Raw genomic sequence first — 243793 nt, 5'->3', positions numbered from 1 at the left:
GCCGATTGTATTCCTGGCTGATTTATCCAGGATTTCTCCACTTCACCTCTGTCTGGGCTATTATTTTGTTTTCCTTCCTGACCTTCCACACTACTGAACTCTAAATGTTTTTAATCTCTGGTGTGTAGAAAGCCAGTGAGGTGATGATAAAATCTCCACCCAGACCTTTCATTTTTTTCCTTTCTAAACAAAGCACACAGGCATAATGTAAATTCCCAAAGTGACAGATTTACACTGCTTATACAATCTATGGCGTTCCTTTGGGTAACAGCAGGAAAGCATAAGAATCAACAATACTGGGAGGTTATCACAATAAACATAGTATAGCTAAATAATTAGCACATAAAATGTCCAGCCCAAACTTCCTGGATTCCAGCCAGCCCCCCCAAACAATACACGAAGCACATGCATTTAATAGTCTAGTGCTTCAAAAGGCACTACTACCCAGGTTTAAAATGATGGGACAAATTTCTGCTCTTTCAAAATTCAGATGTATGATTGGGCAAAATCTGAACTAAATTTACAGCAAATTCAATTTACAATGTTTCCTTTTCAAATACACCTCTACCTGAATATAATGCAACCCGATATAACACGAATTCAGATATAATGCAGTAAAGCAGCGCTCCAGGGGGGCGGGGCGGCGCACTCCAGTGGACCAAAGCAAGTTCAATATAACGTGATTTCACCTATAACGCGGTAAAAAATTTTTGGCTCCCGAGGACAGCGCTATATCGAGGTAGAGGTGTAGTTACAAAAATAAGTGATTTGTTTCCCCCCACAACAGACATACACATTCTCTTTTGTACCAATGGCAGCATATAATTTTAAAATTCACTAACTCATGGTCACCAGGATCAGCTGCTGTAAAGACTCCTCATGAGTCTCTGCAGCAGTTATACAAAGTCCCCCCCCGCCTCACACTATGGGGAACCTTAGTTAAGAATTTCCTGTTTCTTATTCTACATAATTAAATGAACCCTGGACACAAACTGAACTTGCTGAGTGGTGTCAATGATGTCATAGCCATGTCAATTATACCTAGTAATTGCTCAGATATGACCTTTTCCCCTTATTTTAAGAAAATATTTTCCAAAATAATAATAGAACATGAGAGACAATACATTTACAAAGGATTAGTGCGCTTCTGGAGTCTTGTATATCTCGCAATTCATCCAAGATATGCACTAATCCCTGCGTAACAAACTATTTCTTAGGTATCCTGACTATCTGACAGGTCTGTTTCTCCTCTCCCACACATCAGCTTTACACCAGAGTATCATCATTGATTTCAGTGAAGTCACTCCTCATTTATACCAGGGAAGTGAGAGGAGAATCAGGCCCACCGTCTGTTAGGCACAGACCCATGTTGTAGAGTTCAAGACCCACTCATGGTAGCGTTCAATGACGTGCACTACATTGCTACCCCTTCAAGGGGTCAGCATGAGCTCTTTTGCCTGGTCAGTCAGCTGTGGTGGCCTATGCCACATGTGCACTAACTGCTCCCTGTGAATGCCCACTGGAACATCTGACTTGTTCCACACCCTGCTTCCCAACCCCTTTGGGAGTGGCACGTGTTCCAGTGGGCTTTAGCAGGGAGTAATCTCTCTGATAAAGAAGGGCAACAGTGGGACTGCAACTGGGGCTGGCCCCCAGTGTGAGGGGCTATGGAAGGACTCTTCTTCTACCCTTACCTCGGTACTCACACAGGGCCATTCACAATACAGACCAGATGAGAGTGGTCCGCAAGGTCACATTAAATTAGTATGACCTTGTGGACCACTTCCACAAATCTAAAATCTCTCTCAGCTTTTCTTTATTCAGACATAGATCCCATTTTTGCAGTTTACTTCTGTACCAGGGCACTACTGTTAGCCCACTTTTTACTGATACACTTTATTGGATTCAGAAATGGCAAATCAGGAAAACATGGCCAAGGAATGAGCTCCTCGTTGTTTCCTGAAGGTTATTTATGAGTGTTGATGAGTCCCTCATCTGGGGTCCTGGGCTTCTTTTCAAGGCCCATTTGCTACCTCTGGACTCAAGCAGGTTGAGGAGTATGCACTGAAAAGGCTGAATTTTCAGTGTTATGCACACTACGGCTCCACTTCTACAAAAAATGTATGCCTATATGCACATGAACCATCCTGTCGACTTCAGTGGGACTACTCACATGTGTAAGGTTAAACACATGCATAAACCTTTGCAGGATTGTGACCTATAATGCCATTGGCTTCAGTGGAAGTCATGTCTCTATAAAGCTGCAGGGTCAGGCCCTGTATGAAACATTGCTGACTGAGCTGAAGTGGTCCATATACTGAAAATGGAACAAATTCTACACTTAAGGGCCCAATCCTGTTCTTGTTGAATCAGTGGGAGTGTTGTCGTTGACTTCAGTTGTGTTTGGGCCCCATAACAAGAAATCCCTTCTCCTGGGCCTCTTTGACCTATAGAACCCTTGTCTACATGGAACGAAATCCTGCTTGCCGTACTGACACAAAGTTGCCCTTGAGTTCAACAGAGTCTTGCATGAGTAGAGCAAACAATTTAGCCCATAGATTGTGGCTGTGGGATTAACTTGATTTCTCACGAACACTGAATAATCCCTCTGTATTTCACTCGTCAGTCACATAATATCACTACCATGTTCATATACATAAGGCTGCATTCACTCACACATACACAGTGATCTCAGTAAAATTCCCTGATCAGTACTAAGGTAATGTAAAACAAGTGTTCATTTGGCTTATGTGATACAATCTACAGTGATTTAAAATACAGATAAGCCTTTTATCCTTCTCTTAAACATTAGAAAGACATTTAATGCATAACATTTTAATTTACAGATATTTCATTGTGTTTAAAATCAACAGTTCTCTCACTGTGGGATTTCCACATTACTACACAGTTTTTTATACTCCATAAGCCAAATCTTGCTCCTAATAATCACTTGAGCAGTCCCATGCTAAGTACATAAAACTGCTCCTGTGGGTAAGGCAAGCAGGGTTAAACCTAACATAAGCCTCAGCTAGGTATTATACTGAACTTTGTTTCTCATGACAATGGCTACCAGCAACAATTCCTGCTAAACTGGTACTGAAATGGTTTATTACTAGTGGAGATGGGACAAAATCATTTTCAGAGCCATTACAGAAAAAAAAAAATCTTGAGACTTAAAAACCAAGTGGCATTGTGACTTGGCATATGGGGTTGCAGCACCACTCAGGTTTGGCCTCGTGGCCCATCCATCAGGACAGTTTAACTGTCAGATCCAAAATTTAGATTCTAAAAATCCACAGTCATTTGCCATCTAGCCCTGTAGGCACCTAAATTCTCTAGGAGCCTAAATTTCTGCCAATATAGTCCCTGGATGCCTAAAAATCTGTCAGTGGGAATGTGCACAACTACCTAAGCCCTGATGGTTGGTGCCGAATTAACACCTAAGCCCCAGCAGCATCCTCAAACAAGGCATTCTCTCTCCTATCTCACCTGATCTAGTAGGTGTGCATAAAGGCTTCCTTAGAACATGCCTACTGGAGGAGAGCTTGCATCAAACGGCTGGAGGAGATGGTGTCTCCTTTTATCCTGTAATTCCAGCATTCACTCAGGATGTGGGCAACTCTGCCTGAGAGGAACAAGGACTTGGACTTGGGTCTCCTCACCCCCAAGGTGAGTCTCCTAGTCACTGGCCTATGAAATATTCTGGGTCATTTGACACATCTACAGACTCGCTGCTATCGTTGTTTTCTCTCCACACCCCAGTGTAGACATACACTAAGTCCTCTTTGTAGATCTAGCCCTTAGGTGCCTAACTCCTGTTGGCTTTCAGTGGGAGCTGGATACCTAAGTGCCATTTGTGCCTTTAAAAACATCTATCTACCCCCTTAAAAGAGCCATTCAAGTGTTTTAACATTGGTTCCTAGGGACTCTCTACTGACAGCCTTTGCCAGTTTTCTTGTGTAGAGAGAGCCAAACTAGCTGTGCACATCCACCATACCAAATCTACTTAACCAACTCAGTGTTGGATGACGACGACAACATAACAGAGGAAAAGCAAAAAAAGAAAACAAACAAACAAACAAAAAAACCCACCCAAGTGAGAATAAAAAGGACAATTTTTAAAACTTAGAGTAATTTTTACTAAGATTCTCTAGGATTCAATGTTCTTATGATAGTTTACCATTGTTACTTTTTTCTTAAAAGTTGGTTGTTTTAAGATGCTGTTAAGACAGATGGGTGAAGTTCTCATGTCTGTTAGAATATCATACGATTGCTTCAGTCTGTCTAATTTCAGCATAGACAAAAGTGTGTGGATTTACCATAGGAAGGTGATTTCCACAGCCTGACAGGCCCAGAAACTCAGGCTCAATGGGTTATGCTGCATAGTGCTGGGAAAGGCAGCGAGTTTGCACTTGCTTAGTTTCATCCTCTCTCACTCCCAATAGAAATGACAGAGACATTAAGGGCCAAAAGCAAGGGCCGTTCAGGGAAGGTATTGCAAGCCATTACTCAGGTTCACCCAGCTCTGTGGCATGGTAGAATGGCTTTGACTGAGCCATGCTTTTCTCTTCCTGACCTTCCTCTTCCACTTCTCTGGAGCCCATATAGTCCATGGAAATGCTTCATTGGGAATGGGGGCTGGGGGAAGGGGAAATGAAATCATGTGGAGCCAGAATTCTCCCTTTCCTTGCTTCTCTGGTCCAGGCTGCAGATGTCCCTTCCACATTCACAAGAGAAAGAGGAGCATTTAGGACTTATTTTTTAAAATGAAATCCTTGATCCTGAAGAATGCTGCAAGTTCAGTGTGAAGAACATAACACCAAACATTCAACATATAAAGCCCCACATTTGAGATCATATTTCCCCATCAGGTTTTTTAAACATTGATTCCTATGCTGTCTGCCTATACAACAGGGATTGCCATTTCCAGCAGCTTTATGAATTAATGTAATAAGAGACCCCTATGTAGTTTTGACAGAGAATTTTTACAAGTATAAATTCCTGGCTTTTGTCATGATTCTTTGGTTTCAGCTCCCCTTGCCAAAAAGCTGTGGACTATTTTACTATTTCTTTACATACTGAAATGTAGGTCTTTTGCTCCTTGACTACATACATCTGTAACAAGAAAATTCAAGTACTGTTGATCCTCTTTATATGAGATTTTCCATGTTTGTCTAATAAAATAGAATCTCTGTCATAGCTGTCTTCTTTCTGACAGAAAAAGATGACTTTAAAGCCCATGCAATGAAACTATACCTTTTAAAAATGAAAGGGTACAAAATGTATACCTTTACTAGGTTACATTAATGTGTTAAATGGTTACTGATTGCCTTGTAATCCCACCCTTTGGAGCTTTAAACTTTAACAGCTTAATTCCTTTTGATGTTTTTAAATAAAATGGCTAGCACAGCATATGGAAGAAAGGTGAAATTTATCTGGCCCCACCAGGAAGCTGGATTTTGTACCAGGGACTAGGCAGGAATGAAAGTAACTTAAAGGACTTACTGGTACACAGGGTGGCCGGGGTCCTGGGCAAGGTGAGGGGCAGCTCTGGGGGCCCAGAAGGGGTGGGGCCTTGGGCAGAAGGAGCGGGGCTCGGGCCAGACTCTCCCAGACAGCCAGGGCCGGCTCCAGGCACCAGCCAACCAAGCATGTGCTTGGGGTGGCACCTTGGGGTGGGGCGGCGCTCGTTTATTTTTTTTGGTTTTTTTTTGGTTCGGCTGGGCAGCGCTGGAGGGTTTTTTTGTTTTTTTGTTTGTGTTTCGGCCGGGTGGCGCTCGGGTGGGGGGGACTTCAGCAGTGTGGTGCTCGGGGCAGGGGCTTGGGTGGCGCGGTGCTCGGGGGGGTGGGTGACACGGGGGGCTTTGGCGGCGTGGTGCTCGAGGGGGGCGGGGAGTTGGGTGGCGGGGGGCACGCGGGGCTTCGGCGGTGCGGCGCTCAGGGGGAGGCGGTGCGGGGGGCTTCGGCGGCGAGGCGCTCTGGGGGTGGGGGACTTGGGTGGCGCAGTGCTCAGGGGGGCTGGAAACTTGGGCGACATGGTGCGGTGCTCGGGGGGAGCAGGGACTTGGGCGGTACGGCGCAGCGCTTGGGAGGGGCAGGGGGCTTTGGCGGCACGGCGCGGCACTCGGGAGGGTGGGGTCTTGGGTGGTGCAGCGCTTGGGGGGGCGGCGCTCTTTTTTTTGCTTGGGGCGGCAAAAAAGTTAGAGCCGGCCCTGCAGACAGCCCTTCAGCGCTGAGAAATCCAGATTTTGGGATGCTAAGTTATGGTTCTGAAAAAAGATTATGTCTTGCTTTTCAGCTGAGCTTTGTGAACCCTCTCAGTCTCCGTTCAGTATCGTGTAAACCGCTTTTCTTGTAACTTTTATTGCATTTCCCTTCTCTCAGATAAATCTTGGTAGAATCAGGAGTTTATCCAAGAAAAATACAAATTCAAAAATTCTCATTCAAATGAACAAATGTATGATTAGACACTTACGGAAATTCTTATGTAACTTGAATTCTTTTAGTAAAGACAATTCACATGAACAATCTATTTATGCAATCTCTCTCTCTCGCTCTGTTCTGTATTCAGTCAGTGTCTCTGAAACTATTGTTGGCCCCAATCCTGTGCTGAGCATCATGAAAGTGACCCCCGGTGCAGCGTTCAGTGCAGGATCAGGGCTAGATCTCAAATTTGCTCTCAAAGCTAGAAATCTCAGCAGTATCTTTTGAGTTCAAAAAATTACTTTTCTTCCCACATTTCCTTTTATCAGTATAAGTGCTTATCATCTCCAGATTCCCTGTTGGGACCTGTTCTTAAATTGATTCTGTCCTCTGCTAGAAGCATCCTTTAATATAAGAACTAATACATTGTAATAAATCTGTGTGCAATGTCCTAGGGCCTCTGAGATCTTAACCAAATTAACAATGAATCAATCATACAGTCAATGCAAGTTAATACATCTGGGAACCAAGAATGTAAGTTATTCCTTTAGGGTGGGAGACTCTGTGTTGGAGAGAGCAGTGACTCAGAGAATGACTTTGGGGTCATTGCAGAGAATTGCCTCATTGTGAGCTCTCAGTGCAGACATTTTCGTTTGTATGGCATTTTGAAAAACAATAGGTTGGGACTGTAATTAATTTTTGAGATTTGAAAGCTGTTCTAATGCTTCTTGGATAGCTAGATGGATTCCCACTTGTGCTATCACTGTAAGAAGGAATGGGGCAGTTGTCCAGGATGTGTCGCATGGCTTGTTCTTCACCAGAGTCACAATTTGGTGATTCCTTGATTTTCTTTTCCCATTTGTGGCGGCGATATCCACATCTTCCATTAGTTTGTCCGAAAGTGGTTAAATGACATTCACCACGTACAGGGAAGACAGAATCCTGGGAATTCTTTTGTCAGTTCTTCAGGTCTTTGTTTGGGACATCACATTCAAGCCAGCGAGTGATGGTGTCCTTTCCATTGGCCAATAGCATTGATGCATGTATCCAGAAAATCTTCCTGGATTTGATTCGGGGGAGTGGCAGTGAATTGAGGTCTTGGCGTATTGGCAGGTCAGGAGGAACCAGGATTTTGTTGTACTCCTGGACCACAGTAGTGTCTCACCTGATGTTGTCTGGAATGATGCCCACCAAAACTGGAAGTCGCAGTATTAGTGTTGATTTGAGAGAGCCGCTAACAATCCTGAGCACGGCATTAATTTGAGTGGAAATGAGATGGTGTGGGAGCTGTTGCACCGAACTGGTGCACAATACTCAGCTGATAGCATGACCGGGTCTTGTACTGACATTCGAAGCATGTGTGCATCACATCCCCAGGTGTGCCAGTTTCCTGCTGGATGATGTTAGCCCTTGTCCTTATCTGCTTTCTGGTGTTGTCAAAGCATTGGTGATAGCTCAGCATCCGATGGAAGGTAACTCTGGATTGTGGTCATGTGAAAAAGGCAGATCACAAAAGTCTACTTTCAATGGCACTTTGACCTCATGATTTTTCAAGTGAAAGGCAGAGATGAATATTTTTGAAGTGTTGGATTTCAGTCGTCAAGCTTTGAAATACGTGTCTGGAGGTCATTGTTCATGACATTTTCTGTGGTCTTCAGACAGGATGCTTGTGCTGCTAGCGCTGTGTCATCTACATAGATGAATTTACAGGATGATGTGACCGGAATGTCACTGGCTCAGAGATGGAACAAGGCAGGTGCTAAAATGGATCCCTATGGGGGCTGTTGTTCAATCTCTGTGATTTACTGGCAGACTCACCAAGGTGTACAGTTAATTGTCTATTACTCAGCATCTATTTGGTTGGCATGGGAAAGCTAATGATAAGTTTAGCAGGAGACCTTTGCACCATACAATATGATATGCAGAAGAAAGACCAGTGAATGCTACTGCTGTTTTTAATTTTCTCTGGTAGCCAGATTCTGTGTAGTTGGTTAAGGCAACCACCTGGTCACAGCAATTGTGACCAGTTCTAAATCCAGCCTGCTCACCGGGGACTCATTGCTCAAGTATGGGCTGTAAGCTTTCAAGTAGGTGCCAGGGGCGGCTCTAGGCACCAGCAAAGCAAGCAGGTGCTTGGGGCAGCCCATTTGCAGGGTCAGCAGCCGGCAGGGATCCAGCCTGGGAGCTGAGAACCAAAGGGAGCCCTGGGAGCTGTAGTTCTTTGGTTAGCTCCTGGCCTATAGAGCCAACCCTGAAGCAGAGAAAAAAACTACATTCCCAGCATTCCCTTGGCCGCTATCAAGAGGAAAGGGAGGGGGAGGGATTACGGTAGCTGAAACCTCATGCTGCAGCTTGCTGTGAATGGAGAGATCACTGCTAGAGCAGGGTGGCACTGTGAATGGGGAACAAGTGTGCCCAAGGAGTAAAAGGCTTTGGCCCAGATGTCCCCTTCAGAAGACATCCCCAGACTGGATTAGGGACTGGTGTGACCTCACCTTGCAGCCCCCAAAGACGGAATTGGGTGGACTAAATGGACAGTGCCCCTCTCTATCTGAAGCTTAGCAAGGAAGGTATGTGGATCCCACTAGAATTTAAAATGACAGGTAAGGGAGGGGAGGCTCTGCTAGGAGACTTCGGCAGCTTTAGATACAGTACCAGGCATGTAGGAGGATTTCCACTTCTGAGCCATGGAATCAGAAATTGACTTTTCCTTTCCAGATTTAGCTAATGTTCAGAAAGGGAATCTAGCACCTGCCTTCCAGATTTGAACATCTCAAAATTCAGGAGTGCTCAAGCTCAGTTTGGGCAGCTGTTACTTCATTTCTCCCAAATCAAATATACTGATCCACTGTAATTTGCTCTAGAAAAAGTAGGATAAAATTGAGCAAGAAATGCTTCCCAGTGGTTTTTAGGACTGGAATTGCTATTTTCAACAGCCATTGCCTTTTTATTTGTTTAAAAGGAAGACAGTGATATTACATTGGCAAATTCCCCATAGAAACAAAGAGTAGAAGAAAAGAATAATAAAGGCACCTCAACTTTTCCTTATTTATGGAGGACAGTCTTATAATATGCATCCAGGTATCCTCCACTCACACAAGCTGAAAATTGTTCCACTTTACTGCAGTTCTTTAACCATATGGGAACCAATCCTGACTGTGTTCTGTGCACATCCAAAATTCCTGCTGAATGACTCATCCTGGGAGCAAGTTACCAGTGACCCAGGGCTGGGGCAGAAAGAGGGTGCAGGTGGGGGAGGGAGAGCCCAGGGCTGGGGTGGCAAGGGATGCAGGTGGAGAGGGCAGAGCCCAGGGCTGGGGGTGCCGGTGGAGAGGGCAGAGCCCAGGGCTGCGGGTGCTGGTGGAGGGGGCAGAGCCCAGGGCTGGGGTAGCAGGGTATGTGTGGGTGGGGGCACTGGTGGGGTGGAAGGGGGGAGCCCAGTGCTGGGGCAGCATGGAGGGGGGAGAGCCCAGGGCTGGAGTGGAGGGTGTGTGTGGGGGGGGAGAGCCCAGAGCTGGGATGGCAGGGGGGTGTGAGTCGGGGGAGGAGAGCCCAGGGCTGGGACGGCAGGGGGGTGTGGGTCGGGGGGGGAGAGCCCAGGGCTGGGGTGGCAGGGGGGTGCGGGGAGACCCCAGGGCTGGGGTGGGGGCACCCAAATTTTTTTTTTGTTTGGGGCGGCAAAAAACCTAGAGCCGGCCCTGGTAGGTACCGTGCCAACAGTTTTTAGCAACAGCTCAGGAGGGAGATGGCCCAGTAGCATTTTGGGTTAGTGGCTTCTTTTCTGGGCTTCAAAATGTCTATAATCTTGACTACCTTCCACTCTTTGGGTATTCCGCCAGAAGAGTGGATGTTGCTGAAGATTTCTGCCAGTCACCCTCTTGTCTTTGGATCAAGATTCTTTGGGAATTCTGGGTATAGCCCATCCATTCCTGCCACTTTCCCAGACTTAGTTTTGGAGAAACCTGTGTCCACTTCATCAGTGCAGTAGTGCAGCAAAAAGGGCCAATTCAATCCCTGGATGTATAAATAGAGGGATATCAAGCAGAAGTACAGAGGCAAGATCACTTCCCTACACAGCACTGGTAAGACCACTACTAGACTACTCTGTCCAGTTCTGGTGTCCACACTTAGGGAAGAATGTGGAAATACTGGAGAGAGTAGGGAGGGCCCCCCAAATGACCCAGGGACTGGAAAACAAGCCGTATGATGTGAGGCTTAAACTGAATAGGTTGAGCTCCTTATCTAAGAGAGGGTTGGGAGGTGATCTGATCACTGCATATTGTTACTTACACATGGAAAATATCTGATGGAGGGGCTTTTCAACCTTGCTGGCAAAGGCATAACAAGATACACAAATTCAACCTTTAAATAAGAGGCAATTTCTTGGCTGTGAAGGCAATTAAACATTGGAACAGCTTAGCAGGGGAGGTGATGGATGAGCCATCAGCTGGTGTTAAGATATGCCTTGTCTTAAAAGGTATGCTTTACTCTAGCTTCTCAGAGAAATCCAATGACCTTTTTGCGTGCTGGGGATCAGGCTGGAGGATCAGCATGGTCCCTTGTGGCCTTGAAAGGTAGGAATCTCTCTGTTCATCTCCTTTCTTCATGGGCCATAGGAGACAGGATTGTCTACATTGTTCTCAGCATTCTCCTAACACATGCAGTGCTGCATTAAGACCATGTCTATAAAAATTCTTATGCTTCAGCACTTCAGACAGTTACCTACAGGGGTCAGGAAGGAATTTTCCCCCCTGATGCAACAGTTGGCCAGATGTATTCTTGTTTTTAACCCCACTTTCCTTTGAAGCATCAGAGATTGGCCACAGTTGCAGACAGAACACCAGATGGCATGTACCAATGTGCTGAGGTTCTTAGATGCCTGATTGTTGCGTCTTGCTCACATGCTGAGGGTCAAACTGATCATAGAGTTGGGTTCTAGAAGGAATTTTCCCCAGATCAAATTGGCAGGGACACAGGGTTTTTTGTCTTCCTCTGCAGCATGGGGCATGGATCACCTGTTAGGATCATCTATGCAAGTCTCGTCTAATTAATTCCCTGCCATTGCAGGGGCTTTGGGCACCTTGGTCTCCCCTGTTCTCTATCTGTGGCACCTAACAGTATAATCTCTTGAGGACTGAAATGCATTAGTTTAAAGTCATTGGGCTCATCACAGGGGTAACTGCATGAAATTTAATGGACTATGATATACATAAGGTCAGACTTCTGGCCTTAAACTCTGTGAAATAATTTTCCATCTTGACTATCACAATTTCCTCTTTTACGGACTTTCTAAATACCCATTCTCTTCTTGGCACATAACCTAGCTGCAGCATTGTGAATTAATTTTTCCCAGTAAAATGAGATCACTTCCATCATCCAACACTTTCGATTGTCATTCCATTTTTACCTCTTCAACCACATAGCCACCTACTTACCCTGCTCCTTCAGTCTTGGCATTCTCTCGTAGCTCCCTTTGATGCTCCATTGTTGAAAGCCACTTGACCAATCTATCTTGGAACTGTTTCCACCAAACCCATCAGTCTTTTCCTCACTTTAAATCTTGCATGTTAGACATTTATTTCTCATTAGCATATATTTGAGTGTCTATGATTACGTATTAAGGATATTTTCTCTCACATGCATCTGTTTAAAATCTATCTGTTGCTAATATCCAGAGTGTAAAACTAGACCTAATGGCAGCAGTATTTATTAGATCCCTGCTGCAAAAAATGTCTTTAAATATGAGATTACCCCACTTTTTTTGTCTCTTCAGCAGTGTATAGACTGTAAATAAAGTAGCACTTCCAAACCTACTGCATCCTACTGCTTCTCCCATCCCCAATCCAAGGCAGCTGCTCTGAGACATCTGCTTTTTATTACTCTCTGTGTCAAACAGAAAACAATTACAGCTCTCATTAAGGAGTTTCAATGCTTAACCTCTGCACAGCACCCTTCACAGAAGGAAGACCTCCCTGCTCTTTCTCTGAAGAGCTTTGTTATTTTCTCACCATAAACTCTATAAGGCTTTAAGCAACTCTTCTGTGGCACTTGGTAGTTTACCCACAAATCCAGCAAATTATAATCTCTTATTCATAAGTACTACAGCCTTAAAGTTATGATATGTGGTGTATTTGACACAGTAAATGGCAAACAGCTCTTATGAAAGTAAATGTTACCCAGGCTTATTATGTGTTTCAGAATCTCCTTGTCCACCTCCCCAAAATGCTATTCCAAGGAGTCCATAGCATTGCTCTGAATGAACACAACCATTGTACCTTCTAAAAGAAGATGCTTTCAAGGCACTCCTTCTGCTCATATGTAACTTCTTGTGAGTATAACTGGAGAACCTGTGCTTCCCTCCCCCACCCCCCATAGTCAAGAAACCGTTGAGAACTTTAGGTTGAGAACTTAGTGGGAAAGTGAAGTTGGCAAAATTAACTGGTGACTGTTATATCCTCACAGCTTTTATTATTTGTCACAAAGTTTTTTAAACTCTGTAACTCTTCCAAGGGCTTGTCACCTTTGAGGACCTTGGTACACAATCTCCGTGTGGTGGAAATTCTTACAGGTAACCTTTTTCGTTTGCAGGAAGAATGGAATTAGAACAGTACAGGACTTGAGGGAGGGGGAGTCTCAAAAGTAGGAGTTTTGAATCACTCACATGCTAAAAACACATTATAGATACTTTTTGACTCTCACTTTTAGAGAAGTAACCAGCTCTAGAACTCTTGAGGAGCCAGAATTTAACTAATTAGAGCACCAGCTCCTAATCATGATCTAAAAAATAATCTGTACCAAATGTAAGGAGCTACAGCTGAAAGCAGTATTGGGCAGGGGAAGGCCATCTCTGGCAGGCCTTACCCAATCAGCCTGAAGAGCTGTTTCTCCTTCCACTGCTATAGTGGCATGGCAGGTGGTGCTGAGAGTGGGTAACCATGTGAAGCAGAGAGAAGAGATTTCCATCAAGTCCCTGCCCTCACAGCCTCAGGACTACCTTTTCTTCAAGGAACACAAACTATTCCCTTACCTACCATGAATATGTGATCATGAAGATTCTCAGCAGCCTTTACAGCTCTTCAAGTTCTTACCTTTTGTATTTCAGACTTCTGTAGCCAGCCAGGACCAGGGCCGGCTCTAGGTTTTTTGCCGCCCCAAGCAAAAAAAATTTTGGCTGCCCCCACCCCAGCCCTGGGCTCCCCCCACCACACACCCCTGCTGCCCCAGCCCTAGGCTCTCCCCCCCCACCTGCACCCCCTGCCACCCCAACTCTGGGCTCTCCCGCACCTGCACCCCCCTGCCGCCCCAGCTCTGGGCCTCCCCCCACGCGCATCCCCCTGCCGTCCCAGCCCTGGGCTCTCCCCCCTGACCCACACCCCCCTGCTGTCCCAAGTCTGGGCTCTCCCCCCACACACCCCCCCTCCACTCCAGCCCTGGGCTCTCCCCCCACCATGCTGCCCCAGCTCTGGGGTCCCCCCCACACATACCCTGCTGCCCTAGCCCTGGGCTCTGCCTTCTCCACCTGCACCCCCTGCCACCCCAGCCTTGGGCTCTCCCCACCCCTGCACCCTCTTTCCGCCCCAGTCCTGGGTCACTGGTAACTTGCTCCCAGGGTGGGTCATTCAGCAGGGGTGGTGACTGGTGGAGTGGCAGAACCTAGACTTGGGTAGCTGGCATTTCTATTTGTAATGAAGAACCCCGCTTGTATGTATTATGTTTAAAAATATATCTGAGCTTCTCAGTTTTTATTTGCTTACAGCAGGCCAGAGCCTCAGCTGATGTAAATGGGAGCAGCTCCATTGTAATCTGAGGATCTGTCCCAATATGTGGATTAGAATGTTGTAATCATCCATCCCTCAGTGGTGGATGGCTTTTCGTGTTTATGTCTGGTATTTTATTTCATGGCTGTTCTGTCTGAATGAGTAAGCTAGGAGTGGAAGGTATAGACACTGAACGGGTGCCTTTGTAATGCCAGAAGTGGGAACAATGCCTACATCAGTTCCTAAATGCTCATATGGCAGACCTGAAGCAAGCAGCAGGCCTCAACAGTATTAGTAACACAAATATATTCAAATCCCTCACCTCAACACCAAAGTTGGAACAAATGCGCTAGTATGATGTTAACGGGCATCATGTGGCTGGAGCTGCCAGCTTTAGTTGCTTGTAAAACTTGGGTCTTCACCATGGGTAGTAACTAGACATGTCTTCTCATGAGAGGGAGTGATGGTTAATCTTGACTGCTTGATCAAATCTCAGTTTAGGTTGGCTGGAGGTAACAACCTCTCTACTTTCATTTGTAACTTCAGTTGGATGGGTCCTAAACTGTAGCATTGTTCTTTGCTGTTGAATAGCTGCCATGTTCTTCCCAGTAATGGCTGTACTGCAGCAATAGGCACAGAGATTTCCTGTTTGCAAATTTTGCCCCTACCTGTACAGATAAATCAAAGTTCCCTTGCTCCATCTGGGTGAAAGGTGTAATGCAAACAAAGATCATTCACACCATAACAAATATTTTCTAATGTTTCTAACATGTAATCCAGAGTCTTAAAACAAATAAGGTGCACAGATTTGATGAGAATCTTTAAAAACATAACTGAATATTAAAATATTTAGGCACATTAGCTTTTATTATTATTCTTTCTAGGATTTGCATTCACTGTTGTTCTTAAGTGTCTCTAAGTAACTCAAAGGACTATCTTGTCTAAATTGTGTCATTTTCCTCACTTCAGGACCTTTAATATGATATATCAGTGCCTTTCTAATGTTCAGTTTTCTACATGAAGAAATATACTAAGTATTGATCCATACATAACTCAGCATAACTGAGTGCTATCCTGTTACAAGATACTGGCTTTTCCCATGACCAGCACACTCTCTCTCTCTCTCTTTTAACCACTATAATATAATCTCCATTTCCTGCATTTGTTCTGGGAAATTCCACTTGTGGAAGACAATTCTTCATCCTCTGATCATTATCTTGACTGTAAGTGCTTTAATAAATAACGATGGATGAGAATTGCTAGCCTCAAATTAGTCGTTTCAATCCTTTAACTTGCTCAATAATTTGGAATTGAATTTCTGTAATTTAAGATTCAATCAGCACATCCAAAAATTGACAGCCATGTTGCAAAAGGCAATAGAAAATGTAATAACATTATTATGAGTTAGCTGATAAAATTCTACTAGGTCTGTTTTTAATTCCCATGCCACACTATAAAGAGCCCATTTGCATTATATATCCAAACAATCTCCTGCAGTCCTCCTTTAGCAATACAGTTATCAGTTGAATGGATATGCTTAATAAATTTAAAGATAAGAAATTCAATACCCTATTATTTAGGAAGCTAATAGATGAAAATAATGGACTGATGCTAGCAGTTTTCATCCTGCTATATATTTGCGTGTGTGTATGTTACATGTGTATGTGCACACAATGGAATCTGATGAGGGTGAACTTGGATAGAGTGAAGTTTTGTTCATGGTGAAACACAATGAGAGACATGAATAGTATCAATATTTTGTAAAGTGCAAATTTTGAATTCAACCAGTGCCATGTTGCTGCTACTGCTGTTTTTTGAGTGGATACTTCACTGTAGGAAATGCCGCTTTTATATGCACATGTGGCCAGACTTTCAAAAGGGGTCAGCATCCTCAAGCTCCACTTACTGGCCATTTATTTTGTCACCTAAATGGCAGCTGACCTCTTTGATAATCTGGTCCATGTTGGGAAAGAGGTAAAGCCTAGGTCACGATTAGTCAATAGAGATCCTCTCCTCCTCCCTCCCTCCCTCAGCATTCATGAAGGTTCAGAATCTATGATACGTAATGTAATAGGGAGCCTTGAACGGAAGTGCTTCAGGCGAAGGTCAATAAATATATGAAATAAGTTACCAAGGAAGACAGAGGAATCAAAGAATAAATTCAAGAGACGCTAGATTTGTTTTTGGAAGACAGCCCTGCCCTTTTCTCTGTGATGGTGGAAGCCATGCCCAGCCTAGTTACTGTGTGGAGATACATTAAACTTCCACTGTTGGATCATTTATCAGGAGTGCTCTGGCCCACTGGAGGAAGGGGAAGGAGCAATTGCCTCTCTTGAAGAGGGATGTCTGGCCTAGCATTAAGGAAATGAGGAAATGAGGCTTGAATCAAATCAGCAGTCTGAGAGTTTGTTGGACAGAATGTCTGACTCTCAGGGATTGTACATTCGTATTGCTTGGATGACTGCGTCATTGAGTGACAATGATGTTTCACCTAGAAGAATCAACTGAGGGATATGATGGAAAAAGGAGTGGGATTAAGGTAAACCAAAAAAGGAAAGCATATTCAACCAGACATGTCAGAATAGGTATATTGTTTGTTTAAATCTGAAAAAAGTCTGGATGGGAGATGGGGGAAAGTTCTAAGTAGAAGCTATGCAGTGAAGCAAGAAACACAGGTATAGCACTGTTCAGGGGTGCAGGAACAATTTTTATAGAGGCGATGCTGAGAGCCATTGACACAAATTGTAAACTCCATATATAATGGAAACCACTTCAAGCCGGGGGTGCAGCAGCACCCCTCGTTAAGCACCTATGGTAGTGTTAGTGAGCAAACTGTTTTGGGGGATGTTTTAGTGTTAGAAGGTAGTGACCATCTGTGATTCTTATCATTGGCAGATTTTTTTTCTGTTTATAAAATTGATGACCCTGTCAGTCTGAATCTCAGCAGTATGTAATGTAGAGCGAGGCAGCAGCATATTTGCTTCTCTTGGAAATGAATCCCAATCTACAATGCCCTGTTCCTCTCTTGCAGACTGTGTAAACAGAGCTACAGTGTCTTAGACGGCTGCTGTCATGTGGAGCAAATCTCTTCTCCAGGTGCAGTTCCCTTTAGTTTTAAATCATGGGTTTTTTTTTAATCAGGCTCCATGAATGGCATTTTCTTCTTCTTCTTCTTTTTTTTTTTTGATGAACAAATACCAATACCAGTTCGAACTGATGTTGTTGTTGTGGTTTTTTTTTTACTACACTTTATTTGCCAGGTGTGCTTGTAATTGATAAAACAGCATTGTATGAAGAATTACAGGAAATTGGGAAATGTAAAGTGAATAAATCCAGGTCAGATTCTACCTAAGCTTTCTCCCTTTTGTTCCCTGTACAATAGGCTGAATTCTCTTTTCCCTTCAGGAATGCTTACATTTTGTTTGCCTGGGATGGGGAGCACCTTTTGGAGTTTGGCAGGTTGAATCCCTTCAATCCTGGGAGGGCTGTTCCAGAGAAACTCAAATAGGTGGCAAGTGGTCCTTAATTTGTAATGATAGAGGTGCCAGGCTCAAGCAATTTTTTCACATCCATGTCTGAGACACCAAGCCCAGAGGTGCCGGGGCTATGAACTGCCAAACCTAGAGGTGTCGGGGCACATGTGGTCCTTTACACAATGATCCAGAGCTTTTTTCATCTTAGGAACCGATTTCTTAATATACTCTAAAAGAAACACAGGCCATGCCATAAGAACATTTGGAAATGTCAGTTGGTGCAGAATGTGGTGCTTTTCCCAGGGAGTACATCACACCTGCTCTTTGTGCTCGTGCTATGGTGCTGGACAGCAGTATAAAACCCCTAAGAGAGTCTGCATTAGCTTCCATTTTGTTTCTTGGAGAAGTTGGTATTTCTGCAAGGTGCTGGTTTTGATTGATAGGATTAAAATCAATGAGTTTCTTGCTGTTCCCTGTCTCCCCATCGCTGTTCTGACAAAGCCTGAATCTGTTGACTTTCAGGACATTCTGCGGGGACTACTTATTCTCTCAGGCTTTCCTTTTGTGAGTGGACTGAATATGGTATGAATGAGTGGAGAAAGGAGACCTTCATTGGTGATGTGTGGGGAAACTCCCTTTCTGTATTCCAATCCATTTGATTTAATTTTAGTATTTATTTCTCTGAAAGAATGTATGGCACTTCAAATACTAGATAAGTTCCTGTAGTAAATCTGATATAAAAGTTACATGTAAATAAAGAAATCACACATCTTCTATTTAGCATTCCTTGGCTAATAAGGGGAACAGCTCATACACCCTGGCATGCTAGAACCAACATGTGGAGTTACATTAGTGACTGGTGAGCCGGGTGATGCAGAACAGATACCACTGAAACGTAGTCAAAATGCTCTGCTGTCAAAAATATCATCCAGACCAGTATGGAGCTCTGACTCTTCCTTTGCAGTGTCTTCAAAACCACTCAATATATCACCAGAAAAACTGTCTCGCTTTCCAGTGCCAGGAAAGCCCTGAGTTATTACTTCCCCCTCCCCATTCCTTAATAACAGTCATGGCAACAAAGAGGAGTAAAAATAAAATAGAACCCACAGGTGTGCCAGCCATAAGTATGAGGCATAAATCACTTCTCTCAATTACAGTAGCCTTTTTTGGGGGTGGGGAGAGAGGCAAAGATAAATTAAAATGGGAACCTAGGGAGCAATTAAATATCACTCCCTTGTGCCTTTCAGGAGAATTTTTTTTATTGCAAGTACCCATAGTAATTCCCAGCTTGCATTCATTCTGATTTGAAACCTAGCTCTTCTTGACCCCAAGTACAGTAGAACCTCAGTTATGAACACCTCAGGGATGAAAGTTGTTCATAACTCTGAAATGTTTGTAACTCTGAACAAAATGTTATGATTGTTCTTTCAAAAATTTACAACTGAACATTGACTTAATACATCTTTGAAACGTTACAGAAAAAAATTATGCTTTCCCTTTATTTTGTTAATAGTTTATGTTTAACACAGTACTGTACTGTAATTGCTTTTATTTCATTTTTCTGCAGCTGCCTGATTGTGTATTTCTGGTTCCAAATGAAGTGTGTGATCGATTGGTCAATTCGTAACTCTGAGGTTCTACTGTGCCCATGCTCAGAGTTTGTTCCTAAACTATGTAGAAACATAGAATAACCCAAACTAGGGGAAAACTTCTTCTAGATAAATCAGTCATGGCCAGGAAATAACAGTAATTTGCACCTGATTGTTACTTATCATTGTGTCAAAGTGGAATCAACGGACTAAAATTCTTCAATTCCAACGTGAAAAAATGATACATTTTAAGAGGTTAAAGCCAGAATGTCCGTGTCTAAACACTCTGACCAACTTTTAATCTCTTACCTATAGAGCCAAGCTTCAGATCAATGTCATTACAGTGTGCGCGTGTGTATGTGTACATAGTAAATGAACTTTTTGGCCTTGGTTGACTTCCTGAAGAGGTTTTTCTTTCTTTCTCCCCAAATCAAAACCTTCACATCCTGAAATCATGTTCTTTCTTTCTGAGTTTTGGCCAGTGGAGTTTGCAGCACTATTCTTAGCTTTTCAGCAGGAGACTCTACAAGGTGGTGAATTCCCTATAGCAATTTGCCTTCTCCGCTATAGAAAGGCTACATTGCAAGTGAAAGTATGACCCTTGCACAGGTTAGCATACTTTTGCTTGCTTTTATCCAGCTAGCATGGGTAACAATAGCAGCTGCAGCCCAGGCTTCAGCTCCAGCCTGAACCCAAACATCTGCACAGAGATTTTTATCCCTTCAGCCCAAGCCCTCGAGTTCACCTAGCTGACCTGGACCAGCCGCAAACGTGCCGTGGTCTTTTATTCATGTGCAGATGTATCCCCAGAGTACAAACCTGCCACAAAGCCTGGGTATGTACTTTGGTTGCTATCCCATATTGCCACATCTACACTGCTGTTGTTAGCCCTGAAAGCTAGATTAAAGCAAGCATGGCTATGCCAACCTGTGGTAAGTGTGAGCTTCACTTGCAGTGTAGGCTTAGACTCTTCTGTTAGGACTCCTATTCTGTTCCTTGGGAATGATTTGAACATTCCAGATTTGGATGTTAACTCTGCTGTTGAGTGCTTTTCTAATTCCCCACTAAACACCTTCATTTTCCACCCACCCTCAATTAAAACCATCTCAGTGATAACTCCCAGTGGTGTCTCAGTTTTTCACTTTGAAAAGCTAGTCAACCTGTGGGGTGAGGTATAAGAGGTGTGTGTGTGTGTGTGTGTGTGTGTGTGTGGAGGCGGGGGGACGACGACTCTGTTACAAGCAGCCCTGCACTTAGGTCAGTTATAGTTGACTGACAGAATCCACAAGCTTTTAAGTAACAGAAGGTGCTTTGGAAGTGTTACGGATCATACTTTCTGACACTACCTACACTTGAAATTTGAGAGACCCTAAGACTAAATAAATTTTCACTGTTTTTTTTTCTTTATCCTCTGCTGAAGTTAACAGTAAAAGGAACGAACCATGCATGTTCCCTCAGCTTTGAAAATTATAAAGAAAATTCTTAAAAGGATCTACCCTGCAGGGATACCCTGTAGCTATTGGCACAATGAGGCTGCATGGTGGCTGTTGTGAAGTGGAGGTACTTTATAACATCATGGATTTGTTTGAAATGTAAACTTGAGATCATCTTTCTACTAAATCACACCTCTAAATCTTCATTCAGTCTGCCACATTTTGGCAAGCTGATAGTTAAAATACTCTCCTGATCAATTGCTTGTCTATGCGTGGATTGTTTCTGAAAACAATCCTGGGTGCAGACTGTTGAACTTTCTAACTCAATAGGCAAGTTCACAACTTTGTTGGGAGCCTTGAACAGAATCTCGTCAATATCTAATTCTTTGAACAAGAGGTTCAGTTCATGGAGGATAGGTCCATCAATGGCTATTTAGCCAAGAGGATCAGGGATGTGACTCCATGCTCTGGGTGTCCGTAAACCTCTGACTGCCAGATGCTGGGACTGGATGACAGGGGATGGATCACTCAAAAGTTGCCCTGTTCTGAAGTATCTGGCACTGGCTACTGTCAGAAGACAGGATTCTTGGCTAGATGGACCATTGGTCTGACCCAGTATGGTCTTTCTTATGTTCTTACGTCAATCTCCCTCCTCCCCCCCACCCCAATTGCTTTCAGTGTTGAGTTGGGACTGGGCTGCCAAGTTCTGATCAGGAGTCAAAGTCTGAGGGGTTCAGAACTGGGATATTGATTAGGCCTGTTACTGAGATGGGAGAAAACTGTGAAGTTTATCTTCAGATCTGAAATACAGGATGACCGACCCATTTCTATATTAGGGCAGGAAGGACGGTCTTGTGATGAAGATGCTACACTGAGACATAGGAGATCTCTGTTCAGTTTCTGGTTCTGCCATACTCTTCTTGTGTGATGCTGGGCAAATCGTATAACTTCTTTGTGTCACCTTTCCCTATTTCATGGGGGATATTGTGAAGATAAATTCAGTAATTCTTTAAAGTGCTCACATTCTATGATAGGGGTCATATAAGTACCTCAGTGATTGTAAAAAGTGTTAGGGTGAAAGTGTGGAATACAAAAAGTACATTCTCCAGCCACAGAATGGATAAGGAAATAGACAGCGCGAGTGCACATTTCTCCACATTGCTAGCTCAATATGCCTCAGCTCTATTTATATGAACTGGCATTTAATCCCACTGGGATTGCTAAAGTGGTAGCAGCTGGGGAATTGTCTTTTGTCACATGGAAAACAACTGAATTGTGAGCAGCGACTCAATGGCCTTCAAATGGAGTCCATATATCACTACCAAATCCCTTCTCATTCTTATTAACAAAAACATGCTACAACAAAAATGTGTCAGAAAGATACTAAGTTGTGGATAATTTCTAGAAAGATAGAAAATGAGGGGTTCAGTAAGACTGTATAGAGATAACTCTACATTATATACCACAGTCTGTAAGACCTTTCAAAAAATGGTACAGTAATCAAATGACACACTGGCATGCACACTTGTTCAAATCAAATCAGTGGCTTTGCATGCGAAAAGTTTGTACTGAGTGAAGGACAATAAGGATTCTCCCCTGGCTAAAGACTGATCATATGTCTCTACAGTAGCAGAACTTCTCCTGCAGCTCATGGGCTGTAGTAGTCTCTGTACCCTGAATCTCCCTACTTGGTTAGAGTGGGGATAACTGGCCAAAAGATCTGTGTAGTTATAGATTCATTGGCCACATCTACTCCACTCTGAATCTGATCCAACTCTGCCTGGAGTTTTTCCATTTACTGTAAAGACTTGGATGAAGCAGGCTCTGAACTTGCTGAGAAAGCTGCCATGAAACGCTGGAAATGAATGTGTGACCACTCTCTCTGCCTTGTCTCTCCCTGCTCATTCTTGTAAGTGAGGCAAAGAGTGTATTGAAATTTACCCTATTGTAATGTGTTCATTTTGCACTGCAATTCTACCAATTAGCAAAGCTTCCCATTCAGCGGCTAAGGTCCATTCCAATTTTAGCCCATCAGTTAAAAGCTATCAAGAGGGTTTGAGAACATAAAGGTCCAAATTCTGTTATTGGATGTAGGCATGTGATTTGCCAGTGAAGTCAATGGGAATTTACCATGTGCACCTTGAAGGCCAAATTTGACCTCATAGCAAGATTTTTCAGGCCTAATACTTTATGAATAGCCCTCAGAGAATGACGGCATAAACCCTGCTGTCTGTTATGAAACCATATTTCTTGAAGAAGCTACTCCTCTCACTCCACTTCTCATTTGTGTGGTTATTGTTCTCTGCCCTTAAGAAAGGAAGGGGGGAGGGGGGAGTGTAGGGCAGGGCCGGCTCCAGGGTTTTTGCTGCCCCAACCAGCAAAAAGGGAAAGAAGAAGAAGAAGAAGAAGAAGAAAAGCCGTGATCGCGATCTGCGGGAGCTCTACTGCCGCCGCTTCAGTCTTCGGCAGCAATCTGGCAGCTAGTCCTTTGCTCCGAGAGGGAATGAGGGACTCACCACCGAATTGCTGCTAAAGACGCGGATGTGCCGCCTAGGGTGACCAGATGTCCCGATTTTATAGGGACAGTCCCGATATTTGGGGCTTTTTCTTACATAGGCTCCTATTACCCCCCACCCCCGTCCCGGTTTTTCACACTTGCTATCTGGTCATCCTAGTGCCGCCCCTCACCATTGGCCGCCCCAAGCAGCTGTTTGCTGGGCTGGTGCCCTGGAGCCGGCCCTGTGTAGGGGAAGAAAACTGTGTGAATACTTATCTTTTTTGTCTCAGATGCTTTTCCTCCTCCACACTGGATATGTTATACTGAAAAAATTAAAACCGTATTTCATTTAGCTCTTGAAATACCCTGGGTTATTTCAAATTACCCTCCATATTCTACTAGTCTTGATAGAGGAACAGGATTCACATATGGAGAAACTATTAAAAGGAACTGAAGGGAGGCGGGACAGCTCTGTCTCCTGTGAGTTTCACTTTCATCTGCATGGGGCACAGCAAATATCCTGATTGAAAGAGCATGCTAAGAGACTTTCCCTAGTGCAGTAAGACCCATTGTGCAGGGAGACCAATGGATTTCCTGTTATGTTTCTATCTTTGTTGAGAGGGTTGACTGAAAGCAACTTATATCAGGCTTTATTTTTGAGATGGCTATACATGCCACCGCGTGCACGCTGGAGTTGGTTTTGTGTTTGTGTTAGCAGTTACTGCATCTGGCTTTTGTACAATGCATATGGGAAAATGTGTCTCTCTGGTTCTCAGGCAAAGTCAGCATGATTGCTACTGGGCATGCTCTGCGTAAAAACCACAACTCTGAACTCTTTAAGTAGTTTCCAGAAGGTAATTAGATGTGAACTGTTTGCAGCATTCCAAGTAGTGTGTCTGCTTCAATTTGTGTAATGGTTTATCAGATTCTGTCAGACTTGTAGTCTTGTAGCCTGATACTTCAGACAAAGGACCAAGGTAATGTATAAATGTGTGTGATGGTATGCAGTCAACAGACTTGAACATGAGTTGGAGCTTATAATTCACTGTCATTTCATTGAGTTTAGTCACTCTAACTCCAGGATCTTACTCTAAAAAGATGCCCATCTTCATTAATATCTCAGCAACTTTGACATAACCCCTTTGTGGCAGACTCAGATAACCAGGCCTTCACCTCCTGCACATTATTAAGCTAACTAGACGATTTCATCTACCCATCTGCAAAGACAGGTCTACACTGCTGCCATGTAGGCTTGCTTAACTCGCAAGCACTTTTCAGAAATACCATCTCTGATATAAAACCCAGTTAACTTAAATTGATGAACTACCTTTGTACCACAGAGGGGCAATGTGTCAAATGCCTCAGATCTTCACCTAATTTGAAATTCTAAGTAATTTTATATGCAATTAGCCATAAATACACTGTTTCTTTTTTCTCTTTCTTTTAATAGCATGTTGTAAGTGAACATGGTTATTACATAACACCTAGAGAGACAAAGTATCCTGCTGAGAGATACTGGTGACTGCTTGGATCACACACCTCTTTGAGATTGGGTCTGAACGCACCCTGCAATTAACTTAACTGTCAAGATGAGTTAATCTGAAGCCCCCTACCTAGGACATGTCTACACTGGCAGAGCTACTAGTGCTGGGAGTTACAGTGCTGCTCAGAGAGCACTGAAGGGAAACCGCTGTTGTGTGTTCACACTGTCAGCTGCCTGTACAACAGTATGTTCACACTTGCAGCAGTATTCAGAGTGGTGCACTCTGGGGAGCTATCCCACAAAGCATCTCTTCCTCTTCTGCCGCTAAGAGTTGTGGGAAGGCGGAGGGGGTCGTGGGGCATCCTGGGTCCTGTCCCAATGCCCCATGATGCATTGCTTTGCATCCCAGCAATCCCTGTGCTTCCATCTGCATTTGGCTCCATCTTTTAATGGTTTGTGGATTGCGCACCCTGCCTCTTCAGGCTGCAGGAAAGGATCCCGCACTGTTGACCAGTATGCTGCTCGCTCTGATCAATACTTCACGAGTGGCAATGGAGTTATTCCTTAAACTACAAAGGCAAAAGGAGTGTGACATTGATCTTGCCACGTGTAGTAGCTATGACACGAGATTGCTTGTGGCATTCACGGAGAGCCTGACCCAGTGAAATGCTGCTTTTGGTCTCTGGAAACAAGCACTGAGTGGTGGGATCACATCGTGATGCACATCTGAGATGATGAGCAGAACTTTCGGACGAAGAAAGCCACATTCATGGGACTGTGTGATGAGCTCACCTCAGCCCCTGCGGCGCAAGGACATGAGAATGAGAGCTGCCCTGTCACTGGAGAAGCGTGTGACGATTGCACTGTGGAAGCTGGTTACTCCAGACTGCTACCGATTGGTCGCTAACCAGTTCGGAGTGGGAAAGTCGACGGTTGGACTCATGTTGATGGAAGTGTGCAGGGCCATTAATCACATCCTGCTCCAAAAGACCATGACTCTGGGCAACATGCATGATGTTGTGGATGGCTTTGCACAAATGGGCTCCCCTAACTGCAGAGGGGCGATAGATGGCACACACATTCCAATTCTGGCACCAGACCACCTAGCCACCGAGTACATTAATCACAAGGGGTATTTCTCAATGGTTCTCCAGGTGCTTGTGGATCACTGTGGGTGTTTCACAGACATTAACGCAGGCTGGTCCGGAAAGGTGCATGATGCATGCATCTTTCGGAACATGGGCCTGTTCAGGAAGCTGCAAGCTTCAAAATCTTCCCGGACCAGAAGATCACCGTAGGGGAAGTCAAAATGCCCATTATGATCCTGGGAGACCCTGCCTACCCCTTAATGCCGTGGCTCATGAAGCCATACACGAGGCAACTTGACAGCAGCAAGGAGAGGTTCAACAACAGGCTGAGCAAGTGCAGAATGAGTGTTGAGTGTGCTTTTGGCCATTTAAAGACCTGCTGGAGCTGCCTCTATGGGAAGCTGGACCTGGCCAATGACAATATTCTTATGCTGATAGCTGCGTGCTGTATGCTCCATAATATTTGTGAAGGGAAGAGTGAAAGCTTCATTCAGGGATGGACCTCAGAGGCTCAGCGCCTAGAGGCTGAGTTTGAACAGCCAGAGACCAGGGCTATTAGAGGGGCGCAGCATGGGGCCATAAGGATCAGGGATGCCTTGAGGCAGCAATTTGAAGCTGAAAGCCACTAATATTTGTTGCTATGCTTGGGAGTGCAGTGCTTGTAATGCTAGAAGGTGATTGGGATTGATGCAGACGATGCACCATGAAGGTTTAACATAATTGTCTGTTGCTTTGCAGGGCTCTGTTTGATTTCAATTAATAGACTAAAGATTGCTTTTAAACCAACACAATTCTTTTATTTAAAAAAAACAATTGGAGAAGAGAGTCAAACAAACAAACAAAACCTCAGCAGTAAGAGGGATGAGGGAAGGGAAGGTCCCAGGAGGAAGTGGGGTCTTGGGATGGCTAAAGATTTGTGTATGTCCAGGGATCATACCCAACCTTCTCCTTTGGAGTACACTACAGCGAATACTGTACGTCAGCAGGGCTAAACCGCAGAGGGATGGGTGTTGAGTGCAGTGGGTACTGGGAGTCTGCAAGGCTGGACTGCGAGGAGGAGGAGTGGAATGCCACGAATATAGACTGGAGCCAGGAGGTTGATAAGAGTGTTGGTGGTGTCTTGGGGGAGCATGGACACAAATGTGTTTAAATGGACACAAATCAGATATTAGGAATGGCAATATACAAAAACCTGTAGGAGAACACTTCAATCTCCTTGGACACACAATGGCAGATTTAAAAGTAGCCATCCTGCAGCAAAAAAACTTCAGGACCAGACACCAAAGAGAAACTGCTGAGCTTCAGTTCATCTGCAAATTTGACACCATCAGCTCAAGATTAAATAAAGACTGTGAATGGCTAGCTAGCTACAAAAGCAGTTTCTCCTCCCTTGGTGTTCACACCTCAACTGCTAGAAGAGTGCCTCATCCTCCCTGATTGAACTAACCTCGCTATCTCTAGTCTGATTCTTGCTTGCATATTTATACCTGCCTCTGGAAATTTCCACTACATGCATCCGACGAAAGCTCATGCTCCAATACGTCTGTTAGTCTATAAGGTGCCACAGGACTCTTTGCTGCTTTTACAGATCCAGACTAGCATGGCTACCCCTCTGATACTTAACCCCTTTATGCATTGCAGCACACAAGATATAGCCCACCCAGAATTGGGTGAGAAAAGACATTTCTGTCAGACAGTGCAGTTTTTGTGGCTTTGGTAGAGGCATGAAGGTCTCACTTCACTTTCGCTAAAAAGCACTTTTAAAAAAAGTTCTTGTTATTGTATCACACCACAATAAAAATGTAATTATTTTTACATTAAAGGGTTGTGAAAAGTACATAGGCTTTCTGGAAACAACGGAAGTAATAACACCAAAGGGACAGATTCAATATGCTTACTCACTACACAAGGAGTACTATTAAATGTATCTGTGACGTTGCACTCTATATAATTTTATGAAAATGTACTAATGAGTGTGAATATAATGTAACTGTAATATGCTTCATGGAAAAGGTCTCTTGAAAGGTATCATTACAAAGCTTATAATCTACTGAATGTGGTCATCCTATTTGTATAAATGTATCACTCTTGCATCTGAAACTAGAAATATGAAATATAACTCTGAGGTCCAATTGTAATTATGCAAGGTGTGGGCCATTAATGGTGATTTGGAATCTTGACGGCTCCCATCAACTAGGACAATTGACTGTATATGGCTGTGTTTACTTGTAAGTCTTCCTGTATAGGTGTGTCCTGGCATGTGGGTAATAAAGTCTTACAGTGACATGTGATCATGACACCTGAACGGGAATCCATCTTTAACCTGGTGCTTTTCCATTTAGAAGGAGAAGTGGGAACCCAGAGAGGGACAAAGGATTCCCGCCTTGTGCAAAAGATATATAAGAGGGTGGAACAGAACAAAGGGGGCTGCAGTCATGAGAAATCCCCTAACTACACCTGAACTGGAACAAGGACTGTACCAGGGAAAGGACTGTGCCCAGACTAGGAAGGCATCCAGTCTGTGAAAGAAGCTTATTGAAATATCTCTGATGGTGAGATTTTATCTGTATTCAGTTTTCTTACTGTATTAGGGTTAGACTTGCATGTTTTATTTTATATTGCTTGGTAATTCACTTTGTTCTGTCTGTTATTACTTGGAACCACTTAAATCCTACCTTTTGTATTTAATAAAATCACTTTTTACTTATTAATTAACCCAGAGTATGTATTAATACCTGGGGGGACAAACAGCTGTGCACATCACTCTATCGGTGTTATAGAGGGCAAACAATTTATGAGTTTACCCAGTATAAGCTTTATACAGGGTAAAACAGATTTATTTGGGGTTTGGACCTCTTTGGGAGTTGGGTATCTGAGTGCTGGAGACAGGAGCACTTCTCAAGCTGTTTTCAGTTAAGCCTGCAGCTTGTGGGCGACGTGGTTCAAACTTGGATCTGTGTTTGTAGCAGGCAAGCATGTCTGGCTCAAACCAGGCAAGGGACTGAAGTCCCAAGCTGGCAGGGAAAACAGGCTCAGAGGTAGTCTAAGCACTTCAATGGCAGTCCCAAAGGGGTTTCTGTGATCAACCCATCGCAGTATCTTACCCGTTGCTCCTTGAAAGCAACAAGTAGGATACTACTCAACATGAGCACAGATGGCAAAATTGGATCCAGAGTTTCCATTTTTCATTAACTTTTAAAAAACATTAACAGTTCCTTGTGTTAATATCCTAAATGACTCCATAATCTTTGCCATTGTGCTACTTTGGGGGAGATTCATTCAAATACTTCTGTGTACAGATACAAATGATACTTTGTGATGCTAATGGCACACATGTGCTTGTGTCTAGCTAACAATATATGGTTATATCTAAAAATAGACTGGGAAATTCTTCATATTAATGGAAATGATAGTTAAACTGGAAAAATCTCATGCAACTTACTTTTTTCATAACACCTCATGAATGCCTTCTTGAGTGTTCCTTTTGCATGATTGCCTAGCCACAAGCTTGTTTCCTGAGAGGATTGAGAATATGCCGATTAAAAATTTCACACATGAAAATCTTCAGCATATATTTCAACTGAAAAGAAAAAAAGCTTGCAGGCATACAGTAATAGCTGTCAGTTGCTTATGGACATTTTCATACCTTTTATCATTATCCAGATCTTCATGAAATTTAAAGCCTGGGGAAAATGTCACTTGCAGCTGCAAACATCCCTGCAGCTCCAGGTGCACAGTTGTTGTGTCTGAGAATATATAAGATGGGTGTCTTTGATATGGCAGTTCTGTTGCCTTACAGAGGACAGATGGTCCAGTGGCTAGGGTGCTAGCTTGGCCTGTGGGAGACCCAGGTTAAATTCCTGCTGTGCTACAAACCTCAGTGTGACCCTGGGAAAGTCACGGAGGCCTGGTCTTAGGCTGACCAGACAGCAAGTGTGAAAAATTGGGACAGGCAGTGGCAGGTAATAAGAGCCCATATAAGAAAAAGACCCAAAAATCAGGACTGTCCCTATAAAATCGGGACATCTGGTCACCCTACCTGGTCTGCACTACAGGGTTAGGTCGAGTTAAGCTGCCTTGCATCAACCTAGCTGCAGAAGTGTCTTCACTTATATTTGGCTCCTGCCAACGTAAGTACCTCTCTATGTTGATTTAGAAACACTACCTCCCTAAGCAGCATAGAGACACAGTTGATGTAATTAGGTCAACGCAGTGTCAGCGTAGACTCTGTGTTGCTTACATCAGCTGTTACTGGCTTTCAGGACCCATCCCACAATGCCCCACTCTAACAATACAATTGACACATGCGCTCCTGGTGAGGATGCTCATTGCCGACACAAAGAGTCAAGTGTGCACCCACCCACCCACATAAACGGTTTAATAACTCTGGTGGTTGTATGCTGACATAAGTTAGGTTGACATAATTTTGTAGCGTAGCCATGGCCTTAGTTCCTTTGTGACTTCTCCATACGTAAAATGGGGATAATAGTACTTCTTAGGGGTATTCTAAGAATAAATAAGAAAGACGAGTGATCCTGATTCGATCGTGACTTATGGTCTCTGACAAATTCCCTGAGCCTGGCTAAAGGACCGCAGCACTCCACCCACAGGATGAGAAGCCAAGGCCCTGGTGAATCATTACTGTTATGCACTGGCCTTGACTATTGGCATGCTGACTCCCGAAGAGCCCCTCCACTCACACAGATCTCCTTGGTTTTCTGACACCTTTCAACAGATGAAAAGAGAGGGGCTGAAACTCGAATGCTGCTGGCGGGAAAAACAAAGGCTAATTCAGACAGTATGAAACACAATGAATTCCTCAAAGGCTATGCTGAGGCTGTACTACAGAGCAAGAAAACCTTTTGTCAACATCCACTGAAACTGCCAAATCCCTCCCCGATGAGTTCTCCAGGGTGGTGAACTGCTTCATTAGTCCTGAGTGTCTTGAACCTGCATCAGAGCTGAGCACCAAGTGCTGTGAAGAATGATCATCCTACTCAGCTGAAAAGATCACACGTTTGGGAAGGCTTCTCAACCGGGCTGGCTTTAGGCCGATTCCCCTGATTCCCCAAAATCGGGCCCCGTGCCTAAGAGGGCCCTGCACCTTAGGCGCCTGTTTAATTTTTTATTTTTTTTAACATACCTGGCAGCGGTCCGGGTCTTCGGAGGCACTCCGGTGGCGGGGGGGTCCTTCACTCGCTCCGGGTCTTGAGTGGCATTTTGGCAGCAGGGGGTCTGGAGCGAGTGAAGGACCCCTCACCGCTGAAGTGCCACCGAAGACCCAGACTGCCTCCGGGTATTCGAATTGAGCCCCTCAGTTCCTAAAGCCGGCCCTGCTTCTCAAAGAGCATGAATCCACTCTTTCTATAGTCACCAACCAACAGCTCACCTGAACTCTCAAAGTTCAGTTTTCTCTCATTAAGAAGTTCTGGACAGCCTAAAGGAGTGTCAACCCAAGCTTGCTGAATCTGAACCATGCCCTTCCTGGCTTGTGAAGAAGAGTGATGAACAACAGGTGCCCACTTGTGACTGAAATAGCCAATATCTCATTCAGAGACGAAACTTTCTCTTTCACATTCAACCATGCCATAGTCCGATGAACACTGAAGAAAGCCACCCTGGATCCTTCAGCCCTAGCCAACTACCACCCACTCTTAAACCTCCCATTCCTGGGCAAGTTCATAGAGAAGCAAGCTAAAGGCCAACTACCAGCTCATCGAATGGAAGCTGATATTCTACATCTGGCACGGTCTGGATTCAGACCAGGACACGGAACTGAAATGGCTTTGGTGCCAGTGATGGATGATCTCTTCCTGTCAGTGGATAAAGGACAGACATCCATTCTCATCCTGCTGGACCTCTCTATAGCACTCAATACTGCTGATTATGAGATTCTGCTGTTTCGCCTGCTGTGGCAGGGTTCACAATAATCCACTAAAATGGTTCAAGTCCTTCCTGGAGGGATGCAGCCAGTGAATAGTGAGGGGAAACTGCACCTCTTCTGCTAGATCCCTCACTTGCAGAGTTCCACAAGGATCAGTTCTCTCTCCAGCCCTTTCCAATATCTAAATGCAACCAATTGGTGAACTGGTCAGATGATATAGACTCAGGTGCCAGCAATATGCAGATGATACACAGCTCGACCTGTCCTCCACTATGTATGTCTACAGCACTACCACTGAGGTGGCCCAGTGCTTGGATGAGATCAGCTCTTGGATAAAGAATAACTGGCAGCAGCTGAACCAGACCAAGACAGAAGTGATGCTGGTGGGCAGAGGAAAGTATTTTGAAGAACTTGAGGCCATGGTGCAGTCTCCGTTGGTTGAAGATAACACCCACCATTGGTTGGTCAGTCTGTGGTCTAGGAGTACTCTTGGATGTCTTGCTGACACTGAACTCTCACATAACCGCATCCATGTGTGATATTTCTACCATTTCCGTTTGCTAAGGAAAATCTGATCCATCCTGGTGGATGATGATGTAGCCTCAGTTATTTATGCTGTCTTCACCTCTCTGCTAGATTACAGCAATGCAATATACTTGGGCATGCAGCCTTCAGCACTTAGGAAATGCCAACTAGTATAGAACACTGCAGACATATCTCCTCAGCAACATAGGTTACTGTGAACACATCAGAACCATCCTCCTCTCTCTATACTGGCTTCCCATAGAATTTTGAAAGAAGTTCAAATCTCACTCATGAATCTCAGTCCTTACCTTCAAAGCACTTCATGGGCTGGGCTCAGGATACCTAAAAGATAATCTAAAGCTCCAGGACGAAGACACTTCTCTAGCAAAATGGAACTCTCTCAAATCAGCATAGAGCTAGTCTGTGCAGGAGACAAGATCTTCCCCAGCGGCAAGTTCGAGACTGTGGAACGAACTCCGCCAGGGGCTAAGGATGATCAAAACCTCACCATCTTCTGCTCCAAGCGAAAGGTGTATTTCTTTTGACCTTGTCTTCTCTAACATAAACATATAGCAACTGCTGTATATATACATAACTCACCCCCCACCCTTCCCAAACCTAGACACTCCACTGCACATGCTTCTTCCTCTAAGGACTGGCGGAAACAACAAACACGTGACCAGTGTGTAGCCATGTGCCTTAATGTGCTACTGGAAGGCTCTAAAATACTACAGTGATGAGGATGGTGTTCTATGCAGAACAAAATGGATAAATTCATTGACTATTGTGATGTGCTCAGAGACTACATTGAAGGGGACCATATAAGCACCTAAAATAGATTATCCACTGTTCATGCTGAATAATGCTGTGTATAAGCTTAGACTGAACTAGATGGAATATCATACAAAGTTTTGTACAACTTCACTCAATATTAGAACTGGCCGAACTTTTGAAATCTTGTTATTCATTTTTTTTAATCAGCTCTATTCATTAGGCTTCAGATTCTCAGCTCATATATATATTAGTAGAGTTGATCAAAATATGGGATGAGAATGTTTCAACCTTTCAGCTAGCTCTAATATGGAGAAAAGTTGCATGTCATGACATCTCTGTCGATGCCAGCAGAGCTGTGTTGAGTTACACTGGCTGAGGATCTGGTCCATAGCTCCGAATATGATTTATATACCATCACATATCAAAAGGACACTTTTTTGTAATACTAATGCCCAAATGTGGTGCAAGTCAAGAATGCTTTTTAAGATTAATTAGCACTGAATTTTCATACTTCTCTTGGTTTTTCTACCTTTAAAAAAGCCAGTAATAATAACACTTAATGATTGTTTTAAATTCATAGATCTTTTTAAGTCTAAAGACAGATTCAGTTTTATAATGATCTTATCTGAAAGATTTTATTTTCCATCTCTTATTCTTTCAAAGTGAAACTTAGGGCTTGAGTACACTTGAAATGCTGCAGCTATAGCGCTTCTTTGTAGACACTATGCCTAGGGTTGCCAACCCTCCAGGATTGTCCTAAAGTCTCCAGGAACTAAAGACTAATGTTTATTTAAAGATTATGTCTTGTGATGAAACCTCCAGGAATATGTCCAACCAAAAACTGGCAACCCTACTATGTTGGTGGGAGGGATTCTCCCACTGGTGTAGATAATCCACCTCCCCAAGTGGGGGTAGCTAGATTGATGGAAGGATTCTTCTGTCGAACTTGCGCTGTCTCTGCAGGGGGTTAGGTTGGCTTAACTATGTCACCCAGGAGTGTGGATTTTTCATGTAGTTGGAGCGACATAACTTTTTAGTGTAGACGTATGTGGAGTGAATCTGTGAGACTCAAAGGATCTTCTTGTCCCATGAGAGTACTGATGTCTTTCTTACACTGCTCTAAGGTCTAAATATTTGAAACAATACAAGACTAATTGTCAGAGTGAAAAAGAGATAGCTGGAGTCATAGTGACTGTGATATACATTACGGAAGTATTACAACTGGTTTAAAATTGTCCCTCCAAAACTGTTTTTGACAGAAAATTGAGTTTGCAGCAAAAGCAAAATTTTTCACAGAAAGTGCCTGTCTGCTTTCCTTGGAAAACTTTTGTGTTTAACTCCTTTAACTAAAAGGAGATTTGTGTTGTTGAAAACTGAAATATTTCTGTCAAAACTGAATATTTTTGGTATTTGAATTTTGGCAGAAAAACTGAAATTTTCTATGAAATACCTATTTTAAAATTGTGTGCGTGTGTGGAGGAGAGAAGAGGAATCTTGTTGTTGTTTTTTTTCCCCAACCAGCTCTAAGTAGTATGGTGCTGTAGTTTCTATGTGTTAACATCACTCTCTGGAATAGTTATAATCTCAGTGGAAATGCACAATAAAATGTCATTGACAACCTTCTCCTTCCCCTAAAAGCCCTGCATATAGTTTACAAAGAGAGCCCTGGTTGTTCAGTGGAGGTTTAATTCACTTACATTTCCAGGTCAAAGCTGGCATAGCTCTTATTGCAACTGACTTTCAAATCTTCAGGAGCTGGCAGTGACAGTACTATTATAAAGAATAGAAAAACAATGAAAGATGATAGTGGGCTAAATTCAGCTCTGAAATAATGTTTTTCTGAATAATAAGAAGGAAATCAAAGGCGTTACATCAGTTATAATTACATATGGAATATCCTTACTTCATCAAAAATTAGCTCACCTGCCCAAGGACAAGAAAGGTGCTATTTAGAATTGACTAGAAAAAGTTACAGATACTGATATAGTTTTGTGTAAGTGGATTCCAAAGTTGCCAATACAGAACATAGTAACCTGAATAACTAGTTTTTCTGAGGTTTATTGCTCATTACTCTGATTACTAGTATTATTTACTGCATGAAGAGGATATTGCCGTGATACAGTTATGCTGATAATATATTTTAGGATGGTTTATCTGTATATACATTGCTATTTGTATCCTGTTTGGGGGTTCATCATTTGTATGCTCATAATACTTCCTTGGGAATTCTTAAATTAAAGATTTCATAGCTTATATCAGCCTGTCTGCTTCATCATCAGACATTACATTTTTTCCCTATTAATGTCTTTTAAAGCACTTGATTTTCAGCCAAGTATCTGTCAGTGAAATCAGTGTGAGGCATTATTGCCATTTCTAGAAATTGGTTAATTAGACTCCCTCAGGGCCCCAAGTGAAAAGCATCTTATCTTTAATCAGTTTAATTTCTGCTGTATCCATTTGTGTTAGTGCATTGTGAAAGAATATTTCTCTTCTGTTCCTTTTTATTGTTCAGTTTGATTTTTTTCTTCAGTTCTGTTTGTTCTTCAGTGTCAGAAAGGATTTCAAAGTTCTATTCACCCTAGGAAGTTGAATGCAGTTTTAAAATCTTGTCTCTCTTTAGTTTTTCTTCCTTCACAAACTTCTTCTCGTGGCCCTGCCATTTATGCATATTTGAAGCGAGGTTGGGGCTATTACTTTAGCCCTGGGAATTACTAAGAATGTGTGGATGCAGCACAAAGTCCTCCCATTCTTTCAGTCTACTCTAGCCACAGAGTAACTCAGTAGGAAACTCTGAAGTAGCATGAAATATGAAAAGACCTGGTTGTCAGGAAGGGGAAGAGCTAGAGGGGTGCATAGGATAAGTAAATGATAAATTGAGCAGCACCCACTGCAATGGTATTGGTTATAACCATTTACTGTATAGTCTCTTCCTGTGTATGTCGCACTAATCGTAATTATATCCAGGTGGTAAGTTAGTAAGGTATTTTTGTGCTGTTGGGAATTTACTCCTGTGCATGGAAAATTAGAGGTTCAGCCCTGTTAGGGTGACCAGATGTCCCGTTTTTAAAGGGACAGTCCTGTTTTTGGGACCTTTTCTTATATAAGCACCTATTACCTCCCACCCCCTGTCCCGTTTTTTCACAGTTGCTATCTGGTCACCCTAAGCCCTGTTACCATAAACTGGAAGTTCAGTGGCAAATGCTGGGTCTGATCCCGTTGAAGTCGACGATAGCTTTGCTATTGACTTTGAAGGATGCTTGAATGGGCTGTGTGCAATACAGTGCAATACAGTAACTGTTGCATAATGTTCTCTGGAGTCTTGCTACTGGCGTGTTCTAGTCTCATTCTTGTCATTAATATAAATCTCTGAAACAACGGTTTTCAAATTTGTTGAACTGAGCCCCCCTTTTGAGTAATTTTTGGTTGCGTGCCTCTCTCCCTCAACTCTGACAGGCTGGGTGGCTTGTTGAGATGAGTCGGGGGTGGCAGTTGTGCTCCCTCTGTGAGCCCGTTCTGTGGGGCTGGCGTGAACCACTTGCTCCCTCGAAATTTTCCTCTGCACCCTTCTAGGGGGCACAACCCACAGTTTGACAGGGCCGCCCGGGGTGGGGGAGGGAGCAAGTGGGGCAATTTGCCCCAGGCCCCGGGCCCCACAGGTGCCCCCACGAGAATATAGTATTCTATAGTATTGCAACTTCTTTTTAATGGAAGGAGCCCCTGAAATTGCCCCAGGCCCCCTGAATCCTCTGGGTGGCCCTGCAGTTTGAAAACCTCTGATTCTGGGTCACACAGTAGAAAGGAAACATACACCAATGCAACTGCAGTTTTAACTAAAAGGAGATTAAACGTTGATTAGATTGCCAAGTCTTACTAAATGAAATGTGTTGCCCACCATTATGGACTTTTTCTTGCGTACCCCTAGAGTGTGCGTACCCCAGTGTAAATACCACTGTGAGTCTAAAACAGGGGTTGGCAACCCTGGCATGCGGCTCGCCAGGGTAAGCACCCTGGCAGGCCAGGCCAGTTTGTTTACCTGCCGCATCGGCAGGTTCGGCCGCTTGTGGCTCCCGCTGGCTGCGGTTCACTGTCCCAGGCCAATGGGGGTGGCGGGAAGTGCTGGTCTAAAACATTTTAGAGCGCACACTGTGAATGAGGGGCTAATGCACTGAATGTCTTATCTTTTGTGTGAGGAGAATCACAAATCAAGAATGGCATGGAGGAGTTGTTGATGATGACTTCAATCACCCCAGCTTCAGGGGCTTGGTCGTCTGTCTCTTACTGTAGCTTATACAGAGTCCATAGGTCCAGAGAACACCATAGTGATCTGTAACTGTGTGTGATTCCATCACAGCATAAAATAGCTTCTTCGTTGTAAGAGATTGAGTAGCACTGTAATACGGTGACTTTGGGGTCAATTCTGAGAGGAAAATTCTGCAGGAACATAAAAGAATGGGAAGCAGAAGAGAAGGAAGTACATGCATGTTGGCCACTCATGTAATCCACTGTCATTTGTTCAGCGGTTTCTGGTTTAGATGCAGTGGTCATTTTGCCTAAAGCAAATATAGACAAATTGGGTGTAATAATTAAGACATATATATTTAAAAAAAGAGAAGAGTTCAACTTCAGTGACTTTCATCATCTTATTCCCAGGCATGCAATATTTAACAAATGAATGCACAGCTGTACTTGTAGTTTCCCCTGATTTAGGGAATACATTATTGCACTGAAAGGTTTCGCTTATATTTATATGTGAAAATATACTGTAAAGAAATGGGACAACTGAGAAAACTGTTTAGGAAAGAGAAACAAACATCAGCTTATTTTCCAACCCATAAATGTATGTAAGTACAATAGTATAAAGGCCAATAAACATTTTTAAAGTAATGTAGGAAAATGGCTGCATAGCTAACAGCCCTAGGGAAGAACAGGCCTGTAAGAGAATAATGAGAACAATAATCTAAGAGGAGAACAGAACAATAGCCATAGAGAAGAACTCTCTCCTCAATCCTCGCAAACTGCATTGGCTATACAAGAAAACACAGTGAGCAATCCACAACTACCACTCACCTCCCTATCCCCAAAATACAACACCAACACACTATATGAAATTTCACTCTAACAAGAACTACAGTCTTCACACTGCAATGCACTGAGCTTTCATTCTACTGTATTATACACAAAATTTCATCATATCTCAAGTCACTAGGTCCCTTTGTTTCTAATGGAACAAGGCCATTAACTCTTTCAGTTCCCTGTGGGCACATGATGTTCATCCAGTGAAGTGCTGTCTCTATGGCCCTTCAAAAGTCTCAGGAGTTTTTGTATTCCATTCAACTCACTGGTATATAGTAGCCTTGAATGGACACAATAAGTGATTCATTAAATCCCCAGATGCTGGTTAAAGGGATCAGAAAGCAAAATGTTTCCATCAAAATATTTCCAAAGTATAAAGATAACAGCTGCACCATTTTCCTCCCACTACATTTAGCAAAATCATATTTTGTTGACCAACACTTTAAAATGAAGAATAGCTAACATCAGAGCTGATTGGTCAAAACTTTTTGCACATAACATTGTCTGTTATGCTTCCATTGCAATATAGCATAGAGCATATATCGGTTATCAGGCAAACAATAATATTATCTAATTGAATTGGATGAATATGCAAAAGTGTTCCTCAGAACCCTCCTAATATTGTAAAACCGTGTCTTTGACTGATGGGGTTCTGATATTTGCTGAGCTATTCATGCTTCTTGTGTACCTTTTTTAAAAGAATTTGAATTCCACTCAGATTTGAAAACCTTAAAAAGTAGGAAAATGGGGAGAAACTGCTTTATACGGACAAGGCATCTGCCAGTCTTTGTCTTTATGAGGAAAAAGTTGGATGAATACGTTTAAAGCAGCCACCAGGGAACTTTAACTTGCCTGTCACTTACACAATGCCCATATTTTTTAATGTGGCCATATCATGCCCTGTGACATATGAAGTAGCTTTTTTGGCCTTCCCAGAAAAGAGCTATAGGGAAAAAGTCACATGCATCACTAAAAGTTGGACAAAAACTTTGAAGAATCCAACATGGCAAATATGAAAGACAATATATATTTAGAATGATCAGAAATCATTTTTTTTTCATTTTTTCCCCTTGTATCCAGCGGTAAAATGTTTTAGACACATTGTGGCACTGTTTCTGAAAAAGAGGTAATTATAACTGTCAGATCTGATCAGACTTGACTTATGGCATCCAAAAGACACTAATCATAAATTAATGAAATTCAAAGTCAAGTTTACGATAATGTAAAACTTGAAGCAATGAACTCAGCATTCTCCAGTTTCTTATATTGTAACTTCTGTCTGTAATATGAAAATGACATTCAGAGTAGTTGGAATGCCTCTTAATTGGATGGGATTGAGTTCTTGGGAAAAGGAGGTTTTCGGCGTTTTTTTAAATTTTTTTTACATTTCTTATGTTCCAGTATTGCTTAGGCAAATTTAGCTTTCCCACATGGACATAACATAAGTTCATTTTGATATGGAACCCATAGTGAGCGCTTTTTGTTAAGAATTATAAGGTAATGTTTATATTTTCATTGGTGGTTGGTTAATTTTATAGGGCATATCAGTGTGGTAGGCACTTCATAGAGAACTAAGATGTCATTCCTGCTTCAAAGAGCTTACAATTTAAGGGTTTGTGTAAACACAGAAGTTGCACTGGTTTAATTTAAATTGGCTGCGTTAAAATGTACAGGTGCAAGCTAATCAGATATAAACCTGGTTTAAAGTTGAAAAATTAGGCTAGACAAATTCAGACTAGAAATAAAGCAGACATTTTTGACAGTGAAAGTAATTAGCCATTAGAACAACTTACCAAGGGTCATGGTGGATACTAAATCACTGACAAATTTTAAATCAAGATTGGATGTTTTTCTAAAGATATGTCCTAGGAATTATTTTGGAGAAGTTACATGGTCTGTGTTTATACAGGCAGTCAGACTAGATAAAGTCACACCTTTTTATTTATATTGGTACAACTTTCAGTATAGGCCAGGCTTTAGATCTTGATTCTACATAAAGTCAATGGGGCTCATCACCACAGCACAGACCTCTACCACTTAAGATAGAACATCTTTACTGGTAGCAGTAGTAGGCTGTTATCCTCTGTGGATCAGCCACTGAGGGGGAGAGTGCATAATACACTTTACAGACACTCCCCCTTTATGGGCTTCTCATACTTTGTTTAGCCAGCAGAAGGGGCAGTGTGTGGATTAGTGCCTCTTCCTGTTTGATCCTGCATTGAAGTCATGATGCTGAGTTTGTAATATTTTTTTCATAGCATTAGACTGTGTGATGGCATAAACATGGAGTTCTAATCTCACTGCAGTCTAGCTCAGTGGTTTGAGCATTTGTTTGCTAAATGGAGGGTTGTGAGTTCAATCCTTAAGAGGGCCATTTAGGGATCTGAGACCAAAACTCTGTCTGGGGATTGGTCCTGCTTTGAGCAGCAGGTTGGACTAGATGACCTCCTGAGGTCCCTTCTATGATTTAGGAGTCTATTGGGAAGAACAGTCTTATTCAGATACAGACATTTTCTACCATATCTGTGGAGAAATAAAGAAACATTGCTATTAGAGAGAGAAAATAACATAGAGAGGCAGCATGGCCGAGAAGAATTAACATGACATAGATTTTGTTTCTGGTCTCAAATTTTCTAGGTGACCATGTGCACTTAATCTCTCTGTGACAATTTCCACTTCCATAAAATGAGGATAATAAGGTTTAATTCACTAAAGTTTACATAGTGATTTAAGATCTTCAAATGTAAGGAACTATAGAACTGTAAATGTTGTTACATAATTAGCCATTAGAACTATCCTGCTTGTATGAATACTCCCTTTGTAAAGATTTTAACATAGAGAAATGTTTAAATAATAAAAAATCCGATAAGAACCCAGTCTAAACTAGTGACCTAGAGGTGTAATGTATCACAAGTTTTGCATATTTGCATGACTAACATCACTGTTGCCCAGTCCTGAATTACAAGACAACTTTCTTCATGCCATCAACATAGTAGAATGTCAGCTGTGACCTTTCCTCTGCCCCTTTATTTTCTCTTCTGCTTCCTTCACCTTTGAATTTGTCTCCCTTTGGTGGTCACATGTGTTATGGAAACTCCCATGGTGGGAGAAATCCAGAGAATCAGATTAGGGAATTCTGTGGTACCCATATATGACTGTGGACTCTGAAAGGCTTGGTAGCAGCCAGCCAGTTGTCACAGTTGCCTTTAACGTTGAGACACCTGGTGGCATAGTAGTAGTCCTGTGCAACGTCATATGAAAGAATAACAGTGACAGTTTTGGGTTCCTTGCATTAGCAGGTTCTGGGGAGGTTAATGCATTCAGCCTTGAGGAGAACTTCAGAATGCTCAACAAGCTGCTTGATTAGGATTGTTGACAACCTCCAAAGGAAATCTATATCTCTTGTCTAGGCTAGAAGAATGATGATCTGTGACTGCAATCTTAGTCCTCCTTGTTAAAGATGAAAGTTTAAAACAGGGGTGGGGGAAAATTCTTAAGGTTCCAACATCTCTCAGTCTATTTGTTTCCAAAGAAGACTTCTTCCTGATACTTAACCATTAACTGTAGGATCCAAAAAGCTTAGGTAGTGACTTTTGTGCTTTTTAGTAACATTCTTGTAATTGTTGGGTAGAGGGGAACCTGCACAGTAATAACTGTCTGATCTATCTCAGTCAGGTTTAGGATAGAGAGAGAAGGTGTTTTAGCGTCAACAAACATCTAATAAATGTGTGTCAAATCTAATACCTCCTCTCTCCCACCATCACTACCACTGAAAGGAGCAGGGAAGTGCCAATGATTAAATTGGAGGACAATCAGGAAAAATGTAGGTGGAATAGCAGTAATAACATCTTATCTCAAATTCCTTTGGTTTTTAACTTCTAAAATCCACATTTTTCTGGTTTACAATAATAATGCCTAAGCTACTGAAGAATGTCATCGTGTTCTGACTGACCACCTTACATGGCAAAGATGATTTCCTGAAGATGACCATTTGCTCTGGTAGACTGTCCCTAGATGTACAATATAGTAGTTGGACACATGTCCATAAATTGCAGAAACCATTTCTTCCAGGAAAAAGAGATTTTTCGAGTTTCTACTGGATGAGTCTGATATGTTGAAGCACTTCACCTGCAATGACTGAACAGGGTGGGCAAGGCAACAGATAGTCTTCCATGTGTTCCTGTTTGGTTGGGTAGACCTCTACAGCCACAGTAGCTTAAAACTTCTTGCCATAAATTAAGAAAACACTAATAGGTTTTACAGGTTAACAGGAAGGATGTACACACTCTAAAAACAAAAACAATTCTCTGGATAGAAGGGAAGAAAGGAGACCTATTAAATATGCAGCCTAGCAACCTAAAAAACACTCTAAAATATTCATAGTCTACTGTTCCGAATCCCAAATCTTGTAATCAAGAGTATGGAATGTAAATTGTATATTCTGTTCCTATTGTTGTCATGTGATAGGCATAAAAATGGCATGACCTTTGATCACTGGTGTGGCTAGCAGGACATGTACGTTCTTCTTAATGGGTTTACCATATGATTGTCTGGAGAACTGTTCAAGGTTAAATACTACATATGATCCACTGAAAAGTGTGTGGTTAGTTACAGGAAATGTCTAGCCATAAAATACAGCAGACACTGAGACTCCATTGGTACAAGTTTTCTTCGGGTTTGGCTTTTCATAAACACTTATATTGGATTTTGATACTGTAGTACAAATGCTTTTCTAAAGTCTGGGGGAAAAAATGCTGCCAAGTTTCTCTTGGAAACATTTTATTATATATATTGCTGCAGCACCTACAGTGGGCTGGTTCCAAACATGTATGAATTCTCTTGACCTGCACAGAAGAGCTCACAGAGTGAAATGTAACAATTTGCTATGAGATACACTATGCATCTTTAGCAAAAGAGGCACATAGTTGAAAAAAACATGTAAGTTTGCAGGCAAACAAATACAGGTTGAAACATTTCAAAGATGCTACAGCAATATACTACTAAGCTGTCTGCCTTAATGAAGAAAAAACATTACCCTATTGATTCTTTTAAAAATAAAAACAGGTGTCCCATTACTATATAAGGGTGAAAGAGAGGACAACAGAAGTGCTTGTGGTACATTAAACTACATTTATTTGAGGCTTATTGGTTTTTATTCCTTTTGAATGTACCTAGTATTATGAGGCCTGATCCAATGGAAATATTCTCGTTGACTTTAATGGGCTTTGGCTCAGATCCTTAGTTATTATTGTAATACATAGTTTTGGAAATGTACATAGAACATGTGAAGAATGAGGTCTTAGCCCTCAGCAGCGGAGCTTGGAGAGAAGGAAGGGCATTGAATTCTATTGTTCAGTTAATGGAGTCAGCTGACCCTGATACACAAAACATCACTGAAAATGAGTTCTATAAAGCTTGTCTACTCTCTGGAAGGGGATGGACTTATCTGGAGAGACCTTTGGAGTAAGGAAGCCTGCAGAGGAAGCTTCTTTACTATCTCGAGCAGTTTAAAAGAAACTAGTTCATATCTTTATTTACATTAGTCATTTGTTTGTGCACCAACTGAAGAAAAAATAGGAGTACTTGTGGCACCTTAGAGACTAACAAATTTATTTCAGCATAAGCTTTCGTGGGCTACAGCTCACTTCTTTGGATGCATAGAATGGAACACACAGAAAGAAGATATGTATACATACAGAGAACATGAAAAGGTGGAAGTGTAGCCATATCAACTGCAAGAGGCCAATCAATTGAGATGAGCTATCGTCAGCAGGAGAAAAAAAACCTTTGAAGTGATAATTGAGATGACCCATAGAAGGTGTGAGGCGAACTTAACATGGGGAAATAGATTCAATTAGTGTAATGACCCAACCATTCCCAGTCTCTGTTTAAACTTAAGTTAATTGAATCTAATTTGCATATTAATTCAAGTTCAGCAGTCTCTCTTTGGAGTCTGTTTTTGAAGTTTTTTTGTTGCAAAATTGCCACCTTCAAGTCTGTCACTGAGTGGTTAGAGAGGTTGAAGTGTTCTCCCACTGGTTTTTGAATATTATGATTCCTGATGTCAGATTTGTGTCCATTTATTCTTTTGCATAGATACTGTTCAGAAAGGTCTGGTATGATCGACATGCCAAGGAGCGGTCCTTCAAGGTAGGAGACCAGGTCATGGTCTTGAAGGCGCAACAGGCCCATAAGATGGAAGCGTCCTGGGAAGGACCATACGTGGTCCAGGAGCGCCTGGGAGCTGTTAACTACCTCATAACATTCCCTGATTCCTCTTTAAAGCCTAAAGTGTTTCATGTTAACTCTCTAAAGCCCTTTTATCCCAGAGAATTACAGGTCTGTCACTTTACAGTTCAGGAAGGACATGACACCGAGTGGCCTGAAGGTGTCTACTACGAAGGTAAAAGAAATGGTGGTGTGGAAGAGGTGACCCTCTCCACAACCCTGCAACGTCTGCAGCGGCAACAGATCAAGGAGCTGTGCACTCACTTCGCGCCCTTGTTCTCAGCCAACCCAGGACGGACTGAGCAAACCTGCCACTCCATTGACACAGGTAATGCTCACCCGATTAGGACCCCACCCTACAGGGTGTCACCTCATGCTAAAGTTGCTATTAAACAGGAGATTGACAACATGTTGGAGATGGGTATCATCCGCCCTTCTACCAGTGCATGGGCATCTCCAGTGGTTCTGGTTCCCAAACCAGATGGGGAAATACGCTTTTGTGTGGACTACCGTAAGCTCAATGCTGTAACTCGTCCAGACAACTATCCAATGCCACGCACTGATGAGCTATTGGAAAAGTTGGGACGTGCCCAGTTCATCTCTACCATTGATTTAACCAAGGGATACTGGCAGGTACCACTAGATGAACCCGCCAGGAAAAATCTGCCTTCATCACCCATGCAGGGGTGTATGAGTTTACTGTGCTTCCATTCGGACTGCGGAATGCACCTGCCACCTTCCAAAGGCTGGTGGATGGTCTACTAGCAGGATTGGAAGACTGTGCAGTTGCATACCTCGATGATGTGGCCATTTTCTCTGATTCATGGCCTGAACACCTAGAACAGTTGAAAATGGTTTTTGAGCGCATCAGGCAGGCAGGACTAACTGTTAAGGCCAAAAAGTGTCAAATAGGCCAAAACAGAGTGACTTACCTAGGACACCAGGTGGGTCAAGGAACCATCAACCCCCTACAGGCCAAGGTGGAGGCTATCCAACAGTGGCCTGTCCCAAGGTCAAAGAAACAGGTCCAATCCTTCTTAGGTTTGGCCGGATATTACAGGCGATTTGTACCACACTACAGCCAAATCGCTGCTCCACTAACTGATCTGACCAGGAAAACCCAGCCAAATGCAGTTAAGTGGACTGATGAGTGTCAGGAAGCCTTTATCCAGCTTAAGGCGATGCTCATGTCTGACCCTGTATTAAGGGCCCCGGACTTTGACAAACCCTTCCTAGTTACCACTGATGCATCTGAACGTGGGGTAGGAGCGGTACTAATGCAGGAAGCACCGGATCACAACTTCCATCCTGTCGTGTTTCTCAGCAAGAAGCTGTCTGAGAGGGAAAGCCACTGGTCCGTCAGTGAAAAGAGTGTTACGCCATTGTGTATGCCTTGGAAAAGCTACGCCCATACCTTTGGGGACGGCAGTTCCAGCTACAAACCGATCATGCTGCACTAAAGTGGCTTCATACTAACAAGGGAAACAACAAAAACTTATCAGATGGAGTTTAGCTCTCCAAGACTTTGATTTTGAAATTCAACACATTTCAGGAGCTTCCAACAAAGTTGCTGATGCACTCTCTCGTGACAGTTTCCCAGAATCTAGTGGCTAAAAAGTGTTCTTTACATGTTATATGCTTAGTAGTATATGTAATAGTGCATGTGTTTATTACTCTGTTGGTTTTGCAGTTTAGGAGGAAATCACCGCCAGTGCTCCCACTGTTGGTGATTTGGGGGGCGTGTCATAAGTAGTTAGTTAAGGGTTAAGGTCTACCTGTAAAGGGTTAACACAGACCTGGTGAAACACCTGACCAAAGGACCAATCAGGAAGAGAATTTGAAAATCCCAGAGAGCGGGAACTTGGGTCTCTGTGTTCTTTGTTCTGAGTTCTTAGCCGTCTGGACCTACACCAGACCAGACGCTTAACCAAGTCTGCTCATCTTTCTGAACTAATTTCTCCTATTCAAGCTAGTGAGTATTAGAAGAACTAGGTAATTGCATATAAGAATCCTGTGTCTGCAATTCTGTGTGTTTGCATTGATTATTCGTAATTTTGCCTGTATTGTTTGTACTGAGGAAAAGGGAGAAATTTCTCCAGGGATTAATAAGATTAGACCCTATGAAAGTCTATCTTGGATTCATAGAGATTGTGTATTTTTTCTCTTCTTTCTTTTATTCTTTTAATAAACTCTTTTAAGTTCAGGACTTGGTTAAGTTCCTTACCTGTGGATTCAGGGGAAGGAAGCTAGGCGCCACTCTGTGGAGACAAGAGTTGTCTCCAAGCAGAGAGAGAGCAGGAGAGGGAGGGGGGAAGTGGGCTGCTTCCCTGTGTGTAGAGATTCAAGGGATTTGAATCTGGGTTCCCCAGGGGAAGCTTGGGGGACAGGCCGTGCGTCAGACACGTTAACCTGACTGGTGGCAGCGAGAAGGAATCCTACCCTAAGGGTTAGGGTGGGGGGAGAATACCTGCGGGTCCCCATCTTTGAACCCACAAGCTCAAAGTGGGGGTGAGATCCCATGACATGTGTCCATTTATTCTTTTGCATAGATACTGTTCAGTTTGGCCAATGTACATGGCAGAGGGGCATTGCTCGTTCACCTGCACATCTACCAACGTGATATATGCCATCATGTGCCAGCACTGCCAGTCTGTTAGTCTCTAAGGTGCCACAAGTACTCCTGTTCTTTTTGCGGATACAGACTAACACGGCTGCTACTCTGAAACCTGAAGAAAAAATGCCGCCTGTGAATTGAAACCATAAATTCTATTTGAGCCCGGGGAGGAAAAAAAAGCAGAGTATAGACCTCAGGAAGGCGGTCTATTGTTCTTTAACCCAAACACTGTGACATATGTCTATGTAATAAAGGCCTTACAAAATAAAGATAAATCCTTAGAGAATAAGACTGAGAATATATTATTGCCCTTATATAAATCCATGGTACGCCCACATCTCGAATACTGTGTACAGATGTGGTCTCCTCACCTCAAAAAAGATATTCTAGCACTAGAAAAGGTTCAGAAAAGAGCAACTAAAATGATTAGGGGTTTAGAGAGGGTCCCATATGAGGAAAGATTAAAGAGGCTAGGACTCTTCAGTTTGGAAAAGAGAAGACTAAGGGGGGACATGATAGAGGTATATAAAATCATGAGTGATGTTGAGAAAGTGGATAAGGAAAAGTTATTTACTTATTCCCATAATACAAGAACTAGGGGTCACCAAATGAAATTAATAGGCAGCAGGTTTAAAACAAATAAAAGGAAGTTCTTCTTCACGCAGCGCACAGTCAACTTGTGGAACTCCTTACCTGAGGAGGTTGTGAAGGCTAGGACTATAACAATGTTTAAAAGGGGACTGGATAAATTCATGGTGGCTAAGTCCATAAATGGCTATTAGCCAGGATGGGTAAGAATGGTGTCCCTAGCCTCTGTTCGTCAGAGGATGGAGATGGATGGCAGGAGAGAGATCACTTGATCATTACCTGTTAGGTTCACTCCCTCTGGGGCACCTGGCATTGGCCACTGTCGGTAGACAGATACTGGGCTAGATGGACCTTTGGTCTGACCCGGTACGGCCTTTCTTATGTTCTTATGTTCTGAGTGGATGGCATTCTTCTGAGATTTGTCATGTGACAACTTGCCTATGCTAGAAATATTCTCCTGTTTTTATATGGCTAAGTATCCATGGAGTGTAGGTGAAGAATATAAATCCACACTGTGTAAAGGTCAAGCATAGGAGTTTATTACACACAGCGCTGGCGGAGTGTCACCTTGCTTATTAGGCTCAGAGACACTGCCAATCAATTGATTACAATGGAATATATGGATTTTCTATGTGCAGGGGGAAAGTGACGGGGTAGGCAGTTCCACACCCTGGGATAGGTTTTGCAGCAAGACAAGATAGCACAGTAGGCAATGGTTAACAGATTACATAATGTCTCCACCCTTGGTCTGAAGTTAGCAAGTTAACATTTAATTAATACTTTGATAAAATGTTATTAGTATAAAATATATATGTTGAATTCTGATTTGGGGTCCATAGGAATGGGTAGCTCCTCTGATTGTTCAGCAGATACATTCCTAGGGGTTAAAACACAGAAACAGTGAAAGTATATGGCAATAAAGATTGTCTTCTTTGTGTCTTAAGGCAGGCATTGATCCCTTGGAAGGGGAGGTGGGAGGATGTCATATCTTATACTGACGTGCCAACTTTTCATAAGCTCAAGGTTGGATCTGTGGGAAGAACGTCTTCCCACACAAGAAACTAACACAATAGGAACAGGGATCCTTTGTTCAATCTGCAACTCTGAATAAAACACAATTATTTAGTTCTTAGCACCAACACCTGGCAATTTGCTCACTAATCTTATTTTAGCAAAACAAGATTATCTGTTTACCCCAGCTTTCTCTTAGCTGATCACTGTTTGCTAGCCTCTGGTCTCTTGACCATACTCTGGAGTTTGAGTCTGGAAAAGACCTAGCACAATCCATAGACGAGGTTGTTATATAAAATGCACATGGATTTTAACCCTTCAGTAGCTGTGCATAAACTTGATTTAGATTTGTTCTTTAGGGTAGGGTCTATGCTAATGTTTGTACAGTTCCCAGCACAATGTGGCCTTGATACTGATCAGGGCCTCTTGGCACTGCTATAATATAAATAAATAGGAAAAATATACTGTCATTCCATTGGTTATGCCCTTTTTTTTTCTTTGTACAATGCAGCCAATTGAATGTGTTTTTCAATAGCACCCAGGCCATCACTCACCCATTTAACCTTACCTCCTGCAACATGTATTTGATTGCATTATTAATTTTAGATTCCAGGAGTAACCTGAAGCTTGTTAGGGACTTTGATGCTACTGTCACTTTAAACAGTATCTTCACGCTATTTGTTGCTGTTTTGAAGTTTCCTTAGTTTAGGGATCAATTGGCCTTTACATAAGAGCCAGCTTTTCAGTTCGTCAGACTCCTTTGCTGATCTCACTCAAGCTTTAGTGTTTTCAAAAGTCAGCACCAATTAGAAAAAAGATGAGTTTTAGAAAAATTCAGCTTCTCTCAAATGACCAGTCTCTCTTCAAGCTTCAGAAGCTTCAAAACTGCCTGGGGATGGCATGTCTACAGAGTTTAAATTGGTGCTTTCAGTTGCAATGGTGCCAACTCTCATGATCCTGCCATGAGTCTCATGATATTTAGTGTGTTTTCTTAAAAGACCCAGCTCCAGGAGTCATGTGGTAACATGAGAATCTTAGTGGATGCTCTCTCTCTCCTTTTAAGGAAGTTTCTAAACTTTGTGGTTACAGGGGGAAGCTAGAAAATGTGAACCATAAAGACACCAACATTAAAAGGCATATCATAAGAACCCAAAATGTATTTTTAAAAATCTCATTTTTAAGCCAGTCTCGTTTTTGGAGGGCCTTACTCATGATTTTAGAACATTCGGTGAAGCTGCAAGAGCAAGACGGACAAATATATAGAGGCCAAATCCTGTGGCCCTTATTTGGGCAAAACTCATATCGAGATCAAGGATCTTGAGGAAGGAACAGGGCTTGGCCCAGTACTAAGAATGAATAGACTAAAATAGGGGGGGGAAAAGATTATTTTTCCTTGGATTTGCTGGTAGGGCAGAGAGTGATGTGACAAGATCCAGCCCTTATTGTTATATTCCAAATAGCACAAGCATTATACAATCGGCAGTTCTTGTGTCTTGTCATCTGAGGAGTTCAGATTATACTCCTGGGGGAATTTTGTGCCAAAACATTACAAATTATGTGCACAATATTTTAAAATTATGCAAAATTCTACATATTTCATTTGTCAAAATAACACAATATAATCACACCATTTTCAATTCATCCAGGCATACCTGACCCCATCCCCATTTGTTCCTGCACCTCCTGACCGCCCCCTGTCCCCATGTGGCCCTGCGGCACCCCTCCCATGCAGCCTCTGGTTTAGTGTTGTCACCACACTAGCTCCTGAGCCCATGCCCCAGTCTGTCCCCTCCACTAACCCTTCTGAATTCCAGTCTTTGATCCTCCAGCAGCCCTGTGTGGCCCGCTCTGTCCATCTGTGCTCCTTACCTGACCCTACTATGAGGAATGCAGCCTCTCCCCCTCCCTCTCTGCCAGCTGGCTGCCCTCTCTTCTGGCACCACAGCAGTCCATAGTGGGAGGAAGGTGTAACTGCAGCACCTTTCCTGCAGAATCTATATTCCATGGAGGAAAAAATCTGTGAGGGACATGAATTCTGTGCATGCGCAGTGGCACAGAATTCCATCAGGAGTAAGATTAGTATGCAGTGATGGGTGAATTCATTGAGGTAACAAAGAAATGACAAAAACTTTCTATCTGAAATTTTAACCCAACCTCAAACCTTTGTGGTTTGCAAACTTAACTTTTGTAAAATTTCACATGCCTGCAGACTTCCTGTTTTTTTGTTGGCAGGTACTCCTAGGTACTAATATGAAGTATGAGAGGGAATTCTGATTGCATATTCCAACCTGGTCAAAGTCAGGAAGTACTGGAAATGGCATGAGAAAAGCTGATCTTGTGATAATACATAATTCCAAACTACTTAGTAGTATTTTCCAATTTATCCAAATGCCTCAGATTTGGATAAATTGGAAAATATTACTAAGTAGTTTGGAATCATGAAGTTGTTGTCCCCTAACAACGCAGATTGCAGTTTTTAGGTCTATTCCAGCAAACTCATTGTATTAGAATCTCCATGAGAGTTCTGCACATGAAGGATGAACCAACGTTTTCACAAAAATGAAATGAATGCATAAACTGTGCAATTACATATATTAAGATGCAGGCACTTTGAGTTCATGCCTATTTTGATTGTTTTCTAATATATATATAATAACTAGTGTTGGAAGCACATCTCATCTAATGCTCTGTCTCCATTTTTGCAGTCCAAACAAATTTAGTTCTAAAGTTTCAGCTGTGGCAAAACTTTTCCAATGTTTAGGAAATCTATCATTTCATTTGAGCAACGGGAATTGTCTGAGTAAAGCTTAGCAATTTTGCTTTGAACACTAAACAACACTATCTGTTGAAATCCAAATGTTTTCCCCATGTGCTGAACTTAATTTTACCATCCACTGATATTTCTGAAAAGGCTATTTGCTCCTTCGTCTGTGCAGCACATTGCACCAATTTGCTGCTGCATACTGCTGTCTGAAACTTCAACTATGAACAATCTTTTTGGATGTTTTTTCAAGTCCTACATCTGGGTATATTTTACAATATCAAAATCCACCAGATAAAGAGACATATAATATTAATCACAGACATGACTTGCTGTTTGCATTCTGTATGTAATATCATTAAGCTGTCCTTGGATAGGAACCCATAGAAACAAATAATCCTGCAAAATCTAATGAGTGTTCCACACAGACTAAGCCTCAAATATCAAGCTCAATATTGCCAACCCCAAGCACTTATTTAAAAATAAAATAAAAGAAAATGAAAAAGGAAAACTGAGAATCTTGCATAATCTCATGACTCCAGGAACTGCTGCTGAGAGAAACATAGGAAATAGTTTGAAACTCAGGATTAAAATGGCAAGAGTTGATAACATGGCATGCTTAAATGGGAGATTCTCTAAATATACTATATTTTAAATTACAGCTGTCAATCACAGTTAGCTCACGTGATTAACAAAAAAATTAACGGTGATTAAAAAAGTAATTGCGATTAATTGCAGTTTTAATTGTACTGTTAAACAATAGAATGCCAATTGAAATTTAGTAAATATTTTTGGAGGTTTTTCTACATTTTCAAATATATTGATTTCAATTACAATGCAGAATATAAAATATACAGTGCTAACTTTATATTATTATTTTTGTTTACAAATGTTTGCACTATAAAAATGTTAAATAAAAGAAATTGTACTTTTCAATTCACCTTATACCAGTACTGTAGTGCAATCTCTTTATCGTGAAAGTGCAATTTAAAAATATACTTTTTTTTTTAACTTTGTTACATAACAAACGGTGGTTAAAGCATGAAGGGACATGTGAATCTTTAGCGTATCTGGCACGTAAATATCTTGTGATGCTGGCTACAACAGTGCCACGTGAATGTATGTTCTCACTTTCAGGTCACATTGTAAACAAATAGCAGGCAGCATTATCTCCTGCAAATGTGAACAAACTTGTTTCTCTTAGCAATTGGCTGAACAAGAAGTAGGACTGAATGGACTTGTCGGCTCTAAAGTTTTACGTTGTTTTGTTTTTGAGTGCAGTTTTTTGTACATACTTATTCATTTGTAAGTTCAACTTTCATGATAAAGAGATTGCCCTATAGTACTCATATTAGGTGAATTAAAAATAGTATTTCTTTTGTTTCTTTTTTACAATGCAAATATTTGTAATAAAAAATAAATATAAAGTGAGCACTGTATACTTTGTAATCTGAGTTGTAATTGAAATCAATATATTTGAAAACATCCAAAATATTTAAATAAATGGTATTCTATTATTGCTTAACAGCGTGATTAATCATGATTAATTTTTTTAATCACTTGACAGCTCTATTTTAAATATGTTATTGAGAGTATTTTAAATACATATCTGCTTTTAGAAACAAAAGCCCTCTAACTTACATTTCGAAGCATCTTATTTTAAAACTCTCCTCAAAACTCACCTGTCTCCATACACATGCAACACAGACAGGGGGAGTGGGAGGGCAGTGTGCTGAATGTACATACGTATTTATAAGTAGTCTTGGCAGATTAAATTTTTTTAAAAATAATTTTGATAGATAATATCAATGTTTGTTTTTAAACTTCTTATTTTTTTTATCAATTTACATTTTCACAGTTGTGGGAAATTATGAGGGGGGGTGAAAGACACTAATTACAATTTAATGATTGTAGATATTGAGATTAAAAAAGTTAAAGCTTTATAACACAAATTGTCAACATCATATGTCAACATATACAAAGTAAATAGCCTTAAATCAAACTCCTAAAAAGTGCTAAAGCAACATTTTTCTTGCTTTGCCTATCTGTAAATTTTGATTATTATGGATGGAAATATTTTTTTCATTTGTGTGTGTGTGTAAATCAACCTTTACTGGCATTCACTGATAAAAATTGAATGCTTCCAAGCCTGTATGTAACATAGCTGGTAGATTTATTAGCATTGTTCTGATCAGGATAGTGGCGTGTTAGACAAACATAAAAGAAGACTAATTCCTACTCTGAGGAGCCTATTAGGTTTCCCAGCCTTGCTATATCTGTTTGGTTGATATGCTTATTTGATGAAATTTTAAAGTTTGTATCAAAGGGAATGTTCTTTGTTTTAATCATGGAGTTTTTTAGCTAGCCAACGCCCATTAATGGATTAACCAGGCAATACAGCCCTTGTGCAGCTTTCAACATGGCATCTGGATGTCAAACTCCAAAATAGAAAGCAGTTCTCCCATAAGGTTAACTAAATCCTCAGTCTTGGAGGGTGGTTATTTGCTTAAAGATAGCTCTGAATTCAGATTTTCAGAATAACTATCTGCTTATAGCTCCCTCCTGCACTCAGAGAACCATTCTCCATTTTTATCAAAATTTTCAGACTGATCCATCACTTGAAAGATCCCTCTGAGGTGTTTTTACTGCTGAATTTAACAAAAGCAGTTGTGTGTTTAAAGTTGCCTTAAATTTCACTGAGGTTGGTGGAAATTGAGTGACTGAAACTTACACAAACTTAGCACGCCAGCTAATTTGCATGTGTGTGTGTGTGTATGTAGTACGTACACACAGAATAAATGACAGTGTGGTGAGATATAGAGGTTAACTGCTTGGGTATGATTCATAAATATGCAGAAAGAACAGGAGTACTTGCGGCACCTTAGAGACTAACAAATTTATTTGAGCATAAGCTTTCGTGGGCTAAAACCCACTTCATCAGATGCATGCAGTGGAAAATACATTAGGAAGATATATATATACACAGAGAATATGAAACAATGGGCATTGCCAAACACACTGTAATGAGAGTAATCAGTTAAGGTGAGCCAGGGGTCCCCAACCTTTTCGTCTGGTGGGCGCCAGACGAAGGACCGTGGCGGCGGTGGAGCATCCGACGAAATGCCGCTGATTTTCTGCGGCATTTCGGCGGCAATGCCTCTCAATTTCGTCGCTTGTCGGTGGCAAGCGGCATCATCGAGAGGCGTCGCCGCCGAAATGCCGCTGAAATTCGGCAGCATTTTGGCAGATGCTCCACCGTTGGCCAGGACGTGGCGCCTGCAGGCACCATGTTGGGGAACCCTGAGGTGAGCTATTACCAGAAGGAGAAAAAAAAAACTTTTTGTAGTGGTGTCCACTGAATCTGTTCACATATCTATTCAGGGGACACCACCATAGGACCTAATCACATCAGCCACACTATCAGAGGCTCGTTCAGCTGCACATCTACCAATGTGATATATGCCATCATGTGCCAGCAATGCCTCTCTGCCATGTACATTGGCCAAACCAGACAGTCTCTACGTAAAAGAATAAATGGACACAAATCAGACGTCAAGAATTATAACATTCAGAAACCAGTCAGAGAACACTTCAATCTCCCTGGTCACTCGATTACAGACCTAAAAATCTCAATATTAGACAAACAAAACTTCAAAAACAGACTCCAACGAGAGAGACATGAATTGGAATTAATTTGCAAAATGGACACCATTAAATTAGGCTTGAATAAGACTGGGAATGGATGGGTCATTACACAAAGTAAAGCTATTTCCCCATATTTATTTCCCCCCCCCACACACAATTCCTCACACCTTCTTGTCAACTGCTGGAAATGGGCCATTTTGATTACCACTACAAAAAGTTTTTTTTTCTCTCCTGTTGGTAATAGCTCACCTTAACTGATCACGCTCGTTGCAGCATGTATGGTAAAGCCCATTGTTTCATGTTCTCGGTGTACATATATATCTTCCTACTGTATTTTCCACTGCATGCATCCGATAAAGTGGGTTTTAGCCCTCAAAAGCTTATACCCAAATAAATTTGTTAGTCTCTAAGGTGCCACAACTACTCCTGTCCTTTTTGCGGATACAGACTAACACGGCTGCTACTCTGAAACCTGTCATAAATAGTTATGTCATCCCAAACAAGTGTAAATAAAATTTCTATGTAATTTATTACATTACAGAGCCATTCATGTGAGTTATAAAATAGATGTGTATTACAGGAGAGATTTTGTGAAGTATTTTGGAAAGGAAGGGGTGCTATGCAAGTGTAGCATATGCACAGCATAATTTAATGCAATAAAATTGGAAATAAAACTCCTATCCCAACTTTGATCTCAGACTTTTCTAAGGTGATGTAATGGAGCATTGACAGCTCTTCATTAGCTCACTTTTTATGAACTCTTCAAAGGAAAAGCACATTATAAGAGCTAAACATTTATTATTAGCTCACTTAGTAGAGAGAACTGATGAATGCTCACCTAGGGGTGTATATCCTCCATCAGGTCAGTCAGTCAGAAGGATGAAAGTCATGAGTATTCATCCTAGTATGGGAAATCCACTATAATTTATAATCTGTTCACACACAATTGCTTTAGTTTTAAGTCTGTTTCTGTTCCATTGCCTTTTATTCATTCACAAAGTATATTTCTGATTCTGGTGTATTATGTTTGAATGAGGGAAACCACTTGGGAAATTCAATATGAATTGCAGATTTCAGAGAACAAGCTGCATGAAACATTTTTAAGGTGATTCAGTAGAAGCAGAGTTGCTAACTTGCTGGTTTGTTAACTGATACATTTGATTCATATATAGCTATCCTCCTCATTTGGGTAAATGACCAGGCATTTTCCTTGGTAAAGTCAACACCCACATCTTCACTCTCTAGAATCTCCATATTTGGGAATCTGGCCTGTAACTACATGGCAATTGTTGTGGTTAGGGAGCAAGAGTTTAAGTAAAAACCAGGGATCTAGTCCTGTCTCTGATATTATGCCATAGTTCCCCCATCTGATAACCTTATCATACCTACTTCACAGTAATATCCTGAAGCTTAATCAGCGATGCCTGGGAAACACTTTAAGAATATAAGGTACGGCATAGAAATAAATATGCAGGTCTGAACATAAAGATTTTAACTGCTGCATACAAAAATGACTTGTTTGCATTAGAGTGCCAATAGATGGAACCTAAACAATTTCACTGGGGGAAAATCTCCTTGAATGCTCATGTGTAGAATAAGTGTTTTCTTTGTAATCCTTAATAGGATTTCCTGTAGCAGGTCTTGCCAACTCTTGGTGGATCAAAACAAAATTTCCTCTTCCTAGCTGGCAAAATTTTTGTAGCTCTGCTGACCACATGTGCAATCGGGAGAGGAGAAAGTGGAAGTTTGTTTGAATTTTAATGAGAAACAACTGATCTGAAATGCTGGTAATGTGGCTGATGGACTGTAGTACCTGGTACATGGTTTTTAAGCTGCACTTGTGTGAAGCAAGGGTGACATCCAATGGCTGGTCACAGATTTGTTTTTATAGCCACTATAAGACAAAGTGTGTTCCCTTTACCATTTCTCATTGCAAAGTGGTGACACGAATATGTTGCATTACCTGCTAAATCTGTAATAAGGCTGTGAGTGGAAGTGTTAATAAATTTTTATTTGATGGTCTGGAATTGGTCTCCCTACCAAACCCCCTCAAAGGTTTCAACCATATCTACTTGTGTCTTATAGCCTTCATAACTAAGGGACTGAGCACACAGATGGGTTTAAAATGAAGCTACAATATTCTGGACTCTCTAATGCATAGTGTTATATTTCCTCACTTGTGATAATTATTGGAAAATGTTTTGATAGCAGTTTGGCATAATACATTAACTTCTAAATGTTATACCTGAGCTAAGGCCAAATTCATTCCTGACCAGAACAGGGCTCAGTGTAGGGAGTAAGGGGTGGGGGCCCAGGTGACTTTACCTTACCATTATGTCTCCCCTATGCTGGGGCTATTATCAGGGGATAGTTGAATGCATAACACAGGTTGGAGCAGCCACAGGAGCTCCCTAACTGGCACCCGGCTGCCTTTAGGAAGGCTTTACAGCCACTTTCCCCTGGCAGAGCCATCATAAATTGACCATATGTCAGTGGTATAGTGGGCTCCAATAGTTCAGTATTCTTTGTAGAATAGCATTTTAATGCACCTTGATATAAAAGACAAAACAGTTATTTTTGAAATAAATCCTCAAAACCCATCTGTAGCAGGGAGGGTTCTGCTCCTTCCTTTTCACACCACAGAAAATGTCTCGGACTCTACTGGCAGCATATCCACCATGCCACATCTTTGCGTTCCCTAACCAACACCTTTGCAATCCCATGCAACAGCACTATTTATAGTATCCTCTGTGCTTTCAGCTCTCTCCTCAGGACCTGATTGGAGCAGAGGTCTCCCTTCCCTGAGGCCTCTGGGAGGCTGGGCTCAGCTAGCCCTCTTCCTCTGTCTCCTTGATGCTTCCTTCCTGTTCCTCTTTATCAAGTGGCTGGGCTAATTGGCTCATTAGCTCACCCAGCTTTCTCCAGGGGAACTAATTGGTGCATAGTACTGTGTATGGGCCCCTTCTCCTTGGGGTGAATTCCCTGTGCAATGTTAATTACTTCTGCCATTTTAACGGACAGTTTTTGTAACAATCTAGCATGGGTCTGTGTGGCATAGAAATGTATAATTTCTCTTCACTGCATTGCACTTGGCATGGACATAATGTGATCCTCTTAAAAAGGGACTAAAGTAGTTGTTGTGTGAGCCCTGTGAATTTCCCTCGCAGTGAGTACTCTGTGGAGTTTTTATTTTGTACAGGCCATCTGGAAACTCAGGGTACGTTTACACTGCAAAGAAAGACCAGCGGCAGCGATTCTCACAGCCTGGGTCAACTGACAGGGTAGTTGTATGGGGCTAAAAATAGCAGTGTAGATGTTCAGGCTGGGCCTAGAGCCTGGGCAATGAAACCTAGTGAGCAGGAAGCTTTTGCAATTGGGATCAACTAGTTACCTTTTGCTTCAATTAGTTTAAAACAAACAGCCCCAGCCAGCATTCCAAATTCCCCCAACCCCAAAATATTCTAACAAAATAAAGTTAAATCGGAGAAAAAATAGCTTGAAATCGCTGGCACTGTGGAGGTTAATGTCAGAACATCACCACTAGATGGAAGCAAAGAGCATTAATTATTGACTTGATAATAAACTAAATAAAGTGTCTGTCTGACTTCCACAGTTCTTGTTCACTTTGCCTCCAGGGATTCTTCTAAAAGCACATATGGGTGGAGAGTCTATCTGGCATTGAGAATATTCTCAACCCCATAAAGTATTTTTATAGGTTGCAGAAACCTGATATGCAGATGAGTAAAGTGACTTATCTGAGTAGTGAAAGAGCTGGGACTAAACTCAAGTTCCAGACGCCTCGTCCTGAGCACCTTTCTCCAGACCGTATTGTCACATCAAGAATTTATGAATGTTTCGTACTTTACCTTATATTCCATTCTGATGGCTTATTTTAAAACATCTAGCACAAATGCTTAATTTCTTTGTTCCCCTCTCTCTCTCTCTCTCTTACATTTGTGTGTTTATACAGAAGAGAAACAACCCAAATTTTATAAATACACATGAGCACACAAACACATGTGCGTGTGGATATATGTTAAAAATTAGTCTGTCTTTTTTCTTACTTACCCATGCATGCACATACACATATATATTTAATAATTGTGGGTGCGATAGAGAAGCAGAAAGAAGCGAAGAGATTGTATGTCAATATGAAGTATGTCTGAAAAATTCAGAAATTCACTCTGGGTAAAATTATGAGCCCTTACTTTAATGAGCAGTTACTCACATGAGTAGTTCCACTGAAGTCATTGGGACTGCTTATATGAGTAACTGCTCACTAATGCATGTAAAGATCTCATCAGCTGTCTGTTTTTGCTGTTTGGTCCAGAGGTGCAGCTGTATCTATCACCAGTGAAAAATTTAAGCGGAGGTGAAAATGATGGAGAGTGCCCAGGAGGATGGCTCAGCAACAATAGACAGATGTTCCATTTGTGAGAGTCCCAGTGCTCACGGGTGGATTAAGACTTCCACCTGAGCTGTTATTTGATTACCCCAAAACAAGAAAAAAAAGGTATGTTTTTGCTGGCTTTCTTAGAGCAGGAAAATCTGTTCTAGTCATCATCATAAACATATTATTTATTTGCTAAGTTTGGTTTAGCTGCTGCATGCTTAAAATCTGACCTGTACTGGTGACTTATTGCAGTACGTTACCTTTGGTGAAGTAAGTAGAGGGGAGAAACAAGTGGGGGGCATTTCTTTGCATGTTTCTTTCAAACAAACTGTCAGACTGATTTGAGCTTAGGTCAGAGCCAGAGAGATCAGTAAACTTCTTTTGAAAACCCAAGTATCTTAGTCTGATATTTCTCAGGCCTGGTAACCTGTTGGTTGGTGGTCATAACTTGTTAGCGCTCCTCTTAGTAATAGCTGATGTACAACAGTCCTCAGAATTGTTCCTGATCTAGTGGGTAAATTTTACATAGCATGGATGAAATTTAAAAAACACATAATTCCTAGGAGTTGGGAGAAAGCCTGGGTTTCATAGAGACTATGGAGAGTGTCAGGTGCTAGGGGTACCTATTCAGAGATTTTGCCAGGGTTAATGACATCGGTCTGTGCAATGAAATCTGGGAGTTCCTGCAGGGCACAACATTTCAGCTTTCAAATGTCTCCTCTGTTGTCCTTTTAAAGGCACAGGAAGCTTAGACTCATAGACCTTAAGGTCAGAAGGGACCATTATGATCATCTAGTCTGATCTCCTGCACAATGCAGGCCACAGAATCTCACCCACCCACTCCTGTAACAAACCCCTGACCTATGTCTGAATTATTGAAGTCCTCAAATTGTGGTTTGAAGACCTCAAGCTGCAGAGAATCCTCCAGCAAGTGACCCATGCCCCATGCTGCAGAGGAAGGCGAAAAACCTCCAGGGCCTCTGCCAATCTGCCCTGGAGGAAAATTCCTTCCTGACCCCAAATATGGCGATCAGCTAAACCCTGAGCATGTGGGCAAGACTCACCAGCCAGCACCCAGGAAAGAATTCTCTGTAGTAACTCAGATCCCATCCCATCACAGACCACTGGGTATACTTACCTGCTGATAATCACAGATCAATTGCTAAATGAATTGCCAAAATTAGGCTATCCCATCATACCATCCCCTCCATAAACTTATCAAGCTTAGTCTTAAAGCCAGATGTGTCTTTTGCCCCCACTACTCCCCTTGGAAGACTGTTCCAGAACTTTACTCCTCTAATGGTTAGAAACCTTCGTCTTGCATATAACAGCTAAATTATTTTTATTTAACATTACATCAAACAACAATGAGAACGTGCTGCGGCCAGCCACAGTCTATTTTGGACTCTCAGCGGTCCAAAACCCAGCCTGCTGGGAATGGAGGATGACCTTTGATCCCTACAGCCGCATCATTAGGTAACAGTGGAGCATTGTTACCAGGTAATGGGTAACCAGGATCAAGTAGTGGAGGATTCTGGGCACCACAGAGAGTGGGTTTCTGTATGCAGAGCAGCAGGTGACAGTGTAACACACAGTTCATTGCTGCTGCTGCCCATATGCCCCCTGGCTAAGAAGGGCTGCCTTAATGGAAGAATATCAATGACTCAAGAGAGAAGCCCATTCTGTGGCAGCTGGGAGAATGAATGAGAGGTTGTATTGGCCTCGGAAGGGGGGAGAAGCCTGCAAAGGAGGAGAAAAAATTTAGAGGGGGAAGGTCTGAAACTTTGGTGGCTGCAGGCCCCACTTAGCCTGGATACTCTTGATGCTCTGTGTTGTACAGTTACTGGGGCAGTAAGTGTGAGTGTGTGAAAAGAGATGTATGGGGATTTGCAGTAAAGATGAACTCATTTGCTGAGCCAGGCTTCCAGTAAGCTTTCCTTTTTTGGAGGGGAGCCTTTGCTGATTCCTGTGACAGTGCTCCCTTCGGATTCTCCTTCCATCTAGCTACCGCCGCTTTGGGGAGGCGGATTACCCCTTCTGTCCATATAGGAAGTATCTAAACTACATGCTACAGTGGCATAGTTGCAGCTGTGCTGCTGTGACCCCCGTAGTGTAGACATGCCCTCAGAGAGCACACCACCTAGACAGCTCTTCTGAGCACAAAATGGCAGCTCCTCTGAACAGATCTCTCTCTACTGAAAGGTGCAGTACAGAGCTTGTAATACAAGCTCCCTAATGCAACAACGAACCAACAAATTTTGGGTGGTTTTAATAACTGATGGCTAGAGACAAGGTGATGGGTGCTTTTTAAAAAAAATCAAAAAATTAATTATCTCTTGTCTTAAACTAGAGTGTCACCCACTTTGCAACTTCTGCAAGCCAAGTTCATTGCACACACCTGGGCATCAATCCCCCCGCCCCCAACCTTCCTGTTTGCCACTCTCCCATTGCCTTCTATTCCAGGGATTCCCTGCGACCCTCCAACTCTCCTATCTCATCCAGGGTCTCTGTGTGCTCCCTATTCTCCACTTCCCTCCATCCCAGGGTTCCCCATTCTCCCATCCATGTGCTAATCCCCATTTCCCTCGCTCTCCCCCTTGCCAGGGTCTCTGTGTGCACATCTGTTCTGCCTTCCCCCCACACCAGTGTCTCCCAGTTTCACCCTGTGAGGGGTTCTCTGCACTCAACATTTCTCCTCCCTTCACACCAGGGTCCCCTATTTCCCCCATGCCAGGGATTCTGTGTATACCCCTTTCCATCCTATACCAGGGTTCCCCATTCTCCACCCCCGTCAGAGATCTGTATGCCTCCACTTCCCCTCCATTATTATTTCTCTTCTTTATGTCTGGGAGAAAAGTAATTCACTGGGTCAAAATGTTAAATTGTATTGGGTGGCTGAGCAGAGTTGAGATGTGGTAGTGTTATGCTGGAAAGTGTTAGCAGTTAACCAGTTCTTTGATTTATAAGAAAATTGCAGAGGTTCCTGAAGCTGTGGCTCTGCTAAACAGATGGCAGAGGCTGTGTGTGTCTCCCATTGTACCCCTTCCAGTTTTCTGATTCCCCCCCCTGCCCCCAAATCAGTAGGGTTCTGCCCATTAATGCCTAGAACATTCCCTGAAATCAACTTGATGCAGTGTTCAAAATTTAATAGGTTACATCCAAACAGACAGAAAAATGTCATCAAGACAAGTGTTCAGCCTCATAAGCTCTGCCAATGAGACTGCTAGCTTATGAGAGCAAAAGAATACAATGTGTGTACAGTGTCTAGTGCTGCCAGCCCTGCTTCTAAACAGAGTGTCTGGACACTGCAGTAATACAGTGAGTAAATACTGCAAGTGTTTCCCTCCCAGTGAGTGAAATGTGGCCTATTTCCCTGGTGGTGACCAGCATGTAGCACTTGTAGCTCAAAACCAAGTGTCCGTCCATGAGATGTCCATGGGAAAGCAATGGGGTTCTGTTCACTGCTCTAATGATGGCGATAACATCTTATTCCACAAGTTATCTAACTGCACCAGTTCCAGTATTCAGGGCTTAACAAAGGACATTATTAGTATTGCTACAAAAGACAGTATATCAGCAGTGCAGTGCAATTCATCCTGTTATCCTGGTGAATGGATGGAAAGTCAGATTGCAATAGTAAATTCCAAATCAAGGAATCCATATCTGTTAAATTAAGCTAATTAACACTTGAGTATAATCCGTCAGCATGTGAAATCCTTTGATCTGTGAATAAAGTTGTTTTTAAATCAAGCAGCTAGCAGTGAAGAAACTGGTGTATGTTTGTACATGTGGGAGAACTATTATATTGAGGTAAAGGTGACTTGCACTTTCCCAACGGGGGGCATGGGGAAGAAACCATATACTTGTTTTTACTTCTAAGGATCAGATTGTGTTTGTATTTCTTTAACAAATCTCATTTTCTTTTCTTAAAAGGTAGGAGGCAAATTTGTCCCTAGAGTTACCTTAGTGAAAATACACAAGGGATGATGACTTTGGCTGAAAGACACTAACCTCTAATTGATTCTTCTCCCATGGGGATTTTAGCTATTACTGTTTTGCTGGGACAGTAGTCGAGCTGGAAAAGCATATACAGTGCGTTCAGCCTGTAGTGGTCTCTAGGCAGAGATCCCAGACAACAGCCATCCTGGGCCTTTGCTTGGACTAGCTTCTCTTCTGTTACTTTTTCTGCACGTAGTTCCATTGGCTGGGCAGTGCTCATCTGTCCTCTCTTGTCAGACCTGCCATGTTTCTGCACAGGGATTTCAGTGCTCTCAAGGAGGCACTTCTTATTGGTTTTTTTTTTTTCTTTCCTGTGGAATTTTTTTCTTAGCTATTTATATAAGATATTTATTTGGTCCTGTGAGATAGGAAAGGATTGTCTCCATTTTTTTTATAGATGGGGAACTGAGACAGAGAGACTCAGGGAGTGTCTACATGACAGGCTAGAGTGTGACTCTACAGCACATTAGCTTGCTGAGCAGTAACTTGCCGTGTGAAGCCTGCTGTTGTACACTAAAAGTTCTGTCGTGTGCTTCAATGTGCTCCCATTTTAAAAAAAAATGAGGTTGCAGAATAATTATACAAAAGACTTTTTAAAGAGTGCATGCTGTTGTCATTACTGCCAGCTTCTGACTCAACAGCAGCATGTGCACATTTCTCGGCATAGAGGATTTTTTTCAGTCCTTCGTATTCTGAATGAGTTGTCATGAAATGATGAACGAGTATCACTGGTGTTCACTCTGTGCAGAAGAACAGCCTTGTTACTGTCTCCACTCCTCTGACTCTTCTTTTCTCTCCACACACTGTTCATCATACTAACTACTCCTTCTGCTGGCCTGGTTGCCCTGGTAAACACAGAACAAGTTCTCCTTGGAGTAACGTAACAGTATGATTCAACAAACATTTTTGTAATTATTATCTGCTCTATCTATAATGATTTAAATTAAAAAATTGAAACATAGCAAAATTCCTAAAAGAAGTTCCTGCATACTGGAACATACACGAAAAACTGGGATTATCCCAGTTTTACTGGGACAAAAGGTCCCTTTTACTTAACATGATTCTTTTGGCCTAGAAAATATTAATGGGGATAGAGATTCAGAGGAGCCATTTAGTCTGAATAGATATCCATACTTTTAAAAAGATGATCTATTGTTACTGGAGAGAGAAACGCTCAGGGTATATAACTTTCAAGTTTTATAGACCATTGTTAGGTAGGCCTAATCCCAACTAAACTGATGCTTCATTAAATAAGACTGTCTGGCTCATAGTAGATTAATAATTATTTCTACATCTGAGTCAGAAAAAATTAGTCCCGCTAGTGAAAATGTTTTGAGTTGCATAGCCTTTTTAGCTCATGAAGATCCAGTTGTCTTACCTTCTGCTTTATGTAATTTTACCACTGAGAGAGTGGTCGGTGAAAACCAAGCTCCAGTTTTCAAAGGCCCGATGGCTAGTGGTAACTTGTATTGTGAAACGGGCAAAAAAAGCAGCTGAATATTTAGTTGCTTAATTTCCAGATTCCCAGTGACATTATAAAGACACACATTTAGGTTTTAATTACTGGCTTAGTACTATCAGCACAATCTAATGGAGCTGACTCTGTTGATATTTGCTTTGATTTGTAAGTCTTCAAAATATAGGGAACCGCAAGGATAAATATCATAGTGATTTACTGTTTCTTTTTAATCACAAAGAACTTCAGTTAACTGCCTTATAGATTACACTATGACCAACTGTATGTGATTATTTTGTAATTACTGTATATGGCGCTTTGGATAATACTGTAATGAGCACCTAACGTATATATTAGATTACATGTTGATATAATATTTAATTAATTTTATATAAAAAACAGCTCCACTCCAAAAGTGCCCTTGGGCTTAAGGTGCCCTTGACATACATTTAAAAACCAACACTAGATCTTAAAGCACTTTTAAAAAAATGGGTAAGCATATTATCCCCATTCTACAGATGGGGAAACTGAGGCACAGAGTGGTGGCATGCTCAAGGTAACAAAGCAAGTCCGTGTCAGAGCTGGAATAGACCGCAAATATCTTGACTTCTAATCCAGTTCCTAATTTATTTATGTGCAGTTTCTTCTATAATGTCTCTGATTGTACCCCAATCTTTGTTTATCAAAGAAAGTAATACATTCGGGATGCTTAATCTAGTGGCAAAAAGAACATAAGGTGAAGGTTGGCTCCAAGCACCTGTTAAAATTCCCCAAAGTTAACAGCAGTCCTATAACAACAATAGCTTTTGCCTGTGTTGTTTTGCATTCTATTAATGTGACTTCTGAAGTTTATTGTACCACAATGAGATTACTTAGCTGTCAGAGAAAGCACACTATTTCCCATATAGTAAATGACTGGTCAGTATATGAATCTCTGTGTTGTTTTGAGCATGTGGGGAATTGCTTGGAACTTCATGTAAAGTGACTAAAATTAACACAGATAATGGTACAGTGAAGTTATATATTGATCACCTGTAAATAAGCATATTTATTTTCTCTTACAAATAGAATAATAGAATCATAGAATAATACTGTAATGAGCACCTAACATATATATTAGATCACATGTTAATATAATATTTAATTAATTTTATATAAAAAACAGCTCCACTCCAAAAGTGCCCGTGGGCTTAGGGATGACCTCAGGAGGTCATCTAGTCCAATTCCCTGCTCAAAGCAGGACCTAATCCCCAACTAAATCATCCCAGCCAGGGCTTTGTCAAGTCGGGCCTTAAAAACCTCTAAGGACGGAGATTCCACCACCACCCTAGGTAACCCATTCCAGTGCCAAGTATCAGAGGGGTAGCCGTGTTAGTCTGGATCTGTAAAAGCAACAAAGAATCCTGTGGCACCTTATAGACTAAGAATACCCACTTCTTCAGATGCAAGTCATTCCAGTGCTTCACCACCCTCTGAGTGAAATAGTGTTTCCTAATATCCAACCTAGACCTCCTCCACTGCAACTTGAGACCATTGCTGCTTGTTCTGTCATCTGCCACCACTGAGAACTGCCTAGATCCATCGTCTTTGGAACTCCCCTTCAGGTAGTTGACGGCTGCTATCAAATCCCCCCTCACTCTTCTCTTCTCCAGACTAAATAACCCCAGTTTCCTCAGCCTCTCCTCATAAGTAATGTACCCAAGCCCCCTAATCATTTTCATTGCCCTCCGCTGGACTCTCTCCAATTTGTCCACATCTCTTCTGTAGTGGGGGGACCAAAACTGAGCGCAATACTCCAGGTGTGACCTCACCAGTGTCAAATAGAGGGGAATAATCACTTCCCTTGATCTCCTGGCAATGCTCCTATTAATACAGCCCAATATGCCGTTAGCCTTCTTGGCAACAAGGGCACACTGCTGACTCATATCCAGCTTCTCGTCCACTGTAATCCCCAGGTCCTTTTCTGCAGAACTGCTGCTTAGTAGTCCGTCCCCAGCCTCAAGATGACAAAGGATATTCTGGTCCAAAAAAAAATTCAAAAAGATTATTTTAAGATTGTTAGCTTCTTCTTTCTTGCCATGATTAAAAGAGGAAGAGCTGAACTACTCTATCAGAAGATTTTCACATGGTATCTCCAGCATGACCATAACAAGTTGTGGAAATAATATCATGAGAGTTCCAACTTCGGGTAACCCTCCATTGCCTACACTGCACTCATGCTACCATCTTTCATGCCCCTTTTGTATCCTTATCTCTGCTCATATTTCCATTCTTCCTTTTACACATTATGCTTGGAAATTCCTCTCTTCTGTGCCAAATGACCATCTTCTCTCTGTAGTTAAATTGCAGCTTAACGCAATTCTTCCACAAGGGCTATCAGCATTAATGCACTAAAGGGGGTGGGGGGAGAGAGTTTGAGTATGTGAATGACTGCATGCCTGATAGCTTTTCCTGCTTCATTCAAGCCAGAGGGCAAGGGCGAGGTGGGAAGAGGGTGGAGTAATGATTCTGCCCATCCTACACACTGACTAGGCATGAACGGGAAATAATTTGCATCCAAAGCTGTAAGAGAGGCTCCTTCTAGGGTGATGCACCTGCCCCTATGGCTCAATCTAGCCCTTAGACTGTAAGCGTCTTGGGACAGAGACTCCATCTGCCTCTGTTTTATATGGAGCTAAATCCTAGAAGCTCCCTGAACCAAACTTCTGAGAGTGATTTTTTATGGTGACTTACATTTATTTTATACAGTACTGTGTCCCAGAAATGACTGTTTATGGCCTCCTGGGGCTTCGTGTTTAGTGTCTGTCTCACTCCAGATCAAATGTAGAGTAAAAAGATGTTTTGCTACCTGACATTCCTGCAAACTCAGCCTAGGATTGGAGTGTTGTTTCATCATCATCATTTTGTGAGACACATCCTGCTTTCATTTATACACGTGCAAAGCAGAGTAATCACTGGGCTTTATACAACAGTGATCAGCTTGGCTGATTATCTTTAAATTATGCTCTTGGTCACACCTGTGTAACCCCAGCAAGGGCAGTGAGATATGGAGACAATTGATCTGTTTTGCAAAAATAAACAATTCTGCCTTTTTTTAAATGATTTTTTTTAAATTCCTATTTGATTCAAACCTTTCCTCTCCTTCAGAACTAAGAGGACAGAAGCTCAGGCTCATTTCAATTTAAAATATAAGCCAGCATTTAGGAGATTCTTATAATACCTTAGGGTGGTGCTATATTAGCTCCTTCTGCCTGACAGGGCTGTCCTACAGCTGTATCTGTATACTGAGCAGAGAAGTGCTACTTCTTATTCTGCTTCTGCTGGATGGATATGGATGCCTGGGACAGTTCAGAGAGCACCATTTGCTGACCAGGAAGTGCAAGCAGGCCAGAGAGCAGATGATACACAAGGTGCTGCCAAGCCCTACTGAAGTAATTAGGGAGGAAGGTTGGTGCACATATGTTAGAACAGGCCTGAGCTTAAAGAAAAGAGCTGCATTAACTGGCAAAAATGACTTCTGAAATTGTTTTGAGGCACAATTCAAATAAAAAACGCACATGATTTACACTGACTTTTAAATCACCCAACTTTTCTTAGCTAAATGTGAGTGCTTATATTTTTGTGTCTGTACTTAGATACTGTGATTTCAAATATATATATATTATTTTTCTAGTGATGTGCTGTGCAAGCTATAATTTGAGGCAGAAGAGGGCGCCTTGTGCTCTTATTTGAGGCTAACCGCAGCTTTGGCTCACAAAAGCCGGAAGAGGTTTTTGTTTCTTTGTTTCCTTAGTGTGACAGCGCAACATTCCTGTCTGAGATGTACTGCCACTGGATGTTCTGCTCTGCCTCTTCTGAGAGGTTTATGTCCCTTTTTACCATAAACTAACTAACAGAATGAGGGGATACCTTGCTCTGAAACTTGCTAAATGATTCTCCTGCCTGCTAGAGAATGACAATGGGGTTTAAGATCTGTATAACAGAAATGCATATTTAGGAGCCCTCAGTCAGGCCTGATTGTGGAACTCAAGAGAAAAATGTCTGAACTATGATGAAAAATAAATACAGGGAGCTTTAAATAACATGGGATCTATTTTTGCAGCATCGGTAATATTGTCTATTACCATAGCATTGTAATTCAACGTTTCTAATGCTAGGGATTTCTTTGTGATGAAAATGAGATGATCTAAGTGGAATGCAGCCATATGTAAATTGAAACTGAAGGAGACACATCCTGATAAGGGATGTGTCTAGTAACAATGGGCATGTTGGGAGGAATGCTAACAACTGCGAATCAATGCACACAAAAACTCTGGAGGGAAGTGTGTGTGCGCATGCGTAGTCACATGCAGAGCAGCAGAACTACATATTCAAACAGGGTGTTAAGCATAGCTAGCTAAGGAGGAGAAAAATGAAAGAAATCCATAGAACGAAAGGGAATGATTTAAGATATTTTCTAGGAAAGCATGGTTTACTTTTTTGTTGTTAATATGTAAGAGAGATGCCCAGGAAAGCACCAGATATTGCAAATATACTATATTTATTCCAAAGGAAGTGCACACCCACTGTGAATTCCCAGCTGACGTTGCTATTCAGTTTTGCAGGTGATAGTGTCATATATGGGTGCTTCAGTCTGTTCTAGAATCAGTAGTCAGCCAGCTATCACAAGGCGTGCTATGTGGCCAAATAAGGTAGCAAGTTCCTGCCTGTTGTCGTAAGCAGTCATGGCTGGGTTATGTGTCAGTGAGCCAGAGAACAGAAAACCACAAACTTCTTGCAAGCACTCTTACTTTTGCCTGTAGAAGAATGAGGATTTCACTGTGACTTGGTAATAAGCAAGCCAAAAAAAAAAAGACATTTTACACTTGAATTCCTTTGGACTTTTAGGGTCTTTGGCCAAGCTAAAAATAAAGCAAATACTTACTGTTGCGTAGGAGAAACAAATTTGAAACTGTAATGTACATCTAGGACCCCTAAAATAACATTTGTAAAAGCAACAGTAATTGACTAAAAAGTTTAACAAGCACACTACAGTACATCTTTTCCCACCCCTGAAGCGATTACATGTCAACAACTTCATTTAGAGATAGGCTCAACAAAAAAAACCTCTATCTGATTACTCAAAATTTGGAGAAATTTTAGAACTAGAACTAAACTGCAGCTGGGATCTGTTTCCAGTCTCATTACTCTCCCTTAGCATTATGGACCCATGTAAAGCGAGTATGGCACTTGTTGGCACCTGTAGAGCAAGACACATTTCTAAACAGAGGACCTCTTGCATAAAACTTACATTTCCAGTGTTGTATAGAATCAGAAAGCTGCCAGGTACTGAAGAGGCCTATAACTGTCACAAAGCCCAGGAAGTGTATAAGGATGTGGCTGCATATAAATTAAAATTTAAATAAACTTTTCAACTTTTCTGTATGCTAAGATTTCTATTCTAGTTGACTTTCATAAACTGGCTCCAGAGTTTCCTCTCTAGTATCACAAAATGGTACATTCTGGAGTATACTAGCTGAGCAGAGCTGGCCAGTAAAATTCATGAGACCTAAAAATAAACTATTGAACGTTTTTCTTGTATAGTCTGAATGCATATACATTCATGGATTTTGTCTCCCTCCCTCCCACCTAAGTATTTACATAGCTCCCATCATCATAGTATTGGAGTGTCTAATAATACCCTCTTGAGGTAGGTTGTGTTTTCCCCATTTCACTGCTAAGGAGTGGAGACACAGAGAGACTAAATACACAATAATTGGGTAGCAAAACAGGAACGGACTCCTGAGTCCAAGGACCAGTGTGTATGCCACACAACCATCCTGCTACTCTCTCATTTTGTCTAGCCCCCTTTTTCTTTTCTTTGTCCCTTCACATGATCTCGCCAGTATTGGTGTGAGAGCCTTCTCTTCTGCAGCATCTGCCATTTCCAACAGACTTCCAGTATCTATCTCCTTTCCAATCGCAGCTTGAAAACGTGTTATTTTCCTTGCTTATACAACTAAATGTTTGTCTCCCTATTCTATTATGTATGTCCTAACATGGCAATTATTGTAAGTTTTTTGGGATATAGTCAGTATGAAAGATAGGGTATGTCCACACTACCCGCCGGATTGGCGGGTAGCGATCGATCTACCGGGGATCGATTTATCGCGTCTTGTCTAGAAGGGATAAATCAATCCCCACCACGCTCCCCGTCGACTCCGGAACTCCACTAGGGCGAGAGGCGGAAGCGGAGTTGACAGGGGAGCCGTGGCTGTCAATCCCCGCACCGTGAGGACGGGAGGTAAGTCGAAATAAGATACGTCGACTTCAGCTACGCTATTTCTGTAGCTGAAGTTGCATATCTTACATCGACCCCCTCAGTGTAGACCAGCCATAGAATGCAAAATGAGGTCTCGATCCTGCAGACCCTGACTTATGCAAGCTGCAGTTCCCCTGGTTTCACTAGAACTGCGCATGTGAGAGGCTGGGCCCTAAACACCCATTGTATTGATTTGTGGGGTGTTCAGCTCAAGAAAATAGCACTTTAAAGGCAAACGAGTGCAGACACCAGAGCAGACAATAATGATGAAAAATGGAGACCTTTCAACAGTATAATTTGGGCGTCACTTCTGAAGCATCTGTTTGTTTTAACCTTGGTTGTTGGAGAAGCCAAAGCAAATGGCTTAAAGTTGATGTACCACAGTGAAAAATAACTGATCGATACAGCTGCTAGTTGAGGGGAAACCTTTTTTCCCCCCCTTGTTTTCCAGCCACAACGTGCTCCATCATTGTCAGCATCTCCTGTGCATAACTGATGAATCTCCATTCTAGGCAGGCAGTTTATAGCTCATAAATACTTGGGTGTGTCAGACAGTAATAGATCCCTTAGGAATGGCTGTAGTGTCTGGATGGTGGCTGAATAGATCCCTCTTAAGATCCTATCTCTTCAGCATAGAAAATGGATTTTAATGGTCACAAACAGATGGTGTTCATGAAAGGTGGAAATACAGATGATTATAGCTCATGTCACACAGGGCAGAGAAAATAATCTGCTATATTTAAAGCTTTTTTTCTATTAAAAACAGAAATATAGCCTCAAACAGTTCTTGTACAATGCGATAATGTAGCAGTTATAATGAGCTACTAAAGATTTAGTGGTTCCGTTCAGCCTGGGTAAGAACCCAAAAGTTCAGATGCTTATCTGAACTATCCAAACCTCCAGAGTTTATGCAGTCACACATTAATATAAGCTTTCTTATGTGTGGCATGGGATTTTACTGTAAGACTAGAAATAACATGAGACCAGCCTCAGTTGTGGCATTTTGTCCCTTCCAACAGGCACGCTAAAATGAGGAAGGCCCAATATATAATTACATATTTTAAAAATTCACCAATCTTTTTCCACACCCTCAAAGATTTCTTTGAGAGTGTTGCTTGAGTCTAGGGTGAAAGTTTAGGGTTGTTCTTTTATCCCAATCATTTTGCCTGGCCCTAATTATAAACTTCTGCTCTAAAAAATAATAAGCCAGTTTCTCTAATGCGATTCAAAACATGCACAGGGGGCAGGAATTTCTGTAAGTTACAGCTTGTGGCGTTCCTTCCTTACTGATTCATCGGGGGTGAGGAGTGCCCACCCTCTGTGGAAAGGGCAGGAGGTTTTGTCCTTAAACTATCAGCTGATGGAGAAACCTCACAAGGTTTAGTGGGCATTTTGCCATGGAAAGCAGCTCTATCTTCAGCCATGTGTTCTCTTGGCTTACTTTCCCCTGACTTGTCGAGCCCAAGCTTGTTGTATCCCCATAGAAGGGTTTCGACTGGACTGTCCGGTGGGGGAGGAGAAGTTCCACCAAGCCAGTGCTTCTTTCCTTCGGAACCTCCCCTTCTCCCTAACGAGATTTGCTGGTGTTTGGTGCGCCTCCATAGAGGAGAAGCAGAACCTGTGGGTCTATCGAATAGCCTGTGGGCACAAACCCACATAAAACCAATGCCTTCATTTATTGGCTGTGTTGACAAGGGGAATGACAGAGATTTTATACTGTGGGGAGCTGTTTTGAGTCCCTTGATGGGCACTGCAGAGTGCTGCTGAGTTAGTATGTTAACGGGGCTTGTTTGTGTGTGACCCCTTGAACGTATAACCCCTTTTCCTCTCTATGGAGAGTTATGGGTGTAATTCTACAGCTCAGCACAATGAGAAAATACCCTTAAAATGTCATCATTTGGGAGTTTAATTCTTAAAAAGCTTTTTTTTTTTTAAAGGGGCTTTCTTGAGTGAACATACATGTTGGGCAGCATCTACTCTGAAGGCCTAGAACTAGGGCCTGATCACTGTGAGGCCTGAGGGCCCTCAGCTCCCACTGAAGTCAATGGGAGTGGATAGCTCTTTGCACATCAGAGTTGCTTCATAACGCTCTTGGCCAGACCCTTTCAGCCAGGCAGAATTCCCAGTGAATGACTTGGGATCCCTGAAATCAAATGGGAGTTTTGCCTCAACAAGAACTATGGGATTAGGCCCGGGATCTGTAATTTATGGGAAACAGGCTTCTGCTTCAGTGCATTGCTGCAGTGTGCTGTGTGATCCTTGGTTGTTCAGGCGGTTTTGTAGTGTTGCAGTTGTGTTGGGTGGCATTTTAGTGTGTGTCACCTGCAGGAATTGCAAGCTGTTTCCTTCATGGGAGGGGAAAGTGAGAGGAAGAGTGAATTAAGCTGCTGAAATGATTGATTCAGCTAATGCATGATGGCCCTGGCTAGCGGTCAGCAGGGCACGGACGCTGAAATGTCTGTTTTGGTTACTGGGTTGAAGTGGAGGAAGTACGAGGTTGTGGAGGAAACTGATAATGGGAAGACCAATTGAATGGACTGTGTGAATGTAAGTGAAGAAAATCATGTCAAGCCCATCCTACATCACTTCTGAGAGAGACAGAGTTCTCTCAGACAGTGTTTGCTACATCAATGCTATCCAAGAAGCAGATAGGAAAATGAATTTTGAGACTGCAGCCTACAACAGTGAGTCAAAATCCCTTTACTGATATCCCTCTGGGACTTGGAAAAGCCCATTGTGAATGATTCCCATTGACTTCAGCAGGCTTTGGGTCCGATCCCTCGGTGTCTAGGCATGGCATCCTCTAAGCACCAGTAGAAATTCTGGTGCTTGTACTCCATGTATGCAAACTTGATATATTTTAAACAAACCTATTAAGATGCAGTGTTGTTAACTCTTGATTTTTATCGAGAGTCTCGTGATATTTGATGTTTTTTTTAAAGCCCCAGATCTTGGAGTCATGTGAATACATAAAACTCTGTTTTCATTTTTAAAAGTAAGTTTCTAACCTTCATGGTTGCAGAGAAAAACTTCAGAGGGGTAGCCGTGTTAGTCTGTATCCACAAAAACAACGAGGAGTCTGTTGGCACCTTAAAGACTAACAGATTTATTTTTTCATGGGTAAAAAACCCACTTCTTCAGATGCATGGATGAAAGCTTATGCCCAAATAAATCTGTTAGTCTTTAAAGTGTCACTGGCCTCTTCGCTGTTTTTTTTAGAGAAAAGCTTGAAACTGTGTACCATAAAGTCAGAAAGCACATTTGGAGATGGTGGGAAGCCCAAATTTAATATATATATTTTTAAAAGGTCATGATTTTAAAGCTAATCTATTGATTATTTTGGGGGAGGGGAGCTGACTCATGCTTTTTGAATGCTTGGGGTTGGCAGTACTGTGATAATTATAGAGGAATGCAGACAACCTTTCTCTCAGTCCTGCAGAGAAGAGGGGAGGGCGAATATCAGGACTGAAGAACAAAGGGGACATGAGGATTTCTCTTAGTCTCTTTCAGGCTGGGCAAGTACGCCCGCCAGCTCTTGAAACAGAAGGTGCAGTGTAACCTGGGTGTCCCTTTGAGCTTCAAGCCATGTGGGCAATTAGTGAATGGATGTGGCATCTGGGAGAACAGTATGTGTTGGGTAACCATTGTGACGATGGCTTGTGTGATCTGGACAGCTGTCCCCTACAGACAGGGCTGAGACAACCAACAAATTTCACATAGGTCACCGAATGCCCATCAGATAGTAACAACTTCTAGTCTCAGCCAATTGAAAATGGATTCAAACCCGTGCCCTAGAGGTGAAAGGGGCCATATTCCATTCCAGCCTCCTGAGTCATCCAATCTCCTATTACAACGATGTTTCTGTGTTGCTTTGGGAAGACTTTTGTCTTCTAGTTTTCTGGCACTGCTGAGATACTGTAGTTTTAATTTTTTTTAAGTGTTTCTTTCCCCAGTCTCTTTCCCTCTCCCATTTATTTTAATGTGCATTGTGTTAAATTGTAGCACACAGATCTGTAGCCTGTACTTCATTTATTAAAAATATCATCTTATTTTGGCTTTGCTTTATTTAGAGCAGAACACTGTATGTGTGTGTGTGTGTGTGTGTATATATATATAAGTTTTATTTTTTAAGGCTAGAAAGAACCATAGTGATCATCTAGTTTGACATCCTGCATAACACAGACCATAAGACTTAGAATCATAGAATATCAGGGTTGGAAGGGACCTCAGGAGGTCATCTAGTCCAACCCCCTGCTCAAAGCAGGACCAATCCCCAGACAGATTTTTGCCCCAGATCCCTAAATGGCCCCCTCAAGGATTGAGCTCGCAACCCTGGGTTTAGCAGAATTAGTTCCCACCCAGAATTAGTTCCTGCTTCGAGTCTAATACTTGTAGCTGAACTGCAGCTGATCTATGTTTTGTTTCTCATTCCTTCTCTCATTTTTATAGCAACAAAAATGGATTTAAAAAAAAAAGCTATGGAGGGCTTGTTTACACTTACAGCGCTGCAGCTGCACCAGTGCAGCTGTCTGCTGTAGTGCCTAGTGAAGACAATACCTAGACTGCAGGGAGAGCTTCTCCCATCAGCGTAGGTACTCTACCTCCCTGAGAGGTGGTATCATGTCAACTGGAGAAGCCCTCCCATCAACCTAACCCCCAGTGCAGACAGCGCTATGTCTGTATAGCTGCGTTGCTCAGGGGTCAGGATTTTCCACACCCCTGCGTGACGTAGTTATACCGGCATGGGTTGGTAGCATAGACTAAGCCTGGATTTTGATGCTGTTTAAGCCAGATAAGTTATTCATATCTGAAAAGCAGCTATTGTGTGTAATATGCTGGTCTGGTTGTGCGTGGTTTTGTGTCTCCCTGAGGTCATGACCCAGCGATTATACCATTTATTACTGCCTCAGTGTAAAAGGAGTTCTCCTTTAGCTCAAGTGTTAGAACCTTGTGCTCTTGATGCCTGATATTGCTCCCGTTGAAGTCAGTGGCAAACCTCTAATGAAGTCTGTGGAAATGTGAGAGTATGGAGCCATAGTTTATTTTATGTGCATATACAGAAGCTACTTACTTTACTGTTGTCTGCATTGGTGTCCCATATAGGAGCTGTAGGATACTACACCCACTGGACAGATACCAAGTGCTATGTCCATGCAGGGTAGTCTTTTATGCAAAATCTGCAGCACACAAGCCTCCATTAAGATGACAACATTAAATACAATAACCTTCCATAAACCAGTGTAATTTTGTCATTTAAAGTAAGAAGTGCCAGGAAATTCAGGACTGAGCTGTCCAACCACCTAACCTTGTTCCACATTGGTAATGTGCCACAGCATTCTGTTCTCAGACCCTCTCACCTCCTTCCCCTGATATACAAGAGTTAAGCACTAGTTAAGCTCTAGAGTGCATTTGCTGTAGTTGGTTAAAAGCATTAGTTAGCTCTGTGAAATCAGTATAGGAACCTGTAAGGAGCTTTTGCCTCAGTGTTTTGCAGCAGAGGTGAGGAGTCCTAGTGTATGCAACTTGTGATATGGTATTGTTAAACAGTTATGTGATGAGGCAGTGTTTTCCCTTTCCACTGCCCCAAATAGCCCATTGCCATTAGCTGTTGTTTAGTCCTCTCTAATGTATGACATTTCATAGATTCTAAAGCCAGAAGGGACCATTGTGATAATCTAATTTGACCTCCTGTATAACACAGGCCATAGAACTTCCCCTAAAATAATTCCTAGAGTACAGCTTTTAGAAAAACATCCAATCTTGATTTAAAAAGTGCCAGTGATGGAGAATCCACCACGATCCTTGGTAAATTGTTCCAGTGGTTAACTGCCCTCACTGCTAAAAATGTGCGCCTTATTTCCTATCTAAATTTGTCTTTCTTCAACTTTCAGCCATTGGATCATGTTATACCTTTCTCTGCTTGATTGAAGAACCAATAATTAAATATTTGTTCCCCGTGAAAATACTTAGAGTGTGATCAAGTCACCCCTTAACCTTCTCTTTAAGATAAACAAATTGAGCTCTTTGAGTATCACTATAAGGCATGTTTTCTAATCCTTTAATTATTCTTGTGGCTCTTCTCTGAACCCTCTCCAATTTATCAACATCCTTCTTGAGTTGTGGACACAGTAGTCCAGCAACAGTCACACCAGTGCCAAGTAGACTGGTAAAATAATCTCTCTACTCCTATTCATGATTCCCCTGTTGATGCATCCAAGGAATGCATTAGCCCTTTTGTCTACAATGTTGCACAAGGGGCTCATGTTCAGCTGATTATTCATCATGACTCCCAAATATTTTTCAATCACTGCTTTCCAAGATAGCCACCCCATCCTGTAAGTATGTCCTATGTTCTTTGTTTCTAGAGCATAGAAGTGTAGGACTGGAAGGGACCTCAATAAATCTTCTAGTCCAGTCCCCTACGCTCAAGGCAGGGCATTAAGTAATAACTAGACCATTCCTGATAGGTACTACATTTACATTTAGCCATATTAAAACACCTTGTTTGCTTGCATTTATTTTACTAAGCAAGCCAGACCACTCTGAATCAATGACTTGTCCTCTTTGTTATTTACCACTCCCCTAATTTTTGTGTCATCTGCAAACTTTATCAGTGATGGTTTTATATTTTCTCTGAGGTCATTGATAAAAATGCTAAACAGCATAGGACCAACACTGAAATCTCTGCAGATCTCATTAGAAACATACCTGCTAACTGATGATTCATTTACAATTACATTTTAATACTTAGCCATTGGCCAGCTTTCAATTAATTTAATGTGTGTCATGTTACGTTTATAGCATTCTAGTTTTCAAATCAGAATATGATGCGGTACCAAGACAAATGCCTTACAGAAGTCTAAGTCTATTACATAGACACTATTGCCTTTATTGCCCAAACTTGTAATCTCATGGGGAAAAAAAGAGATCCAGTTAGTTGGATAGGATTTCTTTCCCATAAACTCATGTTGATTGGCATTATTATTTCACTGTCCTTAATACTTTATGAATTGAGTGCCATATCAGTCACTCCGCTTTCTTGACTGGAATTGATGTCAGACTGACTGCTCTATAATTACCTGCATCATCCTGTTTACCCTTTCTAAATATTGGCACAACATTAGCTTTCTTCCAGTCTTCTGGAAGTTCCCCTGTATTCCAAGACTTATTGAAAATCAATATTAATGGTCCAGTAAGCTCCTCAGGCAGCTCTTTTAAAACTCTTGGATTCAAGTTATCTGGACCTGCGCATTTAAAAATGTCTATCTTTAGTAGCTGCTGTTTAACAGCCTTCTGAGATACTAGTGGAATGGAAACAGTATTATCATCATCATATGATATGACTACATTATCTGTTTTTTCCAGAATACAGAACAAATATATTGATTGAATGCATCTGCTTACACAGCTTTCTCTTATATTTTTTATTGTTTCCATCCTCGTTAAAGAAGAGATTTTGTTTATTGCATTTGGGGGTGAAATCTTGCTTGCCTTGCCCTGTATAAATATATATATATATACACACACACACCTCACCATTCTACACTATGAGCCGCAAACACTGCAGTATTTCTATAGTAAACTTCAGTGCTTTGGACCGTTACTGTAGGAATGTACCTTTTTAAAAAGGGTACTCTTGCAAAACTACCACTGACATCAATGAACAAAATTGGGCATTTGCACACAAAATGGAATCAATTTTAAAAACAAGCTGTAATTACCGGTAGTTAAAAGATGCAGATGATATTTTTAAAATGAATTTGAATCTCTGTAAATAAAATGGCACATCACATGTTTTCTGGTTCATAGCCAGCACTCTAAAATGATTTTTGTGTAATCTATACTGCCATAATGGTGCTAGCATGCACAGCTATGTAATAGCTAAGTGGTTGTCTTTTACAACAGGAACCTTCTTGCCAAAGGTTTTAAACTCATCGGTAAATATTAGCTATAGTGAAAAGTTGATCCCTTAGAAAGGATTTTCTTTAATACATCTACAGCTGTTATTAAATCAAATATGGTAATTAGCTATTGGGTGAGGGAAAAAAAGATTTGTAGTTTCAGGATTTTTGCATTTCATTGCTTGTGAATTTGAGGTTCATTAGTATTAGTACATGATTTATTATTATTTGGCCATACAGTAAGATTTTTTTTCAATACAGCATTATTCTGAATAGTAGTAAAATTGGCAGATGCCTTCAAAAGTTCCTTGTCTCTTATTTTTGCCTTCCCTGTACTATTTCTCTCTGATAGTATTAATCTGTGATAACGCAAACAGAATAAAATACACCATGCAGCCATGATGATCATCAGGCATGTACGGTAACTACTGCATTTTTAATGACTTATTACACACACTTCATTTTGAATTATTACCCTGCATATTCAGGGTATATGCAGTTTATACAATTAGAAACACACATTCATTCCCATGCTATGGCCCATCATACTAATAACCCATCAATTAAAGACAACCAGATATGGAGTCGCACAATAAGCTATCACCACTTTGCAGAAGCAATTATGGGTTAAAATATGTGTCAATTATTGGAAGATTAAGGGCCCCATACTACAAAAATTTGAGACCCAGCCCTTATGTTCTGTCATGTCAGTAGCTCCTGGATTAATGGCCACCTGAAATCATGATGATTTGTGCAGGAACTTTAATTGTGTGAATGACAGTACAGTCTATTGCACAGGGGTCAGGCATGTATTGCTGATGTCCAGTATTCAGGGGGCTCATGGGATGACCATGTATATATACAGGTGGCCAAGAGGGGGTTAAAAAGAGACCATTTCAACACTGCTTAGTTCTATTCTAAACAGTTTACAGTCTTCTAAAAATATTTCCTTTCCTTGTTTTAAAGAACAAAAAAACCCACCATGTAAGGAATGAAATTACTGTTCATCTTTAGAGACTTTTGGCTCATTGGGCAAACTTATTAATAACGTTTTTGTAATCACCAAAAGGACAGCACACATAGCACTGTGCAAAAGAAAATGAGCCATTTTTTCTGCCCCAGATTTCAGTATAGAAAGGTTTTAGACAGGTTTTATTTAATACATATTATATTCAGTCCCAGACAGACTAGAATAGTGCCTTCTGCTCTGCTAGGTATTCACATATTCAAAGTTCATGACTTTGCTGATATTGTCTGTTGTCTAAGTATGTGTTCTAGTATACAAGTAAGAAAATAAAAATGGTTTGTATAATCCATATGAGATGCAGCTAGAGTACTGTAGATCAGTGCTTCTCAAAGCCGGTCCGCCGCTTGTTCAGAGAAAGCCCCTGGCGGGCTGGGCCGGTTTGTTTACCTGCCCCGTCCACAGGTTCAGCCGATCGCGGCTCCCACTGGCCTCAGTTCACCGCTCCAGGCCAATGTGGGCTGCGGGAAGGGTGGCCAGCATGTCCGTCGGCCCATGCCGCTTCCTGCAGCCCCCATTGGCCTGGAGCGGTGAACCGCAGCCAGTGGGAGCCGCGATCCGCCAAACCTGCAGACGTGGCAGGTAAACAAACCGGCCCCGTCCGCCAGGGTGCTTACCCTGAACAAGCGGTGGCCCAACTTTGAGAAGCACTGCTGTGCAGGCATGCAAGCAGCTTTCAAACTCTAAAGTATATTAGAGAGACAAGGTGGGTGAGGTAATATCTTTTCTTGGACCAACTTCTGCTGGTGAGAGAGAGAAGCTTTTGAGCTTACACAGCTTCTCTCTCACCAACAGAAGTTGGTCTAATAGAAGATATTATCTCACCCACCTTTTCTCGCTAATATCACAGGATCAACACAGCTACAACGATACCTACAACAATCTAAAATACTTTGCCAGTTTGGAAAGAGCCATTATAGTGAGTAAAGTGATTCTGTAAAAGTGACATTGAAAGCTCATATTTTTTCTCTCCCAATAACTCCATATTAAATATGCTCAGCTGAAAAATTAAAAAGGTTACCGGTACTTTCTTTTCTGCCACTTCTGCAAACTCAGCCTGGGATTGAAAAATCAAGCTGTTTGTTTTTCTGCCTCTTACAATGGTTGCCATCAAACACTCAATCTTTACCATTGGTTACCAAATCACAACTACTATTTCCTCTTCACCATGTAATATAAGCATGCCTGAAGCCACTGACTACAAGATTTAATATATAGGGAATAGATATATTGAGAAAAGTTGGTCAAAAAAGATTTCTACTAAAAGTTTTTAATCCAAAAGTGGGATTACAATGACCATTATTTTTTTCTTTTTTGTTGTTGTTTTTGTTTATAAATAAGAATGGCCATACTGGGTCAGACCAGTTGTCCATCTAGCCCGGTATCCTGTCTTCCGAGAGTGGCCACTGCCAGGTGCTTCAGAGAGAATGAACAGAACAGAGCAGTCCCAGATTCTGGCAGTCAGAGGTTTAGGGACACCCAAAGCATGGGGTTGCATCCCTGACCATCTTGGCTAATAGCCATTGGTGGACCTATCTTCCAGGAACTTCTCATTCTTTTCTCAGTTATACTTTTGGCCTTCACAATACCCCTGGCAAAGAGTTCCACAGGTTGACCGTGCATCATGTGAAGTGGTACTTCCTTATGTTTGTTTTAAATCTGCTGCCTTTTAATTTCAGTGGGCAACTCCTGGTGGTTGTATTACATGAAGGCAGGAGTGCTGAAGCAATTTGTATAGTGGGGGTGCTGAGAGCCATGGAACCAAACTGTAAACCCTGTATATAATGGAAACCACTTCAAACCAGAGGGTGCAGCAGCACCCCTAGTTCCAGCACCTATGCATGAAGGGGTAAATAAACTTCTTTATTCACTTTCTCCCCACCACTCATAATTTTATAGACCTCTATCACATCCCCCTTTTGTTGTTTCTTTTCTAAACTGAATAGTCCCAGTCTTTTTAATCTCTCCTTGTATGGAAGCTATTCCCTATCCCTATCATTTTTGTTGCCCTTCTCTATACTTTTTCCAATTTTAATATATTTTTTTTGAGATGGGGTGACCAGAACTGCACACAGTATTCAAGGTATGGGCATACCAGGGATTTATCAAGTGGTATTATATTTTTTGTCTTAATATCTATCCCTTTCCTAATGGCTTCTAACATTCTGTTAGCTTTTTTGACTGCCAGTGCAGTCAAATGATTTTTTTGAAATTGTGGGTGAAGTCCCACTCTTTCTTTCTATTTTTCTAGTGGGGAAATAAGAGAGGAAGTTTTTTTGTTTGTTTGTTTTTTTAATGTGTGAGAAAGTGAGGAAAAAACCAAATTTATCTTTAAAATCTAAATTAAACTCCCCCCACCCCACCTTTCTCCAGTGGGGAGCTAGGAATTTAAAAAAAAATAAGAATGGGATTTTTTTACCCATCAAAAAAATCAAAAAGACTTGTGGAAAAATGTTTCATGAATTTAAAGCTGCCTTGTCATTGTTCAAAAATGTTCATGAAATGTTTTTTTCCATGAGCTAGCAGCATTATTATTTCTTTTACACTAAAACTGAGACATCTGACAATCGATGCATGAGGTCTGGTATTTGAGACTGTTTTTGGAGCCAGGGATCTAGGTGCTCTCTCTAAATCAAATTTAAAATCATCTGGCAGGCTGTGCACTACTGGAAGGAGCTTGGAAACACATACGCTTTGGCTTATTATCGAGCAGAACCCGTCATCAGCATGGACACATGTCACTTGGAATGGTGGTTTACGTATGAAGGGACATATGCACCTTTAGCACAACTGGCATGTAAATATCTTGCGACGCCGCCTACAACAGTGCCATGCGAACGCCTGTTCTCACTTTCAGGTGACATTGTAAACAAGAAGTGGGCAGCATTATCTCCTGTAAATGTAAACAAACTTGTTTGTCTGAGTGATTGGCTGCACAAGAACTAGGACTGAATGGAGTTGCAGACTCTAAAATTTTACATTGTTTTATTTTTGAATGAAATTTATTTGTACATAATTCTACATTTGTAAGTTCAACTTTCATGATAAAGAGATTGCACTACAGTACTTGAATGAGGTTAATTGAAATATACTATTTCTTTTGTTTTTTACAGTGAAAATATTTGTAATAAAAGTAAATATAAAGTGAGCACTGTACACTTTGTTTTCTGTGTTGTAATTGAAATCAATATATTTGAAAATGTAGAAAACATCCAAAAATATTTAAATAAATCTTATTCTATTATTATTTAACAGTGTGATTAATCACGATAATTTCTTTTAATCGCTTGACAACCCTAAAATGGATATTAGTGAATGGCTCTGGATCTCAAGGAATCTGCTCCTCTGTGCTGCATATTGCCTAACTTCTTATTATCCTTAACATTAACAACCACATATATTTAAAAGATTCCTTTATTTTTCCTTTTCAGTTATCTGCATTTCCTCACTGCTGTTTTCATTGTCATCAGCTTCCCCATTTTTCCATTTTGTTATATATGTTTTTAATTTTTATTGCTGCTTTCACCTCCCCTTTTAACCAGCATGGGTTTTAACCAAAGAAACTCTCTTTCATGATTGTGGAACTTTCTTTTCTTAAAGACAAGTGCGTTTTCCTTCTACTGTGGATGATGGGAGCTGTCTCTTATGTGGCTCTTTTTAAAGAAGCACTGATATTTGAAGCACAAAACATATGGGTTACTTCCTCTGCAGACCTGCCTTGTGACCCTATCTCACAGCTTTCTACTGCAGCTGTATTCCAGCATCTGGAGCTCTCCTGCCCCTGTGTCAGTGGAAAGCTGCTACTTTTTTCTAGATGGGTTGTAGCTGATTGGCACATCTTGTGCAGCAGTTTGACTTCCTATGCTACTGCTCTTCAGTTGGCGTCCGGGGTGGGTAGTTCTTTTCTGACTTCACTCTAGCTTCCTGCCAACCCGAATGGCCCCTGTTCCTGCTAAATCTTGGCCTTCTCCTTGCAGCCTTGCTGGCTGATTCTTTATCTATCTCCATATCGTCAACTCCAGGTCTCTCTTATGACCTTACCTGCTAGCCTTCTGGCTCTTGTTCCTCAGTCCATTGATCTGAGGACAGCTCCTACTTTTATTGCAGTCACTTAGCTGCCTCTTCCAGGCCCTCGCTTGTCTGGCCCACTGGTCAGAGGTGGCAACACAGTAGCAGTCCTGGCTGCCTTTCTACTGACACCCCTCATTTGTGCCATGGGGCTACGGGTGGGGCTAGTGTGACTCAGGGCCTAAACTTGTGCGATCGGGGGAAGTCCCGGATGATTGGAAAAAAGACAAATATAGAGCCCATCTTTAAAAAAGGGAAGAAGGAGAATCTGGGGAACTACGGACTGGTCAGCCTCATCTCAGTCTCTGGAAAAATCATGGAGCAGGTCCTCAAGGAATCCACTTTGAAACACTTGAAGGAGAGGAAGGTGATCAGGAACAGTCAGCATGGATTCACCAAGGGCAAGTCATGCCTGACCAACCTGATTGCCTGTGGATATGGGGAAAGTGGTGAACATGATATACCTTGACTTTAGCAGGGCTTTTGTTATGGTCTCCCACAGTATTCTTGCCAGCAAGTTAAAGAAGTATCGACTGGATGAATGGACTATAAGGTGGATAGAAAGCTGGCTAGATCGTTGGGCTCAATTGGTAGTGATCAATGGCTTGATGTCTAGTTGGCAGCCGGTATCAAGCGGAGTGCCCCAGGGGTCAGTCCTGGGGCTGTTTTTGTTCAACATCTTCATTAATAATCTGGATGATGGGATGGATTGCACCCTCAGCAAGTTCGCAGATGACACTAAGCTGGGAGGAGTGGTAGATATGCTGGAGGGTAGGGATAGGTCCAGAGTGACCTAGACAAATTGGAGGATTGGGCCAAATATAAATCTGATGAGGTTCAACAAGGAGAAGTGCAGAGTCCTGCACTTAGGCCAGAAGAATCCCATGCACTGCTACAGACTGGGGATTGACTGGCTAAGTGGCAGTTCTGCAGAAAAGGACCTGGGGATTACAGTGGACGAGAAGGTGGATATGATTCAACAGTGTGCCCTTGTTGCCAAGAAGGCTAATGGCATATTGGGATGTTTTAGTAGGAGCCTTTTAGTATCTGCTATTTTCTACCCATGAAAGTTTATACACCATCATCTAGTTACCTCTTGAGCTTCTTTTCGATAAACTAAACAGTCTCTCACTCTGGGGCATTTTCTCCAGCTCTCAAATAATTTTTATGACTCTTTTTTGCACCCTCTCTAATTTTTCAACATTCTTTTTAAAATGTGCACACCAGAACTATACCCAGTATTCCCGTGTCAGTATCACCACTGCTGTACGTGGAGGTAAAATCACCTCCCTACTCTTAATCATTACTCCCTCGTTTATGCTATTCACTCCTGCCCTTTTTATACATCCAAGAATTGCATTAACTCCTTTTGCCACAGAATTGTAGCGGGAACTGATGTTGAATTGCTTGTGCACTCTGACCCGTGAAACCTTTTCCATGCTTTCCAGGATATAGTCCCTCATTCTGTAGGTATGGTCTGCATTCCTGGTTCCTGGATGTATAACTTTGCATTTGGCTGTATGAAAACACATTGTGTTTCAATAGGCCCAGCTTCAAAGTGACATCCAGATTGTTCTGTATGGCTGTCTTTTGCTCATCATTATTTACCACATTGCCAATCTTTGTGTTGTCCACAAATTTTATCAGCTGTGATTTTTATATTTATTTCCAGATCATTGATAAAGATACTGAATAATGTCAGGCCTAGTACCGATCCCTGAGGAGTGCCACTAAAAAAAACCTATTTGATGATGATTCTCCATTGATAACTTACTTTTTTAGATCAGTCAGTTAGCTGGTTCTTAATCCATTCACCATGTGCTCCATTGAAATCCATAGATTCCAAAGCCATTGTGATCATCTAGTCTGACCCCCTATATAACAGAGGCCATAGAACTTCTCCCAGATAAAAATGTTGTATAGTGCTCATTTTTTTTAGTCAGAATGTCATGAGGTACCAAGTCAAACATATTACCAAGGTCTAAATACAACTCTACTCCGATATAACACTGGCCTGGGAGCCAAAAAATCTTACCGTGCTATAGGTGAAATCATGTTATATCGAACTTGCTTTGATCCGCCAGAGTGCGCAGCCCTGCCCCCTCCCCCCCCCGGAGCACTGCTTTACCGCGTTATATCAGAATTTGTGTTATATCGGGTGGCGTTATATCGGGGTAGGGGTGTATATTACATCTATGCCATTACCTTTATCAACCAAACTTGTAACCTCATCAAAGAATGAAATCAGGTTTTCTTGACAAGACCTACTTTCCATAAAGCCATATTAACTGCTTCTTATATGTAAAGGTTCCCAGGACATCTGCCAGCCAGGCCTTTCATTGTCCAATAGGCTGGCCTGGTTTCCTGCCCCTTTCTATGGCCTTTGGAGTTATCACAGGGTGGAGGAAAGTGGTCTAGTAATTTTTTTTAAAAGTCTATATTTTCAATTTTTTGTTTGTTTTTCTTTTCCCCTTTTTTTACCCATCAAAAAGACTCGTGGAAAAATGTTTCATGAATTTAAACTTAGGGTCTGGGGTGTGGTTTTGTTTTTGTTTTTTTTTTCATTTTGCCTTTTGCCACTCTAACCTTTTTTCAAAACTTAATCTTTTGAAGTAACAGAGCAGCAAAAGGAAAAATTAAAGAGCAGTGAAAAGCAAAGCTAAACAAAACAAACCCACCCCAAACCCTGGAGAGAGAAAGAAGGAGTAAAAGGGACAGAGGGTAACAGACAAAGCAAAAATCGACATTTCTGGCTATGACAAAAATATGGAACATTTAGATAAAACAGGAGCTTTATGCAAGGGTTTCCAGTTTTAAAAAAACGTTTTGAACAAAAAATTTCAACCAGTTCTGTTAAGCAATACGTCCTAAAACATGTGTGTGTTATTAGACCATTTATGCAAACCCGAGGTATATTTGTGTGGTATTTAGAAAAATGACTCTCTTTTAAATCCATTGCTCAAACTGAAGAAAAGCATACTATCATGTTCTCTTAGTTAAAAGTTTATGTATATTGATGGCCATACCAGTTATGAAGAGAAAGAAGAAAGATACTAATGCCAGGATCCATTGATCACTGCTCTTTCAAACCACATCCTCCAGCTAGAAAGCTCTTTGCTATTCCTGCTGCATACAGTCCAATTACATGCAATGCATATCTAAATGTTGAGAGCTAAGTAGGTCATTTGGAAGGAAGGCAGGTCATAAGCAAAACCTCATCATGCAGCAAGTTCTCTTGTTTTTTGTAATGAATTCGTTGCAGCTCATTCTAAATATAAATACAGTGAAACCTGTATAAGAGACCATCTTTAAGACTCCTGTCTTAAATGACGGACCTAAATGTATTATTATTTTTGCTCCGCCTTCTTATTGAAGGCCACTGCAAATTGTTGCTCCCCTGAGTGATCACTTAAAACGGGTTTCTATGTACTTGGATATGTGTCACAAATAAGTATTGATTTTCTGTTCTCCACCTTCCCCCCTCAGATATATGGTCATTGTATGGCCTTGTTACTGGAGCTTAGAATAAACCCTATAATGCTTCCTTATTAGTGAAATGCCTTACATTTATTACTTTTAAATGCCTATCTCACCCTCCCTATGTTATTGTTTCCTTTATAGAGATGTATGTGTCATAAAAATAGATAGCCAGTATTTTTTGTTCTCCTTTCTCTGTGGCTTAGGCATATTGCTGTAGTCCTTCATAATTTAGCAGTCAACAGCATCACTGAATGACTGTAAGCAGAAACAGCATTGTACAGTATGATTTCTAATCAGACACTTATTTTTCTCTGGAGGGCTCACAGAAGCCCTTGCAAACATGCGTTTTTGCTTACTCCCACGGCTTCCCCCTGCATTTCAACCAGGATGAGGCAGATGGGGGAGACCATTTTCTCTCCCATCTCAAACAGCATCACAACAATGTTTTATTCAGCTCTATATAGCTCTTATTGCCATATAGATTCAGAAAGGGACATACTGTACAACAGCAATGTGCTGGGAAGAGATGGTAGGAACCCCGTGCTCCAAGGCTTCTCCACTAAACTAATGAATGATCAACACAATCAGAACAGAAGTCGCGTAACAGGTTCCACTTTTAACATACATTACTCTGCTGCCAGTCCTTTATGTTAATTTTCTCCATCAGGCAGGTGGCATGGTGGAACCAGAGAATTAAGCTGTCTTATCTCCCAGGTTACAAGGGTATGTCGACTACACTGGAATAAAAGACCCACGGCACAACTGTGGCGGGACTGTATCAGCTGACTCAGGCTCACAGGGCTCAGGCTGTGGGGCTAAAAATTGCAGTATAGATGTTTGTGCTTGGGCTGGAGCCCAGGCTCTAGGACCCTCCCCAGTCGTGGGGTCCCAGAACTCGGGCTCTAGTCTGAGCCCAAATAGCTACACAGCAATTTTACATCTCAGCAGCCCCAGCCTCATGAGCCTCAGTCAGCTGACCCAGGCCAGCCATGAGTGTTTAATCACTGTATAGACATACCCTGGGAGTAGGGTGACCAGACAGCAAATGTGAAAAAATCGGGATGGGGGGTGGTGTAATAGGAGCCTATATAAGAAAAAGACCCCAAAATTGGGACTGTACCTATATAATCGGGACATCTGGTCACCCTACCTGGGAGTCTAAACAATGTTCAGGTTCAGTATTAAGGTAAAGAACAAACCAGCTTAGTTGAACCCAGCTGGCATTTCCAGTCATCTGCCTGAAATCTGTAAGTGTCTTGTCCCCGCATGCACTAGTTTGGGTTAAAAACCAGGGCCTTACTAAGCGCCGTTGTGCTGTAAAAGCTTATGACAGAGGGCTCTGGGAGAAGCAATTTCTGTGAGGAGGGAGCAAATATCCCTCCTTCTGATTGCAAAAAGGACCCTCCAATCACAAATCCAGACGGGATAGTCTGGGATGGATGCATTGCCTATTTTGAACATTACAAAGTCCTGGTCAGGGACATGGAGTGTGGTATCTTCCGAAGACATTACTGGCTACCATCCATGAGGTCCAGATTTGGAGTCTAGGATACCCAAGACATATTATAGAGGTGATGTGGTTGAATTCCCATGGATTGGGGGTAATGGTGTGTGGGAAAGGGATGGCTGCTGTATTTATTAACAGCTTCTGCTATCTACATTCTGTAGCCACACACGTGTGAGCACTTTGCTGGTGGCAGGTTGGAATGAAAAGGGTTTGCAGCAGTTTCAAAGTAGAAGAAATGGTGGCTTGGGCTGGCTTTGCTCTTTTTAGCTGATGGTCAATGATAGAGATGATCATCACCATGTTTGCCTCAAAGAGGTGCTATTATGTGAGCTGGCTCTTAACTTTCATCTCACTGTTGTAGTTATGTATCTTTGTCCATTGATAGGTGAGGGATTACAGGTCTGCAATGCCTTTTGGATTTGATGGGAACTAACCATGTAAGCTCTCCACATGTGAATGAAAGAAGCAGTCACTAGGACTGTTAAAACTCCACGTCACTGCATTTTTTCTTTCTTCTGCTAAATTGCAACATCTCAGAATTCAGCTAGGTCAGATTCTAGAGATCCTGGCATGCATAATCGCTCTCTGAACTTAAACAAATGGAAGAAAGTCACGCTCCTTTTTCTTTTCCACCTCTCTCCTTTGCATGGCAAGAAGAAGTGTGTGCTATTGTACTTGAACTAAAGAAGGGTGCCACTTGCAGCTTGTTTACTTTGATGAAACTGCTCATAGCTGGTCAGATCCTCTTAGTATTTTGAAGGACTCCACTCAGCTTTTGTGTTGAGAGAGAGTGAGCCTCACTTTAAAAGAAAAAAGAAAAAAGAAAAAAAAAGACATCTAAATCTTACCCTGATGAAAATGTTTGAAATGCTATTTGGGATGATAAAGAATGGCGTTTGGCAAAGGTCACAAGAAGCATATACATAGTAATTTATCTGAAATAAATATGGATTTAAATTGCTCTGTGCTAGCTTACTGATACTATTTGTCTCCTCAGTGACTCCAGAACCCTGCTTCTACAATAACTAAAGGAATTACTTACTAGCAGACTCCAATCTTATTCCCAGCCTGTCATCGTACACTTAGTATGTTTTGGTCCCTTGACATAAGTGGTTATTTTAGACTGATTGACCCTTCTTAGTTGATCTCTTTCCTGCTGTTTTTATTTTTTTAAACCTGAAGCTCCTTTTTATCTCTGCCCATACAAGCTCCATTTACAGTCCATCTCTATCAGACCTAACAATCAGACCTGTGCTGTAGAAGGAATAACATCTATCTTTCCACTAGAGCGATATCTCTGAATAGATGCTTAGGGCTCTGTTCATCAGAAACTTTCCTGCAGAAGCTGCAAAAGGTCTGGGATATTGGCATCAATGCCTGGCCGACCTATCATTACAAACAAGTATATGGAGGCTTGTTTGGTTTATATATATTTTTTTCATCTAATGTTACATATGTGGTGCTGAATCACAGGAAGATGGAGAATTCAGGCTTAAGAGCTTCATTCAAGGCCAATTCACAGAATGTTTCAAATCCCCTTAGTAGCTGTTAATGGAATTCTTGTCGATCCTGATTACCCCGGTCCACAGCTGAACTAACTTGCCTGTATCTCAGTAACACTGATCCGGTGACAGGCTTGTCTGCCCTGTCGCATTACAAATGCAGTTGCAGCCAGAAAAATGACTATATAAAATATCACCTTCATACTCACCTGCCTCCAGCATTCCAACTTAAATACCCATTTAGATTCCTAGGGAAAAGTTTCCCAATGGGTGCCTAAAGTTAGGAATATGAATCTATATTAACTCACCTCAATAAGTGACCTAATTGATTTTCAAAGGCATTGTACCCCTCTGACATCTCTAATTTCAGTAGAGGTTGCAGATCCTCAGCACCTCTGAAAAATCAATCAGGTCACATGTTGGTCCCTTTTTATGTCTTGCTTGAAACCCCATGTGGTTTGAAGGATTTCTCAGAGAGCAGGAAAACATGCTCTTCCCTGTGAGTAACCACCTGGACTTGGACAAAATGGAGCCTACAGGGAAGACATGTTTAAAACAACAGTTAAAAAGCCTACTGAATATTTTATAATGTTTCTTCTTCCAGCTGTCTCCTAAACCTTTGTATATAAGAAGAGAAGAGGAAAATCTTTCTTTTCTCCTGATAAAATCTTTTCGATTATGATATTTTCTACTATGCAATACAGCTCTGATTCATCCTTGAAATGTTCTCCCCTCCCCAGTATCAGACATGGGAGGCCTGGTACAGCAGGAGAAAATATTCTGCTCATTCACAAGGCAGTGATTTTTGCGTCACCCCTGATCGCGGTTCCCACTGGCCGCAGATCACTGTTCCGGGCCAATGGGAGCTGCCGGAAGCGGCGGCCAGTAAATCCCTTGGCCGCGCCACTTCCAGCAGCCTCCATTGGCCCGCAGCGGCAAACCATGGCCAGTGGGAGCTGCGATCAGCCGGACCTGCGGATGGGGCAAGTAAACAAACCGGCCCGGCTCACCAGGGGCTTTCCCTACACAAGCGGTGACCCCTATTTGAGAAACCCTGCCATAGAGTTTCACCCAATAATTCCTGCATCAAACGCAACAGATTGCAGCCTAACTAGAGCATAATGATTAAAGCCTTTATGAAAATGGCGTACACAGTGACCATGACCCTGATTTCTTATTCCGTAAGTCCCAATTTGGAGCATGTGAAGGAGGGCTTTGTATAAGGACCTTTTTCCTTGGAAATTATCATGGAACTAGGCTTAAAATGTTGACTATTTTGTTATTTAAAGCCTTTTTTTATTAAGTGTTTTTATTGTTGGGGGAGGAGGGAGAAACACTATCACAATTAAATTAAAACAAACAATCCCCCCCCAAGCTATGTACAATATAAAGCCAAACTCATATCAGAAAATTACTTGTACTTTTTTTTTTCTGCTTTGTGTTTTAAGGAAACATGGAGGAAAAACAAGAGAAGACAGAAACAAGCCATAGGAAACAGGGGAATGATGACAAATAGAACACAGGAGGTCATACAAGAAATGCCCTGCAGTGGCAGAAAATTGTCCGAATGCAGCAATAACCTCAGGCTATGGCCCAGATTATTAAGCATATTTAGGTGTTGCTGTGCTCAGTATTGCAATACTTAAGGAGTTTAAAACTCCTAAATCCCTTTTGTGCCTAAATCCCTTTTGAAAATGAGACAGGCTCCTAAATCAGTTACTGCAACTCTGAGTGCAGCAACACCTCAATATCTTTAAAAATCTGGGACTAGAATTCTTTCCAGCATTGATCCATCACTACACGTCAACATTCCATAAAGAGCCTAATCCTTCCATCGAAGACACTGGGAGCAAGATTGGCCTTAACAAGTCTATTCATTTTTGTCTTTGCAAGAGTTCCCATCCCCTCAACCTAAAATACAACTTCGATTCTACACCGTATTCATTTACACGAACAAAATAATATTTGGCAGTTCAGAATGGGCTCTCTTCTTCTTGCACCCATCCTTCCCTCCATTTTTATTTTACTGGTTGCCTCCTGAACTTATTAGAAAGACACAAAATACTAGTCGTCAGGGAACTAAGCTACTTTTAGCCCTGGAGGCTTCTTGTGTTTCCACAGTATGCCTGACATACTAGTAGTTATTTCTTCAGTGCACTTTCATATTGCAGTGTATGTCAGCTGTTGAGTGGATGACACACCATCCCGGTCCTCTCTTCCAGATGTTTGTTGAATATCTCTTCTGGGTCAAATTAGTCTGATGGGGTGCCAGATTGCTAGCCAGTGGCTTGCCTTACTCAGCTGGTTGGAAATTTTCTTTTAAAAAAGAGCAGAAAATGTTTTTCAGTCACTCTTAGTAATTTCTGTTTAAAGTTAAAAATTAAATAAAATCTTTATAGAGATTAAAATTTACTTTCCCCAAAGATTGAGCCTGACCTCAATTTTCAGAAACCACTTTGCATAAAAGTCACTACTTCATCAAACCTTAAATGGTGCTGCTTCCCAGCATGTGATTGCTTACAAAGGTCAAACTAAAGGTTATCCTAACTATTGCCAGTTGCATAACCTTCGAAAGACAGTGAGAGCTTAAATAAATGAACAGTTTTACATAGCAATCAATATAATGACTGGTGAAGAAATGGAAAGGGATATATATACTTGTTCATATCTACTATAGTCCAAGTAATAACAATAATGGAGGGGGAGAGGCAGACAAACAATTGCTATGATGAATTCTTTCACTGATGCATGCACTTAACTTGGATAGATATTAGTAGCAGAGAGGAATGAAAACCCTATCAGAAGTCCTATCTCTCTGTCTACATAGAGTAGCAGTGTCCTTTTGAAAAGACATACAGTAGTATGTTAGGATTGCTGTAGATAAAGGCTATGTGAGCTGAGCTAGATCTCTTAAAAGACAGGGTTTTAAAATTAATTCTTAAATATAAAGCCATTTTTTGTGTGTCAAATACATAGAATCATAGAAATATAGGTGTTGAAGTGCCCCCAAGAGGTCATATAGTCCAGTCCTCTGTGCTGAGGCAGGACCAAGCGAACCTAGACCATCCCTGATAGGTGTTTGTCTGAACTGTTCTTAAAAACCCCAAGTGATGGGGATTCTGGAAGCGCAATTCCAGTGTTTAACTATCTTTATCATTGGAAAATTTCCCCTACTATCTAACCTAAATCTCCCTTTCTTTCATTGTTCTCTTGCTCCTAATGTATTTATTAAACCTCTTCTTATTGCCATTTTTGTCCCTTGTCAGATGTAACTCATTTTGTGCCTTAGCCTTTTTGATTTAGGCCCTATATGCTTGACCTCCTCAGCAATTTGTCCATATTTCCCCTTTTTTGTAGAATTCCTTTTTGATTTTCAGGCAGGGCCGCCCGGGGGGCGGGGGGGCAAGTGGGGCAATTTGCCCCGGGCTCCGCAGGGGCCCCCAAGAGAACAGCTGAGGCTCCCGCCCTGGCCCCCGTCTCCGCCCCTCTCCCGGAGCCTCAGCGCATCAAACAGCGTCCCCGGACACCGCTGCAGCCTGGCTCTGGCTGGGCCCCTGAGCCCTGCCCCACTCAGAGCCGCGTGATGAGGGGGCGGGGCTGCGAGCTCCAGTCTGAGCTCAGCTCCCTCCGCTCAGCGTGGATCTCACAGCCCCACCCCCTGACCACGCGGCTCGGAGCGGGACGGGGCTCAGGCCCCGCTGGAGACACGCTGCAGCTTTTCAGCGACGCGCTGAGGCTCCGGGTGAGGAGGAGCCGGGGGTAAGTGGCGGGGGCCGGGGGGTGGGCTGAGGGGCAGGGAGTCCTGGGGACAGTCAGGGCACAGGGAGGTGGTGGTCAGGGGGCAGGGACTGGGGGGGTTGGATTGTGGGCATTCTGGAGGGTCTGTCAGGACTCAGCGGGGGTGGGGTGGATAGGGTTCAGGGCAGTCAAGGGACAGGGAGCAGGGGTGGGGTCCCGGGGTGGTGGTTGGGGGGGTGGGATCTCTGGGGGACGGTGAGGGGACAAGGAGCAGGATGGGACAGGGATTCTGAGGGGGGCGGGCAGTCGGGGCCAGGAAGTGGGTGAGGGTCAGATAAGGAGCAGGGCCAGGCTGTTTGGGAGGCAGGGCCGGCTCCAGACCCCAGTGCGCCAAGCGGGAGGTCCACCGGAGCCGCGGGACCGGCGACTGCCAGAGCGCCCCCCGCGGCGTGCCGCCCTGCTTGGGGCGGCGAAATACCTAGAACTGCCCCTGTTGGGAGGCACAGCCTTCCCTACCCTAAAGCTCATTCAGCAGTTTGGGGCTTGCAGATGAGCCACACTGTTAGCTTTTCCATTAGGGCTACTGTCCCTTTAACTTCTCAAATGCCAAATTATAGTCTATATTTAATTTCAGTGCCATAGGGAGATTCATGACAGGGGAGGGTAGCTTCATTTAAAATTAGCCACTAGGGGGAGGGATCACATGAGAAGAGCAATATCCTTCCCAACCCTACCAAGGGAGACCCCCCGCCCTGCATTCCCTGAGGCTTCAGAGGGGTTAATTCAGTGGTTCTCAAACCTTTGTCCTGGTGACCCCTTTCACATAGCAAACCTCTGAGTGCGACCCCCGCCCCCTTATAAATTGATAACACATTTTTATATATCTAACACTATTATAAATGCTGGAGGCAAAGCAGGGTTTGAGGTGGAGGCTGACAGCTCGCGACCCCCAGTAATAACCTTGTGACCCCCTGAGGGGTCCTGACCTCCAGTTTGAGAACCCCTGGATTAATTTAATTTTAGCACCCTGTGTCCATTCACATGCATGTGCTATTTTGAGCATTTCAGTTTTCACAACATAGGCTCATCCCAGATTCTGGAACAAGCTCAAATGCTCAGTTCGTGGAGTATGTACATAAGCTATACTAAAGACAAACCCACAGTAACAGTCTTCAGTTTGTGAGGGACCCCATGGAGCCAGTCTCTAGGAAACAGATAAATGCATGGAGGTTAAGTCCATTAATGGCTGTTAGCCAGGATGGGTAAGGAATGGTGTCCCTAGCCTCAGTTTGTCAGAGAGTGGAGATAGATGGCAGGAGATCATTACCTGTTAGGTTCACTCCCTCTGGGGCACTTGGCATTGGCCATTGTCGGTAGACAGGATACTGGACTGGATGGACCTTTGGTTTGATCCAGTATGGCTGTTCTTATGTTCTAACCTAAATGAACCCAAAGTTATGGAGACAGATATAAGTCAAGGAAGCCAGCAGAGTATCAGAAACCTGGAAAAATCTCTGCCTGGATGGGCTCAGGTGTTTGGTTACAAGCTGAGGTGGGTCAAAAGTTTTGGATTTTTTTTTTTTAAGCAGAATTTTTTTATTGTTTCTTTAAACAATCAAACACAGCAAGCAGCAAATATTTGGCCACACACTTCTGAAACCCCAAACCATGTTCAGGTTTTGGCAGACTAATTTCAGCTTTTCAATTAAAAAAACCACAACAAATTTTGAAGGAAAGCAGACATTGTCCATGATTTTTTTCTGCTTTTTAAAAACCCCTAGTTTTCGATCCAGAAAAAGTTTTGATGGAAAATATTTGTCCCACCCTTTTAATGAGCTTTAGTGCCTTTTAGCACTAGCTGATGCTGAGAACCAGTGATACCATGTAAAGAAGTTTTCTCAAAACTGGGTTTGTGCCGAGATGCGGAAGGTTTATTTTTCCCAGGGGCGCCTGTGGGGGGGAGCAAGTGGGGCAATTTGCCCTGGGCCCCGCAAGGGCCCCCAGGAGAATATAGTATTGCAATTTTTTAATAGAAGGGGCCCCCAAAATTTCTTTGCCCCAGGCCCCCTTAATTCTCTGGGCGGCCCTATTTTCAGGTCTTTAAAGAGCTCCTGATGGAGCCATATTGGCCTCATACTATTCTTCCTATCTTTCCCTCTCATCGGGATAGTTTACAGGTGCGCCTTTGGTATTATCTCTGAGAAACTGCCAGTTCTCCTGAACTCTTTTTGCCCTTAAATTTTCTTCCCATGGGATTTTACCTATCAGTTCTCTCGAGTTTGTTAAAGGCTGCTTTTTTTTGAAGTCCGTTGTCCTTATTCTGCTTCTCTCATGCCTTCCTTTCCTTAGAATCAGGAAATCTATCATTTCATGATCACTTTCACCCAAATTGCTTTTCATCTTCAGATTCACAAGCAATTCCTCCCAGTTAGTCAGAATGAAATCTAAAATGGTCCTCCTGATTACTTCTGAAACAAGAAGTTATCCCCACTACATTTTAAGAACTGATTAGATATTTTGTGTTTGCCATATTACCTTTCCAACAGATAAAGTCCCAATTATTACCATATTTTGACAGAAAGGATGGTTGAGGCAGTGGATTGGGACTCAGGAGACTTGTTTTCAATTAGCTGGTCTTTCACAGCTGTCCTGTCTGATTCTGCCATCTCATGCTCAATACTATCTTAGTCTGCTACTGCGTAAGAACATAAGAATGGCCATACTAGGTCAGACCAATGATCCATCTAGCCCAGTATCCTGCCTTCCAACAATGGGCGGTGCCAGATGCTTCAGAGGGAATGAACAAAACAGGGCAATTATTGAGTGATTCATCCCATCAACCAGGCCTAGCTTCTGGCAGTCAGAGACTTAGGGACACCCAGAACATGGGACTGCATCTTTGACTAATAGCCATTGAAGGACTTACCCTACATGAACGTATCTAATTCTTTTTTGAACCCCATTGTAGTTTTGGCCTTCACAACATCCCCTGGCAATGCATTCTACATGTTGACTCTGTGTTGTTGGAAGGAGTACTTCTTTATATTTGTTTTAAACCTTCTGACTATTAATTTCATTGGGTGACCTCTGGTTCTTATGTTACATGAAGCGGTGAATAAGACTTCCTTATTCACTTCCTCCATATCATTCATGATTTTTATAGACCTCTATCCTATTCCCTCTTAGTCATCTCTTTTCTAACCTGAATAGTCTGTCTTTTTAATCTCTCCTCGTATGGAAGCTGTTCCATACCCCTAGTAATTTTTGCTTCCCATCTCTGTATTTTCACAATTCTAATATATATATATATATATTTAGATGTGGCAACCAGAACTGCATGCAATATTCAAGGTGTGGGCATACCGTGGATTTATATAATGGCATTATGATATTTTCTGTCTTATTATCTAGCTCTTTCCTAATGCTTCCTAACTTTCTGTTAGCTTTTTTGACAACCACTGCACACTGGGCAGATGTTTTAAGAGAAGTATCCACAATACAGTAGTCTCATTGTGTGGGAAACAGATTTTATGATTTCAAAAAATTCCTATTTTACATCAGGATGGGACTGATATGTTTCAAAGTTTTTTGGTTTTTTGCAAAAGAAGTGAAAGAAACTTCACACCCTTCCCCCCAAATAGCCCAGTGTATCCTCTAGGGATGTGGGAGACAAGTTGTTGCTCTGCCTTATTCAGAGCAGGGACATGAACCTAGATCTCCCACTTACCTAGGGTGAGTACCCTAATGACTCAGCTATTCTTTCACATTCTCTCTGAAGTTTTGGCCAGAGATTCCATTCTGTGCCCAAGAAATCTTCCCAATGAAAGTTCCCAGTAAAAATGTTGATGTTGACAGTACAGTATTTTTCCAATTAAAACCTATTTTGTCAAAAAATTCCTGACCAGCTCTAGTTCCATCCAAAGCAACCAAACCTTTAATTTCCCCGTGTCTTAGTTTCCCACCTTTAGAACAATGGCACTAATAATTCTCTACCTGTGAAGATAAATTCACTAATATTTATTAGATATGCTGATATATTACAATGATTGGGCCTATGAAAGGAGACAGACAGGCTAACGTGGGAGTCTCATGAGAATATTTGAGTCCAGAGTTTGGCTCAAAGTCATTCATTGTTTTAGTCAACAGCCAGCAAAACAATACTCTAATTAAAATGGGAATGTAGAAAAACCTGTCATAGATTTTTTTTATTATTGGACTAATTAACAAAAATAGGCATGGTTCCAAATATAAGCTTCTGGCTACAACATCAACATATAATGGAGTCCAGCATGTTCCATATCTCATTCTTTTTCGGTCCCAAAAGAGAACTTCTGATGCATGGTAAAGTCTACGTGTTCCAAATCTCAGCCCATACTAAGTTGCATGAATCTGGACTTTGGAATACACCAGACACTGTTCAGATACATACCAACATTCCCAGATTGTGATATCTGGAAGTTTGCATATTTTTATTAGCTCAATAAAGGGATATCTTGTTCCCCAGTTCCCATCCTCATCTCTCCCCTGCAATTAAAATTTCTTTTATAATTTGAGAAGAGAAAGGAAGGAGAGCTTTTTGGTCTGTTTGGTTCTGACAGGGTTTAAAATGCTGGCACTCTGCCTCTGGCAGTTCTCTGGGATCTACTATTCCAGTGGCATATGATGGAACAATATTAATGGTACTAGCAACTGCTACAAAAAATACAGTTTTGTTCTGTACAGCATCTTTCATAAAACTATATCCCAAGTTGTTTTTACAAAATTAAACATCACATGTGGAGCGGTTTCCCTAATATAGTTGCTACTCTTAAAAATGAGAGACCCAAGCACAAACCCTGGACACAAATAATTTCAGGCTTTAGTTGAGATTCATAGTCTAAATTTAGGGGCTCCATTGTAAAACTCAGAACTGGCTCCTATCTCTAATATTAAGCTAAACAAAAGCCCTACATACAAACAACTCTGAATTTTGTGGGATTAAAAATTGTGGATCAATGGGACTAAGGCTCCTAAATGGCCAAGTCACTTTTGAAAATTAGATGTAGACTACTGAGTCAATTAGGCACTTCTGAAATTTTACCCCAGTCTGATCTTCTGCATAACACAGGCTATAGAATTTCACCCAGTAATTCCTGCATCAAGCCCATAACTTCTGGATGCATAGATTTTTCCAAACAAACACCAAAGTCTGTGTTCTTACCTGAAAAATGTCCTGACTTTCCACATAACTGAATATTATTGTTTCCCACCTTCCCATTAGTTCGTAAAGCAAACTTGATTCTGGCAGTGCAATTCTCTCTTAGCTTTTTGTGCTGCATGGAACTGATACTCAGTTTACTGCAGGGTTGTTGTAGTCATGTTGGTCCCAGGATATTAGAGAGAGCAAGCGGGTGAGGTCATATCTTTTATTGGACCAACTTCTGTTGGTGAAAGAGACAAGCTTTTGAGTTTACACAGAGCTCTGCTTCAGGATGTTCAGTTTAGACATATACACAGAGTGCCACAGGCACCCCATCAAGCCTAACCAAAGAGTCCTAGAGAGGGTCTGACCATGCCCATTATCCTACATTGACACCAGCCTTTGCCTCACAAAGTCCTTCAAGGCCTAAAGTAATCAATAATGATGAATGGGATTTCTTCCCTGTGTGGATCTGAGAAGGTTGGAAAGTCACTGTGGAGAACAATAGCCTCTGACTGTAGGCAAGGGAGCTGACACAGTTAAATACACTTTTTAAAAACCTCACATAAAAATGAGGTGCTATGTTTTTTTCCTTGCTTGCATCCTTGATGACAGAGCTCTTCAGAATATAACACATGGATTATTCTTGGGTGCCTATATCTCTGCACAAAGGGTCACTCAAAGATATAGTGTGCTTTCAGCTAAATGGCTTATTAAAATCTTTCCATATGAAAGAAATCCTTGATTTTTAAAACATCCATCTAATTGGATCCTGGAAAGAAACTCCATTCTTTATTTAAAAGACAAAATCCTCCCCGTCAAATATATTCATTTAGGGCTAAACTGTGGAAGTTAAAGTGCAGATGTGCTGAATGGTGGGAGGAGGAGGCAGGGCTCCCTTTCCCTCACATCACCATTCACACAGGGGGCAACAACTATTTGGCTGCGGACACTTTAGTATAGCAGAATGAAGAACAGTGAAGCCTGCGGTGATAGCAATCCCAGAAGTGTGTGTGTGTCTGATCCCCTGCATATACCACAAGTGGAGTTCACATAACACAATGATGGGCATACATATAGTAGAATACGTTACATTGCCAGTGGAGGACTGTTTATCTAATAAACGTGTTGAAAACCCCATTTTCCATATCCTGATCCTCTCTTGCTTAAATGGTCCCCCCCAGCACTGCTCTCCTTCTGCAGAGGCACAAGCAAACCTGTCAGAAATGCTAAAATGATTACAGTCTGTGTGTATGAGGTGATCAGAAACAGATTTTAAAAAAACCTCTCTCCCCTTCTGACCCATTTTTCATTGAATTTCTGTTTTGATGGACATTTTAAGGCTACAACTGAGTAGCTGTTGGGAATGGTTATACAAAGATATACAGTCATTAGTGATTTTTATGAAAATGTTTGTAGAAATGTTCACAGAAGAGAACTGGGAAGCTTACACAATGAGGAAATAAGTACTGCTAGTACAACAGAGTAGAATGGGAATGCAAACAGAAGCCAGCAGGGCTGCATTTGGCCCTCTGGGAGTAGAGAAAGGCTTTCCTGTTCAAAAATTCATAGAGAGCCCAAGGTAGCACACTAGCAATTTTTCATTATAGCATATTAGTAATTCATCATAAGAATATCTCAGTAGCAACTCAACATGGAACCTATTTGCTGTACCTAAATAGGGAAATAGTAGATTGTTAGTAATTTATATGTACACTGGGATGAAAGTCATAGGATTCTTTAGGATTGTTATTAGTTTATAATCGGGCTATTTGGTCTTGCAGCATGAGGGAGGTTTTGGTAAGCTTTTGGTGTTTGAGACTGAGGGGGTCCTCGCAATATGCAGCTACATATGAATTGTTCTACTGATGGTGTAAAAAGGATGTGTGTTAATGATGACACACTTTACTTTTCCAGACAAATACACATGCTGTCTGTCATCTGCCAAACCGTTGGTTAAATTATGGATCAGTATCACATTCTTTGTGAATCAAGGGAAAAGCCATACTCACTATTCTGGATGGGCTCCTGAAACCCAATCGCTTTTATGGACATCCCCACCCACCATTCCCCATTCCTTATAACTGCACAGGAGCAGGTACGCTGCTGCCCACTTCTGACATTCACATTTCCACATCATTAGTAAAGAAAGAGAAGAAAAGGGATGGCATTTTGAATAATTTATTCTAGTTTTCCTGCTTGTGTGGGAAAACCAAACTCTCTTGGAGTCAGTGAAGTTGCACTATTGCAAATGAGGACAGAATTTAGCTCAGTATCTGTCTACTTCATCCCTGCAGACAGCACTGAAAAAAGCAGACACAGAAGCAGGTTGCTTGATATACATGTGAACAAATGTGTAAAAGGAGGAGGGAGCAATTAGAGAATTTAGGGAATAAACTAAATGAACATATGTGTTTTGTTATGGCAGAGTACAAAGAACTTCCCAAATTTCCATATTTTACTTAATGTTGTAAAAAATGACATTGTGATTACATTATGCTGTGGAATGTCATGAAAATATGGTCATTCTTGTAACCACCGTGAGACACGATTCTTTACTTTTTCATCTACAAATGCAGATTTAAGATACTTTGAGGATATTCTGCCTCTTTACCATATAATTTTGAAATAAGCTTATACCAAAGCTTCACAGGCCAAGACATCACATTATGTCAGTGGGTGTGTTGCAAATGGAACCATAGCTACCAAGAGAACAAACATGTAATGTGTTGCCCTGTGAACTGATAGGAGGAAGAGGATAGGGAGAAGAAAATGACCGTAAACATCGTTTTCTATGGTTTGTTTACAGCATTTCTGTTTTTATAGCATGCCTATAAAAGCCTTTGTCTGAATCTGTTTGGCAAGCTTCAGTTACCAAGTCCAACCCAAAATATCTGATTTACATTTATAATCTGTCTCTACGTATTTGGAAAAGATTAAGTAAGTCAGAGAAACTGGGATGAACTGAAATGAGTCAATGCAAAATGATTTAGCTCCTTTTTAAATAGATATTTTTCCTCCATTATTCCCTGATTGTTGTTCTTGGAGTCTCCTACCCCCAAACGCACACACGAATGTTTAGAATGCTGTTCCCTTTTTCTTCCAACACCAGAGGAGTTTGCCAATATAACACCATATCTCAGCTCCGCCTCTATCGTCGTCCTCATGTCCCCCTATAACTCCTCCCATTTTTTCTGGCTCACTCAAGCCCCCACTTTTCTCATCTTTTCCCACTTCATTTACTTCAATTTTTAAACCCAAAAAGGCACCCATTTAAATCTCCAGGTGTTCTGCCATCCCTTAAAAAACAGTGTGTGGTGTAAAAAAAGTGTTAAAAATGACAAGCTGTCACTTTAAGAGTAAGAGATTTTTTGGTCTTGCTTGCAGGCTACGGGGCTCTGCAAGGAAGCATGTGATCTCAGTCAGTCTGCAGAGAGCCAGCCTAAAGTAAGATGGGTTCATGGGTGGCAGGTGAACCCCTGGCTCAGGGAGGCTAGCCCCTGGCCAGGCCCACCCCTCCGGCACCAGATCCTGCCCCTCCCGCCTCCTTCCCCCACCAGAGCCCTGAGCTCCCCCCCCAGCAGCCACCAGCCCTCCCCCCACCCCCACCGCAGTGCCAGGTGCATGCCCCTCAGCCTCCAAGTAGCGGGCAGGTGGCATACGGCCCACCAGCTCCCAAGCACCAGGCATGTGGGCCAGTGGCCCTCCCAGTCCCAGCATGCTTCCCTGAAGATGAGCATCCTTCCTGGGCTGGGCCCAAGGGGGAAGGGCAAGCAGGAGGGGGCGGAGTGTGGGTGGGGCCACACTGGGCTGTTTGGGGAGGCATACCCTCCCCTCCCCTACGATACGTGCCACCCCCTGGATGGGTTGATTTGTACCTCTCTGCTTTAGGGAGCAGCATGCTTTTTCTGTCTCTGTTCTGTGTTCTTGTGTGGTGTCGTTCTGAATTCTAAGAAATAAAGTAGTGTTACATTGCAGACTTCCAACAAGAATGTTTTTGTCTAACTTCTCTGTGAGCATGTTATGAACACAACAGCATGCAAAATTTGACCACATAAAAACCGGTCTAATCCCAGTGATGATCAAGTAACAATATCCTATTCTCCCTCAGATTCTGTCCCATTCCCTCTTACTTCTTCCCTCCCTCAAACAGGGCTGCCTGGGGTGGGGGAGGGCAAGTGGGGCAATTTGCCCCAGGACCCCATGAGAATATAGTATTCTATAGTATTGGACCTTTTTTTATGGAAGTGGCCCCTGAAATTGCTTTGCCCCAGGCCCCCTGAATCCTCTGGGCGGCCCTGCCCTCAAAAGCTTGGATAACAGATAGTCATATTTTGAAAGTCAATAGATTTGGGCTAAGTGGGGGAAGAAATTCCAAAGATCTGTTCCTCACAGAGAAGTGTTGGTACAGTCTGCTAGTAGCTCCTCTGCTGTCTATACCTTGGGAACTCCAGTTCAAGCACTTCTGCTGATTGCTACTATAGCAATATTACATGGAAAGAGAGAGAGACAACACTGAGTGGCAGCTAACCAGTGCAGGTTACTGATGTCACCTGCTCCTGTCAAAGCACCATTCACCAAACAGGTGGCTATGTTCTGTATCAGTGTCAATTTCCAAATACCCTTAAGGAGTGTCCCCCTGCAGAGAATATTGCAGTGGTCTGATCTTGAAATAGCCAAGGCAATGGCATGGATAACAATAGCAAGATTTGCATCTGAAAGTGAAGGTCATATATGTCTGAACAACAACAGATGGAAAAATGCCAGCCAAGCTGCTACTTGGTGATCTTGGTATAACCAGACCCCCAAATTATGGATTTGGATAACAAACAGCAGGTGTACATTCTTGATCAAGGTAGTCAATATAATTTCTGCAATAGCTTCTAGTTGCTTCTCAACCTATCAATATTGGCTCCATCTTACCTGGTTTAAGCCTTAGCCAGCTCATTTTCTAGCAAACCACTCCTGATGGATCATCTGAGATGAGATGGAGACATAAAACTGGGTACCACATGCTCTATCGCTAACCCTCTATACACACTGAGTATAGAACTTTGTCCCACACAAGACTGATCTGTTAGTCAATGATCAGTTTTCCAATACAGTCCAATGGAACCTCAAAGAAAGTGGATGAGGAGCACTCTGTATTTATCCAGCTTTGATGTGGGAGTCTTCCTGTACTCTAGGCTGGATGCAAGATAGCTGCACCACCTCCTTTATAATCCCTCTAACTACTTTCCGGTCTTCTTGTCCCCTGCTTGCTACCACAGGGATCAAGGGACCCACACCCTCCTATCAAACTCTACCCCTTGGTGCTCCATATCCCCAGACTACTGTCATGTTCTGATTTCTCAACCATCCTAAATTGGCATCAAAGTGACACAGCCATAGGCGGCGAGTTATATGGGCCCATGGTGCCTGTGCTCCACCAATATTCAGGAACTTGGGCCTGGCTCCACCAATGTTTGAGTTTATATTTTCAGAGCCGTTTATAGGTACAGGACAGCTCTGCTTCGACCCGTTTTGGGCACCACCAAAAATTATACAAACCTGGTGCCCATGGACACAGCTGAACACTGGAGTAAGGCCCTCCAGGCAAACCACAAGAGCTGCCTTTGCAGCCCAAACCATTATCCCCCATTATCCATTATACCCCACTATCCAGATCCTTATAACTAAGATACCATGCTCATATTGATTGTTTCTAGCCACACTAATTCACCCATCCTTCCTGTCTCTGTATACTCTTCTACTTAAGGGGTTACTCATCCACCTTGGTTTCCCTCAAGTTAATCATATCCAAAAGAAATATCTAAACTCCATGAGGGTATAGATACCTAAGAGAGTATTTCTAACTTGTGACTGCCCGCTGCAGCTGGAACAGTCTCACAATTCATGTATGCCCTTTCTTTCCTCTTTTAATTATCAAATAAAAAAAGACAGAAAACCCACCTATCCCATGACCAATTCCAGCTAAAATGCCTCATTCCACTCCATAAAGACCTAGTTAGTAATTTATGGAACTGTTTGTCTCAGATTGTGTCCAGACATTTCTTTTATATTGTAAGCACTATGGAGCAAGGATTATATTCTTTGTTTGATATGTTACCCAGTGCACCTAAATGCTATATAAGTGATGAATAAAAATGGCATAGCACAAACTCCTGCTCCTGAGTGTCTCCATGCATCATTTGTCAGGGAATCAGACTCACTGCTTGATTCTGCTCTTGGTCTCAAAAATGCTTCATATAAAGTGAAGCACTTTTCCAGTCTGACTAATGTTATACATGATGACGGACATCCACATTAGGAGCCATGCTGTGGTTACTATACACTCAATTTCTTGTTAATTCCAAACCATATTGTGCAGGTAGACTAATTACTGATATATCTGTAAGATGAAATTTAGCTGTAATAAAAACCCCTTTTATATCATAGCTGCAAATGAATTTCAATAATTTCAGATTAAAATCAAGCATTATTCGGATAAAAATCACTGTGAAATGTCTTAAATTTTGTTAAAATTTGCTGGAAACATTTTGTGTTTCTGTGATTTTTTTTCTTTTCTTTTTCTACTTTTGAATTTTCCTTTATAGCAGTTTCAAAATGAAATTTACAAACTGGGCCTGGTTTTGCTCCCTCTGAAGTCCATGAGCGCAGGCTCAGCCCCACTTTCCTAATGAAGGAATGCCACTAACGATCTCTTTATGGCAGAAGTTTTCCGGTGTCTGTTTGTTACCCTAGCAGCAGCTAAGGGAGTGAACTGACTCACTGGTACAAATTTCCTTTACTTCATCCAAAGGCCTAACCCTTGTATAGTCTGGAAACTCAGTGTCACTGCAGGATAATCCTTGACCTGATCAGCAGCCCCTGGAATCAGTTTAAACGTTGGAATGTTTCTTTTCTTCTTTCATCAGTTTGCACGGCAGAACTTGTCTTTAGCACTATATAATGTCTTCAGAGCTACTTGGCAGATAGTAATTGTGCAGTATTTTTTCCTCGCCTACACACAAGCTAGTTGAGAGAGACGAGAAGAAAAATAATGTTGCAGCTTAATTGTGCCTTATGTACTGTTTCGTGACATTCATGTTACAGTGTCCTTGAGAGTGAAAATATGGAGTAAACTGGGTTGGAGGACTACATTAGATAAGGGCCCTGTCATGTTTTTTCTTTGTCTACACTGATTCTGAGAGCATAGAGCATTCATGGCTTACACTCATGTTCTGGCCTGAGGAACTACTAATGTGTGGGCTTCCTTTTCTGATCATTGTACTCTGGAGAATATAAATACCACCTGATGGTTGATCCTGATGGGACCAAGCTGATGTCGCCAGACACACCAGTTCCTAGTGAACCAATATCCTCCTCCAATCCACCATCAAACTTAGCACTAGTTTGCATCCTTCATAGCAGTAAGGCTAAAGACTGAATGGGCTTGAGATTGAGCTGGTTACTGCATAGGTTCAAGTCATGTTGACAGGGCAGCATAAGGAAGCCACTTCCCATGCTATATGTACCTTTTCTATGGACTGAGGGCTAGCTTGTGACTTTGGGCAAAACCCTGAAGAAAGGATGATATGCAAGATGCACAATCCCAGACGCAGCCCTGTGAGGCATTGTGTGCCTCGGACACCCTTCTGAGGCACAATTCCTTCACTGCTTCCTGCTCGCTCTCGGGTAGGAGTAAGTTACTTACTTTATCCTTTTCACAGAGAAGCTCACATCCCCCAGTGTAGCTGGTGAGCTAGTCGGTTCAGTGAGTAGAGGGGACTGGATCCAAGACTCCTCCCACTCCCTTCCCTTCCCGTCCCTCCCCTCCTTCCCTTTCTTTTCTGTCTCTTTTTTCTGTCCCCTCTACTTGCTGCAGCAGTCTTGGATGGATGAGTACCTCCTGCTCTCCCTGGCATGGCCACAATCAAAATCTGAGCAGGACATCTGAGCAGAGGTGTAATTGGAGACTTTCTTCCTCTTAGTTCCCTGAGGGGGAGGCTGTGACTTCACTTTCCAAGACTGTCAGTTAACCACCTTTTCCAACACTAAACAAACTAATAAATGGTGGGGGGGGACCTTTTTTCAGTGCAAAGTGTCACTGGATTTCATCCACATTTTAAGAAAAACAACCTTCTTGGGCATTGGTTGCTGTTTTCATCATTTTCTCAATTGCTTTGTGGATTTCAGTTATTTACCATAACATTTTGCTAAATTTCCTAGTTTTGCACAGCAAGTCCTATTTTTTTTTGCTGTGCTGATAAGAGCCAAAATTTGTCAATGGTGGGGCTGAGCTTTTTACAAGATGCTTGCGGTCAGAGAGCAGAAATGGCTGTTTCTAAGTAAGGAGGTACAGAAGACTAGTACCCCCAATATCTGTCCTATAGGTGAGCTTTCTTTGTGATGTTAACTGCTATGTCTTCATCAGTCTTGTTGAGAAAAGTGGAACAAATTATATGGTCATGGACTTTATTCACTTCTGTGAGTCATTAATGGTCTAAGAGTTTCTATGGAAACAGAGAAATACATTAATAATTGAGCTATTTTCAAATCAGTTTAGTCAGTGGATCCAAATGTTACGTAATGTTCACAAATGTACAAAGAAATAAAATATGATATTATTTAGATTTCATTAGTTACTGTTACTGTTTTTTCTCTCTTTTATTTAAAGTATGTTATGTACTTCTCAGCTGCAAAACATTCAGACAAAACTGAAGGCACAAACAGCCCAATTGGCTGCAAGTTCAGAACAATGAACTCACTTATTTTCATATGAGAGTTCAACTTGGATGCATGCCACATAGCACAGGAAAAAACTGCTTAGTGCCTTTTCTCCCTTGAAATGATGAGGGCATCTGGATTCCATTTTAAACTACTAATTAAGCTTTTTTTACAATTGACATGGCTTGACCTAATTAATGCTTTGATTGCTGTGTAGTCAATAAATCATAACATGATCCCAAGGAGATGTTCCTGCCAGGACATCAATTGAAGGGAACAAGAACGTACCCACTGACTTTTGGGTAACTCAGCACTTACATCTATTAAGTTCTTTTGGATACAAATCCATATTTTGTAGGAAAAGTCTGTTCAACTTCACCTTGAACTCCCACTGAAATCAGTAAGAACTTTGAGTGTTCAAGCAATATAACTAGGGCTGTCAATTAATCGCAGTTAACTCACGCAATTAACCAAAAATATTAATCATGATTTAAAAAATTAATCGTGATTAATCACAGTTTTAATCGCACTGTTAAACAATAGAATACCAATTGACATTTATTAAATATTTGGGATTTTTTTCTACATTTTCAAATATATTGATTTCAATTACAACACAAAATTCAAAGTGTACAGTACTCAATTTATATTATTGATTACAAATATTTGCACTGTAAGAATGATAAAGAAATACTATTTTTCAATTCACCTCATACAAGTTCTGTAGTGCAATCTCTTTATTGCGAAAGAGCAACTTACAAATGTAGATTTTTTTTGTTAGTAACTGCACTCAAAAATAAAACAATGTAAAACTTTAGAGCCTACAAGTCTACACAGTCCTACTTCTTGTTCAACCAATCACTAATACAAACGAGTTTGTTTACATTTATGGGAAATAATGCTGCCAGTTTCTTATTTAAAATGTCATCTGAAAGTGAGAACAGGCATTCACATGGCACTTTTGTAGCTGGCATTGCAAGATATTTACATGCCAGATATGCTAAACATTCGTATACCTCTTCTTGCTTCAGCCACCATTCCAGAGGACATGCTTCCATGCTGATGACGCTTGTTAAAAAAATAATGTGTTAATTAAATTTGTGACTGAACTCCTTGGGCGAGAATTGTGTGTGTCCTGCTCTGTTTTGCTTGCATTCTGCCATATATTTCATGTTATAGCAGTCTCAGATGATGACCCAACACATGTTGTTCGTTTGTAAGAACGCTTTCACCCCAGATTTGACAAAACACAAAAAAGGTACCAACATGAGATTTTTAAAGATAGCTACAGCACTCAACCCAAGGTTTAAGAATCTGAAGTGCCTTCCTAAATCTGAGAGGGATGAGATGTCAAGCATGCTTTCAGAAATCTTAAAAGAGCAACCCTCCAATGTGAAAACTACAGAACGTGAATCACGAAAAATGAAAATCAACCTTCTGCTGGTGGTTCTGACTCAGATGATAAAAAAGAACATCCATTGGTCTGCATTGCTTTGAACCCGTCATCAGCATGGACACATGTCCTCTGGAATGCTGGTTGAAGCATGAAGGGACATATTAATCTTTAGTGCATCTGGTACGTAAATATCTTGTGACTCCGGTGTGACGCTCTGTACTCGGGGCAACACCTTACACCCCCATGTTCATCTTTATAAAATGATTATGTGGTATCTAATGCAAAGTTTGTTATGTTGGGTGTCTTCGTTAGGCTCGTAATGCACTGAACATGGTTGTTATAGTGATGTTATTGTAATTGTTACAGTAACATTATAAGTCATAGTTTCATGTATATAGTTAAGAGGCTGAATATTTATCCTCAGGGCTTAAAGCAAGCCCATGCAAAAACTCTTCAGGAGCAGAGGGGCTGTTCACACCTCATCAGGGCATGGATGGGACAAACCCAACCCAGGCTCACAGGAACAATGGACTCTGGCTTGGGCCGCAACAAAAGAATCTGTTAGACCCTCGAGGGAGTCACCCCCTTTCCTTTGGTCAGTTTGGGACTGCGATGAGGTAATGCTCACCTGACTCTGAAGGGGAGGGGGCAAAGCCAGGGGGAAAGAAAGGACATGATAAAAGGGAGAGACATTTTGCCATGCTCTCTCTCTTCCACCTGCATCTACAGACACCACCACCACCAAGGGACTGAAGCACTGATCAAAGGGGAGAGCCTGACTGAAAAGTAACCAGCCAGCCTGTGGTGAGAAGCATCTAAGTTTGTAAGGATGTTGAAAGTGTTAAGATCAGCTTAGAATGAGTTTTGCTTTTATTTCATTTGACCAAATCTGACTTGTTATACTTTGACTTAGAATCACTTAAAATTGATCTTTATAGCTAATAAATCTGTTTGTTTATTCTACCTGAACCTTTGGTTTGAAGTGTGTCAGAGGCTCCCCTTGGGAGAACAAGCCTGGTACATATCAATTTCTTGTATAAGCTTGCAACATCCAGTGGACATAACTGGACACTGCAAGATGGAGGTTCCTAGGGTTGTGTCTGGGACCAGAGATATTGGCTAGAGTCACTCACTTGCAAGTAGCTGGGAGCAGCTTACGAGCCAGAGGCTGTGCATGAACAGCCCAGGAGTAGGGGTTCTCACAGCAGAGCAGAGTAAAGCCGGCTCACAGAGTCAAGAATTGGAGTGGCCTAACAGATCACTGGTCCAGACAACACCAGAGGGGAACGTCATAGCCGGCTACAACAGTGCCATGAGAATGCCTGTTCTCACTTTCAGGTAATGTTGTAAACAAGAAGCAGGCAGCATTAGCTCCTGTAAATGTAAACAAACTTATTTGTCGCAGCAATTGAAATAGGACTGAGTGGATTTATAGGCTCTAAAGTTTTACATTGTTTTATTTTTGAACTGCTGCGTTGAGTGAGGGGACCTTAACCTGCCACCTCCAGGAGCAATTTCCAGCCTGAGCCATTGAAGAACTTAGAGCGGAGTATAACAACTGCCATTTGTCTCCGGACCCCATGGCAGACTTTTATGAAAGACACCAATGCCCAAGAGAAACAGTCTCATCCTATGCCATCAAATTAGGGGCCTCACTGTGGGTAGTAGAGGAGAAGCTCTGAGAGGGCCATCCTTTCCCTGATTGGAGCTATAAATTGACACAGTAGTTCATGTGGGGCATCCAGGAGTGAGAAGTCCACAACAGGTTGGCACCTCTGCAGCCCTGCTACCTGACATTCTGACAGCTGCAAAGAGAACTGCATCAGCTATCCCAGGAGAGAAATATAGAAGGTAGAATGGATGTGCCAGTCCAGATGATTAACAATATGCAACAAGCTACCCTGGCAGATGATGTTGTGCAGATTGCTCCAGAGGTGCCTCCACCCGGAGTACTCCAGGCCACATGCTACAGGAAGCAGTGACGGGCCTTACTGGGCTAATCCAGGAGCTGACTGTCCTCCAGAGACAGAGCCATGAGAGAATGGGACAACTGGAGGAACAGGAACTGCAACAGGGTACATTTTTCAGGGGGTCATACCCCAAAATTCTCAATGGGGATGTGGTCAAGGTTCCCCTGATGTTAGTGTCCATGGCCAGAGGTTGTTTCATATGCCACCATTGTGGACAAGAAGGCCACATAGCCCAGGGCTGTCATCAACCTGTTCAGCCCCACCCCATGAAGCCAGCTCAAGCTGAGGTTCCCTGTTTTTTAAATTGTTACGGTTAGACACCAAGGGTCAGGTGAAGGGCAAAGAGCTGATGAAAAGTCCCCCCCAATAGTAGGAGGGTGCACAACTTCCCTGCATACTTTGCCAGTAGCAACTGAGCATTCTGGCCTGGTGGGAACCCTGAACGAAGAAAATTTGGATGTTAGTGGTGTTCTGTGCAAGCTCTTAATTGATTCAGGGTCACAGGTCATAACCATGACAGAGGATTTCTGGAGAAACCACCCTACCCTGGGCAAGTTGAATCCCATGTCTGTAGATATTGTAATAGAGGGAAACAGGGGAACCAGCCTGCAGGGAGCTGACCTGCTACTTCCTCCCTACCCACACAGACAGTGAGTGCTACTGCCAGGGGTAAGGTAATAATTGGAGATATACCAATCTCCTAGAACTAGAAGGGACCTTGAAAGGTCATTGAGTCCAGCCCCCTGCCTTCACTAGCAGGACCAATTTTTGTCCCAGATCCCTAAGTGGCCCCCTCAAGGATTGAACTCACAACCCTGGGTTTAGCAGGCCAATGCTCAAACCACTGAGCTATCCCTCCCCTCCAGTGAGAGGTGTCCTGAGAAATCGGGGGTGCATCCTTGCTGCTGGGTGTCCCAGTGAGAGGCGTCCTGAGAAATCGGGGGGTGGGGGGGAACAACATGACCCTGCATGTCCCTAACACATGTCGCCTCTGAACTACTCTGTGTTGAGAGAACTCAACAGGAAGTACCCTCTACCCTCCGAACAGGAAGTTTTAGCACTGAAGCTGGGAGTACGAGGCAAGCAGAGAAGAGGCTGCTGGACTAGAATCCTGTTTTGTGTTTCCTTACAGAATTAAACTGTTCCTGGCAGTCAGTCTGAGTGGGTTTAGTGTGAGGTGCATACACACTGGCGCATGCAAAGCACACTGAGGAACCTCAGTCCCAGTCCCACAAAGACGTATAAAAGGCCATATGGCAGACTTACCTTATCTTAAACAACCTCTTACTGGAATGGTGAACAGGAGTGGGGTTACATGTGCATAATATATAAGGAGATAGATACGTATATTCAGGGGTGAAAGTAACTTAAGGGACTTACCAGTACGCAGGGCCTAAGGGGGGGGGAGGGAGGGCCTTGGGTGGAAGGGGCGGGGACTCAGGCAGAAGGGGCGGGGTCTTTAAATCCCTGGGCCCTTTAAAGCACCGCCAGATTCCCATAGTAGCTGTAGCTGTAGCTGTGACAGTAGCCGGGAGCCCCGGGGCTCCGGTGGTGATTTAAAGGGCCAGGGGCTCCGGCCGTTGTTGGGAGCCAGGGCCCTTTTAAGTTGCCCGCCTGGAGAAGCTGCCCCTTGCCGGTACAGTCAGCTGTGTACAGACTTACTTTTACCTCTGTGTATATTGGAAATTATGTTCTTCAAGCCTTGCAGTTAAAGGCAGGTGACCAAGAGGTAGCATGCCTTACAGTACACCAGACAAGAGGCAGGAAACACTTATCTCCCTGGTTGACTATTGTGTGTTGTGTATCTTACCATGGAAGTCTACTTTCGTACTGAGTCAAATGCTAATGAAGAGAGTGTGGAGACTTCAGGAATTGGTGAAGGGGAAGCTTTTTAGAGGTGAAGAACCAATATAATATATCTCGGGGTTCAGAGAGAAGTTCTGGCATCCTTCATCTAGGGAGACAAGCTGGTAACAGGCTTGGTCTTGTGAAAGGAAGGTCTCAGCTGTCCTGGTTGAAAAACAGAGTGAGAAGGACTTTGGGTAAGCAGTACCTTATTAGATAAGAGGTCATATTGTTAGTTAGGTTTAGGCTCTAGAATGCATGTTATGGTTATGTATTATATGTAACACTTTGTTTCCTTTAATCTTAATTGCTATTATTGGAATCTCTGTTCTTTGTTGAATACATTTAGTCTTGTTATCACTATAAACATAGCTGTGAGGTAAGCAGAGCAGTGATTCTGAGGTGAAATATATAATCTGGTGTGTACTACTCCTTTGAGAGTAGTGGATCTGTGAATTCTGAAAGTATTCAGTGGAACAGAGGCTGGATACTTCAGGGAGATGCTCGGAGGACTTGGGTGTTGGAGTGTGTCTACCTCTAACCTGTAGAGAGAGACGGGGGCTGCAGAAGCCTGGAAGGGAGTAACTGTGTTGTCAGTAGTCGATGGAGTTGGGGAGCTGACTTATGACAGGCACAGTCAGGGCTTCCTCACACTAAGGTAGTAGAGAGGTGCCTCACAAACCTGGCTATCACTGGGAACCATCACAACTACCCATTCACTAAATGAGGTAGTGGACGCATAGAAAAAATTGCAAGTGATCAAGTAATTAAAGAGTATATCTTAATGCATATATACAAGGTGACTGAAGTAAGGTTGCATGGGCAATGTTAATTTTGGCATTTCCTAACTTTTTTGAGAACTTGACTTTGCAACGTTAATGTTGTGTGTGTGTGTGTGTGTGTGTGTGTGTGTGTGTGTGTGTAAAAAAGCATTATATAAAATATATAATTATTATGCAAAAATACATTAAAATAAAAGTATTAAGGTTTCAAAGCCAAGCACTCAAAAATTAGGAAATGCCAGAATTAAGGTTGCAAGTGGTCCGATTACATTTGTCCATTCCCCTTTCTGTCCCGTCCCCTCCAACCTGTCCCTATTCCAGTTCTGTCTCTTCCCCGTTCCTCCTCATCCCCAGGAGTGGATTTACCATGAAACAGACTGTGTGGTGGCACAAAATCCCCAATGATGGGGGGTAGGAGAAGAAAATGCAGGACAAATATCTGACAACCTGCCCCCAAGTCCCTGCCGGTGGTGCAGCAGGGCTCAGGGATGCAGGCTGCCTGCATGCCATGGCCAATGGCCCCACACCACTCCCGGAAGTGGCTGACTGCTGGCACGTGTCTGCGCGCAGTTGGCAGCGGGGAGGTGGCTCCGCGCACTGCTCCCACCTCGGGCAGCACACAGAGACTCGCTGCCCCCTCCCCCCAAGGGGTGTGCAGAGACATGCCAGCAGCAGGGCTAAGGTGGCTCCCTGCCCATCCTGCCTCCCTCCCTCTGCGCCACTTCGCTCCCAGGAGTGGCCGACATGTCCCTGCGGCCCCTCAGTGTGTGTCCCCACGCATGGTCCCTGCCCCAAGCTCTGACTATGCAGCTCCCATTGGGCAGGAACTGTGGCCAATGGGAACTGCAGGGGCAATGCCTGCAGGCAGTGGCACGTGGAGATCCCCATGTCCCCCCCGCCTAGGAGCAGCTGCCAGAGGGGTGTGTGTGCCGGTGGCTGTGGGAGCTGTGCCACCTGAGGTCAGCGCCGTCCCCCTGCCCCTCTCCCGTACCCCAGCCCCCTGCCCCAGCCCAGAGCCTGCACCCAAACTTCCTCCCAGAGCCTGCATCTCTCACTCCCTCGCACACCCCAACCCCCTGCCCCAGTCAAGTTACCTCACTTTATTTTCATTTACTTCCCATTACTTATAGTATAGGAGGAGGATGAAGAAAAAAAGAATGAAAAATGTGGTGGGGGAGATAAGAGAGAATTATCTTTTTCTTGCCTGGGTCCCGAGGGGGCAGCCCTGAAAATGAAGCTGTGCATAGGGCCCCACTAACTCTAAATCCATCACTGCTCATCCCAGTCCCATTCTCTTCACCAAAGTGGTTCCAGTCTCCGTTCTTTGGGCTTCTCATCCTGTCTCAGGGTATGTCTACACTAGAAATGCTACAGCAGTACAGCTGCAGCTCTGTACTCTTACTACAGTGGCAGAAGGGATTCTTTCATCATGTAGTAAATCCATCTCTCCAAGAAGCACTAGCTAGATTGACAGAAGAATTCTTCTGTCAGCCTAGCAGTGTCTACACCAGAGCTTAGGTTGGCTTATCATGCTGCGCAGGCTGTGAAATTTTTCACAGCCTGAAGCGATGTAGTTAAGGTGACCTAACTTTGTAGTGTAGATGCCCTAGTCTCACCCCTCTGGCCTCTCCACCCTCTCAACTAATTAATTTCCAGTCCCAGTTTTCCTCTTATCCCCTGCCAAATTTCAAGTCTCTGCTTGAAGATAGAGGTGCTAGAACTTTTCAAAGATAAGATTGACAGGATTTTTTTTTTAACATGGGCAAAACAACATATATTTTTCTAGTCTTGTTCTCAGAAACTGGGGAAACAGTTTTGCTAAAGTTTTCAAAATTCTGCTGGAGACTGGTCTACACTGTCATAGCTGTGGTGTCAGGCGTGTGACAAAACCGTACACCGTAGTAACATAGCTATGCTGAGAAAATCCCAGTGTAGACACAGATACGCTGACAGAAAAGGGCATAACGAACATTGTTCAGGGAGGTGGTGTTCCTACAACAGCAGAACTCTTTCTGTGGTATATGCTGCGTCTACACTATGGGGCTATGCTGGCATATGCTCTGTAGTGTAGACATAGCCTGAAGTAGACAACAGGCATGGAAAATATCAGCCCAAACAGTTGATGTGTAGCAAAGTTATAAGCAACTGAAAACAGGATCTTACAATGGGAAGTGTTCGGCAACCTTAATAATGCAAAGTGCAATCAACCCCAGATAAACTAAAATAGTTCAGCCTGGCATGAAATCAAAACAGTATTTGCTCTAGAAATGATAGAAGAAGTTCAAGTAGCAAATTACGGGGCACCTTAGATTGTTCAATGGATACTTTTATATACTTATTTGGAAGGCTTCTTAGATCTGAATGAGCCTCCCTTATAAGGGACTAGCTCCACTTCACAATTAATGTAGTTGACCTATAACAAGCTATGTGCGTGTAAACGTCTGCTGTTGGGGTTCGCCCCTCTCTGGGGCAGCTGGGAGCCAGGCTGCCTCACTACACGAGTCTGGTGAGCTGGCGAATTAGCCCGGTGAGGCAGGAAATAGTCAGGAGCTCAGGCCCTCAGGCAGGGGCTGAGCAAACAGTTTAGTATTTTAAGGCCAGGCCCTTGGTCAGGGCGCGGCAGCAAACAACAGTTCAGAGCTCAGACCGGGGCTGAGCCAAGTAGTTCAGTATATAAGCCCCGGCCCTTGGTCAGGGCGGGACAGCAAACAGTTCAGGGCTCAGACCCTCAGGCAGGGGCTGAGCCAACAGTTAGCAGTTCAAGCCCAGGCTCCCGGGCCTGAGCGTTGGGGCGAGGGGGAGACTGCCTCCCGTGAGTGGAGTGGCAGGGGGGGCGCAGGCCCGCCCACTCCTCTGCATCCCAGCCCGGGGCCCTAACAGCGGTAGGCAGCCTGCTGCTGTGTCAGTGGGGATCCTGGCCGCAACACACTGACATAGGTTCAGGCAGTGCTGCAGCCAGACTAGAGTCGGCTGCCCCCGGGCTACTTCCGACCTCCCCCTCTACCGGTACCTCTGTCTCAGCGGCTTCTTCCGCCTCGTCCCACACCATGGGCTCCTCAGGATACTGAGTGAGGGGTAAACTGGGCAGCTCCTTGGGGTCCCTTTGTACCGGCCGGCCTAGGGGCTCTTCCAGCGTCTGGTCGGCGTCCAGTCTCCGCAGGTATGGCCAGTCCTCGGGTCGGTCGCAGGCGGCGGGAGTCTCCCCAGCAGGAGCTAGGGCACCAGCGTCTGGCCTCTCCGGCAGCCAGGCCGCTTCTGAGCCCTGGGGCTGGGCTTTTATACTTCCTGTCTTGCGCCTTGACCTCTGGGGGGCGGGCACATGCTCCTGTGGCTCCGCCCACTTTGGCATCCGTAAGGGCTTGTCCCTCTCTGGGGCGGCTGGGAGCCAGGCCACCTCACTACAGTGCAATATTAAACAAGGGCAATAAGATCAAAGCATTCTTACAGTTTATTGTTTTGTGTTTAACATAGATTCATTTTTAAGTCTAGAACTATTGTGGCAAGAATCACTAGCTAGGCAAGAAATATTTATATTTAGTGTTGATTTGGATCCTAAGAATTGGGCTATATCTCAAATTTTGCATAACTTGTCCAATGTTGTTTATGTCTTTAATTATTCTTATTTGTTACAAGAGTTACATTATTTGTGTTGTAATGGAAATTTAAGCAGGCCTTCCCTTACTGTGAACGTTCATGTCTTAGGTTAAATAATTTTCAGGCCATCCAAAACTTACGTTTGCATACTGGAGACCTGATAAATCTATTTATTAATTTTTGCTACTTTAGTCAGCCTCTATTCATGTGGTCTCATTATTTCCCTGTTGAGAAACACTTGGACTGATCTGACTGTGTACAAAAATGACAATGGTTTACTGTGTTTATACAACTGGCCCGATCTTGTAATCCCTTTAGTTGAGCAAATTTCCATTACTCACATGAGTACTCCCACTGAAGTCAAGACAACACATGTAAGTAAGGATTTGCAGGATTGGACCCCCAGAGATGTGTTCACTTTAGAGGTGATCATCACTGTCTGCCTTGCGTTCAAGAAAATAATATTAACATTGAAAAGAAAGTTGCTGCTGGAAAGAATTACATCAGTACTATCCCACCTGTAGGATATGCCCCCCCCAAAGGGATGGGGTGCACTCAGATCAGCAACATGTGTCTTGGGGAGGGGATCGAGCAGAGAACCAGATGCATACAGTTGAGAGAGACAACCAGCAGGGAGAGTGGGCCACTGAGCAGCCTTTAAAGGAGCTTGCACTCAATATATGGGCAAAAAGAGGTCAGTTGCCACAGAGAGAGGGAGAGGGTGAGTAATGGGCGAGGGTTGGGGAGGAACTGAAGGGGAAACAAGAACCAAAGGGATGGAAAGTGACACTATGTTATTTTTAAGAGACAATTTTTCAAACCAGCCAGTGATCTGTGGGGCTTTTTATGTACATTCTAATGAGTTGTGTATTAAAAGGACAGAAATGGTAGACAAAAGTCACACTTTCAAAATTGGGGTAGTTTTTAATGCCCTGTGACTTTTTTTTTTTTTGCCAAGTTTGAAGACAATTCCTCATTCTCCTTTGCTGTCAGAGTAAATGAAACAATTTTCAGGTCAGGCCAAACCAATCTTCCTAGCCAAAGTTATAGGAGAACAAAATAGGCTTAGTAATGGAAGTAGATTGCAACCTTAACTACTGCTTCTCTATAATGTGACACAGTAGGTCACATTGATTCCAAAACAACCATGCTCCCCATTCTGGCCTGTGTAGCTTTAGATATTTCCAGACATTCCCAGTTGCCTTCAAGCTTCAATTTTATAGATCAGTGAGCCTTTGATACAGGGGAGAGGGAGATGTGGAACGAGTACTTGAGAAGTAGCATAAGTGAAAGTTACGTTGTGATGATTTGGAGGGAACCTGTACAACTAATTGTTGTATGCAGTGTAGTTGTAGCCCTGTTAGTCCCAGAATATTAGAGAGACTAGGTGGGTGAGATCATATCTTTTATTGGACCAACTTCAACTTCAAAGGAAGTTGAAGGAAGTTGGTCCAATAAAGGAAGTTCAAAGGAAGTTGGTCCAATAAAATATGTCACCCACCATGTCTCTCTAATGTACAACTAACAAATTCCTGTTTTAAGGTTATGAACTCTCTGTATATATCTTTATCAAGTGGCAAACTCCACTTTGATTGTAAATCTGGTAACCTTCTTTGTTGTCTTTTTTTCCTCCACGTTGGACTGAAATTCTAAAAGGTGGTGACACTAGGCAGGGGCGGCTCTAGGTATTTTGCCACCCCAAGCACGGCAGGCAGGCTGCCTTCAGCGGCTTGCCTGCGGGAGGTCCTCGGTCCCGCGGATTTGGCGGCACACCTGCGGGAGGTCCGCCAAAGCCGCGGGACCAGCGGACCCTCCGCAGGCATGCCGCCGAAGGCCGGCAGAGCACCCCCCGTGGCTTGCCGCCCCAGGCACGCGCTTGGCGTGCTGGTGCCTGGAGCTGCCCCTGACACTAGGAAATAGAGCCTGTCTTTGAAGAGACTGTCATTAAGAGCTGTTAAATAGTGAATAGAACTGGCCCAGATAGCTCAATAGAATGGCTGGAGGAAGCCAGTTTGTTCCAACTTCTCTTCAGGGGGCATAGGCACTGACTCCGTAGGTGCTCCGGGGATGGAGCACCCATGGGAAAAAATGGTGGGTGCTGAGCACCCACCAGCAGCCCCCCAATCAGTACCTTCCCCTCCCTCCCAGCACCTCCTGCCTGTCATGATCAGCTGTTCTGATGGGCAGGAGGCTCTAGGGGGAAGGGGAAGGAATGAGGGTGGGATGCGCTCAGGGGAGGGAGCGGAAAAGGATGGGAAGAGGTGGGGCAGAGTGGAGCGGGGGTGGAGTAGGGGTGGGAAGAGGCGTGGGGCGGGGGCAGGAAGAGGCAGGGCAGGGATGGGCTTTGAGGAAAGGGGTGGAGTGGGGGTGGGGCCTGGGGCAGAGCAGGGGTTGAGCACCCCCTGGCACATTAGAAAGTTGGTGCCTCTGGCAGGGGGTTGGGTGTGGAGAGTGGAAAATCCCTAGCAGCTGACCAAAGGAACCAGATGGCGGTGGTGGTAGGACACACAAACTTGAGGGACTAAGGCCTGGTCTACACTACAGAACTAGGTCGACGTAAGGCAGCTTACATCGTCTTAACTCTGTAAGTACACTAAAATGTCGCTCACACCAATGTAAGTCGCCCACTACACCGACTTAATAACTTCACCTCTGCGAGCAGCTTAGTGCTTAAGTTGATGTAGTCGTTAGGTCAACACAGTGACAGTGTAGATGCTGTGTTGTTTACATCGCCTGTTGCTGCCCAGGGCTGACAGCTGGAGCCCCACTGCCTGGGCTTGGGCTCTCCTCTCCCCTACCTCAGTGCCTCACCAAGAGGCAGCCCAGGCTCCGGCTCTTCTCCCCCTTGCCCCCCCGCCAATCCCTCACTAGGAAGTGGTAGTGGGGCTCCAGCTGTCAGCCCCGGGCGGCAGAGCTCAGGATGTCAGTGTGGGGCTTTGTGGGGCACTGTCAGTTACATGGGTGCAAGTGCTCCCAGTGAGGATGTGCACTGCTGACAGAAGGAGCATAGTGTGGATAGTAAAAATCAAACTAATTACTGCAGTGGCTATATGTCGACATCACTTCAGTCGACTTAATTTTGAAGTGTAGTGTAGAGAGGCAGTGTGGCATCCCTCCGAGCCAGAGGGGTAGGAACCACCCTCTGTGCCCAAGTGGGCAGAGCCAGGCCTGCCTTTCCCCTCCCACTGGAAGTATGTAACCAGGACAGGAAGTATAAAGGGTGGGACCTCCCACTCAGTTGGAACTGAAACTCTGAGGGAGGCAGATGAATCCTGTTCGCTCCTGGCCGCTGACACTGTTGATCCCTGCGGCGCCCTGCCCACACCGGAACGTACTTCTGCCATCGATCTGCCAGGACTGCTGCTGGCTACCTACCCAGAAGGGCTGGAGGACGACCTGCTGACCCAGGTACACCCCGAGGGGAAAGGAGGAAGTGGCACAGGGACAGCTAACCTCAGTCTGGCTGTAGCTCTGCCTGCAGCAAGGTTAGCGTGTTTTGGCTGGAACCCCTGCTAACCCAGTGGTGGACCACTCCGCCAATGTTAGGGACCTGGTGGAGTAGGGGGGGCTTGGGCCCCACCTACCACTCCACCTCTGGGATGGCAGCCTCTCCTTGCCAGGTCCAGGGGCCTGCATTCGTTGGTCATCCTCCATAGCTAGGATGCCCGACCCCTGAGTTTGCGCTGTCTCTGCATCAAGAGACCAGAGACAATTGCCTACTGGGTTTGCTTTGTCTCCGCAACTAGAGCCTGGAACTAATTGATTACTGGCTTTGCCCTGTCTCTGCATCAAGAGACCAGAGCTAATTGACTACTAGGTTTCCTCTATCTCTGCATCAAGAGACCAGAGCTAATTGACTACTGGGTTTGCTCTGTCTCTGCATCAAGAGACCAGAGCCAATAGCCTGTTTGCCCAGTCCCTGCTTAAAGAGCCCAAGGGCTATAGACTGTTGGCCGAAACTAATTGCCTATCTGGGAATTCAACCCCATTAGGCCAGTCGGGACACCAATGACTAACTGCTAATTCCCCCAATACTAGGCTGAGATCCCAAAGGTGTAATGAGGCGCTGTGGCCTCCCTCCGACCCAGAGGGGGAGGGACAACCACCACCCACCATGTAGACAAGCGCTTAGTCAGAGAACAGCAGGGCCGGATCCAGCTTTTTTGCCCCCCCTCCCCGAAAAAAAGAGAAAAAAGAAAAACCCAATTGAGCTGCTGCTGAAGTACTGCCAAAGGGGAAGAGAGGGACTGAAGGACCCGCCCCCGAATTGCCACCGCCGACCCAGACATGCTGCCCCAATAATGGACGGAGCACTGCCCCTTTCTATTGGCCGTCCCAGGCACCTGCTTCCTTCGCTGGTGCCTGGAGCTGGCCCTGGAGAACAGGAAGAAGGAAGATTGGCTTCTGTCCTGGAAGAACAGGACAGAAGGGCATGCTTTCATGTCTTTTTGCTTCAACCTTCACTGTCACTTGCTCCCTAAGAGTTCAACTATAAACCCAGAGCACCCACATGGCTGGAGTTTTGGGAACGGGCATGATAAAGCCATTGGCAGAGTCTGAGGGATCAGCACTGAACTTGGGGGCTTAGGGCAGCTGCACTGTGTGGTCCCATTTCTGTGAAAGGGTAACAGACTGACACACTGTAAATGTACCAGAGAGGCAAAAGAAAGTGCTGGAACCTACTTGGATCCAGGGAAGTACATGGGTCTAGGACCCAATACAGCCACCTGGGGAGTGTCAAGCTTTAGTGAGACTGTGTGGGAGAGACAGAATGTGAACAGGCTTTACTGTGTCATGTGATTTGTCATCCTTCCGCTCCTGAAATTTCTGATTAAAGTCTCTAGTCCCCCGCTCCCTTGTCAATTCTATATTAAGTAATAAAGCAGAGATTTTGGTGCTGTGAGGATGTGCTCTTGCATGTGAGCAAGCTGCACAACCCCCTGGTTATTGCTTTTAGAAAATGAGTAATTCCGTGAACTCCCTCTTGAAGTTCAAATTTAATAAACCAGGTTACTTATTTCTTTTAACCTTTTACTTTGTATGGACAACTTCTTGAGGATTTCCTGGCTGTCTTGAATAAAATTAATGACTTTTTTAAACTTGCTTTCTGGGAAGACCTAATTCTTTCCATTCATCAGTGAAATATTTCTGTCATTGGAACAAATCCTTTTACTCTTAAAAAGCTACTGCCTTTTAAGAGAGAGATTTCTCAAAGGCACAAAGGATGATTAGACACACAACTCCTATTTGTGCCTTTGAAAAATCTCCCCTAATTGTCTAATTTAAGGGTGAGGTGGTGATATTCGTACTAATGATAAATAATACCTTACATCATTGATACTATTGTGGAGTAAGGTATTGGTTAATGAGAGTAAGGCAGTCATAATCTGGCCCTAAGTGAATTGTAGCTGTTGTTTAAAATTTGGTTTATTAAACATCCATTTACAGATAACTTTACACTTTCAAGGAAGCTAAAATTCTATTATAGTGGTGTGTACTAATACCATCATGCGTTTACAATAATTTTATCTTGTAATTATCTACATCTGTTTTGCTTATAGTGATTGGTTGTGGGTAGAGCTGGTTAAGAAGTTTTCAGTTAAAAGTTTTTGTTTTGTTTTGTTTTGTCAGAGAGAAGGAGAGATCCCAGAATATAGCCAATAGCGCTGCCTTATTCAGAGCAGTACTTGAATATGGATCTCTCAAGTTCCCTGGTTGTTCTAGGCTCGCTCTCTCTTTTTCTTTTCTTTCACAAAACAGACTTTGTTTTCCAGTCAGCCCTAGTTGTAGGCAACGTGAACCCAGTATAGCCTTGCTGTTAAGCTAAGTATAGGCTGCTGTGTAAACAGCAGTTGGCATGGTTTAAACACATGGACTTCAACATAAGCCCTAGAGGGGATTGTTACGAAGCCCTATTTCCAGTGGAACTAATCACCATAATTGCATCCCACAGTCATTCTCCTGTTTCCAAATTGCCTTTCACTTGAAGCTCTTTTGAGGGAAGTGTTCTGCTGAATGTTGCAGTGGGCTGTAGTACAGTAATGCCGCCACAATGTCTGCTGATAGAGCTGTACTCTTTTTTCCCAGCGGCCCATTTGGCTTTTTCTCCCTGTTTTTAAAAATAAATAAATCCTCATCCTTTTCATCGATGTCTTCTTACTGACGAAACCCTGACGTGGTGAAAATCCAGGAGAATTTTTATGCTGTACAGTTTAGTATGACACACTGTGATTTGGATGTTTAGGGCAGAAAACAGGGTTCCCTGGTAGGCTAGGCTGTTGTAAGGAAAGAGGAAGAAAGGAAAGGAGGGACAGAGAGAAGCATTTAATTACTATGGAGCTCAAGTTTGACTATATTTAACCTTGGTTCATAGGCAGTGTTTGAAGGCAGCTTTCTCTTAAGTTATATGGTCCTTTTGGTAGTACAGAGCTGTATTTATGAACCAGCTGTGAGTGACAAATTGGGATGGGGGTAATTAAAAAGCAAATAACTGAGGGACAAATGTGCAAGCAACACTGAGCTGAACAAGTCAGAGCATGGAAATACAAAGCTTTGACTTCTGGGCATTGAATGCATTGCATGCATGTGACCTCCCTTAGCAGCACCTACTAACTATGGGGATGAGAGGGTGAGGATTCAACACAATTACTTTGTGCCCTATCAAATGCTTCTGTTCTCTGTGCAGCATTTATGCTCTTTCCTAGAAACAGTTCTCTGGGGCTGCTCTCTTCTTTATCTGCATATAGATAAATTACACTCTCTTTATTAAGTATCAGAGGGGTAGCCGTGTTAGTCTGGATCTGTAAAAAGTGACAAAGAGTCCTGTGGCACCTTTTAGACTAACAGACGTATTGGAGCATGAGCTTTCATGGGTGAATACCCACTTCGTCGCATGCATCCAACGAAGTGGGTATTTACCCACGAAAGCTCATGCTCCAATAGGTCTGTTAGTCTATAAGGTGCCACAGGACTCTTTGTCACTTTTTATTCTCTTTATTGTTATGGTTTATTTGTCCTCACTGAACTTGCCAAAAAAATCACATGAAAACATAAGCGACAAGTGGGCTAGAATCATGCAAACATGGTGACATGAGAGATGCTTTGTGTTTTTAAAAAATAGACTTTTAAAACAAAATAATATCATGTAGTTCTGAGAAGCATTTTCACAACTATTTTGGTATGTCTCGTCCAATGTCAGTTTAACCAGTCAGTAAAAATAAAAAGCACAGTTATTTTATCACTTGTCAACTCATTGAAGCATGATCCAAAGCCCATTGAAATCAATGACTTCAATGGGCTTTGGATCTGGTCCTTAGTGCTTATTCTTCGGAGATTAAAATGTCTTTCTAATTCAACACACCCATACATTCCATGAATTTAACAATATATCCAAGAAAATTTATATAACCTAATAGCTAGCATAAAATTCCATCATATGCATTTGCAATCTTTTGTGACATTTTAAAAACATTGTTAGAATGTGATCCAACTGTCTTTGTTTCTTTTACTGTCCATTTTTTGAGAAATAAAGATTTGAATTATTGAATTCTTTCCCCAAAAGGATTCATTCTAATCCAGTTTACCATGGGAGTATTGTACATATTTAGGCAAATGAAGACCAAAGAGAGGCATCCAGAATGGATTAGCAAATATAAATACTCACTGAAATAGTGCAGTGTTAATTTGCGTGTGCAGGGGTAGGCTGGGAGAGGAGGATAATATATGAACAATCATGTCGAATCCACAAAGGAGTTGATCTGGGAGAGAGCTAATGAGATTGCTGCAAAAGGCCAAAACCTGACAATACTTTTGTGAGTGTACACCCAGTTCCTGTTACTGTAATAGTGTGGGTACATGCACACACATGTGCAATAACATATTTATGGAGATAATTCACTTAGGTTTGCCTGAATGAGTGAATAGAGAGGTTGCTATGATTAGATGGAAGTTCTCTACGAATCATCTATCTAGTGTATCTTATGCAACTTGTTTTATTCCTCTTTGCTCTGGTTCATCTGTGAAAATGAAACACGATTTACAATATCAGATCAGACCATTCATCTGTCAAATTCAGTATCCCAGCTCTAGCAGTGGCCAATAGAGGACAGGTGGAAGAAGAATCATAGAATCATAGAATATCATGGTTGGAAGGGACCTCAGGAGATCATCTAGTCCAACCCCCTGCTCAAAGCAGGACCAATTCCCAACTAAATCATCCCAGCCAGGGCTTTGTCAAGCCTGACCTTAAAAACCTCTAAGGAAGAAGATTCCACCACCTCCCTAGGTAACCCATTCCAGTGCTTCACCATCCACCTAGTGAAAAAGTTTTTCCTAATATCCAACCTAAACCTCCCACACTGCAACTTGAGACCATTACTCCTTGTTCTGTCATCAGGTACCACTGAGAACAGTCTAGATCCAGTTTCACTACTGCCTCCTTCTACTAGTTTTAAAGCAGTGGTTCTCAAACTTTTTTACTGGTGACCCCTTTCACATACCAAGCTTCTGAGTACGACCCCCCCCCCTTATAAATGAAAAACACTTTTTTACATATTTAACACCATTATAAATGCTGGAGGCAAAGCTGGGTTTGGGGTGGAGGCTGACAGCTTGCGACACTCCCAAGGAAGATGGAAGCCTCTCTAATGCAATTTTATGGAGGAATATCATTTGTTACTTTCTGCTTCATATGCAACAGTATGAAAATGCTCATCACTTTTCTCTGTGACCAATGGAATGGCTGGTACTGGAGTTTTCTTTGGATGCTGTCACAGGGTGAGCTGGCACTTTAAAGGAATTGGGCTCAGCCTTACCTCTGCCTGGTTTGCCCCATTGCCCAAGTGATGGGATTAAGAGTCCAGGGGTCACCCCTTTATTAAATGAGACTACATATGAGTAAAAGTACTCATGTGAATTTGCATTTGCATGACTGGTGCCATTATATGTACATGCATGTATTATGTATGTTTCTAAAATATATTAGCTTTTCTTCTATGTATTTTTTTACAATCTGTATTCTCAGTGTTTTTCAAAATCAAAAGAGAGCAATGTATAGAATAACTGTAACAAACATAGAGCTATTTCTTAATATTTACAAGTGGCATATACAATCCATATGTACTTACATCAGAATGAAGCTGTCCAATTCTGCAAAGAGACTAGCTCACAGGAAATTTCTCTGTTATTTATTTGAGAAGATTTTAAAAAAGCAAGATTTCTCCATTGATCCCTATACACTGAACTATAATATTAAGCTCTTTTATTGGTATCCATTTCTGCAGAACTAATTTTGTGGTGACTAGACATGACCTCAGCAAAACTCCTTTCTCCTGCTCCTTATTTGTTTCTAGCATGTCCTTGAATATCTAGAAGGGTCAGTCTAAAATCGTGTTAGTACTTTTTTAGTTTATCCCAGGAGCAGATTAATTTGCAGTTACATAGAGTGTGGATCACATTCTCATGATCAGTTCCAGGACTTGTTGCTTTTGCTCATGCCAGCTGTTTCTATTTGTGCGGGAATCCAGAAACATAGGGCTAGAGCCTCAGATCTGGTGGAACTGTGCTTGGTGCAGGATGTGAGAGGGAGGAAAAAAAGGAGGTTATATGCTTCCTATACACTTTCTGATCCTGGGGCTGCAGGGACCTCTTTGGTCCCTTGTGCAGCTTAGAGATGGCATTGCACTCATTTGCACCCTGTTGTAATGGCCCCCAACCAATGAACAGTGAAAAGTTGGCTTAGCAGAACCAAGGATCTTCTCGCTGCTTCTACTTCAATGTACTGTATCTGTATGTATGCAAAGTTTGCTTTACTACTTATCTATGATATAACTCTGCTACTTGCTCTATGAATTTTGCTATCTTGCATTTAGTCAAGGATAGAGTAAATTTGTATATTGAAAATGCTGACCTTTTTGTTTCAGACAACTGCTCCAGGTAAGTTAACGGTCTAGGCTGTTGAAGTATATTGCTCTAATTAAAATCTGTTAAATGTTTAATCAGTTGTCACTTGTTTCAGTTGTAAATACTGCCTGTGGTGTTGTTTATCTAGACTGAATTGTTGTGGTTGTAGATCTAGACTGAATCTCTGAGGTGTGAGAAGTGGACAAAAGTTCCACCAAAAATAATTCTGTAGCTTTTTTTTTTAAAGTTCTTGTGGGATTTTTCCTCCTGAGTAAAACCCTAAAACCAGGGCTAGACAGCTTGATTAATAAAAGAGGGAGAACAGCTGTATCCATTGTTCTTTTGTATATAATGGACCTGATTCTCCCCTCACTTACAAAAGTGTACATCCAGAGTAATACCATTGAAGTCAATAATCAGATGTATGGTATGACAGTAGATTGGGCAAATAAATCATGTAAAAAGCATCCAGATGTTACCATGAAATACACTATGGAAATGGGTATATAACAGTAATAAAATGCAATGGTCTTCATGACCTTTATCTAAATTGTCTTAACTTGAAAAAAAAAAAGTAGTGAACCTGTCTGTATGCCAAGCAGACCTCACTCCTTCACATCTGTGCCTGACAGATACATTGGAGATCAGTATGTAGAAAGGATATATGAGTTGGTGGCAGCTAAATCATGAAATTTGTAGGGGTTTCTTTGCAGGGATGGCTCCAGGCACCAGCGCACCAAGTGCGTGCCTGGGATGGCAAGCTGTGGGGGGGTGGCCTGCTGGTCGCCATGAGGGCGGCAGTCAGGCTACCTTTGGCGGCATGCCTGCGGGAGGTCCACTGGTCTTGTGGCTTTGGCAGCAATTCAGTGACGGGTACGCCAAAGGCGCAGGACTGGCGGAGCTCCCGCAGGCAAGCCATGAAAAGCCACCTGATTGCCATGCTTGGGGCGGCAAAATACAAAGAGCCGCCCCTGCTTCTTTGGCTTAGTTGGTGAATTCATACAGTTATAATAGCTTCTGGGCTTAGAGTCTGCTTTCCTTTTCACCTCACTTGTTTTCTGGATTGCATTAGTGATGAGTATCTTGATTTGAATATGTTAACTGTTGCAGGAGTGGCAGTGATCTGTATGCTCTGTATAACCTGTAGTTTCAAAAGGTCTGTTACACCTTCCCCCCACTCTTTTGTCTCCTCTCCCTCTTTGAATACCTGTGAAGTAGCTTTTCCCCTCCCTCCTGGAATGTTTGTGGGATGAATGGGCTGCTTGAGCAGCTGAAAGATCAGAAGAGCTCCCAGGTAGGCAAGGTGTCTGACACTCTGATTAGACAGCGATCACATGCCCAATGCATGGACACTGGATGGACACTGTCCGAGGTGGAGTGTGACCAACCAGCCATGGCCAAGTCATCTCTAGTTGCAGGCCATGAGGAGCAGGTTCTTAAAATGGGAAGGGGCCATGTGCTCAGGAGTGCACTCAGAAGATTGTATCTCCCGTGAAGGCCCTTTGCCCGGACCACCTGGCCAGTAGTTCACCTCATTGCATTCCATCGTGCCTCAGGAAGACTTACCTTCATCACACCATCCATTGCTGCGCTGTGGGACACTTACCTTGAAGGATCCTGATATCTCCAGTGCCGTTCCTGTCCTGGGAGCGTGAGTATGTGAATGTGACCTGCCCCATCCCCTTTGAGCTTAGCTCTCAGTATAATAAACGTGCTGCTTTCTGCCAAACTCTGGTGGGTCATTAGTCCTCCCTAAGCTTACTAGCTGGCCCAATTTCGGGTAACATTAACCATTTAGAGTTAGTAATTAGTTAATATTATTCCTATTTGGTGCACTATTGAATTATCAGCTTCAAAATATTCAAAAAGTTTTCCATGTTGAACAGATGAATTTTGGGTGGTAGTGGGTGGGTTTTATTTTTGCAAATAGAGCAGTAAGCACTAGAGCTATTGATTAATCGCAGTTAACTCACAGACTAATTAAAAAAAAGTAATTGCAATTAAAAAAATTAATTGTGATTAATCGCAGTTTTAATCACACTGTTAAACAATAGAATACCAATTGAAATTTGTTAAATATTTTTGGATGTTTTTCTACATTTTCAAATATATTGATTTCAATTACAACACAAAATACAAAGTGTACACTACTCACTTTATATTATTTTGATTACAAATATTTGCACTGTAAAAGTGATAAACAAAAGAAATACTATTTTTCAATTCACCTCATACAAGTACTATAGTGCAATCTCTTTATTGTTGAAGTGCAACTTACAAATGTAGATTTTTTTGTTACATAACTACACTCAAAAACAAAACAATGTAGGGCCAACAAGTCTACTCAGTCCTATTTCTTGTTGCTAAGACAAACAAGTTTGTTTACATTTACGGGAGATAATGCTGCCCTCTTCTTATTTACAATGTCACCTGAAAGTGAGAACAGGTGTATTCATGGCACTTTTGTAGCCAGCATTGCAAGGTATTTACATGCCAGATATGCTAAACATTCGTATGACCCTTCATGCTTTTGCCACCATTCCAGAGGACATACTTCCATGCTGATCATGCTTGTTAAAAAAAAAAATGCGTTAATTACATTTGTGACTGAACTCCTTGGGGGAGAATTGTATGTCTCGTGCTCTGTTTTACCCGCATTCTTCCATATATTTCATGTTGGAGCAGTCTTGGATGATGAACCAGCACATGTTGTTCGTTTTAAGCACACTTTCTCTGCAGATTTGACAAAACCCAAAGAAGGTACCAGTGTGAGATTTCTAAAGATAGCTACAGCACTCAGCTCAAGGTTTAAGAATCTGAAGTTCCTTCCAAAATTTGAGAGGGACAAAGTGTGGAGCATGTTTTCAGAAGTCTGAAAAGACCAACAATCTGATGCAGAAGCTACAGAGCCCGAACCACCAAAAAAGAAAATCTAAGCATCAGATTTGGGATATATAGAATCCCTGTAACCACATGCTGAAGTTCAAGCAGGGTTGATACATCCCTTCATTTTCCTGAAGAAGTAGACTAAGTGAGTATCACTCAGTATTTCACTGCATGGGTCATTCACCTTAAAAACAGAGGTCATGTTTGTTCTGCATAGACACTAGAGTTCCCCTGGCACTTTTTGAGCGGTGATGCAGTATAGCAATCCTGAACACATATTCTGGGGTCTGGCCAGGTTTGTCCTCTATGTGGCTACTGCTTGCTACTGAATGTACTGCTGCAGCTATGCTACTATTTTTAGCACACTAGCCTGTCTACTCAAGTTGGGAATCACAGCACTAGCTCCAGGTGGAGACATAGCTTTACATGGTTTCCTTTTTAAAGCTCTCTACGGCTTTTCCTGGGTCTGTATTTTTAAAAATATTAACAGGAGTACTTGCACATTTGAAAATCATCAGACCCATTTGAGTAGTAACACAGTATTTGATACACCATTCTGTAGTCTGGTGTGCATTATTTTAAGTTACGTTGCTTGTGGCTATTCTGAATTCAAACACATGTTGACTAGACTGAGAAATGGGGAAATCCACAAGAGTCTTTAGCAATGCTGCAAATGCTGGCATATGCTGAATGGAGAATAAGTTCCTATCATTGGAAGACAAAGATAATGTTATTGCTCATTAATTCCTGTCCCTCCTTGCCTCTCTCCCCACCCCCCATTTTCCTGGTTAGATTCAATATTTCAGGGCTAATGGATAAGGATGCCTGCTGTTTCTGCCTAAAATGCTGACCTCTGCAATCAATACATTTTAGCTTAGGGCATTTGTGATGTCAATTACTATGACAATACTTTAGCATTTACTGCCTGCAAAATGTCTGGATTTATTGGGTTAGAACTTCCCCTCCATTTTATCCTTCCATCTCCCCCACCCATTATACTGAGTATCTGCTGGAGACTAAGGCCTCAAGGGCACAACTGTGTTAAACAGTTATTTTAGTGCTATTTTCCTCCAACTTCGTTTAACACAATATATTTTCCCTTTCAACCCATTTTTTCATTGTAACTTTGCTATAGAGTTATTTTCTTATACTTGCCAGAGTGCTAAAAAGTTGAGTGTGTCATTATTTCCAGTACTGTGTATATTACATACACTAAGGACAGCTCTGCTGCTCCACCTCTGCATCAGGTTGTATGGGTGTAAAAGGCCTCAGAATCAATTTAGTATTGACCCCAGTGACCATGAAGGTTCCAGACAGACATAAAGGCTACCCTCATAGAACCAGGTCTACGATGAATTTGACCCACCCTCTGTATAAAAATAATACCTGATATAGTATTCTAAATTGCAAGCTTTGTACATCAAAGCATGAAGTCTTAAACTGTGGCAATATGATATATGATTAGGGAGGATTATATCTGTCCTGGAGTGCTAAAACCTGGTTATTTTCCCTTCAGCAATTTGGAAAGCTTAACCATAAGTCTTCCATCCATTTTAATGGAAGTTACTGAGGTGAAACCCCACATAGAGTTTAAAAATACTGATCACAAATTGTTGAGGAAAGTCAGCTTCATTTAAAGGTATTAATAAGTACCCATATTTACAATTTTCTCAGAATAGAGAGAGAGTTATAGGCAACCAAACAAATACATTGAGTGATAAAGCATGTTTACTACAAATGAGAGAATTTTGAGGGGGTCAGGGAGGGAGTTTTTCCAGCATTATAACAAACAAGATCTATCCAAACTGAATGTATTCCAGGACTGTAACTATGTCTTGAAATTCAGTTTGACTGTAGCAATTGATAGATAATGAATACCAAAAATACACATATAGTTAAAAAATATATTTACACCATGGACATTCCAGTTGCCTCTAGAAAGGCAGCTGCCTATAGGCATTATAAAGTTTCAGGGTGGTCCAAAAAACCCTTGAAATTGTAGTATGCTCAGTTAAGGTTTGACTGAGCACGGAAATAGAAGCGTAGATGCAGGAGAGATTTAACTAAGTATATTTTTAGACAACAATATTACTACAACTACAAGGAAAGAAAAATAAGATTGAGTTGCACGTCTCTTCTTCCTCAGCACTACAATAATAATTAATAATCCTTTGTGCTAATATTATGCCATCAGACCAAAGGATCTAGAAATGCTTCACAAACATTCAGTGTCTCATTTAAAGCCCTTTGATGTGTTTCCAGTGATTCCAATTGGTCTTTGGATCACACCCTTAGTAAATTTAATCTCTCAAAACCCATTAAACAGGTATTGTTATCCCTATATCATCAGTGGGGAAACTGAGGCACAGATGAGATGCAGTGACTTGTCCAAAGTCACACAGGAAGTCAGTGGCATGATAAGAACCCAAGGTCACCTTGCGCTCAATCCTGTGTTCTTGCCACAAGACCAATCCTGCCCTTTATTTCTCAGGGTGTATTTTCAAAGACTTGCCTGGTGCTGTAGCCACACGTCTCTCAAAACTCAATGAAAATTGATTCCAGCACGTTTTAAAAGAAGTTGAGGTGTTTTATGTATGATAGAGAAATTAAGCTATTAATACCCAATGGCCATTTAAATAAGCAGGTTTGGTAGATTAAAGATACAAGCCTTCGTTACATGAGCATCTCCCACAGTTCAGCTAAAAATGCATTGCCAACAAGAGCAGTAAAAATGTGATTATGGATGAGCTGATGACTTTGATGTATCCTTTATAGATTCATCCTGAGGTGTAGTTGTGTATCTCCTAGATTTGTGTATTTGAAAGTGTCTCTCCAGTCTAATCTATCTAGTGTCCAGTCACCATGGTAAAAGTGCAAATTCAAGGATGCATATAGTTCATCCATGGGAGTTCCTTCCTGTTCATGAAATCTGTCCTGCAAACACATCTGAAATCCCTGAGTGAGGATTTCAGATCCAGGATATTTTCCCATTCAAGTGTTGCGGACTAAGGTCAAGAATTGTTTTTGGAAATGTTTTCATGCTTTAACGCAAATCTTCTACCCACTGGGCTCCGCTCTGAAAGCTTTAGCTAGGCAGCACTCTCACTGAAGTCAGTAGGAATTTAAGGAATAGGTCCAATGAAAAGCATGGGCATCATTAAATTATTTACATCCACGTACAACATAGTCTTAAGGCTGTTGCAGAAAGCATCTTATCATGCTTGATTGTTCTTTTTTTGAATTCTTCTATTTTCTTTGGGGTCTCTTTTCCTCATTTCTTTCTTTGTTTAATAGTTGGCCTCCAGGTTATTTGATCTGATCCTTTTCTGTCACTGTATTGAAAGTGATTTACACTGTGCACTGGTCAACAGACTGGGATTATATTAAGAGGTCATATCTAGTCTTCTAACTAAGGACTTGATCCTTTTGTTCCAATTACAGTCAATGAGACAGAGCCTCAACAGGCATAAATCAGCATATTTCCATTGACTTCAGTTAGCGTAGCTGAAGATGTGGCCAAATGGATGTTTTGTAATAGACTTCAGTGGACATATGAACAGGCCACAAATGAGCAGAAAAACAGAGGTTATAATTAGTGTTTGTAAAGACTGTTGGCCAAAATTAATTGGTCAAAAGATTAAAATTAAGGACATAATTGGTAACACTGTCCCATATTCTGTGTCCTTTAGAAATATTTGGGAAGGCAAGAATCTTTACTTTAAAAATTGTAAAAGGCAAAAACTAATTAGTGGGCATGCAGTGACATAATAGGATACTGAGATCCGATTAGCACAAGCAGATGTGAAAATGACCAGCTTCCAATACTCATAGAAAACCTGCAAGGAGACTGGCTGGTTCAGAACAGAGCTGTAAATGGGAGTTTCAGTGGGAGCTCTGTTGGAGGAGAAGGTTTTTGTATTTTGTGTATTGTATTTTGTAGTTATATGTGTGGAGGCTGGTACGGGCAGTGTGCTGGGAGAGAAGCTGAGCCCTGATTAGGGGGCGGGGCTTCTCTGCTTAGGGGTCCTATAAAGGTAGCCAGCCAGTCAGGCAGCGGCATAGACAGCTGCAGCAGCACAGGAGCCAGCAAACAGAGCTGTAAACAAAGGAGTTTCAGTGGGAGGTCTGTTGGAGGAGACGAAGAGAGCTAGGCAGAGGAATAGACAGGTTAGTGAAGGGAGTGGGTGGTGTTCTGCCGGTGTTCTGGTGCCCGTTGGGGGTTTGTTTTGCTGTGGGTGGTGGTTTGGTTTGTGTTTCCTGGACTAACAGGTTTTAGGTGGGAAGGCTATGACCGATACAGAGGCAGCAGTGAAAGGCACAATTAGGATGACTGGATGTGGAAGCTGTGGCATGTACATGATCCTGGAGGGGGTACCTGAAAAGAGTTTTGTCTGCATGAAGTGCTGCCTGATAGAGCTGATGGAAGAAAATATCCGAGGATTGGAGATGCAGGTGGAAACTCTGGTTGAGTTTAGAAGGGGGTTTGAGCAGATGATGCAGCAAAGACATGAGGAGGCTGAAGGGAAAAGCTCAGACTTGCAAATGGAAGTAGGACCAAAGAATTCAGGGGGGAGACTGCTGGGTGAGGAAAGTGGACAGTGGAAGCATGCGACTAAGAGAAGCAGGCAGAGGAAAAGATGGGCTAGTGAAGGAGAAATAGAGCTCAGGAACAGGTTTGTAGAGTTGGAAAATGAAGAAGGGACACAGCAGGTGATCGCTGAAGGTCAGAGGGCAAGAAAGAGAAGAACAGCTAGCCCTGTATGAAGAGGGGAAGAGTCAGCGGAGATAACGCCACCAAATATGAGCCCCAGGAGGATATGGGATGTATTGCGGAGGATTGCAGGAGACAATAGAAATTGAGAGGACTTGCAGCCAGAGGGAACAGGGGATAGACAAGAGAATCACATCATCACCAGGAAAAGGCAGGTCTACATGATTGGGGACTCCCTACTGAAAAGAATAGACAGGCCTGAAACTAGAGCTGATCCAGAGAACAGAAGGGTGTGCTGTCTGCCAGGTGCTAAGATACCGGATGTGGACCTGAGGCTGAAGAGGATCCTAAGGGGAGCGGGAAAGAATCTGCTGATTGTCCTTCATGTGGGAATGAATGACTAGATTCTCGCTGGAATGTATCAAGGGAGACTATGCAAGGCTGGGGAAGACGCTTAAGGAAATTGAGGCTGAGGTGATCTTCAGTGGGATTCTGCCTGTTCCTAGACAAAGGCAACAAAGGTGTGACAAGATTATGGCAATCAACAGATGGCTCAGGCAGTGGTGCTATAAGGAGGGCTTTGGGATGCATGGCCACTGGGAAGCATTCAAGGACAGAGGACTGTTCTTTCGGGATGGACTTCACCTGAGTAGGGAGGGAAATAGACTTCTAGGATGGAGGCTGGCACAACTGATTAAGAGAGCTTTAAACTAGGAATTTGGGGGAGATGGTTGGGAGATGTCCAGGTAATCTCCACACCGGAATTTAACATTGAGAGGTGTAGGAGGCTAGGGAACCACGGAAGATTCTGTTACGGCTTAGCTTAGGCAGTTCCGCTTTCTCAGCCTCCGGTTATTGTAGGACACAGCATGCTAGCTTTAACCTGCCGCAACCGGCTGGGACTGCTGCGTGGCTGTGGCTGTTGGCCAGGGGCAGCCCCGAGGAGGAGAGAAGTTTCTATTGCATTATGTATGAGCTGATATGCTGTTTGTTTAAAATGTGCTTGCTTTGTGTTTGTTTTTTTTCGACCCACCCCCAGGCTACAGGCGCTGGGTCTGGGTCCTCAGCCTCAGTGACAGCAACGCTAGTCCCCACAGATGTGTGTACTTTATACATTAAAGCTCTCAGTGTCTCAGTGGTCGGTCTTCTCTCTTGCAGAGTACTCTACAGAGGGAAGAAAACAAAGTAAGAATGGACATAAGGAGGAAGGGTAGTGTAGCTACCAGTCTAATAGGTGATACTGGTGGTAGAATGTCTGTGCCTAATCGGGTAAAGAATGTCAGTGAAGCCAAACAGCAAAAATTAAGATGTTTGTACACCATTTCAAGGAGCATAGGTAACAAAATGGAGGAACTAGAGTTACTGGTGCAGGAAGTGAAACCAGATATTATAGGGATAACAGAAACATGGTGGAATGAAAAAGTGGGGAACTGTTGTTCACTATTCTCCTCCCCCGCCCCCAGTTCACATTCTATAGATTCTCAATGGCCAGAGCCATGGAAGAACATTCTTGTGGCCAGGGAGCATAGTCAGTAAATTTTAGCATGTACTGTCTTTTGATCTTGCTGCCCCATGTCTCATGTACAGGATTCCTGCACGTGTACTAGTGTGGCCAAGTGAGAATACAGTTTTTGTTAATGCTGTTTTTGCATGGTTAATGTAGCAACGTTGAGTTATGCCTGCCTGCCTCACAAACTGGACTAGGATCTGAATTTGGCCCATTTATTTATTACCTTAAATACAATTTGTAAAAATATTACCAAGAGTGTATTTTTGAAAAAATCAGGGTTTCTTATTAAATAATTGTCTTGGAGAAAATTGTTGTGTTTCTTGATCTAGCCAAGTGACTATATGATTTAGAAGTGGTTTACCTCCTGCTTTCTGACTACCAGATGAGAGTTTCAGATCCATGGCTGATCTTTAAAAGCTTTTCTTATTCCTACAGCAATGCTGTTATGTAGCATAGCTAATGGCATTGCAGTAATTAAGAAAACCCACACAACAGATTAAAACTCATCCTGTGTGAATAATTTCCAGCAACTGTGCTGAGCACTGAGCAGCAACAGTAGCTGGTTTGGGTTGCTCTGAGTCAAACTCCATTTGTTCAATAAAATTACACTACACCATAGAATCTGAGGCATCGTTTGATTTTGACATTACCTTGTGTATAAGAGAGTTTTCAAGAGCAGGAATAGTAAAATATTTAGGATATTGCCACCAGATTCCTGCTCGGTGAAGCTGACAGAGAACAAAATTTTAATATGTCTTTTTTGAGATTGGGTGACCAGATCTGCATGCAGTGCTCAAGATTTGGGCATACCATGGATTTATATAGCGGCAATCTGACTCTTCTTCTTGAATGCCTCACCTAAATGTACCCTAGGTCAATGGAGAACATGCACAGATCCTGAGTTCTAGGTCCAGCTTTTTCACAGAAAAGCCCAACTAAATCTCTGGACATCCCAAGCTTTATTTAGTTCACACCATTACCTTGGTGAGGTTGAGAATGATTGTTGCATCCTAACTTCTGGGATGGGGAAAACTGAAGCACTTTCGTGACTTTCCAGATATCACATTGGAAGTTTGTACCTGAACCAGTAACAAAATTCACTTCAACTAACCTATATTTTATCCACTAGACCATGGTATCTTTCATATAAATTGCACAATTCCTGGTGCCCTGCGCAGCTGCGTACTGCTCCAGACTCTGCTCTGCTTCTTCCCCATGGTCCCCAGCCCCGCCCCAGCCCTGCCTCCACTCCCCTGAGGACTGCTGCACGGGACAGGCCTGCACTCACCACATGGTAAGTGGAGCGACCTGGCCCCAGTCTGCTCCACTCCCCTGGCTTCCAGCCGCGCTGCTGGCAAGTGCTGGGGGGAGGTTCCCCCCTACCCCCCTAAGGCTGGAAGCCATGGGAGCAGAGCAGAGAAGGCTGGGGGGTGGTTCCCCTCTTCCCCCCCAGCCCTCTTTCCACGGAGGCCTGGGGCCAGCCCCCCCCCCCCCATGAGAGGGGGTGCTGCATAGGGCACCAAAATGGCTATGGACGGCCCTGAGAACAACTATAAATAGTCTTGCATCTGAAGAAGTGGGTATTCACCCACGAAAGCTCATGCTGCAGAACGTCTGTTAGTCTATAAGGTGCCACAGAATTCTTTGTTGCTTTTACAGATCCAGACTAACACGGCTACCCCTCTGATATATAAATAGATTAATAGTGCTATCCTACCTTCGCTTAGCTCTTTGAGACCTACAGTTTTAAAGTGCTGTATAAGTACAAGAGCTGTATAAGTATATGATAATGGCCATATTTTCGGGATGGGTATTCAAAGTACAGAAATTACTTGGCTGGGAGGCACTGCAGCCTGCTAGATCAGGCTCTGACTATCGTACCAAAAGACTTGAGCTCCACTCTTGGGTCTGACACTTAAGGTTTGCTAAATAATTTTTTTAATTACTTATTGCCAATGTTCAGAATGAAGGAAGGTGGTACCGCACAAGTATGCACAGCTAATTTAGCTGCAGAGTGACCATAATCTGTCTTTCCATATCTTCTTGCTTGAGTTAATTAACAAAGAAAGACAGTGTAGTGGTGTATTGCTTGTACACAGTGGGTCTGACTCATCTCTGTGTTAATTAGGCCCTTAGTGTTCTCATCAATGAATGCTTTCCATGACACCCCCATGAAGAGGTTGGAATGATGGACTACTGTGCATTTTCACTGGTATATCATTTCTGCTACAATTTCACAGCTATTAAGAGAATGTGGCTGTTGGTTTCCAGCTATTATTACCTTGGCCAGTGCCCCTCACTGTTTTAATTAAATTAACCTTTGATTCTCTCCATCTGATTTATTTAAACTTTAAAAACAGTGTCTGCATTTACTTACAATAAAAGAAAAATGAAAGAGGTTTAAAAACGGGTTGATTCCAAACACAACAAACTTCATTTAAAACACCAACTTGAGGTGGCTAAGTGTGACCAATAGGTAGTTACTTATCAAATCATTTTCATAAGAACTGCCGTACTGCGTCAGACCAAGGGTCCATCCAGCCCAGCATCCTGTCTGCCAACAGTGGCCAATGCCAGGTGCCCCAGAGGGAGTGAACCTAATAGGCAATGATCAAGTGATCTCTCTCCTGATTTTCAAAATCCACATACTTGAAAGCAAGGGAATGAATAGTTAAGGATATCATGAACATTGCACTGTCTGTTGACATTAACACTTTATTCTTATGAAGAATAAATAGAAACATATTTCATCATGAAATAACAGCCTTAACTCTGACCAAAATATAGACTCCTTGGGACAAAGACCATCTTTTTGTTGTGGGTTCACACAGCTTCTCGTGCAATTGGGTTTTGGTCCATGACTAGGGTTCCTAGGCACTATGATAATAAAATAACAAATAATAATTAGCAATCTAAGGGTGGTCTACACTGAAAACTTACAACAACATGGTTATGTCTCTCAGGCGTGTAGCTATGCTGACCTAACCTCATGTGTAGGCAGCGTTTGGTCAATGGAAGCTTTTCCATTGACCTAGCTACTGCTTCTTGGGGAGGCTTTTTAACTACAGTGATGGGAGAACTTCTCCCAACTCTGTAGTGAGTGTCTGCTGAAGTACTAGAGCAGCACTGGAGCTGGATTACTGTAGTGTTTTAAGCCTCAATGTCTGAAAAAGGAACACGCCTTCTTTTTTCAAATACTCATGAAGGAGAATAGCGCTAAAATCACTCATGTGGAAGCATTTGCAAGATCAGATCGCATGTTAATGACACCTCAAGCACAAGTCCACATTTATAAATCAGCGATGTTACATACTTTTCCTTTTGGACATGTTGCCTACATCAACAGCGTCAATCTCCAGACACGTCAGTTATAAATATGATACCAAATCATTTTACAATTGAAAAATGTGAAATATTACCCTACTATGTTTAACAGAAAGTAAAGATTACAAGAAAATATATAAATGCTGAAATCAAGATAACACAAATAGTATATTAAAAAATGTCCGTGGGCTAGAATTATGGTGGTTGTGCTGTGATAAAATACATATAATTTGTACTTGATAGAATCTGCCCCATTGTTCTTTTCTTTCCATTAAAAGCCTCAGTTGTTATACAAAGAGTCTGGGTGAGGTGACATGATGCTAGTTAGGGTTGTAAATTATTTGATAGGTGAATAAAGGGATGTCACTTAGCAAGCCTGTTATTTTTAATGAAGGGTTTTGGTTTTCAAATTCATATGGCCTACACATTGGATATAAGGAAATACTGAAAAGCTACCCTACGTGGACAGCAGGTGATGGTAGAAGATTTATCCCTTCAAATTATTTTATTGTGGTTTTATTTTAGTGCTTTTAGTGATTTCCTCTTGTTCATATCTTTTCTTAGCTGTATGAGGTAGGAAGAAGACCATTAGCTTTGGTAATTTCCTACATATACTGTCTTTTTTACCCTGCTGTCAGCCTCCTGAAGGAAATGACAGGCCCCCTAGCTGGGTTGTTAAGCTCTTTAAGCTTGCTGCCTCCATGTAACATGTTTCTGATTACCCCAGCAGCGTAGACATTTGAGCTTGCAGCTGCTGCAGTGCTGTCAGAGCCAATACACCCACAAAGCACAGCAAACCTTTTGTTTAGGTTCCGAAATTGGATTACTTTTTTCTAGAGGGCAATCTGGAGAGTGAAATCTTCCAACATGAAGTAGTTCCTCCTGGAGCTTCACTGAAAGCTATGCATTTATCACTAAATTCAACAAAGAAGTAAGAAGCCCTCATATCTAAGAGAGGAAAAGGGGCTTTCCTGTTTCAAATCAGTGCCATTTCTCTTCCCTCCTTCCTCCCCTCCCCCATGCTACCCAGAATCCACATGTGCAAAGGCACAACATGTGTTTCTCTTTAGGTTTGCATTACTGACTTCTATACAAAATAAAATAATTTAAAAAAACCCCACCCAATCTTTAAGAGATGCACCCCGTTTGGGGCATAAAAATGTCAAAGAACAATTATCCAGTGCATTTCTCCGGCAACGGATTCAGTCCCACAGGTCCTGATGATAACCTTGGGAGATACCCTATGTACTGGAAATAATTCAGACACAAATAAGTCAATTTATGGATAAAGCCTGAAGCCTGACTGGGTCAGCAGGCAACATGCTAAGTGTTTTGTAAATGGCTGATGCTGCTCAATTTGTTTTCTTCTTCCTTCCCTCTGATACAGACGGGCTAGTTTTCTTCTTCTCGGCAAGAATGCTGAGCAGCTAGTTTTAGCATTGCTCTGCAGGACTCATTAGCTCAGCAAGTGTAAGGGTCTGATGCAGGGAAGGGACTGTACATAAGGTCTTGTGAAGAGGAGGGTAAAACCATTCTCCCCAAAATGAGCTGCCCCAACACTGTAACATGAATGGAGGGGTTAGTGGGTGATCCTTGTAGAGATGCTAGTGAGTCTCATTGGCAGCATGCAGCTTATTCCACAAGGATCAGGGCGTATGAATCAACAGGAATTGAGGGCCGGATCCACATAGGGACTTAAGTGTTGTGATGCTGAGCATTGTAATGCCTAACTTTTAGGCATCTAGAAAATCATACAAACAACAATGGGATCCTCAAAGCCTGAGTTAGATTCCTAGGCTCCCTATACAATGAATGGGGAGAGATAAGTACCTAAGAATGGGATCCACAAAAGCCAGCATGCTAGATGGGGAGCTGCCTAAGCCAAAGGGAGATGCCAAGGAGAGGAGTGTATGATAAACACCACCTCTCTCACCAGTTCAGTGCCTAAGTCTGGGCTGTAGGGAGGCTTCTATCTGTGCTTGCGATCCACAGCTGGGAGTCCCTCTCCTGGAGTCAGGCCGCTTAGGTGCCAAAGCTGTTTCTTGTGAAAATGAATTAGGTGTCGGTCTGGGGTCCACACAAAGCAAGGAGGTGTTGCCTAGGCTATGACTTTTAGCACAGTGATTAGACACTCACCCAGAAAGTGGGAGACCCAGGTTCAATTCCCGCCTCTGCCTGATGAGGGAAAGGATTTGAACAGAAGTGTCCCATCTCTGAGGAGAGTACTCGACTGGGTCCTGGGATAGTCTGATGCAAATCTCCTTTAGTCTCTCCTGCTGAAGCTGTTCCTCCTCACAAAAGGCCTGTATTGTAATGAGGATGTGTTACGGGGGCATGGTCACGGTATCAGTGAGTGGCGCCATGCTCAGTACAACTGATTGTGCTTGGCATTTGAAAAAAGAAGTGGCACATCAGTAGGAAAGGACAGAGGAGACACACAGATGCAAGGAGCAGGCAATGTATTGCTGAACAGGAGATAGGAGTTTGATTAGAGACCCTCTGAAACAGGTCTGAATAATCTACTGGGGCAATGGGGCTGCAGTGAGTTACACACAGAGAAGTCTGTCACAGTTTCAGGGTTAACTGCACCTTTGACCACTTAAACATCCACTTGAAGTCTCAAGCTTCTTAGCTGTCACTTCCTTTGGCAGAGACCTGTGTTTCTCCTTCCACACCAGGGGTTAATCTTGCAGCCCCTCTGCACCCCATTGTGATTTCTCCAGCATATCTGACCAGGGTCCAGCACATGTAGTTCTCTCTTTCTCAACAGAGGGGAGACTACAACAGTGAATCTCGGTTACCAACATCACAAAGCAAAGTACATTTATTCTTGGGGGAAAAGCATCACAGAGAAAACATAATAAAACAATCAAAGGTTCTACACACATACTAAGTGTACCAGAAATCATCTATCAGTCCTATGGGACCCTGGTAGACCAAAGTCCTTCCAATGTTTCAGCAAATTTGGGGCCCTCTTAGGGCCAAAAGTCCTGTCCATTTGCTGAATCAAAAGGAAAACACTGAGTCTGTTTAAACTCAGCCTTTATATCCCAATTTTTTGTGTGTCTCTCTTGCCTCTCCTGGGGGACTGCCCTAAACCAGTATATGCAAACCAACCCAGTGGATGGTGTGTTTTTGGAGCAGTTTACAATTTCAGGGACTGGAATAATCACCCCTTGCTGTTTTTAGTTCCTGGAGGAGCTGTGGTAATCCTCCACCCATGGATTTGCATACAATCTCTGGCCCACAATGATATATAAAACATTCATAAACTTAATAAAATATTATCCTCGAAGAAACTGCATGTGGCTGTAATATCTATCGCAAAGTCTCAGCCATAAAAATTTTAAAAGGAGCAAAAAGTTTGGGACTGTCTCAGCCATTGATAAGTAATAAATACAGCTAATAACAAACAAAACAGATCTTGGAGTTGGCACTTTAGGCATATTTTCTACTACCAGTCCATGGACAATCACTGAAGCCCAAATAATTTGACTGTGTCCTTTTAAGTATCTAAAACTTCAAGGAGGCAACACTCCCTAAGGCCCTGGATTCTGCAAGGGAAAGGATGACCTCAGACTCTCTACATAGGGAAGTAATAGCTCTACTTTTTTTTTTTTTTCCATTTCAGCTTCTGATGATTTGTAATAAACCAGCCGCAATAATGCTTTTCAACTTTTACATATTTTCAAAGATAAAAACTTCAACCCCCTTTTTAAGGCCCTTGTTTAAGTCTCTGCTTTGTCATGCAGTGATGCATCCCATCTGGTTATATCACATTGCATGACTGTACATAACATACAGTGGAGCTAACATTCAAGATGGGACTCATCATAGTTTGTTCCCAAATCACTCTGCCAAGAGCCTTAACCTTTCAGTCCACATTTACAAATGGCAATATGGAGACAATCCCAGCTGAAGCCTGTGGAAGACACAGAAGAAGAAAAGATCTGGTTGTCGAAAAAGCTGTGCAAACATTTAAGACCAAATTTTCAGAACTGGTCCCTAAGTTGTATGCAGAAAACATGTATTTTGCAGTTTCCTAGTGGTTCATTCACAAGTACATATGCAATTGCCAGGTTTGCGTGTACAACTTAGGGCACAAACAAAACACAAAAAACAAACCTCAATGACTTAAACACACAAGTTTACAAATCTACGGTCTACAGCCCACCATTAGCCTGTCTCTATCAGGCAATCTCTTAAGTGACAAAAATTGCAAGACTGGCTCTTGAGTTTCTAATCTGGAACGTTCCTAAAATATTTTCTTGTGGCATTTACACTCATATGGAAGAGGAATGTTTCATAGCTTTCATTCTTTCTACATACACGATAAGTTTCCAGCTATGCTAGTTCTAACAGAATAATTTTTTTTCCTGTGAGTGTGAGCTGAAAACTAATCTAGGAACACTGCACCAGCTACACTTAATAATAAGGGCACTTTCCTGCACTGCTCACTGTATGTGCATTCACTGTAGGCATATACCACAAGAACTTTTGTTTGAAATGCTTCCATGATTCTTCCACATTGTCCCCAAGCCTCAATTCAGGTGATGGTTTCAGGCTGTCCATCCTTGCTGGTTGTGTACATGCTGTTCAGCTGGTATTTAACAACTAAATTATTTTTATTTAAACATTACATAAAACAGCAATGTGAGTCCTCTGCAAGCTTCAGCCAGCCACAGTCTGTTCAGCCCCCTGCAGTCAAGGACTCTCTGTCTTCCAAAATGGAGAATGATCTTTGGTCTCTGCAGCCACACCTATAACCGTACCTAATAACTAGAGCTGGTCAGAGAATTAAGATATTAAAAAAAATTCTGAATTGGAGCACAAAGTTGAAATTTCCTGTGAAATAAAAATTCTGACAAACTTTGATAAAGAACCATCAAATAATGTGTCATTTCAATAAGGCAGAAGCATATTATCTGGTAACTTAAAATGTTGTGTTATGCTTTACCAATCTGAATTGAATGTAATATTACATATAATATAAAAGTTACAATGAAACAAACCAGAATGAAAAAGTTGACACATTTTTATCTTATCAAAATGAAGTGGGATCAACATTAAAATGAAATGTTTTGACGTTACTGAAATGAGAAAGTCAAAACAGTGAATGTAGACTTTTTCCCATAGAAAATTTAATTGAAATAGTCTCATTCCCACAAAATGTTTTGATTTTGACGAAATTGTATTTTTCTACAGAAAACCATCCCATCAAAAATGTTGCAACCAGCTCTACTAACAAGAACAACTACTCCACATAGGTGTGGAGCGAGTAGCTGTATGGGAAAAAGGTGGCTGGTCTCTGGCAGAGGCTCATTTGATGCAAGACAAATGTTGATTCCTTATTCAAAGGTTTGTTTTTTTCTAATTTCTTTGCTGTAAGATTAAATTTTTAGAAATGTCGCCAAAATAAATTTGATTGAATTTTATAGCAATATGTGTTCATGTTTTTACGAACAGAGTTTTCTGCATTGGAGGAGAGACCTCAGTCCCACCTGGTGTAATTGCCTCTTAATTTGAATATATCACTGAGATTTGAGGATGTATAAGTGACAAAATACTTCTTGGCTTACCTCATGTGACATGTCCTTGTAACTGTTAGACTGTTCTGAAGTAACTGACACATACTGCTCCCTGCCTCAAAGCTTTATTTCTGTACAATATGCTGCCACATGTCACACCCTCACCCCACTTTCATTTTGCAGATGCTCCTTAAATAAGGAACTGTGTTTTGATTGGTTCTAAGTGACATAATTTTTTTCAGGTCATCCCAAGTGCCATGTCCCTATGACATTCCAACTTCATCCTCATCCGATAGACATTATCTGATCCATTGCTTCTAGTAATCAATATTTAATGTTTCAGTGGAAAGTGCACTCCTGCCCATAATGTACACTAATGTACCTTGCAAGTCCTGCAATATGGTACATGGAGAGGGAAATTCCTTTTGTCTGATCTACTGAATATGAAGCACAAGATTGGATTTACTCTTATCTTAGCAACTGATGTAATTACAGATGCTATTATTGGTCCTAATGAGAACCCTTTTTTCCTCTCTGAAAATTCCCTTTTAAATTACACTTATAAATTAAATCCAATTGGACTGATAGTAAAGGCAAGCTCCACAGCCACGGTTAGTAGGAAGCACTTAATTAGCACCATTCATGGTGCTTAGTGACCGTTTAACTGAAAACAGTAGTAACGGGAAGCTACTGTTCTGTCATTTTAAAAGAAAAGCTTTTTGAGTGTCTGGAGATATTAAGTTTGCTTTAGTTTTACCAGTGTGCATGTCTTAAAGGGGAGGTGCCCGGAACCCTGGGTAAGTACTCGGGTGGCTAGCCTGCACTGAAGCCCATGCTACCACAGCTTCACTGCTACCAGTACCTGAGCTAGCTAGGTTAAAGCTAGGTAGGGTATGACTACATGAGCTGCAATCACACCTTATGATTGATGAGTACACTTCATTTTTGTTGCTGTCTGCTGGATTCTCTCCAATTTGTCTACATCTTTCCTAAAGTGTGGCACCCAGAATTGGACTGAGTAGCTACAGCTGAGGCCTCACTAGTGCTGAGTAAAGGGGGCAATTACCTCCCATGACTTACATTCAACACTCCAGTTAATACACCCCAGAATATTAGCTTTTTCCTCAATTGCATCACATTGTTGACTTATTCAATTTATGATCCACCATCACCCCAGGCCCTTTTCATAATACTGCCATCTAACCAATTATTCCCCAGTTTGGTTTTCCTTCCTTTTACTTGTCTTTATTCAATTTCATCTTGCTGAATTCAGACCAATTCTCCAATTTTTCAAGGTCCTTTTGAATTCTATTTCTATCTGTAGTGAGGAGGTGTGGCTCCCCGCCACTCTGGAGGGGGAAGAGCCCATCCGGAGGCTGGTGTGGGCAGAGCTAGGCTCTGGGCCCACCCCTCAGAGGGTCAGGCAATGACCAGGAAGTATAAAGGCTCGACCTCAGAGCTCAGTAAGGCCGGAGCTACTGGAGAGACCAGATGCCTCCAGTCTAGCCCGTGACTGGGAAAACCCCGTGGCCCAAGGCGGCTGCCAGGACTGGCCGGGCCTACCCTGCACCCGCTACCTGGAGGAGTTGCCAAGCCTGCTGCTTGCTGAGGAACCTATGGTGCTGGACCCCCCTGAGGACACCCCCGTGACTCAGGTACTAACCAAGGGGGAGTCTGGAAGTAGCCCGGGGGCAGCCGATCCTAGTCTGGCTGCAGCTCTGCCGGAGCCCATGTCAGTGTGTTGCAGTCAGGATCCCCAGTGACTAAGCAGAGGGTCTTCTGCTGCTGCTAGGGCCCCGGGCTGGGACACAGTGGAGTGGGAGGGCCTGCGTCCCCCCTGCCACCCAACTCGTGGGTGGCCGTCTCCCCCTCTCCCAGGCCTTTGGAGGCTTGGGGCCTACTATTGTTGCTCAGCCCTGTCTGAAGGCCTGAGCTCCTGACTCTGCACTGCCCCGCCCTGACCCAGGGCCTGGGCTTACAGTGTTCATTCCAGTACCGCAAGGGCTGCTGAGGAAGACCCCACAGACAGACTAATTCCCCAAGCATCAACTGCGGTTAGTAAGCCAGTGTGGCTCCCCGCCACCCTGGAGGGGGTCGAGCCCTGGCAAACCCTTGTACACTGTCCTCCAAAGTGCTTGCAACCCTTCCCAGCTTCATGTCATCTGCAGATTTTAGAAGCATACTCTTAGCTCTTCACTCCATTAACCAAGACATTAATGAAAATATTGAATAGTACAGACCCAGGACAGACTACTGCAGGACCCCACTAAATATGCCCTCCAAGTTTGACAGTGACCTATTGATAACTACTCTGAGAATGGTCCTTCAACCAGGTATGAACCCACCTTATACTAAATTCAAATAGACTGTATTTCCCTAGTTTGCTTATGAGACTGTCAGTGGGACTATCAAAATCCCAACCAAAATTAACATATATCATGTCTACTGTGTCCTCCAGCCAGTAGGCCAGTAACTTTATCAAACAAATAGTTGTACTCTTTATTAGATAGTTTTCAGTGGTTGGTTACTGCTAGTAGGGGTTTGGAGGCTCCCTCCCTGATATCCCCATGGTTTGCTTAGTATTCCCAAGATCCCCTGTTTCAAGTCCTGCATGGGCTGCAGTGCCCTCAGGACTTCTTGGTTAGTGACTTCCACGGCACTAGTTTATATTGCTCTGGGGACCCCCAATTCCCTCCAAGTGCAATATCTGTTATTCCTTTTCTCTCTGAAACCTGCAACCTCAAGAATCCCAGGTCAGAAGATTCCTGATGGAGTGCTCAATGAGGGCCCAGTCTGACCCTGTGTCGTCAGACCCCCTGACCATTGACCGGAGTCACTGGAAAGTGCCTCTCTGAGCACGGTGCTCCCTGGCTCTGGATCATCAGAGGGCAGAGCTGAGGACCTTAGTAGGCAGAGCAGACAGGAGGAAGCTAAGAGCAAGCACTCTCACAAAAACCAGAGGAATCCACAAGCCCTCATTCAAGAAGAGGATTTCTTCTCCTGTACCCTTCAAATCTGGCAAGACTCCACATCCTGGTACAGATGTGTAAGAAGCTCATGGAGGGTACAGGTCTGACTTGACAATACTGAGAGCCAAGAGTGTTCTACAACCACTGATTGCTGAAGGTTTGGGACTGGCCCCAATACTGGTAAGCACAAGAAAGGAGGTTTCACTGGCTGAACTGACAATACCATCCCATAGCAAGAAGGATTCAGTGGTATCAACACTTTCTGCACAACCTAAATCAGCACTGTTGGCTCTGCCATGAGGCAGCAGCTCCTCTCTCTGCCCATCCTCAAGGACTGGGTATGCTGTCCTCAACAACCTAGCTCTCTACTCTGACGCAGATTTGCTGATATTCTTGGAGCTGGTAACCACCACAGAAGTACTTGCATTGTCTGTCTGCCATTTGCTTGTACCATAGACCAGCTGAGGCGTTACGAGACATCTGGTATCAGCTGCTCAGCCTGAGAACTCTTACTCCTCTGGCAATTTTGAGACTGAGACAGACAGTGGTGTCACATTTTGGGGTACAATCGAGATTAGTGAGAGGTTGTCTGGACACTCCCAGCCAGCATGCATTGAGTGTCTGTATGTTAAGCAGCCCTATATGTTCAGCAACTCTGGCTCCAGCAGTCTGCTAGTTACACCACTCTAGTTTCCACCAGCCTTGGTTACTACTAGGCAAGTGACCCCAATACACCCCCAGCTCCAAATTTCCCCCAAACTATCTTCCCTGAAATGTTAAGCCTTTTCCTGGACCACTCAGAGAAATAATGAGGTTTGCTTGCTCCTTTAAAGAATCAATACCCAGCAGCTAGCCACATTAACTGGAGTTAACCCAATTCAAACACAGCACTGGTTGGTTTAGATAAAAATAAAACAAGTTTATTAAGAACAGGACATAAGTTAAGTGATGCTGAGTAAAAGAAAGAAGGATAAAGATGGTTACAGGAAAATAAAAGTGAAAACACACATCTAAAAGACTAACACTTAATCCAACAAGATGCAGTCTTTGTTTAAGATAGTTTCTCTCACCAATTATTCTTTGTCCAGCATTACTGACTGTCTCTGTCAGGACCTTCTACACAAGTACCAGGTGCTGGTTTCCGTTATTTTAAAGATGTCTCTCTGTTCTTTATATTTCCATAGAATTGTCTTTGTTGTCAGAGTCAGGAAGGCCTCCTGGAAATTCAATCTCCTATGTCTCTCTGGGGTGCAGAAGCCATTTAATTCTCCATCTCTCAAGTTCAAGACAACCCCCCACCCCACCCCCTTGATACCTTTGTTTATGGCTAATATGTACATTGAGGTAAACCCACATTTCTTTGTCTAGGACAGACCTGTCTATCACCTTCATCAAAGCTAGGCAGTCTTTTCCTTAAACTTGTTCTAGGAACATGATACAGAGGTGTCAAGTATCAGAGGGGTAGCCGTGTTAGTCTGTATCATGTAAAAGCAGCAAAGAGTCCTGTGGCACCTTATAGACTAACAGACATATTGGAGCATGAGCTTTTCGTGGGTAGTCTACATGCATCCGACGAAGTGGGTATTCACCCACGAAAGCTCATGCTCCAATACGTCTGTTAGTCTATAAGGTGCCACAGGACTCTTTGCTGCTTTTACATGATACAGAGGGATTTCATAACTTCTCCTACAAGGTTAACACGTGAATTTTACATGGTATGAATTATCAGTGTGCTATTAGTTTTCAAATAATACCTTACAAGGCATATTTTGTACAAACATCATTGTAGTAGTGTGTGGGGTGTGAATAGAGGGGTGCTTAGGGTCAGTAGTGTCTTCACCAACTGTACCAAGATGCAAGATTAGTCCTGAAAGAGGTTACAGAGTCTCTTGGGTACCCTCCTTCTGCCATAGGATGCCCTAACTGGCTCAGGACCAGTGGGTACTGCCTCCTTACCCAAATGATCCCACACACTGGCCCTATTGGGGATCCTGGGATTTTTATCAGAGACGACCTGATTACAGCGAATCAGAGCAGGAGTTCAGACAGAGGTCACCCCACAGGGAACAATGTCAGCCCACTATGAGGAGGAGAATCACCCTGAAAAAAATGGACCTACTTGCCCCAGCAGTGTTTTCATCTTCATCTCCTGGTGAAGCAGTCACCCCTTATGGCTATAAGCAATTCCAAGACCTCCTGGGGAGAATCATGGATGCATTCCAGAATCCCCTGTAGGAAGTTAAGGATATCACTTACAACCTGCTAGATATCCTCCACAGTGCAGGCCCTAGCAAGGTGACACTTTCAATCAACAGGGACATATTTGAGCCAGCCAGCATGGTCTAGGCACTTGCAACCCCACTGTGAAAGGAACAGAGAAAAAATACTTTGTACAATCTTAGGGGAGTGGAATACTTCTTTTCATACCCCACACCAAACTCTATTGGTACAAGCCATAACTGAACATATCAGACTGCATCAACCTAGGTCTACTCCCTGCAACAAGGATGCCAAATGATTAGACCTCTTCAGAAGAAAGAGTTTCACCTCAACTAGCCTACAGTTCCACATTGTGAGTTATCAGGCCTTGATGCCTAAATATGATTTTGTTAATTATAATAAGTTTTTTGAGTTCACCAACACACTACCCTAAGAGCTTAGATGCCATTCTGGGCCATTGTTGATGATGGTAAGATGATAAGCTTGGAGGAGGGTCAATCTAGCTCAGTAGACGCAGTGGACCTGGCTTCTCATTCCATGTTGACTTCTCTTGTCATTAAATAAGCTTGAGGGTCCAAATCTTTGTGTTTTCAAAGGAAGTACAAGCCACTGTGGATGATCTTCCCTTAGAGGGCAACCTGTTCGGTGGCAGAAAGGATGAGTCATTGCAAACCTGTAAGGACTCTTACACGCCCATCTGTTCCTCAATATAAACTCTCCAGCAACTCAGAGAAAATACTCCCAACCACCACAATATAAGCAATGTTCTGTTGCTTAGCCCTTTAAACATCAAAAGGCCTCCGGACCTCCCAGGAAGAGCCAGAGCATAGCAGACAGAACATCCCTCTGTCATTTAATCCCCAGCCCCAGCTCCCCATCAAGAAATCATTTTGATGGGATCCCCCCCAAGAGCCACAAACCAGCCCTCCAATCACCTGACACCCACACTCCTTTCAGTAGCCACCTGGCCTGCTTCTTTCTTGTGTGGCATGATACCACTTCAGACAGTGGGTCCTACAGAGCCATTACCAGCAGCTATACAATAGAATTTGTCAGTCCCTTCAACAAAGCCCCCCTCCCCATCCCTCTTCAGGACTGATCTCATGAGAGAACACTCAGAAAAGCAGTAGGCTCCCTACTGCAGCTAGGAGCTTTAGAACTGGTCCCTCCACAGCACAATGGCAAGGGGTTTTGTTCACAATATTTCCCCATTCCCCAAAAGAAGGAAGGGTGGAGACCCCTTCTGGAACTCAGACAAATGAATATTGTCATCTGCTGTTCAAGATTCAGAATGATCACCTGGTCTCTATAATCCACTCTCTGAACAAAGGTTTGCAGCTCTTGATTTAAAGAATACCTATTTCCACATGGAGAAAGCATTGGCAATCCTAGTGGCATCCTGATGGCTGAGGCAGTTTTGGATCACCAGCATCCTCCAGATGGCTTCATGGCCGTGCATGTGCTTTGAGCTATTTCCAAACTTGTTGACTCAAGACAAGAGCGAGACCACCCCAACCCAGCATCCATCTATCCAACAGCCAGGTATGTGAATGGATAATTAATGTAGAGAGGTTGTGCTCAGAGGTGGTACAGTCCACCCTTAATAATAGCAGGAAAGTATCTATGAAAAAATGTTATGCTGCAAATGGAAGAGATTTTCAGCCTGGTGCCAATATTGTTGGATACTTCCAGAGGGCTCAGAGGTTTGAGGTTTTCAAAAGGCCTTTCCTCTGGTACTGAAACCTCTTCTGCTACCTTCCCCTCAGTCTCATATTGTCAACACTCCATGGCTCTGTCTATCTGATGGCAATCACATCCCCCAGAAGGGTCAGCTTGGGCTCTTACTGTGGACCCTCCCTACATGGTCTTCCATTAGGATAAGGTCTCTTTGAAGTTACACCCTAAATTCATTCTACAGGTTCCTCCTGAATTCCACTTAAATCAGGTCATACCCCTATCTGTTTTCTACCCAAAACCACCAGACAAGACAGGAAACTATTCTCTGGATGTTCATCCAGCCTAGGCATTCAACTATAGAGGACAAAACTCTTCAGGGATTCTCCTAGACGACTCATCTCCTTTGCTGAATGTATGAAAGGGGAAGCTATTTCCTCACAGAGATTTTCTGAATGGATCTCTGGTCGCATCCTTCTTTGCTATGACACCTCCTCAAACTGTCAGAGCCCACTTGGCCAAAGCCCAGGTTACCATAGTGGCTTTTCTTCAGAGTGTTCCCCTCCTGGAGATCAATAGAGTGTAGGCATCACCCCTGGTTCAAGCTTCTTCAGCAGATGCAGCCTTTTGCACAGAAGTCTTGTGGTCTGTGGTAAAGCAGGGTTCCTTGTGCCCTCCTCCTTAATGAGTACTGCTTGTGAGTCACCTTGACTGGAATACACTTAGGGACCATCACTTAAAGAAAATCTAGTTACTTACCTTGTACAGTAACAAGTTCTTCGAAATATGTGATATCTATGGCCTGGTCCACACTAGGACTTTAATTCAAATTTAGCAACGTGAATTCGAATTAACCGTGCACCCGTCCACACCAGAAAGCCATTTAATTCGACATAGAGGGCTCTTTAGTTCGAATTCTGTACTCCTCCCCGACGAGGGGAGTAGCGCTAAATTCGACATGGCTATGTCGAATTAGGCTAGGTGTTGATGCAAATCGAACTTAGTAGCTCCGGGAGCTATCCCACACTGCACCACTCTGTTGACGCTCTGGACAGCAGTCCGAGCTTGGATGTTCTGATCAGCCACACAGGAAATGCCCAGGGAAAATTTGACACGCTCCAGTGCCTATTGTGGATGTTCTGCAGGACCGCAGGCAGGAGGACAGAGCCCCCCTGCAGTGTATCTGCAACCACCCTCCCCCGCCACAAAGTCCCATACCCCCCTCACCCAAAATAACCAGAAGGAGGGGCGCCAGGGGGCGTTAAAACTGTCACTGCACCCCAGCAGAGTGCTCAAGTACCCAAAAGCTCTCATACCCTAAATTCTGAGAAGTCCTTCCCTTCCCGCCTCACCCAAGCCCCCGTCCCAGTTTCATCCCCTAACTGGCTAGTTGATAATAAAAAATACTTTTCTGTTAATTACTGTTTCCGTCATGTTCTTTTAGAGGAGACTGTGTTTGAAGGGGGGGAAGGGGGTTGGTAATTGGACAGGACAGTCACCTTTACCAGGGTACAGACACGGGGGCAGGATCAGCAGCAGGTCACACACACAGTGCAGTCAGTAGGCACCCTGGTCGGTATGGGAGGTGGTTTCCAGGTTCTGTGTGGGTGGGGGGGGATGTGACTTTGTAGTGGGAGAGGGCGGTTACAGATCTTATGCAGCGGTCCTTGTCCTGGACCGCTGAGTCACGCAGCAGAGGAATCTGTATCCGTCCTCCTCCGCCACAAGGTCACATAGCCCCCGCACACAGAGTCCCAAAAAGGAGGGATGGCAGGCTCCGTTGAAACAACCAGTCCGGCACTGCGGACCGCTCTAGGAGCAGGAGCCTGTCATTCCTCGAGTTCAGAGGCGGTCTTTACATCACCGCACACCCTACCCAGCACAGTCTGCGTCCCAGTTTCAACCCTTTAACGCAAAGTCATTAATAAAGAAATCTTTCTTAAGTAACAATGGAACATGTATTTTATTTTTACACGTGTGTTGGAAGTGGGGGAAACGGGGTGAATGGGGTATGTAACTGCAGAGGATAGTCAACAGTAACTGGGTAAAGAAACAGGGGCAGGTTCAGCTTCTCTGTAAAGAAGCTGAACAGTCACAGGTCACGCTGCTCGCTGGCACTTGAAGAGTTCCTTGTTGCTGTCCAAGGCGCCTGTATAGGGCTTCATGAGCCAGGGCATTAGCGGGTAGGCTGGGTCCCCGAGGATCACTATAGGCATCTGCACATCCCGAACAGTTATTTTGTGGTCCGGGAAGAAACTACCTTCCTGCAGGTGTCTAAACAGACTAGAGTTCCTGAAAACACGCGTGTCATGAACCTTGCCTGGCCACCCGACATTGATGTTGGTAAAACGTCCCCTATGGTCCACCAGTGCTTGCAGCACCATTGAAAAGTAGCCCGATTTCTCAGCAGCTGACTGTGGAAGAGGTGGATGATAAGGTGCGAGGAGGTGAAAACGGCCATAATTGCAGCGGGCTCCATGCTTGCAGTGCTGTGGCGTCCACACTGTCACTGACCAGAAAAGTGCACGAACAGATTGCCCCCAGGCGCTTTCAGGGAGGGAGGGAGGGCGTGATTGACGGTTCAATGATGACAGTTACCCAAAACCACCCTCGACACATTTTTTCCCCCAGCAGGCATTGGGGGCTCTACCCAGCATTCCAATGGGCAGCGGGGAGTGTGTGATAGCTTCCCACAGTGCACCGCTTCCAAAGTCGACGCTGGCCCCGTTAGTGTGGAATCACAAAGTCGAATTAGTGTCCTTAGCGTGGATACACAAATTCGACTTCGTAAGGTCGATTCCACAAATTCAAATTAAGTTGAATCGAACTACTCTTGTAGTGTAGACATACCCTATGTGTATTCCGCTATCCACTCTCCTCCTGCTCTGCTTTTGGAGACTTTACTAAGGTGATTAGTGGAAGACACGGAATTAGAGAGGTGGTTGCTCCACCCCACCCCTTGAGATTGCATTACTGTAATTAGTTTAAATGATTTATGCCCTTATCCTGCACAAATTTATACATATGCTTAAATTGAAGCATATGAATAATCCCACTGAACTCAAATTAAGCAAGTGCACAGATCTTTCCAGGACTGGAGTCTTTCTAATGGAAACCAAAGCCCTGCTTTTCCATAGTTTATACTGAATTTTTCTTTTACTTTTAGAGAAATCTGGTAAATTAAGCAATATAAAGCAATAAGAAAATAAAATGTCTTCCAGGACTGATCATTTCTCTCACTTTATCCATTGAAATAATTTTCTAAAATGATTTTCGTAAGATATTGAAAGAACAGCTGCTCATACTTCCATAGACACCAAGGCCAGAAGGGAACTTCCTCCAAAATAATTCCCAGAGCATATCTTTTAGAAAAGCATCCAATCTTAATTTAAAATTTGTCAATAGTGGAGAATCCCCCACGATCTTTAGTAAATTGTTCCACATCCTCCTGGGATATTAGTGGACTGGAAAGAATGTTGTCATCCTCCCTATCATATGATGAGACTACATCATCTTTTATTTTCTCAAATACAGAACAGAAATAGTTATTGAAGCTTCTGTCTTTTCTGCATCATTATTGGTAATTCTACCATTTCCATCTGGTAATGGACCAATACCATTGTCAGGATTCTTTTTGTACCTAATATACTTAAAAAATCCTCTTATTGTCATCAACCCTGCTGGCCACAGATGTCTCCTTGTGTCCCTTTACTTCCCTTATCAATTTTCTACTATTCATAGCTTCTGATTTACATTCATTACTATTAACTTCCCCTTTCTTTAATTTGTTATACATTATTTTTAAAATGTTTATAGCTGAAGTCACTTCCCCTCTAAACCAGGATGTTTTTTTAACCAGTATGGTCTTCCTCCTCAATTTTAGGGATTGTGGCTTTTTAGGCATCAAGTGTAATGTTCTGAAATAATTTCCAATTCATATTTTTCTGATTAAAATCTTCCTGCTGATTTGACTCAGAATTGTTTTCAGCTTTGTGAAACTGGCCTTTTTAAAGCCCTGAGTGTATATATTTCTGCTTTGGACTTTATTTTGTTTGTACATTATAGCATGTTTCTTAATAGGTGTTTATAGCACTGCGTTTTCTTCCTAAGGTTTAAGGTCTTTAAGTTCTAGGGCTCAATCCTCAATTGCACTAAATTTACACCAAATACAGCTGAGGAGAGCTCTAAGCCACCTTTCCACTTCCCTGATCATTGGCCAACCAGGGACCTAAGGGCTGCTCTAAATTGCACTGACTGCAGCAGTCCCTCTGTGCCTGCTGAGGATCACTCAGAGAGTTGCATGTACCATTCTGAATCTCCCTACCACCAACATGGCATCTCTCTACATTTCCCCACCCCCTTCTCATATCCTACTTGGAGGAGATGAAAAGCCTGTGGGACAAAGCCAGATATGCCAACTCTATGGCACCTGAGCATTTCTCTCTGTTGGGGGAATCCTTGGGCTGTCCTTTTAGGGCAGCTTTGCATTGCTGAGCTTGGCAAAACAGCTGGTTCAGGGGCTAAGAATTGAGCCTATAATATTTAGGTATCCTGATCCAACCCTCTATTTTTCATGTTCAATATTTTGGTTTGAAAGGCATGCAATATATTAAGTGTTTTCGTCTTCAATGCTATTTTGAGCAATGACTCACATATTTGCTTAATTACAGGTTATCAGTGACTGGTAAATTGCATGACTTTAATAGTAAAGATGCTGCATAGAAAGTAAAGCTGAACAGACAGTTATTTTTAATTTCTGCACAGTACAGGAATAGATAATGTAAAGTGGTTTTGTTTCATATCCACATCAGCATAAAGTTAGTCTGACTCTGTAACAATAAAACTTGCATTAAATAAAAGCAGGACTTCCTGCATTAGTTTTTAAGTTGTCAGTACAGTTTGTTCTGTATATCACTATGATTTGCCTTTATTTTCACCTAAGAACATTGTGTGCTAGTGCCTAACCACAGAAAATAAAATGCTTAGAGAGCTTACAGAGCTGCTTGAGGTAAATAAAGGTTGACAACCCTGACTGATTTAGTATGATCACACACTGTAGGTGAACTAGAAATCTTCTCTGCAGGGTTTCACTGGGGATTACACCCTCCCATGGATAATTTAATAGTCTCATAATCCTTAGCCTATGGCTTGCCTCTGATTTTATCTCATCCAAAATTATTTAGCCTTCATGTAATCTGAAATTTAAAGTAGAAGAACAAATGTGAGAGATCTCTTACATTTAGCCTCTCTAACACCTTTCAGCCAACTAAACCGAACAGTTAATGAGAGTAATAGGGCAGGGTATGGGAGGATAACATGTCTTTCATCTTTCTGCTGTATTTTTCTTACCTTCACCACATCCGTTTTTAAAAGCAACACATGTCTACAGTATAGTCAAACTGTACACACTATATTTGAAAGTAACGAGGATAGAGACATTTTAAGTGAAGTTGACAGTGGTTTTAACTGGTACATGAGTTTGCACTCCGCATTTTTGTAATAACCATTTTTTTCTGACATTTCTCTGCAGGGGGGTTTATTTGGGAATGGGATATCAGGAATCCCATCTTTTCATATTTCATGGTCCAGACTACACTCAGGCCATGTCTATACTGTGTTCAACCATGATTTTGCAGAGTTCAAACACAAGCCATCAACACATTAGGCTTTTTTTTTTTTTTTTTTTTTTAAGATTCCTAGAACTGGTTAATATTTGGGGTGTTTTTTTTTCACCAAAAAAAAAAAAACAAAAAAAAACATTTTTTTTTCATTTTTTTTTTTTTTTCTGGGGGGAGGAGGAGGAAAAAAATAAAAAAAAAAAAAAAAAAAAAAAAAAAATTTTTTTTTTTTTTCTTTCTTCCTTTCCTTCTGACTTTTCCAAAAAGAAGAGAAAGTGTTTTTTTTTTTTTTTTTTCCTTTCCTTTTTTGCAGTAGACAAACCAACCTGAAAGTGGGAATTTTGAATTTTTTTACGAATTTCCATTAAAAAAATAATTTAGAATTTTTTAGGAAAACAAATTTTTGCTTTTGCAAAAACTTCACATTTTATGAAACCCCACTTTTTTATTAGAAGGTTTTTTGGTCAACACTTTTTTTTGACCAGCCCTAAGTATTTCCCACCATTGGTGTCAGGGGAGAGAGTGCTCCTGGTTTGAAACTAGTGATAAATCAGTGTGTACTTGTTCAGATTGAGAAGCCAAATTAAAGCTTAAATCATTAGTTTACAATGTGCCCATAATTAAGTACAAAGCTGCACTGCCCCAGCAGCAGGCCAGGGAGAGCACTGTGACTTTTGGACACACAGTTCTCTCCCTGACTCCCCTCTTGATCTAGTATTAGTACCCACACTGCACAGGCTCAGGTGTGCTGGCTGGTACATTGCAGAGAGAGGGTCAGAACCAAGGTTCCATCCATTCTTCATTCCTTCTTACTCAATGGTACAGGAGGGGGCTGTAGTCATGCCCAGAGGAGCAAAGAGGTGCTATTCCTCCATGTAGGCATGGAAGGCATTTGTTTTAATCGTGTAAAAAATATAAGAAAATGATCATGGTTTTCAATTTATTTTCAATAATCCAGGAAGAAAAATGTTTCAGACAACGCAATTGTGCTAGACAAACTTGGAATGCCACTTGTGTAGGGAAAGCCCCTGGCGGGGCGGGCCAGTGTGTTTACCTGCCTGTCCGCAGGTCCGGCCAATCGCGACTCTCACTGGCTGCGGTTCGCCGCTTCAGGCCAATGGGAGCTGCTGGAAGTGGCCCAGGCTGAGGGATGTACTGGCTGCTGCTTCCAACAGCTCCCATTGGCCTGGAGCAGCAAACCGGGGCCACTGGGAGCCGCGATCAGCTGGACCTGCGGACAGGGCAGGTAAACAAACTGGCCCGGCCTGCCAGGAGCTTTCCCTAAACAAGCGGCGTCCCAAGTTTGGGAAACACTGATTTAGACAATAACATTTAAAATAAGGGAGCTTTATTTCAGTAACTAATTAGGATAGGTGGCTAAGAATAACCAGAATGACCAAGAACAACTAACTGGAATCTGCAGACTCAGCATTCTCTGTAAGTGTCTGGACTCAGGTCAGAACTTTGTATCTCCAAATGATTTATCGAAGCATTGCAAGTGTTTTATTCTGGTCAGTTAACCAAAGCCTTACATGATTAGAAAGCAAAAGGGGAGCAATTGTCATTTTCTAAACTTCATTGGATGGGTTTGGTTTTTTTGTTTTAAAATCATTTGGAAGATTCAATTCCTAACCAGTAATAGGATTTACCTCTCAGTCAGAGCCAGCCCTTGGTTTTCTGGGGTTATCTCTTGCAGACCCCTATCTACCTTTCTTGTTACAAATTGTTTTCCACACCTTGTGCATTAAAGCACCATGCACATACATTCTTCTGTTCTTGGTGGGCTTACCTCTTTCAACCAGAAACATGTACAGGTCAAACATTAGAATTCATAGGTGAAGACAGAGGCCCAAGGGCAGTAGAGACTTGTGGCAATTCTTGCATGTTGCTCAGTATTTCATTTTCCCTGGATGATAATGTAATATTGTCTTCCCCGTTACCAATTCCTATTTTTTTCTTCACCACCAGTGTGACCTGCAAATCTTTGTCTTAATTAAATCCTTACTTGAGACAAGTTTATGACCTAAATTGTGCACTATTGCCCTGCTGAACAGTCAATAGTCCTTTAAAACAAATACATTGTCTGCCTGGCAGCTGATTTGAGACACGGTGATGTTAATTGTTATCCAGTCATAGCTCATCATATATCTCTAGCTTTTGTTTTTGAAGGAAATCAACTTCTCCCCCACAGCAACTCCCTCCTCCTTACACACAAGTCATGCAAATAAATAAAAACATTAAAAAAAGTATTTATCCTCCAAAAAACACACAAATGCTAAAAACATAAATAAAAAATATCCTGTGTGTCTGTGCTTTGCTTTAGAGTAGTGCTTAGAAGGTCCAGCTGAGGTTGCAGTCTTTGTGCTAGGCACTGTACAAATCTAGGAAGAGACAGTTCCTACCCTGAAGAGCTTAGAGTTTAAATAGACTAGACAAACAAAGAGTAGGAGGGGGAAATGAGGTACCAAAGAGGTGAAGTGATTTGCCCAAGGTAATGCAAGAGGTCGGTGGCAGAACTAGGAATAGAACCCAGGTTTCTTGACTCTCAGTCCTGTAATATACCCAGTGGATCCAAACATAATGGTGCATGGCAAAACAAACAGAAGCTTCATATGTAGTCCCTCCTCTGTCTTCCAGGTCGCAGAGACTTTCAAATGGGTGGAGGCGGTTACAAGGGCAGGTGGCTGCTAGGAGGTCGTGTATACAGAGGTGGGGTGGTTGTCTGATCACAGGTGAAGAAAGAGCTGGATTGGAGCCTCACAAGCTTTATATTGCATGGGAACTGAGAAAACCTAGGGCTGGCCATAGGTCAGGGTGTAATTTTTCAGAATTGTTTCTCCAGCTGCAGAATTGGGGAGCACAATGGCACTGAATGTAGCCTTCCTATGCCTAGCAACAGGCTCTGGAATAAAGAATAAGCATGCTATACAAAGATATTTTGTTATAACTAAGTGGATTGTATATACAATTAGGATTAATATACCTAGGAGTCAAGATACATTAGCTTTAGCTCATAGAAAAAAAAACAAAACTTTTTTTGATGTCAGTAAATAATAGTCCTCCATAGAGGTTATTGTTCTTGTATACTTATTTCATCAGCATGTTGCTCACAGGGAAGCCTGAATGAGATATACACGAGTGTCCCAGCACAACTGCAGTTACACTATTGAGTATACTTCAATACAATACAAAAAATATTATGCAGGAGTAGAGGCAAGTGAAATTTGGAATTTCTGTCCTGTGGGAAAAGCTGACATTTGAACATTTGTTTTCATCAAACTGGGACAAAAAAATTGAAATTTTGAAATTTTCTATTGAACAGAATTAAAAAAAATTCATTTGGGAAATATTGAAACATTTTCTTACAATATTATTGATCAACACAAAGTATTTCAGCATTCCCAAAATTAAAATGTTTCATTTCAGTTTGGTGAAATGACCTAAAGGGCTTAGTTTCAAAACTGGTAAGTCAGCAGCAGATGAACATTTTATTTCAACATTAATTTGCATTTGCCTATGGCATATTATCCTATGGTAGTTGTAATTCCAGCACCCATTCTCATCTATGGGCCAGGCTGCCAGGCCAGACTACATCTCCCATGATGCACCATGCAGCTAAGTCAGCTGGAAATCAGAGCATTGCCTTATGGGAGATATAGTCCTTCAGGGAACCTGTAGGGAAGGAGAATGTTGGCTGGAACTACAACTCCCATAAGACAATGTGCCATAGGAAATGCAGTTTAATTTTTTTTAACTGATTCAAAACAGTACATTTAGGGTCAGTTAAAAAAACAAAATATTCATATCTGAGTCTAAGTTCCAAAACTTTTCAGCAAAATCCAACAGAACATTCCTGACCAGCTTTATGCAGGACATACAATGCATAATATTAGATGACAAGATTGTGGAGTAACACAATCATTTATCTTTATAAAAAAAATCTGAAAATAAAATGGATTAAAAGTTTCTTAACACCAAACAGTGCAGGAACCTGTTTTAGTGAAGCGGGGAATTTATTCTTGCTCTTTGGACTGCAGCTTCAAAAACCTGTCTTTCAGAGTCAGATTTATCTCTAGGTTCTTTAAAATAAATAGGCTGGTTTGAACAAAGGGCATATCTGCAGTCTGCATTGAAAACCCCACAATGATTTCATATTAATAAGCTGGTATCAAACTGAACACGTTTAAAGACAGGTCCAAACCCGTATCTTATTCATGCAAGTAGTCCCTCCCATTGCTGAAATGAATAAAATAGGCTGATTTTGGCCTACTGTATAAACCAATGGACCTTTTTTAGTCACTAGGGAGAAATATAGCCTGATTTTTAAGAAAAATCCTAAGCATTCAGTAGTTCCCATGGACTTTAGTGTGTGCCCAGTACTTCTGAAAATCGGACAACTTATTCAGGTGGCTAAATATTACTGAGGTAAATATGTAACATCAGGGACCCATTTTTGAAAATCATGGACTTAGTCAACTGTTTGCAGAGGTTACATATATAACTGAAATACTCCTCTGCCTTACCCCAAATATAGATTTCTCTTACCTGAACTTGAATATGAAGCAGTTTGTGCATACTGCCTAAATCATATTCACATAATATTTTATACATTCATACTATCCTTTTTTGTTCTTTCTGAAATGAATGAACCTTCAGATTCACATATTAAATGCTAGGAAAATTTCCTGTAGCCTTAATATCAGCTCTTCATGTTGAATCAGGTTCTTTCTTGATGAAGTAGGCATGCCATGTGTATTGATAAATGTGGTTGCTTTTCTTTTCAGAGCACAATTTCTGATAAGCACAGCAGTCCAGGTGATCTGTTGCATTCTGCAGGAATGCAAAATCCTAGTATTTATGAGGGTGCCATTGGCAGATAAAAATAATCCTTATAGGGATAAGAGAGCTTTTCAAGGGATGTACAATTCTAGTAACTGCTCCCTGACAAATGCCAGCTGCAGCTGGATATCTGAGATTTCAGACAAACCATGCTGTCCTGAACCTTATAATGTATTTGATATAACTAGGTGAGGCAGGCAAGTAGGAGAGTAATTATCCCTTAGGTCCTGACCTGACTTAGCAAATGAAACATGGAGCACACTATGGTGTCAGCCTAGTAGTGCAGTTTATCATCTGACAATGTACTATTTGATGGGATTCCATGTTTTGCAAATGATTTTAGTAGCCTATTACATGAGGCAGAGGCAAGATTATGCTTGGATATGTTAACTAATACTGGTGCTTGCAGATAATGATGATGATGAAATAAGAGGATAAAAGGTAATAGACTGTGGGGGAGGTAATGTAGAGAAATAGATTGTAATTTAAAATTTGTTTGCTTGCAAAACAGTGTACTCCTCACTGGTTTTCCCGCTGTTGTCACTAAATTCCTTCAGTGCAGTCTGAGCTACCAGGCGCGCAGGACAAAATGCATTTCTGTTGCCTCCCCATATGTCCCTATGTCATAAACAGATAGTTAAGGGTTAAGGTCTCTTTTACCTGTAAAGGGTTAACAAGCTCAGTAACCTGAGGAACACCTGACCAGAGGACCAATCAAGGGACAAGATAGTTTCAAATCTCTGTGGAGGGAAGTCTTTGTCTGTGTTCCTTGTTGTGTCTTTGTGCTCTCTTTGGATTTAAGAGAGGCCAGACATATTTTCCAGGCTCTCCAAGTTTCCTGAAGTATTTTTTTCTATTCAGTATAGTGAGTATTAGAAAGGCGGTTTAGTCTTATAATTAATTTCTACATTTGCAATTGTGTGTCTGCTGAAGAAATATCTTTATTTCTGTTTGCTGTTACTTTGATTATTCTGAGAAGGGGCAGGGGAAGCCTCTCCAGGTTTATAGCTAGACCCTGTATATTTTCCATCTTGGTGTTACAGTGATAGTGTACTTTCTTTCTTTCTTTTAATAAAATCTTTTCTTTTTAGAACTTGATTGATTTCTTCCTTCTTTGGATTTTCAGGGGAAGGGGAGGGGAGAAAAGTGAATCCCGCTTTGTTTGATTCAATGAGTTTGAATCAAGGTATCTCTCCTAAGGACTAGGAGAGGGGAGGGGGGAAGGAGGTGGGGGAAATAGGTTATTTCCCTTTGTGTTGAGATTCAAGGAATTTGGATCTGTGTTCCCCAGGGAAAGTTTGGGGGAACAGGGAGTGTGCCAGACACTAAACAAACTGGCTGGTGGCAGCGTACCAGATCTAAACTAGGATTTTAGTTTAGAGGAGTCCATGCAGGTCCCCATCTTGTGAACGCTAAAGTTCAGAGTGGGGAATAAACCTATGACACCCTATAAAAGGGTCAAGGTTCCAATGGAAAATGCTATTCTATTCTGTTGCCACAGAAAATTAGTATATACCCATCAGTCTCAGACATACAATTCCAGAAATCCACTGTCTGCCTATTTTCACACAGATGCTATCTCCTTTCTATACAGTGAGTCTGATTTCTGTTTGGCTCCAGTATTGTGAAAGGAACTTGTTAGAGAGATTTCTTCCTTTTACCCAGTGTAGCCTTTAGATGCCATAGTGTTAATCTATAGTATTTTACAATAATGTACTCTGTAAATATGAATGGTTATAATGCCAAAAACCCTCTGTTGCTAGAAATATTGTAGGAGGTAAAGATTGGATGGTTGAGGTAGTGGACTGTGACTCAAATGGACAGGGTTCAATTTGCAGTCATCTATAGACTTCCTTTGTGACTGAGGACAAATTGCTTAATCTCATTTTTCCCTCAATTACTAATCTTCTGCTTGTATGTTGTAATCTTTTTTCTACCCTTCCTCTATCTTTTCTACTTTGAGTGTAAATTCTTTGGGGGGCAGGGACTATTTTTGACTATTTGTTTAAAGAGGACCTAGCCAAATGGGGTACCTAGATGTTGTTTGGAGCCTGCAGGGACTCCTGTAATATAGTATAAGAAATAAATAATACTGCATTAGGCCAGTAAGGATTGCACAATCTAGCCATTTATTTGCAAGTCGCACTGAGGTAGAAAGTTTCCTTGTGCCATATGTTTTTATAATCTGCAGAGCTACTTTGGCAATTTATTCTGGAGCTGGATACTTCCCTCTGCACAAAAAGAAATATTGAAATAAAATGAAGGCCAGTGAATTCTTAATTGTTGATACTAAACCATCTTTCATATATATACTATAACACAAAACATATTGGACAGAGCTTCTGTCTGGCACACTTTCATAATTTGTGAACTAGTAAGTCAGCAACAGATGGAAGTGTTAGATATTAGTAGACATGCCCTACTTCCTCATTAACAGGATAGCAAGCTTGAAGACTGGAAATACTAGGGTTTTGTACAAGTTCATTTAGTCAGCTTCCTCTCAGAGCTAGTGCCGATAGGATGGCATAATTTTTACATAGTAAATTATGACAGAAATACCTTAAATTAGGTATAGAGTACTGTATTGCCATATTTAATAATATTATAGAAGAAATATTAAAAGCCAGTATATCTCTCTATCATTAGCATCCACCCATCTGATATTCCACTCTATTGCATTACATACCACAGTACAGAACCAGTGTGAAGGAGAGGAGTGGTCTTGAAAAAAACAAGATTTTAAATGACTTGCTGTTATATTGCTATCATAGAAGTATTCTGTCCTCCAGAATGCTTGCAATGCCTCCAGGCTTGGTGTCCTCTGCAGACTTTAAGCATACTCTCTACTCCATTATCCAACTAATTAATGAAAATATTGAATAGTACCAGACTGAGGACAGACCTCTGCAGAGTCACGCTAGATATGTCCCTGCGGTTTGACAGTGACCCATTGCTAACCACTCTTTGATTATGGTCTTTCAACCAGTTTACACCTGCTTTATAGTAATTTCATCTAAACCACATTTCCTGAGTTTGCTTTTGAGAATCTCATGTAGGACTGTGTCAAAAAAAACCTTACTAAAATTAAGATATATCATGTCTATAGCTTCCCCCTTATCCACTAGGCCAGTAATGTTCCAATTAGCTCAATATCCTGCCTGGGACAGGAGCCAGTGCAGCATGTTTTAGAGCAAGAACTCCACCCCATTCCACCCATCCTCCTCACATACCTCCCCATATGTGTTTGGGGGGCAGAATGGTGCCATGGACTGAGCACAACTCTGGATGCAAAGCACTGTTGAGTTCAAGTCCCTGCTCTGTCACTGACTTGCTTTGGGCAAGTCACTTCACCTTGCTGAGTCTCTTTCCCACTCACTCTGTAAAATTGGGACAGTGACACTTTCAAAACCTCCTTCACAAGGGGGTTGTGAGCATCAATTAGCATTTTGAACATATAAATCTGTGTAGGGGAGAGAATCATTTAATTATTATTTGGAAGCCTTTTAAATACTATTGCTCACAAGAGAATTAGCAAATGGTGCATTCAGAGCAGTACTAAAAAAATTCCTGAACAAATGTCTAACAAAAATAGAGGTTTAACATATTTTCTCCAACATTTTTAAATGTACACAGCAGTTTAAGCATGTATTTTATATTTATGATGAACTCAAGATCTTTATAAACAACCTATTTTATTTGACTTCTTATAGTCAGATTCTTGTGTTCATTCCAGGGCTTCAGGAGAGCATATTTTATTGGTGAAATAGTCTAAAATAAAGTTTAAAATTGTGCTATAAACCTTAACAGAAATCAATATTCTATTGTCATCCTGTTTTGATTCACATTTCCTTCAGGACCAAACCATGGCCCAGATGAAGTCAATGGGAGGGGGGGCAGCTTGCCATCAGCTTTAGTGCATCCAAGAGTTGGCTCTTAATGTATGTAAAACTGCTCGCTTGAAGTTACAAAAAACCTGAACAAGTCTCCCCAGCCTTTGCTTCTTTGGGGGCTATATCAGATCTTTTAGCCTGTTGTGTACAATACTAGTCTATCATATTTTACTGACTTATATTCCTCCGACAGTCTTCCAGAGTACAGGCCTGGCAACATTTAGGTCATGGTGTATCTATACCAATTCAGTCGGGCATTTTTAGCTACACTGCTAACTTTCAAGGCTAGTATAAGGGTGGTATTTAAGCTTTTGTGAAGATACTTGATATGATGGTAAAGGATGCAACAGAAATATATACAGTAAATAGTCTAAATACATGTACTTTTGAATAAATGTGTTTGACCCGTTTTTTCTTCTTCTTAAGGCTATAATCAGTGAAGGATAAAACATTAGACAAGTCTCAGAAGGTTCAGAGGCTTGGCTCAGAAAAGCCCTGCTAAGTTACATGAATTTAATCCAATGAGAAGTATTCTGTGGGTAGCTCTCACCGAAATTGCCATTTTCTAAATTGCTTATTTAAAATGCCAGCTGGCCAGCAACCAGCATGTACTCAGAGTGGTTTTGGTGCTTCTGTTGGTGGCACTGTGTAGCTTCACATCATTTTCACAGCAAACCTGGGAAACTTCCCAGATGACGTTTGATGCCTCCAAATATAAGCTTGCCCAGAGAGGCAGTAGAGTGGTGTGGTTTTGGATCGGTTTTGTGAAAATTAACAGGCATTTACATCTATGTCTATGGCCAAATTCTTTGTTGATTTACATATCGTAATGCCCATCTACTACATTAGGGAAATAGGATCTACTGCTGTGCTCTAACAGAGCAACTCACCCCTGCCTGTGCAAAGCCCACATAGATTGGCTTTGTGTGTGCAGTTGCGGGTAAATTCTGTTCTACCCAACTTGCTGATGAGCCACAGGGCAGCCCTTCTATGGACTCTGTTCTGATCGATGGGCTAGGCACTCACTGGTATGTATTCTCTCAGGGGAGAATGAGCCACTGAACCTCTAAAAGCAAATATCCAATTTCCCCTTCCTTGGTCCACCCCAAACATTCCCCTGTATGGCAGGTTATTTAGAAACTGCATCCAATCTTCCCCATTGCTTTGCAGGCAGTATGATTGGCTCCCCGTGTGTCTGTTCTGCTTACAACACTCCCATGATAGGGCTGGTATTTGGTGATGTGAAGGGCTTTGTGGGAGACCTCTAAGAGTTGGCTGTATTCTACCTTAGAACATATCTCCTCTAGGGACAAAGGTGTGTTCTTAAGATATGTTAGCTAGACAAACCCTAAGGGTGAACTTCCTTGTCTACATTAGGATTTTAACATGTGTTAGCTAACTTGAGTTAAAAACACTCTTTTCTAATGAAATAAAGAGTTTTCCGCACTTAAGAGTGAAGTGAACATTGTACAAGTTTCCTGCAATTTTCTCATTTATTTAGTGCAAAATTCCACCCTGGACTTATATCCTATGCAACTCTAATGAATTTGGTCAATGTGTTGGAGTATACACCCCACACTGGTAGGCCAGGCGGGCCCAATCACCTAATGAGGCAACAATCTGGGCAAATTAAGGCTGAGAAGAAAGCCTTAATTAGGAGAAAGCCTACCTGACCAGGAAGCTGGCAGCAACAAAGGCTGCCAGGAGGAAGTTGGTGGTCACCCTTTGTTTAGTAGAAAGGGAAGAAGGGATGGGTGACCCGTACAGCAGGTTCCCACGCTGTATATAGGAAACCCCCATGTGGACCACATGTCTGACCTAGTGAAGTTGACTCCTGATTAGCATAATCTCAATGCCAGGGATTTGGCACCTCTCAAGAGCTTCAGTGTTGGGAATCCTGTCCAGCCACTTGATGTTGCCGGATGTCGTATATAGAAAAAGATTACTTACATGTCCGCCAATTTGGCCATATCCTTTGTTGTGTCATACAAGTTAATGGAAAATTGATGCAGCACACTGAGACTCAGTATCAAAGTACAGACTTCGAATACAAACAATTTTACTGGACATCTTCATAGAACTAACCAGACAGCATCAAACATCCCATCCTGCTCTGCACAGGGCCTTAAGTAAAATTCTCAGTCTGTTCATTTGGTTGACCAAACTTTGTTTAGGGACACAGGGTGGGATTTTCCGGGACATTAGCCTCTTTATTGCATTACCCCATGCCAAATGTTTAAGAGTAAATGAGAAGGATTAAACTGCTAAACACAGAAGTGCTGGAGTGCCTGATTCTGCTCTCATATTCTCCATTGTGACTCCACAGACTACAGTGGAGTCAGTCTTCACTTCCATGCCATATTGATTATACAGATAATAGCTGATGTAGAGCACAATCAGGCCTGATGATCTTCCAGCTGCATCTATGCTATAGTCCCATTTTCCTGAGGTTTATTTTTTTATGGCAAGTATTTACTATAACAGACACCCCCAAAACAATCCTCCACTTTTACATATGGTGTGTTAAAGGCTTTTCCCTTGACTTCTGTGCTATTTGTGCTTACTGAAGGTTTAACAAGTTTACATTAATCTTTCTCTGCCTGGGATGACAGTTGGTTTCTCCCTGCATAATAAGGCAATTTCGCACTCACTGGCAGACAAGAGACCAGTAAGATAACATTTCCCACAAGCTTCACATTCCAGTCTCTTGGATTGGAGTTTTTCAATATCATTTCTTGAAAGGAATTGCACGTTTGCATTAAAGTGTCCCTAATTCTGCTATTAAGAGCTTGTCTACACTTAAAATGCTGCAACAGTGCGGCTATATAGCACTGCAGTGCAGATACTACCTGTGGTAACGGGAGGGGTCCTCCCATTGGCATAGGTACTCCACCTCCCCAAGAGAATTCCCCTGTCAACCTTGTGCTATCTACCCTGGTCAGCTTAACTGCATCGCTAAGGGGGTGTTGATTTTTTACACCCCGATGTAGTTATAGTACTGACCTAATTTTCGAGTGTAGACCAAGTTGGAGTCTGTATATTTTGTTATGCATGTTGCATTGCTCTCAGCTTCAGTCAGTCATATTTTTTGAAACATGCCGTGATGAGAGATGTGTTGAGAGAGCCTGACTACACAAAACCATTAACAAAACCCAACTCCAATCAACCTTCTGCTGGTGGCATCTGACTCAGATGATAAAAATGAACATGCATCAGTCCATTCTGCTTTGGATCGTTATCGAGCAGAACCCGTCATCAGCATGGATGCATTTCCTCTAGAATGGTGGTTGAAGCATGAATCTTTAGTGCATCTGGCATGTAAATATCTTGCGATGCCAGTTACAATGCCATGTGATTACAACAGTGCCATGTGGTTACATGCCACATGGTTACAACAGTGCCATGCGAATACCTGTTCTCACTTTCAGGTGACGTTGTAAACAAGAAGCAGGCAGCATTGCCTCCCGTAAATGTAACCAAATGTTTTTGTCTGAGTGATTGACTGAAATAGGACCAAGTAGACTTGTAGGCTCTAAAATTTCACATTGTTTTATTTTTGAATGCAGTTATTTTTTGTACATAATTCTACATTTGTAAGTCCAACTTTCATTATAAAGAGATTTCACTACAGTACTTGTATTAGGTGAATTGAAATATACTATTTCTTTTGTTTTTTACTGTGCAAATATTTGTAATAAAAATAAACATAAAGTGAGCACTGTACACTTTGTTTTCTGTGTTGTAATGGAAATCAATGTATTTGAAAATGTAGAAAACATCCAAAAATATTTAAATAAATGGTATTCTCTTATTAAATGTGCAATTAATTGTGCAACAGTCCTATTTGTAACCCATGCCTACTTGGCATGTCCCCCTCTATTAGCACTCAGACCAGCTAGATATTGATGAGTCTGCTATTGCCTTGTCTAAGAGACAGGTGTCTTAACTCATGCAGTAGAAGCTTGTGCATCAAGCTCCAGTGGTCCCAGGTTTGATGCCGCTGATGACCGGGATCTGTCAGTGTTGCACGTTGTCAGTAGGGTCTAACAAAATTGTTTGAATTTGTCTTTTCTCCATCACCACAGAATTCTCCTTGTGCAATTTTTGGAGAAGTAGAGACCATACCAAAGCACACCCTTCCCTCGAAAGCCTGCAGTGCTGCCATATCTTCTGGTTTTATTGACAGTCTTGCCATATTTGGTGTTTTTCTCAAAGCTCAAGATGGAATCATGTGAGAATCTTGGGTTTCTTTTAACCAAACCTAAAAGTTTCTAGCCCTCATGGTTGCACAGAGAAACTTGAAAATATGAACCCAAAGGGCTTAAAAACCAGAAGGCAAATAAAAAGACCCCAAATTTTTAATGGTAAAACTCTCATAATTTTTAAGCCAGTTTCATGATTTTTGGAGGTGTGTCTCATGATTTTTGAACACCTGGCAATACTGGGCCTAGGCTTCATAATAAAACCCTTCTGTAAATAAATCTAAATGTATAGTCCTTTCAGGAGGGTTCTATATAACTAGGGGTGGGGAAATTGTTTTGGATAAAATAACTGACCCATATGCTTGTCCCAAACCATTTTTGAGTTTTAACCGAGTTTTCCTATCACCAGTCTGTGTTTTCCAGTAGTAGTTGCAGAATTCATTGAAGTGCGTATGTTCCAGTTATTTAGGGAGAGTTTCATTTGCAGATGCCTTAACAAAATCGCTATTACTAGCCTATTGTTGCTGAGATTTAGCAAATGTTCATAAGGTTCACGATGATACTTACCTAGTAGTAATTAACTCCATGATTTAATTCTAAACATTTGAGGTTTTACTTGTCTAAGACTAGATTGTGAACCCCTAAATCACACTGGCAAGCAGCTCCTCACAGGTGTAGCCTCACCGAAGTCAACACGACAACTCCTGTAACCACTCACTGATGTAAGGGATTCGCAGTCTGGCCCTGAGAGTTTCTGCCCTGGTCATTTGCAGTTAAGCAGAGGAGCAAGAGGGAGTAGAGTCTCCTCTCCTCATGGATTGTGGCTCCAGGCATGGGATTGGGGGATGGGTGAAGCAAAGACCACAAACTTGATACTCCCCACTATGAGCAAGTGCATGGGGATGGGGCATGGAGCTGGTCAGGCACATGGGGAGTAGGATGGGGGGAACTACACTACATCCCAGTAAAAACATTTAGGAGATTGTGTTTCCCTAGAGAACAGGGGAACAATGAAGGACTGGTGACTCTAAGGGCCTAATCCAATGCCCACTAAAGTCCATAGAATGATTCCTATTGACCTCAGAGAGACAAGGTGGGTGAGGTGATATTTCTGTTGATGAGAGAGACAAGCTTTTGAGCTTACACAGAGCTCTTTTTCAGGTCTGCGAAACTAACTCAAAGTGTCACGGCTAAATACAAGGTTTGAACGGATTAAGTGTAGGTAGTTAACACATGTTTCAAGGAACCATTCAAGTAAGCTTTGGATTTGGACCTTACTCACTAGTGCTTCTTGGTACTCTGTCTGGGCTAATGTGTCTAGGTGCCACACATTACACTGGGCTCCACTTAAAGGCTCTTCCTAGCCTTTATTTTAATCCAGGAATTACTGGGTAAAATTCCATGGTCTGTGCTATGCAGGAGTTCAGACTAGATGATCATAACAGTCCCTTTTGGCCTTTAAAAATTCTCTGTTGCCAAGCAGCTGAGCAGTGCTCAGGTTCACCCTTCTTTCTGTTTAGCTGTTTGCCTCCAGTTTTCAGCAACAAGCCTCATTTTCACTGCCAGGAAAGACAAGCAGCTACATTTATCCTTTTTCCATATTTTATTGAAGTTCTTAACTTCACTGGTTGCTCTGTTAAAATATTCCGCTAATTCTTGCTCTTGCTGAAGATTTTAGCATTAGACCGGCTCTCAGAGCATATGCACATTATTTGTCTTGAAGTACTTCATTTGCCTTGATTCCAGTGTTGCTTCTTTGAAGTACTAATTTATCCTATTCCCATCTGGTATATTTGTTTTATATGCTCTGGATTATCATTTTTGGTTCTCCCGATGAGTCATCTCCATCACCAACCTCACTCTCTCCTCCTTTCTCACGGCAGCCAGCATTCTTTTCAATTGGTTTCCGTCTGGCAGACATGTATTTAATGTGGGATGTTGTAGATGGCTGAGCTGATGATTCATGGCCCAGCAAAGCACCAAGTTGTGGGGTCATGTCTTGGAATGATGTGAGAATGAGGTCAATGCACACGTACTGATCTACAGTCTCTCCTCAGTGGATATAAATGTGTATGATTAGTGTTATTTATTATTTAAGAGTTGTATATAGCACCCTAGATGTAACTATCACAGTTCCAGGGTTAAATATACCTCTGACCACCTTTCAGGGCACCCACTAAGGACTCAGACTTCTTAGCCATGACCTCTCTCAAGGTGGAGACCTGCATCCCTTTGTCTCCAGACTGGGGATTTAGGCAGCAGTTCTTTCCTTTTACTGTGCGTATCCCTCTGCATGCACTCTCTGTCTGTCTGTCTGTCTCTCTCTCTCACTCAAAGTCTATGACAGTGAATACCAGTGACCAGCTAGCTTTCACAAAACACAGTACATTTATTTTAGGACAAAAGCATTACAGAGAAAACATATGAGAAAATAAGAAACAGTCTACATGCTTGCTAGCTTACCAAGTTTCACCCCTCTTCTGCATGGAGACTCTGTCAGTTTCCAATCCTTCAAACTTTTCCAACAGGGTTTTGCCCTCGTGGCTACAATGTCATGTCAGTTTTTGGATCAAAAAGGAGGGACTCCACTCATCATTGTATCCGAGTGCCTTCCAGTAGTGCATTAGTTGGCATGATTGATATTTGTCACGTGTGGTTTGTTTTTTCTTTCATTCTTTCTCTAGGGGAAGAATTGTGGATGCAGTGCAGTATTGCAGTTTGGTATTATATATTATATATTCCTGCTGCTGTGTGTTTAAGCTAGAGGAGGCAAGGGTAAATATGTGTGCGTGACATTTAGAGTGGAAGGTGGGGAGCTTTGTGATTGTCCTTAGTTCCCATGGAATTTCATATTACAGCTTTGGATCAGCTCCTGAGAAAGCTCTGCCCCCTATTCAGCTGAATTTTACCCTTTTGGCAAAAAAGCTCCATTGTGCCAGAGGAGTGGTCAATGACGTCACGTCCTCAACCTGGACATCTAGGCGATCTTTTACATATGCTGGGACCAAGCCATTGACCTTGGAGATAAGGACCAAGACCTTGAAGTTGATTTGATATTCTATGAGATGTCAGTGTAGAATGCACAAGACAGGTCTGATGTGGTAGCTTGTGTTATGAGGAGACGTAATGCAGCATTCTATACTAATTATAATTGTCTATAATTTGTCATCAGTGGATGTAGTTTTAATGAGCAGGGAAATTTCAGATAAGAAAAAATGCAATGTTTACTTAATGCTGAAAAAGCACGTACACTTATTTTTCATAGAGATCAGCAGCAGATATCATGTAACCATAGCAATCAGCTAGGTGGTTTATGCTAACCGAAGAAGTAGTGCAAGGCAGCAGGGATATATCCACTCAGGAGTATATAAGAGTGATATTTGTAAAATACTGTACACAGCTCCCATCATAAGGAACAGATAATAAGACTGGTTACATCTCTCGCTCTTTCTTTTCCCCAATCTTTCATACTGTACCGACCAGTCTGGTGTTTGAGACCTGGGGTGAAATCCTGACCTTATTGACATCAAGGTGTTTTGCTATTGACTTCAGTAGGACCAGGATTTCACCCCTGGTATTTTTCTCTCTATGTGCGTGACAGTTACCCATGATAAAAAAAACCAAAACTCTGATACACCTCAAGTGTACCACATGGTGTACACCAGAATGTACCACAGAACAAAAACTGTTCATCAATGAGTTGTTTTGTTTATTGTAGGAGAGGTTAGAGGTGTAGATATCTGGCATATTGTAGACAACCCATTCTTCAAACTGTCCCTAGAACAATCCCATATCAACATTAATTTCCTGGATGCCATTATCAGTTTCAGCAATGAAACCCTACAGACAACTGTATTCAAGAAACCCATGGATCAACAAACTTACCTTCACAGATCCAGTAACCACCCCAAACATACCAAGAAATCTATTATCTACAGCCAGGCACTCAGATATCACAAAATATGCTCTGGGGAGAAAGTCTGAGATACACACATTAACATGCTTGAAACCTCCTTCATCCAATGAGGACACTTCACCAGAGAACTAGACCACATCATGGAATGGGCCATCTGAATACTCTGAGAGAACCTGCTTCAATACAGGACCAAAAAAACCCTAAAAACCCCTGACTGCACACCCCAGTTGTCACCAATATCCCACGCTGGAACCCATATGGGGTATCATTAAAAAATTACAACCCATACAACCCACATCCTGAAAGAAATCCTTCCCAAACACCAAATAACCCACAAATTCATCAGGTTCATCATCAGAAGCAAGCTCTCCACAAACCAAGACACACTACTCAAAGCAGCACTAGACCCTGCAGAACAACAGATGCAAAACCTGCAGACATATCTCCACTGCTACAAAGATCCACTTTCCCCAACAACACAACTTGCAAGATTCATGGTTTCTACACATTCCTATCACAACATGTGGTGCACCTCATTCAGTGCACTAAATGCCTTCATAATGGCTATGTGGGTGAAATGAGACAATCACGGCACTCTCAAATGAGCTCACACAGAAAAATGCTCTTTGCATACAGCATGGTTATGTTCTTGTATGCAGAAGGGAAAGGGCAGGTTTGTTGCTAGCTATTGTATTCACTTCCTGTAGGCTGCTTCTGAATGGAGAATATACAGCACTAGGTTTTGGTTTTGCTCACATCTTTTTCAGAAGATCATGCTGTCATGCTGTCTGGAGTAGTTCACAACTATGAGTGCCTACATCAGGGCAGACTGACAGAAAACAAGGGCTGACACTGCAAGCTGGTGGTGTGTTCTATAATTAGATTTCCCCAAGCCAGTAACAAATGTGAACTCCTGGATCACTATACCAGTCTCGCCATGAAGTCACAGCCAGTCCCTGTAAAGTCTGCAGCCTATCTCCACACAGACAAACTGGACTTTGTTATTTAATGGCCACTTAAACCAAGGATCACACCACATCAGGTTGCTTCCAGTCCCAAGGGACCAACCCCTTACCCCAGATCAATTGGTACTCCAGATCTTACACCAAAGAAAATGCTGGCAACCAATTCCATATTAAACTAACTATAGGTTTATTAGCTAAGTAAAAAGAATGACAGTTATTGAGAGGTTAAAGCAGGTAATATATAACAACAGGTAAATCAGTTTATAACTCCAAATGGTGGCAGTGATGTAATAAATTGCCAATTTCCCAAAAGTCTTTCAGGGCTACCCAGAATAACTCTGGGGAACTCCGTCTTCTCATTCAGTTATTTTGCCCTGTTAGAATCCAAACTAATATAGGATTTTTCTTTGAATCCATATTTATAGTATAGTATTTTGATCTATCCTAATAGCAAATAAATTGGCCTGTGGCCCTGGATTGACCTGGTCTGCTAGCATCACACATGCCTACTGCACTTTTCTTACAGAGCACACAAGCATCCCATGGCTATGATTTTCTGTCCTCCAGCACCTTGTGCCAATAACAGATGTGTCCCATAGCACACATCTGTGCTTTCTTCTCTTTCACCTTGTCCTGCTGGTGGGTGTGTAACGTGCACATTCTCTTCCCATTCACACAGTATAAATGAGAGGACCGTTGTGTTGTGTGGGAACAGAGACTTACTATACTGGTACAACAGGTAGCCCCCATTATAGCCCTGTATGCCCATGGGACCCTTGCCCATTCTCACCCTGACTCACCTTCAGTGAAGCTGTTAGCACTGCCAGGGGTACTGGCTGTCCCCCTCTACTGCACATGCCAGTACAGTACCTGCGGCCAATGGATGGCCAACCCATGGGTGGGAGTCCCTCTCCTCCAGCTCTCCCGCACTAGGAAGTGGCCATAATTTCACCCTGTTTGGATTTCAGAGTTAGGAATTTCTCATATAGTGTGGCTGGTCTGTCCATTGCATGCTAAATACAGATCGATGGTACTGAATATTAAAATCAGAACCTTGAACCCAAACCACTTCAAATTCCAAGAGCTAAATTTTCCTGGATTTTGGTGAGGATTTAACCATGGGTAGGAGTTCAAACTGGAAGGGCCAGTATTTCTGTTCCTGCTTGAATGACAATGAAATCACTGTGATTTCCCACATTTCTTGAACTTGTGGGTGTTTGATCATTTGGGCCCAAAATCTTACAAGAAAAGCTTGTGATACTTCAGTGCCATTAGCTCTGAACCTGAAACCAAACCCTAGCTCTGATCCATCTTACAACCCAAACACTGAACCTTAGCCGATAGCTAAACCAGATCTGTCTCTGAACACATTCTCCATTACCCATCTCTGAATTCAAATATTTGTCATTGGACCTCAAAGCCAACTATCCTTCATTTCTACTTTAATGCAAACTAAAAGAGGATGTTTAGAATTTGTTTTATGTAGTTCACTCAACTAATCTTAAACTTGACAGATAGGTGAGTAATTCATAATGGATAACTCATTTGAATTACATATTTTTCTGTGTGCAGGTTGTCTGCAAAGAGATTGCAATTTTCTCTAATTATTTGTTGTTCAGAATTATTTGCCAACTATTTTTTTTAATAAACCTTGGTTTGTAGCTCATTTGCAACTGTATGAGCATAACACCTAGAATCAGGTTTCTGATTTGCATACTATCAATTATGAATTTGAAATCTCTATCAACAAGTCGGTATTTGTTTGCAATTGGCTGCAGTGACAAACATTTCTGCTGGTAGACTCATTTGCTAGACATTTTGTGGGAAGCCTACACAAAAGAGGTATATGAACACAATTCTATATAAAATTTCCAGTGAATATTTGTGGCCTTTCATTTTGAGATATTTATTTAGGTGTAATCCTTGAACCATATTAAGAAACAGAAGAAAAAAATACCTAGGCAGCACCATCGCCCTGTTTAGGAGAACTGTGCATTCACTGAAGCTTGACTTCTATATAATTGAAATCAGTGTGCCCAAGAAAGGTCTGTACAGTTTATTAAAGAAAACTGCTACTACTGCTTTCAATTGTCTTTGCTTTAGGACTTTAAGCAGTGAACAAATATGCTTTAATGATTGAAAAGGAGGAACTAGGAAAGAGACCATCTTTCTCTCAAAGACAAATGCGACACACACATTGAAATGTCTCTCGCTTGCAGAGGACATGCATATTTTAGTGTGACTGCTGCCAAATACTGTAGATCCAGGAAAATTCAAGATAGCCCTTTGCATTTAATGTCAAATATTTTTTATAAATGATATAATTTAGCTTCCAGGTTTTTTTATATACTTATTTTTAGCTATTTTTAGCCGGAGCAGATTGTGGTTCCTGCTCAAGTAAATTGTTGTGACTGGTCAGGGACAAATGCCTCATTATTCATTTTGTAATGCAGTGGAGAACGGTAATTAAAAGAAATCACAGGGGAGGCCAGAAGTAATACGATACAGCCAATTTATTGGGGTGAGGAGCATATGGGGAGGCCAACTCAGGAGTGTTTTCCTACCTTTTGTTCTTACAATTATCACACCATATTCTTGCACTTCAGAGCCCATTGTCAGCATACACTCTCTTTGCAGCTCAGCTAGTGGTGCACACAACATAGGGAAGTGCAGCAAAATCTGCTGTTCCATTTCCTTGGTTATGGCTGCCAGCACTCAGGAAACAGGTATTTTCAGGCTCTGGCTCATAATGTATATTGTTATGGGCTGGGGTAAACCTCACTGAAGCTGTAACAGCCACATTTCGTTCAGAATAAGGGTAAAAAGCAATTGAGTTCCTTTATGGAACCAGACAGCTGAATCAATAAGAGCAACACTCAAAACACAGGTACATACATGGCTGAACCATGTGGCCCCAGGAGTTTCCCTGGATACTGAAATAGCAAGTGCAGGGTTGGGGCATTGGTTGGTGGAGCTGTGTGTGTCCGAGTGTGTGAGAGAGAAACAGACACAGAGAGGAGGTGCACAAGGCCAAGGAGGCAGTCAAAACAAGCACTAGGAGCATGGCCCCGAGAAAAAGTCCTGAGAGAGAGCTTTTGGGGCTAATTGCTGTCTGGAAAGGGGCTTGGAACTGTGAGTAAAGAAATTGTTTCCTGGTGTTTGATTACTGCTGTGTTCAAGGACATAGGACTTTGTTCATCTTTGTAAATAAGCAGGATTGCATCAAAGATACCTGACTCCATCATCAATTTTTCCCAATGAAAACAGCTCACAACACTCTGAATATTGGCTAATTGCTTGGGCCAAAAAGGGGTGACAATACCATAACAATACTATCAACAACGGTAATAATCTTGTAGCCAAGGGCTAACTTGATATCACCTTTTCTGAAGTGAAATGGCTGTTTAATATATGGAACTATGTTAAATCAATTTCTGTACAATTATAAAGAAACAAATTTATGTCTGATTTCTAGACATTACAGAGACTGTGCAGGGAAGATTAGAAGTCTTGATAGGGTATTATTATTTCTTGCTGTCTTTATGCTTTCTTTCTTTACCTCTCTCTCATATACATGCACCCATCCAATATGCCATATATTTTCAGAAATCTCTGTCATAGCCACCATCACTCTCACTTACACTAAGGCCCTGCTAAATCACTGGCAGTGCAAAACGGCCTTACTGTATGTGATACTGGACTATTCTGTATTTACATTTCCTATTTTAAGTGTTATATTCCTTTATCTGCTTGCTTGACATTATTGCAATTAAGTACAATAATGAGCCAATATAAGCAACAAACAGAAGGGAATCACATTCACACTGCAATGTTTTAATAAGGTGAAGCTTTAAGACTAAACATTTTGAATAGAACTACTCAGGCAGTAAAAATGTTAATGGAACTTAGGCTACTAAAGTAATTTAGGTGCTTCTGAAAATATTTCCCTGGGAATCTTTGTGGGCAGCTTCATGACAACCACTGTTCAGTGTGCACCAATCAAATGGAAAATATTATAATGCCATTATACAAATCAGTGGCTCACCCTCACCTGAAATACCGTGTTGGTTCTAGTCATCCCATTTCAAAAAGGACATTGTAGAACTGTAGGGGTTTTAGAGGCAGCTGCTGGAAATGATTAGGATCATGAAAAAACTTTCAAATGAAAAGAGATTGAAAAGTTTGGATGGTTTGCCTTTGAGAAGAGATGAATAAGAGGTAATGCAATAAAAGTATAGAAAATAAGAAATAGGATCAAGAAGGAAGCTCATGCTTCTGGTTTTAAGTAGGGTTGTCGATTAATCACAATTAACTCGTGATTAACTAAAAAAATGTAATTACGATTAAAAAATTAATTGTGATTAATTGCAGTTTTAATCACACTGTTAAACAATAGACTACCAATTGAAATTTATTAAATTTTCAAATATACTGATTTCAATTTACAACACAGAATACAAAGTGTACACTGCTCACTTTGTATTATTTATTACAAATATTTGCACTGTAAAAATGATAAAAGAAATAGTATTTTTTAATTCATCTCATACAAGTACTGTAGTACAGTCTCTTTATCGTGAAAGCTAACAAATGTAGATTTTGTTACATAACTACACTCAAAAACAAAATAAGGTAAAACTTTAGAGCCTACAAGTCCACTCAGTCCTACTTCTTTTTCAGCCAATCGCTAAGAGAAACAAGTTTGTTTACATTTACGAGTGATAATGCTTCCCGCTTCTTATTTATGATGTCACCTGAAAGTGAGAACGGATGGAAGATCACTAATTGAGTGATAAGACTTGACATTGTGTGATACTTATTGTTATAATTTTTCATAATGATACACCTACTTCTTACATAGCACTTTTCATCAGTAAATCTCAAAATGCTTAACAAAGGAGGCAAGTGGTATCATCCCCATTTGTAGTAAGCACTGAGAATATGTGCCTTAGGTAGAACCAAATGCCTCCAACACGCCTGAGAACGGTTATTATTTAGTACTTCTGCTGTGAATGGTGCAATTATAAAAGGAAGACCATATAAGGAAGAGCTAGAGGACTTACATTTCCAAAGTGACTAGTGGTTTTGGATGCCTCCTTTTTGGGATTTCTACTTGAGATCCATTAAAGAGGCTGATTTGCAGAAACTGCTGATTACTCACCTTCTGAAAAGAAGGTCCCTTTTAAGTGTCAAGTTTGGCATACAAAACACTAGTTACTTTTGAAAATTTATCCCAGAGATTTTTTATATAAAGGAATATTGCTATAGTAGAGCTTTAGTTTTAAATATGGGCAAACAGGTTTGGCTAAGAACCAGCTTGAACCCTCACTTGAAACCAAATCGTTGAGGTTTAAAAATGTTAGTTTAACTCAGAAAATTTCTTCTTTGCCTGTGTCTGCATTTCTGGTTTCCAGCAGCCCCAGAAGTATTGAAACTTACACAAGAAAAGTTGACCTCATAGTATTTCTGATGCAAACCAAAACCAGGGAACTGTTATAAGAAAGACCTGTTTTCCTGAAATATAGTGCCTAATTTCTTAATCAATGAGGCACAAATAAGCTTTGGGAAAGAATCCAAACTTTTAGATGTTTATCTAAATGAGTCTTCTGAAGTTCTGAGAATTACTTGTCACTAATAAAAATGGCCTCTTGTAACGTGTAGTGTTTGAAGCAAAGTTCATGGCAAGATTTGCCTCCTAAAGATTTATGATAAAAATATATAAACTTTAGTTTTATTCGGGTTTGGCATTGTGGGCATTTTTTGTTAGAACCATGCATTTTTGTTTTTTGTTTGCAGTAATCTACTGAAATCTTTCTCTGGGGCAAAGAGGAGTAGGGAGTGGGACAGTTAAGCTCTTCACAGCAGAAGAAAGAGAGACCAAATCTAAAATGTCTTACCTATTTCTTGCCATCTGGACTTTAGAGATTTAGTTAAATTAGGGGCTGGATTTGTCCCTTTCCCACATTTTGCTTTGTAAAACCAAAACCTTGACTGATGAGAGTTTGCAAATTTAAAACCAGTCTTAATATGCACACTTTGCTGGAAACAGAGACTGGATAAAATGGGAACTACTTATCCAACACCTACCGCCTTGAGAGGTGAAGGTTTGGGTAATATGGGACATGGATGTGAGCCACCATGGTTTTGCTAAATCAGAACTTGACCAACAATGTTTTGTGAATCCATCTCAGTTTTGCACATCTCAATTTGCTAATTGTACATTTGTATCATTTGCAGAAGTCCATTTCATTGGACTTCCTGGAAGTTCCCTTCTGCACAAAAGCCCTATCCATTGGAAACACTGTGGTCATTGCTCTCAGATAACATGACCGTAGCTTCTCTGATGGGACTGCCAAGAGCGAGGGAAATTAATTCCAACTGTGTTAGTGGATTGCTGATGTAGAGATATGTCCATTAAGATCTGGACTGAAACCCCTAAGATATTTCACACAGGATACTAGGATATCAACAACTCTTACATTATTGACTTGACATGAATCAAACCAGCGATCTAGAGGTGAAAGGTTTGATAGCCTGTTACCAGTCCTCTGAGCCATCTACAACCTTCAATAGTCAGGAGATCTGAAAAATAATTTTATGTCAGTAACTAAGGGCACTATTTCCATTTAAGAAAGCACATGCATTTTCTTTTCTCTTTTTTGTCTGTATTGATTAGTTTACTGATTTTCATATGGATGTTATCAAAGGCAGATCAAAATCTAACCCATGTGGTTAGGAATCAATATTTAGTTGTTAGAGTCTCCCTTTGTAGACAATGTATGAGAGTCAGTTTGTTTCAGTGTGTCTTCTTGTGCGAATGTAAACCGATGAGGGATGCACAGATGCATTCTCATGTCAGGCAGATGTGGCCATATGTTTTTGTCATGACCTGCTTTCTTTGCTCATGCTTCTCTTTGGCATCTTCTGTTCTGCTATTCTTGATGGTTTTTACCGCAGACCACAAGGTCTGACGCCATCCTAACCTATTAGCAGCAGCAGCAGCTTCCCAACTGTTTGGGTTGACTTAGCCAGCTTTTAGGTGAGCTTTGAGAGTGTCCTTATGTTGCTTTTGTTGGCCTCCTGGTGTACATGCTCCTGTTTTCAACAGTCCATAAAATATGGCTTTGGGGAGTCGTGTATCATCCCCATGTACAAAGTGACAAGCCCAGTGAAGTTGAGGCTGTGTGAATAGGGATTTAATGCTGGTCATGCAGCACTAGCAGGGCTAGCTCCAGGCACCAGTGGAGGAAGCACATGCCTGGAGAGGCACATGCTAAGGGGCAGCATTCCGTCCATTCTTGGGGCAGCACAATCCGGGCCGTTCTTTTTTTTTTGCTTCGGCAGTTTGGGCGGCTTTTTTTGTTTTTTTGCTTGGGGCAGCAAAAATGGTAGAGCTGGCCCTGAGCACTAGTCCAGGACTTCAATATTTGGTATCCTGTCCAACCACTTGATCTTCCAAATCAAGTAATCTGTAATAGATATTTACATGGGCCATGGATATTTCTGACCCATTACAACAAAGGAATTTCCAATTTCATTTTTAATCCAAGACTTCAAGGGAAACTGTTTCTGCCTGTATTTCCTTTGTTTTGTCCTTTCATAGTACACTATCAATAAGTGTCTGATTCTGATCTTATTTGGTGTTAATAAGGAATAACTCTACTGAAGTCAATGGCACTGCATCAGTGGTAAGCCAGTGCAGGTGAGAAGAATCAGGCAATAAATGTCTTGCTTTATCCATGGTTGTCCTTCTGTTACAAACAGTATTTCAAAGAGCCACATGTAAAAAAGCACTATTTCAAACACTGCCACAAAAGCAAGGTGCAATATATGTAAACGCTTTCTTGTTATGACTTTAATTTTCCTGCATTTGTTCACCACAGGAAATGCTGACAAATAACCTGCTGCCATAAAGTTTGAGGATTAATTTGAATAGAATCAATTATGTCTGTAAGGCCAGGCTGATTCACTTCATGTGAATCTTTGAAGACAGCGGGAGTGATTATGGTTTTCATAAAAAAACTTGTGAGTGAAGCATAATAAATATGTAGGAAATGTTTCCACCAAGATAAAGAAAAAAAGGATATATACTCCCCTTGATTTGCACTGGCCATTTCTAGGATACAAAGCAGTGTGCATTACTAAATATCTTAGTCCTGAGTCTAAATCAAGAATGCTACACTGGTATAAAATGGTTGTAATATCAGAATTAGGACCTGTGACACATAGGCCTACTTGTGGTGCACTACTCTGCGTCAGCAACTCTTGTCGGTCGTGATGTATTCATTATATACCTAATACACTGTTGTCTTAGGGTTGGTCTACACTGAAAACTTATATTGGCATTGCTATGTCTCTCAGGAGTGTGAAAAATCCACCCCCAAGAGACATAGACATGCCAACCTAACTCCTGGTGTAGACAGTGCTAGGTTGGTGGAAGGATTCTTCTGTTGACTTAGCTAATGCTTCTTGGGGAGATGGAGTGCCTACAGCAAATTGAGAATCCCTGCTGTTGCTGTAGTGAGTGTCTACACTGAAACACTGCTGCTGTGCTGCAGCTGTGTTGCTGTAGCATTTCAAGTGTAGACATAGCCATGATCTGTATCTAAATGGTGTCATGTAAGGCATCCTATGCAAACTGGTGACACACTGGTCCCCTAAATCATTGCATGGTGTGTGTACAAAGTTATAAATATGTGATCGAGTTATGTTCTTAAAATGTGTTCGGCAAACAATGCATAAGCCATCTAAAAAGGGATGTGTATATGCTTGTCTGACCAGCCTGGTTGTCAGACAGAGGCAATGTAGGAACATTTACATGCAAGATAAACAAAGCCATCAGGACAGCAAGTGGAGAAAGATGACCGTTTAACAATCTCCCCTGAAGATGGAGACTTCATCCCCAGCAAGCATTCCTGACTCTTGAAGCAGGGTCAATGAACTTTGGGAAGATATAAGAAGAGAGAGAAAAGGCCATTTTGACATCTTTCACAGGAGGAGACAAAGGACCTGAGCATTTGAGATGTGTGAAGAATCCTGGCCACAGAGTCTGGTCAGCCAGGCTGGTCAGCTTGCTGTTGTTGTCTGGGCTGTGTGCTGGAGCAGCATAGCATTTAAGGTACCCAGAGTTGCAGGGCAGGTCGTGACACAGCCCCTTACTGGTCTGGGTTGAACCCCAAAGCATCACAGGCCTTTAGCGTATTAAGAGGTAAACTGTGCTGGTTTTCTGGAACCTGTGAATAATCATCATAATACCCCTGTACAATACCATCCTTAGGAGGCTCTTGAAGCACCTTCCACACAATTGTTAAGGCTTTCATCACCACTGGCAGGTATGGAATTATCATTATCCTCATTTTACAGATGGGGACTCTGAGTCAGGGAGAATATTGATCTGCCCAACGTCATGCAGAAAAATTATTGCCAGATCCAGAATCCCGAACTGCTGACTCCCAGTCCTTAAACTTTATTCCACGTACCCTCTACCTTAATAGCATTGATGCATATGTTCAGCAAGCTTGTTGTATATAGCATGTGTATTCAGTACATTCGGTGCACAGTCGATGAATGCGTCCACTGAAAATATAAAGACGCTTACAGCATTCACTGACACTTCTTTTTGACATGTGCTAGTATTTAATGTTGCTGCTCCAGAGTTGAAAATGAGCCCAGGCTGAGGTAATTAAGGGCCCAGTTCTGTCAAGGGACTGTCCTTTCACTGCAGTGGCGCCGAGGGCACTCCGTATCTTGCATGATCAAGTCCGAAGTATACACAATGGTATTTTCTACAAATGTACAAAGAAACTCAGTTCCCTGCAACAAGCTCCCCACATTTTGAACAGGTTGAGTTGGAATACAGCTCTGCAGCTTCCCACTGATAATACTGGGGGGCTGCAGTAGAGCAAAATCCCCATGTACCAGGCCAAAAATGAAGAGGAAAACGGTACCCAAGAAAAGATGGCATCCACATATTGTAGCCCAGCTTCAGTCTGTTTCAAATGCATAATTTAATAAATAGTGGAGGATCTAAGTAGTGTTTTTTATAATGTTTTTGTTACCATTACTGTTAATAGAAAGGGAGGGGGCATAGGTGAGCAGCAATGAAAAAAAGAGATGTAAGGCAAAAGCTAAACCCCCAGATATATTACACAATAACGTCAATTAGATTGCTCCATTCATTTCAATAGTGGTTTTCAGATGGGGTAGAAATATCTGAAGTTATCAGCCATTATGGTATGGCTGCGCAGAGATGAGCTTTTTCCACCCACTGATCTGACGATCTTCGTAATCCCCAGCCCGTAAGGACCGACATTGCTGATGCTGATCGGGGTCATTCTCTTTCGATTTCTATATTTGTTGGGTCTGGCCCTCTTCAGCACAGAGTCTCGGCAGTTGTTTTTATTCTAAACTGCATGATATGGTAGGTTAGCAATGCTGTCCTTTTGGACTGATGCCAGATGAATGCAACCTCCATTACCTAAAGACTTCAGGCTACAACTGAGCATAGCAACACAAAGAAAAAACGCTTCCCCTCAGCCGCCTGAGTTTATCAACATTCCGAAAATGTTTGACTGATGAAAGGGAATGCTTTTGCCACATTCCTCCAAAATTGTTTTCCTTAACAGTGATAAAATGTCATTTTCTCAGTGGTATGCAATATCTTTATTTCCCTCTGACTGTGGGAGAAAAACCAAATTACCTCTAGCTTAATTGATATGGTTTTACTTGTTTTTTGTTTGTTTGTTTTTTTGCTGCTAATGTCTTTAGCTTTCAACAATATCTAACTGATTTCAGTTATGCAAAGCCAGGCATGTGCAACCGTGAATTAAGATGGCCTGAAATCCAAGTGCTATCATTTGATGGGCACAATCAAGTATAAATAATACATTCATCTTTTGTAAGGTCTTTTCCAAACAACTTCATTCCTCAGTACACAGCACGGAAAGGAAACATACATTTTTAAAGCATGAGAGAACTCCAGGCAGTTTCAGGGAATGCACATTGATTAAACAGCAATTCTGTGACATGGTTCCTAATGAGCAGAAAACAACATCCATTATTTCAGATTGCCAAATCAATCCCAGCTTCTTTTCTTTCTGGCTTCTCTCTCTTTTAGAAATATTTGCAAATTCCAGTCTGCTTGAAACCCACAGCACTCGTGTGACCACAAAAACACATATGCAAGCACATGTGTATACACAGAGCAATGGAATTATAACCATTGCACTCTATCATTTCGTGCTTGCAATTTCAAAGAGGTTATTTATTCTTGGTTTTAGCTTCGATGGAGAAGTAGTGGATTTTCTTATGTTCTCACAGTTCAGAAGGTTAACAACTATCCCATGTCCATACAAAAAATGTTCACATCCATGTCTGTCCTGGATTTCACAGTGATGAATCCACTGGTCTTATTCTCCCACCCCTCCCATGTGTGTTAAAGTTACAATCCAAGGATTTGAAGAATTTCAAAGGGAGAACAAAGAGTCACTAATGAAGACCACATGTGCAGCACACTGGGTCCCTCTTACTTTAGTATGGAACAAAGCTGAACAGTCAGAGGCTGCTCTCAGAAAAGGAAGCAAGGGGACCTCCTTTCCTCCCCCCTCCCACTTACCCACCAACAGTTTCTGAATTAAGATCACAATTATTTCTGACATTGCCATTTGATGTCAGAATAATCTGAGGAACGGGTATGTGTGTGTGTGTGTGTGTGTGTAAGCATCTTTACAGCAGAATGTTGTAAAGCCAAGAGAATTTGTTTCTCTGACAAAGTTTCAGTGACAACCCCCAAATCACACCCACATACTTACAAATGTACTGCAGCCTTTGGCTTGGGGGCAGCACATGGTGGTGGTACTTTTCATGAAGGATGACCTGTTTTAGGGATTCCTCTGCTACACGGTCTCCAAATCTGAATTAAGTCAATATTGTAAGTAGAGATGGGCAAAAACAAATAAACAAACAAACAAAAACCACCCTGGTTCTGAACGCTGCAAACTTTGAGGGGGATCTGAAGTCCAGAGCTGAATCTCACAACCGTGGCTCATCTCTGATTGTAACTGACTACAGTTATTTGAAACTTTCATCAAATTATGGATTTTGGCACTTGACAAAAGCAGTTTTCATATGCAGAAATGAAAAACATCCTCAAAGTTTGCAGTGAATTCCCTTTGCCAATGCATTTGGATATGGTACTCTGACTTCCTGTTGCAACATGCTGTTTAACAGTTGTGGCTTTCCATCCCAGAGGTGGCTGTGTTTCCGTGGTGAGTCAAATGATTTAATTTTTACAATGTACTTTGTAAAGCACTTTTGGGTTCCTGGTGAAATTTACCAGGCGGAATGGCCCTATAAGAAGGTCTCAGTATCCTCATCCTCCAGGAAAGAGAGACACAGCACTGGTGGCTGACAGCAGCAGCAGTGGACAGGGGTGAAGGGAAGGGTTTTGTAGCACCCTCCCTATCCTCATGCCTTCACCCTGTATGAAACCAGGACTCTGAGGGGGAGGAGGGAGGCAGAACCTTTACAGACCAAGAGCCCTGGTGTCATCAATTCCAGACTGTGAGCTATTTTGTGAAGTTGGGAGATTGACTGTTGGGTGCGGGAGGTTTGGGAAAGAGAAGTAACTGAACAGGGGATCAAGTAATGGTTCACAGGCCTTGGGCCACAGTGACATCAAGAGTGCGTACACTGTAACTGATCATTGGAGTTCCTTCCCTCTTGCACTTCACATCTGTAGGAACCCCTCCCTGTCCCGCACACAGCAGCAAAGAGAGTGAAAAATGCTGAGAACTTCAATGGCCTCTCTAGGTGCTCCAGAGAAGGGGAGGAAGGGGAATCATATAGGGAGAAAGGACTCATCAGCTGAGAGAGTTGTGGGGATGGTTTATAATTTTTAAATGATGCTAATAATCTCTCTGTAACCCTCTGTTCAGTGTGTGTTATGGGCACAAAGGGGACATACAATACACATTGGCTACGGGTATACTACACAGAGCTGCTGATGGGAATTGATTATGTCGGAAGAGGAAAAATACATAAAAACAATGATAGTCAGCTAAGGGTCCTTTTATCCAGAGGCTAGAAAGTATGTTAAGGAATTGTATGGTGTTCAGGTTAGATAGGGAATTCTTGAAATAATAATGGAAGCAAATTTTAAATGACTCAGAACCAATGAGCTGTGCACTTGCAGGACTCAAGACTGTGTAACTGTCTGGTCCTGTTACTGTTACTGTTAGCCTGCTTCCTTCCCTCCCAGTGCTTGTCCCATTGGTTGTTTCTTGGTTTTCATTAGACTGTGAACTCTTCAGGGTTGGGGCCATGTATTTGTGTAGGTGAATTTATATATTTGTACAGCACTTAACAAAGAGGGCACCCTGATTCTTAATAATTACAGCTGGTCAAAAGGGGAGGCAATTTTGTGGGGGGGGGAAATTCCCCATGTATTCATTTTGTTTTGTTTGCTTTGAAATTTTGAAATTTGAAAACTTTTGGTTTGGTGGGCTAGTAATAATCAGGATGAAAGACACTTTACATGGTAAGATCCCTTTGTCCTTGGCCTCCCCTTTTCCTGCTGTACCCTCTGTCTTGGTGTGCTCTGAGTGGCTTATACAGCTCTGTGCTCTGTATCCTGATAACTTGACTTGTTCACTCCTGACTAGTCTCCATCCATCAAGTCTCTCATTGCAGCCTCTCTGACTGACATCTCCTCCTGGATATCTCATTCTTCACTGAAACTTAACATGACAAAACCCAGCCCCCTTATTTCCTCCTTAACTCCACCCCTCACCCACATTCTGTTTCCCTGTTGACTACCATACCATCCTGTCTGTCACTTGGACCCCAAACCTAGGGTTATCTTGGGAGAATGGGAGAGGAGGGAGTCAAATATCCAAGCTGTATCCAAATCCTGACACTAGTCCCTGCATATCATCTCTAAGATCTGATCTTTCCTTTCTGTCATGACACCTAAACCCCCCATTCAAATACTCATTGTTTCCTGACTAGATTACTTCCCCTCCCTGGCTGACACCAATCTCAACCTCCTCCAGTCTGTCTGAACTGCTAAGTTGCTCTGACCATATCCTTCCGTCTCTGAATTCCTTCACTGGCTCCATCTCTTCTGCCACTTCAAGTTCAAGATTCTCATCCTAAATTCTGCTTTCTGACTGGCCACTTCTTGCACAACAATGATCCCTTCTACCCATGGAATCTATGGAATCCATCCAACTATCTCTCTCAATGGTTTCCACCACACTGCCCTGTATGCATGAAGGCCTTTCCTGAGCTGGTCCACAAAGCTACTACTCTGTCCAAGTTCATATGCCTCCCAAAGACCCACTGCTGCCAAGATGATTACAAGAAATTAGATGATTGCAAGTGGAAAGTATTATCGTGATGAAGCCAATCATCACCTTAATAAATTTACTTGGGTTAGGGTCTAACGAACCTAACCTTTGTTTGTCTGTGAAAGTGCATCAAGACAGTCTTTCTGTATGTTTGTACAACACTTAGCAAATTGTGGGTGCCACAGGAAAATTAAAATTTAAAAATATGTATATGTGATGATTGTAAAATTGGCAGTGAGAGTGAAATAACACTTTTTGGTGAAATTTTGCACTGCAATTTTTTAATGAAACTTTGAAACTTTGAAATTTAACTCCCTCCCACCCCTTCCCCATATCCTTAAACTTTGACTGGGTTTTAACTGTCACACACACACACACACACACACACACACACACACACACACACACACACACACTCTTTCTCTCTCACACACACTTACACTTACTTACTGCATGTTTATATTAGAGATTTTATGGGGTAGATGAACATTGTGTAGCTGGAAGGAATATTTCCTCTATAAAAACAGAACCACAATGCTAATATGTGGTTGTAGGCTCCTGCCTGTAAAAACTGTGTCCATTTTCTGATAGGTAGATGGTGCATTCCACACTGGTTTCTGTAACATGGCTTCTGACAGTTTACGGTTTGTTTCTACAGTGAACTATTTCTGCCAAGGAAACTGCTCACAACCAACAACAATTGGGAGGAGGGAGAACAGGGGAATTTTTTGGAAGCGAAGTGGGAGGGGAGGGAAATGACCTATTGAAAGGTTAGTGAACTTGAGAGAAGGGGCTGGGAATGGCTATTGTGAAACAGAAAATATCGAAAGCTTTTGAAGGATCAGAGAACTTTCATACAATCAGTTTTCAGTAGAGGATTAAGCCACAGTGTATATGACTTATGAGTAGTTTGAAAAATTTTGTTTATGCAAGTTTACGCATAATTGATCCAGGGTTAGCAAAGCATTCCAAGGTTTTATGAAAACATGTTTTTTTTAAACAAATAAACATTCCTCTGCAACATTTACAATCTAAATTCTGTGCTGGCACTTCAGCATTATGCTAGTCCATGAGAACACAAGAGCAAAATTGACTAAAACCCAAGAGCAAAATAGATTAGTCTAGTAGTTTCATTGCCTAAGCAGATAGGAATGCAAAGAGTAAACCCAATAAATAATGAAAAGTAAACTCAAATTTTAAAATTGCATAAGATTTCATAATCCAAAGTGTAATTTGTCACACAGTAAAACTTTGTTTAAAAAACTTGTTTTTTAACCTGTTTATTTTTGTATTTATATTTGGATCTTTTTGCTATTGATGTGAAAGGGATTTCTCTTCTTTAGAGAACAATGACATTACGCATGCAAACCTGGAGAATTCTCAGAGTTTCAGGCAATTCTATGAACTCTCTGTGTTAGAGTCAGTTCACCAAATAAGGCATTCTAAACATATTTCTGCTTTTTCTGGATTTCTCTCATCATCGCTGGGTTTTTTGCTGAGTATTTTGTCTGCTTTCCAGATATATAGTGAGGTCTTGAGATTTAAACCAGCTGTGATCTTATTCAATACTGATCGAGTTAAATTCAGTTAAATAGTGCTGTGCTCCTCCTGAAGGGAGAGAACATGTGGCCACAGCAGTGAGAGCAACTATGTGCTGCTATGACATAAGAAAAGGAGTGCCTTCTGCCTGGCTGAAAGGGGAAACATTATTTAACTCTCTTAGCAGTGTCACTGCATGGACGTAGGCGTGCGGATGTGGTGTTGATCTTCCACAGATATACAGACCAAAGACCCAGTCCTGGTCACTGATTTTGCATACCCACTTTTTTGCATATAGCTGGCATATTTTGGATGTGCTCTTGGCTTCTGCAAAATTGCTTGATGCACACAACTGGGCTACGGGGAGCACACCTCCTCAGAGACAAGGTTGGAAATCTGGCTCTGAGTATTCCAGGTTAATACAATCCTATCCGACATAGCAGCATTCCCAAAGTTGTTGGATTTACTGTTTTTTTGCACTGGCTGAATATAGGGATTGTGAGGGGAGAGACACCCACAGTTTGCCTCGAGGACTGTCCTGGAGGGAATCTCATTATTGTTCAGTATTGTTTGGGATCTCTCATGTTATTAAGTGGCTCTCTCCTCTGGGGGCTGTTCTCTTTCCAGCCCAGTTTGTATGTATTTACAAAACGGGAGAGGGGAAAGCTAAGAAGCATTCCTGTGGCCTAAATTCCCAGAGTGGGCCAGATACCTCTGAGTGTTTGTCATTGCCCAATAGATAGGGCCATTGCGCTAAGCTTTATCAAGATAATCAATGGCCTTTGGAGACAACATCAGTCTGGCTTATAGCTCTCCTGGTCTGTTTTCCTCCTGTGGAAACTTCACCCCTGCAATGCCCTTGCCAGTCTTTGCTGGCTTGGTTGTCGAGTGATCCAGACAGCACTCCCAGAAGCACAGTCTCAGATGCACCCCCATAACTGAACACTTGAAATAAACACTAGCGTTCACTTATGCACTACTCTGCCAAAAGAGTATGGAGTTTTATTAACAGTTTGCTGTTTTCACAGTTCAGCTTCAATATCCCATATTGCAGATCGAGATATTGAAAATAGGAAGGGCGAAAGTTCCATTAATAAATACTAAGATTTGGGAAAACCCGACATCATCGTGTCGTAAACCCAGATTGGATTACTACAGAGCAGGCGGTTTTCAGAAGAGATTGACACACTGATATGGATAAAATGAGACCCCTCAAACCGTTTTTGTCTAGAGATTCCTCACCTCCCTGCAACCATTTCTTACTTGCAGTGGCAGTTTCTCTTGGGTGGAGGAAGAAAAGAGCCATATGCCCCACATACCCTCCTGGCAGCAGGTCTCCTTCCCAGGGGCCTGACGATACAGATCTGTACTCCTTGTTTTCTGCAGTGCGACTCAGTAACACCTCCACTGTGTGGAACACCTGTTCAGGAGACCTCTCACACATAGGCTTTTGTCTTCTGCAGCAGACCTCTGTCCTTCTGTTGTGGGGATGGTGTAAAAAAAACTCTGGGATTTAGGCCCAGAGTTTCACAGTGAGACTCATATAGACTTCTCCCACCCTCCCATCAGAACAACTCATCCCATAGATAGACAGGGATTTCATATGCTTGTTAATTGACAGTCTTTCAGTGACAGACTTTGGGTATGAACTGAAGAGTAATTTTTATACAGTAAAGTGCCACCTAACCCAGGATACTCATGCCCCCTAATCCGGGGTCACTAGCGCTATTGTATTTTGTAAGGACTTTATGATGAATAAATATCAATATAAATATATAATATATAAATATATTATAAATATAAATATAAACACTATGTATCAACTCCCAGTATAAATTTGACTCAACCATAAAGTGTGGCTTTACTCTGCAAAGTGCCTCTATACCAATAATTTTGAGGGATTGCATGTTAACTGTCTGTCATGGTTGCCAACTTTCTAATGCACAAAACTGAACATCCCTGCCCTGCCCCTGCCCCAAGGCTCCACTCCTTCCTCGAGGCCCTTCCCCCACTCTCTGCATCCCCCTTCCTCCGTCACTTGCTGTCCCGCACCATCACTCACTTTCACCAGGCTGGGGCGGGGGATTGGGGTGCGGGAGAGGGTGAGGGTGAGGGCTGGGGGTACAGGTTCTGGGGTGGGACTAGGGATAATGGATTTGAGGTATGGAAGAGGGCTCCGGGCTGGGCAGGGGGTTGGGGTGTGTGTGTGGGGGGGTATGGGCCTGAGCTGTGGGCTCTGGGGTAGGGCCAGGGATGAGGGGTTTGGGGAGCAAGTGGGGGCTCAGGGCTGGGGCAGGGTGTTGGGGGGTCCAGGCTCTGGGAGGGAGTTTGGGTGCAGGAGGAGACTCTGGGGTGCAGGAGTGGCTTCTGGGTGTGGGGTCTCAGCGGTGCTTACCACGGCTCCCAGGAAGTGGCTGCCAGGTCCCTGCAGCCTCTAGGCACATGGGTGGCCAGGGAGGATCTGCACACTGCCCTCACACCTGCAGGCACCGCCCCTGCAGCTCCCATTGGTTGCGATTCTGGCCAATCAGAGCTGCGAGCTGGCACTAGAGACTCGGGCAGTGTATTCTAGAATGTGCAAGAGCTAAGTGTGCAATGGAAAATAAACCTTTCCTAAAGCCCCAAGTAATGTTATGTATTTATTGTATTTGATGCATCTGAAGAAGTGATGTTTTTTACCCATGAAAGCTTATGCCCAAATAAATCTTAGTCTTTAAGGTGCCGCCGGACTCCTTGTTGTTTTTGTGGATACAGACTAACACGGCTACCCCCTGATACTTGACGGTTATGTATTTATGTGAATTTTGGGGAATAAAGGAAGAGTTATGGGCACAAATAGAAATTATGCTTGTAAGGTATGTGTGAAGTGACTGCGCTGTAGGTCAGCTGCCTTGTGATGCCTTCCCCCCTTTTCCCCCTGCCATCCTCCCCCGGTGGGAGAGAGCAGAAGAAGCATGACTTTCCATATTCACTGAACTATAGTCTGTCCAATTACGAGGAGCTGCATGAATAATTCACAATGAATAATTTAGCCAACAAATTGAGTCCCATTTTCTATTCATGGAAATTTATTTGAAATCATTCAATGAATTTTTATAGGTAACAAAGAGCTTAACAGACCATTAATGAGTCCATAAAATTAGAGATGGGTTTGAACCAAAACCCTGAATCCAAAGACACCTGAACTTTCCAAACATTCCTGAACTTGGATCTGAATTTTATGGTTAGGGGCCAGATTCTCTTCAGTGCCAAGTGTGTCTTGGCATGCAGGAGGAAGGGAAATACATCCAAGAACTATTTACAGCTCCTTGATTCTCACTCTGCTCCCGCCTAAGCTCTACATAAGCTAGTGCAGCCAGGGGCCAGCTGGCTATGGTCACTTGCCCCACTCCTGACACATCACTTCACTTCCCCAAAACGCCCCCATTGGCAGTTAGTTGTAGAAGCCAGCTCTCCTGGCTTTATACGAGTTCAGAATTCCTCTCTAACAAAAGAATATTCTCAGGTCATCAGCAGTCAGATTACATCCCCTTTGTGTCGCTCTTGCATCACTGAGCTGGACCTGTACGCCTTGAACCTTGAGTAGGCAGCATGAAGTGGGCTTACTTTTTAAAGAAATGGGCCCATTTAAGTGCAATTTTCATATAGAATTCTAAGGAAAAGATAACATATCATTACAGCTGACTGGGAAATAGTTTTCCTGTCCCAGGAAAAGTTTTTAAGATTTCCGACATGTTAAGTCTTCTGCTCTGGGACAAAATGGAGACCTTTCGACTTTTGTCTTGTAAAAGCAGCAAGTGAGATGCCAGATTAAGAAACAGTCTTGTGGTTTGGGCACTTATCTGGGAGACCACCTTCAAGTCCCTGCTCCAGAATGTTGGTATCCCACATTCCAGAGAAACAGAGTCCATCTTCCTCTGGTCCCATGAATACTTAATTCATTATATGAAGTGGACCAGCTCCAACAGGAGAGATAGACAGAGGGAGACTGGGTCTAGAGCCCAGTGGGCTCTGAATCAGGCAGAGGAGGGATTTAAACCTGGGTCTTCTACCTCAACCAGTGGGCTCGTGGCTAATCTGAGGTAGTTTTGACTACAAATTCCCTTCTGATGAAAATGTAATCAAAACTGATATGTTCCCATGAAAAGGTTCCATTTTGACAAATTGGCATTTTCCCACAAAAGAGCTTTATTGAAAAATTCCTGACCAGCACTACATATATTAGATCAATTCATCGTTTGAAATAGCCAATATCTAGAGCATAGCATGGCCTGTGGAAGCGGTCCTGATAAATGAGAGCAGAACTATGATTACAATACAGTAAATTATGACTTTAAATTAATATAAATTGCTTGGTTGTCCATTGCATTGCTATGTTTTATATTTGTTTAACTCATCAGTCATTTCTGAGCCTCTTTGCCAGGATCACTATCCTGTGTTCCTTTGCTCCAAATTTGATCTTGGTGTTTTGTATTGCACTATTCTCTGGTATTGACCATCCAATAGTGCATGGAATTTGGATCTGTGCAGGTATTAGCCTGATCTCTGAATAGCTGTACTTAACTTATAACTAAACTCTGCAAAGAGTGCAAGTATCCCATAGTGGTTTCATCTGCAATATTCATGCTGTCTTTCTTGAATCAATATACACTGCCCTGACATTTGGCTTAGACAGCTTCAGTACAGAGGCCCATCAGAGGCTGCTGAATAACAAATGTAGAGGTGGACAGTTCTTTGAATTCTGAAAAAGCAATGGATTTTGAAATCAATAAATGCAGAAAAATATTCAGCATAACTGAACCTGCTATCTAAAGATATTTTTGCTCAGACCTGGTGTTAGCCAAGCAATCTAAGGCATGAAGAAAATGGAATAAACTTGTTATTAATAATAATCTATTTTGAGATTATAGATGATGTCTATGTGGTCTGGGGAGGCAAGTGAGGGTGGTGAAAAGCTCTCTCTCTCCCAATCCTGTGAATGTCCCAGCTGAAGTTAATGCTGCCATAAGTCGTGTTAAGTCCCCTTTTGAGCAGTCAGGAGAGCAATATGTGGCCAAGGAGAAGGAGAGACAGCAGAGCAAAATGGCACTATATACAGATGGCTCCTGCCTCCTCAGAGATAAGGAATTCCTTCCATGTGGATTTCCCAGGATCTGTCAGGGAAATCAATGACTAAAATCTTGCAGACTTTTCCTGCTCCTCTGGCTCCTTCCCACAGATTCTCCAGGGGGAGGAGGGCGACCTGACGCTTAACTAACATTTGCAGCCTATCTTTTTAAATGTGAATTAAAATCTTGTTTGTGATATAATTTAAAGTGTGACCCAAAAAAATCTCTCCAACTAGTCTTTCAGTGTGGGTTGTACCTGCTTGTATGTAAATAGGGGATGCTGTTGCTTACAACAGCTCCCTTTGAAAGCTTGTCATCTGAATGCCCCATGTGGCATACAAGGAACCATTCCATGGACTAGGGGTGGAATTTGATCACCCAAGGGGGAAAAATGTCAACATCTGTCTGTCACTGCACAGCAAATGGCCAATTATCATTTTTTCTGTTTCTGTGAGCGCCAGTCAGACAATGACCCTGAGCTCCATCCTTTGTTTCCTGCACCATTTCCCACCACAGTTCCACCTCTGATATGCAAATAGAGAAACTGCAGTTTTTGTCTTACTGAAAAGGATCTTTGGGCACATTCACTGGGTCAACAATCCAAACTTCTGCACAGCGATTCAGCCTGCTGTGTGAGAAGCAGGGTGCCCAGGGGGCTTTCCTCCCACATACTTTTTTTTAAAAACTGGAATTAACCATCTGGCTGTTTGGTCTTCAGAAAAATAGCTGAACAAATTATGACATGACACACAGTGAGTGAGTACTTTTCAGCTGATAAGTGAAAAGTGGAACTGGCACTCCATCACAGAGTCTCTGCTGCACTTAAATGCAACTCATCAACGGAAAGATAACCGAGCTCATCTACTTTCAAAGGCATTGTGGACCTCATAGAAGCGGTGCAGCTCAGTGGTATAAAGATGTTTTGTGCTTCTACAATTTTCTTGTTAATGTTATTTTGGTCTTATTGTATTACATTTTGTTTGGAAAATCAAAATTGCTGTCACTTGGAAAAATAAATGCCTTACATGTGACTCTGAGTACGAAATGGAAATCTAATGACCTAGTCCTATGTATGTACTGGTAATGCCATGAAACAATAACTCTACATCTGGCTGAATAATGTTTGTAAACACTGTATTGGATGGCTCTTTTTCCCCATCCCCTGGTGAAATGGTATTGTGGAAGTCCCAGCAGAATGTGGATTAGTGGGCAGAAGAAAGACAAGGTGGTTAAAGGTGCATGATAAATAATAAAAAGTGTATTTAATTTATATATCACTGAACAAACTGTAAAATGTTGTGAATATTTCATTCCTTTTGCTAATGCCTTAGTGATACCATAATTGCCATATAAAAATAGCAAGTTGGGCAGGTGCTTTGACTGAAAAATTTCAAAGGCTTCCGTTAGAAACGTAATATGTTTACAGGCATAAGAGTCAGAATGAGTTAGAAGCAAATAAAAGGTAACATGCAACTAGTATCTAACAGAATCAAAATGGATTCAAAGCAAAGATTTCTCTCATCACATGCTTCAACAGTCTTACTGGCTGGAATCCTTTCAACCAATGCCCCTCTCCCAGTTCAGTGTTAGATATTGTTGTGTTCCAAAAGTGAAATCAATCATTTAGTGTGAAGTCAGAAAAAGAGGAATCTCCTTTTACAGGGAGTGATCCAGAGCCCATTGAAGTCCATGGCAATCGTTCCATCAACTACAGTGGGGTTTGGATCAGGCTCGTAGTTAAGGGGAGTGATGTTCATATTTTTGCACAGTTTTACTTATAGAGAAATCAATCTTCCACCCCTCCCCCGCAATTACACCACTAAATGTGGATTCCACTGTCCTTCTGTGACAACCTGCCAGGGTTCTCAGAATTGGGAGTTGCTGTGTTACCCCTCTGCCTCAGCAATTGAGAGTTTTGCTGCTGCGAAGCTATGTATCAGCTCCCTGACATACCAGCTTGTCTGCCTTCCCAGCAAACTCTTCAGGACTCTTCCAGTCCAAACCTTGTCTAGCAGGTAACAGCTGGTGAACCCTAACTTCTGAGTTCCTCAGAGATCTCTTTGCAGTGTCCAGCCCTCTGACTGAACATTCGTGGAGGTTATTAAGTTCACGCTCCCTTAAAAAGACAACACACAGTATTTTATTACCTTAACTGGGGTTAACACACACGCTATATTTTAATCAAAGTACTGAATTGGTTTATAGTCAAAGTAAAACGCATTTATTAATCAGAAAGTCATAGGTTTAAGTGATACCATGTACAAGGAGTAAAGATAGAAAGAGTCACAAGCAAACAGAAGCATATTTTCCCTTTTTTTAAGGCTAAAACCTGATTTAATAAACTAGCATCTCTTGTTCAAAGAAGTGTTTCCTACCAAGTCTTTGAACCAGAATGGTTGACCAGACTCTCTGGCCAGGACCATTCACAGATCTCAAAGTGCTCAGTTCCTTTGTCTCCTATTGTGAAGGATGCCAAAATGGCTTTTTCTTTACATCTTCCCAAAGTTCATTCACCCTGTTTCAGGGGACAGGAAGGTTTCCTGGGGGTGCAGTCACCATCCGCCATGGAGATTGCTAAGTGGTCAACTTTCCCCACTTACGCTCCTGATGGCATTGTTTACCTTGCATGTAAATGTGCTTTTTGTGTGTCTTTGGTCACACCTTGCTTAATTTACATATGAGATGCATGCAAGCAGGCGGAACCACACTCCTTTGTCTGGTATGTGGCTTAGCCAAATTTATTATAAGAACATATTTCCAGCACATATTTTTAAAGTTCTTTGTGGGTTTACTGTATATACATCATGCAAGAATATTAATGATCTATGAATTATTAGTTTTCCCATGATATATTACATATCTCCTTTTGGGTATAGATCATGAAAACAGAGTACTGTCTGGCATTGGGGTTCTTTTAGGGACAGGCCATCATAATCAGATTAGTTAAATCTAGCACCTGTGAAGAAGTCCATAGTCACAATGTTTGAGTTAAGATCAGACATTCATCCTTAATATTTAATTTCCTGTTTTTTGTTGGTTTGTGTCACAACCTTTACTACCTAAATATACGGTTTTGTTTGTGTGTTGACAAGTCTTTAATCTTCCCTACACTCACAATGATCCTAGTTCATTGTCTCACATACAATGAGCCATTCAAAAATACATCAGCATGAGAAACATTTAATGACACATAATGAACCATCCTGATCCACCCCTTCAACCCACACAAACAGCTGCTCTTTTAAAATATTATAACCAATTTGCCTTCTTGGATACTGGTGGCTGATATATGGCTTTGAAGGTGATTGACAATATAATGGCTCACAGCCCTTCAAAAATTATTTTAATAATTTTAAGTTATTAGCTTTATTAGCTTTTGCTTTTCTTAAAGCGATTGGAATCTCTGTGTGTGTGTGTTTGTATGTGTGCACGCATGTACACATGTGGAGAGGGTGAGCGACTACATTATGGCACCTAGATGGTACTGTCATAGCTGCAGGGCAAATCATCCTTTCTTTGGTTCCTTTCTTTGGTCTCTATGAGTGTACCCCTCTCAGGTCTCACATGATTTTCCCACTCTTAGACCAGGTTACCACACCCTGTAAGTTTGGCTGGATTTGGTACTTGCAGTTCTTCCCTGTCAGGGTCTGTGAACTGTGGATTACAGTGACACCCCCCCACCCCAAAAGCCCTTTTATCACTAAAGAATTATTTGTTTTTTTAAGAAATGAAAGCTGAGATTCTTGCATAATTTAATCACTCCAAGAGCTGGGCTTTAAGAAGAACACCAGATATCACAAAAGTTAGCAACTCTGAGTTACACAACAGGGATCAATTTAGCCCTTTGTAGTTTAACTCGTATACACATTTTATAAACACAGACTTTAAAAAAGTTCCTCAGGTGTTTCCAGATGTGTCATTGTAAGGAGAGTGAAGTCCCCTCATGATGTCATTGTCCCCCTTTTATATCTTCTCCCCACTTGCTGGAAAGCTCTTTTGCTGTGACCTGGATCAAATAGTTCCCATTGTGTAAAGCTATCTCTTAGATAGTTCCTGGGATAAAGTACAGTTCACAGACCTGCAAGTACCAAATCCAGCCAGACTTGCAGGGTATGGTCTAAAAATGGGAAAATCATGTGAATCCTCCCCAGGAGAGATAAAGACACACGGTATAAACTGAAAGAAGTGATGGTCCCAGGCTAGGATTTTTAGCCTGTATATGAAAACCTGGGAAAGCCAAGGCAATTTGTCCCTTAAAAATCTGCCAGCCTGTTTATCACTAAGGATGAGAATTTGCTAATTTATATCCTACCTATCTAGTGTGTTAAACTCAGTTTACAGTTTTTGTTTATTTACTAAGGTAATCTGCTTTGATCTTTGGCTATCGCTTATAATCACTTAAAATCTACCTTTTGTACTTAATAAAATTATTTTGTTTTCTAAAACCCAGTTTGTGCAATTCATAACTGGGGGGGGGCAAGGAGCTGTGCATATCTCTCTCCATTTTGAGGGAGAGGGTGAGTTTCAATTAGCTTACACTGTACATTTCTCTGTGCAGCACAAGACAAGATTATTTTGGGTTTACACCCCAAAGAAGGTGTGCACATGAGTGCTGGGTAAATCCCCGAGCTGAATCCTTCCACACATTTCTGATTTCAGTCTGACTCTGCAGCTGGGTGTGGCCTTACCTGTGTGTGTGCTAGAGAAGGCTTGAGGGCCTGCCACAGCAAGGACAGAGCGAGGAAGCCCAGGCTGGTGGAATGGACAGGCTCAGTGGGACCCCAGCACAGCTGGTGGCACCTCAAAAGGGGGGGTCCAACCCATCACACCATGCACCTTGTGTAGTCACTTATGTCTGTGAAAACTGAGTGTAAAACATTGCCATCCTGACCTGGTAGCATTTGACATTCACTGTGCACATGGGTAAATGACTGCACAAGAGGCAAGACGGTGGAGAACTAGATCCGGAGTGCAAATGATCAAATATTTCTCAAGAATCAGATGTTGACACAAATGGGAAGTTCCTCTTCTTTATACATTTGCTTTTCCAGGGCAGAGGTGGGATTATCTTTTTCCAGCTAAGGGCCTGATCAAGGGGAGTTTGCCATAAACGTAAGGAGGAACAAGTTCAGCCCCCAAATGGAACTTTCCATTTGATGGTAAAACTTCTGAGACCATTAAAACTTTATTCACCTGGATCACTGTGAATTCTTTTAGTATGCAGTGTTATATTCTTGTCTATGGTGCATAAAAAGGCCTAATTCCAATGCTATTTAGAATGGCTAATGTCCCTATCACTATGTCGTCTCATTTCCTCCTGTTGCTGCTCTTATTCCACTGGGTGAAAATCAGAACCATAAAATACCTCACTAGTCCATTGGGGGAAAGGTGTTGAAAAAGTGCAAAACGAGACTCTCTGCGCTTTAAGGGCTGGATGGAATGTGGCTTTCAGACATAGCCCACACCGGAATGGGGGTTGGCACAGAAAGATGTGCTGTAATGGGAGCACCTAACGAGAATGTTTGCTGGGGCTTCTCCTAGGGTTTCCAGGGAGCACTTGGTGTAGCAGCAGCCAGCTGGGTCACACCAAGACAGGATGCATCATATGTTTACTCTTCACATTAATATGGCTATGCTGGCCAGTGTTCAGAAGGTGGAACAATATCTCTACTCTCTCCATGTCTTTACTGCCCCTTTTTTGAATGGTCAATGTTCCCACCAGTGGTAACCCTCCACCACCACCCTGGTTATTACTATTATTATTTGTTATTTGTAAGATGGTAATGACTAAGGCTCCAATCAGCTGTGCTGGGTGGGGTACAAACATGGAAGAGGAGGACCTTGCCTCAGATGGCCCACTGGGCAGGACCCCAAAGGCTACATGAGCACTGGTCAGCCACAGTACAGCCCAAATACTGTTGTTCATATGCTTCTATTTTTGTGTTTAGTATAATGAGAGCCATAAAGAGCTGTATGACCAGTGGAAAGGCCACTTTCCTCTGTTGTTTGATTTTCAATTGTAATAGCTTTCATTGTTCCAGGTTTCAGAGGGGTAGCCGTGTTAGTCTGTATCAGCAAAAAGAACGAGGAGTACTTGTGGCACCGAAGAGACTAATACATTTATTTGAGCATAAGCTTTTGTAAAAAGTAAAACTGTTTTCCCCATGCTAATTCCCCGCCCCACACACACACACTGTTACTCACACTTTCTTGTCAATGGTTGGAAATGGGCCATCCTGATTGTCACTACAAAAGTTTTTTTTCTTCTGCTGATAATAGCTCACATAATAGCTCACCTTAATTAATTACCCTCATTACAGTTGGTATGACAACACCCATTTTTTCATGTTCTCTGTGTATACATATCTTCCTACTGTATCTTCCACTCCATGCATCTGATAAAGTGGGTTTTAGCCCACAAAAGCTTATGCTCAAATAAATTTGTTAGGGTATGTCTACACTACGGGATTATTCCGATTTTACATAAACCAGTTTTGTAAAACAGATTGTATAAAGTCGAGTGCACGCGGCCACACTAAGCACATTAATTCGGCAGTTTGCGTCCATGTACCGAGGCTAGTGTCAATTTCCGGAGCGTTGCACTGTGGGTAGCTATCCCATAGCTATCCCATAGTTCCCGCAGTCTCCCCCGCCCCTTGGAATTCTGGGTTGAGATCCCAGTGCCTGATGGGGCAAAAAACATTGTCGCGGGTGGTTCTGGGTACAGCCTCACCCATCCCACCATGAAAGCAGCAGACAACCGTTTCATTCCTTTTTTCCTGGGTGAACTGTGCAAACGCCATAACACACCAAGCATGGACACTGCTCAGCTCAAGACAGCAATCATGGACGTTGTAAACACCTCGCGCATTCTCGTGCAGTCTATGCTGAACCAGGACGTGCAAAACCAGGCGAGGAGCCGGTGGCTACGGCAGCACGGCGACGAGAGTGATGAGGACATGGACACAGAATTCTCTCAAACCACGGGTCCCTGCGCTTTGGAGATCCTGATGGTAATGGGGCAGGTTCTAGTCATTGAACGCCGATTTTGGGCCCAGGAAACAAGCACAGACTGGTGGGACCGCATAGTTTTGCAGGTTTGGGACGATTCCCAGTGGCTGCAAAACTTTTGCATGTGTAAGGGCACTTTCATGGAACTTTGTGACTTGCTTTCCCCTGCCCTGAAACACCAGAATACCAAGATGAGAGCAGCCCTCACAGTTGAGAAGCGAGTGGCAATAGCCCTCTGAAAGCTTGCAATGCCAGACAGCTACCGGTCAGTCGGGAATCAATTTGGAGTGGGCAAATCTACAGTGGGGGCTGCTGTGATGCAAGTAGCCAAAGCAATCATTAAGCTGCTGCTACAAAAGGTTGTGACTCTGGGAAATGTGCAGGTCATAGTGGATGGCTTTGCTGCAATGGGATTCCCTAACTGCGGTGGGGCGTAGATGGAACCCATATCCCTATCTTGGCACCGGAGCACCAGGCCACCCAGTACGTAAACCGCAAGGGGTACTTTTCAATGGTGCTGCAAGCACTGGTGGATCACAAGGGACGTTTCACCAACATCCACGTGGGATGGCCGGGAAGGGTTCATGACGCTCGCGTCTTCAGGAACACTACTCTGTTTAAACGGCTGCAGCAAGGGAATTACTTCCCAGACCAGAAAATAACAGTTGGGGATGTTGAAATGCCTGTCGTTATCCTGGGGGACCCAGCCTACCCCTTGATGCCATGGCTCATGAAGCCATACACAGGCAGTCTGGACAGTAGTCAGGAGCTGTTCAACTACAGGCTGAGCAAGTGCAGAATGGTGGTAGAATGTGCATTTGGCCGTTTAAAGGCGCTCTGGCGCACATTATTGACTCGCTCAGACCTCAGCCAAACCAATGTCCCCTTTGTTATTGTTGCTTGCTGTGTTCTCCACAATCTCTGTGAGAGTAAGGGGGAGACCTTTATGGCAGGGTGAGAGGCTGAGGCAAATCACCTGGCCGCTGATTACGCGCAGCCAGACACCAGGAAGATTAGAAGAGCACACCAGGAAGCGGTGCGCATCAGAGAAGCTTTGCAAACGAGTTTCATCACTGGCCACGGTAGGGTGTGACTGCTGTGTTTGTTTCCCCTTGATGAATCCCCCACCCTTGATTGACTCATTCCCTGTAAGCAACCCACCCTCCCCCTTCGATTACAGCTTGCTTAAGGAAATAAAGTCATTATTGTTTAAAAATCATGTATTCTTTATTAATTCATTATAAAAAGAGGGAGAGAACTGACAAGGTAGCCCGGGTGTGGTTTGGGAGGAGGATAGGAGGGAAGGAAAAGGCCACTAAAAAAATTTCACAATAATGACAGCCTTTTGGTTGGGCTGTCCACGGGGGTGGAGTGAGCGGGTGCACGGAGCCTCCCCCCACGCATTCTTATACGTCTGGGTGAGGAGGATGTGGAACATGGTGAGATGTGAGGGTGGTTATACAGGGGCTGCAGCGGCACTCTGTGATCCTGCTGCCGTTCCTGAAGCTCCACCAGACACCGGAGCATGTCAGTTTGATCACGCAGCAGACCCAGAGTTGCATCCCGCCACCGCTGATCTTCCTGCCGCCACCTCTCATCTTGAGCGTCCCTCACGTTCACTGGCATCTTTCCTGTAATTTGATACCATGTCCTTCCACTCATTCAGATGAGCTCTTTCATTGCGGGTCACTTCCATGATTTCCGAGAACATTTCGTCTCATGTCTTTTTTTTCCGCCGCCTTATCTGAGATAGCCTTCGGGATGGAGTAGGGAGGCTTGAAAAATTTGCAGCTGCATGAGGGAGGGAAAAAAGGGAGAGAAGTATTTAAAAAGATACATTTTAGAGAGCAATGCTTACACTCTTTCATGGTGAACAACACTATTCACCTTACATAGCACATGTGATTTCACTACAAGGTCACATTTTACTTCTTAATATTGAGTGCCTGCGGCTCTGATGTTAGAGATCTCACAGACGCAGGTCCGGGCAGCAGAATTCGGCTTGCATGCAGTCATGGTAAGCCATTGTCTTTCAGCTTCTGCAGCCTTCATATATCCAGCGCCCTCCTTTACCAAATACCAAGCAAAGCCCATTCAGTGCTGCTTCTTTCCTGTTAACATGCAGCAACAGAAACACCCCCCCCCATCCAATTCTCTGGGATGATCACTTTACCCCTCCCCCCACCGCGTGGCTGGTATCATGGAAGATCACTGCTAAACACCCCCCACCACCACCACATGGCTGGTAGCAGGGAAGATTCCCTGCTAGCCAAATGCGAAAAAGCTCAGCGCCAATCACTCCCCCCTCCCGCACTGCTTGGCTACCTGCAAGGGAAGGATTTCTTTTAAGCAACAGGCAAACAGCCCAGTAGGAATGCCCATCTCCGTCCCCTTAATTAAATTCCTGGATTTCAACCAGGTTACCATGAACAATATCACTCTCCTGAGGATAACACAGCGAGATAAAGAGCGGATGTTGCTTGAATGCCAGCAAACACCAGGACCATACGCAGCTAGGCTTTGTCATGCAATGATACCAGATTACTTGCTACATGCATGGCGTGGTCAAGTGTCCTACCATGGAGGACATAATAAGGCTGCCCTGCCCAGAAACCTTCTGCAAAGGCTTTTGGAGTACCTCCAGGAGAGCTTCATGGAGATGTCCCTGGAGGATTTCCGCTCCATCCCCAGACATGTTAACAGACTTTTCCAATAACTGTACTGGCCGCGAATGCATCCCAAGTCCTCAGGGCAAATTAATCATTAAAAAATGCTTTCTTTTAAACCATGTCTTATATTTACAAGGTACATTCACCAGAGGTCCCTTCCATGGCTTCATTGTCTGGGATAGTGGCTTGGGAGGGCTGGGAGGGTAATTCTGTCAGGGTGAGAAAAAGCTCCTGGCTGTTGGGGAGAATGGGGTGCTGTGTGCTCTCTGCAAGCTCGTCCTCCTCTTCCTCCTCCTCATCTTCCCCGTCTGCAGAATCCTCAGCCATGGCTGCGATTACCACCCCACCTCGGAATCCACGGACAGGGGTGGGGTAGTGGTGGTGGACCCCCCTAGAATTGCATGCAGCTCAGCGTAGAAGCGCCATGTTTTCGGCCCTGCCCCGGACCTTCCGATTGCTTCTTTGGTTTTCTGGTAGGCTTGTCTGAGCTCTTTAACTTTCACACGGCACTGTACTGAGTCCTTGGTTTGGCCTCTCTGCATCATGGCCTTGGAAATTTTTTCAAATATTTTTTCATTTCTTCTTTTGGAACGGAGTTCTGTTAGCACGGAATCCTCTCCCCATACAGCGATCAGATCCAGTACCTCCTGTGCAGTCCATGCTGGAGCTCTTTTTCGATTCTCAGGAGACTGCATGTTACCTGTGCTGATGAGCTCTGCATGGTCACCTGTGCTGATGAGCTCTCCACACTGGCCAAACAGGAAATGAAATTCAAAAGTTCACAGGGCTTTTCCTGTCTACCTGGCCAGTGCATCCGAGTTAAGATGGCTTTCCAGAGCGGTCACAATGGTGCACTGTGGGATAGCTCCCGGAGGCCAATACCGTCGATTTGCGGCCACACTAACCCTAATCCGACATGGCAATACCGATTTGAGCGCTACTCCCCTCGTTGGGGAGGAGTACAGATATTGGTATTAAGAGCCATTTATATTGATATAAAGGGCTTCGTTGTGTGGATGGGTGCAGTGTAAAATCGGTTTAACGCTGCTAAATTTGGTATAAATGCGTAGTGTAGACCAGGCCTCAGTCTCTAAGGTGCCACAAGTACTCCTCGTTCTTTTCATTGTTCCAATTTCACAAGTCAAGCACAGCTTCTCGTCCCCTACTATAGATTTTGAAATGTAGTTTAGATGGAGGAAAGGATTTTTTTTCCCAGGATACATGATTTCAAGAGGACCCCAAAAACACGGAATTACTCAATTAAAAAGAAAAAAAACACACACGTTGGCTCATACTCATCTATCAGTAGCTGAAGTCAGTTACATTACAGCAGGAAAGAAATGAAAGGGAAAGAGGAAAATGTAACCATTTTTTCTTTTAGTTCATAAATGTTGCTGGTATATTTAAACCCATAAACAGAAACATATGTTGCAAGTTACTACCAGCTGCATGCGTGTTTGCCTGTGTGTGGTCAAATAAGGCATCAGGGTTTAGAAATAAGACTGTGTAGTAATTCAGAAGCCTCTATTGCCCACTGTAAAGTGGACATATTGTCAGGCTTCAGCCCAGTCTTTTATGTCCAATAGTATCCACCATCACCAGTTAAAGAAACAGATCTTAAGATGGTTAAAGAAGACTTTTGATAGCATTCGCTCTGGCAAGGAATCACTTATCAACCATTATGGTTGTGAAATCCCTACTTCTTTATTGTTTTGTCTTTATGATCCCCATTTCTCTATTGTTTGTCTGTATGGTCTCTGTCTGGTTCTTTGATTGTTTCTGTCTGTTGCATGACTAATTTTGCTAGGTGTAAGTTAACTAGGGTGGAGGGGTATGATTGGTTAAAGAATTGTTTTGCAATATGTTGGGATTGGTTAGAAAATTGTTTAGTAATATTTTAGTAAAATGCTTGGTTAAGGTCTAGCTAAGCAGGACTCAAGTTTTACTATATGAACTGGGGTCCAAAAGCAAGTTCTTTGGAACTAACTCCAGGACACAGCTCCAAGATCAGAGCTGCCAGACCTCAACACCCTGCCAATCACACTGTGCAGAAGCTGGAGTCCCCTGGTGACCTGATCCTGACCGGCCAGCAGCAGAAGTTTATCTGCCTTATTGGGAGTGATGAGCATTGCATGCTTAGCATGTGCATTCTGTTTTGGTGATTGTTAATAAATAGAGGTTATGGATATTACTGTTTAAGACTCTTTCACTGGTAAAAGACCCTGTAGACCCATAGGGCTCTGAGTCCACAGGGAATGGGTATTTGCTCTGAGTCCACAGGGAATGGGTATTATAACCTGAGCCCACGGAGGAGGAGAGCCTGGAGCACAGGGAGGGGTAAAGTTAGGTGCCATTCGCCTGAAGCCCTAGGAACCGGGAAAGGGTGGGGGTGCCTAAATTAATAGGGTTACACCTTGAGCCAATGGAAAGGTAAAGGCGGATGCCCTAGAGTGTGTGGGTAACAGGCTAACCACCTAGATTACGTGCCTAGGGTCTTCAGTGGGCATGAACTCCACATGGCTAGCCCCTTCCGCAGCTCATGCTGGGATTGCTACACTCTATTTTTAGCATGCTAGTGCAGGTATGTCTCCACAAGCTGGAAATCATACCCCCAGCTCCAAATGTAGACACACCCTTGGTGCTAGAAACCTTATCAGGGCTGGGGCAAGGGGCCCTATTGCTCCAAACAGACTATCTGAGCTAGGTCAGAATTGAGGGAAATGTATTCATTGGCAATACCAGGAGGGATGAGCTGGCATGCCGATGAGAAGCACAGTGAGGAAAGTAACAAATACTTTCCTCATGGATTGTATTTTCTAAATGGACAACCAGCCTAATTCTCAGTTACTGAGGGACAATCTCCACTCATTGATATACTTTACTTTCCACAACCAAATCTTGGTACAACTTTTCATGAGTGATGTATCCAAGTATTCGGATTCTAGTATCTAAACTGAAGTGTTAAATCTAGGCACCTAAATTTGGGTTATTGCTGATTATGTACTCTATGTTTCATATGACTTTAAAAACCAGCTTTATATTTGTGGATAATCTAAGCACTATACCCAGATGTACAGACACTCTTTTCCCAACCTATGTATTATATATATATTTTTTAACATTAGCTTTAATAAATTTTTTATACACTGTCAAAGGTACACTACCCCCAGTCTTCTAGAGATCTTGCCTGCCTCAGGCACTGTGCCTCTGAGTGTTCCTACAGTTTTGCAATTCTGTCTCACAACCGTCCCCCCATTATTGGCAGCAGCAGGGAGCTTTGATTTATATAGCAGCTCAGATTGTCTATGTTAGCAACTTCAATTTCTCGCTGTCACTGCTATGTATCTAGGACTTAGTTTCCATTTATTGTACTCTGTATTCTCTGTTCCATTTCTCATTGCTACAGGTTCTCTAACCATGAGATGCCTGTATGCATTTTCCAGCATTCAAGCAATAAATTGGCCACTGGGGCCTGGTTTAAAATCTCTTGCTTTCAAAACATGTTTTGCTTCATTTACACCTGCAAATACGAATCACTAAAAGGGCAGATGGCCTGAATATGTAAACATTATCACAGGTATCAGAGGAGATGCTATAGCTGAGAGAACATATGATGCTAATGTTCTTTTATAAGCCACAAGTGGCATCTCTGAAATATAGAGAGTTGGGGTCTGACTTGTATTGGGAAAATTGTAGCAATGAGGAGGGTTGGATATAATTTGAACCATCATGTGCAACAATATAACAATCTCAATTGATGGGGTTTTATGCCTTTGAATCGGTTTTGTTTTTCTGAAATGATTTTTTGGTCATGTTTTCATGATATGTGCAGTGGAAAGATTTACTGCCAGAAAAGAAAGGGAAACTTGTGCTGTTAATCAGACTATAGGGACCCTCAGACCCTTTCTTCTCCCGAATTCCTTTGTATTTTTCAACCCTTTTCTTTCCCTTTTGGGATTTGACTAGCCTGAGAATTATAAAGAAAGAATATGTGTATATGCTCTTTTCTTCTGTAACACCATTCCCCACTCTCTCCATATATAATGACCGAAGAATATAAATGTCAAATAAACCCAAACAGAATGTTTCAGTTGTTTGTTATGTACATGCTGCATAAATTAATGACAGATGCCTGTTTCTCACCCCAAAACAGATGCTGTCATTTTCCCCTTGAAGCATCTCTTTTTGGATTCCTGAAATGCTTTTTTTGCTTTGAGAATTGCCAGTGAACAAACATGCCCGTAGCTGGAGGGAGAAGAAAGAGAGGTTGAATAGGTATTTCTGAACTATTGATCTCTTTTCCCCTTCAAAACAGATTCAGCTGAAATGTTTATTCTCCAGGCAGCAGCTAATAGGAAACACAGGGTAGACTACATTTTCTTGGGCTAAGACAGGCTTATATAATACCACAACTGTCCAATCAAATCCTACCTAGGATCAAGGATTTTATCACTTCTCATATGAGTATATGGTGCTCCATCCTGGTCCTACAGTCTCCTAATCATGCTACATGGAGTTTTAGCAGTGCTTAGTAACGGCAAATCATTTCATATGCATGTTGGCTCAGCTGACCATATGTCAGACCTCAATTGGTTTAAGCATCGTTCAAACACATGAAAGGAAATGGCTCTCAAAAAGTGATTACCTAGGAAACTTTAGTTTAACATGATTAACAGGAAAACAAGTTGAAAGGGATAATTGTCATCTGTTTGTATTGTGGCTTTTGACTTTCTTGCTGCAAAGGAATGTTAAACAGCTTGCAAGGCCTGCCTATTTCTGCCATCTCTCCGGGTTAGATTACTCAAGCAGAAAAATACAGCGGTAGAAAAACAAAATGTTTACAAACCAAAATGCACTGGTGGCCATTGTTATGTCTGAAAAAGCAGGTTTTTTCAGCATATGAAATTATAACTACATTTTTAGCATAGTCTTCAAATTCCTTTAAATGGCAGCAGACACTGTCTCACATAATACAATATTGTGTTAGGGTGTTCGATTCAGATAGGCCTAATGATTTGGAAAGAATTTGGGCTTTTTGTTCTGTGATCATTGTCAAACTTCACTATGTCAGTGGCCGTTTGGACCTGTCTCTTTAGGTAATTTTTGAAAATTGTGTTCTGTAATTGATGTATATGCAAACAATTTTTTTTCTTTTTACGGTTGACTTTGGATTATATGACTGCTAAGGAACCCTCTCCTTCTCTGATCTAATTTGGTAAGATCATCACATACAATAAAGCCCAGCCTCACTTTTCTTTAAATTGTTTATTATTGCCCAGGACCAAATAGTCATGTGGGCTCATTTTCTGTGCAGAATGGAAGCAGATTAGAATGAGAACAGCTAAACTGTACAGTGATCTACGTTGTATGTATATTAATTACATCCTTTTGTTTCATGCACTATTGCAATGGGTTATTTGAATATAGGGGTGTAGTGAGGCTGAGGGGCCTCCCTCTGAGTGAGAGAACGAGGGACCATTACACTCCCCTTGGAAGGCAGAGCCTAGATCACCCCGCCCCCCTCACCAGAAGTACTGGGGCGTGGCTGGAAGTATAAAAGGCAGGCCCTGCAGCACAGTTGGAGCAGAGCCTTTGGAAGAGAAGGATGTGCCGCCCGTTCTACTGCAGCTCAGAGGGGAACCTATGCCTGGCTGTTCCCAATTCCCAGACGCCAACGAGGACTGGCTTGGAGCGCCTGCTGCTGTGTACCCCGAGGAGCTGGAGGAGGCCTGGAGGCTACAGGTACCAAACCCCGGGGAGGGAGGAAGTGGCCCAGGGGCAGCCCCGGAGCAGCCGGCTGCAGAGCCAGGTGTGGCTTGGTCGGCGTGTTGCGGCTGGATCCCTGCTGATGCAGGAGCAGCCAATCCTGCCCCTGCCAGGGCCCTGGGCTGGGACACGGTGGAGTATGGTGGGCCTGCATCACCCTGCCACCCCACCCTGGGGTGGCTGACTCCCTACACTGTGCAGGGAAGCTCCAGCCCTGAGGAAGGAGCCTCCCTTACCAGCTCACCCATAGACAGTGTGTTTGCTGGCTGCCTGAGCCCTGCCCAGGCTAAAGCCATCCCTGAGACTGTTGCTTGTTGGTAGCCTGAGCCTCTTCAAGCCCAGGACCTAGTTCCCCTAAGGACTGTTTGTTTGCTGGCTGCCTGAGCTCTGCCCAGGCCACAGCCAGCCCTGATAGGCTCTGTTTAAGGGCTGACAGCTTGAGCCACCCAAACCCAGGCTAAAGCCTGAGAGTGACTAGTGATCGTCCAGCCCTATTGGCTGTCCTGCAGACTCTGGTCCTGGCCAGACAGGACCAGCCTGAGTGGCCTCCCTCTGAGTGGGAGAGCAAGGGACCATTAAAGGGGTTATTTGAATTTGAATTATTTACAGGAATCCAGTTTTTCTGAAACAGAGATCTTGAAAGTATCAAATTAGGTTACAAAATAGCTCAATCATCTCTCTTAGCCTTCTAAAACCAATGGTTTGTATTTGCACAAGGTATGAGCCTTTGAAAATAGCACAGTTAAAGCAATTAATACAATAACTCTACATTGTAGGTACAAGCGTCACATGATTTTTGTCTCGTTAAAGCTCAGCTTGCTCTAGATTGATTTGATTATACAAAATTAGCACAAGTCCAAGATAGTCATGAGGAGAAGCCCAAATCTATTCCAGGATGAAGGCAAGCATGTGGAGAGGAGGATACTGAAGATCCAGTGAAGGTTTAAAGTACTGTTTATAAATCTGGTACACAAATACTCCAGGAAGGATCATATTTTCAGTTAATAAACACTGTTGCCAAGTTTTAAAACTTGTTTCTCCTCTCCATAAAACATCTAGAAAGGTGATGATTGTGGCAGTTAGTCAGACTGATTTAATAGGAGTCAGCGTAGGTGACGCAGACTGTTCCCTTTACAGCTCAGACTTAAAATAGAGTGCTGTAAATAACCTGTTATGTTCCACAAAACCTTGTACAATCCCCGATAATTAATACATCATCTGCTTTGACATTTGAAACACTAGTATAGGTTTCAGCTTTGTTTGGTACACAATGAGGACATTTTCAAATAATTTACTGGAGACTTTTAGATTTTTGCCATAAAAGTTTCTGCTCATGAGGCCAAATCCACAACTGGTGTAAACTGGTCTATTTCCACTGAAGGCAGGTGAGTTTAATGAATAGCGTTATTCCAGCTTAGTCAGTTCCTCGCAGGAGCAGCGAACATCATTTTGCTCATAAAAGTGAACTTACAGGACCTGAGTGTCCTTTCAACCTGGTATAAAGCCAGAGTAACTCCATTAGATTCATTGGGATTATGTAAAAGTGGTGAATTGGACCTGCCATGTTTTGAAATCCTTTTGACAAGTTCAAGACCAACCCCTGATATAAAAATGAAAAGCCCCACTTGTTTCCTGTTTTAAGGAAAGTCCCCTGTAATTTAAATTTAATCATTTTTTGATGGTGACCTTCCATCTAATGAGGTGAGACCCTGAAGTTGCCATCTTTTTTGCAATGCTTTGAGACGTTAATGTTGGTATTAATGTTAACACCCCTTGACTTATATCTGTGGTGTCAACTGTCATCTGTTTATTTGGTACCTATAAAGGTCTGCCTACTCTAAATCAAACAGAACTTAACAGAATTGCACTCTTCTTTCATAGAGCAGCAGGTCCCAGGGCTTGTCACTGGGCCCCTTAGTAGAGCTCAAAAGTATAAACAAAATTAAACATTACCCAACGTCTTTCATCCCTCCTCAGGCAGGAGTCTCTCATCCCTATTGGGCTCCTCTTTACCTCTCTGGTCTCCCTAATTTAGAGGGACTTTAGAGGACCTCTGTTCCTCTTATGGAACACCAGTCCCCACACTGCCTCCCTGGAGAGTTAGCTCCTGTCCCACAGCTCTCCAGCCACTCTCCTCCACAGGCAGCCCCTGACTGCTGGGCTTCCTCTCCTTTTAAGTGCTACATCCAGCACAGGTATGGCAGGACTGGGCTAGTTAAAGAGGGCTGGCTAGCCCTGGGACTCTCAGACTGTAAAGGGGCAGCTCTACAATGGCCTCTCTTCTTCTGTTTCTGCCGTTCTTCTTCCACTGCCAACTAGGACCAGGAAGTACAGAGACAAGAAAAGATGACAAATGAGAGGCATGTCATTTGAACATTTTGGAATATCAAAAAATGGCTCAGTCCAAAATGGTTCCATTCAGATTCAGTTTGAATTCTGGATGCAGGAATACAGCTCATTTATTCACGTCAAGTAGCCATCTTTAGCCTTCACATAGTTTTATATTACAGTCGATCCTTCTGGGAGAAATAGATTGGAGTTCCTGGAGCAGGTGACGGTCAACTCTAAAAACTAATAGCTTCCTCACCGTTATTGCCTCCTTCAGGGCCCCAGATAACAAACCAAACCCAAAGCCTTAATGTACAGTAATGCATGCTGTGAACTGGGTTTAATTGGGGAAGGGCTGGGGTGGCTGTGGAAGTTATTTTCAGGCAACATCTGCACCTATCAGTTCCTTATTTGCAAAAAGAATTAAGAAAAGCTACAGGGGTAAGAGTATACACTAGGGCCCCGACAGAGGAGGATCAATCATACAGATGGAACATAAATGGGAAGGTCCAGAGGAACAGAAGGGAAGTGTGCTCTTGTAAGGGAAGTGAGTTAGCTGGCGCAGTACATTTATCACATACGGTCACCATGGTGGGGGAAGGAATATGTTAACAAAAAGAAGATTACAAATACATTCACATATGAAGTGGTTAGCTAAGAAATGCAGCCATGCTAGGGCAGGAGTCATTTTTCCATAGCTATACAGTATGGTCTTTTAATGATTCTAGATGAGGTTAATATGCATATTGCTGTTCAATGAAATTTCATCCCTTAGGCGATCTGTGGGGAACCAGGAATGCCCTGGTGAGGCTGCTGGCTCAGAGCCAGGAGACCTGCCTGACAGTGGAAAAAACTGCTCCTGCTTAAAAAATGCTCTGGGTACAAAAGGCTGTTCCCAGAGCTTCATCCAATTATAAAACCAGACAGCAGAAAGACCTTTTCCCCATGGGAAGCTGTTACTAACACCAGGCACAGTGAATACAGTGTGTGACTATTGCATTTCAAAGAGAAGTTTTACATGCGAGGGTAGGAGAGCAATCCCAAAGCCTCCAGGTGCAGGGCTGATCCAAGGTCAAATGGAGCCCCTGCAAATATCAGAACAAAGGCCCTGGCACTGCCTGAGATAACACAGACTCAGCACACATTAGACCTCCTTACCATGAGAGGTTACTGAGTGTTGGGAGGGGGTTGTTGCAGTTCCAGGGGCAATAACTGAGTAGTCCAGGTAAGTCAGAAATCACAGTGAATAAAGTGAAGTGTTTGGACCTTGTTTGTGTGGTTGTATTTGACCCACCATTCTAGGATCAGACAGCAGGAGAATTCAACTAGTTTTCTGATACATATGGAAGAATTAATTAGCAAAAATATTTTGTTTGTGACAGTCACAGGCAAAATCTAAATGAGATTTGTGAGCGACTTGAACAGACTCTAAGAACATATAGACTAATTATAGTTCCTATACAGTAATACTAAGATTTGAAGAGAAAATGGGAGAGATAAATACATATGCATTGAACAAAGACTGACTTTAAGGACACAATTGAAATATAGTTGATACTCTGTATGAGAATTAAGGCCCTTTGTATCCCATGATTCTCTAGCTATGGAATTTGCTATAGATCCACCTGAAAGGATAACTCTGAGAGGTGTGAACTGTCCCAAGCATCTCAATGGGATTGTTAACTCTTAAACCTAAATATGTCAGTTTAAATTGAAACACATTTAACCATTTCAGTGTTGTTCATTTTAACAGAAGCATCCAGCTTATCCCACAATACCAAATGCCTCTCATGTCTACCCAGCTGTTCCCAAACCCAGCTGCACTGACCTCCATCTTTCCACCTGACAACTTCAGCACAGTCATGTCTTGTCGATACAAAAATCTGTGGCACAATGAAAACCAAAAATGTGGGCCAGTGTTGAATACGTGGCAGTTAATATCAGGAAAAATAACACAGAGGTTATGGTACTGAATTAGATTGACCTTGCTGCAGACTTTAGTTCCAGCTTGGTATGGGGTACACTGAACCCTATGAACTACAGCCAACAGCTGGAGACGACAGCCCTTCTATCCAAGGGTGTCAGATAGGGAACTGCTCAGAGGAGTATGTTGTCATAGTCTATTTGATCAGAACAACTGGTCTATGAAGTTTAAAAAATCATTAAAAATCAAGTAATCTCTAATTAGAGTAAATAAACATTTAAATAGCTAAAAAGTATAATGCATGTTTTAACCAGAACATGAAATATTCTCTATAGAACAAAGAAAATACGAAATAAAGAAAAGATAACTGTGAATTTGAAGGCTATAGTCCCATCAAGAGGGTCTGCCTCTCCTCCTTTTCCCTTTCTCCAACAGCTGCCTCTCCATTCTTCTTAAACTAACACTAGAATAGAGTAGCTTACTCTCCTGCTTTGGCTGTATTTCCTTCACCTTTCATAATGGTGGGTCCTCTCTCTCCACTCAATGTTCTTTAACTTCTTCGATGGCCTCTCTACTGCTAGAACAGCTCTTGCTTTGTTCTCTAGTGACTCTTCATTAATTGGAGGAATCCCACCATACCTGGACATAATTACAAGAATTTTCTCCTTGTGCTTAGCTGTAATCCATTTATTAGGCTGCGTTTATGTACTGTTCAACTTTCTGAAGTATCCTGGGATGGTTTCTGTACATGTCAGACTCGATTACCTGGGAATCAGGTCTTCATGTTTTGCTAAAGACTTTTTCATTGAAAAGTGGATTTTCCTAGGATAACCTATTACAGCACCACTTCCTACAAGTAAAGCCTGTGTAGTAGCCCACAAACAGGACTGGCTCCAGGGTTTTTGCTACCCCAAGCAGTGGGGAAAAACAAACAAACTGTGATTGCGATTGGCGTCAGTTCCACTGTGCTGCTTTCTTCTTCAGCAGCAATTCGGCAGCAGGTCCTTCCCTCCGAGAGAGACCAAGAGACCTGCCGCTGAATTGCTGCCGAAGAGCCCGATGTTCCACCCCTTCCCCTTGGCCGCCCCAAGCACCTGCTTGCTAAGCTGGTGCCTGGAGCCGGCCCTGCCCACAAAGTGCAGTTTTGTGGATGTGAGTGTGTCAGTCTGGTGACAGTGTTTCTGGGACAACGTCACAGCTCAATGTACCAATGAGTATAGGCTCGGAATTTCCCTCCAGTTAATAGTGATAGGAAAGCTTTCTGAGGGCATTGTACTGGAAGACAATGCACATTCAAGGAGAATTCTTCAATAAAACCATTTTCCAGGGGCAAAGCACATCCACCCGTTTGGGGAGGACCACAATATAGAGCAGGGCGCAATACTTGTTGAACCTATGGAACCTCTTGAAATGGCTAGTTTTATTTAGAAAGAAGAAAAACTTTATCACAGAGCTTGTCCAAACTCCAACTGACCACTGTAAACTTAAATCTCACTTCTAGCACACTTCATGTTGGACATGTGCATGTCTTAATTAGACACAATGTCACTGTATCCAGATTTAGAGATTTTTTTCCCCCCATATTATTTCTTTTGGTTGTAAACCAAAAGCATACAAAATTCTGCCCTGGGCTCTGAGAACACATACAGGGATGCAGTACTGCTACCTATTGCAAGAGTGTAGGACACGCAGGTCAATGAAATTACTACCACATATGTTGCGCTAGAGCATCCATCAACTTCCATCTTCTACAGTGTTTCAGGTGAGGGAGTCAGGGGTCTGTGACTCAGGCTCCTAGGTGGTATCCACAGTGCTCTGCAGGGTGCTGGTGGGGTCTCCACCCAGGATGGCTTGCAGCTCGTAAAAGCAGCAAGTCTGTGGCTCAGCACCAGATCTGTTGTTGCACCCCCTGGCCTTTTGGTGTGCCTGCTGTAGTTCAGGAACCTCATTGCTTCAAATCCATCCATGATGTCCTGCACATTGCTCAGAGTCTCAGATATGATCACATTTACATTACAACGGCATGCACTGCAGATTTTCCAATTCCAAAATGATTGCCCGCTGATCAGTGGCAATCCATCATTGCAAGCTCCCACAGTGCAATTGCCACTCACATCTTCACAGTGCAGTTCTCAGTCTGGTGTCCATGTGCTGGAAGGAAGGTGGCCTTTCATATCCATTGGTTTTGGAGCCACTGCTCATCATCCAAAACCAGTATCATGATGAATCCCTCATTTCTCAGGACCAGAAGCCACATTCTACCATCTCCAGCTCCTCCGTGAACACTACCAACAACCTTGAATTGTCTCTATGTCCCTTAGCAATTTGTCCTCAAGAAATCATCAGAATCGCGCATTGTTGAGGTACTTCCTATACCTCTACCAGAGGACTGTTCATCCTGAGTTTGCAATGTTCATGAAAATAACACAGAGTTGTGTGAGCTCCATGATTCTGTCACAGTTAACGAACAGTGATGAGTGCCACACAGGTTTGTGGGATTTGAAAAAAAAACACTGTGAAAATTATGGGATTGGGATGAAGTTAGGGGATGGAGAAAGATGCATGATGGGAACTTGACCTCTTATGGCCAGCCCCGCTGTGTGACTCATGTATGTCTCTCTACGCACTGCAAAAATTCCTCAAAAGGCATTGAACTGGAGGGTGGCGCATGGCACAACGGGATACCTAGCCATCATGCACTGCACTTTGCATCGACACAAAGCACACCTGGTGAGCATGTGAAGCACTGACACAAGGTGACAATTATGCATGCACACGACTGATATACTAACCATGACAGCTTTTGAGTCACAGCCAGGAGTGAGAGCTCTCAAGAGGAACACACCTTCTGTCTCCCCTCTCCTTGGCCGAGTGAGCTAAGGAATGTATCTTTGTAAACACAAAGCTGCACAAGTTCGTAAAGGGGATGGGGAGAACACTGTGTTTGACTAGAAGAAGGTCTCCAAGCAGTTTGTGTCTAGAAAAGAGACAGGAGTGGGATGATGCTCTGTCATATGAGCATTGCAAGCACAGGCACACAATCCTCTGGTACTGGCAGAGTGACAAGAACAACTGCATCAGCAGTAGAGGACAGATTGCTGTGGGACATAGCGAAAAACAATCCAAGCTTGTTGGTGGTGTTCACGGGGCAGCTGCAGACAGCAGAGCACCATTTCTGCAACCAAGAAATAAGCACTGACTGGTGAGATTACATCGTAATGCAGGTTTGGAATGATGAGTTGAACTTTTGGATGTGAAAGGCCACGTTCCTGGATCTGTGAGCTCATCCCAGGTCAGGGAGACCAGAATGAGAACTGCACTGACAGTGGAGAAGCGAGTAACAATTGCACTGTAGAAACTTGCAATACTGGATTGCTACTGGTCTGTAGGCAATCAATATGGAATTGGAAAATCCACTGTGGGGGCTGTGGCACTGCCTGCTAGCCAGCTCAGGTCACAACCTCAAGGAAGTGTTAAGTGTACCAATGCACTTGTTAGAACAGAACAAATAGGGATGTTATCATGTTACCTGTACTTGGCATGTGCCCTGTAATTACATTTGCTTTAAATGCGTGAAAGCTAATGAAATGATAAAAATTGTTTCCACCTATCTGTTTCCTGTGATTGCTATCTTTGTACTTAATTAACCTTAGATCAAAGATGTGTTAGGATAAGAGTTTGCTTGATGTCAGTGTAGCAAGGTCTCAGGTGGTCCGCCAAGCCGCCAGGGAGCGGTGGGGAGCTACTGCCGCACCGAAAGGCCTTGGTCACACCTTTCCATCAATGGGGAATTAGCGGAGGGAGGTGTGTTGTTGCAGTTGGCATGACACAGGAGTACCGGCCAGAGCATGCCCCTCAGGCCGGGGAGCACTGGCAAGAGCCCATGATGCGCCCCTCAGGCCAGGGAGCGCTGGCAATAGTCCTTAGCTTTTTATTGGGGTTCTGCCACCCTGAGGTGGGATGGCAGGGGAATACAGGCCCACCCGACTTCACTATGTTCCAGCCCAGGGCCCTGACAGTGGCGGAAGGAGAGGGTCCCGCCACTGGGTCAGCAGGGATCTGTCCGCAATATGCTGATCAAATACTAACTCACCTCATTGTCCAGTTCTGCCCCTGGGCTACTTCCTACCTGGTCTCTCAAGTAATGTGCAGGACATAGGGGGTGGATTTATAGCAGCGGGGTTCCTGAACTGCAATGAAGCAATAGCATGCATATCTCTATTTTGGCCCCAGCCCATCTTGCCACAGAGGATATCAACAGAAAGGGCTACTTTTCTATGGTTATGCAAGCACTGATGGATCTCCGGGGATGCTTCACTGACCTCAGTGTTGCCTGGTTAGGTAAGGCATCTTAAACACAGGAGTGTTAGGCCTTGTCTACACTACAGGACTATTTCGAATCTACTTAAGTCGAATTTGTGGATTCGACCTTAATAAGTCGAATTTGTGTATCCATACTAAATACACAAATTTGAACTTCTGAGTCCACATTCACGGGCCAGCTTCGAACTTTTGAGCGGTGGTGGTGGGAAGCTATCCCACAGTTCCTCCACTCGCCCTCCCATTTTGTTTGTGATTTCCGGAATGCTGCTGGGGGGTGGTTTTGGGTGGTTTGGGTTAACTGTAGTCTCAATCACCGCCCTCACGCACTCCTCCTCTTCCCCTTCCTTGGCCGCTGAAAAAATCTGTTGCGCTGTCTGGGGTGGTTACAGCGGCAGCGAGCACTGCGCGCAGCGGCATCATCGCGCTGCGATCGGCTGCCACTTATATGGCCATTCGCACTCCTCCATTCCACCCTCACCACCCACCCAGTCAGCTGCTGAGAAACCGGGCGAGAGGCGAGAGAGGCGAGGAGGCGGTGAACCTCAGAAACCAGGAGACAGGAGAAGACAGGTAGGTGCGGGCAGTGGAGATGGTGGGTGTGGCATGGTGTGGTTCATGAATGTCCCGGAAGTGGGAGTCGCAAAGTGACAGACAGGGTCTGGGCAGGTCTGGTGTGCAGCAGATGGATGGATGCGTGGCAGATGAAACAGGTGGATTCCTAAGACTGTGTGACTGAGCCTGGGTGTGTGAGCTGAGCCCTGCTGGCTGAGAGTGTGCAGAGTGAGTGTGCAGAAGTGAGTGGAAACTTGCCACCCCACGGCCATAGCCACCGCCACAGTGCTGAACCACTGCACCCGGCACATGCGAACCAAGGATTGCTGTCATTCAATCTACCCAAAGAATTCTGGAGCAACAACTGCAGTGACTCGGAAACTCTTCTCTCAGGTGTCACTCTCACAAATGTGGTGCTCAGTGGGATGGGTGGCCGGATTATAGGATTCCCAAACTGCGGTGGGGCTATACTATCCACTCACATCCCTAGTACACCAACCAGCAGGGCAGCGTTTCGAGTACAGCTGCAAGACTTTTGACGTTTGGTGGCTGCAAACTGTGGGTGGCAAGCATGGGCGGACCGCGTTCAACGTTCGTGGGCGGCACGTGTGGCAGGTTGTTGGTGAACTCTGGTCTGTTTAGACCTTCCCGGGCGGCGGACCACAAAATTTTACCAAATAACGGGAAAATAACGGCCTACCCGTGGATGCGGGGGCCGGTGATCCTCGGGCTCATGGCTGGACAGTGAAAAGGCAGCTTTCCGCCCTACAAAAACAGCGCCTCCGAATGGGAAGAGAGAAACTCTGTGCAGGGTGTGGGGTGTGCGCGATGGTGGACTGGCTGTGGAGACTGCGGAGGGATGACACTGAGAATATCGACTGAAAGAACTTGCTCATCCAGCTTGCTATTGCTCCCAGCCATATGTAACGCCTTTCTTGTGCTTGGGGCAGGCTAGGAGGTTGAGGCAAAACGATCAGCTGCTGTTCTGAGCCCTGCCATGGCAGGCTGCCTGAGAAGCCAGACACCCGTGCTGAAGAGCGAGCGAAGGAGCAGGCAGGGTAAGAGCAGATATTCATCAGGGCAGTTTGATGCGAGTCCTGTGTGATTGAGCCACTTGATGAACTTAAGACTTGATTTTAAAGCTTTTTTTAAAACTAAGGACATTTTTTTAAATAATAAATTTTTTAAAAAGAAATAATAAATTAATCTTGACTTGACATTTCATTTTGCTTTGTTTGCAATTCTGGTGTGCAGGTGGAGCGTGGTGCAGGAGGGGTGTGGTGTATGGGTGGTTTTGGCGGTGGTGTTGGTGTGGCGGGGAAGTGGGGGGTGGGGGGTGGGTTTGGGGGTTGGAAGGGTGAGGGTGAGGGGGTGGAGTGGGGGGGGGGGGGGGGGGGGGGATGAGGAGTCTGATCTGGGTGGGGGGCAAAGGGAGCCTGAGGGCGAGGGAGCACAGGGGGGATGCACTGCGCAATCATACACACATCAAGACAAGACCCGGCATACCACACCACACCAAGGATCACCACAAGTGCAACACAGTGGTGCTGTGCACACCCTGTAGTGTGGTGCTGCAGCATGTGCACTGTCTGTGGTGGGCTATGACTGTCTGCTGACTGTGCCCCTGCCACAACAAACACTGAAACAGCAAGCACAGAAACTCTGACAACACAGCAGAACACAGTGACACTTTTAACAATCAGTAACACCAAAGTACACACACTTGGAGTTAGGAGTAGTTGGGGGTGTAAGGAGTTGGGACTGGTTGTTACTGCTAGGAAAGAGTGAGTACAAATTTAAAGGTGGCGCGATGTGAGGCGGATTTGCGTGTGGAGTGTGCGGTGGTGACTCCTTCTGCAGGACAGTTCTCCTCCTCCTTGTAAGTCTCAGTTGCTGGGACGTGGGCGGCTGCAGGGACACCCTAGGGGGCTGCTGCAGCCAGCGCTTGCTCCTCGCTCCTGCTCGTGTCGCGCTGCTGCGCGCTGCAGAGAACATCTACTCCTCAAGCCTGCTCCCTTCGCTCCTCCACTGCTGCTCTGCCGCCACTCCTCCCGCTGCTGCTGCTCCTGCTCGCCTCCCCTCTGTCTCTCCTGACTGTGTTGGAAATGCTGGAGCTGGCTCTCCAGCTCCGGCTGTGCTCTTGGTCCGTCCTGGAGCTTTCTTGGGCCTTTGATCTGAACTTGGCTCCTAGGGTTTTCGGGATGCTGAGCCGGGAGGGAAGGAACTCAGGTGCGATGTAAAAAAGGTGCGAACACAAATCAGATCAAAGCCAGTAAAATACAAAAAAGCCTTTAGTAATAACAAATTCCATTAAGAAGACCAAGTCTAAGGAGATCTCAGAACTAGTCTCAGAAGAAGAGTCCACTTTGAATCGAGACTCAGGACAGAACCATTGCTGTGCAGAAAGCACTGGATAGCTTGAATATCCTTGCACTAAGCGGTGCAGTGCAGATACAAAGTCCAGAGCTTGAGGCAATGTGCAAAGTGCAAAAGAGTACTGCTTTAAGCAGAGAGTGCTTAAGTGCAGATGGCAGCTGTCGCCAATGTGCTCTCCAGAAAAGATGACTGTGTCTTTGCTTTTCGCTGTGACAACACGTGGCAAGTGTTGCAAGGTCATTCTATCTTAAGCAAAGTCAAACTGTAGCGTTTCATTCTTATGCAAAAGTAAAAGAAGTTAAGCGAGGTCATTTCTGTAGTAGTAAGTAAAACTATTCAATAATAAAACACATTCTCACTCCACTAATTTATTTAGCATTCCACTACAGTACACCACAATTCTCACGCGTCAGGCAGCCAGCAGAAGCACAGCACCGGAACCCTGGCACGACCATGCAGGCGTGGCGAGGCTTTGCGCCCTGCCCTGGCGGGCAGGCTGCGCCTGTCTGCTTCAACGGAGGCGAGGGTGCAACAACCTAGTTTACCAACCCTGCACTGAGCACTGCTGCTGCTCACTGAGGCTTTCTGCACCCAGAGGAGCACCAGTTGAACTGTCCCAAGAGGACATATGTTTCCAGCTGCTCTTTGTTATCTGAAATTTTTTGAACTGTTCCCAATTTTTTATTATCCCTATTATATAAATTTTCTATTCCCTGTTGTTTTGTTATTTAAAAATTTTCTATATATCCTTTCTTCTTTTAAATATATATCCCCCGAGTGAAAAGCGGGCTAGGGTAGATGTGATAGGGGGGGACTCTTGATAGGAGCGGGGGAGGTTAATGTCGAGATCGGTGAGGAGGGATGTTGTCCTCATCTTCCCTCCCCCTCTCGGCTTCCTTGGAACTGTCAGGACACCCTCACCCCTCACGCTCCCGTCCCCCGAGTCCTCCGTCGTCGGAGGCAGCCACCACTGGTGGGCATGGGACTAGCAACCCAGCGGGTACCTGCCGCACCCCATCACGTTCATTTGCGCTGCGGCCTTTCATACCGCCCCTGACTTTTCGGCCTTTGTTGTTTTGTCTTTGTTTTCCTGGTCCTAGGTCTTTCCTCCCGGCTTCCTTCTTTTCTTCTTGTTTTGTTTTTACCTTCTTCACTTCACACTCGCTGCAGCAAGCGCAGCGCCCTCTGCACAGACTCCCTTTGTTGGTGTTCCCGACTGTCATTCTCTGCTCGCTTGTTGGTCTGGCTGAGAGAGCTATTCTGGGATTGGCACAGCTCTGCGATCTGCTCTCTGATGGCCAGACTCAACGCCGCGCTGGGAAAAATTTTCTGGATGCTGGCGGAATTCCTCTCTGCTGGAGAGCAGAGAATCCAATGCTTGCACCTGACGCCTCGCCCCAAACAAGAACCAGCAGACCAGAGCCCACCGAGCTGTGTGGCTGGCTAGGAAAATGCTGCTGTTCGATTTCAGAGCCACCCAGCCTGGCTGGCCAAGCCCAGCTCTACTCATGCCCAAATTGAGCTAACCAGGTGGCCTATAGCTCGAACTCCAATGGCTTCCCGGACTAATTTAGATCCAATTGTGGAATTCGAACTAGCCATGTCGACTTTCTGGTTGAATTAAGCCTTAGAAAGCTACAAGTAGGACCTTTTTTCTCCTAACCAGAAGATCACCACTGACAATGTTGAAATGCCAATAGTGGTTCTGGGGGACCCAGCCTACTCCTTGCTCCTCTGCCTCATTCCTTGACAATACCAAGGAAAGATTCAACTACCATCTCAGCAAGTGCAGAATGAGAGTTGAATGTGCTTTTGATAGCTTTAAAGGACAATGGTGTTTACTGACAAGATTAGATCTCAGTGAAAAAAATATCCCGATGGTTATAGCTGCCGGCTGTGTCCTGCATAATATCTGTGAAACAAAGGGGGAAAAGTTGATGCTGGGGTTGAGGTGGAGCAGCTCTCGCCTCAATATGAAGCTGTACAGCTGCAGGAGGCCTTGAAAGAGCACTTTAACATGTGCCACAGTAATTCATTGTAGTGGACTGGGCTCTACTGGGCCCTTAAGTTTTGGGGCCCGTTAGGAACTGTGTGGTGCTTGGTGCACATCTCTGACTATAACACTCTCAATGCACTGATTAATTTTGTGGTGCTTGCTGTGCATTTGTGAATATTACACTGTCACTGATCCTATGAGTTCTGTCACAGTGGGTGAGTGCTTTAAGTACTGGTAGGCATTGTGCAGCATATGTTGTGAACTAATAAAGATGAATTATTTTTCAAAAAATAGAATTTCATTGAGTAACAAAACCAGTGCAAAAAATCTGTTAAATTTAAAAGCAAATATATTAAAAACTTAATTAACTAATGAAACAGAACTTAAGGGGAAAGAACATTCATGTCAATTTTGGCAGCACATACACCAGTCGTGGCTCTTTCAAGTCAGCGTAGCTGTGGTAGTCTTTACTGTTCCCCCGGTGTGGTGTGGAAGGGGTAGGGATGCAGCCCCTGATGCCATGTGGAATGTTGAGGGGGGATTGTAGGGACGTGCTAAAATGGACTTCTCCATGGATTGGGGGACAAGCCAGTGACCGTTGAACCTGTAGGTCCACAAGAGTCTGCAGCATCTATGTCTGCTGCTAGAGAATCCCCATTATGTTCTGGCACATCTCCCTCTCCTTTTCTTATTGGGACTTTCTTCTGTCCACTTTTTCCTTCTCCACATAGTCTGAAATATTCACCCTCCAGGCCCCCTGCTCATGGTTTGATGCAGCCCTGGCTTGCAGGATCTCAGTGAATATGTTATCCCAAGTCCTCTTCTTTCTCCTCTTCAGCTGGGTCAGACATTCCATGGGTATGGAGGGGGAGACCCTCAAGGCTGCAATGGCAGGAGCTGCAGATAAACACAGAGAGGTATAATTGTCAATATAGTCACAATGCGAAGCAAAAGTTAACGTTCAGAACTCCCTTCCTTTGCTGCCCTAAAGTTTTAAACAAGATGTGCTCATTGACACTTCTGCTTGGGCATGCTTACGCACAGCACCACTCACAGCACCTGCCAGGATGAGTATGGCCCACTAGGGTGGAGGGAATTGAGGAGGGAATTGCTCGGTTGCATGAAACTATGAGCCTGGGGCCATGACACTGAGTACTGGCACCATGTTCCACAAGAGGTGGTGATTTTAACTATCATCTCACTCCTGAGGTTAACAAAGGCACAAAGAGCACAGCTGCTGCAGGCATCCTGAAGCTGCCTGAGCCCATATGCCACTAGCTTGTGCAGTGCAATGCTGTCCGTTGAAGTTATCGCTGACTGGCATAGGGAAGTGTCCTCCTGCAGTGGATGAAATAAGGCAGCTGTCCCTAGAAGCCTTCAGCGGAGGATTGCAGAGTACCTCCATGATAGTTTCATTGAGATCTCGCAGGAGGATTCAAGGGACATCCCTGTGTCCATAATCAAACTGCTCTGCATGTCCCCCTTCCCTCCTGCCTAACCCTACAAGGGAATGAAAAGCAGATAGCAACATTTGCATTGCATTGTCCTCAGTACATTGACCGTGTCTCAATTGTGTTTGAGGAGGCAGACACATGCACAACTAGGTTGACGCAAGGCTGCTTAGGTCGACCTAACTTTACAGTGTAGACCAGTCCTTGCAGGCATTGAGGCCGTGTGGCCTACCCTTAGGAAGGAGTGGGACCTCTTGGGGGTCTGCCACACTGCAGGGGCACATCCAAGGCACTGTTTAAAAGCCAGCACATAGTACAGATCCTGTGGATCTGTGACAGATGCACTTAAGTTAAGCCCATGCTCAAGGTATAGATGCCAACACATCAGCACCTCCCCTCCACCCAGCACCTCCTGCCTGCCGTGATCAGCTGTTTCGCAGTGTTCTGGGGGGGCACAGGGGAGGAGCAGGGATGGGGTGGGGCCTTGGGGGAAGGGGTGGAGTGGGGGTTGGGCCTGGGGCAGAGCCAGGGGGAGCACTCCCTGGCACATTAGGAAGCCTATGGCTCAAGGGGGTTGCTGAATCAGCGTTGAAGAGCTCTCTCTCCCAAATTCCTAGCATGAGGGGATAGGCCCATGAAAGCTGATTTTGTTCCCCATATTAAGTTTATTTCATGAAGGCAAAAGTAGTATTCAGAGGAGATAAAGATCATGAGAGTTAGAATGTGTTGCAGGGATAGCTGCAGGCTAGCAAGATCTGTTAGAGGGCTATAGGGACAGTGGAAGAGAATAGCGGCCATTTTGGGACCCTCCGTCTTTCTTCTCGGTGGGGTATATATCCATCACCAAACTCTGTCTTCAACAGACGTTTAATTCAAGCCGCAGGAGAAGATTCAGCTTAGTTTACATTATAGTTGAATATGTTTACTCATCCCTAATTACAAGCTGCACAGTATGAATCATAGCACTGCTGAGAGCAGGATCCAGCACTTGACACTGATCAATGACAATCATCTCTTGCAGAGAAGTCTATCCAATGGAATGTTTTCATGCTCCACTGGTGAGACACCTGTCATGTGGTGTATCAAATGATGTCTGATGTCAGAAGCACTGGTTACATGGGAACTATTCCTCTCACACCCACAGGAAAATAGAACAAAGATCGTTTGCTTTCTCTTTCTGCGGGTGTATATTAAAGAAAAGCTGGGGTCCCTAAAGCCTGGAATAGGTGACTTTTTAGTTTCTTAAAAACCAAAATAATAAAAGAATTATACAAGGAGATCTGCTGAAGGAGAATTCAGTAATATCCTGTACAGAGCATTAGCTCCGCACAGGCTGTATACGCAGTCCCCTATACACACTAGCAGGAAATGTATCACCCATTTAAAATAGATTTACCTCTCTTTTTTTATCCAATTCCAGCTAATAACAGCAAAAATGACCTCAGATCTTTGCATTTCCTGAGACTTAATGGAAGATGTGGATGAACTAGTGTTTTCTTCAAATGTGGGATGTTAGCATCATGAAGGAAGACCTGCGGTATCATAATGCCCAGCAGCTCTTGAACCCAGGCCTGTTAAGCTGCTAAGGCTATGAACAACACCACATTGCCACCCAGCTGCAACAGTAGCCAGCTTGTAGTCTGCTAATCATGACCTGATTTAGTTGGGGTTTGGTCCTGCTTTGAGCAGGGGGTTGGACTAGATGACTTCCTGAGGTCCCATCCAACCCTGATATTCTATGGCACAGACCATGGGAAGTCCCACCTCAAGGGGGTTCAACAGACAGTAGCCTCATGACTCCTGATTGGCTCCCCGTCCTATATAAACCCCAGGGGCTTTTTAGGAAATGTTAGGCAACAGTGTGGACCTTCTATAGCTGCTGTAAGTATTTTTGCACTGGCTTTGACCTTGGCTTGATTTGGACTCACCTCCTGACCTGAATCCCGACTTGAACTCTGATCCTTCGTAGCAATTCCAACTTAGAACTGGATTATGATCTCCTCTGGGGCAAAAATCATTGTCGCGGGTGGTTCTGGGTAAATGTCGTCAGTCATTCCTTCCTCCGGGAAAGCAACGGCAGACAATCATTTTGAGCCCTTTTTCCCTGGATTACCCTGGCAGACGCCATAGCGTGGCAACCATGGAGCCTGTTTTGCCTTTTGTCACTGTCACCGTATGTGTACTAGATGCCGCGGACAGAGGCGATTCAGCAGCGCTACACAGCAGCATTCATTTGCTTTTGCATGATAGCAGAGATGGTTAGCAGCCGTTCTGTACTGTCTAACATGCCATTGTAAATTGGCAATGTGATGACGGTTACCAGTCCTACTGCACTATACCTTCTGCTGCTGTCATAGGTGCCCCTGGCCGAGATCAGCCGAGGGCGCAAAAGACAAAACTGGGAATGACTCCCCCAGTCAATTCCTCCTTTATGGTATCTAAAAATAGAATCAGTCCTGCCTAGAATATGGAGCAAGTGTACTAGAGAACCAGTGTATCAGAGAACTACAGAGCACAGCCGCTCCGTGTCAGATCATGCAGGAATGATGAGCAGCATGCCATTCACAGGGGGTGCCCCTGCAACAACCCCACCTGTTGCTTCCCTCCTCCCCCAGCCTTCCTGGGCTACCGTTGCAGTGTCCCCACATTTGTGTGCTGAAGTAATAAAGAATGCAGGAATAAGAAACAGTGACTTGTTAGTGAAATGAAATGAGGGGAAGGCAGCCTCCAGCTGCTATGATAGTCCAGACAGGACATTAAGCAGTGTGGGGGAGAGGAGACCAGCATCCCGCTGCTATGATAGTCCAGGCAGTACAGAATCTTTTCTTTACACATGAAGGGCGGGGGCTGATGGAGCTCAGCCCCCTGTTGCTATGATGAAGATGGTTAGCAGGCCGTCTACTTATGGGCTGATGACGAGGACGGATAGCAGTCCTACTGCACTACACCATCTGCCACAAGGCTGATGATGACGACGGATACCAGTCATATTGTACCGTCAGCCACCCATGAGGCGGGGGGGAGGGAGGATGCTACAGTACAGTGCCGCAGCATCGCGTCTACCAGCAGCATTCAGTACACATAGGGTGACATTTAAAAGAGTCAAGAGACGATTTTTTCCCCTTTTCCTTCTGGGGGTGGGGGGTGGGGGTACATTGACGAGCTATGCCCTGAACCACCGCGGACAATGTGTTTGACCGTACAGGTATTGGGAGCTCAGCCAAGAATGCAAATGCTTTTCGGAGACTGCAGGAACTGTGGGATAGCTTGAGTCCTCAGTCCCCCCTCCCTCCCTCCATGACCATCCATTTGATTCTTTGGCTTTCCGTTACACTTGTCACCCAGCAGCATGCTGAGTCTCTGCTACGCCGTCTGGCTGGAGATTTTTTAAAAATACTTTGGACCAGGCATAACATTACAGTAATTCCCCTAATTAGATGCAGGAGTCGCCGAGCGAGATCACCCTGAGGAGGGTCACTGAAGGAGATAGAGAGCGCATGCTGCATGAAAGCCAGCACAAACCAGGGGCCTATGCTGCCATGCTCGGGGAGGCAATGCTCCCAGAATACCTCATGAAAGCCTGGCGTGGAAAAGTGTGCTACCACGGAGCACCCAATAAGGCAGCTCTCCCCAGGAACCTCCTGCGGAGGCTTTTCAATTACCTCCAGGAGAGCTTCATGGAGATCTCCCAGGAGGATTTCTATTCTATCCCCATATGTATAGACCTCCTTTTCACATAGTTCAGATTCCTGTTCCATTAATAATAAAAGTTTACATGTTTAAATCACTTACCGACTGCTCCTTCCCCTGATTCAGGGTCCAGGTTAACGGCCGGGGAGGGTTGGTAGGGGATCTCCGTGAGGGTGATGAAGAGATCCTGGCTGTCGGGGAAACCAGCGTTGTAAGCACTGTCGACTGCCTCCTCCTCCTCATCTCCTTCCTCATCTTCCCCGTCCGTGAACATCGCCGAGGAACTGGCCGTCAACACTATCCCATCGTCGGAGTCCATGGTCACTGGTGGGGCAGTTGTGGCAGACCCACCGAGAATGGCATGCAGTGCCTCGTAGAAGTGGCATGTCTGGGGCTGGGCTCCGGAGCGTCCGTTTGCCGCTTTGGTCTTCTGGTAGCCTTGTCTCAGGTCCTTGATTTTCACGCGGCACTGCGTTGCATCCCGGCTGTATCCTCTGTCTCTCATGGCTTTGGAGACCTTCTCGTAGGTCTTTGCATTCTGTTTTTTGGAGCGCAGCTCCGAAAGCACAGACTCCTCGCCCCACACACTGATCAGATCCAAGACTTCCCGGTCAGTCCATGCTGGGGCCCTCTTTCTATTCAGAGATTGCATGGACTCCTCTGCTGGAGAGCTCTGCATCGTTGCCGGTGCTGCTGAGCTCGCCCTGATGTCCAACCAGGAAATGAGATTCAAACTGGCCAGACAGGAAAAGGAATTCAAATTTTCCCAGGGCTTTTCCTGTGTGGCTGGTCAGAACATCCAAGCTCGGACTGCTGTCCAGAGCATCAACAGAGTGGTTCACTGTGGGATAGCTCCCGGAGCTACTAAGGTCGATTTCCGTCCACACCTAGCCTAATTCGACATAGTCATGTCGAATTTGGCGCTACTCCCCACGTCGGGGAGGAGTACAGAATTCGAACTAAAGAGCCCTCTAGGTCGAACTAATTAGCTTCCTGGTGTGGACGGGTGCACGGTTAAGTCGAATTAACGCTGCTAAGTTCGACATAAACTCCTAGTGTAGACCAGGCCTCAGTTGTGCCATAATTATATTATAATAATATTTCTATGTTAAATATGGGGAGTAATGTCACAGGGACCATTCAGTTGTTATGTGTAACGTTGGTTGATAAGCATGTATGCCCTAGCTGAGTAAACGATTTTACAAGGTGTACATGGTCACTCACTCCCCTTCACCCCTCTTTGACACAAGGGAGGGAGGCTCCTGGAATCAGCAGGCATGCATTTCTTTTCTAAATATAGAAATGTTACAGGCAATCAGAAAGGAGCCAGACAACTGTTTCCCTTGTAATGAACCTTAAGCAATTACACAGCTAGATTAATTACTTGGGGATTTCCTCAAGGCTGTTACTAAGGTAACATGAGAAGGTGTGTTTAAACATGGCTGAATGGACTGTACACACTTGGGACTGTATTGTGGCTTTGAAGCAGCAGCCTGCATTGTGAGTTTCATATATTACAAATTCTGAAAAGGTGGGGAGTGGGGGAGAGAGTAAGGACCACACAGCACCGCAAATTCCTGGAGACATTCTGGCTGGCTCAGACAAAATTCTGCCCTGGTCTCTGAGAACACCAATACTGCCACCTGTTCAAAGAGTACGGGGCACACTTCTCCCCTATCTATTCCATCTTTACATCTTAACTCTGCTGGCTGATTTAAAATGGGTTCCATACTCACCCCACCACCTTTGGGGAACGTACAGCCAGCACAAAACTAGCCTCACGCAGTCCTGGTGCTCTCTGTGGGAATGTGTTCAGAGGTGTAAGGTGAAAAGTCTTCACTCACACAGGGGTGCTGGGACAATTTGTATAGTGGAGGTGCTGAGAGCCATTGAACCAAACTGTAAACCCTGTATATAATGGAAACCACTTCAAGCCATAGGGTGCGGCAGGACCCCCAGAACCCCTAGTTCCAGCACCTATGCACACACACTGTCCTGCCCCCTTGCAGAGGTACAGTGCCAGACACAACCTGCCTTTACCTGCAAAGTGACAGAGTATTTGAGTGCTGATGCAGTACAGTGAGCTTAGATCCGTAAGTAATCTAGGCTGTTCCATGCTCCAAAAAGGTAACTCATTTTCTATTTAGAATGTGCATGAAAGAGAATAATACAATGCAGGACATATTAAGAGCTCAGTCTGTTAAAGGCCACATGCCTTCCTAAGAATCTATGGAAAAAATTGATTGCAGGGGAGAGGGAGAGCAATGATCTTGTGTGCTTTGTAAGCCACAGATATAATAATGTTAACATCCAAGCTGGTAAACATGGAACATGGATATAATGGTGCAGAGCAGAGGGAGACTTTTAGCCAGCCAATGAGCCCTACAGTCTTCTGAGTCAATCGCCTTTAGCTCTAGCATTGGAGATGAGTCTGAACAAAATAAACAAAAACCCAGAGCTCACAGGGCTGGTTTGGAATAGGAACCCAGATCTGGTTCTGAATGTAATGCCAGGCCCTAACCTTCGTAATGGCCTGAACCATCTCACAATCTGGGAGGTTGTACTTTTTACTTCGGTTGGGCTCATGTTATCTCTAGTTTTTCTTGCAGATACTTTGCATCCTCCTCATATATTCCCACTGCTGAAAAAAAGACACTCCCCCTGACCTCTTCAGTTACTCAGCTCTAAAGCTGAGCTGGGCTTCTGAGCCTGAAAAGAGTCATGATGACTTGGTTTTGTTTTTTTTATTTGTGGGCTTTCCTTTTCCTTTTATCAGGTCCCTGACAGTGACCAGAGTACAACCATGGATAGAAACTGTCAAGTTTCCAAAAGGAACCATTCGAAACCACTAGATAAAAGCAAAACAATACATCACTGAGTCTGAGGAGGGGTGTTGCAATGGCAGGAAATGGATTAGATAACCTTCTACCTCCTTCCATCCCTACTTCTTATGAAACAGAAGTCACTCCAGTAGTTGCTCCAGTGACATAGTTCCTCGTTTTCCTGAGCCCTTGCAGAAATACTTCCACAGGTGAACTGAGGAACAGGCATTACAAGGTTTTGAGGCACTTGGGGCCAAAGAAGGAGGAGCTGTTTTCTGTACGAGTCTCCCATAGTGCGGCAGCTGATATCCACATGTAAGGTTGTGGCTGTACTGCACAATCAACCTGAGTGATTGGCACCTGGGTTAGTGTAGCTTTGGTGTGAGTACCCAGTGCAAAGCCCAGCCCATGTTACTGTGCCCTTGCTGTTATGGCACACACCCATGTGTGCCTGAGTGCCTATTCCATGGTTCTGTGTGCTGAGGTGCTCTAGAATTCTTTCACAGTTGAGGAAGAACTTGTGTGTGTCCTTCATAGGGAATTGAGGGAAGTCACTGGAGGACTACCAGTGCTCGAGTAGCTTAGCCTGCATTCTTCTCACTGCAAAGTGGGCATGTTCCAGCCTGAGTTAAAGGGGAGCCTGTACTCTAACCCATCCCCCACATAGATAAAGTAGCCTGGGCTTGAAGCATCTCCAAACCTGTTCTGAGATTTTTTTTGGGGGTGGGGGGAGAGGAAGGATTTAAGACTAAAACCTGAGTAAGAGCCTGAGGTAAGTGTGCAATGTAGACATACTCTTGTCAAGCACCATTAACTCCACAAAGCCATGTGACACTACCTTTCTCAATGTGCATGGCCCATCAGAAACCACTTTACTTATTGGACAGACCAGCCTCTGAAAAGCTGTCTTTGACATAGGTCGTTAACTCTTTGAAACAGGGCTAGTAAAGGTCATTGCATCTTCAGTAGGCTGTCTTTGGTGATGTCTTCACTGCCAAAAAGTGTTTTTTACAGCACAATAGTTATCTCACTGTGAAATGCTAGTGGAGGGCTTCTTTTCATTGACAAAAAAGATGGTTTTATTTTGTTTTGTTTCACCACAGGACAGGATTAAATTTACTGCAAGGTAAACTAAGCGAGGTCAGTCCCAGGCAAGGTACAGTGATGATCTCACCTAGCTACCTCAAGGTAAACACTGCAGGTGCCTTGTAACCAGGGAAACCTGAGCTGAAGAAGAACTAAGACCTTATCTACATAAAATATTTGTATCTGTACTGGTACAGTTAAAGTGGGACAATTCTCCGCTAGTGTAGATATAGTTTTACCATGCTGTTTGAGAAGAATATAAGGCACCTTTATACAGCATGAATGCATCTACATTAGGGTTGTGTCTATATAATCATTTTGATTAAAAAAAAAATCATGCCCCGTAACTGATATAGTTATAGTGGTACAAAATCTGTGTGTAGACCAGGCCTTAGATGATGGGAGACGTCTGGGAAAGAGTGGAAAGAGTGGAGGGACAGGGAGAAGACAGATCTCTGGATGCAATGAAGAAAGGCTCTTTCACTTGCTGGGGTCAGCGTGGCATTGGAACTCAGGCACTGGAGTTGGAACCAGAGTTTGTTTGTTTTGGAACATGTACACATGTTCTTCCTTTCTATAACTTAAGATGAGAATGCCTGGCCTAGTTTATCTTATGCAAGCTGGGTTTTTTGTTGGTTTGTTTTTACTCCATGTTCTTCTCTGCTTCTAATTAACATTGTTCTTATAAATAAATCTGCTGTGGGTGTGGGGAAGTCTGTTGTCAAGGAAGGAAAGGCACTCTGCAACTCTCTCTATCAAGAAGTTATGGGCACAAGTGCCCTCTCCTGGTGTTGCAAAGGCTGTGGCAGCCAAACACCTGGTGAAACACTTGGCAGTGAGGTCAGGTACATCATTTTCAACATTAAAAATATGTAACCTAAGTAACTGTAGGACGAAAATAGGTCTCTCTCAAAATGAGAAGCAGTTGAGAGAGATGTTAGGCCTGACGTTTACATTTTAAACATTAGCCCTGCAGAATATCCGGTGTGATGACCTTAGCCCTATTGGGTTGCTTGAGACTGAAAAGGAGAGAGATGAGAGCATTTTTGTATTGATGCAGCAGCAGAAAATGAAAGCAAACAGACGGACGCACCACTTTGTATGTACAGTTGAGCCTTGATTTACACGTTGGTTACGTTCTTGAAAAAACGCCATGCAAATAGAAATTGCATAAAAAGATACCAAGAGTCTATGGAAAATCAGGGTTTAGGTTCCAGGCTCACAAGGTGACCTCTCTAATTTATGCATGTAGCGAGGCAGTGGGATACCCCACAGCCCCGCGGAGGGACGAGCCTCCCCTAGCACCAACGTGGGCGGAGCCAGTGGATCCTGCGCCTGCCCCCCAGAGGTCACAGCGCGGGACAGGAAGTAGAAAAGCCCCACTGCAAAGCTCAGTTGAGAGCCAGCCGCCGGAGAGGCCAGATGCCTGTGGCCTAGCTCCGGGTTGGGGGACACCAGCAGGCCGCGGCTGATCCGACGACTGGCCAGGCCAGCCAAACCTACCCCTCACCAGCTACCCCAAGGAAGAGCCGCGCCTACTCCTCGCCAGCTACCCCGAGGAGCAGCCGAGCCTACCCTTCACTAGTTACCCAGAGGAACCGATGGTGCTGGGAACCGCCGAGGACACCAGCCAAACCCAGGTACCTTACGAGGGGGAGTCCGGAAGTAGCCTGGGGGCAGCCGACCCTAGTCTGGCTGCAGCAGGGCCAGAACCAATGTCAGTGTGTTGTGGTTAGGATCCCCACTGACACAGCAGTGAGTCTCCTGCTGCTGCTAGGGCCCTGGTCTGGGATGCAGTGGAGTGGGTGGGCCTGTGTCCCCCCTGCCACCCCACTCATGGGTGGCCGTCTCCCCCTCGCACCAGACACTCAGAGGTCTGAGCTCCTGACTGTGTGTTTGCTGCCCTGCCCTGACCTAGGGCCTGGGCTTGTATTGAACTATTGGCACAGCCCCTGCTTAAGGGCCTGAGCTCCCAACTGTGTGTTTGCGACCTAGCGCGACCTAGTGTGAGGCGGTGGGATACCCCACAGCCCTGCGGAGGGCCGAGCCTCGGCTGAGCCCTTCTACAATGCAATAGAGGTTTTATTTAAAAAAAATAATGAACTTTAAACTTGCTATTAACCTTTACTGGCCGGAGTGTCCATTGTCGCAGGCAAGGCCGGCTGGAGGCGGGGAGGAGAAGTGGCCCCGATCCCTCCTGCCCCATCCATCCTGCCTCCCCTCCCCCACCCGTCATTGCCCGTCCACCCAAAGTTGGGGCCCACCCAAGTGTCGTGTCCTGTCCTGGTTACGCCACTGATCTGCACATCTTGGCGACTGCTCTGCACCGTGTAAAAGTGAATCCATACCGTGTGCAAAAATAAAGGGTCACAATTTATTGACCGTGCATAACTGAAACTGTGCAAAAAATACTGTGCAAATTGAGGCCTGATTGTACTTATTTTGTTTACTTTCATTTATTGAGGATTTATTTTTGTGTTCTGTGAACTAATTTCTTGAGAATTGATAAATAACTTCCTGGAATATTTTCACCCCCTGAAGAACTTGTCTTACTGTAATAAGCTCCCAGAGAACACAAGATGATCAGAGGGACTTTTGTTCCTATTCTCCCACAAAGAATATCTTGGGGAAAGACCAGAAAATCTAATGAAAGACTACATGAAGGAGGAAGAAAAGTAGAATAGCTCTTGAAAGATGTCTTCTTATAGCCCATGAATATAGCACTGCTATAAGTCAGAGCTTACTAGGAGAAGCAAACTGACCTCTAATCACTTGACTGCTACTGAAATTTTCACCTAAGTCTAGGGACATACCACTGATTATACCAGGTACATCCCAATGTTCCACTGATATCAAGGGGTGATTGATGGGCAAAGGTAGCATAACAGCAGCAGAGTTAAGCCAGGAACTACTTGTGGTGCTGCTTGTTAGGCTACATCATGACTTTCAATAACCCTGAGGACTGAAAATCAAGATCTATAACTAAAATTGCAAAAAGGAAAAAAATATGGATTTTTCTTTGCTTTGTGCAGAGCTGATTCAGTACTGTTCACTTATTACTCTCCATCCCCTCCCCTCTCCCTGCATCTCTCTGTCTCTGTCTCTCTCACACACAGTTGGCTTTCAAATGTTCTTCATGGAATTAAGTTGGAAAATGATCTTGGTAAAGGGAAATTTCTATAGCCTTTCATTTTTGGAAATAAAATGTATTCATTTCAGTAGGTTAGTGTTAACATAGTAGATTTACCAGACTCTGGGCAGTCCTTTCAGTATTTCATCTATGGCAGCACGTTCACTTTCAAATATTGATATCAGATATTATTGTTGCTGTTGTCATCAATCTATAGCCACATATATGGGTTGTTTTTTTAAAAAAATCTGTTTTCCTTACGATAGAAACTATGAAGAGAATTGATGAGAGGAGGTTCCGTAAAGTCTGAACAGATGTATGTGCAAGAGGAGTGATGGCAGTTCAGGTTTCCTCCTCCTGCTGCTCCCACCACTGTGCCTCAGCTCTGATCTGGAGGGACTGCAGTGACAGGTCAGCATTAATCTGTCATTCTCTCATATATTAGAGAGAGGAGGTGGTGAGGTGGTATCTTATTGGACCAACGTCTTTTACAAGCTGTCTCTCTCACCAACAGAATAAGGTCTAATAAGATACCACCTCACCACCTTCTCTCTCTAACACCTAATAAAGTGTGGTAGTGGTACTGACACCACTACAACAATACTGCAATAACTCATATGAACTAGAGTAGTATTATGTTGAGGAACTTATAAAACAATTATAGCCTCTGTCTTTCTTTGAAGGCAGACTGAGACAGAATCAGGTTGGTGCCCCCTGCCAGGACAATTAACATGCCAAAGCATGGTCATTAGGATAGAACAAAGAGCAGATAACCCATGGTGTGAATGACACTGAGAAAGTATGCAGTGGACATAAACAGGAGGTTACATAGGGTAATCTCCTCCCCTGCAGAGACACTAGGGTACATCGGTGGTGGTGGTGGTGGATGTGTATGTGTGGGGGCGGGGTACTGTTGCTTTTTGAAGGCTGGGTGGTCACTGGTAAACCTGTCATAGCCCTTGGGAAAGAAAAGGACAGCAATTGCCGAACCAAACTCAGACTTGCTAAGCTGATCACAGTGAGTTGTGGGAGGAAGTTTCAGCCAAACCCCTGACTTGATGATAAACTTGGTTTAATTTAAAATAACTGATGTTGAATGTCATAACTAATGAAGGAGTTAACCACTGTTGGCTACCTGTGTGATGTACCTAAGTGCCGATGTAGACATGGCTAGGTGAGGTAGAGTTACTACAGTGGTGGAGTAAGTGTCTGCACTACAGCAATGCAGCTGCCTCTGCGCTGCTGTAGCGTTTCTAGTGTAGACATAACCTTAAGTTAGAGGGCATGTCTACACTACCAAAGTAAGTCGACCTAACTTACGTCGGCGTACAGCTGCCACGGTAATTACATCGCTTGTGCATGTCTGTATTTTGCTCCTTGTGTCGGCCGTGCACATCCTGCACCGGGGCGCTTGTACTGATTGTACTGTCAGTACAGAGCATTGTGGGACTGCTTCTGGAAGCCAATAACAGTCGATGAAAGTAACGCAGGGTCTACACTGACACTGTGTCAATCTAACTACATTGATATTGATTCTACACCTCTCGTGAAGGTGGCGTTATTATGTCGGCATAGCGGGGTAGTTACGTCAGCAAGAGCAAAATTTTAGTGTAAAGTCGACGGAAGCTGCCTTGCATCAACCTAACTCTTTGGCGTAGACCAGGCCAAAGTGTCACAGTTCCAAAGTAACTACACCTCTGACCCTTTTATCACTTTCTTGGGGCAGGAACTTGCGTACCTCTCCTTTAAGACCAGGGATGTGGGCTGCAACTTCCTAGTACAACTCACTGTGGTCACCTCAGCAAGTCTGAGTTTAGTTCAGCAGTTGCAGTCCTTTTCTCTCCCAAGGGCTATGACAGGTTTCCCAGTGACCATCCAGCCTTCACAAAGCAAAGTATTTTTATTTAGAACAAAAGCATTACAGAGGAAATATATCTTAAACAATGAACAACTTATATGCATGTGACTCATATTCTCCATGGAGACCCTGGTAGGTTTCAAACTCCTTCAAGCCCTTTCTTCAGGGTCTGTCCCTCTTGGTCACTTACGCAATACTAGTTCTTCCATCCAGTAAGAGTGACCCTTACTATATAGCAGGTTGAACACTCTGTACAACTTTCTGTTCTCTGTTTGCTGGGCCTCTTGAATTTGGTCAAAACCAGCATATGCAATCTCCCTCAAGGGATGTTACTTCTTCTACTCACCTTGTTTAGCTGTCTAGAGATTTGCATTAATTACCCTCTAGTGATGTTAGTTCATTCATGCTTAGTGACTTCCCCTCAGTCACTGCATTGCATGTCTTGTTTCAAAGAAAGGAATTAACCCCTTCTTTACCAGAGTGTAACAATACGTGGTGAGACGGGAAACCGAGTCACACCTATTATTCCATAACTATATTGCATGTTTCCCAGTTCTTCACAGTCAGAACTGTAAGTATAGAACTAGAGGTCTGAACATGTGATCAAGGGTAAAAGGGATTGTGATCCCTTACTCAAACTGCTGTGAGGAAGCTGGCTGAGGCCATTGTTGACATGGGGAAAGCCAAACTAACTGAATAACCCTGCTTGATTACACAAGAATATGGAGACTGCTGCATCTTCCTTCACAAATAGTGCCACAAGACAGCTGGTGTAGGCACTGAGGGCACTAAGAGAGTCTAGTGAACTGGAAGGTACCAGACACTATATTACATCCTTCTAGTTATGTCTTGCTGCTTTTATCCATTTATATAGCTACCCTTTTCATTTTCTTTAACTCATTATTATTATTCATTATAATTCTTTATTATTTTATTATTGTTGTTGTTGTTTATTTATATTTATTTTATTGTTATTTTGAAAGCATACAAAGACTCCAATCACTATCAGGATCCTTTTGTGCTAGGTACTGTACAACCACATATGAGGACACAGACCCTTTCCCAGGGAGCTTGCAGCCTAGTTTAAGACCATACAAAACATATAAGTGTATCAAACAGTAGGAGGTAAGGGGAGAGAACAGTAATAAGAACATACATTTACACAGACTGACTATGTGCAAACTTTATTGTTCAGAGTCCTTTCCTAAATATCAGTGATCCCCCACTGGCCGTCTAAACAGTCATTATCATCTGGCCTTTTCCTGTAGTTGCCGTGAGAGAAGTAAGAGCTGAGGAGAGCTTTGAAAAGGAGTGGCTATTGGCTATACAAACTAGTTGGGGGAAGATAGTCTATGCATAATGGGTGGAATAGGAGGAATCATGAAAATGCTTGTGAAAGTAGACACGTGGGTGGGGTTTCTGCATGGTAAGTAGAAACCTGCATAAATGATGGTCATCAATATTCATTTGAATGTTCAATAGCTTTTTGGTTGAACCATGATTGTGCCTCCTTGTCGTCACTGTTTGTGAACATTTCAGTAACTGGGTTTTCACTCCCTTGGGTGCAGGGCCGGTGCAAGGAAGTTTCACGCCCTAGGCGAAACTTCCACCTTGCACCACCCCACCACCCAGCTAACCCCGCGGCAGCGAACTCAGGCCCCCACCTGGGGAGCCCGCCCCTGCAGCAGCTACACCCCCTGCAACTAACCCTGCCCGGGGAGCCCCCCCCCGCCGCGGCAGCTAACCCTGCCCATGGAGCCCCCCCTCTGTGGCAGCTAAGCCTGCTTGGGGAGCCCCACTGCGGCAGCTAACCCCACCCGGGGAGACTCCCCCAACCCCACGGCAGCTAACCCTGCCTGGGGAGTCTGCCCCAGCTCACCTCGGCTCCGCCTCCTCCGCTGAGCACGCCGGGGCCACTCTAATTCTCCTCCCCTCCCAGGCGTGCAGCACCGATTGGAGGAGAGTTAAAGTGGGGGCTGTGTGCTCAGCGGAGGAGGCAGAGTGGAGGTGATCTGGGTCGGGGAGCGGTTCCCCTGTGCGCCCCCCCGTTACTGCGGGCAGCCCTCCCCATGCCTCCCCCGCCCCAGCTCACCTCCACTCCACCTCCTCACCTGAGCGGGCTTTTAGGTGCCCTCAACCACTAGGCGCCCTAGGTAGCTGGCTAGTTTGCCTAAATGGTTGCACCGGCCCTGCTTGGGTGGCTGGAGAACGGCTATTCTTCATATCAATACCTATATTCACACATGGCAAGCATATGTGCAAGTAAACAAGAGTATCTTGCTATTTCTTACTTGCTTTCTGTTTATTCTCCTGTTCAAAATATTAAGCATCCAGTCAGGGAGCAGAAAGAATTCTATGAGACTCATACCGCAAATGAGCAAATACTCAAATAGCAAAAACATTCAAAGTGAAAAGTGTATGAGCAACCAACAGGTTGAAGACTGTTCATTTAAAATATTAGGAAAATATATATGAATAACAAATGTATTTGTATAAATCAGTCTGAGCATGAACACACAAAAGGTCAAAATCTGTTGGATGGTTCATATGTGATGAATATTTGAATCAAGTATAAAGTTGGGGTGAAATTTGCAAAAAAAAATAAGTGTACAACTTGTGTACTCATAATTGCATATACAGGTATTACAATTGCATGGGTAATTGGGATAAGAGCGTGGCAAATGACTAATTAGGCATCTAACTAGCAATTTTCATGCTATTTAATCTAGGCTGAGTGTGAAGTTTTGGTAATTTCATGTGCACATTGTGGGTGTTCTTTTGCATCCATTGTATGTGGACCTTGGCCTTAAAATATTTGCACATTTATTTTTTATCAGTTAATAAATACTGAATCACTCCTTCCAAGCCATATGCTGAAATATCAAGAGCGTATCTCTGCTGGCAAGGAATACAGTGGCTGCATTGGACAAAGCATCAGTATTGTGCAGAAGAGCTAGCTAATGAAGTGGCACATGAATAGAATATTCTTTTAAATGTATTTGGCTACTTTAGTGCATCCTGTTTATGTTTTAATCACTTTCTCTAGCAGTGTACGGACACTCCCTCTTGCTGGCTTTCTACCAGACAGATTTTAATAACCAATTGTTGCATCTGTAAGCACTTTCCTGGCTCTTAGTAATTGCTCTTTGCAATATTTAAACATGTGGCAAAGAAATGCCAAATTCTATAGCCATATCCCTCGGCTGCTTAGAAATGATTTTTAAATAGATCTGACCCTTTGAGATTTCTGTTAAATCACTATCTTCTTTGCACCCCAATTTTTTTCCTGTTCATCTCAAACACTCCTTCCTTTATATGCAACAGGCTTTTATCTTCTGGCCCTTATTTACCTTTTCCCAACCCCACTGTACCAGTGTAGAAAAGGTATGAGTAAAAGGAGAATCAGGAATTTGGGGCTACATCTTAATAGACCCTAGAGGACTGGCATACTGGAACTCTACCCCACTCTCTGCCTGCCCTTGTCACATCCTCTCCCACTCCGAACTCACCCGTTATACTGGGAGGGGTGGGTTAGAAACACTCGCACACTTGTTCCAGCTGGGAGCTTTCCTCCTGTGGAATTCTCTACTGGGCTAGATTAAGGCCCCTTTATATCTACTGAGTGGTGCAAAAGGGCTTCACACTGTGTACAGAATCTGGCCCATTGCTTCAGGGTAGGCAGAAATTCCCTAAAAATGTGGGGAGGGGCCACCGGCGCCCAAACCGTGGCCCCATCCCTGTGCTGCCTCCTTCCCTAAGGCCCCATCCCTGTGCCACTGCCTCTTCCGAGGCACTGCTCCTGCACCGCTGCTTCTCCCCAATACCCTTCCCCCTGCTCTCTCCTCTCTACCCTTACCCCCAATCACCCACCTTTACGGCTGCCTCAGGTGCCAGACTGTGGGGGGGGCACCACTAGGACCCAGAGTGTAGAAAATTGTGTCTGCTGCTGGTGCATATGTATTCTCTATGCTCTA

General features: G+C 43.0%; 2 long non-coding RNA genes across 3 annotated transcripts; one reads left to right on the top strand and one right to left on the bottom strand.

The window, feature by feature from the left end:
- Positions 1-3595: 3595 nt before the first annotated feature.
- On the top strand, positions 3596-145348 carry LOC120395711. 2 transcript variants are annotated; one of them, XR_005592746.1, is made up of 3 exons: positions 3596-3669; positions 12622-12751; positions 145227-145348. It is a non-coding gene; the product is annotated as an uncharacterized LOC120395711 (long non-coding RNA). The 2 variants fall into 2 exon arrangements; XR_005592747.1 differs by lacking the exon at positions 145227-145348 and adding an exon at positions 59177-59353.
- Positions 145349-185476: 40128 nt separating this feature from the next.
- Positions 185477-189983, bottom strand: LOC120396917. Its single transcript, XR_005593536.1, has 3 exons — positions 189922-189983; positions 187653-187753; positions 185477-185627 (listed from the first exon to the last, which is right to left on the bottom strand). It is a non-coding gene; the product is annotated as an uncharacterized LOC120396917 (long non-coding RNA).
- Between the last annotated feature and the right edge of the window lie 53810 nt (positions 189984-243793).

This window comes from Mauremys reevesii, linkage group 1 (assembly GCF_016161935.1).
Source record: "Mauremys reevesii isolate NIE-2019 linkage group 1, ASM1616193v1, whole genome shotgun sequence".
Lineage (NCBI taxonomy): Eukaryota > Metazoa > Chordata > Testudines > Geoemydidae > Mauremys > Mauremys reevesii.
Note: the sequence above shows the minus strand (reverse complement) of the source record. Positions and strands in the feature narration are given on the sequence as shown.